General features: G+C 44.8%; 1 protein-coding gene across 2 annotated transcripts; it reads left to right on the forward strand.

Moving 5' to 3' along the window:
• Positions 1 to 40,676: 40,676 nt before the first annotated feature.
• On the forward strand, positions 40,677 to 227,590 carry TDO2 (tryptophan 2,3-dioxygenase). Of its 2 annotated transcripts, none has more exons than XM_078676978.1 (12): positions 40,677 to 40,831; positions 41,092 to 41,200; positions 77,715 to 77,805; positions 99,348 to 99,418; positions 103,900 to 104,027; positions 123,298 to 123,484; positions 128,286 to 128,393; positions 137,528 to 137,639; positions 140,268 to 140,325; positions 168,864 to 168,943; positions 183,787 to 183,877; positions 189,963 to 190,102. In XM_078676978.1, the coding sequence occupies exons 1-12, from the start codon at positions 40,797 to 40,799 to the stop codon at positions 190,048 to 190,050; spliced, it is 1,158 nt and encodes a 385-aa protein (XP_078533104.1). In that variant the 5' UTR covers positions 40,677 to 40,796; the 3' UTR covers positions 190,051 to 190,102. The 2 variants fall into 2 exon arrangements, with proteins under 2 accessions (XP_078533104.1, XP_078533103.1); XM_078676977.1 differs by lacking the exon at positions 189,963 to 190,102 and adding an exon at positions 227,072 to 227,590 and having other exon boundaries at positions 40,678 to 40,831.
• Positions 227,591 to 288,358: the final 60,768 nt, after the last annotated feature.

The raw sequence follows: 288,358 nt of genomic DNA on the forward strand, positions 1-288,358 counted from the left end.
CCTTGTTTTTTCCTCTTTCTACATGTGGTGCATTCTGCTTGCAGAAAGAGGCAAACACCTCCAAAAATAGGTCCTTCCTGCAGAAAGTCAATCCTGCATGCAACATAGGCTTCATTGCACCATGGTGCAAGGGTACCTGTGTTGTCTCTAGGCAGCACACTGTGCCAGTGCATGATGAGGACATGACGGCACAACATAATGTTAAATATGGCGCATTCCTGCCCTCTCACTGACACATTGCTGCGCAACATTTACCCATGGATTTTGAAGCATTCCCAAATTTACTGAAGCTAGTAAACTTAGGAATCCATCAAAATGCTATGCCTTCCCCATGTATGGCATAATGAGGAGAAATATCTTTGTTTATGACATAATTAGGAGAAATATCTTTGTTTCTCCTCATCATTTCCTCTTCCAACATGTGCTGCCTTGTGCAGCACATATAGATAGAGCAAAAGGCCTCTAAGCATTGTTTTTTTTAGCGGGAAGTTGTCCCTTACCTCAAACAAAAACACACAATCCTGCCTTCCTGGAGATATACATTAAAGATATAAGAGTGTCCTGTATACTGATAAGATATGTTTAAATGAGTGGCTGTATATGGGGTTGTGCTACTTCCTATGATACTACATATGTCTGAGTATGGAAATATGATTACAAGGAAGTTTCCTGAACGGATATAACAATATTTTTCACTATGAAAAATGTATATTATGACAGCCAATGTATAAATATCTACAATTTACATGTATACATGTATTTGACAATGTAAATGTTACTACATGTATGTACATTTGGGTATGGCTACAGAGGGATCACTTCATTGTACAAAGATCTTATGAAAAGGCATGCATATATGTGTACATGTATACTTATGTGTAGATCCTTAGATATGCAGGGTGGTCTGTATACGTGGAGAAAACCATTTTTAGTTACTGAAAATATATATAAATGCATTAATGTTTTGCTTAACATATATATGTATGTGATAGTAGATAAGATTTTTTCCCACAATTTCTTTAAAGGGTTTTAAGTAGGGGTGGCTGGTGACTTCCAGTGTCTGGCTATGTCTTTATGGGTTATGCCCTGCACCAGATCAAGGAATCTGTTACCAATCCTTCCTTTTTGGCCACCTCCCACAGAGGCTGAGAAGGCATATTCCTGCTGTGCCTAGTTGGTGCCAGTCCAGAATGTGGTACAGGTTCTCCACCACCCATGCTCAGAAGCACTCTATGACCAGACAGCATCACACCTTGTGTAGGTAGGAGGGTAGCCCATGTCAGTGGAGTGGAGCATCACATTCAGTCTGTGCAGTGAGAGGTACATGTAATGTAAATATTTAAACTGAATGAATTTGAGCCTTGTGTTGTGAGTGCCTTTGTAAGTGCGCTCTAAGGGGCATATTCTCAAGGATTTATCGATGAGTTATCGACACTTTATCGCAGCCAAAGTGGCAATAAATATATCGCACCATTCACAAGCTGGTCCTAACAGCCCTTATCACCAGTTTACATGAGATAGCAGCCGCAAACAATATCACCACAGATGACCTCGGCAACTAATGCTAATGAGATGCAGAGTAGGCATTCCCATGCAAGAAGCAGTGAACACACCACTCCGCAACATTCTCAACGACGAGCAAGATCCTCGCTAAGAGCCCAAAACAGGCGATAAGGCACGCTAGCCGCAGGAATGCTCTGACCTGGTGTATAGTCGGATGACAACCTGCACCACAAAAGGGAGCCCAGCCCATAGCCACACCAGAAGAACAACAGATGCCATGGAGCCAACAAACATGCAGCTCGCACACCCAAGAGGGCCACAACACCCACTACTGCCACATCCACGGCCGCCCCCCCGGACTACCACAGATGCTGCGCAGACAAAGACAGCGGACCTACAGAAAACAAAACAGCCTCACAGACCTATCACCAGAGGATGTCATTGCCCACTACAGGCTCAAAAGGACAACCATCCTCTGCATCCTGAACATCATTGCCCACAGACTGACAGTACCAACACAGCAGACAACCAACATCGCACCTCAGACAAAGCTGCTGGCTGTGCTGCACCTGTTGGCCACTGGTACCTTCCAAACAACAACTGCCTGAGTCGAATGAGTCTCACAGCCAGCCCATCAAAGTTCTTCACAACTATCTTGGATGCCATCTTCAGCTTGGTACCCCAGCACCTTCACTTGCCCCACACTGTGCAGGAACAGATGGAGACCAAGAAAGGCTTCCACGCCATAGCTGGCTTCCCGCATGTGATGGGGCAATGGACTGCACACATGACCCACTTGTGCTCCCTGCCTAAACTGAACACAATTACCACAACAGAAAGCACATGCATTCCATCAATGTGCAGGCAATAGTGGACCATCGGGGACTCTTCACCAATGTCGTCTCCAACTACCCAGGCTGTGTGCATGATTCCAACATCTACCGACAGTCAATCAAAACCGGCGCATCCAGGATGGCACCTATGGAAATGCTCTGCTCGTTGACAAGAACCAAATGAACACACCACACATCCCAACTCCACAATCATGCAACTCAACTCCGGAATACACACGTTACAAAATCACAATCCACATGCCAAACAACATGCCCACCCACCAGACACGACAGCACAACTTACTGTGGTAACCTCAGCTAGCCATGTACATGAGCCATCAACGGCATGACACAGCAGCCACACAATACCAGATTTAGGGAGAGGTGGGAAACAAGCATGTGCGGAGGAGGCAAGTGATCCGTGAATGAGAATGAACACAATGCTAAGTGTGGCGTGGATGCACTGGACAGACTGCAGTATGCAGACCACAGACATATCCAAGTCGACACACACTGCTGGTGTTCAGAGTGTACTGGACAGTGGACACAACCATGTCACCCTAGCCAGTGGAAATGTAGCTTGTTATGTCCCCCCCCCCCGTAAGCAAGAGCGGAGTGGGCTGGTAGGGGTGTGAATAAAAAGCACAAAGGTCTGGACGTGGTTCTCTTTCGGAATGCCCAATGTGTCTGCCAAGGTGGCACCTCTCACCCCGCCATGAAGCCATCGCCGTGTGCGGCGGTGCCTGTGATCCTGTTCGCCTGCTGCACCCCCGGCCGCTGGTTCCTGGACCCGTCTTGCCCGCCCCTGTGAATCCAGGCCTCACTGCTCACCTGCCGACACCGGTGTGTGTCAAAGTGTGCCCACCACATGCCGATGCCAGCTCCAGCCCGAGGCCCACAACCCTGGCAGCCTCCTCAGACCATCACGCCCTGCGCTACACAGGCCCGCAGTACTCTTTTCTCATTGACATACTCCACCGGCAGACACAGCAGACAAGTAGGTCACACATTTGGAACTGAGTCTTCATTACACAATGGCTGAGGACACATTTAATAAAGAGTTTATATTACTATACTCCCTTTGATGTGGTGCCACCCAGTCTGTGCATAGCGTTCCAGCCACACATGTCTGAGGGCCCTTGCTGACTCCTGCCTTTGGCCTACACTGTGGGCCAGCAGGCCTCACACCAATTCAACACAGTCCGTACCAGGCAGGACACAACATCAACGCTGCCTACACACCCACTTAGCTCTGGTGCCTCTATCTCTGGCAACCACATATCAACTCCACATGCCATTCCAACGTTGTGTGTTAGAGTACCAGGAGGAGCTGGCAGAACAGTGGTTGACCTACGCTGACCGCCGCCTCCTGCCTACACTGCGGTCAAGTAGGTTACACAATTGGAACTGAGTCTTGATAACATGGTAGCTGAGTTCATATGTTCATGGGATGTTTGATGTCACTGTACTCCCTTCGATCAGGTGCCACCAACTCGGTGTATAGCATTCCAACCACACGTGTCTGCGGTCCCTTGCTGACCACTGGCTTGGACATACACTGCGGTCCAGTAGGTCACACATTTGGTACGGAGTCTTGATATCCCAATGGCAGATGTCATATCATTGCACGCAAGGAGAGGCATAAGAGGAAGATGCATTTCAGTCTGGAGTAAAAAGGATCATCGATACGAAGATGATCGAATACTACCAACAACTGCTCTGTTGTCACTAACTTTGTGCATCACAAGCCATCAACACGTGGCTGTGGGCCCCTGCTGGCCGCTGCCTCCGGCCCACTGTGGTTGAGTAGGTCACACATTTGGAACTGAGTCTTGATTTCTTCATGGCAGAGTTCATATACTTGTACCGGCCTCATCGCAGACTGCATCTCCTCACAGCACCGGTGCCACTAAGTCTGTTTCCCGACAACCATGGGCACTCTCTGGTTGAACTTAGGTGGCGTCTGAGTCTATGGACTGGGGATTGTTTTCATCCTCATGTAGCTGATACCGACTTGATGGCAATGACGTGGCAGTCCGGATAGCTTCTTCCCTCTGCATCATGCCCTGGAGGACACCTTACACTGTCCCCCCTAACCCTCCACCACATTCAACTTCGACATCAACGAGGACCCATTCAGACCGTGTGGCACTACCTCAGTGCACCGCAAGTCACCGTCCCATGGCGGTGTGCCTGTGCCGGCCGCAGTGCATCCTGGGCCACTAACTCTGTGCAGCTCAAATCATGACCCCTGTCTGATGAGATATTGGATGGCCTCTGGGTCAGTGTCCTTGGGGTCATCAATGCCATGTGTCTGTGGCCCTGTGATGTCCACTGCCTCCGACCTCAACTGCGGTCCACCAGTGCTCACACATGACATTGAGTCCCGACCGGCCCGGACCTCACATCACCACAGGAGGCACAAGACACCACTGCCAGGACTACCTCCAAACGGCAAATGCTTTAGTCAAAACAGTGGTACTGACAGACTAACGGAGTTGTTCACACCTGTTGTGGATGCCATCATCTGCCTGATACCCTGCTCAGCACTCCAGGTACCACTAACTCAGTGCACCGCAACCCATGGACCATTACTGATTGAGTTTTGTGCTGTGGAGAGGTTACGCAGCAATGGCATCTCAGGCAGTGTTGGAGACCTGGGACGATGATGAAGAAGATGATGCAGCTACATCATGTATATCACAAAGGGACACAATCATGGACAATTTCTTCACATAGGCGCGTTCAGCTCTGGTGCCCCAGACTCAGTGCACTGCAACTCACGGACACTTCTGTTTGCACATTGGGTGACCTCTGTACTTGCTCCGACTACCACCATGATGCTCCGCACTTGTCTCTGTAATGCTGGTGTTTTCTGTTTCTGTTTACATAGTGTTCACTGTTCAAGTTGTTGCCAGCACCAATTACTCCGTGAGGGCTGGCTTACTCTCACCCCACACACATTCAGCACAGGCGTAACTGTACATGTGGCCCTGCAAATAAAGGGGGCGGGAGCACATACCCGTAGCCAGTTCCACAAACTATCTGAGTGTGCCCGTGTGGTCATGATGAATGCATGAGGGCCCCAGGCCTTACAACATTACATTGTGCTGTGTACAACGGACGCAACCATGTCACCACAGTCAGCGGGTAAGACCTTGGACATGTAGCTTTGTCGTCCCCCACTCAATACATGGGAGGAGTGGACTGGGTCATCGTTTGCATGTCCAGCGTGGTGGGTGTGTATGATAATTGCGGGGCTCTGGGCTTGGTTCAGTACAGGAAACGTGCAAATGCATGTGTCTCTGTCGCAGTGTGGGTCTCCTTTGTGGGGTGTGTAGGTGGTCCCTGATGGGAATTACACACCCACGTATATGATCTAGTTCAGCTTCCATGAGCTCTGTTCGGCCACCTCCTTTTGGCATTCTAACACCTGGCATTGGAATACAATTATTATTATTATTATTAAAAAAGTTTATAGAGCGCGTAGTCCCCCTGAGGTATCCCAGCGCTGAAAATCCCTACATCTGTGGTTCCGGGGGCGAAAAAAAGGGGGGGGAGGACAGCAGATTCAGGAAGAACGAAGGTAGCGTTTAAGGGAACAGGTGAGCTTTCAACCGTTTCCTAAAGCGTAAATAGCTGGGTTCTGTTCTCAAGTCTCGGGGGAGAGCATTCCAGAGGCGAGCGGTATGGACCGAGAAGCGTCTTCCACCCGAGCGAGCTTTCTTGAATCTAGGAAGGGTGATAAAGGACTCCTTATCCGATCGAAGAGATCTTGGGGCTTTGTATGGTCTTATAAATTTCCTCAGAATCGGGGGGCCTAGATTCTGCAATAGTTTATGCGCCAGGCATAAAGCTTTGAATATTACTCGTTCCCTCACTGGCAGCCAGTGAAGGAGCTTCAGTGCAGGTTTGGCTGAGGCTCTAGCAGGGGTGTTAGTAAGGATTCGGGCGGCCGCATTTTGGATTCTCTGTAATTTATTCAGAGTTGCTTCGGGGGCGCCCAGGTAGATAGCGTTGCTATAGTCGAGCCTGGAAAGTATAAGGCCTTGGATGAGAAGTCTCTGCGAAGTACGGGGAAGTAGGTGCAGGATCTTTCTCATTGATTTCAGTAGCCCGAAACAAGTACCGGCTACCTTTTTTGCTTGGGTAGTGAGTGAGAGGTCGGTTTCGATCCATACACCCAGGCTTTTTACTTCCTGTTTGGGGTCAGGGGGGGGACCCAGACAGGGTGGCCAGATGTTCTGAGGGAGGGTGAGTCCTTTCTGACCCAGCAGGAGAATATCCGTCTTTGAACCATTCAGTTTTAAGGCTGCGCTATTCATCCACCCTTGTATCTGCGTCAAGCAGTTGAATAAGTCCGCAGGTTGTTGGCTAGGGTGGGAAAGGGAGACCACTAGTTGAGTGTCATCCGCATAACTGACGATGCTCACTCCGAACGGGGTCACAACCTCCTCCAGTGGGGACATGTAGATGTTAAACAATGTGGGGCTCAGGGAGGAGCCCTGAGGCACCCCACATTGGAGGGGTGTTTCGGAGGAGCAGGTGTTGTTCTCCCAAACCTGAAAGGATCGTTGGGCCAGAAAGGAGGAGAGCCAAGATAGAGCCGTGCCCTCCACTCCTACCCTCTTGAGCCGTTTGATCAGAAGGTGGTGGTTGACGGTGTCGAAGGACGCACTCAGGTCGAGGAGGATCCCTGCCACTGATCCCCCTTCGTCTAAGAGTGCTCTGGCCTCCTCCACCGCCGCCAGGAGGGCGATGTCGGTGCCCTGCCCTGGGCGAAACCCTGTCTGCGAGTTTTTTAACAGGTTATTAGATTCAAGAAACTGGGAGAGTTTCTTGTTCACCAGTTTCTCTGCAATCTTGCTGGTCCCGGGGAGAAGGGATATTGGTCGATAGTTGGCCAATTCCGCCGGGTCCAAGGAAGGTTTCTTTAAAAGCGCTTTAACAACTGCCGCTTTCCAACTAAGGGGAACGACTCCTTGTTGTAGTGACGCATTTATCAGGTGGGTGAGGGGGGGGTGATGATGGAGGCTACTTCCTTGAGGGTTCGTAGCGGGGCGGGGTCCCTAGGAGATCCGCTTTTGATGACTTTTAGCGTATCCTCAACTTCTTTGATGGTTATTTGCCCCCAGGAGGATAGGCGAGGGGAGATCGGAGTGTCGGGGGGGTCTTCGCTCTCTCCCAGGTTGGTAGAAGGGATGGAGTCGAGGATTTTTTGAATCTTTGTTTGGAAAAAGCTGGCTAGCTGATGACATTTTTCCTGGTCTGCTTTGGGGTCGGGGGGGTTTTTCGGGCCGGGATCAGGGACCTTAAGAAGATCTTTCAGGATGGTGAAAGTTTCTTTGCTAGAGCAAGCGGCCCTTTCAATTCTTTCCTGAAAGAATAGGCTTTTGCCTTGCCAATGGAGGATTTGTATCTTGCTAGGGAGATCAGGTAAGCATCCTTGTTGGAATTGGACTTTTCCTTCCTCCAGGAACGTTCAGCTCTTTTACAGTCCTGCCGTAGCGACTTGAGCTCAGGTGTATACCACGGGGCTGGAGGTATCTGTTTGGTATGTTTAAGGATGGCGGTTTTCGGAAGAAGTGTATCCAGAGAGGATGTGATCCAGGAGTTATATTGTTTATCGGCCGTCGTAGGGTCGGGGGAGAACGTAGGGATCGAGTTAGCGAGGACGGTGGCCCATTCAGATGGAAGGAGTTTGTGCCAACGTCTATCAGTGACTTTAATTTTCGCAGATTGGTGTATAACAGTAGGAGACTCCCATGAGATGGGGATTAAAAAGTGATCGGTCCATGGCAGTGGCAAAGGAGGCTTGGTGGTAATGTCGACGACATTGGTGAGGACGGGATCTAATAGGTGTCCCTTCTCGTGGGTGGGCTCCTTATTAACCAATCGCATGTTAAGTGACAGGAGGTCAAGAAGCAGGTCGGAGGCATTCCGGTCGGTGGGATCTGTAAAATGGAGGTTAAGATCACCAACGACAAGAAAGTTGGACACAGAGGAGGCTATTTGAGAAACCATTGCGGTGACCGCATTGGGGAATTTCCCAAGGGGGCCCGGAGGGCGATAGATTAGTAATCCCGAAAGGGAGTGCGCCGGGGAGGTTTGGAGGGAAAAATGTCAGCTTTCAGCGTCTGCAATGTTGGCGTCATTAGTTCTACAAGTGAGATGTTGCAGGTAGATTATAGCCAGCCCTCCTCCTCTTCCTCTGGGTCTGTGAAGAGTAAGGATAAGGTAGCCTGGGGGAAGGGCGGTGACGATGTCCGAATCCGTACTGTCGGAGAGCCATGTTTCTGTGAGAAACAATACGTCTATGCCTTGATCTTGGATCAGCACATTGATTTCTAGTGCGTGCTTGGGGAGGGAGCGGCAGTTGAGGAGACCCAGCTGCAATTGCGAGTTGGCTGCAGTCTGATTGACTGGGTTACAGCGCTTGCAGTTAGAGAAGGGTTTACCTTCTTCGTGAATGTAACAACATCCTTGGTTTTTTTCCGGTCGGAGATTCAGGAGCGCATCTGCTGAGTACGAGAAACGGATGAGGGGTGAATCCGGCAGAGTCCCAGGGCCAGGGTCCGTCCGGGCCCGGACGGGCCCAGACGGGCTTGCCTTAGGTGCGCCTTCGGCGCGCTGACGGCGCACCCGCTGCGCCCGTCCGCTGCGCGTACGTGAGATACACATAATTAAAAAGGCGAAGGGGGCGTGGCCTTGAGCGAGTGGGCGTGGCCACAGGACCGGCTCACTCGCTGCTGGCGGCAAATCTGGGTGTTCCCTGTGCAGCAATTAGCTCTGCTGCGTGGGTCCAAAGAGAGGCAGTTCAGCCCAACAACGATCGATCAAGTGAGGGAAGGGAGGGTAAGTGACACAGTATAAAACACACACGTTTGTAAATCAACAAGTTTTCAGGTTTTTAAAAAAGCGCTCCCGGCTGTGCCTCAGGAGTAGAGATCTAACCAGAGCTCGTGAGCTGCTCTGCTTATGAAGGTGAAGGGGGCGTGGCCTCGAGCGAGTGGGCGTGGCCACAGGACCGGCTCACTCGCTGCTGGCGGCAAATCTGGGCGTTCCCTGTGCAGCAATTAGCTCTGCTGCGTGGGTCCAAAGAGAGGCAGTTCAGCCCAACAACGATCGATCAAGTGAGGGAAGGGAGGGTAAGTGACACAGTATAAAACACACACGTTTGTAAATCAACAAGTTTTCAGGTTTTTAAAAAAGCGCTCCCGGCTGTGCCTCAGTAGTAGAGATCTAACCAGAGCTCGTGAGCGGCTCTGCTTATGAAGGTGAAGGGGGCGTGGCCTCGAGCGAGTGGGCGTGGCCACAGGACCGGCTCACTCGCTGCTGGCGGCAAATCTGGGCGTTCCCTGTGCAGCAATTAGCTCTGCTGCGTGGGTCCAAAGAGAGGCAGTTCAGCCCAACAACGATCGATCAAGTGAGGGAAGGGAGGGTAAGTGACACAGTATAAAACACACACGTTTGTAAATCAACAAGTTTTCAGGTTTTTAAAAAAGCGCTCCCGGCTGTGCCTCAGGAGTAGAGATCTAACCAGAGCTCGTGAGCTGCTCTGCTTATGAAGGCGAAGGGGGCGTGGCCTCGAGCGAGTGGGCGTGGCCACAGGACCGGCTCACTCGCTGCTGGCGGCAAATCTGGGCGTTCCCTGTGCAGCAATTAGCTCTGCTGCGTGGGTCCAAAGAGAGGCACTTCAGCCCAACAACGATCGATCAAGTGAGGGAAGGGAGGGTAAGTGACACAGTATAAAACACACACGTTTGTAAATCAACAAGTTTTCAGGTTTTTAAAAAAGCGCTCCCGGCTGTGCCTCAGGAGTAGAGATCTAACCAGAGCTCGTGAGCTGCTCTGCTTATGAAGGCGAAGGGGGCGTGGCCTCGAGCAATGTGTGCCTTGTTGAAGTGTTGTGAGCCAGCAATGGTGGTGGGTGCCCACTGCTGTGTGGTCTGTGCAGGGGTTGGGCTCTCCTCTATGTAGCTTGGCTGACCTGCTCCTGGGAGTGGGTTGCCCAGGATGTCCATGAGCTTCTGTAGGGCGTTGGTGTCTAAGGTGTAGTGGTCTGCTCCAGCATCACTGATGAGTTGTCTGGTCTGCTCTACTGGAGGTGTTGTGTGTCCCTCTGCAATGTGAAGGGGAGATGCATGTTGACATTGTGTTGACATGTATGTTTGCGCATTGTTCTTGTTTACATGAAGACTGTATGACAATGTACATTGTGACTGTTTGAGGGGTGCTGGATTTTGATGCGGGACGTGGACATTTTGACTACATGGCAGATGTGAAGTTGTACGCGTACATTTCCATCTCACAGTTTCCTGCTATGTTAGATGTAATTGGCCTGTCTGCGCATGAGCGTACCCAGTTGTGTCCTCTGTTCTGCAGTGTTGGGGTTGCACATTGTACCACATTGTCGTCAATGTGGATGTGCTGTTATTGCTATGTGTGTGTGCTGCAGTGTGCCACGGGGATCAGGTAGATGATCCAGGGTCATTGTAGGTATGCAGTGTGCTACACATCATTATGCATGTGTGCCATTGTGCCCATCTCCCCCCGTCCCCCCAGTCCTGGGTCGTTACTCATCCTGTTGTTGTTGTGTCAGGTCCTATCAAGCTGTGTCCAGACTCCCAACTCCTTGCACAGTCTCCACACTGTTGACTGTGGCCTCTTTCCTCCAGCTCCTCCTGCAGTGCAGGACTCCCACCTCCTGTCGCCGTTGCTGCCTTCTGTTGGCAGCGGGTTTGTGCTTGGCTTGGCTTTTCACATCATGCCACCACCTCTTGGCATCCTCCATTGAACCTCCGTGACACTCTGATTGCATTCATGTTTGTCTTATTGTGGGTCAGTTGATGGTAGTGTTCAAGCACCTCCGTGACGCTGATCTGGTTTTCCAGCGGACTGCACCTGTCTTCCTCTCCCTCTTCTCCTTGGCCTTCCCCGTCCACATTGTTTCTTGCTGGTGGTCTATGTGGCTTGTGGGGTTCGCGTTGACCTCTGCAGTCGGTCCGGGTGCATCCATGCTGCTATGTCGTTTCTTTTTGTTTCCCTTTGTTTTTGTTCTGCTTTTATGGTGCCTTTTCCCGCTTGACGCGAGAGGATTGAAGGACTGTTGCTGGTTTACGCTGCTTTTTGTATGGCAATTGGCTTCATCGCAAGTTTTTGGGCGTTCGTGTTTTGCGTTTTTGCAGCGTTTCGTTATTATGAGCCTATCGCATGGTAACACCGTGTTGAGAATGCTAAGTTGACACAGTGTTATTTTCCTGTGATAGACTGCGATAAGAAGAGTTGCGTTAAGCTACTTTTGCAATGTTTATCACACATTCTTGTGCATATCCCCCTCAGGTTTATGCCCACTCCTTCCCTGTGCAGGCCCTACCAAGTTGGTTCCCTCATCAAGGTCGGGGCTGGCAATTCATCCCCCCAAATCAACAGGGCTATTTTATACAGAATTGAGATAAGATGGAGTCCCCTACCAAAGGTCATGGGCAGGTGGTTCTGGGTCCAACACCTCGTACACTTGCTGCACTGCTACAGCCAGTGCTTCATAAGTCAGGAATTGAGTTTCCAGCAAGCCATTATCTGTCTCCAGCTCCTCCATTGTCCTAAACTGAGCCCTCGGAGTTGTAGGGGCTCCACACATGCTCCCGTCCATGCTTCTAATCACCTGGCAGTAAAGTAGCCCCGCCACCACACCGGTAGTCCCACAAATGACACTGCTAGCACGTGGAGTAGAGCTGACCCCACATATCTGCAGGTCCCCCTCTAGCACCTGAGCATTATGTGCATGAGTTGAGGCCTCGACTTCAGGACCCTTTTGGTCCCCAGCAGCTTGGCCAGTAACTCACCCTCACTACGTGCCTTCCTGAGGCCCCCCAGCTCAGCCAAGTGAAGTCCTTCCAGCCAGTGTGCTACCCATTGCAGCTGTACTGCAAAGGAATAGAGCTTAAAGTCTGGGACCCCAAGGCCTCCCTCGGTCGTCTGTCTAGAAGTAAGCACAGGTACACCAAAGGGCACTGCTCATCCCAAATCAGTTCCCTTAGTAAGCCATTCATGACTGCAACAATGGCTTTGCTATCCAAATGGGAATGTTTCAAAGTAGTAAATAACACTAATGCGGCATGAAAATCTTGGTCAAGGCCACTTGTGCACGGATGGAAAGCTTCAGCATCCTCCGGAATGCAACCATTCCCTGGAGGCCCTGGAGTGCTCTCCCCAGATTGCCATCTTGAGAGTCATTGTCAGTGTGGTAAATATCCGCTCCCAAGTATTTAAAAGTACTCGGTTACAGTTGAATGCCAGCAGTTAGCACTATCTCAGGAGATTGCACAAGTATGGCAGACATGGAAAAGTTACAGGACTTCCTACAGTTTGGTTGGAGTTCAGAAACTCACTCCAGCTCTTCAATACATACCATGCTCCATGGAATGCCCCCACCGACAGCTCTCGGGAAGAGGAGCATATCATCAACATAGAGCAAGAAAATCTGCTGTCGATCATGTAGGGGGTGATCCTCCTCCCTCTGCCCTCTGCCCTCCGTTCACATCAAGAAAGCAAAAGTCACATCTGCCAGCACATTGAGGTAGGGGTATAATCATACGTTCTTCATAAACCTAATGAAAAAACAGACCGTTTGAAGGGAGGAACATATGCCCCTAACCCTAAATGCCAATACGAGGCTGAAAGGTCCAGAGCCGTGAGCTACGTTCCTCCAAAGTTCCATAGGATTTCATATCCAACACTAGGATCTCTGGCCCGACCTTTCCTTTGAACTGTACATCCGCCAGCACAAACAGCATAGGGGTTAGAGAACAGACCTGTCTGGTGGCTCAATGGACCTCATGCAGGTTTGATATACACCTATCAGTGGGCACTCACTTCTGCATATAATAATGCCACCCATTTAATTTTGTCAATGTGCACTAGAGCAGTAGGGGTGTTCTGCAGTCTATTTGCCAAGATTTTGCTAGAAATCTTATAATCTACATTAGGCATGAACTAGGGCGGAATGCCATCAAGGCAAAGGCATCTCCTGAGAGTTTAGAGATAGAGACTATGAGTGCCTCATTGGTTGGCTATGGGTGACGTGCGCTTTCTAGTGCCCCAGGGTACAACTTGGCCAACATTGGTACCTTATCGAAAGTGAGCCTAAGGTGCTTGCCAGTGGGACTGAATAAACTTCTCTGCTGAATGGTGCAGCCCGCAGCAGAACCGGCGCATCCCCTAGCAGAACAGATGCATTGCTGCTACTGCTGCATAGACTGGCCCCATTGCAAAGACAAGCATGGAATCTGCAGACCTCTGAACCAACGCATTACCCTGACTGCGTGGCACATCCATGGCACTGGCATCTCTTTTCAACAGCAGTCTCAATGACCATGATGGACTCCTCGGACCTGATGCATCATCCCAACTGCGCTCGACATTCTTGATGCCGAACATTGCACTGCAAGCCCTGTCGATGAGATTCTTGACAAGGACGCAAAAGAACTCGCACCGTAGCCTAGCACATCCTGGAACCGACATATCACTTCGGCTGCGCAACCCATCTTTGTTGCAGGGTTGTATGATAGAGGCACACAAGCCTAAACCACGTATGCCTCTACAACGCTGCCTTCACAGTCAGAAACTTTTGACCCATCCCGCCTCCCCTTTTCCTGCTAAAATCCAAGAAAAGGAAGCAAACCATCAAATCATTACATTTATCAAAAGCAACAAATGTCTAGCTCATTGTTTCCCAAACTCTAGATTTGTTGCAAGCCAATTTATTGGGGGTGTTATGAAATCCTAGCAATAAATGGAGATGCCTTTAGATTTTGGGCCTCATTTATGAGACTCTTTGCTCCTCCGGAACGTCACTTTTTGTGACGTTCCGTGGTGCAGAAGCCTGCGTGATATTTATCAGGCAGAACTAAGCCACTTGTTTTGCCTTAATTCTGCCTGATGCATATCAGTCCCTTTAACGCAGTGTTCTGCGTTAAAGGGCGTGCAATGAGTGTTGCTGGGAGCGAATGCATCATCCATGGCCTTTTGACACTGCCCCAGATTTACGAGAAATTGTAAATCTGAGGCAGCACCAAAAGTTTACACCTCCCCAGGCGATAAGGAGGCACAACGAGGAGAAATATCTTTATTTCTCCTTGTTTTTCCTTTTTCTATGTGAGAGGAAAAAGCTTCTTGTGATTATTTTTGGAAAGAAAGGTTTCCCTTCCTGTACAAAAATAATCATCCCTGGTGCAAAGGTGCCTGCGTTGGCGCACAGCAGCCCATTGTGTGCCGGTGCAGGGGAAAAGGACAGGAATGAGCTGTTTCTTATAGATATTTATCTTGCCACATTTGCAGTTCTTCAAAGACAAAGGCAGTCAGAGAAGTAAAAATTAGGCACATGTTTGAAGTTCTGAAGTGTGATTAAATCAAAGACGTTAGTATGATCAAAACAAATCAGGATACTGATGCACACATGATAAATATTCACTGAAACCCTATTTCCACTTATTAACATTTGTTTCCAATATAGTTTTATCAGTAAAAGTGTATGTCTGTGCAAATTTAGTGGTGAATACAATGGAAAATATGCTGTCTGTAAATGATAGTGCGGTATCAGCCAATGTGTTAATTACATTAAAAAAATCGCCCATCTCATGTCCATTGAAGGTAGTTGCATCGCAAACGTTTGTAGTTTTTTTGTGCGTCTCTCTTGTATTGCCATTTTTTTAATGTTTGAAAGCTTTATTAAGAATATAATGATATGACAAAAATGGAACAACCGTAGCACATGAGAATCAAAAATTTGGGAACATACAAAGAAAGGTATGCAAACTACTGATGAACCTTAAAACATAATAAAAGCATTTTCTACATTTTAAGGGGGGGAATGCAGGAGGGAGGGGAGGACAGGGGAGGATGGGGAAATAGTAACAATACTAGTATAAATAATGCTCATATAAATTATAACGGCATAGAAGGAAGGCATATTATAACATGAAGGAATGCATAATATCTAGAAAAACAGTATAATATAACGTAAACTGTGAAAGTCAAAAAACGCTGCTAAAAGCGAGAGTACAAATTATTCAAGGGGGTTTAAAGTTCTCTGAGGAGAGGGGAGTATATGTTCGTTTGGCAGATTGATCTAAATATAAGGTAAAGGGTAGCCAATACAGTTCAACATTGCGAGGAGGCTTGCATGAGGAGGCGAAAGCAACATCAAGTCTATGGAAGTTACATAATAAGTTCCACCAACAACGAATGGAAAGTTTGGTGAGGGATTTCCAATTAGATGCAATATGTTGGAATGCTAAAGCAATCATGAGGTCAAAAAGACCTCAGGATTGTGGCGGAAGGTGGAGAGATTCAGAGATGCTCCCCAAAAACATGAGTGTATTGGAGTAGGTAATAGAGATTGTGAAAATGCACGTAAGGAAAGACCAAACCTGTTTCCAGAAAGTTACCACAGAGGGACAGAAAAAGATAAGATGAAGAAGGTCAGCATCAAGCATATTACAAGTCCAACAATGAGAAGTAGAAGAAGGAAGGACACGAGAGAGAGATAGGGGGGAGAGATAAAGTCTGTGATAAAGGAAAAAGAGAGATTGGGTGAGGGAGGCAGAGAGAGAAGTCTTCAAGGTTCTGGACCATAAGTGATCCCATGTGTAAATAGACCACGAACAACCAAGGTCCTTCTCCCATGAAAGTTCTACTTTAGTTTTGGAACGTAGTGGGTTGGGAGCAGAGAAGAAATGATATATAAGAGAGGCCTTAGGCATAGTGGCCAAAATGGCAAGAAGAGGGGAAGGAGAAAGAGGGGAATCAGCAGGTGGGAGAGAGTAGTAGTGATCTAATATGATTTCCATCAACATAAAATATTTCTGGGAAAAAGATCGAGGACAAGAAAATTGCATCTGAAATTGGGGAAAGGGGCATGGGGAAGAACCATCAAAGAGTTGATGAACCCAAATAATACCCTTGGAATGCCAAGAGGACCAAGCAAGAGGTCTATTTTTTAATAATATAAGCGAGTTATACCAAATGGGCGAGAGAAGAAAGAAGTCTCGGGAAATAGTCAACCGAGATATTAAGGGCTTCAAGAGAGAAGAGGTGTGTTTAAATAATGGAGGATCAGTATGAGGAGATTTAGAAGTAAACCGAATCACCTCCTGAAAAGCAAAAGGTGATAATAAAGAACGTTCAATATGCAACCAAAGAGGGGAAAGAGAAGACGGAGAGAAAAGGATTTATGGTATAGACGGAAGTCAGGAAAGTTGACACCCCCATTAGATTTCCCTTTGCGAAGGATGGACAAGGATATTCGGGCCTTTTTCCCTTTCCAAAGAAATTTGGATAAAAGAGAGTCAATACGATTGAAGTAGATAGAAGGAATATGAACTGGAAGCATAGAAAGCAATTAAATCAGAATAGGGGCAATCATCATTTTGATAGAATCAAGGCGACCCCACCAGGAAAGGAATAGTGGATTCCATGAGGTGAAAAGATGTTCCATTCTAGAGAGGACAGCAGACATATTCAGTTTAACGGATGATGAGATGGAGTTAGAAAATAGAACACCGAGATACTTTATTTTAGTATTATTCCATGCAAAACCTGTGGAGGAGAAGAAATGTGGAAGACAAAATTTAGTTAAAGGGAGAATTTCAGTTTTGTCAGAATTGATTTTGTAACCCGAAACAAGAGAAAACTTGTCAAATTCAGACAGTAAAGAGGGAACAGAGACTACTGGATTTGAAATAAATAAAAGAATATCATCAGCATATGCCGAAAGTTTGAGCTGTTGCTCTCCGTACGGAAAACCCGATATGGAGGGGTTATTGCGAATAGAAGAAAGAAAAGGTTCAAGAGCTAACACAAACAACAGAGGGGAGAGAGGGCAGCCCTGACAAAACTCCACGCTGAAGTGTAAAAGGGGAGGTAAGTTAGCCATTAACAAGGACTGAAGCTTTGGGCATAGAATATATCAAAGAAATAAAAGAGATAAACTTAGGACCAAAACCGTGCCACTTCAGGGAAGCAAGCAAAAAGGACCAGTCTACCCGGTCAAAGGCTTTTTCCACGTCCACCGAAATAGCAGCTAGGGGAATAGAAAGGGAGGAGGCCTTATTTAAAACATTAAGGAGAAGTCTAGAATTATCCGATGTGATGCGGCCTTTAACAAAGCCGCATTGTTCTTTCCCAACGAGATGCGGCATGAAGGGGTTAAGGCGAAGGGCGAGCAGTTTGGCAAAAAGTTTATAGTCCACATTAACTAATGAAATTGGGCGGTAATTCTTACAAAATTTAGGGTCACGGCCCTCCTTGGGGATAAGGCAAATAGTAGCATCCTGAAAAGAACCTTGCGCAATACCAGAAGAGCAAAATGATTGAAAAAGGACTAAAAGCTTAGGTAAGAGGAGATCAGAAAAGTGTAAATAAAATTCAACTGGAAAACCATCAGGGCCCGGTGTTTTACCCTTGGTAAGAGAAGATAAAGCAGTGGAAAGTTCATGTAGGGAAAGGTCTGATTCAATGTCCGAAAAATTGAGGTGAGAAGTGTTGGGTTTGGGTAGGTTATCAAAATAGGACTGAAGAAGATCCGGTGAAGGAGGAGATTCTGGTGTATACAAGGATTCATAAAAAGCATAGAATTGATTAAGAATGTCTTTGTCCGTGTGGAGGAGAGTATTAGTAGGGGAATAGATGGATTCAATAAAAGTACGCTCCTTGCGAGATTTGAGATAGTTAGCCAGGAGTTTGCCCGATTTATTACGTCCACCATAGTAACGTGCACTACTACGGAGAAGGATGGAGGCGGCAGAGTCAGTGGTGATTTTATTAAATGCAAGTTTAGCTTGAAGAAGTTCAGAGGACATGTGATTAGGGGAAGAGGTATAAAATTGATGTTCCATAATCTTAATATGGGCTAAGGCAACCTTCCGTTGTTGAAGATAGTGTTTCTTTTTATGCGAAACAAAGTCAATAATGAAATCCCGCGCTGTGGCCTTAAATGAATCCCAAAGGATATGAATTGAGTTGAAAAAATTAATCAATGAAAGAGCGGAAGGAAGAGGAAAAATTAGGGTCAAGTAACAAAGACGAATTGAAGCGCCAGCGAGAAGATTTAGGAGGAGGAGGGAGCAAATCAAAAGTTGTAACAACAGGGGCATGATCTGAAATAACAATAGGTTCAATAGAGGAGGACAGAAGGTGTTGAGTTAAGGAAGATGAGAGAAAAATATAGTCAATACGAGAAAAAGATGCATGGGGGGGAGAGAAAAAAGAAAAATCTAGCGTGTCCGGGTGAGAAAGTCTCCAAGAGTCAGAAAGATGGGCTTGTGAAATGGTGTCCAAAAACTGTTTATGAGGTTTATTTGGAACAAACCGGGCAGAGGATTTGCGATCCAAAAAGGGATCAACTACTTGGTTGCAATCACCTCCTAGAAGGAAAGAATTATCTCGGTACTGAATACATTTGCTAGTTACCATCGGCCAAAAAGAGGGATCAGGGGCAGTGGGACCATAGACATTAAATACAGTGAGGGGTATTTCATTAATAAGCAGTTTAGCTAAAACCCAACGGCCATCTGCATCTTTTTCTTCTGATATAATTTTACATTTGAGTTTTCTATGAATTAAAATAGCAACCCCATTCTTCTTATGAGTCGACGGAGAAAATAAAACAGAACCCACCCAACTCATCTTCAACTTTAGAGATTCCAAATCATTAAGATGGGTTTCTTGAAGAAGGACAATGTCAGGGTTATAAGTAGATAAATGAGAGAGTACTCTCTGCCGTTTGATGGGATTATTAAAGCCTTTCACATTCCAAGAAACAACTCTAAATTACAAACTGGATAAACATGTTAAATACAATATATGAAAGATAAACAGCAAATATGAACAAAGTTAAGCATGAAGAGAAGAGGAGGAAAAAAGAAGAAAAAAGATATTGATTAAAAAGAATAGGAAGAAGAAGTAGAAAAGGAAAGGAAGAGGAAGAGAAACAAGGGAAAGAAGATAGAAAGAAAAGACAGCACAACTCCAAAAGGATGACTGTAAACAACATACCTGAAGGGGAAATACGAAAGGGAGAAGAGGGGATGGCGACACTCAACAAGATGAACCAGCCAGGGAACAGGAACCCAACCAGACCGAACCGGGACATCAGAGAGCCACAGAAGGGGGAAGCAAAGGGTACTTGAGACAGTAACAACAAATCTGTGGAAGGTAAGAGATTAGTTAGAGGCTACATTAGGACAACAAAAATACAATCAGAACAACACCAAAGTGGTATTGCGTAAGTGTATACATAAGGAAATATTAGCCATCAATATCAGATAAAAGGCAACAACGGTCTCAATGAAGGCATAAAGGAGAAATGAGAAAAATAGCAAAGATGGAATGCATGACATTAACTATATGACAACAAGAGACATTCAATCAGATCAGCCATTTGGAGAAGGAGCGGAGGTATCCATGCTGCTACCATTTTGTAGAAGAATAAAGTTCTTCAATTCTCCGGGATCTTGAAAGGACCAAGTCTTATTTTGATGTGTGACCCTAAAAATGCATGGGTGAAACAATCCATATCATGCTCCAAGGGAACGCAAAGAGGGACGAAGAGAGAGAAATTCCTTCCGTCGTGCTGCAGTGGCATTAGAGACATCCTGAGAAAGGAAAACACGCTGACCCAACCAGGAGACTTGACGCTTGGCTCTGGCAGCTGAGAGGACAGCAAGCATATCTGTGAATTTCAGGAGGAGAATAATAACTCCACGTGGTTTTGCAGAAGTGGCCGAACGAGATCCAAGTCTATGGGCTCTTTGAATACTGAGAGTGGTAGACGGCAACATATCTAAAAGCTTAGGGAGGAATGTCGAAAAGAAAGTCACCGGCTCATCACCCTCCAAAGATTCTGGTAAGCCGTAAATACGAAGGTTGTTCCTCCTATTTCGATTTTCTAAGTCCTCCGTGTGTTGCTGGAGAGAGAGAACAGTTTTCTCTAATGAGGAGATGCGTTGTGAATTAGCCTGGATCTCAGGAGTCTGTTGTTCAACTAAAGTGATGCGGGCATCCATGACTGACCATTTCTCCTTCAAAAGTTGCATATCTTTACTGGTCTCTTCGATAAATGGCCGCAATGCGCGTATTTCTTCCAGAATCTGGTCTGTGGAAGATGATGATAGAGGCTTGTCCGGGGTAGGAGAGTCTTGCTTGAGGCATTTGGAAGAGGTTGTAGGCGGTGAGGATTTAGTGGAGACAGACTGAGCGACTGAGGATCGATGAGGCGCCGAACCAGCCATTTCGGTATTGAGTCTGGAATAGACAGTGGGTCTAAAGATGATGACAAAGAAGAATTGGAAGGAACAAAGAGAAACTTTGGCTTACGAAGACTGACCATATGAACACGATGGAGAGAAGGTCCTGAAGATTGTATGAGGTAAGCAATGAAATGTGTCTACTTGAGGAGAGAACAACACTGAAGCCACTGATAAGTGAGAAGGTCCACAGAGCCACATAGGAAGCGTCGCACTTTGAGAAGATTCCAGGTGTGAGGAGTAAAAAGTGAAAAACGCCCTCAGGAGGTCAGAAAGTCAAATGGCGTCAAAAATAACAGGAAAGGCCATTGACCATCCACATCAACCAGCGAGACATGCAAGGCAGCAAGCAAGAGAAATAAAAAATAGGCTTGACAAATAGAGAAAGTCCTGTGCTGCAGTGAATGAGATTTACAGAGAAACAGGTCAATTAGGAAGCAAGTGGTGTCCTGCAGATAGCGTGACGCAAACACAGTATATGAAAGGGCTCAACAGCATGTAAATACAAATGAAGGCAGTATGAAGAGGACGCAGAAAACCATGTGGAGAAAGTAGCGCCAAATGGCGATAGACTGCTTCATAGGAAAAATAATGGTTGGTCCCAACGTTGCAGTGGTGAAACAGTACAATATGCATTCACAGGGTAACTGAAGAGGGGCGCCTGCCATCATAAGAAACAATATGTAACCAGGCAAGGTCATGACAGAGGCCATTATGCTGCATTTTGAAGTTGCAAGGAAATTTCATGCACAGAGGCAAAATGTGGTAGGAAGTTCAAAAAGCCACAGGATTTATTTCAACCGACATAAGAAATAAATGCACCAGAACTGTGAGGAGTCCTATGTATCGACACCTCAACAGGCAGCGCGGTCGGGCAAAACGCCGAAAATGGCGGAGCTCCGTTTCTCTGAGTCTGAGGAGAAAACGGGTTGCGGTGATAGAACTGCAGCGCGGGCTCACCGTAGCTCAAGAAACACCGTGAAAGGTGCAGGAAGGATTCCGGTTGCCGTTTCCGTCATTTTCCAACGACGGGAGAAGAGAAGCAGCCGTCACTTTGAAGAAGACTTGTCCCGGCGGCGGAGAGGTCCCGTACTAGGCAGCCATCTTGCTTGGCGCCGAAGCCACGCCCCTTGTATTGCCATTTATAAACGTGCCCTTGCCTAGCTAAAATCTTTTCTCTCCATCTTCCTCTTCCTTGTTATTTTCTGCAACGACTTGTGACATTTCTGAATGCTTCTCTCTCATCCGCCCCATTTTCAACATTTGTATCAACCCAGTCACTTCATTTGGCTTAAATCTCATGTCCTATGCACATATCCATAAAACTTTGTATCATTCAATGTAATATTAGCTACATGCAAGAAACATTTTTTTATGGGCATGAAACCAGTAGCCAGCTGGATGTATAACAAATGCCTCCAGCCTTCCAGTTACTGGACAAAGGTTATGATCATGGGTGCTGATACAGCCATCTGGCCATCTTCGTGGTGGCCAAAGAAATCTGTTCTCCTTTCCAGTCAATTCTACCAAGGAGCTCACATTTTAATTTGATTCCTATCTCTCATTTCCTGGTCATGTGGGGTGGACTCCTTCTGCTTTTACTTTCTTTGCAAGCTCTGAGAAATCATCCTATGTTTTCTCCCTTCGGCCAGGAGAAGAGTGATCCTGGCATTTATTCTTTCTCTTCTTTTAATCAGGGAATTCACTGTACCTTGGGCTTCCAATCTACTTGGCCCATCGAGTTTAAGTAATCCAGAAAGTGGACTCGCAAATAATGTTGGGACCACTGTTCCCTGGAAGATGCGCCTGTACTTCTTGCCTTTCTCTTGTAACTAGATTGCAGATGCAGGGTGGATTGTGGAACTTTTGAAAGCATTTATGTTAATCACAGGATCTGTCAAGGGCTGTATTTTGTAGTGTTGGTGTTCAGGCACTCGAGCCATCTTGGAGTGTTCTGTGTGTGGCTCGAGTGCAAGCACTACGTGACTGTGGGTTTGGAGGTTCTAGAGTGTGAGATGCGGGTTGGAGAGAAACTGTTGCTGGTGCTGTGCCCGCATACCTCTGTTGTCTAGGGGTTTAGGATGGAATAAACGAGTGTAGTTTTCATCGTCTATCTGGTGTCTAATTGGAACTCAACCATGGCGACGATTGATGCTTAAACCCCGTGAACCCACACACATTGGATGAACATAGGAAAACTTTTATTTATTTCATCATCCAGTTTGAACTGAATAAAAGAGGAGCATTTACTTCTGCAAGATCCTGAAAGGGTCTGCAAAGGTATCATGAAACCATTTGTACTATCTATGTTCTCCTGCATATTTTGGAACTTTAGCCACAATAACTATGTACTTTGGGATTTAGGTTTGATGCATTGTGATTGAACCGTCCCCCAAAATGTAAAAAGTACTGTGGCATGAAACATTTTCGCATTGACTTGTTACCGTCTTTGAAGTGTCTGAGGTGCCTGGTGACAGTTGGTGTAACCGCCATCGGCCGCATTGTATGAGCGGCGGCGGTATTGCAAGCGCCGGCATTCTTGATTACTTGTTCTCCTGACGTCAGATGGTTTCTTCAACTCCGACACATCATCGACGTCTGGCGTGACGTGCATGGTCACGCAAGGATCACATCACGTGTGGCCATTTTGGATCGACCTTTTGATAAAGTGCTCCTGATTTACATTACTTCATCAGCAGAATCAAGACGGAGCAGTGCTTGAGTATTTAATTACACACATTCTTGGAATCATTTCACAATTTGCGACTCCCGATTGCTTTAACTCTCACTGTGACACACACACACAAACATGTGTCATTTCAAATTTTGTGTGTCAACTACTGTGACACACACACATCTTGAATGATCCAGCACAACTTTTCACTACTGTGACACACACACTAGTATTGTGTGTCATCCAAGGTACTGTTTTTTTTCCTGTTTTACTGTATTTAACTTGTGCATCATTAAAAACATGGCTATGGCAACTATGAACGTACCTGCTCCACAACAGTTCATGGTGCAGGATTGTGAAGTTTCAAGCCAGAGATGGGAAGAATGGAGGGATTACCTCATCAATTACCTTGAGATATTTGAGAGTAAAGAGTTACCTCCTGGGAGGAAAAAAACATGTTTACTACATTGTTTAGTTCCTGGGGGTTTGAGAGTTTATAACAGAATTCAAAAGAGAGCTGAAGGTGATAGTAACATATTCTCACAAGCCATTTTGGATCTTAATACATATTTTGCAGCTACTGTTTGTAAGGCTGTGCATAGATTTAATTGTTATCACCGCAAACAAGAAGCTGGTGAGAAGGTGGAAGATTACATTGCCTCTCTCAGAAGGGTAGCTTTGTCATGCAATTTCGGTGCCACTGAAGAAGAATTAATCCGTGACCAACTAGTCATGCATTGTAACAACCAAAACCTGCAAGACAAACTGTGGATTAATGGTGACACAACTTTACGCGAAATTTCTGCATTCATTAGTAAGGCTGAATTTACCTCTCGTTGTGCAAAAACATGTGTCAGATAGTAATGAGGACACAGTTAAAATTGTTAGGAGTACTAGCCACACTAGTTTGGATAAAATAAAAAATAAAAATGATTTTCAACCACCAAAAAAAATATATAAACAAAGAACGCACAGAAAAATTATCTGACCTCAAAGGTATATGTTACCATTGCTGTAGCACTTCTCATCTTGCCAATATCATGGTTAAAACACCTTGGGAATTCATGTTATATAATAAATCGATTAAAACTGATAAAATACACTCCTACAAAGACTGCCACCTGGGATATCTAAAATTCCAAAGTTGTACATGCAGGACAGTAACTTTACTTTCAATTTTAAACAATGAAGTGCAAAGATGGATTATAAAACTGTCCTACTGGGCTACAAGTAACACTTATCTCAAACACCTCTCTTTGAAACGAATCACCCACACCCAGCTTAAAGGCTTAGCAACATCAATCACTACGGACTCATTGGTAGACGTTTTTAAAATCCTGAGTGCCTCGCAGCTGGACCTAGTGCCCAAATTTGAGCATAAGGGTTTCAACCATCTAGCCTGAGGAGTACTATAGACTGGGCAGGCAAACAGAATATGAGCCAAAGATTCGATATAATTAGGGTAAAATAAGCATTTACAACTATTCGAAGTACACCATTTACTGGTATATGCATTGATAGGAAGAGAGCCCACCCTAAACTGGTGAAACAGTTTCCTGTCTTTGGGAGAGGTGATTAAATCCCAATACCCTTCAAGTTCCACTTCGTGCTTTAACTCAAGAAAGTCTCGGTATAGGGAAGGACCAGTTAAGGCAGCAAACCGCTTCATAGCCAGTGAATTCCAATAAGCTGCTTGAAGTCACTCTTTGATTGAAAAGCACTGTCAGCAGGGGATGTCCATAGACTGCTCATCCCCATGTCACAGAGAGTGGCTTCAACTCACCTTAGCCACAGAATTGTATTCATACCGTCAGCCTCCCTAACTTCTAAAAGAGCCTGAGCATAGTGGTTGAGCTCCGGGATAATCAAGAGTCTTCTTCAGTATGCTACAGGCCTAAAATGTGCCACATCCTCAACTGAGTAACAACCCTGATCTACAAACAAGGGTAATAAAGGGGTGGACTGTGGAAGGCCAATTAAGGACCTCAAAAATTTATTTTCAGCTTTCACCAAGGGTCTAAATTGGCAAAACCCCACAGTTCAGCCCCATACAGAATAGAAGCTCTTATTTTTAAGGGGTATATTTTCAATACAGGAGCGATCGGTTTAGTGTATAAAGATCGCTGCTCCTTCAACAGGGCATCTGAAAGTTGGGCATGCTTGACAGTGAGCAAATCTATTTGTGGCTTCCAGCTAAGTTTGCTACCAATGGTTACTCACAAGTAAGTAAAGTTCTCCGTCTGTTCTAGCGTACCATCCTTCATATCAACTCTACCCCTGATGCACTTATGTTTGTGTAGGACCATATATTTTGTTTTATCTACATTCACAACAAGGTCATGATCCTGACAAAACTCCTCAAATCTCCCAAGGGCCCGTTGAAGTCCCTTTCGTGTCTTGGAGAGTACGAGGGTGTCATCTGCAAACATAAGCAGCGGGATCCTCAGCCCAGCTAAACTAGGCGCATCCGTAGAATAATTCTGAGAGTACTGAACCACCCCATTAATATATAAAGAAAAGAGGGTTGGTGCTAGAACGCACCTCTGTCAAACCCCCTTTTCCACAGGGAATTTTTGGGTGGTACTCCCCTGCACGTCCCATCGCACCTGCGCGTAATTGGCATCATGTAACGTGACCAGGAAGGCCAGGATATCAAGTGGCATACCTAGTTTTAAAAAGGTTTTCCAGATTTTGGAGCGGGTACAAGACTGAAAGCTGACGTACGGTCGACGAAAGCTGCATATATTGTGCCTCCCCCTAACACTACAGTGCGCCAGTAGATTAATATAAACCTGAACACCTGGTCAATGGTACTGGTACAGGAGCCAAAACCCGCCTGGAGTGGAGACAAAATGTCATGCTCCACAATCCATGCCTGGATTCGGCTCAGTACCAGCCTAGCAGCAACTTTTTGAATACAATCGATATGGCTTATTGCTCTAGTTGCCTGGCTGGAAGCGGTCTCCTTTCTTATAAATTGGGAGTATTTCTGCACCTGCCCATGTACCTGGCATAGATGCTCCACCTGCTATGGAATTCACAAGGAAATGAATATAGGATGCCCAGTTAGGTATGTCTTGGAGAAAAAGGTCTGCGGGGATACAATCGGGCCCTGGCGCCCTACCTCTTGGGACGGACAGTAGTGCACTTTCCACCTCTTTCTTGGTAAAATACAGAGTGGAAGTGGGAGGGGGGAGATCAAATGACTCATGAGCCTCCTCCGGAAGTGCAAACTGGGCTTTAAAATGCAATACAAACTGGTCCGGGGCTACATGATTCACCGGCACTCTAGTTGGAGCATCACTGTCCCATTTCACTAAGTGCCAGAATGTAGACATGCTTCTCCCCGAGCATGTCTTATGCAACTCAACCCAGTGCTGCTCATCCCAGTCCCTTTTGGCTCGATGTTGGACGGCCTTATAGGCTGACCTTGCCATGCATATATCATCCCTATTCTTGGACCTCATTGCCCTAGCCTGGAATCTATAGGCCACGCTGTACGATTGGTCATACCAGGCGGCTGCCTTAAAACCGGAGTGAATCGAAAAAACCCTTAATCTGGTCAAACAATTCCCCGTGGATCAGTGGAATTATGGAATTAATCTCAGCTTGGCTCTCACATGCCTGGAGCTTACACAGTGCCCTTGCCATCAAAGTGGTCATTTGATTTAGGTGCTCTTCTTTTTTTATCACATTTGACCATTTCACTCTCCTGGTGTCGTTGGTCAAGTATGCTTCCACATGATCAGTATGTGGTGCCGAACAAACACCAAGGGGAGTGCATGCAGGGTACAGTGAGAACACCAACGGGTTATGATCACTCTTGGTACGTTGACAGACCACCATGTCAATTAAATTGAGCCATAATTCCTTATTTAACAGGATGTAGTCAATGCGACTACTACGGGCACCAGTGTCAAAAGTATGCATACCCTGCTTATCTGAAGCTGTTCTCCCATTGGCAGTCCTAACTCCCTGTTCTATACAAAACACCTTTAATTGGAGGGCAGCCCCCATCCATTTTTTTGATAGGAGAGAGATCGAGGGCAGGAATAGACCACTCAACATCCTCCTCTGTGCTGAGAGTTACATTATAAAGGTGCAGGGGTTCAAAAGTACAGTCAAAATCACCACCTATTATCAAATTACTATTGTCTCTATATTCTATTAAGAATGCATCCAAAAGATTAACAATGGTAGAAGCCCCCCCCCCCCAGCACACCCCTTGCATAGACATTGATAAGTATCAAATCAGGTACTCTATCCTGCTGGATCCTAATTATTAAAATGTCCCTCCTGCCAATGTGCAGCTCTTCCACCCTATATTGATCAGACTGTCTAACCCAGGTTGTGAGCCCCCCCCTTGGTCTTCCTCTCTGGCCCCCCTCTGCTCTCTTTGAAATTTAAATGGCCCTGGCGGTGTACATAGTCGAGTGCCCAAGTTTCTTGAAAAATAAGTATATCATGGCCCTCAATAAAGAGGGACCAATCTACTGAATCAGTTTTTGTTAAGAGCCCTGCTATGTTCCAGGAGGCCAGTGTGAGACCTGCCGCAGGGCCTGAATTATTACTGCTACATGGAAGATGACAAGGACTAGTTACTTCGACTACACCCATGGCCCTTACATAAGGGGAAATACCTGCAGATACCAAACCGCTGTCCCCTGCCTCGACCCGCCCAGTTGCAGTCTGGCCATTATCACCTGTGAAACAGGAAAAACTAATTGGTGGAAGGCCTCCTAGGGTAGTAGAGCAGGGAGCACATCCACTCTCAACCGGCATGACAATTAGAGGGGGGACTGTGCTATTGATTGGAATTCATTTGAGTCAATGTATGTCCTCTAAATTAGAGAACATTTGTTATCTAATGTGTATGGGGACCACAGAGTCATAGGGGCCAGGAAGCTGGTCTATATCCCTTGGGCATGCCCTTCCTCTTGCTTGAGCTGGAGAATTATGGTGGAAGAAACCTAGTGGCAGAATGTTAATATTATCCTTGCTTAGGTGCCCGGACCCTGCCCTATCCAAAATGGTTTGGACAAGGCGCGGGGACCCAAAACTTATGACCATAGTCTCTTCCACAATATTTGCAGATTTCCCAACCCATGGAATTCTACGTATCATTTTGAATTCCCTGAATAGAGCATTACCCACCCCAGGTCTAGAATTCAACAGGTGAAGTGCTTTGTTCTTGAGTGATGACCAGTGTTCGTCTCCACCTAAAGGAAGCACTGGCACATTCGATAGAATAACAGTGTAGGGAGTAGCTTCTGGGGGGAGATGTAGAGACCTAGCAATACTCACAGACCCTCCTTGTGACAAAACCGGTGCTTGGCGGCCTACTAGTTCCACTCGCAATGATGCATTGACAGTAGTAGAAAGTATGCCCGTGCTTGCTTGGGCAGGTATGTTGGATCTGTCTGGCACACCATCTCTCACTAAGTGGGGGGAGGAGAGAAGGTGCTGCTCGATTATAGCTAGTCTCCCGTCTATACCAGACAGCTTAAGTAATAGGGGATCAAGCATGGCGGTGTACTTTTCTTCAAACTTTGTTAGAAGTGCAGCCTCAAAGGTACTGGGTGACTGTGTATCACTGGGCTTAGTTCCAATGTCGCTATCCCCCCTACTTTCTGAGGTTCTAACAGCCTTAGAACCCCCCTCGCTACCTGGGGCTGGCACTTTCTGTTTTGCCATTTTACATGCCTGGTGAGCGGTTTTAGGTAAACCATGCGCCTTCCTTTTTTTTATTAGTGGCTTCCCCTCCTAAAACCTGCTGAGACCTCTGTTGGCGGGTGAGTACTTTTACAGGGGTTGTGGGCGGTGATGATAGAGTGCTAACTGCAACAGATTACCCATTTGTTTGGTGCTCTTGAGTGTTAGGGCTCCCCGGAAACATGTTAGATGATGCAGTAGCTTCTTGGGGGCCCCTAGAGGACCTAGTGAAAGTCTCCTCTCAGTCAGTTCAATTTCATGAATTATGACTGACTCTGCCCGTGTCAGGAAAGCATTGAGTGTCCCTACAACCCCAGGCCCCCCCCCACCTTACGCTTGCACTTGCTCATACTATCTGGGTAGCAGGGTAACAGCAGACACAAGCACTACAGTTATACAATTACAAACGAAGAAAGATATAAAACGCTGACCAGTCTTTAGGATTGATGAAAGGTGGGTGACCCAGCCCAGTCTCTGAATGAGTCGGACGGGTTGGCCCTTGGCCCGGGCACAGCCCAGGCACGCCCACGCGCGTCCCGTGCTGCAGGATCCCTGGCCCCCTTATGAGCAACCTCCTGGTGCTCATGCACGTGCTACCAGCATGGTGCACGGCGTCAATGCCGCCGGGAGTGCTTGGAGATGTAGTTCCCAACCGGTGAGAAGGCAGTGGCAACGCTTGAAGGCATGACAACCATAGCGAGTCCCAACAGGGTCCAGCAGCTGAGGCAAGTAGTGGTGGCAAGTTGCGTGTGACAAAGAACGGGCTCAAGAATGCCACATCACACCTTTTGTCTGACTTTTTCTGGTGACGCCCTCACATCGTATTCGATTTCCAACAATGTGCGGGTAAATAGTAGAAAAACTCTGCGGTAATCAAAAACGTATAAAAAAAGCATCACCTGGAAAACTGATACAGCTAGAAGGTGGTAGGACACTTTCTGCTGGAAATGTATATTTAATTTAAAGCATTTCTTCACTGCTGCGTTAGCACATTCTATAATACTGTAATACAAAAAGTCCTGGCTTTTTATTTTTTTTCCTGTAAATGTCCCATTGTTGCTTGCCCCTCCCTGATTGCCCCCTCCATCCATCATTGCTTGCCCTGTCTTGCTCCCCCAGTCACTGCATGTTTTTTAGGTGTTCTTTCTTCTGGCATTTCACCCCATCCAAGCATGGCTGCTCAGAAAGCCTCATGTCCCATTTCCCTTGGATTAAGTGCAAAGCATCAAATAAAACCTGGGTTGTTTCTTGTGTTATAGGAAATCAGCTCCTTTCCATTGAGTTTTTCTTGAAGGCTGATTGTGTGCTTTTTCTTGCTGTGGTTTGAAACTATGTTGCTAAGATTCCAAAAGAGCGCATCTCTCCAGGAAACACCATTCCCATGAGAATACTACAATCTAACCTACATCAACGCAAATCTCGTGCCACATTGCACAAGATGCCTATTGCACTGATTCACCTTCATGTATTGCTTAAGAAGCACCTTAAATGCATTTTTTCACATAATGATGGACTTGCCACATTTGCCACATAAACTATCATCTGCTGCATATTCTGCAAATTTTAACAAAAAAAGATTTTTACGCTGAAATGGTTCAAAAGTTATTAAAAACACATGTGGAAGGCACTTTGCAAAAGTTGCTTGCCGCTATGTTTGGTTGCTAAACTGGTACTAACAGGGTGCAATCTATACCAAAACAGTGTTAATAAGTATAAAAAGCATTGGCAAAGCCAATAAGTCTCTGCAATGTGAGAGCTATTGGAGTTGTCTAAGAAATAAAGCAAGTCTACAAACATGAGGTGTGCTTTCAGAATCATCTGAAAGCAAAAGTTTGTGCTTTTAAACTTGAAAGATTTGTTTTATATATAGAGGGCAGCTGTGGGGCTGATTGTTTGCCTTTTGAAAGTATTTATGTTGAATGCAGTCCTTGACGGGCGCGGTGATTAACATGAATACTTTCAAAAGGCCCACAATCAGCCCTGCAGCCGTGTTGTAGGAAAATAAATGCATCAAGTTTAAAGGCAAAATGTGTGCTTTCAGATGATCCTGGAAGCACACATTGTGTTTCTAGACTTGCTGCAATTCTTTTCTTGATGCAGCACGGCTGTGGGCTGATTGTGGGCCTTTTGAAAGAATTAATATTAATCACATGTCCGTCATGGGCTGCATTTAACATAAATTCTTTTAAAAGAAAAACTATCAGCTCTGAATTCAGAAAAGAAAGGCAGCAACTTTTATATGGTGCTAACCCAACTCAAAAGTATTGGAGAGCTTTAAATGATTTATTATTATTATTTTTTTTTTAGTATGCATGGGGGGGTTAATTGTTTTGCCCAGAATCACAGCATGTGAAGCTGACCCAAGACTCAAAACCCATCTCCTAAGTTGGCAGCTCGAGCATTAGGCCACAACCTCTACCACAAGAGCGGAAGCTATTTCAATATGATATACAACTTTATGCAACAAACAACCATTGACAAAGACAATAGTCCTGGCTTCTTGTAGGTGTAACATGACTTGTATTATATATCTGGATGCAATGACAGAAGCTGCAAAGTATCAGTCAGGTGGCACACTATGCTAAGCACAGATTATTGGCTTAATTGCTTTTAAGACATGCCCCTAAATGCATCGGTCACGCCCCTTTGAGAGACCCCCTCATTTTTTCACCCCACTTAAAGCCCAGGTCTACAGGTGTGGTTGGGTTCTTGGCGCAGATAGTCTTTGCTGCAGCACACAGAGACCTTACTCTGCTGCACACAGAGGAAAACTATTAGAGGGCACATTGGTTGTGACACATCTCCATTCTTCTACTTCCAGGTATTTAGAACTCCTCTCTCACTGCTTATTGCTAAATGATCCTTCTTTAAAGTTCTTTGCCTTCTGGACCCCCGTTCTCATCCCTTCCCCATGGCCATCTTTCTGTTGCCTTACCGCTTACCCCTGGTAATGTTCAGTTATATACCCCCCCATGCCATGCCCCATAGGCCACAAGCAAGTTACTGGAATGGCCTCCCTAGTCCCTTCCTTGGAACCCTCCTATTGTTGCCTGCGTTCTGGATAATTTTGTCTGTTCCCTCTGTTGCTCCTACCTCTCCTCTGACTATCATTCTATTGTTACTTCTGCACCTTGTCCCCTTTTCCATTGCTCTGTGTCTCATCCCTTCTGGTCTTGCTTCTGAAACAATCGCCTTGTGTCCTTGTTCCATAACCCTTATTGGTAAAGCCCATATGCCACCAAGTCATCCTTGCTGGCTCATTGCGGTTGCTCCTTTTCTCATGACCATGTTTCTATTGCTTTGGGTCTTCACTCTTGTGGTTTGCCTTCTGAAGCATTCCCTTTCACGGCAGTCCGGAGGAAGCAGAATCGTAAATGACTGGATACAGGGAAACAAAAAGGAGGTCATTGGTAGCAGTGAGGATGGTGAGCCTATAGTTAATAGTGTAGAAGGGCAAAGATGCAGATTACATCTCACATTGTATATGAATAATAATTAAAACTTCAAGTAAACATAATTAACTATTAAAGGTTAGTTTTCAAAATCCTGGATGACTGAATATAAGATGTCACACCGTGGAAAATAAAGTGTTATCCCTTCGCGCAGTGTGTCCAGAGTTATGGGATATTATGAAAGACAATAAAATCATGTATTTGAATATGACATAGGAAAAGTGTCTGATATATCTTGAGCTTATATATAGCTTCTTTAAAAGTATGCTCTAAAGGATTTACAGTTCTCAAAGCTTTTTAATGAGTCAATGAAATTGTACTGGTGTCTGTGGCCCTCAAAGAGAGGGCTAAATCAAACATAAAAGGTTATTGATAAATCTAATATGCATACCGCCCTGGTGCATCTTTTCTGTAAGCAGTTTCCAGGTACTGCTTTCAGTTAGCTTGGCTTCAGCTTCGTTTCTTGTCAGCAGCTGAGCTTCATCTGGCGATAGCGCGGAGGGCCGCTGCAGATTTCTCGCGTCAAGCACAGTGATTTTGGACTGGCTAAGTGATAAATAGATCTTGTCGACAAACCCACTTGCAAATCAGTGCTCCGGTGCTCGGACTTGTGAAACGAGTGACTTTCCGAGGAAGAAGAAACCCCGGAGACTGCTTCAGACCCGAAGCTTGCAATTAAATTGTGGAGTGAGTCAGTGAGCGAGGTAGCAGGCTTCAGCGGGGGATTGAGCAGGACAGCTCGCTCGCCAACAACGCCCAATGCCTGGCACTGCCTGATACTCAACATTACCTGCCCGCCCGCCTGCTCTTGCAGTGTGCTACCGCCGCCGCCACAAAACCGCCGAGCTGCGCTGTGTGGTTCCCGCGGTTCCCGCTCTGTACCGCACCGTACCTCACAGGCTCAAGAGGAGGTAGCGGCGAGAGGAGGGCAACAGACGCTACAGCGCAGAACGGCGCAGAATCAACAAGAGCCTCAGCAACTAGCTCCCTAGAGGGAAGGCGCATAGAAGTCCGCACGTCAGCAACTGGCAGAGGACTCACTTAGGGGAGCAAAACGATGAGGAGCTGGTGCAGGAGTGGATGTGAGGGGTGCTAGATTCTGGATTCTAACTGTCCCCCCTGCAGCTTGCCCTCACAGTCTGCCTCACAGTCTGTCTTCACAGGACAGTGACAGTCAGTCAGGCTAAACACTCATCACCCATTAGTCCTGTCTGACCAACCCAACTCAACTCAACTCAATTCAACTTTTAGCGCAAAAAACCGAAATATTCCATCAGTCAAAAAAACAGGAAAATAACTTTTAAAAAGGTTTCACCACTCTAAATTACCCCACAGACTGATGCAGAGGAAGTAAAGGATTCATTGCTTGGACTTCATACAATTAGGTAGATACTTGCAGGAAACTAAAGGTGGAAGCAGGAGAGCAGAGTCTAAACCTCGCCAGAAACTTCGCCAACAATTGAATACCGCAGGAGTAAAGACCGGTACTAGCGAACTAGACGAGTGCCAAGTGGCGAGTGGCAGGTAAGAGAGAGTGGGGAAAAGCCCGTGGGATTAACATCGCAGAACGCCGATTCTATCCATCAACCCTAATCGCCATTCCCTCTCCCCTCCCTCGCCCTTCCTTCGTGAGTGTGAAGCGTTGAGTGATCACAAAAGTATAAGTGCACATGCAGTGAGAACAGGAAACTGTGAACAGCCGCAGGAGGACGGGCTAAGGCTCCGCTTGAGGTTAGAGGCACAGAGTGGTGGGGAAAGGTTCACGGCTCGTGGTCCAAGCAGTGCTCAGAGAAGAGAGTGTGCAGGATCAAACATGATATGAGAGTTAGTTCTTGAGGGTGGTCGGAGTTTTGGTCTTGGTGTTGATCTTCACACTTCGAATTACCCTTCCTTCATTAATGAGCACTTGATTTTGGCTAGGGGTGCTGGTGCCAGTTCTCGCCGTTTGGGGCCTGTTTGGTTTGACCAATTAGCACTCAACCAGGTTGTCTCTTTGAAGGATAGAAATGTTAATTGGTGTGTTAGGGCATTCATTGGTGTTGCTTGCTGTTGTGGTTGGTGCCTTTCAGGGATGATCTTGCTCCTCCACCCTCTTTTCGAAGCTTAAGGACAAAGGGGTAATTAGGTTGTCTGAGTTCTGATGCTTCTATGCCCTAACTTGCAAATTGTTGTGCTTCTCCAAGAACTGACCATTGGAGTGATTGATCGCTAAAGCCCAGGAGAGTCTCCTTGTGACCTTTTGAACTTTACCCACTTTATGTTTTCCGAAGTTATCTGAGACAGGGACTTAACGTTGCCAAAAAGGCAGAGAATGTTAGATCTGTTTAAGATGTCATGCAGGCTTTCCATGTGGTATCTAGGGGTTAGCACCACCTCGTAATATGTGGGTGTTTCCATTAGCTTTTTTGTTTGTATTGTTTGTGTTAAGCATTTGTGAATATACACAGTAATACAGTGAAAACACTACAGATGGACACAACAAATGTTATATAAAAATAAGTATTCTTTATAAAGACTTAAACACAAGACCACAAACAACAAAAATCCACAATACTACAATTAAGATTACTTAAAAGATGATTAAAGTTGCTTGGTTCAAGTTGATGATAAATGCAACAAAGTTCTAAACAAAGTACCTGGATATGTAACGCAAAGTAAACAAAAGGCTCGCAAAAGGGGAGATTCGTCGGTTCCGTGATCAAGGGGAGATGATGCTTTGTGCCTCAATGCTTGCGCAGAGTAGGGGATGCGTCATGCTTCTTACCGGTGCGGAGGTGATGCGTAGATTATCGGCCTGCGGGCCCGTTGCGGTGCGCAAGATGGCGCCTTGATGCGATGCGACGATCCGGTTGCGATGCGAGAAGATGGCGCCCTTGATGCGGCGATGCAATACTGATGCGAAGACGCCCTGGCAGCCTTGCGACGACTCTGTCCTCTGGAGCCGCGACAGGCCCTGTGACACGCTTCTTCGGTGATGCGATGGGGACTCCCGCGATGGCGTCACGCTTCTCCGGGGATGCGACAACCACACTTCCAGGGAGATGCGGCGAAGGCTCGCTTCTCCAGCGATGCGACGATTTCTGCTGCAGCGGCGACACGCTTCTTTTCGATGCGTCGCGCTTCCAGCTCCCAGCAGCACGTAAGTGTCTGGAGTCAGAATTCCCAGCAAGGAAATTCAGTGGGGCGCTGGAGGTGAAGTCTTTTGTCCCTGAGACTTCAGCAGGAGGCAAGCACAGTTCAAGCCCTTGGAGAATATTCTGTAGATGAAGGACCTTAAAAAGTTCCTTCTCATTTCCCTTGGCAATGAAGCAACCACTGCAGGCCAACCCAGCAAACAGCACACTGGCAGAGGGGCAGTACAACTCCTGCAGCTTCCTTGGTTCTTCTCCTTGGCAGAAAAGTTTCTTGTCCAGAAGTGATCTAATTTCTTGGGATCAGGGTCTCAATATGTATACCCCAAAATCCTTTGTTCTCTGAGACAGAGAGGCCTCTGCCTAGTCTAAACCAGTTCCTGAGCACTTTGTTTACATGACTCTCTTCTTCCTTTCACTGTGCAGGGCAGAGATATCAGCCGCCCCACAGGAGGTGAAGCCAGCACAAGGGGAGGGAAGATACAGTTCTGGAGCACTCTGTTGACATGATTCCTCCTCTCCTTTCACAGTGCAGGGCAGAGACATCAGACAAGCCACAGGAGGGGGAGCCAGCATTGTAGAGGGTCAGACCAGCCCTATTCAGGTCCCAGGTGCAACTCCTCCATTCCATATAGATGCAGATCTCTCTATTCAACACCAAGCTGCCCCAGCCTGTCTCCTGGAATCCCCCAGCCCTGTCACTCACAAACCCAGACAAGGAATACACAACCCAGCAGAGGCAGGCATGGATAGTTAGGCAAGAAAATACCTACTTTCTAAAAGTGGTATTTTCAAACACAGAATATTAAAACCAACTTTAAAAAGAGATGTATTTTATTATTCTGAGTTCAGGCATACTAAATTCGTATTTTCACCATGTTCCCTGAATCAGTTAGGATTATAAGAATGTAATAATCTAACTGCCCATTCTGGCCTATGAGAACAGGTAGCCTTCAATAGTGAGAAACGAAAATGGCTGTAATTGACTATTAGGACATGCTACACACATCGGAGCATTTCCTACCTTATACTTACAATGCACCCTGCCCTTGGGCCTACCATAGGGGTGACTGATATGAAGTAAAGGGAAGGTTTAGGGACTGGCAAGTGGGTGCACTTGGCCAAGTCAGCATGGCAGTGCTAGACTGCACACAGGCCTTGCAATGGCAAGTCTGAGACACACTTTACAAGCTGCTTTTGTGGGTGGCACAACCAGTGCTGCAAGCCCACAAGCTTTGAAGAGTTAAGGAGGTAGGTCCCAGGACGTAGGGTCAGCAAGACCGTAATATATTTGGAAAAAAGCAAAATGCCAACCCCACCACTTTTCAGATGCTCACCAATCTGAGCGAACAAATCAAAAATGAATTCAGATTTGTTCGGTATGTTTTATTTATACCTTTTACTTAAGAACATTTTAAACACTTAAGAATGATCATATGTCTGAGAAAGACACTCAACACATAACATACTACAAAAATGACAATCACATAACTAAATTATTTAAATAAGACGCGTTTCGAATCCGTGGAAAAAATACACGGAATCTCATCAGGGCTCAATCAATGGAGTTCTGTGAGGTGTATTAAAAAAGAAGAAAAGAGAGCGCTGTGTCACAAATCATCATTCAGTATTGAGTGACCCACCCTCCTCCCCCTCTATTGTCCTCCTGTACCTGTTAGTAAATCAGGAGCAGTTGTCACGATGATATTAGGGTCCCACACTTATTCAAGACAGTGTTATCTGCAAGATAACGGTAGACTAAATGTATAATGTCATAGTGCAATTCATGTGGTACTTAAAGACGAGTCGCGCAACAAAAAGTTCGTACCTGAGACAGGTATCTGTGATCAATACTGAATGATGATTTGTGACACAGCGCTCTCTTTTCTTCTTTTTTAATACACCTCACAGAACTCCATTGATTGAGCCCTGATGAGATTCCGTGTATTTTTTCCACGGATTCGAAACGCGTCTTATTTAAATAATTTAGTTATGTGATTGTCATTTTTGTAGTATGTTATGTGTTGAGTGTCTTTCTCAGACATATGATCATTCTTAAGTGTTTAAAATTTTCTTAAGTAAAAGGTATAAATAAAACATACCGAACAAAGCCCACAAGCAGCATTTGATTTACAAGTCCTGGGCACACATGGTGCACTGCACTAGGGGCTGACAGATAAATCAAATAACCCAATCATGGAATCACCAATTATAACATCAATTTAACATAGGGAGCACTTGCACTGTGGCACTGATTAGCAGTGGCACAGTGCCCAAAGCATAAAACCAGCAAATACATATCAAAACAGAGGAGGCAATCCGTCAAAATGGAAGGGAGACTCAAGCCAATGATGCCAGGTATAACAACACCCATAGTGGGCTTCCAAGAACATCGGATAAACGCAACAACAAAAAACATCTTCGGACGTCCCACTGGGCGTCTTTCAATCTTTATAAGCTACGCGCATAAACTTAGACCCACAGAAATAAGAGTAAACTCACCAGACCTGCAAGCAATGACAATTGCTGGGCTATGGGAGGGCCACCAGCCGCTCAACTTGCTGCTCATAAACTGTTACATCAACCCGGCAATGACTGCTGCCAGCATTGACTCATTTATCAACACGCTGGAAGACATAATACTTAAATATGAACATTACCATGTAATAATTGCAGGAGATTTTAACTTGAGAAGTTTGGAAGATGCCCCGGCAAACAAAATAAACGGCACAAGGTGGGCCCACTGCTCTCTCTTCTCAAAAATGTTAAACTCAACTCAACCCACCTTATGATGAAACTGCGCTCACTCTTGTGGTGCCCCAAACCATCATTTCGGAACATATCTACTATCGACTATATTCTAATCAACGAGAAAATAGTTGACAAGTTGAAAGAATTTCAGGCTGATGACAGAGGAGAAAGTGATCACAGGCCTCTATGTACAACATTCTATCTAGGAACGGAATCAGCAGACCTCCAGAAATTGATGGGAGAAACCACAGGGGAGGAACACTTCAGAGCCATTAAAAGAATAAAATGGACAACCAAACTAGAAGGGAAAATGCAGGAGTGGGCAGTAACGTGGGAAGCTCGAGGACCGTCGGAGACCAAGCCAGTGGTGATTAGTCACTGTGAAGCACTCACAGATGATCTGTGGCAGAAGTTGGGCAAAGAATAACATTAAAAAAAATACCTTCCCACAAGGCCCCTTGCTCAAAGAACCCTCATATACTGAGGATTGTGAGCCAATGTAAAGGTGCTAATGAAGGCACATAAAAGGAGGAAAAAATAGGCTCATCGGAAAAGGGGGCCTCCATAAGTGTACTGAGAGCTGCCAACAGGAGGAAAGTAGGCAAGCACAAGAGGAAAGACATGGAACAAAAATGGCTCACACTATTTGCCTTGTTAAAGGAAAAGAATAATGCCTAATTATGGAGGTACATAAACCGCCTGAGCTCTCAGTCCAGAGGCAAGGTGAACAACCTTGCAAGCAATGAATGGGAAGAGTATGTAAGGGGCTTACATACCAGAGAAACATCAACCTCAGAGCACGCCCCTCCTAAGAACACCAGGTAAACAAGCACTCACATAGACACTCAACCCAAGCACACAGACGAAGTAGGAATAATGAAGCCTGGGGGCAATGGCTTCACAGAAACGGAAATAACAAGGGAGATAAGGAAAATAAAGAATGATGGTGTGCCAGGCCCAAATGGCATTCCAGCCCTGGCATTTAAATCAGTCCAACCACTCCTTGCCTCAATCCTTACCCCGCTATACAACTTTGCATACTTTACGGCAATAATCCCACAAACATGGTAAGGATCAATTATTTTTCCTATTCATAAGAAAGGCGACCACTCCAACCCCGCCAACTACAGGTTAGTGGCCATGCTGGACTTAGAAGCCAAAACCTACACCAAACTACTATTGAGAGAATTAGAGGACTGGGCTAATAACAACAAAATGTTACCATTCTATCAGACCGGCTTCAGGACAAATAGCGCAACCACAGGCAACATCCTGGCCCTGGCCTATCTCTCAAAACGAGCGGTGAAAGACAGGTATCTTAAATTATGGGGAAAGCTCAACCATACCTAAGGGAAGCACTGGGGGCCCAGGGCCGCAGGAAAATTCTTTTTATGAGGCTAACGGCCCTCAGAACTGTGGACTTCAATCCAGCATGGGCACGTGCAGATGGTGTTACCTCTTGCTGCCTATGCAATTATCAAAAGGAATCCTGGCTCCACCTATTATGTTACTGACCCAAATTGATCAGTGAGCGACAAAGGATGCTCCGCCCCATCTTAAGAGACCTTGGTATTAGAACATGCAGGGAGGCATCAGATTAGTGCTTCTCGGAAATAAAATCCTTCTTCCTCGTAAGAGTGGCAAAATGTACTCACCATATTAGACTGGCCTTAAACGTAAGTGCATAAATGTAAGCACCTGAAATACAGAGATTGATTAATGGGCAAACAAGGTGCTTCAATAACACTTATGGGCAAAGAAGAGCTTGCCCGTCACTCCACACACTTTGAGTGGGACATTGCCGAAATACAATTAGGTTCCCGGGGATAATGGCAAGAGGGACTTTGCAATACAAGATTGACTGTCGGAAACAGGGTTTTTAAAGCTCGCAGGTTGGCGTGGGAGGGGGAGGCAGGGGTGGGTGGGCATAGGGATATGGGTTTCAATTTTAGCTTTTTTACTGTAATGATTTTAAATAATTGAAAGGTTATAATAGAATAACATCAAAGATTAATGTAATTTTCATATGACCTCGTAAGAGAGTTATAAACTAAAGAAAGACTGACAGAGATTAAATGCAATTATTAAACCTTAATTATAAGTAATAAATTAACAAAAAATGTATACACAAATAAAAAAACATATCGCCGGTAGGGATATATTGCAAGTGGAACGTGGTGGCCCTATTGCACAAAACCTCGAGCACTCACGTTCTCTACTATCAGTACACATTCGTTAGTTCACTAATCGGATCAACAACAAACAAAAAGACGACTGAGTCTGATTAGACGGTGGGCAGGGACAGCAAACACACCGTGATTGGTGGGCCCTGGAAAGGCATTTCATAAAAGGCTCTCCACCTGTAAAGCAATGAAATACCGTAGGGAATATTCTAGGGGAAACAGATACCACGATCAACACAGACCACAGACATTATGAGCGGCTGTCCTTTCTTGGGGAGCAAACAGCAGTGAGTAATGTACTTTGCCATTTCGAATATTGCCTCACTTGTGCCTGGCATGACACTCCTGAAGATGATTGATTTGGCATTTTACATGCCGCTCTTTAATTGCCTTGCTATAAACGAAGTCTGCGCACTCGACTTTATTTCCTGCGCACTACTGGGGACTGTGCCAGGTACACGGAAGCACAACTTGATACCAGAGACCGCGACGCCTTCACCATACATATCCTTTTCGCTGACTCGTGTTCTCTCTCTCCTGCCTCTAGCTTTACGTTCAATAAACTGACTCTTGAGGACAAGGAAGGCGAAGATTCGTCGCAGGAAGGAATAAACAGAGCAAGCAAAGGCGGATGCATCTATGGAGACTATCTGCAAGTAAGTGCAAAGGACCAGCTGGTGAGGGGAGTGGGGAGCTGTGAGCATGAACCGGTCGAATGTCTTCTCTTTCAGGGCTTTCTAGTTTTCTGGTGATTGACTACAGCAGTCACTGCCCGCACACCCCTCCCCCCTTCCCCCCAAAAGGCACCCAGAACAAGTCAAACAATGGCACTATACTGCGAACCATTCGATTAATGATGTACATTCGCATTAAGGGGACACAGTGGTAACATTGCAAATCATTTGCTGTACTCTTTCTGCTTCACAGAAGGCGACTCTCCTTATACGATGCACATCTAGTTTTGTTTGTAAAGTATTCCTTCATTACATTCCTATTTTTACCGCATATATAACGCTTAAACATAAGCGTAAACATAATAGTTAGGCCGTTTTACCCGAAATATCATCTATGTAATATTTGAAAAGGAAATTGGAACTTTTGTACTATTCTGGGGATACTAAAACTAAAGTTAATGAGTAAATATTATACAATTACACATTTTTTGGGCCACACTGATAATTGGACATTTTGGTTCACATATAAGTCTATGCCTGTATCTCTACCTGCAACTGTCACCTTTCTCTCATGATGTGTCATTCAGATGCATGCTCAGTAGTGGGCACTTCAATTACTTACTGATGTAATTGTGGAGAGTTGCCCCTAAATCCAGATGCTGTTCGAGAGTCTCAGGGCACGTGACCTGTGAAGGGGAAACGGGCTCTAACCCAATATTGGCTTAGACGATCCAGATATAATTGTGGTCCAGTTGGTCCCTCATACCCCGGTGCCCCTGTGCAACTGCACGTGCCGCATTTCTGTTTGCTGTGCCCCTCCTAAATATTAGTGGCACAAGATACTCTATTAAAAGTATCACTTCGAAAGGGAAATGCCATTAGATCTCATTATGGTTCTAGGCATCTGGCTCAATAGATTTGGACCACATATGTTAGTAATTTTGACTAGAAATACACAGCATCATTAGACGTGGTTCACAAATAATTTTGTGTAGTCAAATGGAATTTTCTCTTGACTTCAATTTGACTTCATTATATATATTTCATGAAACATGTAAAACCTGCTCACTGGGAAAAAAGCCAGCTTATCTAATTTCTGATCATTGCTTAATAAAGAGTTAAAGCACCGCAAAGAAATGTTTCCCCCATTTCTCCACAATCATATCATTGAACTTGACCCTCACAAGATTTCCAGTTCTGTGAAATGAGTGTGTAAACTGTATGTTCACTCAAAATCTTTAATTGAGAGAATGGTGGTAACTATAGTAAAAAGCACTACCAAAATGACCACGTAAATACATTGCATCTGCTTACGTGAAAATTATGCAACTATACATACATTTAGAACTGCCGCAAGCAGAAAAGTACCATAAGAAAATGTAACTGGTGTAAACACTACAGAAAGTTAACATCTGCAAGGAGCCGTTATCAGGCACTTACAATCCGCTCTGTGCAGTCTGTACGGTAATAAACCATGAAAAAAAACATATTAGTGCATTTATTGGATCTTGGCCCATGCATTTCACTATCTAAAAACGCTGAACATCATTCGGTACAGAAGGCCTTAAATTAGAGGGGAAGTGTAAAGTATTTATGCAGCAAACAAACAGTAATAAGATTAAAACACAACCCAAGAAACACTCACCAATTTAGAAAAATACAGTAAAATGTACTTAATTATTAGGCACCAAAAAAGCAAAAATCCTATCAGCAGAACCGAAGTTATGGATCTTGAACGTTTAAGGTAAAATCTAGCACCTAAAATATCAAAGCGCCAACCATGGCACCCTATTCACAAAAGAATGGTGGAAAGTAAAAAAATATGGCTGACCACGATGAAATGTGAGTTGGATACAAAAAGTGTACTGGGCGAGGTCGGCGCTTACCTTCGAACTTGGAGGAAGTTCTGAAAATAATTGTTCTGAGAAGGTAAAGTTCAGTGGGGCAAGGCTGCATGTGATGTCTGAGGTGGGAGCGTAGTCTTCTGGTAGCCACTGGACAAAGTCACAGTGAAGATTTCTGCTTTCAAACTTAGGGCCTGATTATGAGTTTGGCGGTGTGGGAGCGGGACAGCATGCCACCGGCCCATTCCCACACTGCCATACTCCACATCCAGCCACCACCAGATTACAAGTTGTAAATCGGATGGGCGGTCCATCGGTGGCAGGCCCACAATGCTGCCTCTCACAGGCTCACAGAAGAGCCTGTGAAAGACATGCGGTGCTGGAACAGGGGATAAATGCACACAGGAAGTCACAACATGTGCCCCCCTGAAGGCACCCCATGGCCATGAGAAAATATGGGCCCTTGTTTCCTCACTGCCACAGTTTTCATGGTGGCCTCACCACCATGAAAATTGTGGCGGTTAGGAAACGAAATATGCTTGGCGGTGCCGTAGCAGCACCGCCAACCATATTGGAGCCTCTGTCTTGATTGCGCCAATCAGATAATACAGAATCTTCAACACGGTAGCCCAGCACCCGGCGCAGCCAAAGACTTTAACACAGCACCTTTAGAAAAGGTTTTTATTTTACAGAATGCAAGGACTCTCTCTTTTAGAATAAGGCTTGGGGTTTTATTTTACACAATGCTAAGGCTTGAGGTTACATATTTACCAGGGTTGTGCCTCATGGTATCCACGAGATACAAGTTATACTTAGAATGTAAGAAATAACACTAATTCTCTCTATCAAATTGACTACACTGTTGACAACACTCGGGGTCATCACCGGAGCAGTCCACAGCTCCCCTATTGGACTTTGTGATTCCATTGGGTTTTAGGTGTTGCACCGTATGTAATTTTTCTGTATATGCTATGATATACATTTATTTTACTTTGGACTTTGGAATACACCACTATCAGACACGCTGTGGGGACGAACTCATTTCTTGATCAAATTCCACCAACATTCCCATTCTGCCTTGAAACCCACCCACACGGGGTACACAGAAAAGCACAGGGACATCAGGCACACCAACACATCCCCGTATGATGACCTGGAAAAGAAACAAGCATCACTCTGTTTGCAAAAACATTTTTCAAAAAGTCACAATATTATTATTCCTGCCTGCACGGTTCTCTTCTGGCTCTGGGGAATTATCTGAGAATTCTACCCACGCTATAGCCTCTGAATTCTTGGTATTAGGATGAAACTCTCTTTTTCTCTGCACAGTAAGAAGCGCTGGGGCAGTCTCCTTCCTGACTATTTTTCCACTCACTGCTGAATACGTGCTCCCTTTATCAATTGGCAGAAGCCCAAGGCAATCCATCTGCTCTGTTTGCTCTTGTAATTTTCCTTTCTTCAACTCGCCCCTCACCTACTGTGAGAATGGTCTGGCTTGTGCGTACTGACACATAAGAATCACAGTTCTAGGTAAATCTAGGGGAATATGCATCCCTTCATTCTCTGCCCACTTGTTTGTATGGTCTTTCTCTCCTAGGTGCTCGTATTTAGTCATGCACATCGAATCTGAATTGTGTGTCTCCACCTCTGTCTCCAAGATTTTTGTCTTTTCATCTGTAAGGGAATTAAATGTTCTGTCATGCACAGTAGCTGCACTTTGCAGTACAATCGGCCTCTTCACTGGGGAATACGGTTTCTCAAACTCCACCCCTGGACTTTCTATTGGGACATGCACAAACTGTTCATGCAAAACTGCAGTTTCTGTCTTTCTATGGCACTTTATCACGTTTGCTTTGTCCCATTGCATTTGAGTCATATCATGTCTTATTGTTATCTGCCCAGTGTCTTTCAAAGTGCAAAAGCACAAAAGCATCTGTATTTGACTAGCATTTAAAAAAAATTCAATCCACAACTTTAAAATCATACTTTTCTTTCCCTGTGTTTCACAAGTACTGAAAATAGCACACTGCTCCTGAACTGGCAGACAGGATACACTGTCACATTTCTGAATAGACCACTTTTTAAAAACATTCTGCACAGTCTGTTGTTCAGATTCAAAAGCACATTGCTGCATTTCTTTTTTCTACTCAGGGTCTTTCCATGTAGAGCAAGATTCATCATTCACTGACATGTCTGGTTTATACCTGCAACCAACAATTGCTAATTCTAAGAAACTGGTCTGTTTATTTTCCTGCACATTCAAATTTTCTCGGTTCAGATTCATTTCTGGCTGAGGAACGTCCTCAAAGGAATTAATTAAGACCTTCTGTGCGACCAGCAGATTCACATTATTCAAATATGACTCATCCTGACTATCTAAACAAAGACTTGTTTTCAAACTGAGCGTCAGCCAACTCTTGTCTCAGCTCACTACATTCTTTTTCTAAATGTTCTAATTTTTGATACATGCTAAACCATGCATTCAGAATGACACCACTGTTTCTGTCTGAAATACCAAGCTGTTTTCCCTCTTCAAATACCTCCTATGGACTAGCATACTTGTAATCAGGCCCTAAGTCTTTTTTTGGAAGTGGAAACTCTCCAAAGGATGAGGTAGGAGATTGTAGCAGACAAGAGTTCCACGAAATAGGGAACTCTCTTTAGCAAAGGAGCACTGAATAGGAGATGCTGCTGTGGAAAACAACAAATGCAAAAACAACAGTTAATGGACAGAATGCAGAACAATATCATACATTCACCCCAGTACAGAGATCTGGGCCTAAATCCATCGTTTCTTTTGCACTCCACACCACCCCAGTTCAGACATGGCCATATGCAAATCAGCCTTGACCTTGTGCCTCATGGGAACAGTCCAGCCCGAACTGCCAAGCCATGTCTTTCCTGGACCGGAATCAAGCATCCTAGGACCGGTTTCTGTCTATCAGCCATCTTCAGCCAGGATAGCTTGACTCCAGTGGTGTGGAGAGCATGGGACTCACGTCTGAGCATACCCATCCCACTCGGGGTGACAAATGCAAAAACAACAGTTAATGGACAGAATGCAGAACAATATCATACATTCACCCCAGTACTGAGATCTGGGCCTAAATCCATTGTTTTTTTGCACACCACACCACCCCAGTTCAGACATGGCCATATGCAAATCAGCCTTGACCCTGTGCCTCATGGGAACACTCCAGCCCGAACTGCCGAACCATGTCTTTCCTGGACCGGAATCAAGCATCCTAGGACCAGTTTCTGGCTATCAGCCGTCTTCAGCCAGGATAGCTTGACTCCAGTGGTGTGGAGAGCATGGGACTCACGTCTGAGCATACCCATCCCACTCGGGGTGACAAATGCAAAAACAACAGTTAATGGACAGAATGCAGAACAGTATCATACATTCACCCCAGTACAGAGATCTGGGCCTAAATCCATCGTTTTTTTTGCACTCCACATCACCCCAGTTCAGACATGGCCATAGGAAAATCAGCCTTGACCCTGTACCTCGTGGGAACAGTCGAGCCCGAACTGCCAAGCCATGTCTTTCCTGGACTGGAATCAAGCATCCTAGGAACAGTTTCTGGCTATCAGCCGTCTTCAGCCAGGACAGCTTGACTCCAGTGGTGTGGAGAGCATGGGACTCACGTCTGAGCATAACCATCCCACTCGGGGTGACAAATGCAAAAACAACAGTTAATGGACAGAATGCAGAACAATATTATACATTTATTTATTTATTTATTTATATGCGGGTTTGTAACGCGCTTGAATAAACTCCCGGAGGAGTATCTCTGCGCCTGGGAGCAAGGAAACAAAGACAGAGCAAGAGTAGAATCGGATGGATCTAGATCTGGTTTCTAAACAGCAGGGTTTTAAGCTGCCTTCTAAATTTGAGGTGTTCTGAACATTGTCTGAGAGACAGAGGGAGCTTGTTCCACAGTGATGGTCCAGTTACAGATAGAGCTTTGCCTCCGTGTCTGGCCTTTCTTGCACGGGGCACCACCAAGAGAAGGTGGTTGCTAGATCTGAGAGATCGGGTAGGAACATATGGAATGAATTTGTTTTCCAGGTAGACGGGCCCTTGTCCGTTTAAGCTTTTATGTATTAAACAGCATATTTTAAACTTTGTTCTCTGTCGGATTGAGAGCCAGTGTAATTGGTCCAAAAGAGGTTTGGACGCCGTTCTCGGAGGGACATTCAGGACCAGGCGGGCCGCCGTGTTCTGGATTACTTGGAGCTTGGCCAGCACTCCCTCGTTTGCAGAGAGTAGCAAGCCGTTACAGTAGTCGATCTGACTTAGAACAAGAGCCTGTACCAGAGTTCTCCTGAAGGAGTCTGGGAGGAGGGGAACAAACTTTGCGCAACAGGCTGATAATGTGGAAACAAGAGCCTATGACATAGTTGCTGTGCTGTTTCAGCGAAAGTTCTTGATCCGAACGGATCCCCAGATTTTTAACGACCTGCTTTGGTTCAGGAACTGTTCCCAAGTCGTGTGGCCACCAATCAGGAGTCCATAGCATTTTAGCCTCCCCGAACAGCATGACTTCTGTTTTACTGGCATTGCACTGAAGGCAGTTAGAGGACATCCATTGTGCTACAGCCTTCATGCCTAATGAGAAGGAGTTCTTGACTTCAGTGGAGAGAGTTTTGTAAGGAAAGAGGAGCTGCGTGTCATCCGCATATGACACTGGGATGAAGCCATACGTCCGCATCACTCTTGCCAGGGGTGCCACGTAGATGTTAAAGAGGGTTGGGCTCAAACAAGAGCCCTGTGGCAACCCTTTCGAAATCTCTACCTCCACTGAGCGATATGCACCCATGGTGACACTCTGGGTGCGATTGGATAAGAAACCCCTTAGCCAGGCAAGGGCTTTGTCCTTTAGTCCAATGTTCGCCAACCGGTCAGTCAGGATGGAATGTGAAACGGTGTCGAACGCTGCAGACAGATCTAGTAGTACCAGGATCACGGCGTAGCCCTTGTCCTGATACATATGCAAGTCGTCTGTGACTGACAGAAGGGTTGACTCCGTGCTGTGCTTCGGCCTGAACCCTGATTGAGAATAGTCCAGCCCCCCTGCATGTTCAATGTAGTTTGACAGATGACGATTGACATGTTTTTCGGTCAGTTTCCCTAAGAATGGTAGCAGGGATATGGGCCTAAGATTGGATGATTCGGTCCATGGTATGGCGGTATTTTTCCTGATCGGTCTTACCAAGGCCTGTTTCCATCTTCTGGGGACGTCACCTGAGCTTAATGAGAGTTTCACGAGTCTCTGAATCACAGGGCATAATTCTTCAGCAAGCATGGGCATTATTCTAGCTGGAATCGTGTCATCCGGACTTCCACTCTTTATCTGTGAGGTTAAAGATAATACCTCCTCTGCGGTGATAGGGGGGAACATGTCAAGGGTGTGGATGATAGAATTAGGTTCATCCTTGATCTGAGGGAGTGATTTGTCTGTACTAAATGCCATATTAGAATTAACAATTTTCTCATAAATTGTGTCTATTTTATTAGTGAAGAACTGGGAAATTTCATCACATAGCTGCTGTGATGCCAACTCAGAACTTTCACACGCTACAGGTTTGACAAAAGATTGTAGGATTTGGTACAAAACCCTAGGGGAATTTCCTGCAGCTGTGTTTTGGGACGCGGTGTATGTTTTGCGTGCTGTGCGAATGGCTTTGTGATAAATTGATAGGGAGTCCCAGTAGCGGTTCTTGTCATCTGCCAAATGGGACGTTCTCCACCTATTTTCAAGTTTTCTGGCGGCTTGTTTCTGTGTCCTTAAATGCTCTGAAAACCAGACTTCTTGTTTATGGGCTGGGCGTGGTTTGAACAATTTCAGAGGGGCTATATCATTTATAGCTGCCTTAGTTGCCCCTTTGCATTTCTTTAGAGCTGTTTCGACATTCTCTAAAGGAGTGATAGCGGGTTCTACAAACCTCTCTTTGAATGAAACTTGATTAATTTTGTGCCACTGTCTTCGTTTGCTGGGCAAAGGGACCGGGCCTGAGGGGGTAGGTTTAATGTGGGGAGAATGAAATTCAATGATAAAATGGTCAGTCCAATTTACTTGCATTGGAGGAAGGCAAGTGACCAAAGGAGAATTGGATAGGATCAAATCCAGGGTGTGACCTGCCTGATGTGTGGGCCCGCAATTTCTTAGTATTAAACCCAGTAGGGATAGGTCCGTCAGTAAAGATTGTGCCTCACTGCAATCTCCTAATTCACTGTGTACATTAAAATCCCCTACTAGTATAAAGTCACTGTCATTATTCACATATGAGGCAAGTGTTTCAACCAGTGTATTAGAAAAGTTTGTGCACGGTCCAGGGGGGCGGTACACCAAAGCTCCCATTCGGCTTCCCTTGGGTGTGAAGCTAATTTTAAAGCTCAGCAATTCTAGTTCTGGTGTGCTTAGTCCCTCTAATATGGAAATGTCAATTTCCTGTTTGTGAACAACCGCAATCCCTCCCCCTATCTTGGTGGGGCGATCTAATCTAACTATTTTGTACCCAGTCGGAATTCCTAAGGTTATTGCAGGAACCGAGTGGGGTTTTAGCCATGTTTCTGTAAGGAAACACAGATCAGGTTCTTTTGAAGAGATTAGATCCCATACCTCGGCTGTGTGTTTCGATAATGATCTAACGTTACAGAGCAGAGTCTTGTTCCCTAAAGAAGCATTATCCTTTTCATTACTGATAGGGTTAGGGTGGTACCTATCAATGCGACCAGTAAGGCCACCTTCCTCCTTAAGCGTGTTAAACTGGGATCGGCAATGGCGGCAGGAAAAAGGCCCTTCTAGAAGAAAGTTTTCTCCGCCTATACATCCCTGTAACAGTTTCTCCCGTAATTTTGTAAGTAGCTTAGGGGAATAGGATATCCGACTGGTAGAGTGAGCTCCCAGATTTGCAGATGTAGTCCTCATAGCCCCTGGCCACGTCCAGTCGTGGACGGGTGCAGACGGGCTGGTCTTTGGCTCGTCTTAGGCGCAAACTTAGGAGCCCCACTGCGCGCTTGTGCCGACGAGTGGCTAAATAGCCCTTTGAGCTGTAAGGCTAGAGCGCTAACCGCTCGACTGTCTGGGAGTGTCTGGGCGTGTCTGGCTCTTACCTGTCCCGCCCTCCGCTCTACGGTATTGGATACCGAGTCAGACCGGGGCGGGCAGGCTGAAACACCGAGCACAGACTTCGGAAATGAGCCCCAATGTCCCTGGCAGCTCCGGGAATGAGCGTGGGTACACGGTGGGTGAGAGGTTTGAAATTATTAATCAATTTCAACACAGCGTGAGTGGATTAAAAATCGTAGTCAATTTTTACACAGCGTGAGTGAATTAAAATTAGTAATCAATTTTAAAAGAGTAACATTTAAGTTTTGCAACAAGATCTACAATACCATACAGAGTGTTCCGCTCTGAAAATGTTAACTGGCGCCAAGCGGGGTCGGGAGACACTGCCACCGTCGTTCCCTTACCGCAATCAGCCAATGCCTCCTCTCAGCCTAAATAGCCCTTTGAGCTGTAAGGCTAGAGCGCTAACCGCGCAACTGTCTGGGAGTGTCTGGGCGTGTCTGGCTCTTACCTGTCCCGCCCTCCGCTCTACGGTATAGGATACCGAGTCGGACCGGGGCAGGCAGGCTGGAACACCGAGCACAGACTTCGGAAATGAGCCCCAATGTCCCTGGAAGCTCCGGGAATGAGCGTGGGTACACGGTGGGTGAGAGGTTTGAAATTATTAATCAATTTCAACACAGCGTGAGTGGATTAAAAATCGTAGTCAATTTTTACACAGCGTGAGTGAATTAAAATTAGTAATCAATTTTAAAAGAGTAACATTTAAGTTTTGCAACAAGATCTACAATACCATACAGAGTGTTCCGCTCTGAATATGTTAACTGGCGCCAAGCGGGGTCGGGAGACACTGCCACCGTCGTTCCCTTACCGCAATCAGCCAATGCCTCCTCTCAGCCTAAATAGCCCTTTGAGCTGTAAGGCTAGAGCGCTAACCGCGCAACTGTCTGGGAGTGTCTGGGCGTGTCTGGCTCTTACCTGTCCCGCCCTCCGCTCTACGGTATTGGATACCGAGTCGGACCGGGGCGGGCAGGCTGAAACACCGAGCACAGACTTCGGAAATGAGCCCACATGTCCCTGGAAACTCCGGGAATGAGCGTGGGTACACGGTGGGTGAGATGTTTGAAATTATTAATCAATTTCAACACAGCGTGAGTGGATTAAAAATCGTAGTCAATTTTTACACAGCATGAGTGAATTAAAATTAGTAATCAATTTTAAAAGAGTAACATTTAAGTTTTGCAACAAGATCCACAATACCATACAGAGTGTTCCGCTCTGAAAATGTTAACTGGCGCCAAGAGGGGTCGGGAGACACTGCCACCGTCATTCCCTTACCGCAATCAGCCAATGCCTCCTCGCAGCCTAAATAGCCCTTTGAGCTGTAAGGCTAGAGCGCTATCCGCTCCACTGTCTGGGAGTGTCTGGGCGTGTCTGGCTCTTACCTGTCCCGCCCTCTGCTCTACGGTATTGGATACCGAGTCGGACCGGGGCGGGCAGGCTGAAACACCGAGCACAGACTTCGGAAATGAGCCCCAATGTCCCTGGCAGCTCCGGGAATGAGCGTGGGTACACGGTGGGTGAGAGGTTTGAAATTATTAATCAATTTCAACACAGCGTGAGTGGATTAAAAATCGTAGTCAATTTTTACGCAGCGTGAGTGAATTAAAATTAGTAACCAATTTTAAAAGAGTAACATTTAAGTTGTGCAACAAGATCCACAATACCATACAGAGTGTTCCGCTCTGAAAATGTTAACTGGCGCCAAGCGGGGTCGGGAGACACTGCCACCGTCATTCCCTTACCACAATCAGCCAATGCCTCCTTGCAGCCTAAATAGCCCCGTGAGCTGTAAGGCTAGAGCGCTAATGGCTCGACTGTCTGGGAGTGTCTGGGCGTGTCTGGGCGTGTCTGGCTCTTACCTGTCCCGCCCTCCGCTCTACGGTATTGGATACCGAGTCGGACCGGGGCGTGCAGGATGAAACACCGAGCACAGACTTCTGAAATGAGCCCCAATGTCCCTGGCAGCTTCGGGAATGAGCGTGGGTACACGGTGGGTGAGAGGTTTGAAATTATTAATCAATTTCAACACAGCGTGAGTGGATTAAACATCGTAGTCAATTTTTACACAGCATGAGTGAATTAAAATTAGTAATCAATTTTAAAAGAGTAACATTTAAGTTTTGCAACAAGATCCACAATACCATACAGAGTGTTCTGCTCTGAAAATGTTAACTGGCGCCAAGCGGGGTCGGGAGACACTGCCACCGTCGTTCCCTTACCGCAATCAGCCTATGCCCCCTCGCAGCCTAAATAGCCCTTTGAGCTGTAAGGCTAGAGCGCTAACCGCTCCACTGTCTGGGAGTGTCTGGGCGTGTCTGGCTCTTACCTGTCCGCCCTCCGCTCTACGGTATTGGATACCGAGTCGGACCGGGACGGGCAGGCTGAAACACCGAGCACAGACTTCGGAAATGAGCCCCAATGTCCCTGGCAGCTCCGGGAATGAGCATGGCTACACGGTGGGTGAGAGGTTCGAAATTATTAATTAATTTCAACACAGCATGAGTGGATTAAAAATCGTAGTCACCCCAGTACAGATATCTGGGCCTAAATCCATCGTTTTTTTGCACTCCACACCACCCCAGTTCAGACATGGCCATATGCAAATCAGCCTTGACCCTGTGCCTCATGGGAACAGTCCAGCCCGAACTGCCAAGCCATGTCTTTCCTGGACTGGAATCAAGCATCCTAGGACCGGATTCTGGCTATCAGCCGTCTTCAGCCAGGATAGCTTGACTCCAGTGGTGTGGAGAGCATGGGACTCACGTCTGAGCATACCCATCCCACTCGGGGTGACAAATGCAAAAACAACAGTTAATGGACAGAATGCAGAACAGTATCATACATTCACCCCAGTACAGAGATCTGGGCCTAAATCCATCGTTTTTTTTGCACTCCACATCACCCCAGTTCAGACATGGCCATAGGAAAATCAGCCTTGACCCTGTGCCTCGTGGGAACAGTCGAGCCCGAACTGCCAAGCCATGTCTTTCCTGGACTGGAATCAAGCATCCTAGGAACAGTTTCTGGCTATCAGCCGTCTTCAGCCAGGACAGCTTGACTCCAGTGGTGTGGAGAGCATGGGACTCACGTCTGAGCATAACCATCCCACTCGGGGTGACAAATGCAAAAACAACAGTTAATGGACAGAATGCAGAACAATATCATACATTTATTTATTTATATGCGGGTTTGTAACGCGCTTGAATAAACTCCCGGAGGAGTATCTCTGCGCCTGGGAGCAAGGAAACAAAGACAGAGCAAGAGTAGAATCGGATGGATCTAGATCTGGTTTCTAAACAGCAGGGTTTTAAGCTGCCTTCTAAATTTGAGGTGTTCTGAACATTGTCTGAGAGACAGAGGGAGCTTGTTCCACAGTGATGGTCCAGTTACAGATAGAGCTTTGCCTCCGTGTCTGGCCTTTCTTGCACGGGGCACCACCAAGAGAAGGTGGTTGCTAGATCTGAGAGATCGGGTAGGAACATATGGAATGAATTTGTTTTCCAGGTAGACGGGCCCTTGTCCGTTTAAGCTTTTATGTATTAAACAGCATATTTTAAACTTTGTTCTCTGTCGGATTGAGAGCCAGTGTAATTGGTCCAAAAGAGGTTTGGACGCCGTTCTCGGAGGGACATTCAGGACCAGGCGGGCCGCCGTGTTCTGGATTACTTGGAGCTTGGCCAGCACTCCCTCGTTTGCAGAGAGTAGCAAGCCGTTACAGTAGTCGATCTGACTTAGAACAAGAGCCTGTACCAGAGTTCTCCTGAAGGAGTCTGGGAGGAGGGGAACAAACTTTGCGCAACAGGCTGATAATGTGGAAACAAGAGCCTATGACATAGTTGCTGTGCTGTTTCAGCGAAAGTTCTTGATCCGAACGGATCCCCAGATTTTTAACGACCTGCTTTGGTTCAGGAACTGTTCCCAAGTCGTGTGGCCACCAATCAGGAGTCCATAGCATTTTAGCCTCCCCGAACAGCATGACTTCTGTTTTACTGACATTGCACTGAAGGCAGTTAGAGGACATCCATTGTGCTACAGCCTTCATGCCTAATGAGAAGGAGTTCTTGACTTCAGTGGAGAGAGTTTTGTAAGGAAAGAGGAGCTGCGTGTCATCCGCATATGACACTGGGATGAAGCCATACGTCCGCATCACTCTTGCCAGGGGTGCCACGTAGATGTTAAAGAGGGTTGGGCTCAAACAAGAGCCCTGTGGCAACCCTTTCGAAATCTCTACCTCCACTGAGCGATATGCACCCATGGTGACACTCTGGGTGCGATTGGATAAGAAACCCCTTAGCCAGGCAAGGGCTTTGTCCTTTAGTCCAATGTTCGCCAACCGGTCAGTCAGGATGGAATGTGAAACGGTGTCGAATGCTGCAGACAGATCTAGTAGTACCAGGATCACGGCGTAGCCCTTGTCCTGATACATATGCAAGTCGTCTGTGACTGACAGAAGGGTTGACTCCGTGCTGTGCTTCGGCCTGAACCTTGATTGAGAATAGTCCAGCCCCCCTGCATGTTCAATGTAGTTTGACAGATGACGATTGACATGTTTTTCGGTCAGTTTCCCTAAGAATGGTAGCAGGGATATGGGCCTAAGATTGGATGATTCGGTCCATGGTATGGCGGTATTTTTCCTGATCGGTCTTACCAAGGCCTGTTTCCATCTTCTGGGGACGTCACCTGAGCTTAATGAGAGTTTCACGAGTCTCTGAATCACAGGGCATAATTCTTCAGCAAGCATGGGCATTATTCTAGCTGGAATCGTGTCATCCGGACTTCCACTCTTTATCTGTGAGGTTAAAGATAATACCTCCTCTGCGGTGATAGGGGGGAACATGTCAAGGGTGTGGATGATAGAATTAGGTTCATCCTTGATCTGAGGGAGTGATTTGTCTGTACTAAATGCCATATTAGAATTAACAATTTTCTCATAAATTGTGTCTATTTTATTAGTGAAGAACTGGGAAATTTCATCACATAGCTGCTGTGATGCCAACTCAGAACTTTCACACGCTACAGGTTTGACAAAAGATTGTAGGATTTGGTACAAACCCTAGGGGAATTTCCTGCAGCTGTGTTTTGGGACGCGGTGTATGTTTTGCGTGCTGTGCGAATGGCTTTGTGATAAATTGATAGGGAGTCCCAGTAGCGGTTCTTGTCATCTGCCAAATGGGACGTTCTCCACCTATTTTCAAGTTTTCTGGCGGCTTGTTTCTGTGTCCTTAAATGCTCTGAAAACCAGACTTCTTGTTTATGGGCTGGGCGTGGTTTGAACAATTTCAGAGGGGCTATATCATTTATAGCTGCCTTAGTTGCCCCTTTGCATTTCTTTAGAGCTGTTTCGACATTCTCTAAAGGAGTGATAGCGGGTTCTACAAACCTCTCTTTGAATGAAACTTGATTAATTTTGTGCCACTGTCTTCGTTTGCTGGGCAAAGGGACCGGGCCTGAGGGGGTAGGTTTAATGTGGGGAGTATGAAATTCAATGATAAAATGGTCAGTCCAATTTACTTGCATTGGAGGAAGGCAAGTGACCAAAGGAGAATTGGATAGGATCAAATCCAGGGTGTGACCTGCCTGATGTGTGGGCCCGCAATTTCTTAGTATTAAACCCAGTAGGGATAGGTCCGTCAGTAAAGATTGTGCCTCACTGCAATCTCCTAATTCACTGTGTACATTAAAATCCCCTACTAGTATAAAGTCACTGTCATTATTCACATATGAGGCAAGTGTTTCAACCAGTGTATTAGAAAAGTTTGTGCACGGTCCAGGGGGGCGGTACACCAAAGCTCCCATTCGGCTTCCCTTGGGTGTGAAGCTAATTTTAAAGATCAGCAATTCTAGTTCTGGTGTGCTTAGTTCCTCTAATATGGAAATGTCAATTTCCTGTTTGTGAACAACCGCAATCCCTCCCCCTATCTTGGTGGGGCGATCTAATCTAACTATTTTGTACCCAGTCGGAATTCCTAAGGTTATTGCAGGAACCGAGTGGGGTTTTAGCCATGTTTCTGTAAGGAAACACAGATCAGGTTCTTTTGAAGAGATTAGATCCCATACCTCGGCTGTGTGTTTCGATAATGATCTAACGTTACAGAGCAGAGTCTTGTTCCCTAAAGAAGCATTATCCTTTTCATTACTGATAGGGTTAGGGTGGTACCTATCAATGCGACCAGTAAGGCCACCTTCCTCCTTAAGCGTGTTAAACTGGGATCGGCAATGGCGGCAGGAAAAAGGCCCTTCTAGAAGAAAGTTTTCTCCGCCTATACATCCCTGTAACAGTTTCTCCCGTAATTTTGTAAGTAGCTTAGGGGAATAGGATATCCGACTGGTAGAGTGAGCTCCCAGATTTGCAGATGTAGTCCTCATAGCCCCTGGCCACGTCCAGTCGTGGACGGGTGCAGACGGGCTGGTCTTTGGCTCGTCTTAGGCGCAAACTTAGGAGCCCCACTGCGCGCTTGTGCCGACGAGTGGCTAAATAGCCCTTTGAGCTGTAAGGCTAGAGCGCTAACCGCTCGACTGTCTGGGAGTGTCTGGGCGTGTCTGGCTCTTACCTGTCCCGCCCTCCGCTCTACGGTATTGGATACCGAGTCAGACCGGGGCGGGCAGGCTGAAACACCGAGCACAGACTTCGGAAATGAGCCCCAATGTCCCTGGCAGCTCCGGGAATGAGCGTGGGTACACGGTGGGTGAGAGGTTTGAAATTATTAATCAATTTCAACACAGCGTGAGTGGATTAAAAATCGTAGTCAATTTTTACACAGCGTGAGTGAATTAAAATTAGTAATCAATTTTAAAAGAGTAACATTTAAGTTTTGCAACAAGATCTACAATACCATACAGAGTGTTCCGCTCTGAAAATGTTAACTGGCGCCAAGCGGGGTCGGGAGACACTGCCACCGTCGTTCCCTTACCGCAATCAGCCAATGCCTCCTCTCAGCCTAAATAGCCCTTTGAGCTGTAAGGCTAGAGCGCTAACCACGCAACTGTCTGGGAGTGTCTGGGCGTGTCTGGCTCTTACCTGTCCCGCCCTCCGCTCTACGGTATAGGATACAGAGTCGGACCGGGGCGGGCAGGCTGGAACACCGAGCACAGACTTCGGAAATGAGCCCCAATGTCCCTGGAAGCTCCGGGAATGAGCGTGGGTACACGGTGGGTAAGAGGTTTGAAATTATTAATCAATTTCAACACAGCGTGACTGGATTAAAAATCGTAGTCAATTTTTACACAGCGTGAGTGAATTAAAATTAGTAATCAATTTTAAAAGAGTAACATTTAAGTTTTGCAACAAGATCTACAATACCATACAGAGTGTTCCGCTCTGAATATGTTAACTGGCGCCAAGCGGGGTCGGGAGACACTGCCACCGTCGTTCCCTTACCGCAATCAGCCAATGCCTCCTCTCAGCCTAAATAGCCCTTTGAGCTGTAAGGCTAGAGCGCTAACCGCGCAACTGTCTGGGAGTGTCTGGGCGTGTCTGGCTCTTACCTGTCCCGCCCTCCGCTCTACGGTATTGGATACCGAGTCGGACCGGGGCGGGCAGGCTGAAACACCGAGCACAGACTTCGGAAATGAGCCCACATGTCCCTGGAAGCTCCGGGAATGAGCGTGGGTACACGGTGGGTGAGATGTTTGAAATTATTAATCAATTTCAACACAGCGTGAGTGGATTAAAAATCGTAGTCAATTTTTACACAGCATGAGTGAATTAAAATTAGTAATCAATTTTAAAAGAGTAACATTTAAGTTTTGCAACAAGATCCACAATACCATACAGAGTGTTCCGCTCTGAAAATGTTAACTGGCGCCAAGAGGGGTCGGGAGACACTGCCACCGTCATTCCCTTACCGCAATCAGCCAATGCCTCCTCGCAGCCTAAATAGCCCTTTGAGCTGTAAGGCTAGAGCGCTATCCGCTCCACTGTCTGGGAGTGTCTGGGCGTGTCTGGCTCTTACCTGTCCCGCCCTCTGCTCTACGGTATTGGATACCGAGTCGGACCGGGGCGGGCAGGCTGAAACACCGAGCACAGACTTCGGAAATGAGCCCCAATGTCCCTGGCAGCTCCGGGAATGAGCGTGGGTACACGGTGGGTGAGAGGTTTGAAATTATTAATCAATTTCAACACAGCGTGAGTGGATTAAAAATCGTAGTCAATTTTTACACAGCGTGAGTGAATTAAAATTAGTAACCAATTTTAAAAGAGTAACATTTAAGTTGTGCAACAAGATCCACACTACCATACAGAGTGTTCCGCTCTGAAAATGTTAACTGGCGCCAAGCGGGGTCGGGAGACACTGCCACCGTCGTTCCCTTACCACAATCAGCCAATGCCTCCTTGCAGCCTAAATAGCCCCGTGAGCTGTAAGGCTAGAGCGCTAATGGCTCGACTGTCTGGGAGTGTCTGGGCGTGTCTGGCTCTTACCTGTCCCGCCCTCCGCTCTACGGTATTGGATACCGAGTCGGACCGGGGCGTGCAGGATGAAACACCGAGCACAGACTTCTGAAATGAGCCCCAATGTCCCTGGCAGCTTCGGGAATGAGCGTGGGTACACGGTGGGTGAGAGGTTTGAAATTATTAATCAATTTCAACACAGCGTGAGTGGATTAAACATCGTAGTCAATTTTTACACAGCATGAGTGAATTAAAATTAGTAATCAATTTTAAAAGAGTAACATTTAAGTTTTGCAACAAGATCCACAATACCATACAGAGTGTTCTGCTCTGAAAATGTTAACTGGCGCCAAGCGAGGTCGGGAGACACTGCCACCGTCGTTCCCTTACCGCAATCAGCCTATGCCCCCTCGCAGCCTAAATAGCCCTTTGAGCTGTAAGGCTAGAGCGCTAACCGCTCCACTGTCTGGGAGTGTCTGGGCGTGTCTGGCTCTTACCTGTCCGCCCTCCGCTCTACGGTATTGGATACGGAGTCGGACCGGGACGGGCAGGCTGAAACACCGAGCACAGACTTCGGAAATGAGCCCCAATGTCCCTGGCAGCTCCGGGAATGAGCATGGCTACACGGTGGGTGAGAGGTTCGAAATTATTAATTAATTTCAACACAGCATGAGTGGATTAAAAATCGTAGTCACCCCAGTACAGATATCTGGGCCTAAATCCATCGTTTTTTTGCACTCCACACCACCCCAGTTCAGACATGGCCATATGCAAATCAGCCTTGACCCTGTGCCTCATGGGAACAGTCCAGCCCGAACTGCCAAGCCATGTCTTTCCTGGACCGGAATCAAGCATCCTAGGACCGGTTTCTGGCTATCAGCCGTCTTCAGCCAGGATAGCTTGACTCCAGTGGTGTGGAGAGCATGGGACTCACGTCTGAGCATACCCATCCCACTCGGGGTGACAAATGCAAAAACAACAGTTAATGGACAGAATGCAGAACAATATCATACATTCACCCCAGTACAGAGATCTGGGCCTAAATCCATCGTTTTGTTGCACTCCACACTACCCCAGTTCAGACATGGCCATATGCAAATCAGCCTTGACCCTGTGCCTCTGGGAACAGTTCAGCCCGAACTGGCAAGCCATGTCTTTCCTGCACCGGAATCCAGCATCCTAGGACCTGTTTCTGGCTATCAGCCGTCTTCAGCCAGGATAGCTTTAATCCAGTGGTGTGGAGAGCATGGGACTCACGTCTGAGCATACCCATCTCACTCGGGGTGACAAATGCAAAAACAACAGTTAATGGACAGAATTCAGAACAATATCATACATTCACCCCAGTACTGAGATCTGGGCATAAATCCATCGTTTTTTTGCACTCCACACCACCCCAGTTCAGACATGGCCATATGCAAATCAGCCTTGACCCTGTGCCTCATGGGAACAGTCCAGCCCGAACTGCCAAGCCATGTCTTTCCTGGACCAGAATCAAGCATCCTAGGACCGGTTTCTGGCTATCAGCCGTCTTCAGCCAGAATAGCTTGACTCCAGTGGTGTGGAGAGCATGGGACTCACGTCAGAGCATACCCGTCCCATTCGGGGTGACAAATGCAAAAACAACAGTTAATGGACAGAATGCAGAACAATATCATACATTCACCCCAGTACAGAGATCTGGGCCTAAATCCATCGTTTTTTTACACTCCACACCACCCCAGTTCAGACATGGCCATATGCAAATCAGCCTTGACCCTGTGCCTCATGGGAACAGTCCAGCCCGAACTGCCAAGCCATGTCTTTCCTGGAACGGAATCAAGCATCCTAGGACCGGTTTCTGGCTATCAGCCGTCTTCAGCCAGGATAGCTTGACTCCAGTGGTGTGGAGAGCATGGGACTCACGTCTGAGCATACCCATCCCACTCGGGGTGACAAATGCAAAAACAACAGTTAATGGACAGAATGCAGAACAATATCATACATTCACCCCAGTACTGAGATCTGGGCCTAAATCCATCGTTTTTTGCACTCCACACCCCCCCCCCCAGTTCAGACATGGCCATAGGCAAATCAGCCTTGACCCTGTGCCTCGTGGGAACAGTCCAGCCCGAACTACCAAGCCATGTCTTTCCTGGACCGGAATCAAGCATCCTAGGAACAGTTTCTGGCTATCAGCCGTCTTCAGCCAGGGTAGCTTGACTCCAGTGGTGTGGAGAGCATGGGACTCACGTCTGAGCATACCCGCCCTACTCGGGGTGACAAATGCAAAAACAACAGTTAGTGGAAAGAATGCAGAACAATATCATACATTCACCCCAGTACTGAGATCTGGGCCTAAATCCATCGTTTTTTTGCACTCCACACCACCCCAGTTCAGACATGGCCATAGGCAAATCAGCCTTGACCCTGTGCCTCGTGGGAACAGTCCAGCCCGAACTGCCAAGCTATGTCTTTCCTGGACTGGAATCAAGCATCCTAGGAACGGTTTCTGGCTACAAGCCGTCTTCAGCCATGATAGCTTGACTCCAGTGGTGTGGAGAGCATGGGACTCACGTCTGAGCATACCCATCCCACTCGGGGTGACAAATGCAAAAACAACAGTTAATGGACAGAATGCAGAACAATATCATACATTCACCCCAGTACTGAGATCTGGGCCTGAATCCATCGTTTTTTTGCACTCCACCCCCCCCCCCCCCAGTTCAGACATGGCCATAGGCAAATCAGCCTTGACCCTGTGCCTCGTGGGAACAGTCCAGCCCGAACTACCAAGCCATGTCTTTCCTGGACCGGAAACAAGCATACTAGGAACAGTTTCTGGCTATCAGCCGTCTTCAGCCAGGGTAGCTTGACTCCAGTGGTGTGGAGAGCATGGGACTCACGTCTGAGCATACCCGCCCTACTCGGGGTGACAAATGCAAAAACAACAGTTAGTGGAAAGAATGCAGAACAATATCATACATTCACCCCAGTACTGAGATCTGGGCCTAAATCCATCGTTTTTTTGCACTCCACACCACCCCAGTTCAGACATGGCCATAGGCAAATGAGCCTTGACCCTGTGCCTCTGGGAACAGTTCAGCCCGAACTGGCAAGCCATGTCTTTCCTGCACCGGAATCCAGCATCCTAGGACCTGTTTCTGGCTATCAGCCGTCTTCAGCCAGGATAGCTTTAATCCAGTGGTGTGGAGAGCATGGGACTCACGTCTGAGCATACCCATCTCACTCGGGGTGACAAATGCAAAAACAACAGTTAATGGACAGAATTCAGAACAATATCATACATTCACCCCAGTACTGAGATCTGGGCATAAATCCATCGTTTTTTTGCACTCCACACCACCCCAGTTCAGACATGGCCATATGCAAATCAGCCTTGACCCTGTGCCTCATGGGAACAGTCCAGCCCGAACTGCCAAGCCATGTCTTTCCTGGACCAGAATCAAGCATCCTAGGACCGGTTTCTGGCTATCAGCCGTCTTCAGCCAGAATAGCTTGACTCCAGTGGTGTGGAGAGCATGGGACTCACGTCAGAGCATACCCGTCCCATTCGGGGTGACAAATGCAAAAACAACAGTTAATGGACAGAATGCAGAACAATATCATACATTCACCCCAGTACAGAGATCTGGGCCTAAATCCATCGTTTTTTTACACTCCACACCACCCCAGTTCAGACATGGCCATATGCAAATCAGCCTTGACCCTGTGCCTCATGGGAACAGTCCAGCCCGAACTGCCAAGCCATGTCTTTCCTGGAACGGAATCAAGCATCCTAGGACCGGTTTCTGGCTATCAGCCGTCTTCAGCCAGGATAGCTTGACTGCAGTGGTGTGGAGAGCACGGGACTCATGTCTGAGCCTACCCATCCCACTCGGGGTGACAAATGCAAAAACAACAGTTAGTGGACAGAATGCAGAACAATATCATACATTCACCCCAGTACAGAGATCTGGGTCTAAATCCATAGTTTTTTTGCACTCCACAACACCCCAGTTCAGACATGGCAATATGCAAATCCGCCTTGACCCTGTGCCTCATGGGAACAGTCAAGCCCGAACTGCCAAGCCATGTCTTTCCTGGACCGGAATCAAGCATCTTAGGACCGGTTTCTGGCTATTAGCCGTCTTCAGCCAGGATAGCTTGACTCCAGTGGTGTGGAGAGCATGGGACTCACGTCTGAGCATACCCATCCCACTCGGGGTGACAAATGCAAAAACAACAGTTAATGGACAGAATGCAGAACAATATCATACATTCACCCCAGTACTGAGATCTGGGCCTAAATCCATCGTTTTTTTGCACTCCACACCCCCCCCCCCCAGTTCAGACATGGCCATAGGCAAATCAGCCTTGACCCTGTGCCTCGTGGGAACAGTCCAGCCCGAACTACCAAGCCATGTCTTTCCTGGACCGGAATCAAGCATCCTAGGAACAGTTTCTGGCTATCAGCCGTCTTCAGCCAGGGTAGCTTGACTCCAGTGGTGTGGAGAGCATGGGACTCACGTCTGAGCATACCCGCCCTACTCGGGGTGACAAATGCAAAAACAACAGTTAGTGGAAAGAATGCAGAACAATATCATACATTCACCCCAGTACTGAGATCTGGGCCTAAATCCATCGTTTTTTTGCACTCCACACCACCCCAGTTCAGACATGGCCATAGGCAAATCATCCTTGACCCTGTGCCTCGTGGGAACAGTCCAGCCCGAACTGCCAAGCCATGTTTTTCCTGGACTGGAATCAAGCATCCTAGGAACGGTTTCTGGCTACAAGCCGTCTTCAGCCATGATTGCTTGACTCCAGTGGTGTGGAGAGCATGGGACTCACGTCTGAGCATACCCATCCCACTCGGGGTGACAAATGCAAAAACAACAGTTAATGGACAGAATGCAGAACAATATCATACATTCACCCCAGTACTGAGATCTGGGCCTGAATCCATCGTTTTTTTGCACTCCACACCCCCCCCAGTTAAGACATGGCCATAGGCAAATCAGCCTTGACCCTGTGCCTCGTGGGAACAGTCCAGCCCGAACTACCAAGCCATGTCTTTCCTGGACCGGAATCAAGCATCCTAGGAACAGTTTCTGGCTATCAGCCGTCTTCAGCCAGGGTAGCTTGACTCCAGTGGTGTGGAGAGCATGGGACTCACGTCTGAGCATACCCGCCCTACTCGGGGTGACAAATGCAAAAACAACAGTTAGTGGAAAGAATGCAGAACAATATCATACATTCACCCCAGTACTGAGATCTGGGCCTAAATCCATCGTTTTTTTGCACTCCACACCACCCCAGTTCAGACATGGCCATAGGCAAATCAGCCTTGACCCTGTGCCTCGTGGGAACAGTCCAGCCCGAACTGCCAAGCCATGTCTTTCCTGGACTGGAATCAAGCATCCTAGGAACGGTTTCTGGCTACAAGCCGTCTTCAGCCATGATAGCTTGACTCCAGTGGTGTGGAGAGCATGGGACTCACGTCTGAGCATACCCATCCCACTCGGGGTGACAAATGCAAAAACAACAGTTAGTGGACAGAATGCAGAACAATATCATACATTCACCCCAATACAGAGATCTGGGCCTAAATCCATTGTTTTTTTGCACTCCACACCACCCCAGTTCAGACATGGCCATATGCAAATCAGCCTTGACCCTGTGCCTCATGGGAACAGTCCAGCCCGAACTGGCAAGCCATGTCTTTCCTGGGCCAGAATCAAGCATCCTAGGACCTGTTTCTGGCTATCAGCCGTCTTCAGCTAGGATAGCTTGAATCCAGTGGTGTGGAGAGCATGGGACTCACGTCTGAGCATAACCATCCCACTCGGGGTGACAAATGCAAAAACAACAGTAAATGGGCAGAATGCAGAACAATATCATACATTCACCCCAGTACAGAGATCTGGGCCTAAATCCATTGTTTGTTTGTACTCACACCAGCCCAGTTCAGTCATGGCCATATGCAAATCAGCCTTGACCCTGTGCCTCGTGGGAACAGTCCAGCCCGAACTGCCAAGCCATGTCTTTCCTGGACCGGAATCAAGCATCCTAGGAACAGTTTCTGGCTATCAGCCGTCTTCAGCCAGATTAGCTTGACTCCAGTGGTGTGGAGAGCATGGGACTCACGTCTGAGCATACCCATCCCACTCGGGGTGACAAATTCAAAAACAACAGTTAGTGGACAGAATGCAGAACAATATCATACATTCTCCCCAGTACTGAGATCTGGGCCTAAATTCATCGTTTTTTTGCACTCCACACCACCCCAGTTCAGACATGGCCATAGGCAAATCAGCCTTGACCCTGTGCGTCGTGGGAACAGTCCAGCCCGAACTGCCAAGCCATGTCTTTCCTGGACTGGAATCAAGCATCCTAGGAACGGTTTCTGGCTATCAGCCGTCTTCAGCCATGATAGCTTGACTCCAGTGGTGTGGAGAGCATGGGACTCACGTCTGAGCATAACCATCCCACTCGGGGTGACAAATGCAAAAACAACAGTAAATGGACAGAATGCAGAACAATAACATACATTCACCCCAGTAAAGAGATCTGGGCGTAAATCCATCGTTTTTTTGCACTCCACACCACCCCAGTTCAGACATGGCCATATGCAAATCAGCCTTGACCCTGTGCCTCATGGGAACAGTCCAGCCCGAACTGCCAAGCCATGTCTTTCCTGGACCGGAATCAAGCATCCTAGGACCGGTTTCTGGCTATGAGCCGTCTTCAGCCAGGATACCTTGACTCCAGTGGTGTGGAGAGCATGGGACTCATGTCTGAGCTAACCCATCCCACTCGGGGTGACAAATGCAAAAAAAAAACAGTTAATGGACAGAATGCAGAACATTATCATACATTCACCCCAGTACAGAAATCTGGGCCTAAATCCATCGTTTTTTTGCACTCCACACCACCCCAGTTCAGACATGGCCATATGCAAATCAGCCTTGACCCTGTGCCTCATGGGAACTGTCCAGCCCGAACTGCCAAGCCATGTCTTTGCTGGACCGCAATCAAGCATCCTAGGAGCGGTTTCTGGCTATCAGCCGTCTTCAGCCAGGATACCTTGACTCCAGTGGTGTGGAGAGCATGGGACTCATGTCTGAGCTAACCCATCCAACTCGGGGTGACAAATGCAAAAACAACAGTAAATGGACAGAATGCAGAACAATTACATACATTCACCCCAGTACAGAGATCTGGGCGTAAATCCATCGTTTTTTTGCACTCCACACCACCCCAGTTCAGACATGGCCATATGCAAATCAGCCTTGACCCTGTGCCTCATGGGAACAGTCCAGCCCGAACTGCCAAGCCATGTCTTTCCTGGACCGGAATCAAGCATCAACAAAGCGTGAGCTGCTACAACGTCGCCGATGCACTGTGTGTGGCTAGACGAGCCTGTTGGACCCGATGTTCTCTCGGTTCTCCGAGCAGCTTTAAGCCAAAAAATGTCCAAGTCCCAGGTTTTGGGATAGGACTTCTTGGCGTGTTTAGCCGCTCCACCAAGGGTCCAGAACTGAAGTGGCACCACTTGGGAAGGGGTAGGTCTCACTCAGGCTGGGTCCTGGTGCGGGTTCCATGTGATTGGAGACTTTTCTTTCCCTGAGGCTCTGATCAGGAGGCCAGCCAACTAGCTCTTGTAATCAGTCTGATATTCCTGTATTCAAGTGCTGAAACAGGGTTCAAGTAGCAGGGCAGGCCCCTGAGGTTTTAAGGCAGGCAAAGCAGTCCTTGCAGGTGCAGGAAAGCAGTCTTGTGGCATGCACAGCAGGCCAAAGCAGCAGGCAGTCTTCTGAGAGTCCTTCAGTAGGTCTAGGTAATGAAGTGAAGAGTGGGTCTGAGGGTCCTATTTTTATATCTGTTGCCTTCTTCTAAGTAGAGGAGGTTTCTAGATAATTCTCTTTTAAGTGCGTGAAGTTGACTGAATCTACTGCCATGGTTCCAAAATTGCTGCATGAACAATGCAGGGTTGACACGTCCTTTGTATAAAGACTATGCACAGCCTATTCTGTTGCAAGTATGTTCATGATCAGCTTCCCCTCCCCCTCCCCATTCTTCCAGTCGATGGCCCATCCAGGCACACCTAGTTCCTCTGTCTGGGAGGAAAAAACAAAGTCCAACAGCCAATATTAACATGTTTTAGGTAGTGCGCACAAGCACTTTACCACAGGTTTGTGGTGGTAAAGTGCACAGAGTCCTAAGGTCAACGAAAATTAATTTCAGAAAAAAGTGGAGAGTAAACGCACAAAAGTTTGGGGGGAAGACCACCATAAGGCTAACTGATCTAGCAAATTGAAGTTGCAAGGATTCCCCGAAAAGTCTTGGGAGTATTAAACAGCTTTACTGGCAGCCATGTTAGACAGAAAGGCAGCACTCTCTCAGATGATAAAGCCTCTTCAATGAAACAAAGACATTGATAGGTTGGGGATGTAATTGTGCTTCCACAATTTGCGGCAAGAAGGTGTCAGTACAGCAATATATTGAAGCACATGGTTTGATAGACACCCTTTCTAGGACTAATGCTGTGAACGTTTGGTGAACTCATTGCTTTAATGATCTAACTGAGGGTATTATAAAATGAATTACAAAATAAAATACTTTAACAGCTCCTCCCTTGTGGTGACTTCAAAACAGTTCTGAGATGGACCCCCTCTCACTCAGGTTGATGACAGGCTGGCTATGAGGACAAAAGGTACAAAGGCTTGTATGTGAGCTACATCTACCAGTGGCAAAGTAGACTACCCTTGAAGATCAGGAATGAGCTGGGCACAGCTCCCCAGGTCAACCTGCTCATGTAGAAAAACATCTCCCCATACCCATGCCCTTTGTCCATAGTTTGGGAGTAACCCACATCTCACCAAATCTCACAACAGGAGAGCCAATAATTGTCAGGTGATACTGAACACTGACAGAAAGGCACATTTGGTTCAGGCAGGAACTTGCCAACTTTCTAAAAGTGGCAAAGTTGCACTATAAAATGCAACTTGACAATTAGGTTGGCTTTTAAATTACTATTAAAATGACAAGTTGAATAATAGTTTTTCTAGCTATTCCCAAACAAATGTAATGTATTATAAGGTTTTATAATGTAACCCATTGTCTTTGTATGGGAGAGCCAGCCCTACCACTGTGAAGACTGCTTGGGACATCTTTCAGTGTCAGGGAATGTAAAATCCAAAACATAAATACCCAGCTTTTTAAAGACAGTGCACCTGGCCCTTGAAGCCTCCCATAGGGGTGAGTTCTAAGAATTAAAGGTATTAAAAAGGAAGGATTAGGATTGGCTAAAGGTTTGTTTTGCCCAGTCAAATTGACGGCATTAAAAATGTCTACACAGACTGAAGGGGCAGCCCTAGAGACATGCTTTGCATTATTACTTTAGTAGTGACACAATACGTGCTGCAGTCCATTTTGATACCATACACTAGCGACCTTTGAGTAAGGTAAATATGCCAATCGGGGGAAATGTGGATGGAAGTGACAGGGAGGGAGGGAAATGAGTTATCAGGAGACTTCCCTTTCTCCTGGGCTATGTATGAAGATCTTCAAACACTGTCTCCACTGTGTTTATCTCTGCATATTTTCACCCTATGTAAGAGGTACGTCATTCATTCTTTACTATCTGTTTGTCTACTATTGCACTTTATATGGATGGCATTTTGGTTAGATTGACCGCTGTAAATAATTTTAATTTATTCGCATTGGGGCATTTTCCTGTTGAATGTATCGCTGACGGATTACCCCCTCTCTTAAGTAATAATTAATAGGATCTAAATGGAATTTGTACTTTTCCAACTGTTTCATTATTTGCATTGTAGAAGTGTATTCTGATCTTTGAGTACTTTAAATTTTTTGTAGCTTGTTTCCAAATGGAAGGAGGTACATAATGTATTGGACATTGTCCCTTCTAATTCATTCTAAAATCTGATAAAGAGATTTTTGAGCTGACATTTAGTTGTACTGTTGCTTGGAGATGAGATGCCTATTAGTAAAGGCCTTACCATTTACTTGTGAACACTGTACTGGGTATCATTACACAATTCTTGAGTTAGAGATTCTTGAGCACACGTTGTACTCTCTTTCGAGCAATACTTCCAAGTCCTGAAAAATCAGAAGCCATGGGGAGGGCCCATTATCAATTTATTTGTCTTCAATGGAATGCAATAAAATATAAAAATGTCTGTAATACTAACATCATTTATGTTGTAAGAAAAAAATATTTGCAGGTATAAAGTGTTGATCTCTCTGTCCCATGGATTGACATAAGTTGCAACAGGCGATGCATGTGTACTAATTGCCTTCAAATTCAACAGTATGAGTGGTAATTGCCAAACAGGTGATGATCATATTAAAGAAAAAAATACCACAAACATTTTTGGCACAACACCCTGGGAACCCTCTCTTTGCTGGCAGCAGTGAAAGACAGTGTTTGAGACATAGGCAAAAAGGAAGGTTTGCAAGGGGCTAGACTGAGCTAATGGGCAGATGGGATGGAAGATCTCAAGAAGCTTAAGGGTTCACTATACAAACAGGAATTTAACACAGATGGACTACAGCTGAAGAGTAAGGTTGTTAAGACTGGCTAATATATTGCCTAAGCCTACAGGATGACAGGAAGAACATTAATTTAGACGGGGGAGGTGGAGGCGGGCGAGCGAGTGAGCGGAGAGAACGCTGGGAGAGCTGAGAGTCCCAAATCCCGAGTGCAGGTGTCCCTGCCGGTACCCGGTCGGAGAGCAGGCACCATCGGTAGCAGCATCAGTAGCTGCATCCTTAGCGTCCGCATGCCAAACCTGCACCCGCACTTCTACAGCACGCCCTCCGCCTTCCGCCATTGCGAATCCTCACATCAGTCGTTCTGGCCACTTCAGCAGCCAGTCAGTAGCCCAAGAGCACCAATAAGCTTCACAGCGCCGGCGCTGAGCACCTCACAGCAGCCGGCGAGATGTGAGGGCTGAGTGAGATTTTTCACTGACCACCTACTGACCGTTCACCTGAGGAGGAGGAGCCTGTCTGCAATCTGAGTGACGGGAGCAGTGTGAGTCAGGAGCCAGGGGCTGGAGTGTGGTGTCGGTGACCGGAGGTTAGCCGTAAGCCACAGGACTGCTTGGGTTGCTTAGGGGGGTGGAGCGGGTGTGTTGGTGCAGTGGCCTGCTCCCCCCCCCCACCACCCCCTCCCCTGCTTCCCCGCCCAGCTGTCCCAGGCTCTTCCGGCTGTCTGGGCTCTCTGATCTCACCTGCCCTCTTGCTCTGTCTTGGGCTGGTGACCAGAGCCAAGCTGGTGTAGTAACTGGTGCAGTGCCTGGAGCTTTCGCCCCAGCTCCCACTCCCTTTTCCACCCCCGCTTCCTAACCACCTCGGCTCTTCAACCTCATCCTCAACCTTAAATATCTAATCTGAGCCGATGTTGACAATAATCAGACAATAACTAGATAACCAGATTAGCAGGGACTCGAGGGAAGGCACCCGTCTGCCCTGCCTGCACGTCCTCACTGGGAGAGTCTCTTCAGCGACGCGCAGGACATCTGTGAGAACACTGCCGCTGGCTGCCCAGCTTATTTCAGTCCATCTCAGCTGTGGCTTGGTAGTTACAGTTAATATTTGCCAGCAGCCCAACAGCCTAGCCAGCCACCACTCGACCGGACCCGACCAATTTCATCAGGATGTGTGGGGAGGCCTGGCTCCCTCAGGAAGCCATCAGGAATTAACTGGATCAACGACGTAGGGTGGGTGTGGTGCTGTTTTGTGGGCCTGCTTGTTCTGAGCTAGTTCTGAACGCGCTGTGCTGTGAGTCACTGGTAGTTTGAAAGTCTTCATGAAGCAAAAGGACCGGCTTGAAGCTCTCCATAACGCAAAATAAAAAATACGACACGATACAACACGAGGTTTAAAAGGATAAAGCAAGCAAGAAAGTAAGAAAGAAAGAAGGTGAAGGCAGAGGAGTGCTAAGTGCTTTCGCCACTATGAGGTCCGGTAGGAAAACGCAAACTGAAAAAAGCGAAACAAACGGGAAGGATAATACCAAGTCCCGTTTAAGATAACAGAGGCCCCTTGCGGTCTGGCACAACAGCTATCAGGAGGCCACCCAAAACATCTCTACCAACCAAAAATGTCTTCAAAGTTTCATTTCTTAAAGGACCCTGCATCGTCTATATTCTCCTTCAGTGGCCCAATTATGGGTCTCTATGACCCCCTACTCCCTCTTCAACTATCTACTACCTCATTCTCTACAAGGAAACTCCAGCAGTCCAGCCAGTAGTACATATAGCAGCCCATCTTGAGGTCGCCTCGCACAAATCGGACAAAACTCTGGAATGCACAATAATCAATCCCATTGATCCACAAATGGGGAAAGTTGCACCATTAGCAGACGAGCGTTCCAATTGCCTTTTTTAGCCTGCTAGCACTTCCATCAGTACTACAAAACCACAAAAATTGCAGCAACTAACCACAACAGGCAGAACCTAGAACAACATTCGCAAGTTACACTAACAAGTGACGGCAAGGGCTCAAACTCAGGGCGTAACGAGCCAAGCATATCCAATTTAAATCACTCTCTTGAACTCCAGGACAAAATCTGAACCCAAAAAGACCCTTACGAATCTACTAACATCTTGTCAACACAGCCCGAGGCCATCATGCCTGCAAACGCACTCCTAGGTCCAAAAGTGGAAACAAGGGGAAGAGTTGTAACACCCAAAGAGTCAGTCGAATCTTCACTAGACTTCAGGGGAGGAGGGCAGGATCAGATTGCCTCCCACTCCCTCTCCTACCTGGGATCACAGGAGTGGGCAGAACTAGTTGCCTTCTATGCCCTGGACTCTCCAGAAAAACAGCTCCCACTTGTAGCTGGAACTTGTAACACCCAAGGATGCAAACAAGGCAATGGTCAGGATGGAGCGACCAAAAACTCAAACCCATGTCAAAGCCCTTCCACCCCCCCTACTCTAGGCTCATCATGTCAAATGGGGAAACCGGTTCAGAATACTTGGGAAATTTTATTAAACACAATGCAATGAACTGTCGACGTGTTACACTACCAGTTTGACAAAATGGAATTGCAGCTACCTCTACTGGTCACTTTGGCCCTCTTTGTGGGGGGATAGATGAGAAACTGACCCAGCAGGAAGTGAAATTGACTTGTAGTTGTGGTCCCATCATCGACAATCTATCATCACTTCCCTCAATTGTTTCCACCATCATAGAGGGCCTGCCAAAATACCCAAACCAAGAGATCCCAAAAGGCTAACCACACAAAACAGGGTGCAAGGAGCTAGTGAATATAGTGCCTGCTGCCCAAAACTTGCTGGCAGAGGTCGCATTAGTAGCCAAGTGGGTAGCATGGCTCCTGGGACTATCTTGGCACCCAAGGAACACATTTCAACCCAGAATTCAAAGCAAAGGTGCCAACTCAGAAGAAAAGACTGCAACAAAAACTCTTCCACAAGCCTCACAAAATCCTACCTTCTCTTCTCATTAAAAACATCACAGCACGTCGCGCCAGCGCACATTACTTCAGTACACATCACTGCAACAGATGGCAGATCCAAGCAGCAAACGGAAACCTACCCTAAGGAAAACAATGAAAAGAACACGGCCCAAACACGAAAATCATCTCCTGGGGTAGTCCCATCTAGCAGTCAAATGGATATTCAAGGCTACAGTAAAATTAAAGTCGGACAGGAAAAGTTTTATAGCACAACTAGCCGACCATCACCATTAACTGAGAAAAAGGAGTTAATTTCCTTGCACTGTTCAAATCAGGCATCGGCTGCACCCTCAAACCCACTTAAGTCGCACCCTAAGGACCCCAACCTAAAAATATTAATGGCGCCAACTGATCATCCGTCGGATAAGATCACGTAGGCTTCAACTAAGGCCTTAGGAGTAGGAAACCATAAGAAGGAGATAACTTGCAAAGTAAACAACAAGGTGCAGGGAATCCGCCATGAGCCAACTATATTTGCCGGGCACCCGGATCCACCCACAGTGGGAAATTCAAACATAAACCCACACTGTGGTCCAGAAGCATCCACTGGTGCATTGATCTGTCTCCTCCAGATAATTTCAGGAGGCAAACTCACCAGCTCACAAACACGTCAGTGATAGCCAACTGGGCACAAACTCTGTACTAGCCTCTACAACTAATCAAGACAGGGGTTCCGCCATTACAGTCTTCATGCCTGAATACAACTCGAGTCGAAAGGCCCTTTTGACATACTGAACAGAGGGAATATTCTTCAACTCCTAGATGCTATACCAGCACTAAAAGGCATCAGCTCAATGGACCTTCTCTCTATAGAATTTATAAAGTCGGATAAAGCACAAGGCAGGGAATCCACCAAAGCGACCTGGAGGTTCACTGATCTTGCAAATAAAATTCAAGAAGAACAGGAAACCTTCAAAGTGTGGAGGATACAATCTTCTGTTTATCATAACATAGGATATCCACTCCCCTTGCTCGACAAAACACGGGAAGGTATGCCCCATCACAGCATCAAAACAGCATCAGTGCTCAAGGGAGCACTTGGACTGTCACCTCAGAGCAAACGGGCATCGAATCCACAATGGAATACCTCACTTAACAATTCCACCAACCCTGACCACCTTCGTATTACAAGAACCGTCAATACACTAAGCCATCGGCAATGACACAGTTACCCCACAAGGAACAGACAAAATCCTGATGAACCACCTCTGATGCTATGCTCATGGAACATTAATGGGCTGACTAATAAGGCTGTAGAGGCTGAGCTTTTGGTGTACTTGAAATCTTTTGATATTCTCTTCCTACAGGAAACATTGCTAGAGGAACTTCTGCAACTAGAGGAATGTATTTGCTTTCACACTCCGGCTCATAGTAAATGTAAATATGGTTGTCTATCTGGCGGCCTAGCCACATACATTAAAATTTCAAAAATCCATAGTGCACAGGAATTGCCATCTCCCCTTCAAGCCGTGAACTCCACAAAGGTTCAACTCAACCTTAAAGGGAAAAAGGAGGAGGTGCTGCTGTTTAACATATATTTAAACCCGAAACAGAAAAAACTTAAATAAAAAACCTTACTCGAACATCTGCTTCAACAAATGGGGTCATACACCACATCAAACCTCATTCTGTCTGGCAAATTCAATCAACATCTAGGCACCATTTTAAATTAAGATACTCAGGTCCAGTCTTTTCTCTGGAATATTCCAACACAAACCTACAGTGATCAAAATAGATCCTCCAAGTGTAATTTAGAGCTGCTAGACGACCTTGAGCACATTGGCCTAAGGGTGCTAAATGGAAGATTTCTCGACTCTCCGCCTGCCTCTTCTGTAGTCCGATACCTTCTTTTTAATGACACCACGGCCAAAGGGAAGGCCACAGGTGCACAGAGGATCACTTTGAAACTACTTAAAAAATCTGTGACTAAACTATCGAGAGCACTGAGGCTAAGGCCAGAGGAACATGGCCCGCTACAACAGCTCCGAAACAGCAAAGCTGAGCTCAGGAAATTCAGATGGGACATGAACAGACAAAATGAAAATGAATTCTGGGCCAAACAATACCACAATTCTAAAGGAAATAACAGTGCCCAATTCTGGCTAACGATAAATAAAATCTTAAAAGCAGCACACGGTGACTTGACCTTGCACATCACAGAAAATACTTGGACACTGTACTTAGATTCTCACTTTCACCAACAGAAATCTGTAGTTTCGGCCTCCAAGGACAACCAACCAGCATCTTTAACCCAATCCGTGATGACTGCCGCGGCAGAGGCAAAAGAGCTTGATGCCGCAAAGGTCAGGTAACAAATCTCCAAAAGGAGGAGAGAAGGAGCACCCGGCCCAAACGGGATTCCACCTGCTTTTTTTAAACAAGATCCAGAATTCTGGTCAGAAATCTTTGCTCTTCTCTTTAACTCTGTCAGACAGTTTGGTTACCCTCCTGCATCATAGAAGGGCTCCATTATTACACCAATTTTTAAAGTGGGAGACAAAACCCAACCAAAGAACTATCGCCTGATCGCACTGTTAGACGTTGAGGCAAAATATTTTGTAGTAATTTTACTATCAGAGCTGCAAGAATGAGCATCAGAGCACAACATAATTCCCCCTGTCAGACCGGTTTCTCCAGGGAGAGCGGCACCACAACAAACCTTTTAGCGATGTCATTACTTATCGAAAAGGCAAAATTAATCAAACAAACTTTGCATTTCTGCTTTGTAGATTTCAAGGTGGCCTTTTGTGCTTGCACCAACTCTCTTTAACCTTAATACAGCAGATATGACATCGGTACTAAATCACTGCAATGAGCATGCCCCTTGATTAGCGGGAAAGCTACTTCCAGTATGTCATATGCGGACTGGAACAGCTATTTAACGCACTGCTTGACTACGTGGCTGCAAACTGTCTGGAAGTCAACATCAATAAAACCAACACCCTGACAATTAACTGGAAAAAACGATCTCATGCCTGGTTCTTGGGTAAAACTCCGATTGTGAATACATCTATGTGTTAAAATTGACAAGGGTAGCTAATTTGTGAAACAGCTTGAGGCCATAAATATTAAAGGGATGATGATTGCCACAACGCTAAGACAACTTAAAACAAGATTGACTGGACCAACTTTTTCACCGCTGCTACGTGTTGCGCAAGAAAAAATTCCACCGTCTTATAACCTATGGCAGCAAAGTGCTGAGAGGCAGGGACGCCTCATTGCTGGATACCGGAGGTACATTGTTACAACGCGTGTTGTAACAATGCATGCCTTTACCACGCAAGTCTTACAACGCAAGTCGTTACAACGACTTGCGTTGGAGGGCGTGGATTTAGGAATCTTATAATTTTATATTCCAACACCAGTCCCCGTAACAGTAGGGAAGGTGTTGGAATATAAAATTGCAAGATTCCTTATCCCACACCGCCATCCAGCGCAAGTCGTAGTAACCACTTGCGTTGTAATAGCTGCGGGGTAAAGGCACTGCGGTGTAAAAACCGCGTCGTAAACGATGTTCCCACCTCGACAAAGGCATACAGAGTTAGGCTGAAACTTCCATCATATACCCTGCCTGCACAAATCCGTCTCGATTTTGGACTAACAAAGCAACTCCTCGGAAGGCAAGGCTCGTACATTAAGTGCTGGCATAAAATCAATAATTCTCCCAGGAACACACTGAACCCCCGGCTCTGGCAGGAACTGAGGAATGCATCTATCTCACCGGCCAAAGCCTATTTGAAGGAATCACTGGCCATCACAGGTTTAGCTGAACTATGGGCAGTCTCAAGAACGCACTCGCACTTTAAGGTTATTGTAAGTAAGGTTATCAAGAAACTTTCCTTTATAGAGGATAAAGCCACCTTATCAAATAGGAGCCATGCAACCTCCTGAAGATAAACCCCGAAAAAACCGAGGTGCTAATAGTTTCATCTACCTGTTCCCCCTGGAGTGACCTGTATTGGCCCCAGGAACTAGGCCCCACTCCTAAGCCAGCTGACTCGGTCAAAAGCCTCGGCATTAAGATAGATAGTGCCCTCTCAATGGTCAGCCAGATCTCTACCGTAGTGGGAACTTGTAACGGTCTCATAAGACAATTGCGCAAACTAGTTCCGCTCCTTTCCCAGTCCATGCTTCGTACTGTAGTTTCTGCCACCATACTGTCGAGGCTGGACTATGGAAATGCGCTTTATTTGGGCTTACCAAAGGTATTAACTAACAGACTGCAGGTGGTCTTGAATGACGCGGCAAGACTCATTTTTAAACTCCCAAGGAAATCACATGCCTCCCCGCTGCTGCAGAGCCTTCACTGGCTGCCAGTGACACAAAGGTCGGTTTTTAAAAGTCTGTGCATAGCCCACAAGTCCATCTATGGGCAAGCCCCTGCTTACATCAAAGAAAGGTTAGAGATCTATCGGCCTGAAAGAAGTCTAAGGTCCTCTGAGGCTCAATTGCTCGTGTGCCCCCGGTTCAGACTGGCTACAAAAGGTGGAAGATCTTTCTCGGTCTTGCTGCCTAGGATCTGGAATGATCTGCCTGAGGCTCTCCGCAAAGACGGAAACCTGCTCCGCTTTAGGAAAGCCCTAAAGACTATCTTATTCAGAGCAGCATTGAGCCCAGTTTAGCTTCTACTCGTTCTCCTGTTGCTGACTAGGTTGTTATGTTTTTCGGTCAAAAGCGCCCTGAGACCTGCAGGTGATTTGGCGCTATATAAACTGACATTAACAATAACAATAACAATAACAATGCATGGATGACTCTGAGCAGTTACAAACTATTTGGGCAACTGGCGTACTTCGACCTGGGGTACTCCAGTAAGTCAAAAGAATACTTTTTAAAATACAGGTTAAGAATCCTTTCTTTTATTCCACACCTTCCACTGTGGCTGCGAGAGAACTGCTGGAAATCATGCAGGCTATGTGGAGATGGAAATGAAGACACGTAATATGCTCCTGCATTAATCTAAAAGAGGAAAGGACAGTCTTTCTAAAAAGCCACTTTAATAAACGAGGCATACGGGCCCGGAGACATGCAATGCTTTCTTGCTTCAACCCAAGCGATCCGCAGCTAAATGGGAAGTTAGTCAAGTTCTAGAAATTAGCGGCATCTAACCCGGTGTAATCCTGTGTGAAACTAAGAACAACAAAAACTTAAACCTTTTCGAAATGTAATCTGTGTACAGACTCTGATGGTTTAGAGGAAAATTGCCACACCAGGAATTCTGCCCTACTCGAACATTCCCGCACTTTTTACTTTTTATAATAGATAAGAATTTTATAAGAGCATTGACTGGAAAAGGTAATCAATCTAAAATATTTTATCCGAGTGTATTATTGTAATGGTTTCAATTAATTATAAACAATAAATTATTACTTACTTACCCGCCCTATTGTTTATTCTGTATATTTGCTCACTGAAACACTTCTATACATAAAAACAAAACAAAAACGCTAGTTTGGCATTTTTTAAGGCTGCCAATCACTTTCGGTATTAAAGGAACTAATGTAAGCAACATTAATCCATCAAGTAATGGAGAACTGGTGTGTCAGCTGAATCCTGCAAGTGAAAACGTTTTAGGAATATATTCACCAAGGTATCACATTTTAAAACATTCTCTATTATTTCTCCAAAGCTTGACAAGGTCCTGGATGCTCAAGAGTTGCAGAGTGAAAAAAAAGGAAACAAAATCCATGATGAGCATCTTTTCATTGTCACTCATCAAGGTAAAGCTCTTTGGTTGAGATATTCAATATAAATGTAGTATGCATGGACAAAGTATATAAGAATGTATGCGTACAGCAGGAGAATATGATCAATATTAGTCCTTGATTACAAGTGCTATTGTAAATAATGACCTTTGCACAATCATGTCTGCAGGAGTGGCATAATTTCAAGTGGGTTTAATTCAGGATTCCCCCAAATACATTTCAGTCTGTCAACCCTGGGCAAATTAGAAAAATGTCCTTGAAGATATCAGACATGCTAATTGTGCTAGAAAATCTGTCTATTATGGCCCATTTTTGAGAAATACGTTTATGATAGTTTCTATTTATAGCAAAATTCTAACTCTGGAGTATCTTTTTTTTTCTAGTGTGATGAAGAGCACACTACCCAATTTAGCACTCGTAAATCACCACCTAAGCCAAAAAAGCAGTCATATTATCTAGGACTGTACTAATTCAGATGTTTAACCCTGTAAAGATTATTACTGTTGATCGTGTTTTCTATCCTCCAAACAATACCAACATTTTTTATTTCACAACTGTAGAATACATCAATAATTTGTTGTTTAAATAACAATGACCGCAACACCACCACCCTGCTGGACAACCTCGCCAACCTCGTACTCAAGCAACTGGTGACCACCCCCACCCACTACGCCGGCCACACGTTTGACCCCGTCTTCTCCTCCAGCAAGGACATCTCCTTCAGCCACGCCACCGGACTCCACTGGACAGACCACAGCTGCGTCCACTTCAGCTTCAGAAGGACCACGCTCCACCACCACCCGCAACAGGTTCCCCGCAGAAGATGGAACAAGATCACCATCGACCAGCTCGCCACATCCCTGAGCCAGAACCCTCCCGCCAGCTCAACGAACTCCAACCAAGCCGCCAACAACCTCACAAGGTGGATCAGCAACTGCGCAGACGACTTTGCTCCACTGAAGACCCCCCCATCAGACCCGGCAACAAGAAAGCATCCTGGTTCACCGACGAACTCAAGAGCTCTAAGAAGAACTGCCGAGCCCTCGAGAAAGCCTGGCCCAGAGACTCGACAACAGACAACATGACCACCCTCAAGCACGCCACACGAAAACACCACCAGCTGATCCACATCACCAAGAAAACCGCATTCAAGGAACGACTAGACAACAACGCCCACAACAGCAAGGAACTCTTCAACATCACCAAAGAGCTCTCGAACCCTAGCGCTGGAAACAACGACATCACCCCATCACAAGACCTCTGCGACTCGCTCGCCTCATTCTTCCACAGCAAGATCGCAGATATTCACGACAGTTTCAGCACACAGCCGACAAACCCTACGACCGCACCAACGCCCCCCACCACTACCCTCCGCGCCTGGACCCCGATCAACACCGAAGACACCATCCGCGCGATGAACTCCATCTACTCTGGATCACCACCCGACCCCTGCCCTCACCACGTCTTCAACAAGGCCGACTCCATCATAGCACCCCATCTCCGGGACTTCATCAACGCCTCCTTCGACACCGCCACCTTCCCAGAGAGCTGGAAGCACGCCGAACTCAGTGCCCTACTGAAGAAACCATCAGCGGACCCCACCGACCTCAAAAACTACCGCCCCATCTCGCTCCTTCGTTTTCCTGCCAAAGTCATCGAGAAGACCGTCAACAGACAGCTGGCCGCCTTCCTCGAGACGAATGGATCCCTCGACCACTCGCAGTCCGGTTTCAGAGCCAGCCACAGCACCGAGACCGCCCTCATCGCAGCCACCTACGACATCCGAGCCCTGCTCGACAACGGGGAAACAGCGGCACTCATCCTCCTGGACCTCCCCACAGCGTTCGACAGGGTCTGCCACCACATCCTAGTGCAGCGCCTCAGCAACATCGGAATCCAGGAGAAGGCACTGGAGTGGATCATCTCCTTCCTCGCCGGAAGAACCCAGAGAGTCCGCCTCCCCACGTTCAGATCAGAGGCCACCGAAGTCATCTGCGGCGTACCACAAGGATCATCGCTCAGCCCCATCGCACGCCAACACAACCTCAACATCATCTCCTACGCAGACGACACCCAGCTGATCCTCTCCCTCACCAACGACCCCGCAACCGCCAGAACCAACCTACACGAAGGGATGAAAGACGTAGCCGAGTGGATGATGAACAGCCGCCTGAAACTGAACTCGGATAAGACGGAAGTCCTCACCCAAACCAACGGACCACGCACGCAACATGGGCTTCATCCTGGCCTCCACCCTCTCGATGACCAAACAAGTCAACGCTGTCTCCTCGTCATGCTTCAACATCCTACGCATGCTACGGAAGATCTTCCGGTGGATCCCCGCCGAAACCAGGAAGACGATCACCCAGGCGCTTGTCACCAGCCGACTGGACTACGTTAGCTCCCTCTACGCCGGAACCACAGCCAAACTTCAGAGAAGACTCCAGCGCATTCAGAACGCCTCAGCACGACTCACCCTGGACATCCCCGACACAGCCACATCTCCGGACACCTGAGAGACCTGCACTGGCTCCCATCAGCAAAAGAATCACGTTCCGACTCCTCACCCATGCACACAAAGCTCTCCACAACCAAGGCCCCAGATACCTCAGCGACCGCCTGACCTTCTACACTCCCACCCGCCAGCTCCGATCGACCAGCCACGCCCTCGCCGCTGTTCCCCGCATCCGAAGAGCCACAACGGGAGGAAGATCCTTCTCCTACCTGGTGGCCAAGACATGGAACTCCCTCCCCATCCACCTCCGCCTGACCCAAGACCCCCTCTCCTTCAGGAAGCAACTCAAGACCTGGCTGTTCGAGCAGTTGCGGACCCCCCCGCCCCCAAGCGCCTTGAGACCCTCCGGGTGAGTAGCGCGCTATACAAATGCTTTGATTGATTGAAATAATGACCTGATCCCAGAAATCAACTCCTATTTTGTATGCAGTATTGAAATGCTGCATCTTCTATTTAATGACAAATATTGCATATCTTGTCTGAGGGAATAACTATAAGAAATGGATATAAAATGAAGGTGGTCAGTATTTTAAGTTAATATACGCCATTCTTGAGCCAATGCTTCTTTACAAAAACGAATATTGAACAAGGTTGTTTCATAGACAGTAGAAACTCTATGGAAATATCTAGGTAGGAGATAGTAACTAATGCAAATGGACTGAGAGCAAGCAGAAACAAAGCTGGTAGTGTTGCTATAATGAGTATAAGTATACGTTTGTTTCACATGTTTTATTTTAATCATATGATGCCTCATGGCATGTGAGTAGTCAAAAAGTAGTAAAGAAGCGTTTAATAATTTTCTGTACCATTCCTACCTTTGTGAATCAGTGCCTGTAACTCTTATGTTCACAAGTTGACACTATAAAGATGTGCATTCATTGCAACTACTAAAAATTCCTTTTGGCAGCATTCCATTTAATCAATATTTAGGATAACATGATATAAAAAAATATAGACAAACATTCTGTACCTGCAATGTAAATGAAATAAACAAGAAAAAGAAAGTAGCGAAAGTAGAGGAAAATCAGAAGAGATGAATAACAAAAAACAAGAATAGATTAATATAAAAATACAGCAGAAAAAAAAAGAAAATCTATAGTTTTAAGATAGACTATACAACGGACAAATTACGTGAATCAAAGCAGCATAAGAGAAGAGTGAATACCCACGGGAGCACTCGTGTTACCTCACCCAGGGAAGCCGGGTGCCTAGGTGTCTTTTCGTGTCGGGTTTCGTCGTCGATTCCAATGGAGAGCTGCGAAGAAGTGCTGCAGGCGACCAGAGGAAAAGTATGCGGGTGGATCCAAGGGTGGATTGGAGATGTGAAGAACCTGAAAGCAGAGGAGACAGAGTCCGTGGCACTAGCCAATGACCAGGGCAGCGATAGAAAGATGCCACCAGATGTCAGATGATTTCAGGTGAAAAGGTGAAGTTTGTCTCTTCAGCCAAAAGGTCCAAGAGGCATCGATGATGACCAGGAGCTGGATTCCTGCTGTCCCATAAAGGATCTAGTTGACTGCTGTGTCGGTATCCGGATTGGACCCAACAAGCCTTGGCAAACGCAACCCATGCAGGATGTCAAGATTAGCTTCGGTTTAGACCAGCAAGGTCTGTGGAACTTCTCCTTTGCATGGAAGTGGGAGCAAGCCTGGAGCAAACAGGAAAGCAAGTTAAATCAGAGGTTTGTCTTCTTGGGGGCTCACTAGCCAATGGACTAGGAACCGCAAAGACGCATCAAGTGGAAATGCACAAAGCTGGCCCACGGGACATGCGTGGAGTGTGGGCCTTTGAGCGTCGATGCTAAAGGTGCTCGGGGCTGGGGCTTCAAGCACTCTAATGTACAACTTCAGGATACCTCGGGAATTCAATGCAGGTAGCAAAATGCAAGATGTCCAGGAGTTCTAGTCCCACGTCTCTCGTGTCCGCCATGGGTCTCAGCTTTGCTGGAAGCGAAGGTCGGGTCGGAGATGTCTAAAAGCCTGCGTCCTGTGTCACAGATTCTTCAGGGTCTTGCGGAGCCTTGAAAATGCAGACCGGCAAAGATTCTGTTTGTGCCTGTTTGAACAGGGTGGTCACTCCTTGACCACAAGGGAGATTTCTTCCGTCTTCCAGTCGAAATGGAATGGCGAAGGTCCAGAATATATGTTGCAGAGTTTTGTCCAGGGTAATCTAAAGTTCTAGGGACTGTGGTTCTATACTTATAGTAAGTTTAGGGGTTAGACTAACTCTAAGGTCCCTCCTATGGGTGGACCTGGGGAGGGGGTGGTTACACCCCTTCCCCTTTGTCCAGTTTCGCACCAGAACTGGGGTAACCGGTTTGAACTGGGAAATGCATGGAGCACCTTGCGTGCCCCAGGCAGTGTCTGGAAAGCATTCAATGAATGCAGAACCTCCCTGCCCCAATACACTAAGAGCTTGTCTGGGGAGATGCCAGCACCTCCCTGAACAGGAAACCTATTGTCCAGGCCTCCCCTGCCGGAGTTTCGTCCAGCAGCAGGAGGGACGACTTGTGTCTGTGGCAGCAGCATCCATTTTGTGATGCTGATGCTCTGTTTAACTTTAACCGGGATTGCTGTTCGCCTGCATGATGGATATCGCACACGGAGCTCCGTTTCAATAATTCATTTACGAGTACTCCGATGTTGCTACGAGGTCTTTTCCCTGCTGAACATTGTTCTATTGGCATCATTTGCTGATGCCTTCCATTGATGATTCTACATCTAGTTTATGAGTTTCTAATATACAGAAAACTTTGCTAAGTTGTCGCTTTTCACTCCTGTAGCTTAATGTCCTGATGATGACCATTGAAACAACTTTGGGTTGAACCGCTGTTGATGCTTCCAACATGGCCTAAATTCCAGAGGACACTATTGTTTGATTGTATTCTGTGTTTATGCTGTATATATATTTTCCTGTGCCATTGTTTTTGATTTCTTACATGTTATGTGTTGTTTTCTGTATAGTATGAGTGTAACTGTTTTAGCGCCCTTTGTTTTTCATTAAAATTATTTATATCATGTACATGGTTATTTATGATATCATGTTTATATCAGGCCTTCTACTTATCTTCTTCTTTTTCTTGTGATTTAATTCTGTGGGTACCTAACTGTATAGTGTGTGAGTATAGCTCAAGAGCCATTGTTTGGTTAATAGCTATTATAGCCCCTGGCTCCTGTTCTAGGGTTGCCCCTGTGGTCTGATAACAATAACACCAGTAAAAGGCAGGTGTTGAATCCCTGCTGCTAACGAGCCTTACCCCTGTTTTTGGATCGCATCGCAGATCTGGCTGGTCATTGAGAATGTCGCAAAGTGGGTTAGGCCCACAATCATGGCGGACGCTTGACAGTAAAGCTCCGTCCTGGTCCCGTAGATATCCTACCCAAATTGTGTGGTGGGACCCCCGCTTCTGGCAAAGTGTGGATAATGGGGGAAGATGCTTGCCAACACCCATCTGAGCCACGGCCGGAGCTTGGGGCCGTAGCGGAGCAGAGGACAATTTGCCGGGACGAAGCCTGGTAGAGGCGGGGCTGGACCTGCGGTGGGGCCCGGCCCGATCGAGCGTTTGAGGCCGGGCTGCGCTTGAGGTGCCCTGGGCGTGGACACTGCGACCCTAGTCGGAAGGGAGACAAGGAGGGGAGCTGCGAGAAAACAGACAGCGATGGAGATATCCCCTGGGCGGGGGGCCTGAAATGACGAAACCAGGCCCGCACCAGCTACGTCGCAGAAGCCCGGCGGTGAGCGGTGGCCCACCTTTGTTTAAAGCTGAGATGCTGCGGCGGGCGGAAGGAAGCTAGACCACGCAGTGCCAGGCGGTCGGGTGCAAAGAGGGTGGCAAGCAACGAAGCAGGCCCAGAGGTGCGGGCGCATATGCGACAACGCCCAGAGAGGCACAGTTGTGGTGCAGGATAACCGGGGGCAGACGCCAGAAGGACAATGCGGCCTTTGGGACGGCATGAGCACTCGGGGATAATGCGGCACAGTTTACATTTAGACCAGTCTGGTTGCATTCACCCTACTCCTTTGGCATAGGACACTGTTGGCTCTGGTTTGCTGAGGCCCGGATTGTGTTGGCAGCGACCAAGAAAATGGGCGACAGCTCTGTAGGACCCTGTGACTCTCCTACAGGCTAGAGTCATTGGATGGATACTGAGGCGGAAGAATACCACGGAGTCCGGGGAACCTAGGCAGACCAAATAACGCCCATAATCTAAGAGGCCGTCACCTTGTGTTAACGGTGAAGATGCCCGGGCGAGAGGCTGGCGACCTGAAGCAGCAGAAGACGAGACATGGGAACGCAGTGCCCAACACGAGGGATCCTTCCCCCAAGACCAGTGGTCAGGAAGTTGGAGACACAACGAATAAGGACCTTTCATTACATTTATACCTGGACAAGATCTTGAAGGTGATCTCTGACACTAGAACGGTGCTGCAACAAGATATTGGAGCAGTGTCGGTGGGGTTGGGGCTCCAGCAGGCTGAACAACACAAACTGGCGGACAGAGGTAAAAACACAGAAAACACCTTGTAAGACTTAGTCCCGGAGCATAAGCAGGAGGCGACAAGGCTTGATAAACTCACGTCTAGGGTGATGGAGCTGGAACGGAGGGCAGAAGATGCTGAAGGCAGGAATGTTCGATTTGTGGGGATCCCGGAGGCAGCGGAAGGGGTGGACATGCTGTCGTTTCTTGAAAAGTGGCTAATTGAGGTGATGCCAACAGGTGCACTATCCCGATTTTTTGCCTTGGAGAGGGCCCATAGGGTGCCAGGAAGACTGCCAGCACCGGGCAGACCTCCCAGGCCGGTGGTTGCCAAGCTGCTTCATTACAGCAGTCCACATCCCATGGCCCATAACCTATGGACAATAGTAATGTTTCCATGTATGCATACTTTATCGCTAAATTGCAAGCACAGAGGGCCTCCTTCGTGGCAGTGAAAAAGGCGCTATGCGAGGCAGGACTGCAGTACTCCTTAATGCTTCTGGCGAGGCTCAGAATCGTAGTGGACAATGCCACGCACTTCTGTGCAACACCAGAAGACACATGGACGTGGCTGAAGGCATACGGGAAGGGGGCCCGCTGTCCAGACCTACACAGAGCACAAAAGGTGAGACGCGAGGGGCTAGGACCAGACCACGCCGCCCCAAGAAACCGAAAGCACTGCGTAAGCCAAGGTGTCTCAGACGCAGCGGGAATGGGAAGAGGCTCTGAAAGTGGTGACACAGCTGCTGTCACCTGCAGCCCAAGATTGGGGTGGCGACTCCTCTTCAGACCCAGTGAACCAGTCATCTAACTCGGAAGACCACTCCGGAAGTGATGCTGGTCTGCCGAGACTCGCCCAACGTATTGCTGACGTCGTCGCTTGATGGATTCAGCACATGGACACTAAAAAGGGACTGCAACAAGGAGCTGCGTTGGGGGACCCCCTATGCGATTGATGGGACCTGATGGGCATTCCACCATGTAACAAACTTTTACTTTCCTTCCACCCCCCACAAGAGTGCACTGCCACCGGAACTGAAGGCGGAGTACTGATCGACATGAAGTTCTCTTACAGGTTTGGGCAGCTGACCGTTGTCAGACCGCTCCTAGGTTTTGCAGTTTTACTGTTGGAGTTTGATGTTTTATTCCACGGGGTTGGCAATGGTCTTTGGGTGGGGGTGGGGAGAGGGGTGTCACTGCTGAAGGATGGATGGTGTCTCTAGCTTCACGGAGTAATTTAAACTCCTAACTTGGAACGTTTGGGAAATGGGCTCTCCATCCAAGCACTACAGCATCCTCAACCGCGTACGACATAGGGGAGCCCACATAGTGATGATGCAGGAGACCCATCTCAAGGAGATGGAGTTGGCCAGGCTACAACGCAGATGGAGGGGGCAGTTATTTGAGACAATCTATTCGGCCTTTGCACGGGGGGCGCTTGTGTGGGTTAGACTTGCGGTTCCCTTCCGGGTGTCCTGGAACATAATCGATACAGAACGGAGAGTTTTAGTGGTTCAGGGTAAATTGAAGGGCAAGGAGGTAACATTGTGGACTGTTTATGTTCCAAATCGTGATCAGCTTTCCTTTTTAGAGCAGTTCTCTGGGCAACTCTCTGGGTTTGTAGTAGAGGACTTGATTCTGGGAGGTGATTTTAATTGTGTATGTGACTTGGGATGGGACAGATCTACTCTGCCTTTGAGGGGAACGGTAGCCTCCACAATGGCCAAGTGATTAAGGAGCTGGATTGCTGGGTGGGAACTGATGGATGTCTGGAGAGTGCAGAATATGCAGAAAAGAGATTATTCCTACTACTCCCCCCTCTATGACCTGCACACTAGGCTGGACATGTTCAATAGAATAGCACCGATGTTAACCAATGCTGAATATCTGGGGAGATCCATATACTCCCACAGCCCCCTGCTCTTGTGATTTGCCCCTACTCCTGAGAGGGCACCCATTCTGTTGTGGCGCCTAGATCCCACTCTCCTAGAAGACAATAGCTTTAGAGCTTATTTCAAGAACAACCAGGGGATTGCTTGCTCCCTCATAGTGGAATGGGATGCATTTAAAGTGATGATCCGGGGAAAATGTCTGGAGCAGGTGGTGGGAGCCAGAAGGGAGATCACCTGGGAATTTCAGCCCTGGAAGCCCAGATCCTGACACTGGACAGAGAAATCGAGGGAGGGGCTGACGTTCAGGGCAGACTCACAGAAGTGAAGAGTATCTTTAACTCCACATGGGATAGGCTAGGAACATTAGACTGCTGGACATACCGGGAGTGGACGTATGTGGGGGGAGGCTATTGACCTGGCTGATTAGCCCAGAGAGCAGGGGAGCTCCAATTACGAGTGTGCTTGAAGCAGGGGATGCGTGCATTGCTCCCCGAGGGGTATTAACGACTTGTTCCGGGACTACTATGAGCACTTATACGGGTAACCGGGAGACATACCAGAAGATAGATAGATGGACTGTCTGGAGGGGTTGAGTCTGCAGGGACTAGAACAAGATGACCGGGATTCTCTGGCACTCCCGGTGAGGGCCGCGGAAATCAGAACAGCTATTAAAGAAATGGCGCGGTGGAAAACGCCAGGGCCAGATGGCCTACCGGCTGAATTCTACCTCGCCTTTGTGAACTTATTGGCCCCAAGAATGGAACAGATGTATGCAGTGGCACTAGGGGAAAAACAATGACCCCCATCTGTGAGGGAGGCTCTAGTGATCCCTCTACCAAAAACGAAGAAGGAGTTGGCCGTGGTGACGGAATTCTGCCCATTGTCTATGCTAAACCTTGATTTTCAGGTTTTGAGCAAAGCCCTGGCATCTGGACTGTTGCCGCAGATGCAGAGATTGGTCCACACTGACCAGAGTGGCTTTATTCCCTCACGCTCCACCTCTAATAATTTGTGGATATTATATAATGTTATGTTCCACAGAAACCTGATGGGGTACCCCGAAGCCGTAGTAATAGCAGTGGATCTGGAAAAGGCCTTTGACTCCTTTAGATGGGATTTTTTAATGGCAGTAATGGGGAAGATGGGACTGGGAGACGGCTGGCTGGAGTTGGTCCGCCTCTTATATGAGAGTCCCAGAGCGAGAGTACGTACGGGTAGCACAGTGTCTGCACCTTATCCAGTTAACAGAGGGATATGCCAGCGATGCCCCCTATGTCTGTTGCTTTTTGCCTTGTCGATGGAACCCCTAGTGGAACGGCTCCAGCAGGAGGGTGAACACCTGGGCCTGACTGTGGACGGGACTGACTATATATTTTTGCTATATGCGGATGTCATACTTGTCTACCTATGCAGTGGATCAAATGGGATTCCAATAGTGATGCACGTCATAGCAGAGTTCGCTGAGATCTCAGGACTGTGAGTCAACGGGGGAAAACCATGTGTGTTCCCATTAAGCCCTGCACTTGACTAGCCGCTGAACTTCCCACCAGATGTGGAATGGGCTCCAAGCTCTTTGAGATACCTGGGTGTACGGGTTTATCACCGTCAGGTAGTCATGTTCGAGGGGAACCTCGGAGGCACCTGAGAGCACTACGGGCAAATGTCTCCTTCTGGCGTTCGCTCAAGTTGCCGGTGATGGCCAGAGTGCGTTGTCTGAGATGGTGATGTTGCCCAGACTTTTGTAGTTTTTTTGTACACCTGCCGGTGGTGATCCTGTGAAGTTGGTTTAAGACTCTGGACACATTATTGGGGGACTTGATTTGGGATGGGGGACGTCATAGAGTATCTCTACAGACACTGCGACTGCCGCTTGCCGGTGGCGTGCTGAGCGCCCCTGATTTTGAAGCCTACTACCTAGCAGCACAGCTTCAGTGGATGGCCAGATGGCTCACTGGAGGAGGACTGGAAACTTTGTCTGTTCCAGCTAGTGTGGTATTAGGGGCTTTGATACCCAGCATGCTAAACCCTTGCCAGAAGATCAAACACATGGGGATACTACTTGCAGTGGCGGTAACGTGTTGGGATAGATGCCGGGCGAGAACTAGCAATGTACTGCTTTACACGCCAAGTTTACCACTTAAAGGACTACCACAGGCTGGAATGGGCCCCTGTCTCACGCTGCAGCAGTTACAGGGTTGGGAGGAGGCAGGCGTGTTCTCAATCAGGGATTGCTATCGGGATGGCAAACTGCTGCCCTTAACTGAGTTTCTAGACTACCATGACTTACAACCAGGACAGTTTCTGAATTACCATAAGATACGGGGGGGAGCTGTGGGGAATTGCCACAAATGAACCCCCCACACATGCAGCCCTCCACGCGATGGTGACTTTGGGCATGGCGGGACATCTGTTAAAATGGCTATATCTGGCCTTAACTGAAATGACCCATTGACCATTGCCCCGACTGCAAGAAAGATGGGATGGCATGCTGACTAGGCAACTAAATGAGAGGGAGTGGAAGAAGGTTCTGGGAAGCCCACAAAAAGCATCTAGGAATCCAGCCTTTAAATTCATACAATTAAATGTGCTCCATAGAGCCTACCTTACCCCTCATAGACTGAACGTGGTGTACGGTACAGCAGTTCACGCCTGTGCAAGGTGCTCCAAACTAGACGTGGATTTCGACTACATGATGTGGGCTTGTCCGGGACTCGAAACATACTGGACCAAAACTGTAGAGATGGTAAATGCAGTTTTGGCCCGGACACTGGCATGCACACCTGAGATGTGCCTGTTGGGTCTCTTCCCGAGACCCAAACCTAAAAGACTGGGTCATAGGTTTATAGACCTGGCTTTCCTCCTTGCTAAACGGAAAATTGCGCTCAGATGGAAGGCAACGATGAACCCCTTAATCGTGGACTAGGAACAGGATGTGCCTGCTGGGCCAGGGCAGAGGAAAAAGCTTTGATCCAGGAGGATAGGGTCACAAAATGACATAAACCCCCGGCGAAACCGTGGGCAAATATATTGAGTGTCTGGCACACACGTGATACACCTAACCGAGGCTTGAAGCGGAGTTCATTGGAATTGGGGGGGAATGAAGAGACACGTGCCCACTCAACCGCATAACAGTTACTGTAGAGCCGTCGCGAATCTGGGAGACCCCTTGAGGATGGTAGGTTTAGACCGCTGATGCCACCACCCCTGGAGGATGTAGTCTTTAAAAAAAAAAAAGAGAATGTCGCAAAGAGGTGTTTTCGTGTGTTTTTGCACAGGAACGCCTACTCTGCATATCATTAGCGTTAGTTGTCACTCTCATCCGTGGCAATGTTTTTTGCGGCAGCTATCGCTGGAAAACTGGCGATATCTGCAGTTTGCACCAGCTTGAGAATAGGGCGATAAATCTATTGCCACTTTTGCAGCGCTAAAGTGCCGATAAATTGGCGATAAGTCTTTGAAAAGTGTCATAAGGTAGACCCCATAGTCAAGCTACAGGAACACAACACGCTACAAGAGGCCTTATCTGCAACCTTCCAGCTGACCAGTTTTAACTGGACCGACCCTAAACTCTTGTGCTGGCCTCTGCTGGAGTGTCATAGTCATAGAGTTTTATTAAGTTTACATATCACCTGGAGGGGTCTCAAAGCACTGTATCGAATACTGGTGAATGCAAAGATAAAACAGCTGAAAAAAAGGGGGCGGGTGGATGGTCAGAATAGACAGGTTTTAAGCTTTTTTCATAACTGTTTATGATCTGAGATTCAGTGAAGCTGCAATTGGAGTTTGTTCCAAAAGCGGGGGCTAGATGGGAAAATGATCAGCCACTGTGCCTGGCGGTACGCATCGTGAGTGGAGGGAGAAGATGTTTAGTTCCACACCAGATGTTCCTGTGGGGGAGATACCAGCTTTGTTTTTGGGCCAGGTAGCATAGCCCATTTCCATTCAAGGACTTCTGTACCAGGCAGCTAATCTTAAAAAGGATCTGTTTCCTGATTGGGAACCAGTGGAGAGTTTTCAGACTTGGCGCCGACGGAGACCAAGGTGGAAGGTTTCATACTAGCCTGGCAACTGTGTTCTGCAAAACCTGGAGTCTGGTGACAAGCTCTTCATTATTTGAGGCCATCAGAGCATTGCCATAGTCAAGACAACTGATGATTAAGCCTTGCACAAGAGGTTTTCTTGACTCTAATGGAATCCATTGGAAGATCTTACATAGGCTCCTCATCAGACCATAACAGGTGCTCACTATTTGGCTTACCTGGTCTTTCATGGATAGTATGTCGTACATTTTTACTCCAAGGTTGCATACCATGGGTTTAGGAGAAGGACCAGGGCCAAGGTTTTGGGGCCACTAGTCGCTAGACCAGTGTTGATGAGCCTTGCCAAATAATATGATCTTGGTCTTCCTGGCATTGAGCTGCAGATAGTTAGTTTGCATCAAGAGGTTAATATGATTGATACAGTTTGTTAGTCTAATTCTGGTATCAGTTGGGTTGGGACAAAGGGTGATTAGTAGCTGGGTGTCATCTGCGTATGACAATACGTCAAACCCATATAATCTGATCACCTTGGACAGGGGTGCCACAGAAAGATTGAAAAGCATGGGACTAAGTATTGATCCCTGGGGACTCCCTTGTCTACCATCCGGCTACGAGAATCCAGGGTGCCCAGTTGTACAATGGTTGCTCAGTCTTTTAAGTAGCTTCTGAGCCTGCTTGGGCTGTTCCTCTGATACCCATCTCCCACAGTTGTTGTTCTAAAATACTGGGGGTGATGGTGTCGAAGGCGGCTGACAAGTCTAACAGGACAAGTAAGGGTGATTGTCCAAGGTCCTGGGCAATTCTTATATTGTCAGCTACCTCAACCAGAGATGTTTCAGTGCTGTAGCCAGCCCTAAAGCCTGACTGAAAAGGGTCCACCAGCGCATGGCTTTCCAAATAGGTTGTTAGCTGTTTGTTGACAAGAGAGTTAAGTACCTGTCCAAAAAAGGGAAGTAGGGAGATGGGCCAATAATTGCTGGGCTCATTGGGATTGGCTGACGGTTTTTTAAGATTGGCTTGGCCCTGGTTTCTTTCCAATTAATAGGGACCGTTGCTTGAGTTAAGGACATGCTAAAAATGTCAGTAAGACTTTTGAGGAGCGCTGGGGCCAGCATTGACAGAGTATGGAGCGAAACAGGGTCGAAGGGAGAACTGGACTTAATTTTGAGGAGTGCAGTGCTAACTTCTTCTTGAGTAAGTTCAACAAACTCTTCTAGATGTGCTGTGGGGTGTGTGTGGGTGATGTCTGGCCCAGAATGTTGTTGTTCAACACTCTGATTGAGGAAGGTGTTATGGATACTATCAATCTTTTCCTCAAAAAGGTAGATAGTGTTTCTACCCATTCTTGTGTGGATGGGCTGTTGGGTTGGCAGGAAGAGGGATTAGTGAATTATTTTAAAATCCTGTAAAGTTCCTTGTGTGAATTAACAGCCTCGGCAATTCTATTGATAATATAGTTTTTCTGGGCTAATTTGATCTTTCCTAGATAGCGTTTGTGAATACGTTTATAAGCCTGTCTATCCTCTGTGCTCTTTGATACTCTCCATTTACGTTCAGCTTTCCTGCTAGCTAGTTTATCGGATTTTAAAGATTCTGTGTACCAGGGTGATGCTTTGAATTTGTGTTTGACCATTGAGTGAGTCTTGACTCTGAAGTGCTGTGTACTCTTCCTAACTTTTCTTGAGACCTGAGACTTAGCATCGTATTGGCTTTAAAGACCTCCAGAGTACTGGGACCATCCTGTCAAGCTGATCTGACAAAGGTGTGTTGCTGCTGGACTAAAGATTCAGGTTGCTCATGATTGGAGCTTTCCAACAGCAGCAAATCCAATTCAGTTGGACCTCGCAGAGAAGGTACCCTTCTACATGTAGCCCTCATCAGCTACAACCTGCAGATTTCCCCCGCTGGAAGAATCCAAGCTTCAAAAAAGTGACTGAGTTCAAAGGTGGAAATCCTCACAGGCTGAAGGCATGAAAAGTACCTGGATGGTGAAGAATCTTCTCTGGGCACAAAATTCGAATTTCTCCCACTCTGAGCCCTCACGCCTAAATTCAACAGCTTCACTGAGGCCCTGTACAGCGGATATCCAATGGCATCAAGCCTTCTTTGGCTACAGCCTGCTGCCTGCCCTGCTGAGGATTTTTGACTAATACTTCAGAGGCTAAGTCTGGAGGCAAAACTTCTGAGTGGGTCTTACCTGATTTCTGTATTTAACCCACGCTCCATCGCATTTATACTTTACTTGCGCCTAGACACCAGTTAAGTGGAACCAGATGACAGTGGTTTGCGCTTAACACTTTTTGGAGCTATTTTCATATTCAAAATGTGAAAATTCATAATTCTGTTTTTTCCTTAATGGTCATTTGATTCATTAAAATATTTTTCTAAATTGGTTTTGGATTTTTATTGTGTTCTGTTTCAACTTTATTATTGTTTGGGTACTGGGGGGGCATTTTCCGGCGGGGCAAAGGTGCGGACACTTACCTTGTGGCAGTACGCTCCTGGGGGGCTAACGCTGTAGGTCACCCCGCCGCCGCATTCCAGATCACCGCGGCCGGGGGACTACAGCTCCCAGCGAGCTTTGCGAGGACTTCCTACTTCCCGCCCACATCGCGCCCGGAGGCGCTACTTAGTTGGAGTTGCTCCCTCGGTGGAGCGGGGGGCATTTTCCGGCGGGGCAAAGGTGCGGACACTTACCTTGTGGCAGGACGCTCCTGGGGGGCTAACGCTGTAGGTCACCCCACCGCCGCATTCCAGATCACCGCGGCCGGGGGACTACAGCTCCCAGCGAGCTTTGCGAGGACTTCCTACTTCCCGCCCACATCGCGCCCGGAGGCACTACTTAGTTGGAGTTGCTCCCTCCGCGTCGCGGGACGCGCGCGGGTGACGCCGGGAGAAGCCCGGGACAAGGGCGGGCCCTCTGTGACCCTCAGAGGCACAAGGAGGCCGGGACGGGCCACCCCTCTTGGCTACGAAGAAGGTGGAGGTACTGAGCTATTTTGTTATCATAGCATCTGTGATCCGAAACTGTAATATTGTTGTTGCTGCGACTCCGATTCCCTCACACCATGACCATCTGGGAGGAGCTGAATGCCCTGTGTGGTACGAACTATGCCCAGGACCTATCTACCCCCGGCAAAATGGGTAGAGAATTTGATGAGAAAAACGTCAATGACACTGAGATCCTTTCTAATGCCGGTAAATTGGGTACTACCCCCTCACTAACTCCCTCCAACCATCCTATATCACTCCCGATCGAGACTCTGAACAGAATACCTGACTCAGTTTCACCTCTTCATTTGACCCTACTGGCCCACATCGAGCAACTGTTATCAACTCTACTTTCACCCCTGGTTACAAAAATCAACAATCTAGGAGACAGGCTGACCAGTATTGAAAACACAATATCAAGGAAATATACCCCAACTGAAACAACAGCTACATCCATTAATCATTCTTTTCCCCATAGTAACATTGAAAAGCTCAAGCCTACGACACGCACAAAAGCCCAAACCCTTGTACCCCTCATGTCCATATCAAATAATACCACTCATAACTCTGCACCTGTACCCCATAGAGCCCGCAGGACTGCACTTGAAAGCAGGACGCGGATTAACTTACCTCCAGAAGCCGCCCCTTACGTGGCTGTTCTTTCTGGGGTCCCTGTACTCAGTCAGGGCAAATTTGAAACCAACCGGGACCTGCTCAACAAAGCCATTTCCTGGCTAAAACAAAACAGACCACTTCCACCTGACTTGGATGGCGGCATCTTGAGTGTCAGGAGGGTGGGGTGGCTGGGTACGTCACCCAAAGACATCCCGGGCGACGTGATCTTATTTAAATTCAAGAATACGAACATTGTCCCCTATTTGCGATCTTCCCAGTCCAAAGAGGGAGATGGCCTCATTTGCATCTGGGACTTGTACGATTTCTATCCCGGCCCCCGGCTCCATTCGTCCCTAAGGCAAATGACATGGAATCACCATTTCTGGTGAAACGGGAATTCAAGAATCTTGTGATACTAACCCCCTACCCTTTTCTTGGTTGTACATGTACCCTTTTTCTTTCACCTGAACTGTTAATTTGATCTTAGTCTGTTTTAATAGTTGGTTCGTCTTTACTTTGTAATGATATGTTGAGTCATTTATACATGTATGTATTTTTTCTTCTTGCTGCTTGTATGGTTTTAATCAAAAAACCAAATAAAGCTTACTTTGACTTGGGTACTGCATAAGTACTTGACACATTGCTTTTAAGTTAAGCCTGTCTGCTATTTGCCACAGCTACAAAAGGTTGAGTCCAAATTAATTCAGTGACTTTAAGGGTTCACCCCAAGAAGGACTGTGATTGTTACTTCAAATAGGAATTCACCACCTCACAACTAATACTCCCAAAATCACCACTTCACAACTAATACTCCCAATTTTTCAAAGTCTTCAAATCATCCATTTGGATGTACACCTTGCTCTTGTCTTAAAAAAATTGTGCTATTCCCATTTGAATACAGTTTTTCCACTGGATACCAAATGAGAAATAGCATCTGTTTAATTGACTCTGCACTTCATTAGTCCAACCTCCTATGCTTTCTGCATATCAAACATGCAAGATTAGAGTGTCGATCTTTTTGCTACCTGACTGCCAAAGCCTGGATCCTACTTTCCCTTCTTCGTTCCATCTATCTCTCCCTATTTGACGTACACAATGTAAAACGTATCTTTTCACACAATAGGTCCCTTCTCTTTTATATAACTCTCGAAATCTGTAGAAAACTATCAGTGAACAGCATGAATTGTATGCTGCCTATAATTAAGTACATTTGTTCTCTATTTGGTGGTTCTAAGACCACATTCACATTGATAAAAAAGACGTGTATATTTACAAATCTGTATTCATTCATTTCAGAGTGGACGTTTACACATAGGTGTAGACTTGCATCTCTCCACCCCCTCATACAAGGGAATGGGGCCTCCTACAATAGATTTTTATGAGTGAAATAATACTAGTGATCATTTTAAACGTTTCTGAGTGTTAGACATATATATTAAGGTACCACAAAAGTTACATTTGTGTACTACTAATGAGTGATACTTTTTCTAACATATATTATGTGAGTGGCTGTGAGACTATGTTTATCTGTTTGTCAATGGTTGTGTGAGTAGCTGTTCGGGTGACAAAGGGGGTGTGTGAGTAGCTGTGTGAGTAGCTGTATGGGAGAGTGAATGGCTGTGTGAGTGGCTATGTGGGTCGGTAAGTGGATGTATGAGTGGCTGTCTGGTTATGTGGCTGGCTGTGTGAGTGACTGCGTGTGTAAGTGGCTATATGGGTGAGTTAGTGGCAGTTTGAGTTGATGTTTAGTTAACTGAGCATGTGTGTATAAGTGGCTGTATTGGATAGTGACTGTATGAGTGGTCTTGGGGGGGAATGAGTAGATATGTGAGTGCTTGTATGCTTTTTGGAGAGGCTGTATGGAAGAGTGACTGGATGTGTCCGTGGCTGCATGGGTGAATAAGTGGGAGTGGGAGTAGCTGTGTAGGTGAGTGAGTGCCAGTATGAGTGAGTGCGTGGCTAAGTCAGTAGGTATATGGGTAAGTGAGTGGCAGTGTGAGTGGCTGTGTCTATGAGCAAGTGGGTGTGTGAGTGGCTCTGAGCACTGTGATGACTCCCACTTGTTAGAAGTGGAGTTTTTGCTTTTGCTTGGTGGGAGCTGTCAGCTCTTGCCAAGCAATAGCAAACAGTTATGTCCCAGGGGTGGGCACCCCCAGACATAACAGGAATCGTCCAGGGAGGGTGGCGGTCCTCAGGCCCATACATGGCTCCAGGACGGGGGCTGCATGCCCCACCCCTCTTTTGCTCTGCATGGGCAAACCCCGGAAGATGGTGGTCCCAGGGACTGTTTTTGGCCTGGAAGGGGGACGCATGGCTCAGTTCTTCCTTTAAAAAGAATAACTGCCCTGGGGAGGTGATGGTCCCCAGGGAGCTATTTATTTATTGATTGGCCTGGGGATATGTTGGTCCCTGGGGGGTTCCAGAAGGCCCCCTGTTTATTTTTAACATGAGCACTGGGGAGGTGGTGGTCCCCAGGGCATAACAAGCCCTTGGAGGGGGCCCAATGATAATAATAATAGCCCATATTTGTAAAGCGCGAACATATCACCCCTTAAGGTTTCAAAGTGCTCGGGGGCATCGGGGAGCTTGAGTGAGTTACATGATGCTGAGCTGAGCTACCGCCGGGGATCGAACTGTGAGCCCGCGCTCCGAAGTCAGCCTCTCTGGATGCTGCACCATACCTTTCCCACTTGGTCACTATCAACACAATAAAAAAAGAAACCACGATGCACAATTTTGCCATCAATTCTGTCATTTCAGAGATCATCAGTGATGTTATTTGTGAGGTCATACAACATATCATGAGAGATGCAGTAAACTGGTGAATTTCAGTGTTATTTTTAGTTTAAAACATTTAGTTTTAAGTGACATTTTCACCTAAATATAATGTTACTTTAACATTTGTTTTTTCAGTGAATTTGTAAGGTTTTTATGCACAGTAAGATATTATTGCCATACCTATGAATAAGGTCACGCTAACCCTTGATTTTGTCGGTGAATTTCCATGTTTTTTGTAATGTAAAGTAATAGATTATAACCATACCTTATTATACCAACCAAGTGTATGGATATTGACCTGTGGCAAGGCAATGCACGCTATCCCCCATGGGTGGTTAATCCCCATGGCTGGGCTATGCCCCAAAGCCTCGGTCTCTCCTTTTATTTCATGACATCATGAATCCGCTGTAACCCCGTAATTTTCATGGGGTCCTATCTGGGCATCTGGGTGATTCCACAAGTTTTACTTTGATCCCAGGGACCCCCACAAGGCCCAAGGTGGGAGGATACCCCTACCCTTCCCCCTTATACATTTATTGTCCAAGTACTCAGGACTGAGTCTGAAAACGATGGCTGCGACTTTTCTACAGGTTGGGCGAGCTAATCAGATCACGTAGTTTGAGTTACAGTGGAGTCAAATATACATACATTTTTAACCTTACTTTTTCAAGAACTACTGAACGGATCACACCAAATGACGCATACTTTCAGAGTAAAGAACTATTTCTCTGAGCATTTGGTACAATTCAGTTCAGCAATTTGGGCTTCAGTAATGTTCAAAAATATCCATGGAAAGTACATGGGGGAAATTGTGTTTTGGGGCCCCCCTTCTTTTGTTAGACTCTTGATGGATCACCACAAAACTTTCAGGCAGGAAACTTAGGTGAATCAATTGTTTTTAAGAAAGTTTTGTAAAGATTTGTCAAATGCCGCCCAAATTATTAGCAAACTAAAAATGCTTTCCCTATGGTAACTAGAGGCCTGAGTACGAGTACAGTGGTCCCAAAAGTGCAGCCTCCTCGGCGCTCTGACAACCCGATTACAAGGTTCGCAGTTGAACCACCACAAGCCTAACACAAGACTGCCAAAAATGTAGTATCCTGGATCCCAATGGGGCAGCGATGGGGAAAGTAGCAGTCTCTGGTGTCGGTGCTGATGCCGACACCACCGTGCAGATAATGACCTGCTTTACCGCGGACCTTTTTATAGCAGGGACCCCACCATGAAAAAAGTCAGCGGAAAGGCAGGGAAGGGCCCCAAATGGGACACAGGGCATTGTAGCCCATTGGTGTGCATAGGGCACATGTTGTACCCCCCTCTTCTTGCACTGTCGTGCATGCACTGTCTGCCATGCACGACATGGTGCCTGGTCCACAGTGCACCTATGAGCAAATGGCGGTGCCACAGCTGTGGCATATACTGCAGGCTTTCAGGCCAAAGCATGCCGCTGCTGTGGTTAAGCTGCCGCAACACTACCAGCCCAGTGGTTAACTCATAATGTGGATGCCACCTGCTTGGTGGCGTACTCCAGACTGCCTCAATAGCAGTCCATCACTCGTACTGCCAAAGTCGTAATCGGACCTTAGGTCCAAAGTATAATATAACTACACAGTGGTGACATTAAGTTAACAATATTGTCTATGGGGTAATAGTTTAATTCCCTGCCTTCATTGTTTTCCATGAAACTCTTTTGCAGTAGTACCAGTCATTGGCCATGTGTTGTGTTTGAATTACTCCAAGGCTGGAGTACAGTCACTTTGGAAGTGTATGTTGGCATTGCAACAGTCTTATTGTTTTGTTGGGGGTGTGTGTTGTATTAACTTTTCCCTCCCAAAATCATAATTAAATGTCCACAACCCCCACAAAATTTTGAGCAAATATTAACTGCTTTCCCACCATTCCCTCCAATCCTGCCCATATTTGCTACAAAGTAATGCACTTACATGTGTGGATTATGTAAGTGGAAATCTCTGCCACCATGGTAAAGATTTCTGCACAGAGAAGATAGGGGAGGCAGTTGCATATAGTACTGCTACTTATGGAATACAAACTACAGTTTATGAGTTGAGCCCATAAAAAAATCACTATTATACTATATATTATACACTGTTATATACTGTATTAGCGCGTTCATGTCAGAAATAAATTACTGCAGTGAATTTCTATGAATTTCAGCAGATTCATGGCAAATGCTAAATGTTGTATGTTTTTATGTTTAACTCACAATTAAACTATTATATTGTTGCAGCATACGAATTATGGTTCAAGCAGATACTGTGGGAATTGGACTCAGTCCGGGAGATATTCCAAAATGGACATGTGAGTAAAGTGCAAGCACACATGTGCATGTTGTAATCTTTATTGGTTTGTGGCCACTGGATCACACCTTAAACCTGTTTATGCTAAAACTTTGGCCAAGGTATGTTCTCATTCATTATCACTGAAGGATTTATCTGAAAGTAGATTAAAAGGCAGGCTCAATTTAGCAGGTAATTCCATTTTAATACTTTGCAGCTGCAGGTTGTTAAGGGCATCGGTGCTATGCCCTCCCTTTTGCCTGATCCTTTATCTTTTTCATTCACACAGTGAAAAAATAATGGCCACTTAATCAGGGTTCTTATAATGTGCGACTCCTCACACGTAAGGGTCTCAAGGTGTTGGGGGGAATGATTGGTAGCTTAGTCGAAGAGCCAGGTCTTGGTGTCCTTCCTGAACTGAGGTAGTGACAGTGATTGCCTGAGGTGTGGAGGTAGGGAGTTCCAACTCCTAACAGTGAGGTAGGAGAAGGATCTTCCCCCAGCCTATGTTTTTTGGATCTGTGAGCTAGTGGACAAGGCCAGATGGGTGGAGCAGAGGTGTCTGGTCGGTCTGTCGGAGGGGAGGCGGTAGTTGAGGTATTCAGGTCCAGAGTTGTGCAGGGCTTTGTAGGTGGGTGTGAGGAGCTTGAAGGTGATTTTTTTGTTGTCCGGAAGCCAGTGGAGGTCTCCTAGATGACTGGAGATGTGGTTTCAGCAGGTGGAGTGTGTGGAAGCAGGAGGTTGTTAAGGCATTGATTTGGCAGTTCATCGAGAGCAGGGAGTTGAGGATGATGCTGAGGTTGCATGTGTGGTTAGTGGGTGTGGGGGTGCCGAGTGCTGCTGTGAAGCAGTATGCATGTAAAACGCAATTGCAAATCAGCCTTTCCCCCTCAATCCAGGCAAAGGTCATGTACAGATGTCAGTAGGAGGCCCTTGTGAGTTTATTTAATATCAACAAACAAAGCTTCACCGTCCGCCGATGTTCCCCCCACCAAACATAATTTCCTCACACATCCACCCAAACACTTGCAATCTCGATCCAACATTTGCCTTCACTTAAGTGCCTAACATGCAGTGGGTACATAGTAGCGGGGAGCAGGACGGATAACCAACACAAAAGGTCGGACATTTATTACAAGAATTGCTTGACAACGCATGCTCCAGCTATCATTGATGGACCAATTCACAGCCTCGGCCTGCAATTCTGACGGGCTCCCTCTTTTTCACTAGTCTCTAAATCTGATATTTCTGATCGCAGTCACTGTAGCCTTGACAACATACAGAGTTGCACCCCATGAAGGAAAATACAGCTGGGATATATATTTAATTTGTAATTAAAATATATGGTGTAGTCATTTTTTTTTTCAATCATCATTAGTCAACAGCTTCTCAAGCCTCTTCAATTAACAATCTAAAGCCAAAATGCTATAATGTACCATAAAGTGCTATGTAAAATGTTTCTGACCAAACAAATACACAAATATCACTCAAGCGTAAAATAAAACAAAGTCAGATGAAAATGGAGCACCCTTGGTGTATGCTGTACCTACGTTTCTGCCTTTAGTGCTTAATAGCAGACCTGGTACTGGGATTGGGAATACATTATTTCATTGGTTTACTTACAGGTGATTTCATAACTTCCATTTGGTTTCCTCATACCTGTCCTTACATCATGAGGTGTATCACTCCTAGATGGAGACACCCTCACTGTATACCTAAAAGAAAGAATTGAGTTTTATGAAGGGCCATCTCTACCACAGCCCGCCTGAGTCGACTTTTAAACAAAGTAACCAACACGAGAAGTCCAAACCACAGTAGGCAGAACCAGTGTGTACAGATCATTAGGAACCTATGAAGATAGGACGCCCAGAATAGTTCACAGCCATGAGGCTACAGGAGAGTCAAGGAAGCCAAAGACAGCTGTCACTCAAGGAAATCCCAGCCAACAAACCCCATAGCAGCAAGCACACCACAAGGACATGCACACCTCGGCCCAAGCAAAAACAAGGGAAGGGAGAGACCGTCAATAACACCTGCACCCCAAAGCAGGGGCTTAGGGCTAGGAGTGCTGAACAAGAAGATCATGAGGCAGCCCAGGACTGAAGACTATGCCCCCCCAAAAAAACCCAATCCCAAGCACCTGGGGGGGGAGGACAGCTGAAGAGAGAAAGAAACATTCACAGCAGCACACCCGGAACGGGTCACAAAACTAGACCAAACAAGGTAGGTATTAAACACATACCAAAGATGAAAGCCAGAAGCAGGGATAATTGTCACGTGCAAGGCAGCGACACAGTGCCTAACCCATAGGAGAAGATGTATCTCAATGGGTTAGGCACATCAACGGAAAATCCCTAAGAAGAGACCAGGGAAATCACACCCCACACAAAGGCCAAGACTCAGCATGCCTCATAGACATTCCTGATGTTGAGAGACATAGACACTATGCAAAAATGTATGCCTTTTGACACTGCTGCACAGCCACCACAAGGGACGTTCAGAGAATCTGTAGCAGTGATCTGAATAGTTTCAGCCATTAACAAGTTCAGCTCATGCACTCACACATCCAGCAGAAGACCCCAACACAAAAAGGAGGAGGATGCTGCAGGAGCAAGGAGGAACAGGATACCCCATAACACATAAAGCATGTGCAGGAAAAGAAGGGTGGCAAAGCAAGAGGCGAGAATAAGCCAGTGTTCCCCAAACAAGGGCAGGGCAGACTACCCGCAAAATCCCATGCACTCCAAACAAATATGTAGGGTCAGGCCAAAAATCCACTCAAGAATGCAAAACCAAATCCCTAGCAGTCGAATGGGCAGAGCCAATCCAAGACCAAACTCATGGCAAACAATAGAGAAGCAGCCTAAAAGCATCAAGCCCCAAGTCTAACAGAGAGAGACTGGCTGTCATACAGAAAGTCCTCTTAATAGGACCCACAAGCACATTCCCTAGGCCAAACCAATAGCAGGAAGCACAAGTAGAAGTCCAAAACCAAACAACACTCCTTTGGAAATGGGACAGAAAGGTCAAGCTGAAAGGGAAAACCCCATCCAGAGAAACAGGGCTCGCCCAACAAACAATAGCCTGTGGGCCAAATGAGGCAAAAAATGCAGGAAGTCACCAAAGATAAAGAAGAATGCGAAGAGTAAAAAACACCACCGGATTGACTGGGAAGCAAATACCTCGGCCCATGAAAAAGGAAAGCAGCATACACAGGTAAAAGAACAGCTTACAAGTCCCACTATACTTAAAAATTAAGTAAAAGGTGGAGAATGGCATACCTAGAATTGCAACCAATTGGCAGACCCAGCAGTCTGCCAGGCACATTGTCAGCCACCCTAAACTACCACACCAAATATAACATGTAACAGGGGCAAAAGGACCATAACCGGAAACAGGAAGTTGGAAATCGCTGTCCCATCATCACTGGGCCACCAAGCAATGTACACAAAGCAGACAAGACCAAGTTCTGCAACAGAACTAGACATCCCGTCAAATACAGAAAACCATGACAAAAGTGTGAATCCCACACCCAGCACCTTTCCACCCCACCCCAGGGTCCTGGAAGGGGCATCCATGTAAATCAAAACATGCCCGCAGTTCTGTCAAGACCAACACATTAATGTCAGCCCCAAACTAAGCAGGGAGTCAGTGAAGTGCAGAACAAGCACCATAACAGTACCACATGGCCCCAATTAAGAACACCATGGAAACTGGAACACACAAAACCCAAGCAAGAGCAACAAAACATAGAAACAAAACAGTGTCCTTCAAGTCAGCTAGGGCAACAGTGGAAATCCCAAGCATAGCCAACACCTTAGGAAAAGGGGGACATGCAAGTGGCTCCAACCATTTTTTTTCTGCACAGTGAACCAGACACACACCGACCCCATGAGCAGGAAGGTTCATTTGTGAGAAGGCCCACACCCAGCCCTCCTAGCCTGGTGGCAATATCCACATCCATCAACGGATGCCCATAGCAAGACAGAAATCACAACCCTAGCCTCAAGCAGACCAGGGAGGGTCAAACACTAGGACCATCAGTAAGCAACCACGAACAAGCCCTGCAGACAATTTGGATGCACTTACTGTTAACAGTACCTATTCAAAAACCCAGAAGGTCCCAGGAAGCCACCAGAAGAATGAACTCAACCACAGCAAAAATAAAATGTTAGCAGCAAAGGTGAAATCTCAAAAGGTGACAAAGGAATAAGCAGAAAGTCCCATTCCAGGATATTAATGGGAAACTGTGGTCCTAAGTAAACACAATTGGACAGAGAGGAGTTTGTGTCAGTATCAGTGGTTTGTCTGTTTCAACAGATTGACATGTAAGGATCGGAATGGGGATGTGAGGAGAAGGTACTGGAGATTTGCTTCATTTAAACTTGTGGGTAAACCATAAGCACATTGAACACATGTCAGTTTGCAGCTTTAAATCACTGCTTGCATGCCACATTGCCATTTTGATAACTTGTCTCACAGTATTATTTTTTCTCTAAAAAGATGAGAGATGAGAGGAACATGCTGAAGGTTGTTTCTAGAATGCATCGCATCTCAATAATCTTGAAACTTCTGGTGGAGCAGTTTACAGTTCTGGAAACAATGACAGCCTTAGACTTCTTCGATTTCAGGTATGTACCTTTGAATAGTTTTTGCATAACACATGAGTGCCTTGCTTATAATAAACAGTGCCCATTGATTGCACTGTCAATATATTATTCCATAGTTTACAGTACTTTGCTTTAAAGGAACCATGCAGCTGACATTTACTACGAATATTATTCATGAAGACAAATGATGTACATCTTGATAGTATCATTTAGTTAAAGTATCTTATCTACATAGAAGTCTTTTAGTTGCTCTATGCTAAACCAAGCTGAGTGTAAATCATATAGGAAGAGATGTTATGCTACCATAATAAGAACAAAAGCTTCATAACATCAGTCGTACTTACTTTGATAACGAGTCTAGTGCAAAAGCATTTTATTATATTCCCTAAAGTGGTTATCTTGGATAATTTGTCAATTATTTTGTAGCAATAAAATGCTCTGGGAGTAATTAAAAAGATGTTTTTAAATACAACTAGTTATTTGCTAAGTTGTTTTTTGCAGAGCCGAATTAGGAACCCGAAACAGCCCTGGCAAATTTTGTCGAAGCAGCCCTGGCACATTTTGTCAGACCAGCCCTGCATTCTGAATAGTGAGTGCAGCAAGTGAGCCTGTGTGCTAAAGGGAGGGTTGGTGGGGGGTGCCCTTAAGAAAATCTGGGCAAAATGGAACATTCTACAAGACATTTTTCAATATATGTTCATTTACATTAACTTTCAAAGCATAGTAAATGATGAACTTACAGTGCACCAGGACACAATCATTGTTGGGACTCTTAAATGATTCCCTCACTATCACCCTCCAACAATGTCTCTCACCTCACCATAGCACCTCTATCACATGTATTTTATTTGTTTTATAGTACCTCTCATACCAGTGTACGATGTCAGAGCACTTTACATCACAAATACAGAGAAAAGTAATAGTATGTGTATAAATCAGTGTATATAACATTTTACAAAGGGAAATTCAAGGTGCAGGATAAAGGTCGTCCATAGTGGTAGGCATTTTTAAAGAGTGCTTGGTGAGGAGAAGCAACACCCAGTTTTCAGAGCATGCCGCAGTGGTTAGTGTTGACTTTACTAATAAGAATGTATTTCTACCCAACAAACTCTTTTTTAGCAACATTAGGATAATAAATACCTTGAAAAAATAAATAACTTTCTAACCTGTAGAAGGTAGTTTGCATGTAGCTCTTTGACGACACGTCTTAGCTCACTGTGCTAGATTCTGATTGTAACTTATGAACTGCACAGTACCAAAAGAGTTTCTGTGACGAATGCAGTAACCCACTAAGCTATGCGCATGAAATAATGGTCTGTGATGTGCATAGTACATGTCCTTTGCAGCAGACATATTCATCCTCTGCGCTACCTTAGACGAATCAAAACTGAAACTAGACAAATCTCTGCTCTCTCACCAGAAGGTACATTAATCACCAGAGTTATCTTGACACTTTTATTGTTGCCTGAAAACTAATGAATATACAAGGAACGCTGCAGGGGTACTTTCAAAACTGCTGCACTGCTACAAAAACGTCCCCCACCTTTCCAGCCTCCTGGGGAAATGCCTAACGCTTGGTACGGCCAGTCCGGCCTTGTTTTTTAAGACCTTCCCTCAGTGCGTAATGCAATTGTAATTGTTTTCTTTTCATTTACTGCTCAATATTCTATTTTGCGGTGCAGTAATTGACTTATTTTGGGAAATCCCCATCCATCCCATTTAGAAAAACCAGTTCATCTCCTATTGTTGAAAAACTAGTTCAGTTCCCCTCTTTACAAGACTGTACCCTTTAAAGATACCCATCCAGTCCTGAAAGCTTAATCTACATGCCCTATTGAAATTTCCAACAACCTATCGATGCAAAGTCTTATCCAGGCCTCTCCTTTAAAGCTATAGCGAGTGCTCCCTTTTCAAACCATAAATGATAAGTTTCCCAGGTACATGCAAAACTGGCTGGCTCCAGTCCAGGTTTTCGATCTGCATTCTCAGACTTGCATTCCTGGTTTTATAGTGAACCAAATGAGACTGCAAACCCAGAATACAAAGAAAAATCTTTGGAGCAGTTACAGTGGTATAAAATCAGATGCAGCAGGTTCAGTGACACCTAATCACAGAGGCCTCAGGGGCCAATTAACTCTGATTATTTCAGTTTTTCTTGTTTTACAAACACAGCAGGCAGAGTGGTGAGGGGATTATTTTCCTTGCCTGCCTAAGAGCCTCTGGTGCCCTTACTATGCAATTGACCAGTTATCATGCACATATTTGGTTTTCAACCTGACGGTTGAAAAGCACTCTCCAGATACACTAGTAAAATCCCACCTCTACTCCACTTCAAAGAATAATTCCCCTTCAAGCACCATATATAGCGGCCACCCTATTTCTCAATCCATGCAGACGGTAGCTGTCAGTACTTCAACACTGTGGAAAAATCCCACAAAAGTCACAGTGTATGTGTAAGTTCTGAGAATTAGACGCGATAGTCTACAGACAGTTACAAAAGGATTGGAAAGGGATTTTGAAGCAGGTTTCAGTCTCACTGTCCACCTTCCCTTACTTACTAAGTTTCCATTGATTTTTCTGCAATAAGCCTTCAAGATCGAGCCAAATGCAGAACAAGCCCCAAAAATGCCCTAAAATCCACAATGACAACAATTGGATACAAAATACATAATTGAAACCTGTGTGTACATTTCACTGTTGTTATACTCAAATGCCATTTGAGGCATAGACTCGGGTACCCCTTCAGTGACTCTACACTCCCCAGGGAGGCAGACCCCCCCCAGTTTGAAGACCTCTGGTGTATATACATACAGTTTCTCATAAACATATGTTTGTGAGAAAATTACATTTTTTATATCAGCCCGAAATGACAGGGATTTCTGGCAGGTGTAAGCTCATTTAGGAATGTGGAGTTCTTTTCCATGATTGCAGAATTCTCTGTACCCCAACCATAGGGTGGAAAAACGCGCATTCCAAGACGTGGTTAACTTCAAACTTTTTTGAAAGCTCACAAACATGTATGACTGCGCTCATTCAGAAACTCCTTTCAACCATCTTTCTACCGGGAGATTTGAACGGTTTTTACTCTTTCCAAGGGAGTTTGAAGATGAGGTAGGGGAAGGGGTTTCTCCATGGGGAAAAAATATGTTACCTCTGTAGAAAAGGCACTGTGCATTAACACAGTGGATTATATAGCCCCGTGCAGAGTTCATTGCAATGGAAAACTGTACAGGAAGAAAAAGATCATGCTGGGGAAGTCCATGACTTTCCCAAGATTATGCCTGAAAACCTACCCCTGGTACAATTTTCCAGACTTACTCTTCGAAATGTTTGTGAATTCTAGCATGTCAGAATATTGTAGATTCGCCTATAAGGATGTGGAGGAGAATCTTGAATTCATTGGGGACCAGAGGTGAGGTGATGCAGAGCTCTTAACTTACTGCATTATTGACAGCACATTTAGAAAGAACCTACATTACCCATAATGCATTTCTTTATAACAGGAAATTAAAAGAAAACACTAATTCAACTGAAACTGTAAAAGGACCAACTGCTTTACACACCTCCTCTTTTCTTGATGCGACAAAAAGGAAACTTGAAAGAGTGTGCATAAGTCTGATGAGAAAAAACAGTAGTGGTAGTTTGATTCCAAGCCAGATTGCTTAGTCCCATTCAGGATTCAGATTAACCTGAGGAGTTCCATCGTAATCCAGGTAGGATCATCGCATATCACTCCTTGGATGGCAAGATTGAAGACTGATTTGTTGAGGGAACTAGCAAACAAATACGAATCATTGAGGCGGGTGTTAGAAATTGGGTTTCTGGTCGGTAGAGATATGCACCCTGTCCAAGCAGGAACCACAATCCAGGGTAAATCACAACACACCCTAAATTATACTATGCTCACCCTATGGTAGCTTGGCACAGAGGATTCAGGATAAACATACGAGGCACTATGTAAAATACTTATGCAATACTTCAAACAGTAACACAGTGAAAACACCATAAAAGACTTCACACCAGGTTAGAAAAATAGATTATTTTATTTTATAACTGAAATAGGATCAAAACAACAAAATCCAACAAGAAGAAGTTGAGATATGAATTTTCAAAGAAAAAATGTAAAATAGCATTTAAAAAGTAATAAGCACTTTAACGGAATGTCTGGTAGCGCCAGACCGGGGCAAAGTTAAATGTTCATGCTGACTATGATGGAGCGTGGGCTCGATACAGGGACACATTTAGGCCTGCTGAACAACAGCACCTCATTCCGGGCTTGTGTCAAAGCCACAGAAGATGCAAGGTGCAATCAAAGTGATGCGTAGGTGTCGAACCACGCAGTGGGTGAGATGTATCGAAATTCTTCACTCAATGATGGCGATGCATCGGTTCCGACTGCGAGGCGTTGGTTCCGAAGGTGATGCTTGGCTACTGCTCCCACAGCAAGCAATGCATTGATTCTGAAGGTGATGCACTTATTTATTATTTATTTATTTATTTATTTATTTATTAAAAAGTTGTGTATAGCGCGAACAAGACCCGTAGGTATCAGAGCGCTTAACATAGAAGGCGTAGGAGAAAGACATATATATCAGACAGTTATACGGACAACAAATATGAGGTAGATGATAAATATACAATATCACGTGTGCAGTTAGCGTTGATAGTCAATGGTGGGTATACTTCTATCATAAGTAAAATGTGTAAGCAAGTATGATAGTTAGGTCATTATCAGTTCGTGAATGTTCTATTCTAGGTAGTGTATTTCTTCATCAGAAAGCTCTTCACTTCTCGCTTAAATGATGCCACATTTTGGATCTTCCTGATGTTAGGAGGGAGTGAGTTCCATATTCTGGGGGCAGCTCCTGAGAACGCTCTGTCATCGGTTTTTTTCTTGTGGAAAAAGGCTGGCCGTAGTAGCAATTCCTCAGTACTCCTCGCTGGTTGATTACCTCCCGATAGCTGGATTTTCTTCGCTAGGTATCTTGGGGTGTTGTGGTGTAGCGCTTTATGGGTGATACATGCTATCTTCATTTGGATTCTTGCTTCATAGGGTAGCCAGCTTAAAGCTTTCAAGTGTGGCGATATATGATCGTATTTCCTAGATCCGGTGATAATTCTTGCCGCAGCGTTTAGGCATGCTTTCAATGGCGCTGTGGACATTTTTGGTAATCCAGCTAAGGTGGTGCAGCCATATTCAATCCTCGAGATAACTAAGGATTGGATTGCCAATTTGAGATCCGCCTCTGAGATGAATGGTTTCAGTTTTCTTAAGTAATTCAGGTGGAATCGGGCATTTTTAGCCATTGAGTTGATGTGGGCTTTCATGTCCAGATTCTCGTCCAGTGTGATTCCTAGCGATTTCGCTGACTTGATTAGTGTTGGGGTGCAGTTTAGCGCAGTCACCACTTTCGTCCATTCCTTTATTTCCGTATGGCTCCTTGCTGGTGAGATTAGTAGGAACTCCGTTTTGTTAGCGTTAAGCTTCAGTTGGTTGGTAGTTAACCATTGTAGAGCCATTTTTAGAGCCTTGGTCACTAGTTCCATGTCTTTTAGGGAAGAGATCTTTAAGTATATTTGCGTGTCGTCTGCATACATGTGATAGGATATCTGTGATTCTTGGAGAATTTCTGTAAGCGGTTCTGATAGCAACGTACCAGCTCCGTTCCCAGCTTCGACGAGGATGCACCAGTTCTGACCCTTGCAAAGGTGAAGATGCGCTGGCACCGATGAGGATGCGTGGCAGGGAAAGACTTGCAACAAACAAAATTCAGATGCTGTTGCAAGATGAGTTGACGTCTTTGATGACTATAGGATCTAATGACCTATACATCTAGTTTCAAATGACGAGTGGCAGAAGCAGGGTGGCCTGATGCGAAGCATAGTGCCCTCTTTCACAAAAGACTTATAGATGAATTAAAAGACCTGTTGGCTCAAGTAGTGGATCCGCTATAGTCGTGCAGTGCACTTATTGACCTTGTGCAATTAGACCATCGATTAAATGAAAGACATCAAAAGAAAGATAGTGATATACAAAGAAAAAAAGTGCAGATCCTGAAAAACGATCAGAAGAACCAGAGCCTATACAAATAGGTAGTATCAGGGGAAGAGCAAAAGAGGCATAGTGACTTTGCGTAGCTCAGGATTAATCCTGTCACAACTTGCAGCTCAGAACAGTTCCTTGCCTTCTCTCCATCATCTTTTTGTTATTAACTCACCTTAAGTGGGAAGAGCAGTCTATTGAAGTCCAGATTATGATAGATTCTGATGCTAAAGGGAACGCCATGGACATACAATGGGCCAACCAAATGAAAATTCCTTTTGTGACCAAGGCCATTATCAGTGAGGTTCAAACCATTGACAGCAGCAACATAAAATCTGGTCCCATAACACATGCTACTGGTGATTTGATCCTGCTCATACATGGCAAACACAAGGAAACTGTACATTTTGATCTTGTTCAATCACCCCAGTTCCAGCCATCTTGGGGATTCCTTGGTTAGTCCAACACAATCCTAACATAGATTGGAGGAGTCATAATTTGTCCCTTCATTCGGACTTCTGTAATAACCATTTTACATATGAAACTTATAACCAATCGGAAATAGTGGTGATCACGGAAACCATTGTACCTGAATTGCCCTGTTGCTTTCATGAAGTAGCGGGTGTATTTGATCAAAAAAAGGCATCTACCCCATAGACCATATGACTGTCTGATTGATATGATTACTGGAGCGCAAATACCCTGCAGTAAAATCTATGCCTTAACTGAATAAGAAAACCTTTGTCTAAGAGAATACTTGGACGAGATGTTACGCATTAGGTTTATCTGACCTTCTCATTCACCCACTTCTTCTACTCTTTTTTTTATTACAAAATGGGTAGGAAGTCTAAGTTGTTGCATAGATTATAGATCTCTCAATAACATCACCATAAAAAATATCCTTTACCATTGATTGAGTCTCTGCTTGGTCAGGTCAAGAATGCCAAGATTTTCACTAAACTCGATGTAAGAGGGGCATATGGTTTGGTGAGGGTTCAGGAAGGTGATGAATGGAAGACCGCATTTTGTACTAAAGTTGAGTTTTATGAATACCTAGTTATGCCCTTTGACCTTTTTAATGCCCCCTGCTGCCTTTAAATTCCTTATAAATGAGGTCCTGAGAGAAAGGCTGGATGTAAGTGCCGTTGCGAATATAGATAAAATTCAGGTCTACTCCTCTTCTGTGGTAGAACCTATAGAACATGTCAGGGCTGTTCTTGAGAGTTTAAGAGAAAACAAACTGTAGGTGAAATTAAATACGTGTGAATTCAACACATCAATGGTCCCTTTTTGGGGTTTGTATTATCCCCTAATGGGGTGAACATGGACCATCAAAAAGTATCAACTATAACACGTTGGCAGTCATTCCCTCAATCTTTAAAATAAATACAAGGTTTTTTAGGCTTTGACAACCTCTATAGGTCTTTCATTGCTAATTTCTCAGCTCTGGCAGCTCCAATCACTAAACTTCTAAAAAAAAGGGTGTTAAATTCCTTTGGACCGCTGCGTCCTAGGAAGCATTCCAGAAATTGAAAGATGTTGTTGTCAGTGCCTCCATACTGAAAAATCCAGACCCATCTTAATCCTTCATTGTTGAGGCTGATGCATCACAGATGGCTATTGGGGGAATATTATCCCAAAGAGATAAAACATTGGGCTGTTTACATCCTGGTGCTTTTTATTCACAAAAACTGAATTCCACAAAACAAGACTATTCTGTTGGAGATAGAGAACTTCTTGCAATAAAAAGAGCATTTCAAGAATAGCACCAGCATTTGTTGGAAGCATTACACACTGTCACTGTTCTTATGGATCATATGAACCTGCAATGTTTAAAATCAGCTCGTGCTCTGTGAAACAAATGTGCAGGACTCAATATTTCAGTGACTTTGATTTTGTGATAGAAATTCAAGCAGGCAGAAAATACGGAAAAGCTGATGCCATTTCACGGTTAGGATATGAGTTTGTGGAAACACCTTGTGACCATCCGCCTAGTATAGCCAGAGAATGTATTTTAGGGGCTGTATGTTCCCAAGAGAAATTCACTAATGAGGTGATACAAGCACAGAATTCCAAGGAAGTCAAGAAACTTGAACAGAAATACAAGGGTATAAGATTGCAAAACCTCCTTTACATTCAGGGAGGCTTAGTTATCGCCCACTTTGACTTTACAACAACAGGCATTGGAATGGTGCCATACCCACTGGACATCTGGGATACAAAAAGTCTCTAGAGTTATTGCAACAGTATTTTTGATGGTCGAATATGGCAAATAACACCAAACAGTATATTCAGAAATGTATGTCACATACATGCTCAAAGCAAAAGTTCTCACCTGGCTTATTGACTCCTATGCCTACTCCCCCTAGCCCATGGCATTCTATTTCCATGGATTTCATTGTGGAACTACTAAGGACAGCACAAGGTTTTACAGTCACATTAATTGGGTGGATATGCTGACTAAAATGTCCCACTTTATTCCTATGAAAGAAATTCCTACATTTAAAGAGTTGGTCGCTGTTTTTGTACAACATATAGTGTGGTTGCATGGACTTCCTTATGTGATGGTTTCAGATTGTTGCCCCGAGTGTAAATCAATATTTTGGAAGGGGGTGGGCAGTCTGTTACGAATAGATATTCATCTATTGTCTGGCCATCAACCTCAAACTGATGGTCAAACTGAGAGAGTGAACCAATGTCTTGAGCAGTACTTATGGTGTCAATTACTGCACTCCTCCATAGATTGGGACACTTTTTTATAGGCAGCTGCATTTGCTTTCACCAATGGCATGCACTCTTCCATTGGTCTTTCTACTGTAGTTATGGATTCCATCCTCACTTCTTGTTTTTTACCTCCTCCTGTTTTTACACCTACTCCTGCTGCTCTGGAGTTTTTTGATCATTTACATGATACAGAGAAAACAGCATAGGTTAATTTGGACAAGGCTAAGGTGGTGTACAAGGGGAATACAGATCTCCATCATCACTCCAGTCCTGATCATAAAATTATGGACATGGTTTGGCTTTCCACACAGAATATTTCTGTGAAGGGAACCCGTAAATTCAAGCCTCACTTTATTGGCTCTTATAAAATCATTAATATGATCAATCCAGTGGCCATGAAATTGGAACGCCCTTCTGCTCTGAAGATACACCCAGTTTTTCATATTTCTTTGTTGAAGCCTGTGGTTACTTAGATGCGGTTACCAGTCCGGCCTCCCCATGGTGGTGAATGATGAATCCGAACAGGAAGTAGGGGCTATTGTGGACTCTAGGCGAGTGAGATGCAGATTGCAGTATTTGGTCCATTGGAAGGGTAATGGTCCTGAAGATCCTACACGGGAGCCTGCTGGGCATGTTTATGCTCCTCAGTTGCGTATTTTTCATAGGTGTTACCTTGGAACCCCAAACCTGTTGGGGATTTTTTTGTGGGGGTGTACTGTCAGGCTTGCTCCGTTCCCAGAAGATTCTGTTGGCGGGCATAACGCTGGTCTGCAGGAGAGGATGAGCGCTTCACGTTCTAGTTGATACACGCGTTTCTTCTGCCCTAATTTCACTTGGCTTTCTTTTGCGGGTCACGAAGCGTCGGGGTCAGCGTTCTCATTGGGCAGTCCTTGTTCCTGATTCCTGGTCTCGGTCTCCTTGGTGACTGTAATCATGACTCCTGTTCCTTAAAACTCTGTAAATCAAAACAAGATAGATACAAAGAACATTTACAGTATCAATGTCTGCTTCTGAAGCGGTAACACGCTTTGCGTTAGCTAATTCAATTCTGTGATACTTATCTGATAATTGTCCCCAACGCATTGGAGATTCCATTCTCATTTTGTGCATTGCTGTTGAAGCTGTAAAATATACAACAGATGATTTATTTTCTCCTGAGGCATAAGGAGATGTTTAGTATTTAGCCCTGCACATGTATGTGCGTTTTAATTTTTGTTGTTTTGACTGAAGAGGAACACAAATTCAAGTTGTGATTGCCTCCTATTTTTCTCTAGCAGATACATGAATATTGGGCTTTCCTAGACTCTCTGCTATACCATGCTTTTAGATTGTACACTACGCCTGTTTATTCAGTACTCACTTATATGCGGAAGAGGGGAATTAAGAGGGAACACAGAGTAATATACTGAACCTTACCTTCTTCAATGAGAACGTCGTAGGACATGTGTTTTTTCTCTTCCCCTTATCCCCTCTTCCCCATCTTACCAATTCTTGCTTTGACATTGTTGGGCATTCTTAGTGGGTGAAGGAAGTTGGGACCTTGCTTCGTGCCTTGCATATCGCTCCTGCAGAAACATCAGGTGAGATCTTACACTTCCTTTGTGTTTCACTGAAGAAGCTCTGAATGAGTAGCAGAGCACACCCCATCAGTGGTTTATTCTACATCTAGTTGGGTTGGACACATAATGGATTTGTAGTGAACATAGTTTTATTCAGAATTGAAGGCTACTTTTCTTAGAACAGACTTGAATGTGCCTCACCTTAGAAAATAATAGGCAAATACTTTGTGTCTTTCGTTAGTAGCAATATATATTTATGTTGCCCTGAATAAGGTGGCTTTATCCTGTTTTAACTGCCAAAATGCGGCAACGTCTATTTTTGTGAAATTTGAGGAACTAGGTGTTGCAAGTTGAAAAAATGCAATTACTCCAACTGATTCCTTCATATTAACACTTTTTAATGACGACTCTGTATGTCTTATGTGTTGTCTAATAATTTTATCACTACCGTATAAATTGGTTGTATTTGATGTTATCCAGTATGGTGGGATATTAAAACTTGATTATTAAGAATTGCCTTGTTGGTCCTGTTAAAGACTGGTGTAGAGGGGTGTATGACCATGAAGGAATTGATGCATGAAAGAGGGGAATGAGTTGAGTCCTCTGAGAGAATTTTTCTTTGACATTTATGCAGGTAAGACCTGCATTAATACACTTACAGATGCTGAATAACCCATGCGAATATTTTAATATTGCCAGTTTTTTAGTTGCTGCGGTTAGGGAAAGGAAAACAAGTTTTTTATGATGTGGTACATACTTGATTTTTACATTTTTACACTGTAAATATAGTAAATTATTTTATTTTGATGTTTTGGCACATAAGATAATGTTTTAAAAGAAATATGTGCGTACCTGACTTTTATGGTTTTAAATTAACTGAGTTAAGTGATTGTGACTGACTGACCAATCTCTATAATGCATTATAACACAGTGGGCCTGGAAATACAGCTTGTACTGATGATCCCAGGAGACCTTCAACTCTTGCCTGGTATCGGAGAGATACAAGAGGATACTTTAGTAAACCCCTTACTCTTTCCTGATAAAGGTCAGTTTTGCCCCCAGGAGTGTTAGTATTCCTTGTTCTGCATCCACCACAAACACTAAGAAATCCATGCTTGTTGGAAATTGGGTTACTGGTTTAGGAGGGTGAAACACTACTTAAGCAGCAACCACAATCTTTTTCAGGGTGAAAAACCTGTGCTCAATTCTCTGTTAGCTTGGCACAAAAGCACTCAGTCTTAACTTAGAGGCAATGTGTAAAGTATTTATGCAGCACTTCAAACAGTATTAAGGTGAAAATACAACTGAGGAATAAACCTACACCAATTTAGAGAAAAAGAGTAACATTTAATACATTATTTGAAACCAAATAACAAAAATCCACTTGGAATAACCGGAGATATGTAATTTCAAATGTTTAAGTTAAAATAGGGCCTAGAAGAGTAAAGCACCAACTGTGCTTATCTGGTCATTCCAGGCTGGGACAAAATCACAAGTACAGCCCAATCAGAATGGAGCTTGTGACAGATACAGTGACCCAGTTAGGCCAGCTGAACAAGGTACCTTAAATCCTGGTTTGCAGAGCTGTAGGAAAGTGGGCTATTAGTAAGTGGATGTATTCACCCTCAGCTAGTAATCATACCACAGTAACTAATCGGTCCAGTCAAGACTCAGTAAATTAATCCTTGCTCCACCCTTGGTAGCTTAGCAAACAAGGAGTCAGGGTTAACTTAGGAGACAGGTATGTATAAACCATTTATTACCACCAAAACAGTGAATAAGGTTAAAGATATAACACAATAAAAATCCAATACCATTTTTTTCAAAATAGAGAATATGTTTATCTGGAGATATGCATTTTTAAAGATTAGATAAAAAGATGTGCATTCTAGTGCCAAACATCTTAAAGAGTCACTCTCCGCAATCTGGTAGTGTTGGACCAGGACAAAGTCAAACTTTTAGGCTGACCGCGATGGACCACAGGTTTTGGTCAAAAGTTTACCTTCGGAATTAGTTTTTTTCTTGGAGCTTTTTTTCTCATCAATGGACTTGTTGGCGGTCCTCGGGCTTCTTGGATCCAAAGTTCGATTCTATGGCGGCAGTCTGCTGCTGTGCGATGCCTCCGTGAGCCTCTGCAAGTCTTTGTTCTCGCTGTCAAGTGATGTCATTTGAGATGCATCAGTAATGTCATCAGTGATGTCACTGGCCATGTCACGAGTTATGTAATATGTGAGGTCATAAGCAGTACATTGCGGGGGATCTAGTTATAGTTAGCCCAGCTAACTATAACTGCTGAATTTGACCGTTTTTGTAAGAGTGAAACCTGAGGCTAACTATGAAGTCCCTGTAAACGTTGCTTTTTTCAGTGATTTTCTATGTTTTTTTTATAGTAGTAATGATGTTTGCAGAGTTGTGGAGAAAGAGGGCAAAGCCTCCAACCAGCTCTGAGTAATCCCAATATGTAGGACTTACATGAAGTAACAGGAGGCCCCTAAGGTCCCTCAGGATCCAAGAGAACTTCTTTCCCCAACCAGTAGTGAGCCTGGAGGCGCGTTTGCAGAGTGGTGGAGAGAGGGGGCATGGCCTCTGAAGACCTCTTAGAAATCCTGCTGTGTAGGACTTACTGCAGGTAATAGGAGGGGTTGTTTGCCCCCAAGGACCCTCGGCAGCCAAGGGGAATTCATCCCCCAACTAGTAGTGTGCCAGGAGGTGTGTTTACAGAGTGGTGGAGAAAGGGGGTAGGGCCATGATGACCTCTCAGCAACCCCAAAGTGTGGGACTTACTGAAGGTAACAGGAGGGGTAGTTGGCCCCCAAGGACGTCCTTGGGGGCCAAAAACTCCTCCTGTTACCTCCAGTAAGTCTCACACAGCATGACTGCGGAGAGGTCCGCAGAGGCCATGCTCCCTTTCTCTATCACTCTGCAAACGCACTGATGCACTACTAGTTGGGGGAAGAAGTCCACTTTAGTCCAGAGGTCACCAGTTGTAAAGTGAAATTCATTCCCCAACCAGTAGTGAGCCAGGAGGTGCGTTTGCAGAGTGGTGCAGAAACGAGGTGGTGCTTCTGGACACTTGCTGGTCTTTGTTTAATTCTGTTTTTTCATTATTAGGGAAGGAGGGGCCATGTGGCCCACCTTCCATGGCCTGTTTTGGGCTCCAGGTACCCCAACCCCAGGGCCAGGCCTTTTTTGAATGGGGAAAGGGGTGCCACATGGACCTCCTCTGTGGGCCTATTTCAGCACCGGGGACCCCATCCGCATTGGTACTGTCTTTTCTTTTACATTTTTTTCTAAATTGAAAGGGAGGGGCGAGAAGCAGAGCAGAGTTTGCTATGGCTTGGCAGGAGTGATAATGCCCCTCCAAGCCACAGCAAACTGCAATATCTCAGGGATAGCCACCTCAGGACTTTGCAGGAGTCAGCCCTGGGGGTAGCGGTCCCCAGGGCCATCTAAGGCTCCAGCAGGGGGACTGCCAAGCTCTCTTCCTTTTTTGTCATGTTTCTCTGGGAGGTGTTGGTCTCAGGGCAGCGGGAGCATACTGCCCCCCACATTCAAATTTGCTAAAGCCCCAGAGAGGTGGCTGTCCCTTAGGGCTGGGGGGGGGGGTCCATGCAGTCCCCCATTTCATTAAACTTTAAGCCCTGCAGTGGGTCCCGCAGCCCCCCACAATATTTTCATATTAACCTCCGGGGAGGTGACGGTCCCCGGGGCTGGGGGGCTGAGAGAATCTCCATGTAAAAAATTTAATGAAGTCCCTGGGAAGTGGTGGTCCCCGGGGGAGGCCATATGAGCCTCTCCAGCATTCATTGTTAAAGAATCCCCAGGGAGGTGATTGTCCACGGGGCAATATTCAGCCCCAGGAGGGGGGATGCACCCCTCCATTATAAAAAAAAATGCCCTCTGGACCTAACGCATCCGGGGGAGGTTAATGAATAAAGCACGGATCCCGTCAAATTAAAAAAAAACATTTTATTGCTTTTTAGGGCCCTGTGGGACCCCACGCCCCAAGAGGCATAGTGGTCAGGGAGTTTCTACCTTGCCCCTTTTCTTTGTTTTACTTTTTTGTGGGACTCAGCTTCAAGCCGAGTCCCAAGATGGCTGCCATTATTGCTTGAATGTTGGAAGCCAATCATATCCCACTAGGATTTCAGTAGAATTTTGACTACCAGATATCTGTATTTTTTAAACTTAAATATCTCTGAAACTACTGAATGGATTTACAGCAACTTGCAAAAAGTATGCTTTTTGGACCAGCATTGAGCTTTCTGCCAAATGTGGTGTAATTCTGTTCAGCAGTTCGGGCTTTAGTCATGTTCAAAAAATGAAAATTCCCCCCAGATATAACATTCGGAAAATGTGTTTTGGCACCCCCGTTGTTTTCTTGGCCCCCGCTTGACAGACCTCCTCTAAACTTCCAGGACAGCAGCTGAACCAAAAAGGGGATGCTATTTGAACATTTAGTGAAGATTCGTCAAGCAGCTCCAAAGTTATTGGCAAAACAAAAACCCCTTTTCTTATGGAAACTTTGGTCCTAACTATAACTACCTACTGGCTATCACCAGTAGGTAAAAGATAAATATATATACACCAAATATATATATATATATATTTATTACAGGAAACTGAATTTGAAGTTTCCAGCAACTTTTCCTTATATCAGTTTTTGTATATATTCAGATTTTCAGATACATTCATCAGGGGAACAGAACCCCCACCTGTATATGTAAATACTTTTTGCGTACAAAGCAAAAGAATATTCAATATAGTTTGAGACCAACAAAATAATAATAACATATAACTTACATTTATCAAGGCTTGCTGAAATCACAGAACCCAAACGAAATACGTAGGAGGCACCCAAGCAAAGAAAAAAACACTTCAAGGATTTAAGGTTTTATTCCACTGTGAGTGAGGCTGATATAAAACAAGCAAACTGAGTAACAGATGAAGGTGCTTGGTGGAAACTGCTCTGCACTCTTGCACAAAGGCTGCAATCAAAGGATCAACTCACTCTAACATGAGTAAATAAACAAAGAATTCAAATACAACCTCCAGGGAAATAGACTTTTCAGTCCAGCGTAAAGAATGTAATTACACAGTGCCAACCTGTGCTCACGAGAGAAGAGAACAAGCACTGGCAAATCCAATAGGTCTCTGCAATGCCCTAGCTATTGGCATTGTTAATGTGAATGTCTTTAAGTTTGCTTCCTGTAGTAGTTTGTAAGGATTGCGAGACAAGATTCAATGTGGGCTTGCCAGGCAGTTAACAAAGGTGCCCAGAGCTATCACTGAACGTAGAGGGTATCTATGACTGGATCCACATCTCCTGTCTGGAAAATGAGTATTAAAGTGGAATTGTGAAATGATTGATCTGAAGGTCACAAGACTCAAGGTAATAAAATGTATTTGTTTACCGAGTGTCTTATTTCTTACACTATTTGTAATGAAGGAAATAAAAACAAATCTCTGTGAGTTTATTTCTATCTGTGTCTTTGCTGGCTACACGTCTTTCTCTGATTTACTGTGAACATTAATTCCTAATCCAATGAAATTCAGATCAATTACTTTTCGTCCCATTCCTGTGCTTTGGCTCCTTGATGGAATGCTCCCTATGATGGCCCAACAGAGTAGGGGCCATCAAAGGAAGGACTATATACTGTCTACTGTATTTAGAGTAAAACCTGGCTGTAAGGAACAGGAAAACAAATTTCCCCGTAACACTGGGAGAAAACTCTCAGTGTGTGGGGCCATTAGTTATTTTATTTAAAGTGGGAGTTTGTTTTAGAAAAGCTAAAAAATATTTAAACTTTTGTTGGCTGCCCATCATGTCTGACAATACTGTCCTTCAAACAACATGAACCGACATGAGAGCAGTTCCTGTCAATGTAGAGAGTTGCCAACAGGGCCAGCGGAAAACTCTAAATTTGACGGGGGGAGGTCCCTCAGGTTGGTAGAGTTATTGTCCTCTGCCATCCTGACATAGTTATCTCCGTCCTCGAAACTCCAGATCAGGCCCATACTGTCTCCTTTTTGTCATGAGATTAGGATGAAACCTCTCAATTATATGGTGTTGGTCACTTCATAAGTGCCAAGACGTAGAATCCTCAGGGCTTGCTCGACATTAGAAGGGTCCACCTCCAGGCAGCTCCAACTCTGATTTGTCGTAAAGACACAGAGTATTAGAGTGGCCAGGTGGGGGAAGGGTTTTGGGGAAGGAAGAGCGGGGAAGGAGACCTGCAATAAAAATCCAATACACATCAAACAAGGTTTAACACTATGTAAATTAGTAATACTCAATTCACCTACTGGGAATTATAATTACCTGTACTTCCCTACTGAAGAGTAGTTGAAATATTTATGTAATTTTCTCACACTTGGTAAAGTCTTGAAAAAGTGTCTGGACCTGCCGCGCAACTCATACAATTCTCAAAGAGAAGATTTTTTGTTCAGTTCTTGTATTTCAAGATTCTCAGTTTAAAGTTCAAAAGTTCGAATGTTCAAATGTTCCAAAAATTATTTGAATTTTGACAATATTCAAGTTTGGCAATGTTCAGCGCTGACACAACCTATGCGCATCCGATCTATGCGCAGGAAAATAAAGCTGAACACTGTTATCATGAGATAGGATACATATGTACATGAACCAATGCGCACCTAATGAAATACAATACAATAAAAAAGAATTTGCATTTCACAAGACATTAACTTAACAAGACTTGCAAAGAAACAAAGCGCAGGTACGCACATAAGAAGCAATGACTTTAGCGTTTTGGAAAACATTGCAACCAATATCGAGTCTGACGCTGTGCATCTTGCCACACAATGGATGCGAGCATGTGCCCGTGCCCCTAGAACCGCAGCCCAAAACCATGACAATAAGAGACCCTATGCAATTCTTTTGATAAAATTACACTAAATATTAAATGGCTCTACCTCACTGGGATACAAGATTTTCAGTTCTAAGTTTTGCCATTACAAATAATTGTTTCCAGGTGTTATAGTCCGATTTGTTTAATAGAACAGAACCAGAATTATTAATTCAAGAATGCACTGATTTGCTACTGTAAAAGAGGTGTTCTTATAACATGAAGCCTTTTGGTAATCCTATATCTGGGCCTGGTAAGTTTCCACAACTTTGTGAGTAAGAATGAGTGCATAGCTTTAGTAGAGTAATAACTTTATCTAGTCTTGCAAAGATTTAATCTTTATCACTAGTCACCTCTGCAGGTAGGAGCACTTATGGAGCACGAGAAAGCTTCATAAAGGGTCTCCCAAGTTGCTATGTCTTGGTCACTGGTGTAATGGAGTGACATGCTGTGCCATATCTGTCAAAATAACTTGGAAACATTCAAACAATTAGTTCCTTTTAGATCTATAAGTTAGCACCTGCATCTAAACCAGGTTCAGCCCTAAGGGCCCCATGTTGCAAAATCACTGTATTTCTGACTACAAAAGTGCTCATCATTATGTACAAAAACCACTTTTAATGAATTGGAAAAAACTAGCAAAAGGCCTTTTGCAATTGTTTCCAAATTGCAAATAGGAGAATTCATGAAAGGAGTTTCCTCCTCCCCCTTTCCAATTCGTAAAGGAATGTATTGATAGTTTGTGACTGCAATTGCTCTTGCAAACCAGCTAATAACCCTCAGGTTCGGCTGGTAATTAATTTGAAATGAGGAAGGGGTCCCCTTGGTACTACTTTCCCTTTGGAAATGATGTTGGCAGCCTAAGGTCTGAAAGGTTTTCCAAAAGCGCTGGTCTCTTTAGAGAATACAGGCTGCTTTGAAAAGAACATTTTCCATTTTGGAATGCAGTTATAGAGATGGCAGTGTGCTGTCCGTTGTGGCCCAGTAACCCTGTTTTTACAGCAAATGACCCAGGGTCACAAATTGCCACCTGCCCAATGAATATTACTTAGGCAGGTCTTTCTACAACTCCCTATGAATTGGTATTTTGTGAACAGCCACAGAGTACATTGGTCGGTTTGCAAAACACTATTCCATTCACAAAATGCAACCACTTGTTGCTAATGAAATAATATATCAGGACCCTAACTTTCATTACTAGATTGATGCCAAATGTATTCAGTCCTTGTTTGCAGCACTACCTGGTGTACGTACCTGTTGAAATTTGCAAAAGGCAAACTAAACAAAATGTGAGGTGTTTAGGGAACAGCCGGGGAAATAATGAAGTTCCTTCGCTATTTTATGGCGCCTTGTCAAGCTGTGCTCCCTGTCTACTATTTAGACAGCCACCAGGTGAATAATGAAGTTTCTATTTAAGTTATTTGCAAGACCATCAGCAATACAGTACTTCATTGCTTCTATTTAGCCAGCTACTGGGTAAATACAGATATTTCTTTGCTTCTTGCCAGGCTACTGGTCAAATATTATAGAATATCTACCACTTAACCAGAAGCCAAATAAATAATTATATTTAGTTGCTATTTGCATGCCTGCTGGCATAATTGTTTATGTCTGCTGTTTTGCCAGCAGCTGGTTAATGAGTGAAGATTTTTAGTTTGCTTGACTTTAGACTAAATGGTAGAATGGTAAAGTGTCCTTGTTATTAGCCTCAGTGTTGGCCAAACAGTGAAGAATCTCTACTGTTTTGCCAGCGGGCAGGTATATGGTGACTTTATTCTGCTATTTGTATGGCTGCCACCTAACAGTGCAGAATCTCTACTACTTATCCAGCAGCAGCGAAACTAGTAAAGTTTTCCTGCTGTTTGCATGCCCACCAAACAGCGCATGTCTCTATCATTTAGCCAGTGGCCCAGTAGAAAGCTAAGAAAATTCACTTATTATCTAGCGGCCAGATAAATAGCCACCACCATTTTGAACACTAGTTATGCAACAATTTTAGAAATTTTAGAATTCTAATATCACCTGTTAAGGCACACGAAAATGTCAAATGAAAGTAAAATCCATCTACATGCAATGTTATTTTATTTTTTACTCCATAGGGAATACCTGACACCTGCCTCAGGATTTCAGAGCCTGCAGTTTCGCCTCTTAGAGAATAAGATTGGTGTGCCAGAGAGTCTGAGAGTGCCTTACAATAGACGCCACTACCGTGATAATTTCAAAGGGAAAGAAAACGAGCTGTTGCGTAAATCTGAGGAGGAGCAAACTCTTTTGCAGCTAGTAGAGGTAATTATGAATGAAAAAAAGAGTTTATTTCATATAGTTCAGTGTGGGTAACTTAGAATATGCACTTCAAAATATTACACGTGATACTGAATCAATTTGTCCAATCAACTCGGACACTGAGAACTCATTTTAAATTGTGCTCATTTATATGAATGTCATCTCCCAGTATCAAATGTTAATAGAAAGTGTACTAAATGCTCATTAACGATTTGACTCGGATTTTCGAAATCATTCTCAGTGATGCAAAAGAAGGGAACAGTGCCAGGGATGCAAACAACTGTGCTACAAAAGAAGGGGACAGTGCACTGGACTAAAGTGTTCTGAGACACGCACAATGTGTTACAAGAGAAATGTTATCCACTCTCGGTTTTTTGTAGCAATACATGTTTTGGTGACTCCTGGAGTGTTTGAGATATTTGACTTAAATTGGCATCTGTTGGTGGTCTAGTAAAGTTAGCCTGTCCACAATTACTTCTCATAAACACACAGCTCTTTGGAGTAAATCGATATTAGTGACCTCATTTAAAGCATGTGGCCCCATATTATTAAGGAAGCTGCGGTAGTTTATCGCCGCTTTACCGGCAGGAAATTGCCGATAAAGCGGCGATAATGGGCTTGATAATATGCGATTCGAATTTCAATCGAAGCCCAGATTAGATGTTCACACATCTAACCTGGGCTTTGATTGAAATTCGAATCGCATATTATCAAGCCCATTATCGCCGCTTTATCGGCAGTTTCCTGCTGGTAAAGCGGCGATAAACTACCGCAGCTTCCTTTATAATATGGCCCTCGGTCATTTCAGCAAACTAAGGCATGGGAATCTAAAGTAGCAATTAGGATCCTACCCTGTGGACTTTACTTTTAAATCACTTCACATACCACCTTTGCTGTTATTGTGTTGCGACTATTCACTCACTCTTCTAAATTATGGGCCAGATTTACTGACCATACAAGAAACGCAGTATAGTAAGTAAGCAACTTGCTGTGCTGTGTTGCGTGAAAGGGGAAGATCAGAAATACACCATATCTACTAAGATATGGCGCACTTCTTCTCTCACTTCGCGCCGGCGCACTTCAGGCAGCTTAGCGTCAATGCAGGCACCCTTGCACCACAGTGCAAAGGTGCCTGCATTACAAGGAGAATTGTTTTTTTATGCAGGAAGCAATAGGTTCCTACACAAAAACAATCTTTCGAGGCATTTTCCAGTTTCTAAGGGTGCTGCAGATTGCAGCACACATGGAAAGAAGAAATAACGAGGAGAAAAAAGTATTTTTTTCCTGGTTCCGCCAAACTCTGAGAGGTGTAGTGATTGCACGCAATCCCAGGTGTTACAAACCTTTGTGAATCAGAGATTGCCTGAAATCCCTGGGTGGATGCATGGAAATGCCCATGTTTCACCTATGGAACACCTCCCAGAATTAAATGTACTGCAATACAGCACAAGCTGCTGCGCTGCGTTACATTATTTTTACAAAGCCACGCAAGGCGGCACAAATTGCCATTGCATGGCTTTGTAAATATCTACTAGCATTTTGCGACATGGTTTCACCACAAAATGTTAGTACATCCGGCCCTATGTATTCTGCATCTCTCATCCAGACCCCCCTTTCTATCGTATTGATTAATGTCTGTAGTCACTCAATGGTCACATTACCTAAGCTTGCCATCATCAGCAGTGCCAAACTCATACTCTATTTATACTATTTGGTAACATTCTGGATGTTTCCTGGTGAGTCATCATTGTGCCTTCAGAAATAAGCAAATGTGCACTGTTTAAACCTGCACTCCAAATACTGTTACAGATCTAGGCCTAGGTGCACTACCTAGTAATTCATTCACAAATTGTTGACTAACCTGCAAATATTAATTTGTCGGTGCAGCCTCACAAATGCCACAATGATAATTTAATCACCTGCCCATGTTCTGTTTTTTAATTTTCAAGATGTTAAAGTCTTAAATGTACTCTGTTATGTTATAAGTAGATTTGTAAAGCATGCTGTCATGGGAGGGTATCTTGGCACTGAGCAGGTGCGAAACTAGCCTAATTTAGGGCCTTATGTGGTTACTTGAAAAGCCAGGTCGTCAGCTTCTTGTGGAATTCAAGAAGTGAGTGGGAGGCTTGGATGTGTAAGAGTGATGTAGGAGAAGGCTTAGCCGCCGGATGTGGGTAACCAAATGCAAAGGTGTCAGGCCGAGGTGAGGTGTCTGGAGGTTTTGGGAAAGCAGATGCGATTGCGGATGTATACTGGGTCTGAATTATGTAGTGCTTTGAAAGTGTGGGTGAGGAGTTCGAATGGTGCTTGTTTCTGTACGGGGCGATAGTGTAGCTCCTTCATGTATGGTGAGATGTGTGTGTGGCATGGGGGCTGAGAGAGAGTCTGGCCGCTGAGTTCTGAATGGTCTGCAGCCTCCTTGTGAGTTGTTTGTTGATCTTGGTGTAGAGGGTGTTCCCTAAAGTCCACACACTAATATATATGCCCCAGTTTAAGAGTTAGAAGTAAATATGCAGAGATTCTAGTTGGCCAGAGTTACTGCTGGTATCTTCACATATATTTGCTCCTATTATGACTTAAACACCACAGAAAGAAGAATAACTGTGCAGACCCATATTTAGCAAGTATAAAACTGCATGGAATTCCCAACTCCCTAGGGTTTAACACTCCCATTTACCACCTGCTTAAAACAGATGGTAAATGGGAGCAACTGCTTTTGTGTAAAGTGGAGAGAGGGTTGTTGGACGAGTAGCTGAGGGAAGAGGAAGATTAGTATCGGCAGTGGAAGAACGGAATACACCCCACTTGCTGTAAAAAAAAAAGCTGGGGTAGAGTGACCTACAAGGCTTGGCCGTTCTGGTGGTGGAGAATATGTAAGTAAGAATCTTTATTTTTTATTTGTTGGGGCATTATTTGCCTGACATGCCTTAAATTATATTTTAAAACCTCCACTATCCATTAGGGACCTGCCCTTTTTCACAGCGAGAACTCTAAAAACCTTGAAACAATGGGACATTTGGATTTTGGCCAAACTTGTTCATTTGAGGGTGCTGAGTAGGCCCTGTGAAGAGCAACGCAATCTTGGCAGAAAGTTTACAATCCAGCAAACAGACGTGCACCTGCCTCTGAATGATAATCAATAGCTGGCTTGCAGTCTTCCCTAAAAGAGGCTTGAATCTGAGGAAACATCCTTAAAATGGCCACTGTTTCAGCATGGTCGGTTAAACTGATTTATATGCATCAAACTGCAAAAAGAAACGTAGAGAAGATCTGTATTTGAGCAAGAACATAACATCAGACTAGAGTTCAAAAACCCACCATAGGTCTGTTTCACTTGCACTTGCACGAATCGGTCATTGGATAGGGGTTGGCCTAACGGCTAAGGCGCTCGACCTCGGACCTGGGGATCTGGGTTCGAGTCTCGGTAACGACGCCAAAAACCACCTGTGATTCTGGGCATATCACAAAGGCCCACATGCATCAATATCGGCTTTTGCGAGTTCTAAATTGCGAAAAATAACGATTCGAAATTTAGAATTCGCAAAAGCCTATGCATGAATTTTTTCTTATTTTTTTTGCAAATCGGTAAAAATCGCTATTTTTACCGAAATGCATAAAAAATGCGAATTTTAAATTGCGAATTCACAATTCCCATTCATTCCTATGGGCCAAAATGCCCATAGGAATGAATGGGAATTGCGAATTCGCAATGTACAATTGCAATTCATCAATGCATTTCAAGGGTGGAGAGGGGGGTCAAAATGACCCCCCCCTGCACCCATGAAATGTACTTTTCAGCATAAGTTACATAGTTACATACACACATGTCCTAAGGACATGTGTGTGTGTAACTTTACAGTTTAAAAAATGCATTTTTGTGCATTTTTTATCAATTTCGCAATTTACCACGAAGTTGAACTTCGTGGTAATTTGCACTTCCAATTTTAAAAAACGCATATTTTTCTGTAATGATGCATAGCATTTAAGAAATCGCACAATTGCGATTTCTTAAATGCTAACGCAATTTTAGAAATCGTAAAAAAGATGCGACTTCTAAAATGGCATGATGCATCCCAACAAACACTTTTGCATTCGCAAACGGCCGATTTTAAGGAATCGCACCGTTTGCGACTACAAAAATGCTTGATGCATGTGGGCCTTAATCTCCCCGTGCCTAAAAATGAAAGTGTGTCCTCATGTAACGTAACTGGTGCCATGTAAAGCGCTCTGATAACTGATTCGGTTCGGTTCTAGTTCGCGCTATATAAAACTCTGCAAAAAAAAAAAGCCAAAAGAACAATTCATAACTTAAAAGGCTATACTTCTTGTTTTAATTGGTGGGTGTACCTACTATTCCTCTCCAGTCAATCCGTAAACACTTGTGTTTTTTCGGTTTGTCTCAATGTGGTTTCCCTTAGAACTTACCTGCTCCTTTCTCCAGTTGTTTTAGCACTTGTAATGCTATTTTTCTTCATGTCCTCTTACAAAGTTTGCAACGAAAAATACGTTTTTACGTGTTTGCTGAATTCCGATTCTTTTTTAAATGTTAGATACATTTGTTATTCTTCGGATTTCATTCGGTTGCCTTCAGGACATGGATCCTCACATGCAGGCCGGCTGGGCACATCTAAATACTGTGATTTACTCCTTTATTAAACCCAAAAATGTGTCTAATAGTACTTAAATCTTCCTCTTTTTGGCAGAAAAATAAATAGTTATAACTTGTGCACATATTTGTATGTCTGAGTGATTCAGACAAAAATGAAATATACCATCACTAATATTATTTTTTGTTTTTGCTAAGGCGTGGCTTGAAAGAACTCCTGGACTGGAAGAGAAAGGGTTCAATTTTTGGGGAAAACTTCAAGTTAATATATTTAAAGGAATAGAGGCGGACTTCCAAGCAGTCTTGGTAAGTGTCCTTCTCGATGCTCACACTAACTAAAAATATTGGGAATGGAAAACGATTGTGTATGTGTTGAGTTTGCATTATATGACAACCAAAGTTCATAATCCTCGGTAGTTCCTCCTCAGTAATATAATTTTAGATCCACATTAAATTCCCAAGATTTACTAGTAACTTACTGGTCACACAGCATGCCTCCTCTGCAACTGTTTGCCTATACTATACTCCTTGCAACCCTGAAGAATGTTGCCCTCTACAGAGTGCAGTAAGGATGTCAGCAGTCCCTTGACAGTAAAGACAACACACTTCCTAGCAAACTGTGCCCCTCCCTGGTCACTATCATTAGACATGGTGGGTGACAAAACGCCCTTGGCACAACCCTCTTTCCCACCTGTAGAATTAGCATTCATTTGGAACTCGTTCTGATTCTTGTAGATTTACAGCTAACAATTTGGTGATTTATGTAAATTGTACCAAATCAACTCCCAACCTCCATATTAGATACCTTCTCATCCGGATGGCTTATTTGGTGTACAAGGAAATGAAATAGTATCGATTTCATTCCAGAAACATTCTCCAGTCAGTACCATAGACCCCCTACAAGTTGTGTATCCCTATAGCTTTGCAGTGGCATCTAAATGTGAATCTGGCACATCCTGCATTTGGTCAGCTCTGCTAATCTTTGAGTGAGTAAGCACAGCATCAACATGCCAGCAAGAGACCAACCACCACCCCTTATTTTATTACCTTGAATGCTGAGACAGGGAACAAAGCACAAGTTGTTTACAAAGCTGTGGATACCATGATAGATCCGCGACTTTACTAACATTTTGGGCATTTCAGAAATATTCACTTATTTTAAAATAAGAGAAGCGAAACTAAACTGTATGTTTCCACATGCTTACCCATCTCATTATTCATCACAAGGTTACAGACACACAAGATAGCACATATCTGAATTATAAAATGTTATTTAGGCCTTTGCTTTTATACTGGACTCCTGGTGTACCGTAAGCGAGACCAAGTCACTAGGTTGCAGAATGCTTTGGCGTCTTTATTTTAGTAGAGATGTTTCTATAGCGCATAGAGACAATGGAGTGCTTTGCATGTAAGAGCCTGCGCACATTAAAACTTGAAATAATGCCTAGAACAGCAACTGAGAAATAGAAGAAGGGCGTGAGGAGGAGGAAGGTAAATATAAAGGAGAGTTGGAAAAGAGTTTTCAAGTTATTTGGCAATTACAGCAAGCGATGTGTGGGTTCCGTTTCTTTTCCTAATATATATCTGCGACGTTAGTTGGCTTAAGCTTTTACATCCACTTATATTTGCATACCTACAGCATGGTTCTGGGTAATAAGTGCTATACGAACGCAATTACCAGGCAAGGATGCTGTTACTTCCTTATATGTGATCAATCATTTAATGGCTCCTTTATTGGTTGCTACACCTTCCATCCCCTTAAACCACCAATGCATCATTTAAGAATCTCATAGAACACAAGAAGTCAGAAAGCAGATACCAATTAAAAAAGGATAGAGAGGAATACTGATTCCAAAGAAGATTTTCTAACCCTGACCTACAGATCATTTAGGGGCTATACATCTCCCCTTCTTAGATTCACTGTACAATAATATCTCTCAGAGTGCTAAATACACATTTTCACAGCGTGTTGCCTTAGCAATCAATAAAACATCAGTCCTAACTTACGGAACACATGCCCAATTCACGTTTCCTTTCACTCATTTCACTGTAACATGGTACATTACTGCACATCTCAAAAGTCAGCTTTAACATCGCCATTCTATTTTAATTTCGCAAGCTAAATTCACGTCGAACACATGGCATACACTTTGGAGAGTTGAATATTTCTGTGAGCAAAATAATGTGGACTGAATAGCAAGCATCTATTTATTTTAATTTTTAAACAAACGATACTTGAAAATATTTGGAGCATTTCCCACTCCCATTTAATTTAGAATGACAAAACAAATTTAGATTCAGGGCAATTTACAATTCGGAATACTCACTATTTCTCTTAATACTTCAAGGTTGGACATATATACAGACTCTATCAACAAATAATCGTGGACTGTGATCCTCTTTGCTTACAATGAAAATGATGGGTTTGTATTTATGCCCTTTGCTCTATGTGTAACCTTGCCACAAGCTTTAGACATGATCATAACAAGGTTTTGCCTTTTCTTGTCAAAGGAACAACGAATAAAAAAGCAAATCTATTGTAAAAAAAAAGTTGTAAAGTTATGTGATGGGCATAGAAATGATTTCCAGATCGATCTATCATATGTCTTAACATGTGAATTTTCATGCAAGTTACTCCAAGTATAGAAGTAAACGTGAAGAAATGTTCATTCAGTTTTAGTGCATACGCCCTAAAATAAAAAGGGGTTAAAGTGTATGAATCAAAACTCTCACTTGTTTGTCATAAACACCTATTTTAGGGGATGAAGGTTTAGGACCCGAAAAGTATAATTTTGTCTGTCTGCACATCTCAGCCTGAAATAACAGATTGCAACACACCAGGATTTCTTTTATTCACCAGATCAACAGCTTCATTCCACAAAAACTCCAATTTAAACTGTTCCTTCAAACTGTGTGACTTCAAAGAGCAAAAATGAAGCTCCACATAAAAGTAAAATAGGTCGAGTTTGTATAATTTCTGCTATTGTCAGAAGTGCAGTTGCTTCCGGGTTCTGGCTCTACATCGAAAACAAGCATTGGCACAGCCAATAGATCTCATCTTCTGGAACTCTTAAGTGTTTAGCTATGCAGCCCCTTATATTGGGATAAATACAATACGACATAAATGATCTTATATATATAAAAAAAGATATATATATATATATATATATATATATATATATATATATATATATATATATATTTATTTTTTTCCACTGAAAAAACATATGTTTCAGGGATGGTATAGTTAGAAATTAGCATTTAAAAAGCTTTAGAAATTCAATTAAAAAAACACGTTTCAGGGATGTTATAGTTAGTTGGACAATTCACTCGTACAGAACCAGAGAAATACACATACCCAAGGGGCATCTCGAAACAGTCAGGCTTTTGACCCGTGTAGTTAAATACACTATGTCGGATATACATCTAAATTGTCCAACTAAAAAAATCGAAAATGCTACATGTTGGAAGAGTGCAGACAGAGGCGTCTATAGTCACACATTCTGGAGCTGCCAATTGTGATACATTACTGCTCTCAAGTAGAAATAAAAATTGAGGAAGAAATGAGAAACTGCTGGAAAACATACTGTCGTGTCGTTATCCTCAAAGCACGACAGGAGTCACCCGATTTATTCAGGTACCTTTATTTATCTTCAGGTTACAGCATGCTATCACACGTCCTGTCCCCTGCCCAGTTCCTGGCTCTCTGCCGTCCCCCACTCCTTGACCGGAAATGGTGTCCAGTTCCTTGCCCCCCTCCCACCAGTCGAGTCCTGGGTCCTAGTGCCCTGTGCCCAGGCCACAACATATCCCCCTTTGTTGCTGAAAAGACAGAAAGATGCTCAATGCCACATGGTTGTCGAGAAAGAGAAAAGAGAGAGAAAGAGAGGGAGAGAGAGAGAGAGACATGTGCCCTCATTGCATTTCTTCAATCAGTCTCTTTGGTCTTTTGCACTCTCTTCTTTTCCGTGTTTCTCCTTTGTCCATCTGCGCGTCCTCATCCTGTCCCATGCCTGTGTCTCCTGTTGCGTCCTCTCCTCCGTCTTCATCCATGATCTTCAGTTCCTTGAAGTACAAGCTTTTTCGCGTGATGTGGTAGTGTCCTGCTGATGCTGTTATCATGGGCCCTTTTACCTCGGTCAGTGTTAGTGGCTTCTTTGAGGATAGGCTGTCCGATTTCCTTAGCTGCCTTTGTCTCACCACCACGGTATCCCCTTGATAATGGTGCGCCGGAGTGGCGTGTCTCCTTGCATCGGCATATGCCTTCATTTTCCCTTGGCCTCTTGGTCTTTGATGGCGATACGGCTCTGCTCTGGCATTGCTGCTGCTTCCAGCTGCGGTAGCCTCATCCTGCTTGATCTGCCCAGCACCAGCTCGGCAGGATACCGTCCTGTGGAGCTGTGAGGAGTGTTTCGATAGTCTCTTAGGACGTGGCACAGAGCCTGTCCTATCGATATCTGCAACAGTTTTGCTCTTTGGACAGCCTTCTTTATGTTCCCCATGAATCTTTCTACCATGCCATTTGCTTGTGGCCACAGAGGCATTATTTTCCTGTGATGAATCCCTAGATAGTCCATAAATCTTCTAAATTCTTCCCCTGAGAACGGTGGACCATTGTCTGTCTTTAGTGTTTGCGGGGAGACCCACGCCGCAAAGACGTCGTCCAGAGTTGGTAGCGCTTGCTGATGTTGACGATACTTGTCGCACGATGGAAACCTGGAGAATTCATCTATTATCACAAGCAGGTAGTTTCCCATTTCCAGGGGCCAGTAGAAATCTGCTGCCAGTTCAGTTCACACTGCCTGCGGGAGCTCTGACAATTGTAACAGTTCCGGTTTTTGTAGGCTGTCCCGTCGTTTGGCAGATGTGGCCGTTTGTGACGGTGGCCTCCACCATGTTGTCCAACCCCGGGAACCACACTTTCTCCCGTAGCAGTTTCTAGATTGCTATTATGCCTCTATGTGATTTGTGCGCCAAATTCACAGTCTGTCTCTGCAGTGTTCTTGGCATCATTATTCTTGTTCCTCTCATTATTATTCATTTTTGGTCTCTGATAGTTCTTCATGGATCTTTTTGAATGCAAACATTTCTTCCTTGACCACACCATTTTCCATGATGCTGTTGTTGTTGACATGCCTCCATCTCTGTTGTCTTGTTGTCATTTTGACCGCCTGCATTGTGGCGTCCCTCTCTGTTTCTACCTCCAACTCGGCCATCGTTATTGATGTTGGAGTGTTTTGTTTTAGTACAAAGTTCAAGTATACCCCGCTATTGATGTTGCCTCAGGTGACTGTGGCAAAGGGTGCAGCGACATGTAGTCAGCCGGGTTGTGCTCTTTCCCTGGTTTGTGCACGATCTTGAAGTTGTAGTCCATCAGCCGTATGCCCCATCTCTCTATTCGAGGCGGCATTTTCGCGTTAGGATTTCCATAGATCGTTACTAGAGCCTGATGATCCGTTATAATGGTGAATGGCTTCCCATATATGAACATGTGATAGTGCTCACATGCCCACACTACTGCGAGGCTTTATTTCTCCGGCTGTGAGTATGCCCTCTCAATGTCGGACAGGCTCATGCTTGCGTATGCTACTATGTTTCTTGGGGACTCTTTACCCGGCCTATGCTGTGCCAGGATCGCTCCCAACCCCACTGGGCTGGCGTCCACGTCAATTCTGTGCACAGCAGAGGATCGAAGTACGCAAGATGGTCCACCGCTATCACTGCATGTCTGATGGCCTCAAACGCTATGTTGCAGTCTTCTGTCCACATGAATGTCTGGCCTTGTTTCGTCAGTTCTCTCAGCGGTGAGCTTACCATGGCAAAGTCTTTCATGTACTTCGCGCAGTAACTGGCAAGCCTGAGGAACGACCTCACTTCTGCAACTTTGCTCAGAGGTTTCACTTTTTCTAGCGTTTCCACTTTGCTGCGATCTGGTCGCATTCCCTTTTTCAAAAAGATGTGTCCGAAAAACACCAGTTCGTCTCTCCCTATTTCGCACTTGTCTTCATTCAGTGTTAGACCTGCTTGTTACAGCTGGGAGCATACATCCCACAATGCTTTGCCATGTTCATCATCTGTTCGACCAAATACCAGAATGTCATCACTGTAGTTGAGGCTGTTTTTTACCGGCCTTATCACTTGCCGTATTGTCTCTTGAAATATTTCTGCTGCAGATGAGATGCCAAAACTTAGCCGTTTGTAGCGAAATAGACCCATGTGCGTGGAGAACGTTGTAATATATCTTGACTGAGGGTCAAGCTCTAGCTGATGGTATCCTTTGCACAGGTCCAGCTTCGAGAATCGGCATGTGCCAGTCAGGCAGCTGATCATGTTGTTGAGATGTGGTCCAGGGTGTCTTTCTCGTTCTATTGCTGTGTTTGGTATTCTCATGTCGACACAGATGCAAATTTTTGATGTGTTCTTCTTTGGCACTGCCACTATTGGCGATACCCATGGCGTTGGTCCCTCTGCTGGCTCTATGAGGTCCTGACTTAGCAATGCTTGTATTTCCACCTCTACTTGCGGTTGCAAGTGTATCGGCACTTGTCTGTGATGTCGGGCCACTGGTTTTACTGCTTCATTGATGTGCAGTGTTATTTGCCGTCCTTTTAGCTTCCCTAATCCATGTAAGATTCCTGGATAATCTCGCAGTATGTTCTTCTTCTCTGACATGTGGTATGTCATTGCGAGGAGGCCCATTATCTGCGCCGTTACGTTGCTTAGTAGGCATGGTGCTGGAATGTCACCCTTTAGTACGTTTATGTCCTCCTTGCTTATTCGGTCTCTGTATATCAGCGTCTCCGTGAATTTTCCCAAGTTGATCACTGGTTTTCTTGATCCCCACTTGAATACATCAACTCTGGATGGCACAAACGCCGGTTTCCTTTCCATTTTCTCATATTCTGATCCATACATGATGTTGCATGTGGCGGCACTGTCTAACACGAAGCGTGTCTTGTGTTGTCCCACGTCTATGGACACAGTCGCTGTCTTTTTTACTTGCTGTTTCTCCATGAGGTGTATGCTTTCTCGCTCTTTGTCTTCTTCTGTGGAAACACCATTGGACATCAAGTATAGTCATTCTGCGTTCTCTTGCACCGCTTCACCCTCAGATTCAGCTGACGAGGTGCGGTTTGCAGTTTCCATGTACCTGGAATGTCTGTTCGTCATCATTCGCGGTCGTCCCGGTCTTCCTCTCTCACTTCTGAATTGTGTGCCCAGACACGCGCTTGCAAAATGATTGCTCTTGTTGCATTTCCTGCATGTCTGACCCATTGCCGGGCACGTGCCAGTGTGTGGGAACTCAAGTCCGCATCTGTAGCATGTTTTTTCTTGTTGTTTTCTTGGCCGGTTGCTCATTGTACTCCTTCTTCCAGGTGTTTGTGCGGCTGCCTCCGACCATACGGTTTGCTTGTTCCATTTGCCTCTCCTTACCCAGCTCCATCTGCTTCGCATGTGCCGTTGCCCTCGCCACTGCCCTGGCCATTGTTAAAATTTTCTCCAGCGAGGTCGGTTCTTTCAGAATCCGTGTGAGAAATTCCATTAACCGACATCCTTCAATGATGCGCAGGCAAATTGCTTGTTCGTTGTCGAACTTGTCAAATTCGCAGTGTGTGACCATATTGCGCAGTCTTGTCGCAAAGTCATCAAAGGACTCGTCTGTGTGCAGAAATGCAATTGCGAAAGTGTATCTCTCAAAGTCAACATTTCTTTGTGCATCGAACTTGTCTAAGAGGCACTTTATTAGCCCTTCATATGTTGCCGTTTGGTCATCCGGGAATGTCACTAGTAGGTCATCCACTTCGTCACCTACAGGTTTAAAAACAAATCCAACTGCTTGGTGTCTGTTACATCCGTGGCGCGCATGTACCTTTCAAACTTGCGAACCCATCGCTCCCATTTTATTCCTACTTGTGGTTCGGATAAATTGAAAGGAAATGGTCTGCGGTACTGGGAGCTCGTTTTTTCACTAGCTTGTTCGGTCATTGTGGGCCTGTGACACCTCTTTCTTCTATTCTCCTTGTCTTACTTGTCACTTTTTTTTTCTTTTTCTCTTTTTCCCACTTCACTTTGTTTCCTGTGTTTCTTTCCTTTATTCTGCTTTTTTTTCCTTTACATTCTCCTTTCTACTTTGTTTTCTCCCTTTAAATTGTGTTATTTTCTTTATTTTTGTCTCTTTGTTTGTTGTCTGCTCACTTTTCTTCTTCTTTGGCCTTTATTTGCTCCTTTTTCCACCTTTTTCCATGTATTTCTATTTTTTTCCTGACCTTAAAATGGCCGCCGGGCCCTTCTCGCTCTCTATTGGCTGAAATTGTCTGGTTCCAAAATGGCTGCCCAAATCCTGCAAGATCGCGGGACCTTTTCACTTCCCGCCTGATTCACAAATGGCCGCCAGGGCTTCCGCACTGCTGATTGGCCGCTTTGCCTGGTTCCAAAATGGCCACCCAAGTCTTGCGTGAGATTTCTTTCAAGTCCCTCGCGAGCGCTTGCTTCTTAGGACGTACGGGGCTTCTTACCAGCTTTCTGTTGCGGCTGGATAATTTCTTCTTTTGTTCTTGCGCTGGTCCTGTTGCGGCTGGAGTGGGCTCCTGCGCTGTGACTCTGTTATGTCACTCGGACCAGGGTGGGCTCCTGGCTCCGGAGCTCCCCACTTTTCGGGGCACTGGACACACGAGCAGTTCGTCACCTCGTCGCCAGTTGTCGTGTCGTTATCCTTAAAGCACAACAGGAGTCATCCGATTTATTCAGGTACCTTTATTTATCTTCTGGTTACAGCATGCTATCACACGTCCTGTCCCCTGCTCAGTTCCTGGCTCTCTGCCGTCCCCCACTCCTTGACTGGAAGTGGAGTCCGGTTCCTTGCCCCCCTCCCACCAGTTGGGTCCAGGGTCCTAGTGCCCTGTGCCCAGGCCACAACACATACAACACAGCAAGGAATATTAGACAAACATAATATGATTTGATAAAAAGTTGTTCATCAAGAAAGGATAGATAATGATGAAAAAAATATCTTGCATAAAGGTGGGGTAGTCCTAAGCAGCTTAGAATTCGGGAGTGAAATCGCACCATGGACCGGTGCATGACTGCAGACAGGGTGGTGCATATAGAAAGAAGCACCCCAAAGAATTTTGACAAGATGCCATTTCCCACAAATGATCTGTGAATCATGCCACCAACGATTAGTCCTAGACCCTGTCATGCTGAGTGATCCTTTTGTTGGCATTTAAAATACTATCCAAATCTGTACACATGATTCTCACCCAAATGTATATCATAACTAACAAAGTATTGAACAAAAGGCAGAGCCATGGCATACATGAGCATAGGGATGTAAATCTTTGTCCCTGCTTCTATTTGAGTGCTTTTATTGACTAAATCTCAAGTTGATAATTCAGAATTAGAAATGTGAGCATAACCATTTCTCATTTATTTTGCCAAAGGACAAACCAGAGTCAGAAGAGAAAGAAGAAATGATGGCAGAGATCCAAAAACAAAAAGAGGTTTTCACAGCACTATTTGATGAAAAACGTCATGAACATCTTCTTGGAAAAGGTACATTCGGCAGACAAAGTAAAAAAAGTTAGATTTTTAAAATATTAGGACGCAGACATTCATAAAGAAAGACACAAACCAGACAATGTATTAACCACAAACGTCATCACATTTTGGGACCCTACAAGTAAAATCCTGTGTATGCTTTGTATAATGTTCACAGTTAAATGAGGAAGCATGTACAGATATTATTTTCAGAAGAAGCAACCATTGTATTTCTGTTGTAAGCCTGAAAACATTTGTAAGATCAGCACTCCAACGTTTCACCTACTTTCTTCTCGCTTTATATTCATTTACACAAATATTTAATTCCCATCACCTAGCCAAATTGAAAATTCAACAAGTTATCAAAAACATCTGATTAGTATAAAAATCCTTAGCGAGATGCACCTTCTTAAGGAAAGTAATACATCATTTTCATTCAAATACATTAAAGGTAACTACCCATAGGTATAGCTGTAAAATAGCAACCTAGTGAAGTGCAGTCCATTGCTTAATTTGTAAAACATAAAGTGCCAGGGCCCTTCTCGGAAGGCCGCTGCTGCCTATAGCACACATACTCTGCCAGCAGACAGTATCAAGATAACACCTAACCATTGCACTCCTACAAGTGTGACAATTCAGACTTTTTCATGCAAAACTCAGCAATAATAATGGCATGAGAGGCTACTATTATTCATTTTCAATGTATATTGAGTTAATAAACACAGTTGTGCTCATCTCATAATTAAGCCGGTGCTGACAATTTAGCACCGGTGCCGAGCACCACAAACCACTGGCACAAACTAAGCACTGGTGCAATCCATATAATGTTGAAAATAATCATGTACTGGAGACTAAGCAAACATCTGTAGCAATCCACTTTTATATTAACATTCTTTATGCATCAAACATTTCAAACTTAAGAACACAAAGCAGAACATTTCACCATAAAAACATGAATCATTCGAATTGCAAAAATATGCAAATCGCAAGAGCAGCTATCTTCTAAGTATTAAAATATGCAGATACATTTAGGCAACAGCATCTCGACAATCTGGAGAGGAGACCTAAAGAATGAGAGAGAGGTGAGCCTAAAAACAGATGCAATCCTGGTTCTACATAAAGTCCCACAGATTAATTTTATTCTCAGTTTAAGAATGGCTTTGGCTTTCTACTGTCTCAGAACCAGTTCAAGTCCCTATCATGCCCATGGTGGAACCAGCCATTACCCTCCAAATTTTAATGAATGGTATTCTCGATGCTGTTTAATAAATGAAATGCTAGCTTATGATGTCTGACGTGTTTCACTATTCCTAGATAGAACTTCACAATAGTGACCTCCAGGATCTGCAACCCCCCTCACCCCCTTTCCCTCAGCGCCTTGAGACCCATTCCGGCTGAGCAGCTTGCACTCTATAAACCATTGATTGATTGATAGTGATTTCAATGTATCAAAAGCCACCTGGCCATATTCCACATGTATGTCTTCACAGCTGAGAAAAATGACTAATAAATAATCATGCTCATTATTTTGCCTTCAAACAATTTACATTTGTTTGATTCTAAAATTAAAAAGGTTATATTTGCTGGAGCATCAGAAAATACTGGGATTTGATGGAGCAATGAGTGGGTTTCTCCATAGTGGAAGCCTCTACAATATAAATCTTGAAACATAGACACTTTCTCATAAGTAACAAGTGAAGTATCATAGATAACATGATCTAACTTACTGATTCTATTAAGGGCCTGTGCTTGGCTATAATTCTACTAGTTGTATGAGACTGGATAAACAACATCAGGATTAAGTAGACTACTTAGTTTGTTATTAAATATGGATCCACAAATGTAAGGCAGATGTAGGCATGTTGAACTCCAGAATAAAAAAAAAACATACAGTTATTCACCTACCTGATGCTGGCCAAAATCCTTCTCACTGTGCTGCAATATTGTTCTGTGGGTCATTGAGCAATGTGATATGGAATATTCTTCTACTTGCAAAACCCATATAGCACTCAAAATATTGAATGCAATGCAAGTCAACAGTATCCTGATTATGCTGTTCCTTAGGGTGTATGTGTGAGTATATTTTATAGTGCCTTTGTGGCTAGGTTACTTGTAGGATCCAGTAGACTTGGATCAAATTCTGACCGGGTCATTTTACAACACAGAGGGATAGTGGGAAAATCACCGAATCTCTCCAGCAAAAATGAGAGGCAGCAAGAAATACGATAAGTTCAGTATCAATTCTACCTAGTTAACTGGATATATACTGCTGTTACTTATTACTGAATACACAATATGTGGGATTTAGCATATTTTCACTGAGCAAGCATTAGATTAGCTGCAGAGGACATTATTCAAACAGCAACTGAGGTTCGCAATTGCCTAATAGACTCAGTAAATCTTTACTCCATCAGCATGTGACATACCTTAGGTTCATATACAAGGCTCATCAGTGGTCTCAAAAGAACTGTATGAATTAAACTATGATAGCTGGATGCAAGCTATTTCAAAATTATTTGGAATAGGTTAGCCTTGCTTACATTATTACTGATTTCCATGAAGATGGAAAACCTTTCTGATTCCCCAAAAATCATAATGCTACCAATTTAATGGGACACACTGTAAAAATGTATTGTGTTGCAGGAGAAAGACGGCTGTCCTACAATGCCCTGAAGGGAGCCCTGATGATCTATTTTTATAGGTAAGCCTACATTTGCACTTTTTGCACAGATTACCTCCACATTCACACTGGAAGTAAATCTGTCATTTGCAATGAAAAGATGAAACTGGGCATTAATTTGTGTATCAAAGGCAAGGGCATCTTCTAAATATTAGGAATGCATTACTGTAAGGTGTTAAAGTAGACTTCAAAGGAAATGGTACTTAGTAACTACAGGATATGGACATTGCTCTATTAACATCCATCTTGGAAGCCCACCACCAAAGGTAAAGTGACTGGGCCTCCAAGTGTGTCTTCAGATAAGTAAAGAGTGTGCCAAGGTCAAAGTTGTAACTGGGCTACACGAAATAAGCTATTAAAAGGACATCAGAAAAGAATAAAAAATAACGGCCCTCTTTTACAACAGCTGTTAGACCTGGCATCCTTGGCGTGGTTTGCTCTGACGTTTTTGTCTTCTGACCTCCTGTTTTGCTGACTTCATTTTTGTTGGATTCAGTATTCTTGGCACTTTTCCCACTGCTAAAAGGTATAATGTGCATGTGTTCTTTCCCTAAAACATCATAACATTGGTGTAATGAATAATGTATGCACTCCAGTTGACATTTCATGTAGAAATGTATTCTCCCATCGCATGAACGAGGTTCCCCCGCCTGCTTATTCCATCAACTGCCGTCCGCATTGATTGTTGCTCGGCTAACATTAAATGCACAGGCCATACATTCCATGTGTGACGCTATACATCAATGCCAAGAGCTGGTCACGAAGGAAGCACACCAAACTTTAATACACATAAATCATAACATATCTCATTTCTTTACAGAACCAAAAAATTAGGATAGAACAAATGCTGGGTGAAAAAACAAGTGACACACTATTGCATGGGCAGTAATCAACTCTTATCAGCTGGCCTCTCTTCCACCATACCTGCCCTGCACCTACCCCCTGTTCTTAAAACTGCGATTTTTGGCACTCAGAATGAGGGAATGGCACTTCCTGAAACATTTACCACTTTGGCTCTGCCCATCAGAGGAGTTTCTGTGCAGGGGCTGCAGGGAATTGGTGGAGTCTATGGAGCACATTGTATGCCTCTGCCAAGCATTGCTGGCTTTGCAAATACTAAAACTGAGCCCAGAGAGGAATAGATTGGAAATCCAGTCCTGCAGGCAGGCTATCATTGCAGCATTGAACTCGAAGAACACCACTTTAAACATAAGCTTCACAATCTTTATCCACCTTGCATATCAAAAGCTTAACCAGCAAATTCCAGGCCCTGTACTAAAACCAAGGAATGGGCAGAGGTGGCTAAAATAACGGTATATCTACAAAGCAGCATCCTAGCAACATTTGTGTATTCTGCCCCTGCCATAACAGGGAATGCAAACTCAATCACCTTATTGACTGTTGTCACTCTGAACTGTACATTAATTTTGGGACACTTTCTAACAACTTGTTACTTTATCCGTAGTTTTAGAAGTACCCTCTATTTTCCTTTTTTATTATTATGAAGTGTTTTTAAGGACACTATGCTGTCACATGATTTTACATAAGTGATGGTTACCTTTTATTAGAAGAAACTTTATATCAACAATTGTATTGCTTTATTTCTATTGAGAATGATTGGTGGACCCTGGAGAAAAAATAATGTTAATGTTTTTCTACGTTTCAACTTTTCATATGTGGATTGTAATGATTTAATTAATCAAACAATAAAATATATATATATATATATATATATATATATATATATATATATGTGACACTATTGAAGTAGGAGTACAAATAGGGTTAGCCCAAACAAGGTAGAGCCATCAATTATGCAGAAATAGGGGAGAGGAGTTGGCCTAATGGCTAGAGCGGTCGACCTTGAATCAGGGGAACCGGGTTTGAGTCTCTGCAATGACGCTGAACATCCTGTGATTCTGGGCAAACCACTTAATCTGAATGTGTCCTCATGTAACGCAACTGGTGCTATGTAAAGTGCTCTGATACCCGATCCTTCGGGTCAGGTTTGCGCTATATAAAGCTCTGTAAAATAAATAAAAATAAATACCATATCTGATCCACACAACCTGACATACAATATAACTACTATTTCATTATGTAGTCTGCAAACTTGACTGGCATATGGTGCAATTGATTATGTCTATCTGGAGATCTTACCTTGTGTTCATTTTTGCCAGACCCTTATTCGCTACCCTTTGACCACTTGCATTCCTCATTCTACCCGAATCTCTATCCGTTTCTCCTTTCCTACCACTAGTTACCACAACTTCCATTAACATAAATGCATCATCTTGTACCTCTGCATCTTCATCTTCCACAAACCATTTCATTGATTCTTTTTTTACAATATAATGCTACTCTTCTTTTGTTCCACTTTTGTCCATTTTTCAACACCACATGGGGTTGGAAAATGTATTAACCCCATCTTCATTACTTCCAAATTGATTTTAAAATAAATCCCCTTCTTCTATTCTTTCTACTATTTTTGTTTACTTTTCTTTTTTCCTTATGCATTTTTCTTTCTATTAGCCATTGAAGAGACCACTTTGTTTTTGCCTCTCTCCCTCTCATCCTTTTGAAAGGAGTCTCACCTGTCACTCCATTTACAGCAGGAATATATGTCCAAACTACATCTTCCACATTCTTTTTAACATCTTGTTTACCTTGTCCTGCCATCTGTGTGGTACCCTTTAGTACCTGATTCATGAGCTCAATCATCCTTTTTCCTTGAGGATGGTAAAGAGAAGTGCATACATGTCTTATACCATTCCGCTTCAAGAAACCTTGCATAGTGTGAGACATCAATTGTGTACCATTTTTGGTTGTCAGCACTCCCAAACAACCTTCTTGCATAAAAACAAGTCTCAAATTCCTAATTACCTTTTCATTTGTGATGTTCTTTAAAAATTCTGGTTGGTTGGTTGTTTGCTTTATTTCGATATGCATATATCATAAAAGCATTACACAAAAATATATAAAACAGCACATCGTAAGAAAGAGACTGTACAATTAAAATCAACAAATAAAAATGGCAATTAATCAGAATAAATTAGTTTAAAAAGGGAATTAAATCGATATAGACAGTCTTTTTAAGCAAATCAACCAGGCCCATTTTAAAAATTTGGATACAGCGCAAACAATGAGAGGAGCTGTATCAGTTAATAAAATCCGTAGAGCCACCAAATACTGACGAGTACCCATCTCTCTACAAAGTGGTTTGAGCCAATGGGATCTGGGGCGCACATAATCCGGGCATTCAAAAAGGAAGTGTGCCACAGTTTCGGGTCTGTCAGTACATAGGGCACAGTTGCGTGATACCTGCTTAGGCAAATTCCATCTGGAGAGGAGGTCGGCTAGGGGTAGAGTCCCTAGTCTGAATTTAATATAAAGAGCCCGATCCATGGGGATGGTAATAATGTCCAGGAAGGGTTTGAAGGCAACAACATCTTTTATTTTCAGGTAAGCTGCGGTGGAATTGCAGTGACGCTGATTGCTGATGAGCTTTGAGGAAACCCATTCCCAATATATTTTTTTCAGGGTCTCCTTCGGGGGAGCTGAGTGGGTGGACCAACAAGAACCCAATCCCAGGTCCCCGAGCAGGTATTTAATGTCCCTGAGCCATTTGATCTTCTGCCAGCCATCAGAGTGCATTACCTCTGCCAGCCCGTCTGCATAAGATTTTAATTCCGGGACCCTCCACAGGCGAGCCCACAGCAGAAGAGGCCGGAGGCGGGCCAGGTCCTTAATTGATTTACATCCCGCGTCCATGAGCACCGGAACTGTCGGGGTACTCATCGGGATGGCCAGGAGGTCCTTAATAAATTTATTCTCTGCCTTAGACAAAGACTCCATATTACCCAGACCCCATAACTCAGCTCCGTAAAGTGATGCGGATACTGCTCAGGCTTTGTAAATATCTATTATCGGAGCTACACAGTGTTTTGATGAATTGTTGCACTCCTTTAACAAGGCTCCCCCCACCCTTTTATGGCCCACAGTCATTTTGTTGATGTGGGGAGACCAGTTCATAGCATCACTCAAACGGATTCCCAAATAATCAAATTCTGACACTCTTTCAAGGGGGATAGAGTTCAGAATGGGGGGGCGGCCGAGTTTGCGGCGGGGGGTGCATGATTAAATACTTCGTTTTGTCCACATTTATGACAAGTCCTCTGTTTGCACAAAAATCCTGAAAGCGGTTCAGGAGCTTCTGGAGACGTTGGGGGGTTTTCGAGATGAGAAGGGTGTCGTCGGCAAACAACAGAGTTGGAATCTTTACGCCACCCAATGTGGGGGCGTCTGCTGGTTCTTCAAGCAAGTGCTCTACCACCCCATTCACATAGAGAGAGAATAGGGTGGGAGCTAAAACGCAGCCCTGCCGGACACCCCTCGCAACCCGGATCTTATCGGTCTTTTCCCCATTCAAACCCCATCTAACCTGGGCATAGTTGGCATTATGCAATTTCATGAGGAGGTTTAAGATGTAAGGGGGCATCCCAAGACCGTGCAACACCCTCCAGAGTTCCTCCCTAGGAACCAGGTCAAAGGCAGTCTTCAGGTCTATAAAAGCCAAATAAAGACTGCCTTTGCCCAGCTCCACCACCTTCCAGTGGAGTAACAGAAGTCTAAAGACTTGTTCGATGGTTCCTGTGCCTGAGCGAAACCCAGCTTGCATCTCAGACAATATGTGGTTATCATCCACCCATGAAAGAATCCTCCCCAGAATAACTTTTCCCGCCACCTTCTGGGTCGAGTCTATAAGGCTTATTGGCCTATAGTTCCCTGGTAGATCCCGACTACCCTTTTTAAAAATTGGGACTACCTCCGCCCCTTTCCAGGACTCTGGGACAGATCCTCCCTCAATGATAGCATTTAGAAGTGCAGAGATCAACACCCCCATTCACCTGAATATGCTCGAAGAAGGTCCCCTGGTAACCCATCCGGGCCAGCTGCTTTTAGTGGTATGAGAGTTTTAATCAGGTTCGTGACCTCCCGTGCAGAGAAAAGATCTATATCTCTGTCCAAAGTATAGGGGGGAAGGATAAAGGGGTCATTAAGCGTGCCTTCTATGGCGGAATAGAGAGCCAAAAAATGGTTGAACCACGCCTGGGCAGTGATAGTACAAGTCCTCAAGGTGTCGTCAGGACGATTCCTACTGCCCACCATGTCCCAAAACCCTTTGGCATCTCTCCCTCGGCTGGCAGCCAAAAGAACCTGCCAAAAGTTATCCTCCCATTCTTTCTTAGCGTTTTTTTGGCAGTGAGAGTATAACCTTCTGGCCTCCCTAATCCTGATTTGTGATTTGGATTTAACCGCATCAACAAGCAGAATCTTCGCCTCCCTACACTTACGATTAAACCAGCCTTGTCTGGCCCGGGGACCTGGTTTCTTCCCATTGGCACTACCTGAGACAATAAAAAGATCACTAAGAGCTTGGGTTAAGTTACAAAACCTGGCAGGCACATCCACCAGCCCGCCCCCCAGAGAGTCAAGGTTTTCTAGGGCTACAGCTAAAAGCTGCGTTATAGAAGATATTTTCTCCACTGAGAGCGACAGCTTAGCCCACTTTAGCCGTCGACCGCAATTCAATACTGATGACATATCCGGGGCGGGAGAACAAATAGTTCTGCTCCCTATACCGTCTAACCACCTATGGGTCAGGGTAAGCGAGAGAAGGTTGTGGTCACTCTCTACAGAGGGTATGATCGCCATATCCCTTACCATGCTCCATAGGTGGACGTCAAGGAGAAAATAATCAATTCTTGACGTATGCGCGGGCCTATTGTATGTATGGGCTCCCTTTTTGTCAGAACTAGTCCTTCCATTAGGGGCCCTCAGGTCAAACTCCATTATTAGGGAATTAACCTGGAGCACCACTTCCGTACATTTTTTGATTGGGCTGAGCTCTAGAGCTGGTATCCCCCACCTAGTGTCATCGACCTCTTGATCCTGTGAGACTTCAGGGCCAAGAGGCTCGAAGGTACAATTAAAGTCATCTGCAACCAGAGTACGGTGTTTATGTGGGGAGGATCGAAGCAGGGCCTCCAGACGGGCTATGGTGGGGGATTCCCTACCCCCTTCATACCTCGGACATAAATATTAAAGATATTTACAATAACTTGACCCTTGGCATTTTTCAAGGTGATGTTGAGGAGGTCCGGGCATTGGGTATCATGCTCCTCCACCCTACAGTTAAGTGCGGAAGCTACCCAAACAAGGAGGCCTCCCGAGGGACGACCCCTACCAGTCTCTGAATGTACAGCCGGTATATGGTGGGATGAGTATCCTGCCTTGTGAGAGGGCTCCCTACTCCAGGTTTCCTGGAACAGGCATATGGAGTATTCCTCCACAAGAGCGTTCCAGTCGGGCAGGGCCAATTTCCTGTCCAGACCGGCCACATTCCAACTGAGAACCCTAACAAGTGGGTCCGCCACAGCCGAAATGCTACCGGGCTCAACAGGGCCCACCGTTTCTGTGTCTCCCAGGGGAGGACAGGCGATGGCAGGCTCATTTTGGACCATCGCCACCCCTGCTTCCCATATATCGCCAGGGGCGACCTGCTCCCCTGGAGTAGGCAGTAGGTTGTTTCGTACTACAGATCTGGAGCTTCTAGTATTAGATGTTCTATCCACTCTATTAATTCTACCCCTACTAGTTTTCGGGTGATCAAGGGTTTGTCACCATCCCCTCCCTAGGTCTTGCCAACCACCCGAAGGATTAAAAATCGGGCCAGTAGTATGGTTATAATACTGTGGCGGTGGAGCTGATGTAACAATCCCTGGCCACGAACAACTTGAGGGGCAATTTTGCTCATTAAACAGACAAGTCGAAACACTGATGGGACATGGGTAAAAAAAAGTGAGGTCAACAATGCCAATTCCTCCATTACTTGTGCACCAACCCTGTCTTGTTAGCCATCCTACCACCCTTGGGTCTTGAAAGTTAACCACAATACAGTCCCCCCCCAGGCTTTTGGTGGTAGGGCCTATCCAATCTATTCGCCTTACCTCCAATATGAGACAATCAACTTCCCCTGGTAGCGGCCGATTCACCCTTAACCAGTGCATAGCTTTATTTTTAAGCGTCTGGAAGGTTTCTCTCTGTCCCGGTAGGAGTGGTGGGACATTTATTAGGACTACTACAAAGGGGAAGGAGTCTGGGGTGAGGTTCATGGGGGGTTTCTTATGAGGTGGCTTTATTGGGGGTGGTACGGACGGTCTGGGGACAATAGGAGCAGGGCGGAATATAGGTTTATTTAATAAAAGTTGATTACCAATAGGTAGGGCAGATGATAAAGCAGTACCCATTCTAGTACCCAAGACACCCCCTGCTACTACAGTGACCAAGGAATTTGGGCTAAGCGGCGGTTGTTGCGCCGCAATCTGAGCAGGGGCTACAATGATGGGGGTATTTGAGACAAGTCCCAGTGGTGCTAAATTGGGAGGCTTAAGAGGTCTCTTCACAGCCGCACTATCATTCTTTACTGGTAAAGGAGAGTTAGATTGTTGCCTTTGTCCCTTAACTTGTGGTGCAACTTGGGTGGTGTTCTGGCTCTTACTACTTTCATCCAGCCTAGCCTGAGCTTTTATCAATGCCTTTGTAGAAAAGAAATTATCTAATGTTACCTGCTCGAAATGGTCTAAACGGTCAGAGAGCTTACTAATACGTTCCTCTAATGGGAGCAATATTGACCGTAACAACCTTTCTAAGTCAGGGAACAGGCTGCTTAGGGGTGGCGGTTTATCGGCCGTTACCAACCCAGTGACTGGAAGAATGATAGAACTAAGATCTGGGCTATCTAGTGTTGCAACAACCCCCTCTTGCATAATTTCCCTATCACGACTTACTTCGGTGACAACCTTACTGGAACACGTACTTTTGTTAACTTTTCTAAGTTTGTATGGGGTCTTGGCTGGGAAACATTTTCTGAATACAATATTCCTTTTTCTTTTGGAACCTGATTTAGGGTGGATCAATGAAACCTGAGCACATACATCAGCTGTACAAGTTATAGAATCTGTATGACTCACACAAGAAGGAATCAATTCGCCCGCAGTATCCTGGTTCTCCTTATTAGTAATAGCATCATGAACTAATTCGGATACATCAGGCAAGTTTAGTGATGACAGAGGTGTTACTAATGCAGGATAGATTTGTGCAGAGCGCTTATCCACAGGATTTTTAAGAAGTTCGATAGATAATCTCCGCTCTGCACTCCTCTCAGCAAGCGATATTTCTTTGTCAATCAACTGAATCGGGCGGTTAAAAAATGTATCCAAGGGACCAATAACTGTTAGTCCGGCATCGCCCGGTGGTGTCATCAAGGCGGTGCTACTTGGGAGTTCCGGCAATCCTTAAGGTTATCAGCCCTTTTACAAGACTTACTGGTGAGCACTTGTATAGCACAGCAATGTACTAAGGAATTTAATATCCGTTTGGAATCAAAGTCAAGGGGGTGGCCCAGCCCGGCCTCGTCCGGCCCCGGACGGCCACAGACGGTCCCGCCCTTGTCCCGGGCTTCTCCCGGGCTTCTCCCAGGCTCGCTCCCGCGTGCTCCCGCGCCGCGGCCCAAATAGCTCCTTTTAAAATGAGGGGGGGAGTTTATGGGTGGGGGGGCGGGGCCAGCAGGGAGAGCAGCCCAGGTGTTGTGAATAGGGCGCGCAGGGACTCCTGGTTAGTTGAGTCCCTGCTTCCACGCTCGCAACCCTGCCGGCAGCTCCAGAGGCCCCAAGGTCAACACTCCTGTCCCAGAAGGCACACACTCGGTGTGCGGCGCTGCGGGACCCGCGAAGCGGGTCCGGCGAGGTCTCTCACTCCTCAGGGGCAAACACGGAGGCAAGAGGTCAGTGGGAGCAACAGCAGGCAAACAGGCAAAAAAGGGTCTAGTTCAAGTTCAAGTTCAGGTATTTGTATAGCGCACTACTCACCCAGAGGGTCTCAAGGCGCTTGGGAAGGGGGTTGTTATTTGTCGAATAGCCATGTTTTAAGTTCTTTTCTGAAGGCGATGTGGTTTTGGGTAAGGCGGAGGTGAGTGGGGAGTGAGTTCCAGGTCTTGGCAGCAAGGAATGAGAATGATCTGCCACCCATGGTGGATCTTCGGATGCGCTGGACAGCGGCTAGGGCTTGAATGGACGATCTTAGTTGGCGGGTGGGTTTGTAGAATGACAGTCGAGTGTTGAGGCATTCGGGTCCTAGATTGTAGAGGGCTTTGTGTGCGTGGGTGAGAAGGCGGAAAGTAATTCTTTTGTTGACGGGAAGCCAGTGAAGGTCTTTTAAGTGTCCTGAGATGTGATCTTGGCGAGGGACGTCTAATATGAGTCTCGCTGATGCGTTTTGGATGCGTAGGAGTTTTTTCTGTAATTTTGCTGTGATTCCGGCGTAGAGGGTATTTCCATAGTCCAGTCTACTCGTGACCAGTGCGTGGGTGACAGTCTTTCTAGTCTCGAAGGGGATCCAGCGGAAGATCTTTTTGAGAATGCGAAGTACGTTGAAGCAGGAGGATGAGACTGCGTTGACTTGTCTGGACATCGAGAGAGAGGAGTCTAGGATGAAGCCAAGGTTACGTGCATGGTCTGTGGGTGTGGGTGCTGTGCCCAGAGCGGAAGGCCACCAAGAGTCGTCCCAGGCAGTGGGTGAAGATCCTAGGATGAGCACCTCCGTTTTGTCTGAGTTGAGCTTTAGGCGGCTATGATTCATCCATTCGGCTACATCTTTCATGCCTTCGTGGAGATTCGTTTTGGCGGTGTTGGAGTCTTTGGTGAGGGAAAGGATAAGCTGGGTGTCGTCGGCGTAAGAGATGATGTTTAGGTTGTGTTGGCGCGCGATAGGAGCGAGTGGACTCATGTAAACGTTGAAGAGGGTGGGACTGAGAGAAGATCCTTGTGGTACGCCACAGATGACTTCGGTGGCTTCAGAGTTGAAAGGGGGAAGTCGGACTCTTTGGGTTCTCCCAGCGAGGAATGAGGTGATCCAGTTCAAGGCTTTTCCTTGTATTCCAATGTTGCTGAGGCGTTGTATAAGGGTACTGTGGCAGACTGTGTCGAAAGCGGCGGAGAGGTCGAGTAGAATGAGGGCCACTGGTTCACCGTTGTCCAGTAGAGTTCGGATGTCGGCAGTAGCTGCAATTAGGGCAGTTTTGGTGCTGTGTTTGGCTCTAAATCCGGATTGGGATGGGTCTAGGGAGTTGTTGGATTCAAGGAAGGCGGCGAGCTGGCTGTTGACGGCTTTCTCGGTGACTTTGGCCGGGAATGGGAGGAGGGAGATGGGCCGGTAATTTTTAAGTTCAGAGGGGTCTGCTGTGGGTTTCTTCAGGAGGGCGCTGAGTTCAGCGTGTTTCCAGCTTTCTGGAAAGGTGGCTGAGTTGAATGAGCAGTTGATGACATCACGGAGATGGGGTGCGATGATGGAGTCTGCTTTGTTGAAGATGTGGTGGGGGCAGGGATCAGTAGGCGATCCAGAGTGGATTGAGTTCATTAGGCGGATGGTTTCTTCAGTTGTGATTGGGTTCCAGGCGCTAAGGGTGTTAGTTGGTGGGGTTGTATCTGAGGGGGGTGGGGAGGGATGAACGCTGTGAGTGTTCTTAAAGCTGTTGTGGATGTCGGCAATTTTGTTGTAGAAGAAGGAGGATAACGCGTTGCAGAGGTCTTGGGAAGGAGTAATGTCGTTGGATGCTGCGGTGGGGTTGGTGAATTCTTTAACGATGTTGAAGAGTTCCTTGCTGTTGTGGGAGTTGTTGTCGAGGCGATCCTTGAATGCTGATTTCTTGGCGGATCGGATCAGTTGGTGGTGTGTTCGGGTGGCTGCCTTAAGTGTGGCCATGTTGTCTATGGTCGGGATTTTTCCCCATGTTTTTTCCCAGGTGCGGCATAGCTTCTTGGATTTTTTAAGGTCATCGTTGAACCAGGGAGCCTTATTGTTGGTTGATTTGATCTGGTGTTTTTTCAGGGGTGCTAATTCGTCAGCACTGTGGGTGATCCATTGCTTGAGATTGGTGGCTGCTTGGCTTGGGTCCAATGAGAGGGTGGGAGGGTTTTGATTGAGTGATGAGAGGAGTTGGTCGGAGGTGATTTTATTCCAGTTTCTCCGAGGAACGGGTTGTGGGCGGTTGTGGTTTAGGGTGGATTTGTAGCTGAAGTTAACACAGCTGTGGTCAGTCCAGTGGAGGGCTGTGGTGTAATTGAAGGAGATGTGCTTGCTGGAGGTGAAGATAGGGTCGAGCGTGTGTCCGGCTGCGTGGGTGGGGGCGTCAACGAGTTGTTTGAGTCCGAGATTGGCCAAGTTGTCCAGAAGGGAGGTGGTGTTGCTGTCGTGTTTGTTTTCAAGGTGGTAGTTGAAGTCGCCTAAAAGAATGTAGTTATCGGAGGCGAGGGCATGTGGGCTGACGAAGTCCGCGATGACATCGTTGAATTGGGTGCGTGTGCCTGGGGGCCTGTAGATGAGGGTGCCTCTAAGTGTGGTCCTAGGGTCTGTGTGGATTTGAAAGTGGAGATGTTCTGCGGATGTAAGAATATCATCGGTGCTGGTCGTGACTTTGATGGTGTTCTTATGGACGATGGCGATGCCTCCTCCTGTTTGGTTGATGCGATCTTTGCAGGTAATCTTGTATCCGTCCGGTATGGATATGGCGATGTCGGGTGCTGATGATGTGTTCATCCATGTTTCTGTAAGGAAGGCGATGTCAGGTGAAGCAGTGTCGAGTAGGTCCCAGAGTTCCGTAGCGTGTCTGTGGACCGATCGGGTGTTGATTAGGATGCACTTCAGGTGGTTAGCGTCGGGGCGGTGTGTGGCGGAGGAGTGTTTGGTGATGGTCCTGGAGCAATTGAACTTGCAGGAGAGGCAGGTGAATGGACCACCTGGGGTGGCTAAGCAGCATTGTGGTGTGCGTCCGGAGTTGAGGGCGAGGAGGGACGCGGCATCATATGTGATTGTAGTGGACTGGGTACGGCGGGGGCCAGGGGGTCTGGCGCTGGGCGCGGTCCAGGCGCGGACGGGCGTAGACGGGCTTACCTTTGGCGCACCTTCGGCGCGACTGGGGCGCGTTCGCTGCGCGTGAATGCTGCGCGTAAGGTCATCTGTCATATGTGGATAGTGGGAGGGGGAGGGGCGAGGGAGGAGCAGCAGGGAGGCGGGAGGCGGGGTGGAGAGTCGGGGAGGGAAGGCAGGACAACAACAACAATGTTCGCAAAATGGCAGTAAGCCAACAGCGATTCGGGTTGTGAATACCAGGCACAGTTCAATTAATGCAGGCAGCAGCAATAGAGGAGCGTTGCAGCGCGTTAAGGGACACTAGCGCTATGCAAATTATATTAAAGCGCACGAGGGTGAAATACAAATAAATGTAGATAAATATATAAATAATGCTTCTTAGCTGCGGTGGTCTACAGGGAGCGAAATCCGTCTGGCGTGTAGTTAGGGAGCAGCGTGGAGAGGAGCGACCGCTTCTGAGTGTTCAGGACGGTCACAGAGAGCCCTCGGGAGAGTGGAGCCTGACGATCTGTGGGAGGGAGGAGCAGCAGGGAGGCGGGAGGCGGGGTGGAGAGTCGGGGAGGGAAGGCAGGACAACAACAACAATGTTCGCAAAATGGCAGTAAGCCAACAGCGATTCGGGTTGTGAATACCAGGCAGTTCAATTAATGCAGGCAGCAGCAATAGAGGAGCGTTGCAGCGCGTTAAGGGACACTAGCGCTATGCAAATTATATTAAAGCGCACGAGGGTGAAATACAAATAAATGTAGATAAATATATAAATAATATTTACCACAATTACAATACAATTACCCACCTTGAATAAATATCCTCTAATACCATTGCACACTTATAAGTTTCAGACAAAAAAAAACATGGGACTGGATGTCGTCAGGAGTGCTCAAGAAACTGCCAGGAATCAGATGATCAGGTGTTAATATACCCCTCGTGTGTGTAGATGTTAACAGCTACTGATTGATTTTGATATGTACTATGCCTTGGGATATCGGTGACAAATGTTTATCCTGTGCAATATAGATGAATATGATGATTATCTGAAGCTTGTTTTTTATTCTTAATAAAAAGAATAGAATCTAAACAAAGCTTATCCCAAGCCTTACCTCTGTCATCTCCCCTCAAAGAACCCATACCTTGTGCTCCAATCTTTAATCTTTTCTCACTTTCTCTACATAACAAACAATTGTCTACCCAAACTTTTACATCCATTCCAGGCCATCAATACTTGTCTTTGAGACATTTCTTAGTAAGCGTCTGTTCTAAACGACCTTCATGTGCCAACAGAAACTGCTTCTTCCTTACGGCTTCCTGATTCAACATCTCTCACCTCTTAGGACTAAACTGGCCATTGCTCCAATGCTAACCTCTCTTGTTACTTGATGTAACTTCTTAAAACAGGTCTTACATCACCCTCTCGACTCCAACCAACGCTAATGATGCCCACCAACTCTGTAAAGACGTCATCTTCATCCGCTGCTCCCTGCCACTCCTCCTAGGTTACAGATTGGAATCCCTCTTCCAATGCAAATTCAATACTTGCAACTGCACACACCCCATCATCCTCACTATCCAAATCTACATCTCCACCATTAAGTGGCATGCTAGACAAGCAGTGGGCCTGCACAATTCTTCACCCTGCACCATATTCAATGTTATACTTGTAATCCTGTAACATTGCAGCAAAACACATTACACATGAGGAACCTTTGTGTGCACCTTCTAGCCTCAGAATCATAACCAAAGGTTTGTGCTCTGCCTTCAATGTGAAATAAGCCCACAAAGGCATGTGTGAAAATACTGAACACTGCAGGCTACAGCCAAGGCCTCCCTTTCAATGACAGTATAGCTACGTTCCGACGTATTGAGTGTGTCTGAAGCAAATGCCACTGGTTTTTCCCTTCCGTCTTTCACCTGAGACAGAGAGTACCAAAATCATGGGCACTGGCATAAACCATGAAAAAGTTTCTTTCTCTGGCTCAAATGGGGATAAGGTACCTCCATTTACTATCTCATCCTTAATTTTTATAAAAGCTCTGTCCTGTTAAGTTCCCCACTCAAATTGATTACCCTTCCTCAATATTTCTCTAAGAGGCTCAGTTTTGTCAGCAAAATCTATCCCCTAAATGATTTTAACTGATTTTTTCCTGTGGGAGTGACAGCTAATCTATTCAAATCTGGCAAGTCCTCTTTAGGTTCAACTCTCCTTTCCGAGATAGTATAACCCAAATAATTATTTCTTTCAACAAAAATCTGCACTTATCTTTTCTCAGTGTAAGCCCTGCATCACTTAATACTTTGAGTACCGTAATCAATGTACTATTATGATCTGCTTCTCTCACCCCTGTAATCAAAACATCATCTTGGAAATAATGGAAGTTTTCAAAATCACTGAATAAACTATGCATGTGTTGAAAAACACTGGCAGCATATGCCGAGCCAAAAGGAAGTCTTCTAAATGGAAAACACCTTCCATAGTAACAAAAGCAGTATATTGTTTTGATTTCAGATGTAAAGCAATTTGATGATATGCAGATTTTTGATTCAGCCTTGTGAAAAATGTTGCTTTATTAATAATAACACCACCTCTGAAATATTGGGCAATGGAAAACTGCCCACTACTATGTTTTGGTTCAACGATCTATGGTCAACACAAAACCTCAATTTGCTGTCCTTTTTTTGTGATCATGACCGGAGAGAGACATTCGGAAACCTCCACAGACTCAATAACCCTTTCCTTTGGCATATCCTTTGGTTTCTCGTTTACTTCATTGCAAACAGCAATGGGAATTTTTCTTACACCATGTCTAATGGATTTAGGATGACCTTTGCGTTCGCCCAACATTTTACTGAATACATTATCTTAATTGTCTAAAATAGTTTTGAAACCATCAAATATCTGCACTACCAACACTTGTTCCTTTCACCTGGGATCAAGTACCACATGCAAATCATGTTGTTGGATCCAACCCAAAATGCTGGATTCTGATGTGACGCATACATCTTGCCCACTACTTTCATGCCTTTAATTTCAAAATGTGTCCTGGCAAACCCCTCAATAAGTATTTCTTCTCCATCATACCACTGAGGCATATCACTGTTGCATAATGTAGTGATAGGCCACTTTTCTTCTAAAACATTTCTAGGCATTATAATGTATATAGACCTCGGATAAACAATCAGTGCCAGAGGTACCCCACTTAATATAAAGACTGCCCTTGGTCTTTGTATCTTTACATTTTCCTCACTCTCAAAACAGAGAACTTAGGCCCAGATGTAGGTAGCCAAATACCGGTCGGTAACGGCCGATTTCGGCCGTTACCGACCGGTATTTGGCTTTTGAGATGTAGGGGGATTCCAACAGGCCATTTCGGTAATTTTACCGATTCGGTAAATATACCGGTCGGTAAATTTACCGACCGGTATTTTTACAGAATCGGTAAAATTGAGATGTAGGTGGGACTCTTCTGAGTCCCACAAGACCTACAAATTCGGTATTTTACCATCAAATTCAATTTGATGGTAAAATACCGATTCAGGTGTGCATGCACATGTGTGCATGCACACCTGTGCCATATGACAGGCAGACCTGCCCTTAGGGCAGGTATGCCTGCCACATGGCCCCCGAACCTTTTGTGGGGGTGCTAGAGGGTGTCAAAGTGACACCCCCTGCACCCTTGTCAAAATTGGTATTTACCGATTCGGTAAATACCGACCGGTAATGCCCCATTCATTCCTATGGGCTTCAAAGCCCATAGGAATGAATGGAGCATTACCGGTCGGTATTTACCGAATCGGTAAATACAGATATTTACCGATTCGGTAAATGGAACATCTGGATGTTCCTACATACCCCCCCTTCTTATTTACCGATTCTTAATTACCGAATCGGTAAAATTCGGTAATTAAGAATCGGTAAATAAGTTCTACCTACATCTGGCCCTATGTCTGGTGGTGTACCACAGGTAGTATGATAGAACAAGGGTACCCAGTTAGGAGAAACAGGGCTTAAAATGCGTTTAGAAAAAACTGTGGTTCAATTTGACCCAATAGGGTCCTGCGCAAAAAGTATGTGTGATCCTTGAGAAGGACACAGAACAACATTGTTTTTGCCTAGACACTTAATCATAGAGGGAGCACAACAGTAGTAGGGGAGCATGTGTAGTGTAAAATAACTATTTTATTTTACACAGGCATGATTAGCGGTAATCAGAGTAAACAGGTGCTCACATAAAATGACAGGTGCGTAATGTGACATGGTGCGGTGAATTTAAAAACATTACATCACATTGAAAACAAAGTAGTCATGGGTTACTACAATTGAGGAAGTTCCTGTTGTGTCTAAATTGAAGTAGGGGCAGGTGAGTAACTAGGACTCCATCAATGCCAGTGGCCCCTAAGGGGAGTTGCACACATTCAGGTAGTGTCAGTGAGTTGTTGATTCTTCCGGAATAGTCTAACCCAGAGGAACGGTGGTTGTTCACAACTTTGGCGGAGGTGACAGTGGAGATCCTATGTCATTGGAAGACTGCCAAGCCTGTCTTTTAACACGTGGCTGACATACATGACATGGCCTCCTATGAGAAAACCATGTACAAGTTAAATGATCAAATGCATAAATTCAAGGAGGTATGGGTCTTCTTCCTACTGTGGTGATTGTACCCAGCAGTGGGACAACAGGATCTGTGGGCCGATTCCTCATCTAATGCTGGTGGACATACACAAACTGGGAGTTTGCTTTGTTAGAGTACAGGAGTGGCTCCTACCATTAGGAACCGGGGAATTGCCATACTACCCCTGGGGTCTACTGGTGCTCCCGTGTAACACTTCTGCATGGGGTACCTCAACTCTCTGTTAGAAATGGGAATTCCAGGTTGGCAAGGGCATGCGCCAAAGTCAGGCAGAAACCCCCATTTCTAGTCAGGGCAAGGGAGTTACACACTGAAGATAACCCCGGCTCACCCCCTTGGTAGCTTGACACGAGCAGTCAGGCCTATCCCAGAGGCAATATGTAAAGCGTTCCTGCAACACACACACACAGCGGCAACACACTAGGCAGACTACAAAAGAGACTCTACACAAGGTTATATAAACATAGCCTTCGTATTGTGTAAAACACATTAGAATCACCATCAGAGATATATACAATGTGCCAACTGGCACCAGGTCATAATTTACAGGGGACTATGTACAAGGCAGCAGCAATCAGGTTGATGCCAGAACCAACACAGAAGTGCAATTAGCAACACAACTGGTCATAAATGTAAAACAGCAGTAGCTACTGGTGAAACACTGTACTTGGCATTATATCATGATAGGCATGGATCACATTAGATCAGGCATAATTATCAGCATAAATACATTAGGCATAAAACCAGCAGTGCACCATAGCGTCTCATTAGGCATAAGAAGCACATAATGCATACATCAGCAGTATAAATACACTGCCCATAACAATAGCCGTGCCTACATCACCTTTAGGGCCAGAAATGGTCCCTGTGCCTACTGAGCCCCCACTGTGGCTTGGTAGAACAAATGTGCCAAATGTTGTAGCTGCCCGCTACGGGGCGCAGCTATGAGTACAAACACAGGCACTGGTACTTTAGGCCCCCACTCTGGGGCTCTCTAAATAAAATTGCCCCAAAAACGTTGCAGCAGCCCGCAAATGCAGCGCCGCTGTGCAGCTTAAGGGACACTGGCTCTTCACCACTGCGGTCCGGGAGAGCCCCACTCCGGGACTCTAAAAACGGATTCTGCCCCCAAGCGTTGCAGCTGTCCGCTCTTGTGCGGCGCAGCTGTGCAGACCACAAGCCCTGCCACCAACTGTGCCTAATTTGAGCACCCACTCACTGGGGCTTCTTTGTAGGCAGGACCAGGAATCTGGTGGGCGGCTCCTCTCCGATTAGCCGCTAGTGAAGACTCCAGCCGGGCTCCTCTTTCTGCTCTGGTCTCCTTGGGATCTCTGCCTCCCCTTCGGGAAGGTAGGACAAGGGGGGGCGGCTGGGATGGAGCACGCACTGCTCCAACTTCTCGGTGGCTGCGGGGCTCTATCTGACTCATGAGAGCCCAGCTCCGGCATGCACCACTTCTGGGTCCCTTCTCCTTGCGTCTCGCAGCCCCAACCACATTCAGGCATCCTGCCTGACTTCCGGGTCGGCTTCTCCTTGCGTCTCTTCTCTCCGGTCGCGGCGGTGATTTCGGTCGGCTCCGTTCTTCCTCGGCGGGGCAATGCGGGGTGGGCACCTGCTCTGTACAATTGGCATTAAACGGGGTGGGCTCCCATTAGAGAGCAAAAATACGCAGGTGTGCAGCTGCTCTTTTAAAAAGAATGCAGAAAAATGTGGGTTGGGCTCAGGAGCGCAGAGGGATTGCCACACGCCGGGATTCCCTCGCACCACGTTGGCAGCGCAGTGTTGCAGGCCACCAGCTCCCCTTCTTGTCCTGGGTAAAGTGTAGCACTCACGAGGCGCTCGAAAGCTGGCAGAGTAGAGGCAAGGTATGGCAAGGCCAGCACTAGGCAGAGCAGCAATTCCTAGGAACAGTCAGGCACAGCAAAGAGGCAATCCTTCCAGCACAGCAGCCTTTACTCCTGCAAAGTCTCTTCCTGGTCCAGTGAAAGGCAGAGGGGAAGGCAGGCCAGCACGCAGAGACCCTCAGGAGTCGGCAGCTGGGTCCCGCAGCAGTTCCTCCTGGCAGTGTCCCCTCCAAGTAAGCACAGGCATAACACACATGGGGTCATAGACCCTCTATTTATATTTAATTTCTTCTTTGTCTGCCCCCTTCTAGAAACCTCTGGAAGGGTCTTGAAGGTTCCAGTCCCACTGGCTCTCGGAGGGGTGTCAATCACTTTGTTTACCAGGCTTCCCTCCTCATTTGTGAGCTGTGGCTGTGTCATCAGACACACCACAGAGGGGCGGAGCCAGCATTGTACAGGACAGGCACAGATCTATTAAGGGACAGGTGACTTCTCCTGCCACTACTCCAATTGCAGATCATCCATTCAGCCTAGTGCTGACTCACCCTGCCCTCCCTGGAGCCACCCACACCTCAACAGCCCCGGTCACTTCTAGAACCAGACATGCAATACACATCAGGCAGGCAGGCACACAGCACACATAAATGCCAACTTCTAAAAGTGGCATTTCTAAAATAGTGAAAATAAATCTGCGCACACCATTGTGCAGCATTTATTATTTAAATTCCAAACGTACCAAACATGACATACTTATTTTGTTCCATTTAGGAGTTATCCCATAAGGGGGTTTCCCAGTGTTAACCTATGGAGGGCAGAGAGCACATGCACTTTGCACTGCTAAACAGTGCTAAAGTGCCCAGAGTCCTAATCCCACCAACATCATGTTAGAAGAAAGACCAGGAGGAAGGCAAAAAGTTCAGGGATGACCCTGTAAAAAGAGCCAAGTCCAACACTCTCTTCCTCTTTCCATTCCTGTTCAACAGGCCACACACCACAACTGGTTTAGGCACTATGTATCAGGTTTTTGAAGTGGTACTGTTGGCGGGTGGCCTCCCACTGGTTTATGGAGGGGGAGCCATATCTCTGCTTCTTGTCCCTCAGATTCTTCCACCTACTGTAGGCAGTTTTCTCAACCTACTTTTTCTCTTCCCTCAATTGTTGTGTATGTTGTGCATGGAGACTTCTGTTATGTGTTATTGGGTTGATTGTCCCTATATTTAGCATTACTATTGCTATTGTTGTTCATGTACACCTTTCTGTATATGGTTTATCTACATGCCTTTGTCACTTGTATTACAATTCTTTATTGGGTTTTAAAAAAGTATTTCACCTAGGTATATGACCAGACGTATTCCTTTGTCTGTCCCTGAAGAAAGCCACAACAGGTTTCAATATTTTGGTGAGGCAGCATGGGGCTGAAGGTAGACCAAAAGGATTTACCTGAAACTGGTAAAGATGCTGGTTCCAACAGAACTGCAGATACTCCTGACTTCCTCGACTCATAGAGATTGTAAAATATGCATCCTTAAAATCCAGTTTTACTAACAAATCCTCCTCCTGTGGAATGTCCCTTAACAAATGTATTCCTTGCATTTTGAAATGCCTGAACACAAGAAACCTGTTCAACATTCTTAGATTTATCACCACACGCCAACACTTGCCCTTCTTTTCCAATATGAAGATGTTGCTTACATAACCTTTGCAACATTCTTTTACTTCTACTATGACACCCTTCTCCTGCATCTGCATTATCATTATGTACAACCTCAATTTCCATTGCTATACTTCTTGGATGGGATTCTCTGCAAATTCCAATTTGTAAACCTGAACTGCATCTTATATCCATGGATCTCTTGTAATCTTTTGCCCTTCTACCTTAAAAAACGTCAATCTTCCCCCTACCATTGTTGAGGAAGAACCCAAATCTATCCCCATACTGACCTTGTGCTCCTACAGGGCCCGTTACTCTTCCATTGCTAATCCTGCTCAGGAAAAATTATTTTGAGGCCTGGAAAGCTCTACTGTATCCCCTTGTCTGACTACTGTAATGGGACCTTGTCTACCTTTGGCCAACAGTAAGTTTCCGGCTGCCTGCCCTGCCGAAAACACAACTTCCAAATACTCTCTGTATATTGCTTTACACCTATTCAAGGGTCATAAATGTGAAGTCGTTCTTCACACTTTTCTCCAAACCCTCTCAAAACAATTAACCTTTTACATAATCTTCGTACCTTGTCTCTCAACTTTGGATTAATCTTCATCACAATGGCTTTACGCCTCTAAGCAATAAGGTCTGCATTTGCTTTCTCTAAGAAACAAATCGCTTCCTGACTCCAACCTCTCAATAGCTCCGTATTCACTGGAATTTTTCTTAAATATGCTTCCTCTGCCATATCAAGAATTCTTGCCATTGGCCTGAATATATCCAACAACTTGTCCTGACATTGCTTCAAGGACCTCTCTAGACCCTTTCTGGGGTCTCCGCCCAACTTGAATAGAAAATAAATTTGGTCTGGATCGAAATTGGGTGTATAACATAGCTTTTCCCCTATCGTGAGCCTTGAGCATTCTGCTCTCATCACAGCCCATACTTCTTTGTCCAAACTCTTCCTAATCCACTCCTTTATACACCTTTGAACCGATCTGTGCTAAGTGGATGCCAAATGTTATATGTTGAAAGCATATACTCACCTAGTTGTGTCATACCAACGTCTTCAGATGTTGAAGGTTTGTCCAATTACTCATCTTCACCTGCAAAGGCATAATTATTCCATAGATCTAACAAATATTAGTATTATTAATATTAATCAAGTCAAGTCAAAAGTCTTTATTCGACTTTTGAATACAAATCATAAAAGCACAAATCATAGTTTAGGGCATTGATACACATATGTTAATAAACAGCAATAATAAAGTGCATTGGTTGGGCAAATCTTTAGGAATTACCCCTCCATCGATTTCCCATAGCGTATAGACATTTTAAGAAAGCAGGAATCCCTGAAAACAAATGTCAGAGCTAACTAACATATTAATGTGCGTGAAGATATCCCTACACTTTGTAAGTACATGTAATTTCAGAATGTGCTTAAGAAAGTTGAAAAGAACAGCGATAAAATTGACTGAAAAACATGAAGTGCAATAACGATTGCTTTGTCGTGCCATCACAGGGGCATGGAGGTAAAATACTGTCCTACACATTTGTCCCTTCAGAAAATCACAACAGGCACCAATCAGTCCTCATTATAAACTTAAAAAACAGGGACCTCTACCATTCTGAGAGCTCCAAAGTTTGATAAAATGCCACGCCTCCTATGGCAACAGTGAAAAAGTAGCTATACACAGAGTGCTTATTAAAAACCTCCACCACTCTGCAGGACAAACTGAACTCTCCATGATGAGATTTATCTTGCCCCCTGTCGCATTAGCTTAAAATGTAAGGGCAGTATATATCTCAGGGAGGCAAATATAGGTGAAGAACTTTCTAATAATTCAACCATGGGATGGAGAGACCATTGCCCAGGCTGAGACAATATAAAACAACTTCTCTATTGAAGCCTGTTTCAGTATTTGGCCATAAGCTTACCCAGAGCAAGAGACGTGCCCATTTAATTCTGTCAGAGACATATTCTAGATTGAGTTCAGAGTGTAAAACAAAATGGAGCTAGCTAGCGGAAGATTGAGTAACCACCTTAGAATTCTGTTTTCCTCCACTTGGATGGGGGAGGCATTATGGTGTTCCTAAGTCCCAGGGCTGTAAGTAGCTGTAGGGACAAACTGAACAGTGAAAATCTTGATAAGGGGCCAATTGCGCCCCTACCTTCCCTCCCAACAAAGTCAAACAGAGACCCGGCCATCCTGTTCAGTTTCATGCATGCTGACATCATATGGCATTGTCAGGTATTAGAGGAATCAAAAGTGACGCCCAAATAACAAAAATTCTGTATGGAGCATTAGGAGGGATCTCACAACTTTAAGGATGACAGATTGCTCCTTCCTGGGCCACAAGCCATTATTTGAGACTCCCCATAGTTGATTACTGTATCTAAATTTCCCATGATAGAGACAAAAGATTTTACCAGAATGTGAAGGGCATAGGGCGTCAGCCATTAAAAAAGCATCATTGGTATATAATAAAGCTGGGATGAATGTGTTATTACTTTTCTGTACTTCCTTGGTAGACAGAGACAAGCGGGTGCTTAGTTCATTCATATAAATAATACATTGTAGGGGTAGCAAAACGCATCCGTGACTCACCCCACTCGCTAATGGAAAAACAGCTGAATCTTCACCAGCTCGACAATACCGCATCCTGGTCCCCTCAGTTTCATGTAGGGATTATAGAAAATTCACGAAGGGGGCTTCTACCTCCAAATTTATTAGAATCAACCACAGCTCGGCCCTGTTTACACAGTCAAACGCAGAAGAAAGTTCCATAAAGGCCCGATACATCGGGCAGCATCTGGCAATGGTGCATTTGCTCACAATTAGATACAAGTTCAGGACCTGCTCCAATGTACCTAGCCCCAGAGCGGAAACTATACTGACAGGGGAACAGAATGTTATCATCACTAACCCAACACTGCAGATGATCAAAAGAAACACTCCCTTGAATTTTCACTGAACTATGAATTAGGTACATTGGCCTGTAACACTTTTGTCTCCCTTTTTAAATATTGGTACAATTATAGAGAAGCCCAGGAACCCTTCTGCACAAGGAATTTTTAAATGTATTAGTGAGCAAGGGCCCCAGAACTCAGGGTTACATTTTGGTAATTCCAAAGGGAATCTAATTGGGACCAATGGCTTTACCACTATTATGCTGCCTAAACGCTACCTCCACTTCCTGAAGTAAGATCTGGAAGGCAGGGAAGCCTGCTAACTGTACATTAAGACTTTTGTTACACACCTTATCTGAGGGAAGCTGATAGATTGTAGTGAATTGCTTAACTCACGCCTGACCGGAAATGTTACAGACAAGGAGTTGATTAGGAGTGGTATCATGCTGAGGGAAACTGTTAGCCTTGCTGGAATTCTGAGAAGCTTCTAGCTCCAGGTCTTCCCAGTCCTTTTTATTCAAGAAATTCTTCCTATCCGCGAGTATCTGCTTTTAGTCCTGACTTGCCTCCCTGACCTCCCTAGTATCTTTCGGTCCGTCCATCAGAGCCTTTCACAAATGGCAGTTAGCCACTAAACAGTCTGCATTCAAACCAACAAGGGTGGTCTGGGGCAAAGCGATATGGTTTCAACAGGTAATTCCTGATATGAGAACAGAGATGTTGATAACTGGTGGATAAAGCAACCCACATTTCCTCTGCTAGGCACCCCATGAATGTTGAAAGGTGGTGTTTAAGAAGCATATTCAGCATGGTACTAGAATCTTTAAGATGCCATACTCCTCCAAGCTCATATCTTGAGTACTGGGAAGTATCACATGCTGATGGTAGTTTACCTCTGCCCACGGGGACAACTCCTTCTATGAACAAGGCATTATAGTCCCCCCATGAAGTTTCTAGAGTTGAGACATTAGACTCTAATGTCTCAACTCTAGAAACTTCATGGGGGGACTATAATGCCTTGTTCATAGAAGGAGTTTAGGCACCTTTTGCTATGATGCTCTAATGATTAGAGCATCATAGCAAAAGGTGCCTAAAGACAAATATGGAGCCGATATTGGAAGCCCCCCACCTTAGGTGGGAATCAAGGCTGGACTGGGAACCAAAACCGGCTCGGGCAAATGCTTGGCTGGCCCCTAGGGGGGTTGGGGGTTCGGCAGAGCTGTTTTCCGGGCCGGTTTTGGCCTCTTTTGTTACAGGGGCCGATATTGCAGCTATGCTGTAAAAACGGCCCCTTAACAAAAACGGTCCCACAGGGGCCCAAAACCGGCCCGCCTTGGCAGCCCACCGGGAGAATGCCCGATGCCCACTACGGCCAGTCCAGCCCTGGTGGGAATTATGGGTCCTTCACCCAGGAAGTGATTTATCACACCTGCAAGGTTGGGTAGTGCAACAACTTTCCTCAGCTCCTTCTCTCTAACATCAATCGGGGCTACTTCAACTACTGAACCACAAGAACCTAACTCTACGTGCAAATACTCAAGTTTAGGTTTAAAATTACCACACAGAAAAAAATCGAGATTTAAGTGTGGCGTCAGGTTATATAGGTTTCAACCTCATAATGAAACGGAACAACTCCTCAAATAGAGAACAAGATGAATTAGAAAAGTCCTTATTGTACTAGTTTACCTGATAAAAACAAAAGGAGCCATGACTGTTCTTGATAAGCAGGAGGTGGAATGCTGGGTTGTCGGTGTTAATAACTCAAAATTCAGCCCTAAGATTTAGCTTGACTCAAATGGAAAAGGCCACCCCTGACTCTGCATGAGAGGAGGCTATTGCAGAGCAAGAGCAACATGAATATCCCCTACATGAAATTGATGTAGTAGTCCAAATGCCTTCCCTTTCACCATGATGGATATGCAATGACCATGATCATGAGAGGCCCACAGGGGGGAGGAAGGCATTGACTTGGAACAATCATTTAAGCAAGGAAAACCAAAACAAGCTAGTGGTGAAGGCCAGGGGGAATTGTTCCTTACAAGGAACCCAGTAAGCAATTCAAACTACCAGATTGAGGCATCCTACGACACTAGTAGCATACGATCATAGAACACTTAGCGAAGCATAGCCCCTCTGCACTTGATTAGCCATGGGTCTATAAACCTGCAGTTGCCCTCAAGAACCAGATTACATACTTCTGGAGGCCCGAAACATGGCCCCTAATCTTCCTGAAGTCCTGAAATCTCGGGTTCATTGATGAGAGGGTGAATACCTCCCCACAGTTCACCAGGCAGAATACGAACAGAGACGAAGGTTAAAATGTACCTGTATAAGTTGTGTCACCCCACAGGGGCACTAAACAGCAGCTCACCACAAAGCCAAGGGGGGTGGCCCTGTCTCTTTCTGGCACTGATGAACCCAACCTTTGCCCATGGCCTGAGGACCGGAGCGGTCACTAAAAGTGCTTGGACGTTGAGTTCCTCCACCCCATATGTGCGGCTGAAGGCGGTGGCACCTCCCGGCACAAGGAAAAGTGGGACAGGTAGTCCTCAGCAGTACAGCACTTACCATCCTGCGGGTCTAGAGCTGGCAATAAAGCACTAGGGGTTGAGCTCCACCCCCCTGCAGGTGCAGCTGATGGCAGCAGTGTCTCTTGGCACAAGGAAAAGAGGGAAAGGTAGGACCCAACAGCATAGCACTTCTTGCGCTGCGGGTCTACAGCTGCCACAAAAAGCACTTGGAGTTGAGCTCCTCACCTCTGCAGATGCTGCTAATAACAGTGATCATGCCTCCTGGCACAAGGAAAAGTGGGCCTGGTAATCCCCAACAGTAGAGCACTTCCCCAATTAATCAAATTCCTGATCTTTCCCATGCGCAAAATCCCCGTCCACATTCTCATCGAATCTGCCACTAAAGGTATCTCCATGCATGCTGCTAAGGACTCCTTTCATTTTTGTTCTGTACAAGCACCCTTTCTCCTGTTTGACGCTTTGGTCTTCTTTATCCTGGTCATATCCAGACTCTGTACAACCATTAAAGGTAATGAGATTTTTTGGGGCAATGGAATTTTTGCCATTTGTTTACTTTTTTAAGGCACTTACCTCTCTTAACCCGTCCCTCATCAGCAACATTCCAACTCTCATCCTCTAACGAGTCCATATTTATTTCCTCATTCATTAAACTAATTATAATCTCCCTCATGTCAGACCTAATTTCACTCTGTGTATACCTCCTTAAAATCCCGAGACACAACACCTTTGGGAATTACAGTCTCACTCTTCCTTTCATCCAACATCTTTACACCTCCACATTCCCTTAAACAATCAAAAAAATTTAAACACCTTCTAAGCAGCTGAGAGCCTCTTCTCTTAAGCATAAATGCTTTTATCACTGTCATTTATTAAAATATTCTCTCCGTTTAAAAGGCTCTTCATTGTCGGAGTGCTGCACGCCTAACGTTTCCATTATTTTCTATTGGTTTTCGCCCAAACATCATGCATAATAGCACCCGGCTACCCATCTGCCTTGTTTCTACTGGGGTTTGTCGTTATTGCGCAAGCATGTGCTGTCAAACTTGTTTCTACAGGCGATAGAAGCACAAAGCTATCCATGCTTCCGATCCACCTAAATTTGGATGACTTCTATCCAAAAAGGGGCGTCTTTTAACACCAAATTGAAGCGAAACCCACTAATGTCTGACTGTTAAAACACTGCATTGCCTATATACTGACAGGTAAGAATTCTACAATTTATTTCAATTAGACCTTTTGTTCGACTCCACCTTTATATTCAAACCATCATTCTACCTTTCACACACTTCTGTAAATTAGAATTCTCCATCCAACACAATCATTCTTTTAACAATATATCTCCACACACTAAAAGATTACTTATCTGTGCAAGGGCAGCATTTAAAAGTAGGAGAGAATTCTAAGGTCTGGTCTTATATAGTGGGGTTTGTTCTCTCTCTGGAATTGTTGTTATAGTGATATGTATTCTTTAAACAAGCTGATGTGGGAGTGGCATTAAAAGACCTACGGCCAGATTTATCAATGTCCCGTTTTGCGAGTCCTTAATAGCGATTATTAAGGAATCGCTATTAAAGACTCGCAAAACGGGATTCATGTAGAAATCGCAAAATAAAATCGCGATTTCTACAACTTCCTTATTTGCGATTAGCAAATTGCTAATCGCAAATAAAGAATAACTCCCCATTCATTCCTATGGGCCTAAAGGCCCAAAGGAATGAATGGGGAGTCATTCCTTATTTGCGATTACCAAATTGCTAATCGCAAATAAGGATGCGATTTTAAGGGTGCCAGGGGTGTCCAAAGAACACCCTGTAGCACCCCTGAAATGAAAATGTAGACTGATGTTGCGCACACACATGTCCAAAGGACATGTGTGTGTGTAACATACAATGTACAAAAATGCACTAAAGTGCATTTTTCTAAGTTTTCACTATTTACCACAAAGTCAGACTTTGCGGTAAATAGCGGCCAAAAATTGCGAATTCGCAATTCTAAAATGGTTCATAAATTGCATTTAAGGAATCTCAAATAGAGATTCCTTAAATGCAATTCCTCGCAATATTGTGATTTCGCATTTTGCGATTTTTGCATTTGAGATGATGAATCCCAAATGCAAAAATTGCGCTCGGAAAGGGCCAGATTCTTAGAATCTGGAGCTTTGCGAGCCAATTTTCCCTTGATGAATCTGGCTGCTAATGGATAATGCTAACCTCCGATCTTGTAATGAAATCAGATGCTATAGGTTATGGCATTGTAATGTTGTAGACAGTAGACGTAGACCAGGATATATATCCCAGTGCTGCTCCTTTGTATTCAAAGGAGCTGTCAACATTTTGATATTCTATCTATACATGGATTGGAACTGAACGTCTTGTTGACTATGGTTGTTAGATGTACAGAATGTATAGCAACACAATCTGTACATTGTATGTAGCTGCCAGCAGCAATCATGATGAAAACCCATGGTAACAAGAAAACAGACTAACATGTTTCCTATGTCAATTTCCACCAACCATTCACCAGTGCAGAGCGTGAATACAAAGGTGGTGTTCCCATCAGAACTGAAAAGTGTTAGCAGTACCTCACTGCTATACTGCTCTGATAACTTAACATGACAGTCTAAGAGAAGCTTTGCATGCAAAATGCAGAAACTGCAGTGAAGTACGTAACAAATTCCCACTGAAATACCAACAAACCAGAAAGTGTCTTCGGAAATAGTACACTTGATATGAATGGGGCATGCATTTTATAATGATAGTGTTCACTGTTCATTCACTGTCTATGACTAAAACGTGACCAATTACAGAGAGACTATGATAAGCTTAGAATCTTGCCGGTCCAGTGTGCCCCATGCAGACTAATATCATTAGCATTTCACAAAGACTTCAGTTTGGGGAAGTTCCAAGATGTGTGTAGACTGAAAAACATATCGATACTTGTTCTAATTATAAATCACTGCCCTCATAAAAGAACCATTTTCACAATGATAAGCATCCTATTTTCATTTTGTTTTAGGGAGGAGCCCAGATTTCAAGTTCCATTCCAGCTTCTAACATCACTTATGGACATTGATGCTCTCCTGACTAAATGGAGATGTAAGTTTATCTTTCTTTTTTTGTAAAGCCATTCCATTAATCATGAAATATGACATCCCAAACCTATTGTGTAATGAGGATTAGCAGCCCAATAGTGTTTTGGTAGCTGGGGGCTTATTACTATCATGTTGATAACATAATGTATATTTTATTTATTTGGTGTCATGCTTGCACAGCATTTTGGAGTCATTGCCTGTGTGTTACCCTTTTCGGCACACTTGTTTCTGCTGGTACATTTAAATGATTCTCTCCTGCTACAAAACAAACCGTGGTAGGCTTTTGCTGAACTGAAAATTGCATACACACCCCTGTGTTTTTAGAGCAGAGATGGGCAATATTAATTCTTCCTACTTAACAATGGCCTTGATTTTCTATGTGGGGTAGTAAACTTGATTCTGTTGCAATTTCTAAATTTCATTTAAACAAATCCTCTATTCATCATATCCCGAATACCTATCGTCGACGCCCCAACATCTTGGTCATTTACTTCTTCCTAAAGAACCTCAATTAAGATGATCCCTCGTGACTAATGTTAGTATTTCCCTTTGAGCAAATATATTTTTCATTAGTTCTTAATTTTACGTCTTGTCATTTCACCTCTGAAGTTCTAAATTCAGAAAAGTCATGAAATGTTCAATAAATGTTTACCAGCACGTATGTTTGAACAACACTGATTTGCAGCTAAATCTGGACAACCACATTTGACTTTAGATAATGAGAGTAGATTTCTGGCAATACCCTAGCAACTGAGTGTAGCAAATTGAATTGTTAACCTGGTGGTGAGAGGTCACAGTCTTGAGGAAAGCTGAGACACAAAGCTGACTCTGAAACTAGTTTCTTTGTGGAATACTAGAATCAACCACGCTAGCCATCTTAAGCAACAAGGCTGGCCTCAAAGAAAATACATGTAGTACAAGTGCTGTAACATGCAAGCCAGAACATATTTAAATATAGCCTAATATTTACAAGCCATGTTATTTAAAGTGAGACCATTTAATAAGAAAAATGGCACAAACATGTTATAATGGTGATCTAAAACACTCTAAGCCCCCAATTATGAGTTTTCTTCAGAGAGGTGGCGAAAAGGTGCAAACCGCTGTGCCACCTCTCCGACGAAACTCACGTTGCCTGCCCAATTACGACTACACAGTAGCTATCCAGGCAGGCGGCGTGGCGGTCCCATGGCAGTGCCTCTGTTGAAGATGGAGACACCATTAAAAGAGGCACCGAAATGGGACAGCACTACGAGGTTCCTGCATGGCATGGACTGCTGTGCAGGAACCACTGTGCTTCCACACAGGGGGCCAAATGTTGTGCCCCCTATGTGCATCTGCATATGTTTGAGGCACAAGCCCCCCACCCCTTTGTTGCCTCTCCACAAGGCTTTTCGTGGCAGTGGAACTGCCATGAAAAGCGTAGCTGAGAGAAAACTTGTAATATGCTTGGCGGGACGATGGGGGTCCTGACAAGCATATTGCAGCCTCTCATGGCCACTCCTACACCACGGAATGGCGGTTCCCTGGCAGAGCAGGCAGTCTAACTTGTCATGTATTCCTATAGGTTCTGAATCGATCCCCCTATTCCTGACCCTATTCTAGTTAAACAAACCAACAAGTTAACTAGCAGTCAGCTCATGAGGCAGAAAACCCCCATGATGCAGATACCGTTATCTGACGCAGTCACACTACGGCACAGGAACGTGTTATCTGATTAGGTCATAACGCTTGCGATCTAATTAGACAAGCGATATTCCTCCAGCCCCTGATAAGGCATACGGAGTTCTCATAACAAATCAAACCTATGACAACCCGGCCATTGTTTTGATTTCACCGAGAACTTTAGTAAAAGAATGTGCTAACGAGCAAGTCGTATGACATCCTTATTGATGTATCTATGTCCATCCTTACGTCAATCTCGGCACCTTAAAGGTATAAATATTACCGATCTTGCCATATGCAAACACACGCGTGGTGACGAGACGGAGCAGCCATACTTGCCGAAGCGAAGAGCAGAGCAAACCCCGCTGGCAGCAGCCCCGCCTTTCTGACGCGCTGAGAGACGCGCTGCTTTCTCCTGCCGAGAATCCAGCACCGGCGTTTCTGGGCAGCCCTCGCAGGCAGCCTGGAATATCGAGACCAGAGAGAGAGATACCATTCCTCATTCATCCTAACTTCCAGGTACAGAACTGAATAACCCCTCACAGAGAATTCTTTAGTTATTCACTTGGCAAAAACAAACTTAACTTAAACTGTAACTATCTATTCCCGCCCACGTATTAGACTTAGGTCAGGTACACGGGGTAGGCGTATCTAGAAACACCAGTTGAGTACGTTTAGTCAAATGTATATGTGTATGTAATATATTTTATTCATTTTAAAACATCTTATGGCTTAAAAACCATATCAATGTTTTTACAGTATTATTTTATACTATTGCTTTTAATGTATGCACTTTACTTAACTATAAGTATTGCAATAATATCGATCCATTTCTCTTGTATGAGAAAAGAGACTGATCAATAAATAACACCTTTTTATTGAACACGCCCGTCTCTTCCTTTTCTCTACATTCTGATGAGACTAAGAATGCACGTACTGACTGAGTAAAATAATTTGCCTTTTGTTCACACGACTCTCGAGATTGACTCTTGATTAGGGGAGAGCAAAGTTGTCATGTTCTATGGTTGTCAGAAACTAAATCCCTTCTTGTCTAATCAGGGAAGTTAAGTCCTTCCTGAACATTCGAGAAAGTTTCTAGTGAACTCTGAGCTAAGCTGGCAAACCCAAAACTTTAAGTCTAGTATCGACAGTAGTAGACCTAGTTAACGTCTGGCCTAGGCCTTTACTGCTGTAGGTATTATTCCAATGCGCAGAGCCTATTGGGAAGATAGGAACTACACTACATGGCGCCCAACGCATTTGGAAAGGGCGATAAAACTAACGTAAGACATTTAGAGTAACTCAGTCGTGCTTTCTCACTCAGACCCCTTTTCCCAAATACTCCAAAGACGTCTGGAGTGGGTGAAAGGTTATATCCGCCAGACCTCGCAGGAGGGAACTCCTATGTATGGTTCTTGGTATAGTCAACGTTGAAGGATAAACAGTTCCAAAATATTGTGCATCTAATCTTTGTTTCCATAAGAAACCTGATCTGCAAACAAAAGAAATAACCTTCAGGACAGTAAAATGTCAGAAAATGAAGAAGAAAGAGAGGCAGTTAGATTAGCAGCTGAACTCGCAGCGGCTGATGCTGCAGCACTAGATGCAGACGGGGATATAATACTCATCCCAGTCATCAAAAGGAGATCTATAACCCTTAAACTTATAGAAAATGGACTGACACCTAGAGGTGGCACAGTTATATTCGTAATTGAGGCACACGAATATCGGCAGACAGAGGTATACTATTCATGGATACATTTTCCAGCAGCAAATGCTGTAACAAAGTACTTCCACTATTACAAAATAGAGGAACCTCCTAATGAGTACACTCCTTTCGAGGAGGTGGAAGTACCACTCAAATTCCAAGAGCATTTGCTCTTATTTGATGGCGCCCTAAAACATAATAATCACATCACCAGGCTCGGTCCTTTAGGTAGACCAGGAGCAACGTGGCCGGTCCTAGCCGGATACACACCACATCCAGACATCAATGAGATGCCGGCAGCAGAGCTGTTAACACAGCTAAAACAATTAATAAAAATACATAGACAATTAGTTCAGTATGTGATGCGGACTTCAACAATTCAGCCAGCGATTAAACTTCCACAGCTGACCCCTCATCAGGGGAACACAAATAAAATTACACCACAGAACATCCAATCCTGCCTAGGTAAAGTACCGGCTAAACGGGAACAAATACCATTCTGGTTGGCACAGAAAATTACCCAAATTGAGGCGGTGTTTCCTGACACCACCCCGCTAGAAAAGCACAGGATTCTGACTATCTGTCTCCCAATGGGAATCGCACCACACATAGAGGACTGTGACACTTGGGGTACAGTCTTTGCTTCCATCTACACAAAAACGCACGGTGTTCCATCCATTTTGGTAATACCAGATGTGCTAAAACAAATTCAAGATGAATACGGTCCAGAACCTGCTTTAACTCTTGGTATGAAATTACTGAAAGACTTCAAGCAGGTCTCGGCTATATTATTAGCCAACATAAAAGGTGAAGCAGCAAACGTGGCGATCCGCCAGAGGTTAAAAGAGACAGATATAGCAGACCAACCAGCTGAAATTGCCAGAATCATAGAAAAATCCTATGAGGAACTAGGTAGGGACAGTTTAGGTGGAATACCAGTAAAACCACAACTGACTGAAAGTCCAGAAAAAATATTTTTTAATAATAATTCACCAAAAAAGAACTGGGATGGAAACAAACAATCCAATCCCAAAGAAAAGAAATTCCAGTCCCGAGGAAGGTCTCCTAGGCGAAGAGAAAAATCTCCGAACCAAAGACACAGGTCACCTCAGAGTGACCCCTCTGGGAAAAGATATAACCTTAGAAATAGGGATAATATAAAAAAGCCTGATAGATATCAAGACATTGATACGCGTCCCTCTCAATCTTTTCAGACTTCCTCGCAGAAATCGGAAAGAAGAGGACGATCAGAACAAAGAGAAGAGCACGCCAAGTCCAAAGACAAGGAACCTGCTCAACTAAAAAAGAAATTACAATTTCCAAAAAAGAAGGTAGCCAGTATCAAGGTAGTTAACAATGCCGAGAATACTGAGGACACAACTGAAAAACGGAGAGTGGGCTCAGACAATGCTAGACAGCGCAGCAGAAGTGAGCATAGCTCGCAAAGTCCTTATGAATCATCTGGAGACAGTGGACACGAATGAATATCTTCAAGTGGAAACTGCAGACACCAGGGTTAGCAAACCACATAAAATATACGAAATAACATTGCGTATAGAGGGGGATAAGACTAGGAAAATAAGGGGACTATTTTGGGATAATCTCTCCAAGGGCTATGACATCCTTCTAGCTGAAAAAGACTGGCCACCAGAGTTTGTCAGGGAGTGCCCTCATGGCGAAGAAGTAATTATGCCTGCCTTCTCAAATCAAATTCCAATTCATAAAAAATACACACTTGCTAGAAAGTGGGCAGTGGCTCTAGCTCCTGCTTTATATAAAAATCACGTGGGATGGGATGAGGATTCTCCTCCTCACAAAATCCAGTTAAAATCACAACCTACTGCACAAAGGCAGTACCCAATTAAGCAAGAAGCTAAAAAACAGGTAAATGAAATACTAGATCAGCTAGAATACCAGGGGGTGATTGAAACTTGCACCTCACAAATGAACAACCCTTTGTTTCCGGTCTCCAAACCAGACAATTCATATCGTCTAGTTTTGGATTACCGACACCTTAACACATGTTGCAAAACTTTTGCAGTGCAAAACTCACACAGTGCTGCACTAATGAATAACATAGTGCGCAAAAAATACAAAACAACCTTAGACATCTCTAATGGATTCTTTTGTCAAAACATAGCACCAGAGAGCAGATATTTAACTGCATTCTCAGTAAATGGCACTCAAAAACAATTCTGTCGGTTAGCCCAGGGGTACAAGAACAGCCCGGGGGTATTCTCAGCGAGAGTAACAGAATTACTTCAACTATATGATGATGAAGCATTATCTTATGTCGATGACATTTACTTAACAGATGATGACTTGGAGACTCACTTGAAAAGAGTGAACACCATAATACTTGGGTTCGCTGCAGAGGGTTACAAATTCAACTTTAAAAAATCCAGAATTGCCCATCTGACAGTCCTGTTCTTAGGATATGAATTATCAAGCGAAGGCAAAAGCCTGGCTGACAATTTCCTAGAGAAATGTGCCGTACTCCAAGCACCTAGAACACTAAAAAACCTACAGTCGATTCTAGGCTTCCTAAATTTCGGAAGAACATACATTGCAAATTACGCAGAAAGGGTCAAACCCCTTTATGATCTAATTAAACCAGATTTTAAAAGATCCAATTGGACTCAAATACACACAGAAATTTTGAGATCCTTACAAACAGACATGCTAATTAAAACAAAATTAGAAACACGTGATAACACACGCAATCTTGTGATTCGAGTCATCCCAGGGAGATGCGGATTCACATACCTGACCTCTAATGAGGGAGAAAAGGTACCAATTGCATTCAAATCACACTTGTACACAGAAGCTGAACAGAAATTCAGCAACAAAGAAAAAATTGTTCATGCAGTTCAAACCGCAATAGCTAGAGAAAAAGATCAAGCGGACGGTAGACATATCACAGTCAGAACAGCAAAATCAGCCTTTGAGGCACTAACAACACCGTGTAATTTACCAACAACAGCATTGAATCCGGAATGGATACAATGGGTGAATTCAATCACAACGGACAAAGTGTACTACTACTTTGATCCAGAACTAGAAGAATTAAAAAATCTAGAATATGAAGAAACATATCCTCTGCCAATCGACATTCTGCCTTTACGACATTACGCCTGTGTAATCTATACAGACGGACATGCTCAACCGTCCGTTTGGGGAGAACAAGCATACAACCCCACATGTGAGATTACAAAAGAAGTGTGGCGCGGAGGTAAACTAAAACCTCTATTAACAAAATCACACTCAGTAGAAACTAATTCAGAAAAACAAACTGAAATATTAGCTTTGAAAATGGCGCTAGATAATGCGGATCGCGAATTCCCGACACTTATAGTGTCAGATTCATATTACTGCGTCAAATCATATAACAGCGATTTGCAGACATGGATTCAAAACGGTTACAAAGATGACACAGATGCACCAATAAAGCAAAAACTGCTCTGGGAACAAATAGCTCTTTTACAGAAAGAGCTACCAAAGACTCACGTGACACACTCACTGAGTCATCAGCGTGATGGCGTTCACGTTGCAGGGAATTCATTGGCCGAAACAGCCACAGCGGCAGCCACTAAATCGGCTCCCGTAGTTCGAAAAAAGCGTACATTAAAATACATTGACGGTGAAACAGTGCTGGCAGTGAAAACGTCATCAAAAGGCGACTGCTCAGCGTTACCGATCAACTATCCACTCAATTATACATACATAATCGATGCAAACTCCGTCCCTTTTGCTCGAATCCCTGGAGTGGGGGATAGGGTGATTCCAAACATGGACAGGAGAAACTTGTTAATCGCAGACGCACATATGGGCGAGGGTCTCAGACACCTTAAACTAAAAGATTCTCTGGAAGAATTACAATCACGGTACTGGTGGCCAGGCATGAGCCTGCGTCACACCATGTTTGTAAAAAACTGCCCAAACTGCAACAGAGATCGCAGTGGGGAGAGAAACAGTTTAATACCTCGTCGTTCTACCCCAGAAAAAATCAGGAGTAAAAAGGAAGGGTTGCGATTAACTTATACAGGCTAGTTCCACTTATAATGTAGATCACCAGCACTCGGCTGACGTTCGGACTGTTATACAAAGATTTGCGGGTCTAAATGGCATATACGCTAAGAGCATGCTATGTTTGACCATTGTCTCCACTCTAGCCCTCAAGCATGGGGGGAAACATGGCCAAATGAGCATAGTCCAGCGGGAATCTTCTCACTTCCTTCCTGAGGGTACGGGACGGTGTAAAGAAAAAACCAAGGCATAAAGCAATCTATAACGGAAAGGATATTAGGTTCGGGAGCTGGGTGGGTCAAACATCTAATAAGTGTCCAACGTAGTCTCAATACCTTGCCAAGAAATTCTCTGAAGGGATTCAGTGCGTACGAATTATTATTTGGAACTAGGATGATGATCTCTGACATTGATAGTCAGACTTCAGTGGTGAAAGAAAAAAGCTTTGATATCAAAGACCGTTTGGCTATTTTGCAGGACTTAAACAAAACAAGAAAAGACCTGAGCAACATAAAATTGAAACAACAGCCAACAACCACTGAAGAACCACCACCTGTCCCAGCAAGACCTTTCTGGATTCCAAAAGTCGGGGATCTAGTCAGGGAAAAGATCGCGGTAAAGAAGGAATTTGGGCCTTCTTACAGAAAAGCAGTTCCTGTCTTGTCTGTCAACGGGACAAGATCAGTTGTACTACCGCCACTTGCTGGAAAAAAGGAGAACCGAGTTGTATCAATCGACCTGGTAAAACCACAACATGTGGCCGATAACAAACAGTAGGCCAAGTGGACTCCCAATAAGTAGCAGAACACCAAGGTTTGCTACCAGTACAGAGGTCCTAATGAAGAGGCTCATCACATTCGAAACGCCTACAGAAGAACAACAAGGACTATGCAACAATGCAATAGAACTAAGACCTCTGAAAACCCAAATAAAAACATTTAGCAGAGACACACCAATCTATAATGAAGTACCAAATGAAAATGCAAGAAACAGAAATCCTGAACCAATTGGAACAATTGACAGAACTGCATCCGGCTACTTCATAAACTTCGATGATTCCTCTGAGGGCTTCAGCGAATCAAAGACACAGCCATCATCAAAAACCTTTAAAGACAAAGCTAAGGAACATTTGAGACAACTGAAAGAAACATATCTGATTTCCCCATGGATTGAATTTTGGGTGGGTTTTGGTGCATTTATTCTCATACTTTGGCTCATCATGGTACTTACTTTGGGACGCTTCATTGAGGAAAATATGCTAAAATGGACACAGCAAGTCAGAAAATCAACTTGATCCTCAAACCACACACATCTTCACACGTCGAGAAAAGAGAACTTTCTTCAGCCAACTTCACAGCCAATCCGATACCTGGTGGGGTAGCCTGGGACAACACTGACTATGAAATTTATGGTCCGGTCGAGATCCTGAAATATCCACACCAAATTAAGATCTCATTGAGTGACTTTGCAAAACCAAACTCATTTGCTGATGATTGGGACTTCGAAAGCATTAATAATATGATGTCTGACTTAGTAATGTCTGCTAAATTTACCAAACATGATTATTTGCAGGGTTCTACAAATTATGACAGTATGTATTGCTATAACCACTATGGTAACCACTTTTTACATAGATCTGCACAACCTAGAAATGTTTTAAATTATAATCAATGGGAACATTGTGCAACACCTCCAAAAGGGAGCTCAAGAACCGTTTACGACAAATATTCATATTTTTCAGGTTTTAACACAAGTAATGCTGAAGCATTTTATTTTAAATTGTCGAACAAGACAGGAACCAAAACCATGATAACCAACACAAAATTGTTATATTCAGACTCATTTTTTGAACAAATGAATACTTTTGGATTTGATTATTGGGACAAAAATGTTGAATTGAAAAGTGTTTGGGGTACAAAAGAATGGCAAGTACAGGGTATAGAAGCTTTGTTTAGAGCCTGCATGATCCCAGAACAAATGATATTTTTAAATGACACTGTTCAACAGACCACCTGTCTTGGCTTAGCCAAAATCAAAGATTTAAATAAACCGTCTATTCCAAAGCCAACAATGTTTAGCAATAACTCTGATACAGATGAAGAGATAGACGTAAACCATATATTAAACCAAAACAGAACACATCCTGATTGGAAACAGTGGTTGATCTGGCCCACAGATACTAATAACTGTCAAGACAGATTCCTGAACAAAACACAGGGGTTCAAAATGACCAGGCCAGACCCTAGATATCCTCAAAGACATCACCCAGGGATAATAACCACCTACAGTGTGGGCAAATTATGCCTTCAATGGCTACAAACTTCCACACTGGCAGAAATTAAGCAACACCTAACTTTACTTACTGATGGTGCTGACTTGCGTGATTTCACTTTGGGACCACACAAACAGCGTCAAAAGCGTTTCATAGCAGCCTCTGTATATGCAGCATACAATGAGGCCTGGAAGGTTACTCAAATTGAAACAGCAGAGAGAATACGGGAAATTGACCGTATTAATTTGGAAAAATCACTTTCTGTAGTGGACAATGGGTTAATGACTCTGTCCTCCAGAATTTTTTCTTTGGACAGCATTGTGTCGTCAGCAATCGATATATTATCGCAAGACTTACTGTTATTACAACACGGTCAGTCACAATTGCGTTCTATTGTACAGCTTGGCTGGACGTTACAAAATCTGCGTTCAGGCTATGTGCCTTGGCGTTTAATCAACACAACGTCACTATTCCAAATCTTTAACCTTACTGATAGACAAATCAGTATGGCGCAAAAGGGTGCTGATTATACAATCTTGAGCATTGAAAAACTAGAAAGATTACCAATGACAATGTCAGAACGACCTGTCAGTGAATGGATAATACATGGGATAATAAATATTCCAATCTCAACCTTCAGGTTTCAATACTGCCAAAAATATATACAGGCTGGCATGTACGAGAAATTAGGAAAGGGGTACCTTAAAACAACATGGAACCTGCCCTATTCACATGCATGTGTCAGTAATAAAGGACAGAAAGTGTTTCTTAGTGGCAACAATTGTGCGATGTCACTGAGTGGCACACTTCTGTGTAACGGAATTAGTTTGCATGGAGCCTGTGAAGGGAATTCATACAACCTTTCATGTCACCAGCAAGGCGCACCTGCAACAGAAATAGAACCATTCTTTCAAAGACTCTATAATGGGAGTTACATTCTTATTGTAGACCGTAGATGTTGTAGTCTTATGCCCGGGACTCCTTATCTAGTAACTACTACTGCGAAGGTCAAGTGCTGTGGACGCTCATTGTTCCCCAGCTCCTTCCCAGACAGGGAGGCAAGGGCATGGCCCAATTTGAAAATTACTTCTATTCGAATAGATACTTTAAGCAGAATGAAAACAGTCCTTCTTCAGACGCCTACCAGGCTCTCGTCATCAAAAGAAACGTATGATCTACAAGTCGCAAGGACGACTGCAGAGATACATACATTATTATCAACTAATTCCCCCGTACATTTCGCGGAAATCCTGAATGAAATCTTAAATATTTCTGATACCAATGGGGTCTCAAAGGTATTTAAGACAGTATTTTCGATGGCATTAACACCATTCAAAGCCATACTGGGTATTTTTCCAGATTTCGTCCATTCGATTTTTGGCGGACTTCCCCTGATCCTGGGACTAATTGCAGGAATCCTATTCTTAGTCCTTATTTTTCGTTATGGCAACCCATGTCACAGACAAAACTCTTGCGACAAGGGAAGAAACAATCCTAGCCATTGGATACCGGGACCGGATATCAAAAATCCTGGGACTCTCCCGGCTTAGAGACCTGAACATGACTTGGTTTCTATCATTTCGACCAATGTGGCAAAGATGTGTTTTACCTGTATTGAGGTGTCTGCTATGCGGAGAAGAATGCGTGTTAGACACCTGTCTGACGCTACAATCGGATGCGCCGATGGATGCAGAAACATTGTTGAGCCCGATCAAGGTTCATGCTTTGTGCTGCCCTCAAAGGCTACCAATCCTGATGACGGCATTCGTGGAAGCTTCACCACTACGATTGATGGGTAGTGAAGTTCAAGATGAAAGCAGCATCGAACAGGTACGACCTTCTGTCAGCAATGCGAATCAGAATGTCAATGGAGACAATCATGCACAAGAATGCATGATTACACCTATTTCCGAGTTAGTGGAACTTTCCAAGGAAGCTGTTGACAGTTTCTTCGAAAGCCTAAATGATATGATGTTCTCACCCGAACAGAAATAGAGACTTTTGAGCAAGCTCGCACACGGCGTTCCCTGAATTCGGCCTTCAACTTTAAAAATAAAGTCACATGAACATTTTCGCTCCAGTTCACGGACAGCAGTTTTTCCAGCAGCCCCAAATATTTTTGCATATTTTTCGGGACACTATCTTCTGCTTAAAGTAAGAACTATTCTTAGAGAACTAAGGTTTCTAAATTTTAGATAACTTATAGACATTAGCTGCCCGCTGGCATGTTCATAAATATTTTATTCTGTGATGGAATGGTCTCGAAACTTTTTTCTGTATTTAAAAAACCATTTCATGTGTAATTCTCATATACCAAATAAGCAATAATGTATACAAATGCGATTACTTTGGCATTTTTCTACAGCTTGGGTGCATACCATATATATATGTCTGCAATTTTTCAGTATATTTGAAAATTTCAAAATGCATTTATGTATTTTGGGGTGGTAAGGTATACACACTACTCTATAGTATGTTGTACTATGTTATACTATGCCTAGATTAGTAAATATGTCCATAGTTAGCGTGGAGTGGGTGTCATGTATTCCTATAGGTTCTGAATCGATCCCCCTATTCCTGACCCTATTCTAGTTAAACAAACCAACAAGTTAACTAGCAGTCAGCCCATGAGGCAGAAAACCCCCATGATGCAGATACCGTTATCTGACGCAGTCACACTACGGCACAGGAACGTGTTATCTGATTAGGTCATAACGCTTGCGATCTAATTAGACAAGCGATATTCCTCCAGCCCCTGATAAGGCATACGGAGTTCTCATAACAAATCAAACCTATGACAACCCGGCCATTGTTTTGATTTCACCGAGAACTTTAGTAAAAGAATGTGCTAACGAGCAAGTCGTATGACATCCTTATTGACGTATCTATGTCCATCCTTACGTCAATCTCGGCACCTTAAAGGTATAAATATTACCGATCTTGCCATATGCAAACACACGCGTGGTGACGAGACGGAGCAGCCATACTTGCCGAAGCGAAGAGCAGAGCAGACCCCGCTGGCAGCAGCCCCGCCTTTCTGACGCGCTGAGAGACGCGCTGCTTTCTCCTGCCGAGAATCCAGCACCGGCGTTTCTGGGCAGCCCTCGCAGGCAGCCTGGAATATCGAGACCAGAGAGAGAGATACCATTCCTCATTCATCCTAACTTCCAGGTACAGAACTGAATAACCCCTCACAGAGAATTCTTTAGTTATTCACTTGGCAAAAACAAACTTAACTTAAACTGTAACTATCTATTCCCGCCCACGTATTAGACTTAGGTCAGGTACACGGGGTAGGCATATCTAGAAACACCAGTTGAGTACGTTTAATCAAATGTATATGTGTATGTAATATATTTTATTCATTTTAAAACATCTTATGGCTTAGAAACCATATCAATGTTTTTACAGTATTATTTTATACTATTGCTTTTAATGTATGCACTTTACTTAACTATAAGTATTGCAATAATATCGATCCATTTCTCTTGTATGAGAAAAGAGACTGATCAATAAATAACACCTTTTTATTGAACACGCCCGTCTCTTCCTTTTCTCTACATTCTGATGAGACTAAGAATGCACGTACTGATTGAGTAAAATAATTTGCCTTTTGTTCACACGACTCTCGAGATTGACTCTTGATTAGGGGAGAGCAAAGTTGTCATGTTCTATGGTTGTCAGAAACTAAATCCCTTCTTGTCTAATCAGGGAAGTTAAGTCCTTCCTGAACATTCGAGAAAGTTTCTAGTGAACTCTGAGCTAAGCTGGCAAACCCAAAACTTTAAGTCTAGTATCGACAGTAGTAGACCTAGTTAACGTCTGGCCTAGGCCTTTACTGCTGTAGGTATTATTCCAATGCGCAGAGCCTATTGGGAAGATAGGAACTACACTACAAACTGTCTGATATGTATTCGGGTGGAAGGACCACCGCTGCAGCACCACTAGTCTGCCGGTCCGAGAACCACCAGACTCATAATAGGCCCCTTAGTCAACCTCTGTGGGTAAAGGTTGGTGGTTCATTTGGATTAACAGTCTACTACTGACTTCGAAAATTTGCTGGAAATTAACAAATCTTCAACTTGCCAAAACTACAGCTGCAGAAAGCACCAGAGCCCAGGTGAAGAGCTCAATGTAGCAAGTTACTCCAATTTAGTGGCTCATTTTAGAATGAGCCTTCAAAGAAAAAAAAAACCTTTTGGGATCAACCACACAAATGCAGCCACCATGAAAGTGTATTCTTGGGAGAGGATTGGCACCTTGTGCCAGTCTTTCAAAAATACATTTTACAAAGTGTTCTGTAACCTTTTTTTTGTTTGATCAGAATGTCACCACACTTTAGGAATTCAGGAAAGTTTCCATACAATAGATAAATGTGTATCAGAGCATTCTTAACAATTGTTAGCACAGCCATAAAAACTCCACAAATTCAAACTTTCTTAGGCATTTAACATGATTTAATTTCTCCTTTGATGGTATATGTCATATATCATGGCAGCCAACATGTGTTTCTTCCTTACAAACTTTTTCAAGGCTGCAACTGGATACAACGAACAATGTTACATAAAGATAAATTATTTATTTCAACTTAACCAAAACATGCTTTGTGATTCAATAGAGTTCCCTGGCCATTTAGAATTCTTAACATGAATATTGCCAGACATCTCCACCTATCTGTTGGGTATTAGGCATAATGATGCTAAACGTAGAGAGTAGTATGCATGCACACAAATTTCTGTAGGAGTTTGCTGACCCACAGTAAATGACCAGCACAAGCATAGATATAGTCAGAAGGAAAAGGTTTGAACTAGACAGTAAGTGCCGAATCCATGACCACTCTTACTGGGAACAATATGTTATTAACAATGATACTCACCATACGCCTTAATTTCTTACCCACTTTTCTGCAATAGAGAATGTATTTTTTTTCTCAAAAGAAGGCACAAGTCATGTAAGCTGACAAATTCGGATATGTAATATATTAACAACATATATGTGTAGGTATGTTTTGACATCTGCATGGTTTAGCTTATAACACCAAGATTATAAAGTCTGTCAATACTCTGCTAGTGGGCCTTATTACCATGCATTACACTTCTTATTAGCTTTCATAATGACACCTTTAACAGTGCGTATTGTGTTAATAATCTATCTTCATATATGCTGCTAATTTCTCTAGATAACCATGTGTGTATGGTCCACCGCATGATTGGTAGCAAGACAGGCACTGGAGGCTCATCCGGTTACCACTATTTACGCTCTACTGTGAGGTAAGTACCAAGCAACCTGATTTAATCATCAAAATCCTGTCTCTCAGTCATAGGTGCTTATGTTTTCAAATAGTTCAGCAAGTAGTCTAAAACAATTAGCAGAGGTGCTTGGGGTGGGCTCAAAGGGATTAAAAAGATTGGGATATCGAGACGGTTGGTTTTGCGAGAATCCTGTGTTCCAACATTTTTTTTCAAATAGGGCCCTCTGATTGGTTGAGGGATCCTTTTCTCCCTTCGGCCATTTCGGAATGATATGATTGGCAGAGTGAACATTTCTGCCATTAGAGGACATGGGGACTCAGTCTCCTTTTCCTGACAATGTTATTAAAATGTAGTATAAGGTGGCAGAGCTGGGACACCCTGACCACCAGCCATTTGAAGAGTGAGGGACCCAGAGGGACTACCACCAAGGCCAGATTTAAAAGAATTGTGCTGCAGATACTGTGGTACTCAAGTGGGACCCTGTGTGGCTCTACTGTGAGTTACCATGGTACTCCTATGGGAGTTGGCGCTCAAGCTTCAATGCCCATGGCGCAGAGTACCATGCAAGCTTCATCGAAAAAACCTGCATGGTAATGCAGAATCGCGGGGGTGATGCTTAAAAAGTGGGTATTGTGGGAGCACTGCCATACTAGATACATGTAAAAAATATATAAGTGCATTGTTTGGGAGGGACTACGCCTCTGCAGAGGGATGGGTGCAGGGTCTGGGCACAGGCAAGAACGTATAGCCAACCTGTGCTGTGTATAGACTTCTGCCATGCACAGCAGTGGGGTGGCATCCCACAGGGGGGTTGGGTGCACGGTTTGAATGGTGACTAGACCGTGTGCCTAACCCTCTACTGTGCACAGCTAAAGGCCATGCACAGCAGGTGATTGGGCACAGGGTCTGGTCAAAGGCCAACCCACCACATTGCACAGCACCAAAGGTAAAGTGGCATTATAGTTAGGCATTGAAATAAGATAAAATGGAAAGTTAAAATGAAATTTACCAGTTGTAGTTAACTGAGTTAACTCTAAGACTTAGAACTTTTGGATGCCACCAGATCAGAATCTCCGCTAGAACCATTATGTTAAACTTGTCAGCCTTAGGGTGGTCGTCCTCCAAATGTTTTGCCTACTTACCTCCAATTTTTGCTGAAATACATTTTTGTTCGTCTAAGGACTCTGTGTACTTTACCACTGCTAACCAGTGCGTGTATCCTTGACGCCTAAACATGGTTTGATTGGCATGCATGTAATTGGCATCTTTAATTTACTTATGTGTGGTATACCATATACCCAGGGCCTGTCAATTAAATGCTACCAGTGGGCCTGCAGAGCACACACAAGGAGATGATGAACAGAGCACTGAAACTTTTCCGACACTCACCCCCAGTCACAGATCTGGGTTGAATCCATCATCGTTCTTTAGCCCCCTTAGCCACATCAGTTCAGATCCAGGTCTTCCCTGAACCGGAAACAAGCATCCTGGACCGGTTTCGGGGTAACACCCCTCATCAGCCAGGCTAGCTTGAATCCAGTGGCAAAGTGAGCAAAGGACCCAAGTCTGGGAATACCCTGCCAACTTAGGGCAAACAAAGCAAACACAAGGAAAGGATGGACGAGTGCTAAAACTTTTCAGACACTCACCCCCAGTCACAGATGTGGGTTGAATCCATCATTGTTCTTTAGCTCACTTCGCCACCTCAGTTCAGACCCAGCTATATGCAACTCAGTCTTGACCCTGTGCCTCATGGGAACAGCCAAGCCCGAACTGCCAAGCCAGGTCTTCACTGAACCAGAAACAACCACCCTCGGACTGGTTTTGGGGTAACACCACTCATCAGCCAGGCTAGCTTGAATCCAGTGGCATAGTGATCAAGGGATCCACATCTGGGCATACCCTGCCAACATAGGGCGAACAAAACAAACACAAGCAGATGATGGACGGAGCACTGAAACTTTTCAGACACTCACACCCAGTCACAGATCTGGGTAGAATCCATCATGGTTAGTTAGCTCACTTCACCACCTTAGTTCAGACCCAGCTATATGCAAACTAGTCTTGACCCTGTGCCTCATGGGAACTGTCCAGCCCAAACTGCAGCACTTCAATTCAATAACTTTATTTGGTAAGTAAAAACTGTCAATAAAGTACATACAAATAAAAGTGTTAATTCATAAAATGGTAAAATCCTTTATGATGTCATCACATAACAATCATATACCTTTGACAGAATCAACACAATACTTTTGCTTAGGTGGCTAGCTTTTAAAATAAATGGGGCAACACTAAAACACACAAATTGATTGTTTAGTGCAAGCAGAAATGTCAGTGCATCATTATAGTTTCTAGCATTCTGCATATTAAAAAGAGGTTTCAAACATTGATATTGCAGCTCCAAATAATAATAGTAACTTTATTGCATGATTAATTAAAATCTTACAATTAGAAAATCATCAATACACGACCATTAAAACGTAACTATAAATCCGAGCTCCATCATAACCCTTAGCCGAACAATTTCCACAGCAAATAATAGAGAATATATTATATACACTAATTTATTTAATCATTATTGCAAATCAACAAGGCCAATCTTAAAATAGGAATAATTCACAATTATGAATTATTAACTTATGTGCAAATGCGCATGTGCAATTCAGAATTCTTCTCTAGCTATCAGTAACTTCCAAATTTACTATGCTCAAATCACAAACTTCCAATTTCCTTTTCGCAAGAATTAGAAATTTGGTAAAATTTGCACTCATTATTATGTCCATTGGCTTAAAACATACTATCAAGGCTTGTCTACATGATCGTACACCTCTATCATTAAAACATTTATTTAAAGATCTCATTCTTTCATCATTCATTGATGTACATATGCAAACCAAATGTATAATATTTTCTTCCCACTGATTAAATAGTCTACAGGGAGTCAGCTTAGTTGGTCTCAGCGAAGGCATTGCATGCATTAGTCCTGCCAGGTTGCCAAATCTTGCTTTCATAAATATACTTTTTGTTTGTACTGTTCAAGGTATTTCTAGATATGGCTGAACTTTAAGGATCGTATATTCATTCACTATCATCCAGGCATGCGTTCGCTTAGTAAATAACTATCTTTCAAAAGGGATAGGTGTTCTGGCGATCTATTAATTATTTTATTTTTTTAAGATAGTGGCGTTAGTGACATTTCCCAAATCTCGTGTACTGACAACACTTTCAGTGCTATTTGAAGATATTTATAAAAATGAGAGGTTTGATTCCATTGCATTTCTTGCCAGAGTAGACAGCTCATTGGATTAAAAGTTTTGGTTCTAATTTGTTTCCATACCTTTACATACTGACTCATCCTTGCGATTTGCTGATTGCAGAAGCCAAATTCCATTCGGATCTGGCCCGGCGATGCATTAGCTGGAATCGAAACAAATATTTAAACGTTTTTGTTATAGCATTATTCAATAGCATAGAGTCCATACCGCAAATAACTTTGCTTCCATAGGTAAGGCAGGGCAGCAATTTTGCTTTGATAACATATAGCAGTGAAAGATAGGTTGGCCCACCCAGAGAGCTACGTAGTGAACAAAAAGCCATAAGTAAACAATTACTTCTTTTTGTCAGCTCTGTTTTTATGTTGTGAGAATGAGGCCTTGTCATCAAACAGTATACCAAGGTATTTACAAAATTTCACTTGTTCTAACTGCCGACTTTGCAGATACCATTTATGTTTACTGTGGGTCGATACCCTATTGCTAACTACCATTACTTTCGTATTTGTTTCATTTATTACCATCTTGTTCTTAATTGAATACATTGATATTTTGTTTATAAGTCGCTGCAACCCTATCTTTGTTTGAGTGAGCAAAACAACATCGTCGGCATTAAATAGATTTGAAATTTGTTTATTTGCCAGTTTTGGTGAGTTAGCCAACTCATTGTCCAGTGCTTCCGTAACGTCAGATAAGAATAAATTAAATAAATACGGTGCTAAAACATATCCTTGCTTTAGACCATGGATTGTATTAATTCTTCTTGATAGCCGTGAGCCGTTACCTAATCAAACCCTTGTCCAAGTCTCTGTGTATAGTAGTTGGATTGCTTTTAAAAGGCCAGGACTAATACCATAATTATCCAGTTTCCTCCATAAAATTCTACACAACCAAACGCGGATTTAAAATCCACGAAACATAAGTATAGTGGTTGTTTTTTCACTCTATATTTTTGAATTACCATTCCCAGTATTAAAATATTAGTTGCCGTCCCTTGACCTTGTATAAAACTCAATTGATTTGGCAGGATTAAGTGCTTTTCTGTTGCCCACTCTGTTAATTCTTTCAGGAGAATTGATGCAAAGAACTTAACTTCTATATCTTGCAGCGTAATTAATCTGTAGTTAGCTGGAAGGCACCACTCATCACTTTTGTAAATAGGTGAAATTATAGAACCCTTCCAGGACTCAGGAATGGTTGATATTCGCAATGCATGGTTGAATACTAGTGTTAGGTAACTGGCCCATATTAATGCATTGTCCTTATAGAAAACTGCTGGAATCTCTTTTGGGCCTGGGGCGCCATCAGTTCTCTGTTTCTTAATGAGATTCCATACTTGACTTTTGGTTATAGATATGTCATTATTCTTGTTATCCTCTGTTCTATTTATATTGTCTATGCCAGGATTCAAATCCATGCCTGGGTTATAATTCAACTGTGAATGAAGTAACTTGACCCATTCTGATTCAGTAACTATAGTAGATGTAGTTGTCCTTTTAGATCTGCTTGTGTTGTTGATTAGTGTCCAGAATTCTCTTGCATTATTCTTTTTACTGGTATATAAACATTTGACCAGCGTGCTTGTTTTGCTTGCATTTTTTCTTTCCAAGTCAATATGCTTACATCTGCATTTATCTTCTTTCATTTGTCTCTGTAGATTTGATTACCTGGGTACTTAATAACCAATCTGAGGACTCTATTACGCTCTTTTTTTAATAGATGACATTCAGAAGACAGTTTAACCAATGCCAGTGACTTTTTACCCTGCTATTCTTTATTACCAGCTGTTTGAATCTGGCCTGAGATTAATTTTTTTGCAAAGAGGGACCATTTTTCAATAGCATTAGAAGTATCTCCCCTTCAAACAAATTTCAACCATTGCTTGTGCCATTGCTATGATTGATTCTTTGGAGGTTTCTGACCAATAAAGTTTCTTTTAGCACACTTAGACCTTAGGATTGTAACTCTTCAAAACAATTCTTACCAATTTTCCTTTTCTTTTCTCCCTTAATATCCAGTGTAAGTGGGAGGCTAGGGATTGTCCATAGATAGTTCTTTTGTTGAACCTTGTCGGCTCTAACAGAAGACCACAACATATTCATATTAGAGTCACCCATGATGATGACCTCAGGTTTGGTGTCCTTTTTCAATTGCTGCAATATTATAGTTGTCAAGCTGCGAACCATTGCTCCTCTTGAACTGGAATCCGAGTGAATATATACATTTATTAGTAAGATGGATTTCATTATCTGTTTTTCTTTATAACGTATTTTGACTATCAGACAGTCACTTGTATTGGATGTATGACATTACAACGCATGCTTTTACCACGCATGCCTTTAAAACACAGTTTTTACAACGCATGCCTTTACAACGCATAGCGCTTAGGGGTGCTGGATAGTGAATAGTTTAATTTACTATTCCAACTCCAGTCCCTGTGGATAGTAGGGAAGGTGTTGGATAGTAAATTTAATCTATTCTCTATCCTAGAGCGCCGCCCAGCGCTATGCGGTGTAATGACATACGTTGTGATAGTTGTGTCGTAAAGGCACTGCGTGGTAAAAGTTGCGTTGTAAAGGATGTTTCCCCTTGTATTTTGTGCTTCCACCTCACATTCCATTTTTAGTTCTGTTGAGATAAATGTAGCCAAACTCCCACAAGATCTGCTGTATTTACTTGATTTCATGGCAGGCATATAGTATCCCATAAAACCTTCTAATTTAAAAGGGTCAGTTGCCCAGGTCTCTTCTTGGCAAATAATTTGAAAATGTTCCGACATTAAAGTCAGTTGCTCATTTTGTATCTTTGATTGAATACCTTTTGTATTCCAGGAGCATATCCGAATCCTACCACTTGGGCTCGTTATCCCCTTCTTGGACCATCATTTGGGATTCGTCAATCCTCCTTTACTCCATGTAGTGCTGCAGTTAACCAACCAAACTTTAGCTCCTCTATTGGTTCCCTTTTGTTCTCAACTAAAGATTTAGAGGTTTGTCCCTTTGTATTTCCTATGGCTTTTTCAGTATTGAGTATATCTGGTTATTGTCCGACCCCTTCCATTGTTTATTTGTTTTTTGGGGGTAAATAAATGGACTTGGGTAGGAGGGTTGGAGCGGCCTTGTAACTTTTATTCCCCAGGCCAGAAAAAGATTGTGGTCTTGTATGATTAGGTCTAGTGAGGTGGATGAGGTCCAGGATACCAGTGTTGATTCTTGATTGATGTTTTTATTTGCTAGGAATTTAATTGGTTCTATATCAATACTTCTGATTCTTTCTAGCGATGGTATTGCTTTACACAATTATAAGATGTTTCCGAGATTCAAGATATCATTATTACCCCTGGATTTATATTCTGGATAAAAAATTAATTGTGTTTCTCCCTCCTTTTGACCTTGATTTTTAAATTGGCTTTTTGCAGGGGATTAAAATACTTGGGTGGCTCCTGCTCTTGTGGTTCGCCTAAATGTTTTCCTAACTTCTGAGTCCATGTAGGTTGTTTTAATGGTTGCCTGACATGAGTTAATCCATTCGATTTACTGTGGTTTTTACTTCCCTCTATTTCCTGATCTTGTGTTGTCTCACTTTCCTTCTGATTGTTTAGCATTCCTATGTTGCCTTGAGTCATTGTAATTAGCTCAATTTTTGCTCTTTTCTGTTCTGATTGAAGTAATTCACTTATAAAACTTACAGAATAAAATTAAGTTGTGTACGCTTTGCTTACCCATTCCATCACAGGGACAAGGTGTGTTTTCAGAGGCAAAGGCATTTATCTTCAGGAATGCAACCAAATGGTGTACTATACCACTTCTAAATCTAGTTAGGACATACTGGTGTTGGCTGTAACACAATGAATACTCCTGACACCCTTTCCTCCCGTCCAAGAACAGGTACATAGCAACCAACATCTTCGTTGACGCTATACGAAGTCTAGCTTCAGACCTATACAAATTGACAGTTGCTTTAATGTGACTCTTAGTTAATGCTAATACATGTGCTGGCTCCTCACCCACTGTCAAATGAATCACAGACTTAAATGTGCAAAATATATAGGCCTGCCATGAAATGCAAAAAGAATAATCCAATTTAAGACAATCATCTATTATCAGTTTGGTAAAGCTAGTGTTTTCTTTTATCCAGATGGAAAGCCAGAGCAACAATGGTTTAAAAAAAAAAAGCTCTTCCAGATAAAACAACCCCACCTCTTTATGCACAATTAGGGATGGGGCTGATGCAAGCAAACAGAGCTACCATTTTAAATAGGTGTTTTCTTCACTTTGAAGAGATTTCCCAATAGTGTACCCCCACAGACCAGCCCCAAATATAGCAGCTGGTACTACTTTAGCCTTGTACATCTCAATCATTTCCCTAATGGGGCGCTGGCCCAGTTTATTTTTTAAAATATATTTTTATTTTCCAAATTATGCACACTTTCACTTTATACATTTCCACATGAATATTTCATATATTATTTCAACAATTCATGACCTTTATCTGTATACAATACACAATCAAAATATATTAAACTTTTATCATTCATATACCAAGACCCACCAATATTTCCCCATAAGTTCAGTGATTACCCAATCTTTCTTTCCACTTATTTACTGGGTCCCAGATTCTTAGACCCAAGGTCCTCTTCCTCCTGCCCTTCCGAGCATAGATATTCTTTTCAAAATTATATACATATAGTAGATTAGACAGCCAGGTTTGCATTCCCGGAGGGTTTTTATCGAGCCACGCCCTAGCTATGGTTAATCTGTAAACTGCCATTGCTACAAACAAAAATTCCCGTGGTACTGCTTCCTCATCTGCACCAACCCCTAAGAGAATCCAAGGAGGAGTGAGCACAATTTGAATTCCCAATGTCCTATTCAAAAAGACCTCTATGTCCCTCACTAGTGTGTGCAGTTGAGGGCAGGTGGCAAATATGTGGACACTATCTGCTTCTAGGGAATTGCTTCTGGGACACGAAATACCGGTAGTACCACCCCATTTTGCAATCCTGGCTGGCGTAAAGTACAATGAGAATAAGGTTTTATAGTGTTGGGATTGTAAAGGGGATGAGCACAGAGCTGTTTGACCTAATTCTAGGGTTTCCTGAAATCAAACCTGCTCACCACCCAGTTTCTCCACCCACTTATTACTGTGTTTTTCCAAGTCATCCTTCTTCTCTTTTACCAGACTTGCATAAAAAGATCGTATCGTACAATCCCCAGACAGCTTTATTTTCTCAAGGATCTGATTCCTGGTGAACCCAGCGGCCCCACCCTGCTTGTTACCTAAAAAGCTCCTGATCTGAAGATATTTAAAAAAGCCTCTGTTATCCAGACCGTACTTGTTCCTCATATCGCTGAACTGCATCATCCCATCCATATTAATAATATCACCAATTTGTATAATCCCCCTTGCCGCCCAGTCTGCCATTGTTGTGTCTGAGAATACAGTAGGAGGAAATTACCTATTTTTATACATCCTAACATATCTATTGTATCTCCCTAATCTTGACTTTTTCAGAAAAGCACTCCAAATGTTTACCGCGGCAGCTATTGTTTTAAACCTTGTTCTTTTGAAGTATCCAAAATCGATACTATTTAACAAGCAGTTTCCCGCTTCTGCCCTGAGGACTGTTGAATACACCTACGTAGAAAAACTGACAACTCTTCGGTGGAGGTTCGCACCTCCAATTAGCCCCTGCATGTATTGTAAGGAGGCGGCCATATAATACAATCTAAAATCTGGTGCTCCCCACCCACATTTCTCTCTCGGGAGGGAGATGAACCTATAGGCCCTCCGTGTCTTTCCCTGCGCCCATATAAATCTATTCATAATCACCTCTAGTGCATTAAACCATCTTGTTTCAAATAATAACGGAATGGATCTAAAAAGGAAAAGAAACTTAGGCAGAATCAGCATCTTAATTACATTAGTACAACCCACTATTGACAGATGTAGGTTATTCAGCCTGTCTAGATCTGCTTTTACTCGTGTCATTAAGGGAGTCATATTATTTCCTACTACGTCCTCTAGATTTACTGAGATCGTGATTTCCAGGTATACTGCTGAGCCAACCACCCTACCATCATTGCAGCCTACATACCTATTTTTTTCAATCTGCGTTTTCGAACTATTCAAGCTATATCCTGATACCAGACCGAATTTTTGGGCTTCCAGTTCCACCTCCCTAATGGCCCCTGCCGGATTGGGTGTCAAAATGGCCACATCGTCAGCGTACGCCAAAGTTTTTATCGAGCAGCCATTCATCAGCATTCCTGGTATCTCTGGATTTTGTTCTAGTCGGCGGAGAAAAGGATCTAGATAAAGCGCAAATAACAAGGGAGAGAAGGGACAGCCCTGCCTAGTCCCCCTACTGATCTTAACCCATGCAGAATGCCCCCTGTTAACCCTGATCTTAGCTTTTGGGTCTTTATATAGGGTTTGTGTAGCCTTTATGAATCCCTCCCCTGTACCACTCCATCTCATGACAGCCCATAGATAACCCCAGGAGACTCTGTCAAATGCTTTCTCTGCATCTAAAAACACTGCTGCCCTGGGGTCTCCCAGGGTACCTGCTGCGTCGAACATTGTGATTACTTGCCTGACATGATGCGTTGTGCCTTTTCCTGGGATAAACCCATGCTGGGTGGGACTAAATAGGCTCTCAATTACCCTTGATAGTCTTTTGGCGAACATTTTAGAGTACATTTTTACGTCGGCATTCATTAATGTGATAGGTCGATACGAGCCTGGAGCCGTTGGTGGTTTACCTTTTTTTGCTATCACTGTGATGTCAGCAGCTCCCCAGGAGTCAGGTATCGAATCCCCCTTCTGAGCCAGTAACATAATATTAAACATATCTGCTGCTAATACCGTTTGGAATACTTAAAAAAAATCCACCGGGATCTGGTCTGGACCCGCTGCCTTCCCTGAGGGTAGGCTACCAAGGGCCATAACAAATTCTTTTCATTTTCATTTGAAATGTGGCTTCTAATTCCTTCTTGTACTCCATCTCAAGCTCAGGAGGGAGGACATCCCTCAGATACCCCTCTACCTCCTCCTACCCCCAACCTTATCAGAGGAGCAGAGATCTATATAAAACTGTCTAAATACTTCCCTCACCTGACCAGCCTCAGTAAAAGAGTTACCCTGTGCATCTACAATCTCCTTGACATCAGATTTTGCTGCCCTCTGCCTACTCCGAACCGCTAAAATATGGCCCACCCTCTCACCGAATTTGTATGCCTTCTCCCTTTGAGTCAGATATTTCTCCACTGCTTTTTTGGCCATCCCTTCAAGGGCTTCTGCTCTAGTTGCGGTAATCCTAAGCAATAGCTGGTTGAGCGGGGAATTCTGAGTTATAGCTACTGCTAAATCTGCTTCCAGTTTTAAAAGATTTTGTCGTAATTCTTCTGACCTTAATTTCTCCTTCTTTTGATTAGATAACACAAAACTCAATGTCTCCCCCCTAACCCCCGCTTTGAATGTATCCCATACAACCCCGGGTGGTGCTGTCCCTCTATTTATATCCCAAAAATCCTTTATCTATACGACCATATAGTCCCGATATGCCTGATATTGTAGTAGTGCACGTTCAAAGGTCCAGGAGACATCTATCCTTAGAAACTGGCCCAGATTAAGTGTCACTACTAGTGGACTGTGGTCTGAGATCACTCAGGGGTGTCTTTCAATTTTTGAGCCAGTAATCAAATTATTCGAAATTAAAAAATAGTCCAATCGAACCAATACCTTGTGAGGAGCTGAATAAAATGTACTACCGTATAAATGCGGGTGCCACTTCATCCAGGGGTCTACCAGGGAATTATGTAACGCCATGTCTCAGAGTGCTCTATACACCTTCTTTTTCCTCCCTATATAGTGTCCCCCAGGTTGAACAAATGAGCTACTGAGATCATGCAAATTGAGATCTCCGCAGCAGACAATTGGTTCGGGCCACTCTGCTAGCTCAACATCCAGGTCATGAAAAACATCTGGGTCATCCTCTGTTGACCCATATATCGTAACCAGCGTGATAGTATCTCCCTTAAAAACCAATTCCAATATTACCCACCTCCCCCACTGATCTTCCTTCTTTCTTTTCACTATTGCATCCCCACTTCTCCCTAGTACTGCCACCCCTCTGGTCTTAGTCCCTTGCTTGGAGTTAGCTAGTAGTGAGAAACTCAATTGCTCCAAGAGATAACCTTTAACACCCTCTATGTGGGTCTCCTGCAGGCATACCAGATCAAGACGCAATGTTTTAAGAAATGCAGCTACTCAGAGTCTCTTGTTTACTTCGTTGAGTCCACAGACATTTATCGAGGCGATTCTACACGCCATACAGAAACACCCCTTGTCCTACCAATGAAACTACTGAATAATTAAGAAAAATCTGCGTCTGCTGATTCCATACACTCCTTTTCACGTACTGTATACATTCTAATACATTGCAGTTTTCATATTGTATACATTCTAATACAATCTTTTCATAAGTGTGATGTGCCAAAAAAGAAACAAAACTTCGTGCCCCTTTTTCACCCCCCTTCCTCCCTATGCCTCCCTCTGCCCCCCTGTTCCCCCCTCCCCCCTCCCCCTCTATGTGTGCCCGCCTTGAATTGTGCCAATCGCATCCCTCCCCCACTTCTCCTTTTGATGTGCTGTGCTACCCCATCTTCTTATACCTGAACTCAGTAGAGTACATTATGTACAAACACCTGGGCCCTTCCCCTTTAACCACCTTTCTGCTTCCACATTTCTTCCAAGAATTGCTGGGCTTTGATCTCTGAAGAGAACATCCAGGCTTTTCCCCTTACAACTACCTTGAGCCTAGAAGGGAAGAGGAGGTATGCTTCCGAGCCCAAAGCCTGAAAAGGAGCAATCATCTGTCTAAGCTTCTATCTCCTCTCTACGGTGACGTGACAGAAGTCAGGCCTGGCGAAGAAAGAGATGCCTTCGAATGACATCCTGCTATCTGGCCTTGCCTTGCCAATTATCTCCTCTCTCAGTAAGAAGTTCCCGATATTAACAAAGATTGACCTGGGCAGGTTCCCCTGGCCCTCACCTCCTGTTCCCCCTGTGCCTCGGGCTTTCCTCATCGTAAAAGGGAATCTATGTGCCCTCTGTACCTCCCTTTCCCACTGCCACTGGGACTCCGGAAAGGCTCCCTTTAACAGATTAACAACGAACTGTCTGACGTCTTGCCCTTCTACCCCTTCTGCCACACCCAAAAGTCTAACATTGTTCCGTCTCTGCCTATTTTCGAAGTCCTCCATTTTCCAGCTCATGTCCTCTGCCAGTTTCTCTTGCTCTGTCTTGAATGCCTGCCAGTTTCCCACGTCGTCCTCCAATTTGCCTGTGCGCTCTTCTACTTCTGTTACTCTCACCTCCACTTCCTTATACAATTTGTTTATTTTCCTCAGCGAGCCCTGGATCTTCTTTGATGCCTGCTTTGTTCTACGACTTTCTGTTCTTGCCTCTGCTTGCATTTCCTTCAGAGTGCCAAATAGTACTTCGAAAGGGTTTTGCTGGGGTAAGGTGTCAGAAATAGGGCCCCCACTACTGCCATTATCCTGATAGACCTGGGATGTGGCCGAGTAGTCCGATAGTAATCGTCTTCATGATGGGGGGGGGACCCTGAAGTGCGCCTCCTTGATTTTGAAGGCCTTTTCTTTTGCGTGGACTCTTTGCCGGAGGTGCTGGACCCTGAATCTGTATCCTCCTCCTCTATACCGTCTTCCAGACTACCTTCAGATGATATAATTGACTCTGAGTCCTCATTCACTGAAAAGAAGCACTCCCCTTCGATTGAGCCCCCGTCTAGCTTTTCTGTGAAGTGCTTGTTATTATTGCTCCTCCCCTGCACACCCTTGTCTGCCAGGCTTTCCATGCTGCCCCAAGAATTTATTATTCGGCTTTGGGCATTTTTTCCTTCATTCATTTCAGCCTCCACTAACATCAGAGCCCCCAGCATTCGCAAGGGGAGTACCCGAACGCCTCTCCATGTCTTTGCCTACCGTCATTTTCACCGGCATTAGCACTGCACCAGCTAACTCCGCCGCGCGGGTCTCTGTTGACTCTGCTGCTTCTGCACTCTGATTCACTTGCAGCGGTGTGAGAGCTGCTTTTTCCCTCGCCACCGCGATAGCCTCTGCACTCGCCTCTGCCATCCCTGCCATCTCTGTGCTCTGACTTGGTTGCCTGGCAACCGGATTCTCTGCGGCGTCGGCTGCTCCCGCAGTGTCCACGCGGACGCTCTTTCCTGACTCCTGCGTCTCCGGTAATTCCTCAGGCTGTCCGGGGCCCCTCGTGGAGAAAACCTCCGTCAAGGTAGGCTGCCGCATCCCTATATCTTTACTTTTGCTCGCATCACCTCCTTTCGGTGTTAGATCCGCCGTATTGGAGCTCCTTGATGTTGTACGGCTGTCAAACGCATTCTTTGGGGGTGCAGCAGTTTTTCTGCGTACCTCTGTCTTCCTTTTCGCTGGTATAGTAGGCACCTTGCGGATTGCTCCGGGAGTTTTCCCCGCACCTGCCTCCCCAGTCGCCGCTCCTTTTGTTGCTGAATCCGCCACCTCTCTCGGCTTGTCCTGCCGCGGTGGTCGGGGGGGCATCTTGATCACCAGGTTCTCTTCGCCCCTTATCGCTCTCAGCAGCCTGAAGACACTCGACCTTATCCAGTTCCAGGTCGAGCTGTTCACTCAAAACTGTTTCTTAATTCGGCAGTACTCTTTCACTCCACTTTGCCACCATAACTCACAGGCCATCGGGGGAAGCACAGCATCCTATCCTGTTAAGTCCATATTAAGCAGGAGAGGAAAGTGATGCGACTGCTCAGCTCAACTCTTCAGCGGCCATCTTGCCTCACACTGATCCAGTTTAGATGAAAATTAAATATCCCCTCACAATTCCTGCCCTTTTTGAGTTTAGCATTTGCAATCTGTTGCGCCCATATGCCATTACTAGTAAACTGGAACCCCAGAGTGCAAAATGTATTTTTTCTGATTGGGGAGCCGTTGATAAAGAAGGCTCTACATTTCTTCGGTTGTTTCCCACATATCATTGTAAAAGTCTTTGATTTGTTGATGATTATAATTTTTGGGGATGCCATATCCTCCCCGAAGGCTGCCATTAGTTTCTGCAATCCATTGGGGGTCTTAGATATTAATACGGCATTATCAGTGTATAACAACAGCAAAATAGGGCGCCCTGAAATGAGGGGTACATCAGCCTAGTGCCTGCAATGCTTCGTCCACTCTATTAATAAAAAGGGAAAACAATAAAGGGGCTAATACACATCCCTGTCTAATACCCTTTCCTACAATGAAATCAGGTGTGCGTTCACCTCGTGGACAATAGCGGGCATTGCTCGATAGACTCTCATAAAGATGAGCCGGGAAACAAATAATCGCCATGGCACCACCTAGGCTAGTCTGGGTTGACCACTGAATAGAATGATTAACTAGGTCAAACGCACTGTTGAGATCTACAAAGCAGAGGTACAGTGACCCCGGCTTAGCCCTGGCATATTTCCCTGATAACAGGTCTAAACTGACTCATTGTTCCATTGTTCCCAGTCCCCTCCTGATCCCATATTGGGCTGGGAAAAGAATAGAATTTTCTGAGGCCCATTCTTCCAACCTCTGTAACAAAACCCTGCTCATCAGTTTTAGAGAAGAGTACAGGATGGAAATGGGGCAGTAACATTTAGGACCTGATTTGTCACCTTTTTTTTAAATGAGGATGATTATTGACACAGAGCAGTACTGGGGAATTATACTTTCGGCAGCTGCGTTGAAAACCCTAGTTAAAAAGGGTCCCGTTAGGTCTTTGGATGCCTTAAAACCATCTACTGTGACCCTATCCGGTCCTGCGGCCATTCCACTAGCGCTAGAATTTATAGCACAAATATCAATAAAGATGTTAAGTGGGATTGGGTGACAACTGCAGGTTCGGTCAGTCCCCATTTCTCTGCCCAACAATTAGAGTATTGTTAAAAACGTTGGAAAAAATTTCCACCCATGCATCGCAGGCAACAAAGGAATAAAAGTTCTCGGATCTTATCAGATTTCAGGAAAACAGTGTACTATCCTTTGTCTAGGCAGCTAGTCTCATATTAGACCAGGCCTCTTCTCGGCAATCGCCTGCGTGTAGTTATTGTGGAGAGTCTTGATTACCACGTTATCTCTAGGTGAGCACTGTAAAGCCTCTCTCAGCTGTTGAGCGGTCCGAGTACATAGTAGCTAGAACCATCCCCCAAGTTTAGCTGCTGTGTGTCTGGAGCTTCTTGTCAGAAGTATATTAACACAATTGAGGATGCTTTAAAAACAGTAAAGCATATGTTCCTGGGTTACCACCTCAGTTAAATTCCTCTTGATAATTTCTGTAGAAAGCTGTTAGGTTCCACTCCTGCCCATTTAATACGGAACCCATTTGGCCTAGTTGGAATGATTTCGGTAGCTGTTATTGAGTCGAAAAAAGGTATCACAATTGGGTTATGGTTGTTAAGTATAGCTGAAATAATAAAAGGGTTACCACATTTATTACTGGCGGCCATAGACACAAGCATATGATCAATTATGGTGCAAGCAGCTGTAACAGTAAAAGAGGGGATCTGTACCCCATTCCAACTACTTTTGCTCCCAAACATAAGCAGGCCATATTTAAAGATAAGTGAATTCCATATTTACTCATAGTCATTGTGACAGAAATGCAACAAATCATCTCCATCCCAGCTAGACTATCCACAAACATAGGATGCAGGTAAAGGGCAACGCTGAATGTTAAAATACCCAGCCAAGATCACAATAAAATAGCAATGGATTGGACGTATGAAAGCTTCCAGTGCAGCATCTAAAGCACAAACCATGGAGTTATGAGTCAAATTAAAACATTGTTATCCAAGTGGACCAATACCACCTCAGGTCCCCTAAAGCAGCACTTATTGTGCCACTTACTTTGGTAGCACTTTAAAGCATGTACTTGGCCTGCAATTGCAGCCTGAAAGCAGTTTCATACTTCCATTTCGACTTAGAATTTTAACACTCTTGCCAAGCCTTAAACTCCCTGTTAGAAATTGAGGTTTCTGGATGGCAGAATATAGACACTGTCCAAGCAGGAGCCACAATTGTAATCGGAGTAAGTCAGATACCCAACCTAAATTAGCCTGTGCTCACTGTCTGGTAACTTGGCACAGAGAAGTTATGCTTAACTTAAGAGGCAATGTGTAAAGTATATGTGTAATACTTAAATTACAGTAACACAGTGAAAACACCACAAAAAGACTGCACACCAGTTTAGAATAGAGAATAATTATTTGAGTAAAACAAGCCCAAACTGAAAAAAATCCAATCAGTAGAAGTCGAGATATGAATATTTAAATATTAAATCCCCAAACAGTGCTTAGAAGTCAATCGTGCTAAAAGGTTACTTGAGGTCATGATAACTGGGGTTCAAGCGACCGCAATGAAGGGCAGGCTGCTATAGGACCCACGCAGGGCGTGCTGAAAAAGTACCTCATACAGAGCAAGCGACAAAGACTCCCTGCATCAGTTCCGATTCACGCAGTCGGGTCGATCAGTCTGAGTCAAGCCTCACAACCGGTGTCGGAAGGTCAGCGCACCATTAGAGCGAGCCACACAGTCAGTGTTGAATGGTAGCATTGGGGTTGAGCCTTCAAGCGGTGTCTTTGGATTGATGCTGCCTTGTCGTCAAACCTTTTAGTCTAGACCCTCTCGTCATCGAATTGGCACTGCATCTGAGGGCACTGCATCAGTTCTGAATGGTGCAAATGGGTCCCTGCTGCAGAACTGATTTCTAAGGCCCAGGACTGGAGGGTGCACCTCAGGTGAGGGTAGGAGTCGCATATAGCAAAGACCAGCAGCATCAGCAGAGTATTTTGTGACCCTGAGACTTCAGAGAACAGGAGGCAAGCCAACAAGCTGTTGTAGAAACTTGGGTTTAAGGATGTGGATTGCAGGTCCAGTCCCTCTCACTCCCAGGCAAGAAGCAGCAGGCAGCAAGCCAACACACCAATGCAATCAACAAACATACACTGATGACAGTAAACATATATTACATGTGCAAAAATATCTTGATTCTAAATGCATAAAATCCATCTTCTAGTCACTTGTGGATAATCTACCTATGGTCAACAAAAGCTTTAGCCTTTCAGATTTTTTGCAACAGACTTTGGCTTTAAGGCACAAGCTAATTTATAATATGCTTCTGCAAACCACATCAGGTGCACTTTGCCTTTACCTTAACATAGAATATTAATTGCTGCCCAAGCTTTAGAGATTTGTAACTGGTGCACCATATAACTTTCAACAAGCTCAACCACACTTGCCTCCAGGGCTTATACTATTTCTATGGTATGCATCCACATGTGTAGACTCAGTGACTCTATGCGGCATATGAATATGGTGCTATCCGTCATGTCATTTGAGATGTCATCAGTGATGTAATGTAACATACCATGACTGATGTAATATATGAGGTCATAAGCAGAGCATCACAGGACGCAAGTTATAGTTAGCTCAGTAAGGTGAAACTGGTGAATTTCAGTGCTTTTTTGTTTTTAAAGATTAGTGTTCATCTTATTTCAACATGAGTCTATAACACCACTTTACCCTTTGTTGTTTTTAATGAATTCCTGGGGGGTGGAAGGGAAGGTTTAACATAACGGAAGAGTTTAATACCATACCTAAATATAACATCACTTTAACATTTGTTATATGTATATTCACTGAAAAAATCATAGGTTTCAGGGGCGTTATAGTTAGTTGGACATTTTACTCGTCTAAAACCAGCGAAATTCCCCCGGTATAGTTAGTTTAGCTGCATGAATGAGTGACTCACTGTTTATATGTGTTGAAGACAGGATGTGTGCAGGACTGTATGGGTGGATGAGTGTGTGTATGGGTGTGTTAGTGAGTGAATGACTGTCTCAATAGTGTCTTTATGAGTGACTACATATGTTTTAAGCTAGTATATGTGAGTATTGTTGTATATAAGTGAGTATATGTGAGAGTGAGAGATTGGCAGAGTTCCTGTATAAATAAGTATGTGTTTCTATAAGTGATTGTTTAAGAGAGTAAGTATGTGTACAGTTCTGTAGAAGTAAGTGTGGTGGTGTGTGTATAACTGTATATGCAAGTAAATAGATGTTTGATACTTTTTTTGCATTTGTGACTATGTGTGTGAGTACCTCTGTGGATGAGTGGCGGTGTGTAACAGTATGTATAGGTGTATGAGTACCTAGGATGAGTGAGTACATGTATGAGTTATATTAGGATGAGAGGAGGTCTGCCACTCTATCACAAGGATGATGTCAACAATGATGTCATCAGTGATGTCATTTGAGATGTCATCAGTGATGTGGCTGACCATGTAATGAGTGATGTAATATGTGACGTCATCAGCAGTGCATTGCGGGCGGGCGGACGTGTTATAGATATCATAACTAACTATAGCAGGGGAATTTCACTAGTTTTGTACGAGTGAAATGTCCAACTAACTAGAACGCCCCTGAAACCTATGTTTTTTTCAGTGAATATCTAAGGTTTTTTAAATGCTAGTTTCTTACAATGCCTACAGAGGTAGGACATGTGAAGAAAGCAGATAAACGTACAGAAAGAAGCAAACGAAATGCAGAAAGAAGTGACAGAAGTCCACAAAGAAGGAGAAAAGTGCAGGAAGAAGCAAGACATGTGCAGAAAGAACCAACAGAAGAGCAGAAAGAGGCCTTGTTGCAAAATTATCCTGTGCCCACAACTTTTTCAGATGGGTACTGGTGGTATTTGACTCTGACTACCAGGCCTAGAGCCAGTGCTATGCTAAAAGACACTTAGAATACAGTGAAAACACCTACATACACTAGGGAACACTATGCATTGGGGTACTCCTGTGATTAGCAGGACCTCCTCTGTAAGGCCCTAGTACATAATATCTGTTTCACAAACCAGAACTGCGGAAACTAGGACTGACGCCTCCCGCTCTACAGTAACAACACTTGTCCGACGGAATAAGGAGAAGTATGGATCCGACGGCAAGCCATTAGCCGGTCGAACTCCAGGTCACAGCCGCTACGTGCACTTTGTTGTGAAATTACATGACTCGCCGCCTTTGGAATTTCAAGACGTTTTGGTTCGAAGGTTAAGAACCCATTTGGTCCTGAGGAGAACCCCTTTAACGAGTGGGGTTTGAAACGCGTCGACCACCTCATCCCCGTATTTGGTCTACACGCTTTGTGACAACAACAAAGTCCCTTCACCAATTTTTAGAACGATATATGTCTATTGCTGAATCATCAAAAAAACTCTAAAACTGCATATTCACAAGGGATTTTTCCAAATTTGATTTATGACCTATACATGGATTCACTTTTTTGTTGTTTAATGGTTATTGGTATATATTTTTGTGTGTGAATGTGTCTTTGTATGACTGGACGGCCATGTTTGTTTGAAGTATGGAAACGCATTCTTTCTTTTGATATTGTTGTACATATTGTATATAAAAGAATTATTTGTCTTCTCCTTGCACTAAAAATTGTGTTATAAACAAAACAAAAAAGTTTAAATAAGAATAAATCTTTTTACATTGCTAATTTCAGCAGGGTGTGATTGTTTAAATTCAACACTTCCAGTTAAAATGGTTTAAAGTATCCCTCAGCATTGGCCCTTGTGTTGTTTTTTGAATATAGCTGGCTCAGCCTAGCTGAGTAAAGAGTCAAGACCCCGTTTGTTTTTTGACTAGTACATAATAGGGCAGGGGGATTAAAACTACCTCTAAGTCAGAGGTGCAGAAATATGCTACTTTAACTAGATTTTGCTGAGTGGTGGAGAAAGGGTGATGGGCGTCCAACCAATGCTCAGGAATTCCGCTGCATAGGACTTACAGGAGGTACCAGGAGGGATTCTTGGCCCCCAAACTTCCTCAGGACTAAATTGGACTTCATCCCTATCCCGTAGTCTGCCACAAGGCACGTTTGCAGAGTGGTAGAGAAAGGGGGCTATGGCCTCAGAAGACGTCTTAGCAATCCCACTGTGTGGGACTTACTGGAGGTAACGAGAGGGGTAGTTGACCCCCGAGGACATCCTTGGGGGCCAACTTCCCAAACTATTACCTCCAGTCAGTCCCACACAGCAATGGTAAGTACTTGTACCAGGCCATTCCAAATTTGCCCACCACTCTACAAACGCGCTCCCTGGCACGCTCTTGGGGGTGGATTGAAGTCCCCTTCACTGCTGGGGGTCCTTTAGGGGCCAACTAGCCTATCTTTTACCCCCAGGAAGCCTCATACAGTGGGATTGGTGAGAGGTAGACAAAGGCCATGCCCCCTTTCTCCACCACTCTGCAAACGGGCCCGGCACGTTGTAATATGCTGGATTAAGTCCCCTTGAATCCTGAGGGTCCCTGGGGTCTAACTAGCCCACCAGGTACCTCCAGTAAGTGCCACAGAGCTGTATTGCAGAGAGGTGTAAAAAGGGGCATGGCCTGGACCACCTCTCTGCAACTTAGGCCTGTGGTACTTACTGGAGGTACCTGGTTGGCTAGTTGGTCCCCAGGGGCCCTCAGGATTGAACGGGAATTAAATCTCCAACTTAAAAAGCGCCTCAGGGTGTGTTTGCACACATATCACCTCAAGCCCCGCCCCCTCCATTCACCACTGTGCAAACACGCCCTGTGGCGCGTTTTAAGTTGGGGTATTAAGTTCCCTTGATTCCTGAGCTTCCCTGGGATCCACCTAGCCCACCAGGTACCACTGTGATGTATTCTTATAGGTTCTGTATCGATCCCCCTATTCCTGACCCTGTTCTGGTTAACAAGTTAACTAGCAGCCATCCCATGATGCAGAAACCGTTATCTGATTAAGCCACACTACGGCACAGGAATGTGTTATCTGATTAGGTCATAACGCTTGCCATCTAATTAGACAAGCGATATTCCTCCAGCCCCTGATAAGGCATACGGAGTTCTCAAAACAAATCAAACCTATGACAACCTGGGAAAAACCCTGCGGCCATTGTTTTGATTTCATCGAGAACTTCAGCAAAAGAATGTGCTAACGACCAAGTCGTATGACATCCTTATTGACGTATCTATGTCCATCCTTACGTCAATCTCGGCACCTTACAGGTATAAATATTACCGGTATTGCCTTAAGCAAACACACGCGGTGGTGACGAGATCGGAGCAGCCAGACTTGCCGAAGCCCAGAGCAGAGCAGACCCCGCTGGCGCAGCCCCGCCTTCCTGACGCGCTGAGAACGAGACGCTGCTTTCTCCTGCCGAGAAATCCAGCTCCGGCGCTTCCGGGTAGCCCTCGCAGGCAGCCTGGAATATCGAGACCAGAGACGAGAGATACCATCCCTCATTCATCCTAGATTCAAGGTACGGAACTGAATAACCCCTTGCAGAGAATTCTTGAGTCAGTCACTTGGCAAAACAAACTTAACTTAAAGTGCTACTTTCTATTCCCGCCCACGTATTAGGCTTAGGTCAGTTACACCGGGGTAGGCGTAGTTAGAAACACCAGTTGAGTACGATTAGTCAAATGTATATGTGTATGTATCTATTTTATCCATTTTAAACCACCTTATGGCTTAGAAACCATATAAATGTTTTTACAGTATTATTTTATACTTCTGCTTTTATTGTATGCACTTTACTTAACCATAAGTATTGCGATAATATCGATCCATTTCTCTTGTATGAGTTCTCTTGTATGAGAAAAGAGACTGATCAATAAATACCATCTTTTATTGAACACGCCCGTCTCTTCCTTTTCTCTACAATCTGGTGAGACTAAGAATGCACGTACTGACTGAGTAAAATAAGTTGTCTTTTGTTTTCACACGACTCTAGAGATACACTCTTGATTAGGGGAGAGCAAAGTTGTCATGTTCTATGGTTGTCAGAAACTAAATCCCTTCTTGTCTATCCAGGGAGGTTCAACTCCTCCTTGCCTATTCGAGAAAGTTTCTAGTGAACTCTGAGCTAGCTGGCAAACCCAAAACTTTAAGTCTAATATCGACAATAGAAGACCTAGTTAACGTCTGGTCTAGGCCTATACTATTGAAGGTATTATTCCAATGCGCAGAGCCTATTGGGATAATAGGAACTACACTACATGGCGCCCAAACGTTTGGAAAGGCGATAAAACTAACGCAAGACATTAGAGTAACTCAGTCGTGCTTTTTCACTCAGACCCCTTTTTTTCCCATAATACTCCAAAGACGTCTGGAGTGGGTGAAAGGTCATATCCGCCAAACCTCGCAGGAGGAAACTCCTATGTATGGTTCTTGGTTTAGTCAACGTTGAAGGATACACTGTTCCAAAATATTGTGCATCTAATCTTTGTTTCCATAAGAAACCTGATCTGCAAACAAACAAAATAACCTTCCTGACAGTAGAATGTCAGACACTGAAGAAGAAAGAGAGATAGCTAGAGTAGCAGCTGAACTCGTAGCAGCTGATAATACTATGCAAGAAGCAGACCCGGATTTAATACTCATCCCGGTCAACATAAGAAAATCTATAACTTTAAAACTTATAGAAAATGGACTGACACCTAGAGGTGGCACAGTCATATTCGTAATAGAGGCACACGAATATCGGCAGACAGAGGTATTCTATTCATGGATAAACTTTCCAGCAGCAAACGCTGTAACAAAGCACTTCCACCATTACAAAACAGAGGAACCTCCTGAAGAATACACTCCTTTCGAGGAGGTGGAAGTACCACTTAAATTTCAAGAGCACCTGCTCTTGTTTAATGGCGCCCTAAAACACAACAATCACATCACCAGGCTCGGTCCATTAGGTAGACCAGGAGCAACGTGGCCGGTCCTAGCCGGATACACACCACATCCAGACATCGAAAGAATGTCTGCAGCAGATCTTCTAATACAACTAAAACAATTAATAAAAGTACATAGACAATTAGTCCAATATGTAATGCGGACTTCAACAATCCAACCAGCAATTAAAATTCCACAGCTGACCCCTCATCAGGGGAACACAAATAAAATTACACCACAGAACATACAGTCCTGCCTAGGTAAAGTACCAGCTAAAAGGGAACAAATACCATTCTGGTTAGCACAAAAAATCACCGAAATAGAGGCGGTGTTTCCAGACACCACCCCTGTGGATAAACACAGGATTCTGACTATCTGTCTTCCAATGGGAATCGCACCACACGTGGAGGACTGTGACACTTGGGGTACAGTCTTTGCTTCCATCTACACAAAAACGCATGGTGTTCCATCCATCTCGGTAATACCAGATGTGCTAAAACAAATTCAAGACGAATACGGTCCAGAACCCGCTTTAACTCTTGGTATGAAATTACTGAAAGACTTCAAGCAGGTCTCGGCTATATTACTAGCCAATATAAAGGGAGAAGCAGCAAACGTGGCGATCCGCCAAAGGTTAAAAGAAACAGATATAGCAGACCAACCAGCTGAAATTGCCAGAATTATAGAAAAATCCTATGAGGAACTAGGTAGAGATAGTTTAGGTGGAATACCAGTAAAACCCCAACTGATTGAAAGTCCTGAAAAAATATTTATTAAAAATCATCTAAACAGTCAAAAGAAGAACTGGGATGGAAACAAACAATCCAATCCAAAAGAAAAGAGATTCCAGTCCAGAGGAAGGTCTCCTCGGCGGAGAGAAAGATCTCCGGACCAAGGACCCAAGTCTCCCCATAGTGAGCCCTCTGTGAAAAAATACAACCTTAGAAATAGGGATAATATAAAGAAACCGGATAGATATCAAGATTTTGATACACGTCCCTCTCAATCTTTTCAGACTTCCTCGCAGAAATCGGAAAGAAGAGGACGATCGGAACCCAGGGAAGGGCACGTCAAGTCCAAAGACAAGGAACCTGCTCATCCAAATAAGAAATTACAATTTCCAAAAAAGAAGGTAGCCAGTATTAAAGTAGTTAACAATGCCGAGAATACTGAGGACACAACTGAAAAACGGAGAATGGGCTCAGACAATGCTAGACAGCGCAGCAGAAGTGAGCATAGCTCGCAAAGTCCTTATGAATCATCTGGAGACAGTGGACACGAATGAATACCTTCAAGTGGAAACTGCAGACACCAGAGTTAGCAAACCTCACAAAATATATGAAATAACTTTACGTATAGAAGGGGATAAGACTAGAAAAATAAGGGGACTATTTTGGGATAATCTCTCCAAGGGCTATGACATCCTTCTAGCTGAAAAAGACTGGCCACCAGAGTTTGTCAGGGACTGCCCTCATGGCGAAGAAATAATTATGCCTGCCTTCTCAAATCATATCCCAATTCATAAAAAATACACACTTGCTAGAAAGTGGGCAGTAGCTCCAGCTCCTGCTTTATATAAAAATCACGTAGGATGGGATGAGGACTCTCCTCCTCACAAAATCCAGTTAAAATCACAACCTACTGCACAAAGACAGTACCCAATTAAGCAAGAAGCTAAAAAACAGGTAAAAGAAATCCTAGATCAACTAGAATACCAGGGGGTGATTGAAACTTGCACCTCACAAATGAACAACCCTTTGTTTCCTGTCTCCAAACCAGACAATTCATATCGTCTAGTTTTGGATTACAGACACCTTAACTCATGTTGCAAAACTTTTGCAGTGCAAAACTCGCATAGTGCAGCGCTAATGAATAACATAGTGTGCAAAAAATACAAAACAACATTAGACATCTCTAATGGATTCTTTTGTCAAAATATAGCACCAGAGAGCAGATATTTGTCTGCGTTCTCAATAAATGGCGCTCAAAAACAATTCTGTCGGTTACCCCAAGGGTTCAAGAACAGCCCAGGAGTATTCTCAGCGAGAGTAACAGAATTACTACAAACATATGATGACGAAGCATTATCTTATGTCGATGACATATACCTAACAGATGATGACTTGGATACTCACTTGAAGAGAGTGAACACCATAATACTTGGGTTCGCAGCAGAGGGTTACAAATTCAACTTTAAAAAATCTAGAATTGCCCATCTAACAGTCCTGTTCTTAGGATATGAATTATCAAGTGAAGGCAAAAGCCTGGCTGACAATTTCCTAGAGAAATGTGCCGTACTCCAAGCACCTAGAACACTAAAAAACCTACAGTCAATTCTAGGCTTCCTACATTTCGGAAGTACATACATTGCAAATTACGCAGAAAGGGTCAAACCCCTTTATGATCTAATAAAACCAGATTTTAAAAGAACCAATTGGACTCAAACACACACAGAAATTTTGAGATCCTTACAAACAGACATGTTAATTAAAACAAAATTAGAAACACGTGATAACACACGCAATCTTGTGATTCGAGTCATCCCAGGAAGATGCGGATTCACATACCTGACCTCTAACGAGGGAGAAAAGGTACCAATTGCATTCAAATCACACTTGTACACAGAAGCTGAAAAGAAATTCAGCATTAAAGAAAACATTGTTCATGCAGTTCAAACCGCAATAGCTAGAGAAAAAGATAAAGCTGACGGTAGACACATCACAGTCAGAACAGCAGAATCAGCCTTTGAGGCATTAACAACACCGTGTAATTTACCAACAACAGCATTGAATCGGAATGGATACAATGGGTGAATTCAATTACAACGGACAAAGTAAAATACTACTTTGATCCAGAATTAAAAGAATTGAAAAATCTAGAATATGAAAGAACATTCCCTCTGCCAATCGACATTCTGCCCTTACGACAGTATGCTTGTGTAATCTATACAGACGGACATGCTCAACCCTCCGTTTGGGGAGAACAAGCATACAACCCCACATGTGAGATTACAAAAGAAGTGTGGCACGGAGATAAACTAAGACCTCTATTAACAAAAACACACTCAGTAGAAACCAATTCAGAACAACAGACTGAAATAATAGCATTGAAAATGGCGCTAGATAATGCAGATCGCGAATTCCCGACACTTATAGTGTCCGATTCGTATTACTGCGTCAAATCATATAACAGCGATTTGCAGAAATGGATTCAAAACGGTTACAAAGATGACACAGGTGCAACAATAAAGCAAAAACTGCTTTGGGAACAAATAGTTCTTTTACAGAAAGAACTACCAAAGACTCACGTGACACACTCACTGAGTCATCAGCGTGATGGCGTTCACGTTGCAGGGAATTCATTGGCTAAGACAGCCACAGCGGTAGCAACTAAATCGGCTTCCGTAGCTAGAAAAAAGCGTACAATTAAATACATTGACGGTGAAACAGTGCTCGCGGTAAAAACGTCATCAAAAGGCGACTGCTCAGCGCTACCGATCAACTATCTACTCAATTATACATACATAATCGATGCAAACTCCGTCCCTTTTGCTCGAATCCCTGGAGTGGGGGATAGAGTAATTCCAAACAGGGACAGGAGAACTTTGTTAATTGCAGACGCACATATGGGCGAGGGTCTCAGACACCTCAAACTAAAAGATTCTCTGGAAGAACTACAATCAGTGTACTGGTGGCCAGGCATGAGCCTGCAGCATCACATTTTTGTAAAAAAAGGCCCGGACTGCAACAGAGATCGCAGTGGCGAGAGAAACGGTATACTACCGTGGCGTTTCACTCCAGAAAGGATCAGCAGTAAAAAGCAAAGCGTCCGATTAACATATACAGGCTAGTTTCCACTTATAATGTAGATCCCCAGCACTCGGCTGACGTCTGGACTGTTATACAAAGATTTGCGAGTCTAAATGGCATATACGCTAGGAGCATGCTACGTTTGACTAATGTTTTCACTTTAGCCCTCAAGCTTGTGGGGAAGAATGGCCAAATGAGCATAGCGATGCGGGATTCTTCTCACTTCCTTCCTGAGGGATACGGGATGGTGTAAAGAAAAAACCAAGGCATAAAGCTATCTATAACAGAAAGGATATTAGGTTCGGGAGCTGGGTGGGTCAAACATCTAATAAGTGTCCAACGTAGTCTAAATAACCTGCCAAGAAATTCTCTGAAGGGATTCAGTCCGTACGAATTATTGTTTGGAACTAGGATGTTAGTCTTAGATCTTGACAGTCAGACTTCAGTGGTAAAGGAAAAAAGCTTTGATATCAAAGATCGTTTGGCTATTTTGCAGGACTTAAACAAAACAAGAAAAGACCTGAGCAACATAAAGTTGAAACAGCAGCCAACAACCACTGAAGAACCACCACCTGTCCCAGCAAGACCTGTCTGGATTCCAAAAGTCGGGGATCTAGTCAGAGAAAAGATCGCGGTAAAGAAGGAATTTGGGCCTTCTTACAGAAAAGCAGTTCCTGTCTTGTCTATCAACGGGACAAGATCAGTTGTACTACCGCCGCTTGCTGGTAAAAAGGAGAACCGAGTTGTATCCATCGACCTGGTAAAACCACAATCATGTGGCCGATAACAAACAGTAGGCCAAGTGGACTCCCGATAAGTAGTAGAACACCAAGATTTGCTACCAATACAGAGGTCCAAACTAAGAGGCTAATCACATTCGAAACGCCTACAGAAGAACAACAAGGACTATGCAACAATGCATTGGAACTTAAACCTCTGAAAACCCAAATAAAAAGATTTAGTAGAGACACACCAACCTACAATGAAGTAACAAACGAATATGCAAGAAACAGTAATCCTGAAGCAATTGGAACAATTGACAGAACTGCATCCGGCTACTTCATAAACTTCGATGATTCCTCTGAAGACCTAAGTGAATCAAAAACACAGCCATCAACAAAAACCTTTAAAGATAAAGCTAAAGAACTTTTGAAACAACTGAAAGAAACATATCTGATTTCTCCATGGATTGAATTTTGGGTGGGCTTTGGTGCATTTATCCTCATACTTTGGCTCATCATGGTACTAACTTTGGGACGCTTCATTAAGGGAAAATATGCTAAAATGGACACAGCAAGTCAGAAAATCAACTTGATCCTCAAGCCACACACATCTTCACACGTCGAGAAAAGAGAACTTTCTTCAGTCAACTTCACAGCCAATCCTATACCGGGTAGGGTAGCATGGGACAATACTGACAACGAAATTTATGGTCCGGTTGAGATCCTGAAATATCCACACCAAATTAAGATCTCGTTGAGTGACTTTGTAAAAACAAGCTCATTTGCTGATGATTGGGACTTTGAAAGTATAAATAATATGATGTCTGACTTAGTGATGTCTGCTAAATTTACCAAACATGATTATTTGCAGGGTTCGACTAATTATGATAGTATGTACTGTTACAACCACTATGGTAACCATTTTCTACATAAATCTGCACAACCTAGAAATGTTTTAAATTATAATCAATGGGAACATTGTGCAACCCCTCCAAAAGGAAGCTCAAGAACCTTTTACGACAAATATTCATACTTTTCAGGGTTCAACACAAGTAATGCTGAAACATTTTATTTCAAATTGTCAAATAAGACAGGGACAAAGACCATGCTAACAAACACGAAATTGATATATTCAGACTCATTTTTTGAACAAATGAATACTTTTGGTTTTGATTATTGGGACAAAAATGTTGAAGTTAAAAGTGTTTGGGGTACAAAAGAATGGCAAGTACAAGGTATAGAATCATTGTTTAGAGCCTGCATGATCCCAGAACAAATTATATTTTTAAATGACACTGTTCAACAAACCACCTGTCTTGGCTTAGCCAAAATCAAAGACTTAAATAAACCGTCTATTCCAAAGCCAACAATGGACAGCAATAGCTCTACAGATGAAGAGATAGACGTAAACTATATATTAAACCAAAACAGAACACATCCTGATTGGAAACAGTGGTTGATCTGGCCCACAGATACTAATAACTGTCAAGACAGATTCCTGAACAAAAAACAGGGGTTCAAATTGACCAGGCCAGACCCTAGATATTCCCAAAGACAACACCCAGGGATAATAACCACCTACAGTGTGGGTAAATTATGCCTTCAATGGCTACAAACTTCCACACTGACAGAAATTAAGCAACACCTAACTTTACTTACTGATGGTGCTGACTTGCGTGATTTCATTATGGGACCGCGCAAACAGCGTCAAAAACGCTTTATAGCAGCCTCTGTATATGCAGCTTACAATGAGGCCTGGAAGGTAACTCAAATTGAGACAGCAGAAAGTATACGGGAAATTGACCGTATTAATTTGGAAAAATCACTTTCTGTAGTGGACAATGGGTTAATGACTCTGTCCTCCAGAATTTTTTCTTTGGACAGCATTGTGTCTTCAGCAATCGACATAATATCGCAAGACTTACTGTTGTTACAACACGGTCAGTCTCAATTGCGTTCTATTGTACAGCTTGGCTGGACGTTACAAAATCTGCGTTCAGGCTATGTGCCTTGGCGTTTAATCAACACAACGTCACTATTCAATATCTTTAACCTTACTGATAAACAAATCAGTATGGCACAAAAGGGTGCTGATTATACAATCCTGAGCATTGAGAAACTCGAGAGATTACCAGTGACAATGTCAGAACGACCTGTCAGTGAATGGATAATACATGGGATAATTAATATTCCAATATCAACCTTCAGGTTTCAATACTGCCAAAAATATATACAGGCTGGCATGTACGAAAAATTGGGAAAAGGGTACATTAAGACAACATGGAACTTGCCCTATTCACATGCATGTGTCAGTAATAAAGGACAGAAAGTGTTTCTTAGTGGCAATAATTGTGCGATGTCACTAAGCGGTACACTTCTGTGTAATGGAATTAGTTTGCATGGAGCCTGTGTGAAGGGAACTCAAATAACCTTTCATGTCACCAGCTAGGCGCACCTGCAACAGAGATAGAACCATTCCTTAAAAGACTCTATAACGGGAGTTACATTCTAATTGTGGATCGCAGATGTTGTAGTCTTATGCCCGGGACTCCTTATCTCGTAACTACGACTGCGAAGGTCATGTGCTGTGGACACTCATTGTTCCCCAGCTCCTTTCCAGACGGGGAGGCAAGGGCATGGCCTAACTTGAAAATTACTTCTATTCGAATAGATACTTTAAGCAGAATGAAAACAGTGCTTCTTCAGACGCCGACCAGACTCACGTCATCAAAAGAAACGTATGATCTCCTAGTCGCATGGACGACTGCATAGATTCACTCATTGTTATCAACTAATTCCCCCATACATTTCGCAGAAATCTTGAATGAAATCTTAAATATTTCTGATACCAGTGGAGTCTCAAAAGTATTTAAGACAGTATTTTCAATGGCATTAACACCATTCAAAGCCATACTGGGTATTTTTCCAGACTTCGTCCATTCGATTTTTGGCGGACTTCCCCTCATTTTAGGACTAATTGCAGGAATCCTATTCTTGGTCCTTATATTTCATTATGGCAAACCGTGTCACAGACAAAACACCTGCGACAAGGGAAGAAACAATCCGAGCCATTGGATACCGGGACCGGATATCAAAAATCCTGGGACTATCCCGGCTTAGAGACATGAACATGACTTGGTTTCTTTCATTTCGACCAATGTGGCATCGATGTGTTTTACCTGTATTAAGGTGCTTGCTGTGCGGAGAAGAATGCGTGTTGGACACCTGTCTGACGCTACAATCGGATGCGCCTATGGATGCAGAAACATTGTTGGGTCCGATAAAGGCTCATGCTTTGTGCTGCCCTCAACGGCTGCCAATCCTGATGACGGCATTCGTGGAAACTTCACCACTACGATTAAGGGGTAGTGGAGTTCAAGATGAAAGCAGCATCGATCAGGTACGACCTTCTGTCAGCAATACTAATCAAAACGTCAATGGAGACAATCATGCGCACGAATGCATGGTTACACCTTTTTCCGAGTTAGTGGAACTCTCCCAGGAAGCTGTTGACAGCTTTTTCGACAGTCTAAATGATATGATGTTCTCACCAGAGCAGAAATAGAGACTTTTAAGCAAGCTAGCACACGGCGTTCCCAACACCCTGAATTTGGCCTTCAACTTAATAGCAAAATAACATGGACAATTTTCCCTCCAGTTCACGGACAGCGATTTTTTCAGCAGCCCCAAAATATTTTTACGATTTTTCGCGACACTTATCTTCTGCTTAAAGTAAGAACTATTCTTAGAGAACTAAAATTTCTATTTTTAGAAACTTTATAGACATTAGCTGCCCGCTGGTATGTTCATAATTATTTTTATTCTGTGATGAAATGGTCTCGAACCTTTTTTCTTCTGTATTAAGAGCCATTTCATGTGTAAATTCTCATATACCAATTAGCAATAATGTATACATATGCGTGATTACTTTAGCATTATTCTACAGCTTGAGTGCATATAGTACATGTGAATATTTTTTTTCCGTATATTACATTATTCGAAATGCATTACATGTATTTTGGGGTGGTAAGGTATACACGATACTCTACAGTATGTTTTACTATGCCTAGATTCGTAAACATGGCCATAGTTAGCGTGGAGTGGGTGTGATGTATTCTTATAGGTTCTGTATCGATCCCCCTATTCCTGACCCTGTTCTGGTTAACAAGTTAACTAGCAGCCATCCCATGATGCAGAAACCGTTATCTGATTAAGCCACACTACGGCACAGGAATGTGTTATCTGATTAGGTCATAACGCTTGCCATCTAATTAGACAAGCGATATTCCTCCAGCCCCTGATAAGGCATACGGAGTTCTCAAAACAAATCAAACCTATGACAACCTGGGAAAAACCCTGCGGCCATTGTTTTGATTTCATCGAGAACTTCAGCAAAAGAATGTGCTAACGACCAAGTCGTATGACATCCTTATTGACGTATCTATGTCCATCCTTACGTCAATCTCGGCACCTTACAGGTATAAATATTACCGGTATTGCCTTAAGCAAACACACGCGGTGGTGACGAGATCGGAGCAGCCAGACTTGCCAAAGCCCAGAGCAGAGCAGACCCCGCTGGCGCAGCCCCGCCTTCCTGACGCGCTGAGAACGAGACGCTGCTTTCTCCTGCCGAGAAATCCAGCTCCGGCGCTTCCGGGTAGCCCTCGCAGGCAGCCTGGAATATCGAGACCAGAGACGAGAGATACCATCCCTCATTCATCCTAGATTCAAGGTACGGAACTGAATAACCCCTTGCAAAGAATTCTTGAGTCAGTCACTTGGCAAAACAAACTTAGCTTAAACTGCTACTTTCTATTCCCGCCCACGTATTAGGCTTAGGTCAGTTACACCGGGGTAGGCGTAGTTAGAAACACCAGTTGAGTACGATTAGTCAAATGTATATGTGTATGTATCTATTTTATCCATTTTAAACCACCTTATGGCTTAGAAACCATATAAATGTTTTTACAGTATTATTTTATACTTCTGCTTTTATTGTATGCACTTTACTTAACCATAAGTATTGCGATAATATCGATCCATTTCTCTTGTATGAGAAAAGAGACTGATCAATAAATACCATCTTTTATTGAACACGCCCGTCTCTTCCTTTTCTCTACAATCTGGTGAGACTAAGAATGCACGTACTGACTGAGTAAAATAAGTTGTCTTTTGTTTTCACACGACTCTAGAGATACACTCTTGATTAGGGGAGAGCAAAGTTGTCATGTTCTATGGTTGTCAGAAACTAAATCCCTTCTTGTCTATCCAGGGAGGTTCAACTCCTCCTTGCCTATTCGAGAAAGTTTCTAGTGAACTCTGAGCTAGCTGGCAAACCCAAAACTTTAAGTCTAATATCGACAATAGAAGACCTAGTTAACGTCTGGTCTAGGCCTATACTATTGAAGGTATTATTCCAATGCGCAGAGCCTATTGGGATAATAGGAACTACACTACACCACCAGTAAGCACCACAGAGCTGCATTGCAGAGAGGTGTAAAATGGGGCGTGGCCTGGACTACCTCTCTGCAAAACAGGCCTCTGGCACTTCTTGGAGGTACCTAATGGGCTATTTGACCCCCAGGGGCCCTCATGATTGAAGGGGAATTAATTCCCCATTGTAAAACACGCCACAGGGCGCGTTTGCAGAGTGTTGCTGTGAGGGGGCAGGGCCTCTGGCATGGTCGCGGGATTTTCTATTATTATTTTTTTTAAGAAGAGGGGCTGTGTGGTCCCCCTTCTTTTTACTTATTTTGGGCCTGGTGGGCTAGTTGGCCCCCAGGGGCCCTCAGGAGTGAAGGGGAATTAATTCCCCAACTTAAAAAGCGCCTCAGGGCGTGTTTGCACACGTCACCTCTGGCCCGCCCCTTCCCTTTACCACTGTGCAAACGCGCCCCGTGGTGTGTTTTAAGTTGGGGGATTAAGTCCCCTTGAATCCTGAGATCCAACTAGCCCACCAGGTACCTCCAGTAAGCGCCACAGAGCTGCGTTGTAGAGAGGTTTAAAAAGGGGCGTGGCCTGGAACACCTCTCTGAAAGGCAGCTCTGTGGCGCTTCTTGGAGGTACCTGGCAAGCTAGCTGGCCCCCAAGGACCCACAGTATTGAAGGCGAATAAATGGCCGTTGTAAAACGTGCCACAGTGTTGCTGTGAGGGGATGGGGCCTCTGGCACGATCGCAGGACTTTGTATTCTTTATTTATTTTTAGAAGGGGGTGGTGTGGCCCCCCCTTCTTTTTACTTATTTTGGGCCCTGGGTACCACATCCCCAGGGCCTTACACACATTAAAAAAATAAAATTACAATTTGAACGGGAGGGGGGCCGCATGGGCCCACCTCCCGTGGCCAATTCCAGCCCCGGGGACCCCATCCCCGGCGCATGCCCACATAAATATACTTTTTTTTATGGAGCGGGCTGCGTGGCCCCCCTCCTGAGGCCTCTAGTAATGCTGGGTGTGTTTGTTTTGTAATTAATATAGGACACAGTTGTTTTGTTAGTCGGGTTAATCAACCATTGCTATACCTGTACTTCCACCACATGTAGAAGCTGAATATTGCCAGACACATTTGATCCTAGTTTAGACACAGCATTGGGTAGCATGGTTGAAATCAATGATTGATCCCTGTAGATTATGGGAGTGCAAGAACAATTATAACACAATTAAACAATGAAAGGTGTCTTTATAAAATGAATATCAATGTGTGACTTGCCACGACTCTTAGAATAAAAAGCACTACCAATTGATACAGGATCAAGTAAACTATGGAAAACTTTAGGTTAGAGCCTTAAAGTAAATTGCATCCTAAGCAAGCTGTTAAAGCCAATGAGGTGTATTCTAATGTCCACTCACTCTGACATAGCGAACAGTGCTGTTTTGTTCTTCCTGGGACGGAAGGAAAGTCCGTTTTACTTTGCATTTTGCTTCTCTGCTGACGCCTCCCCTCAACGAGGACTCGCTGGTGTGAGCGAGTCCTGCAACCGGCATGGCTAGTCAAGCGTTCCCAGCTGGAGTCCCACGGGTAGAGGCAAGGGGCAAACACCAGCAGCGAGCCGGGGACTGCGAGGACCAGCATTCTCCAGGCAGCTCAGCTGGTTCCTCTTCCCCCGGCGCTCACGCTCACGGACACGCCCACCGCCTACAAGTATATAACAAAATCACTTTACCCGCGACGCGGGACGCGCGCGGGACGAAGAACGGGGCGAAGCCCGGGCAAAGGGCGGGCCGTCTGTGGCCGTCCGGGGACGACCGAGGACGGGACGGGGCAACCCCATTTCGTTTTCCGCACCGGACCCCATGAGCAACGGAAACAAGAAGCAAATATTCAAGGTGAGACGTGTAGAGTAACAACTGATTCGCCGAGGCGTACACACAGGCATAGGACCTTGGAATGCCATTACATCTCTAGCAAAACTCAACTCACTCTCCCAACAGGTCCAAAATCGTCACCCAAGTTTAACTTAAAAATTATTTCTGGATTTAGAGTAATCTCGTAACCTTCAGTGGATCTACAGGTTACGTTAATGGCACTAAAAAATCTACGATCACGTACAATATATATGAGACGAATGGGTACCGAGGAAGCTGTTAAAAAATCCTCTGAAAAAGCATTAAAGCATGACCAACTATCTTGTACTCCAGCAATTAATAAATACTTTTCCGCTTTACCTCCGAAAAATCACTTACCTACTAATACCTCTGAAGTAGGAAATAAGTCTGAGCACATGGAAACTAATGACGGTAAACAGTCTTCATTTACCATTCACCAAAGCGAACACATCCAAAGTAATTTAGCTCCGGAGAGCAACCAAACTAAGATCTCACGAGTTGAGGATCTTCAAAAATCGGACCATGAGATGTCACATTTTATACCCCTAACTCCGATAAAACCACTGGATAGTCAAATCTGCCTAGAGGATTTCGCCTGTAATATCACGAAATCAGAAAACGATAACTTAGAATTCCCATTAACACAAAAACAGCCCCTTACCAGTTCCCCTGAAAAATCATTTAATCATTACTCGGACCATGCGTCTTTTCCTGATCCCTTTTTGCCAAATTTTACTTCTGGAATCTCTACAACTCCCCTGTCAAAAGCTCTTTTTTCCCTGCAGGAAATCTTGGAATCGGTCCTTAATCATCTAAGACAAATCCTAGTAAATTCTGATGATAATCTCGACGTACAAATAGGTATACTTAAATTCCTAGTAGAGGAAAAAAGGAAAAAAGATCTAATTAATGTAACAACAAAACAACACGATACTAACAATACGCGACATCAGGAAGGCCCTCCAATAAACCGATCAATAATCACATTGTCCCCAACTAAACGAGAAACAAGCTCACAAACATCGGAAGTAGTATTATTAGAGACAAAAACAAAGGAATCAAGGAAAAATAAAAAATCTCCTACTACTTACTCACTTAAGAGATTATTCAGAGAAGATCTAAAAAATACAACCAAACAGTACCCCATTTTTTCAAAATCTAGAAAACCAACTAACTTACATCCAACTGGCCGTGATAAAGATGCTGAGATAACCACTGCCCATACTGATCCCGAATTAGACCAAAAGGAGAAGTCTCCAAGCACTAATGGACCCGAAGACACCGGGGGGAATAAAAGGAGAAGAAAGCCACTAAGAAGAATCCACAAAAAAAGGGCGTAAACTCAAATTCCAAAAACCAACTACTTCCATCAAACCCGATAAGGGCCAAAATGTCGAAACAATTCCTTCTACCCCGATACTGGCGGAATCTTCAGTTACCCATACTATACCGAATGCCAAATCTCTGAATCCAAAAGCTGAAGCTTATCTCCCGGCCCCATTATATAAAAAAACTGGGCCTAGAATCAATGCAGCAAAAGATATAAACGAAAGCAAATCCCAGTTCAGGGAAGGATTACCAACTAAGCATGTCATAATTGAAGAACTCTTCCCCATAGACAACCTGCCATTAAATCGAGGCAGAATAATCAATCTCCTTCAACAAATACCATCTCTACAATCCCTCACAAGTAACGAAATAGATTTGGTGCTCTTTCCGAATAAAGAAAATAATAAATTAGCATTGGCCTCATTCTGGTCACCAGTACTCCCAGGAATAATCATCAGAGAGAAGGAAATCCTACACAAAAATGGCTATGATGTGATTCTAAGATCTGAACCTAGGAAAAACATATACAACAATGGATTAACCGGACTACTTAATACTGTTACTCAAAGTAAAAGCCATTTCTCTAATAACTGGGAAGACTTCGCACCTAACTTTATGGGAAATGACACTCTAAAAATTCAAGTAACTCAAGGTGAAAGGATAGTACGGACCCATGAGTCAGAAGGAAGTGACGCTGAAAAAACAATAAAATCTTGGGCATGGATATCGGAGACATTAAACTGTAAAAAAACTGTTAACTTTCAACAACATTTGGTTTAGCAAAGGTCTGAAGATCACTATATGGAATATGGCCGGGAAAACTGCTAAAAAAAATGATAGAGGCTACAAAAAACTATCCAGACATCCTGGCCCTACAGGAAACGTGGTCAACCACAACCTTCTTTCAAAAAGGATACTATGTTTATGACATTCCTGCAAAAAAATCCAACCGGGGCCATGCTAAGGGTGGTTTGGCAATTCTACTAAGTGAGGAATATTCATGGTCCCAAGAAAACATCGATACAAACTCTGACAACCTGCAGTGCATCAAGGTGGCATTGAAATCTCAATTTACAGCTGTCCATAAGACAATACTGCTCTTTAACATTTATGCCCCTCCCAGTAATAATTATGATGCCCTATTCGATCACACTTTGGAATTTATCATCCACATACTCGATGACCACTCCTATATGCCATACTTAATCTGAATGGGAAAATCTCAAACAGCGAAATCTGTAAATGGGCAAAACTGTTTAAAGAAGAATCTTTTGAAACGTCCCTTCCACGATTCCCTAAAGGTAATAAATCAGACAAGAGAGGCAGGTCATTACTAACATTCCTACCCAGTATAAACGGGATAATCCTCAATGGCAATATTGAAGGAGATATACCGGCCTCACCTACCAGACAGGGAAATGGAACCTCTTCCACTCTTGACTATTTAATCTGCGGGACGGATATAAAGGAGACATTTACTCACCTGAACATCTATTTCACAGAAGAGAGCGATCACGCTCTATTACATCTAACAACCCTCTGGACGGCTTTCACCACTCTCATAAACCAGCCTATATTTCATAAATCTACAATTGAAGTAAATACATCTCAGAGGCGGATCTACTGGACCTCAGCCAATTTGGATTATATAACTGCATTAGTTGCTCATACCCAATTGCTGACCAACATCTATTCAGACGATCTTATAACGAATTTTGAATATATAGTTTACAATCTTAAGAATGTGCTCGAACATAAACTACAACAGGCTAATTACTTGAATAGAACAAACAATAATAATAAAAATAAAACATGGAATACGCCAACTGTAAAAAAGCTCAACAGACTAATTCGAGCCCAGTATCTGAATTTCTCTACAGCAACTAAGGTGGAAATCAATAAACTAAAAAATCAAATACATAGAGAGAAAATCAAACACAAAAAGCAGTTGCAGGACTGTAACTGGGTCGATATCCAATTAGCAGCCAAACATCGTAATCAGCGTAAATACTGGTCTCTGATTGCAAAAATGACTGGATCAAAAAAGAAGCTTGTAGCCATCCCTGTCTCACCGGAGGATTGGGACATATACCTGCGTGACCTTTATAAGTCTAACTCAACTCTCTCTGAAAGGAAGGTTTTAGACAATAAAACGGAAAGTAATGACATCAAAGTCATTAAGACTTCGGCAATCTCTATCGCCACGAATATAAGAAAAGCAAGAAGCACGGGCGCTTCAGGCCCAGACCAGATTCCCATCAAGGTCTTCCAAACTGACCCCAAGGAGTGGAGCCAGATGCTCTCTCCTCTGTTTAATTACATCTTCGACACTGGTGAAATACCGAAGTCCTGGCAGGGAAGCATTATTATCCCTATTTACAAAAAAGGAAACAGAAACATAGCCGGAAATTATCGACAAATAGCGCTGATGGATGCTTCCGGGAAAATCTTTGCAGCGGAAGTATTGGATCGATTAAAAACCTGGGCATTTTCTCAGGGATTAATACCCATGTTTCAGGCAGGATTCCGACCCAATCATTCCGTTATCGACAACATAGCAATATTTCAGACCATCTTAGACAAATATACAGTAGGGAGATCACAACCTATATACGCTGCTTTTATTGATTACTCCACTGCTTTTGACCGAGTGGACAGACCTACCCTGTGGAACAAATTAAGGAGGATGGGAATCCCTGAACCATTACTTCAGGTGATTGTCAACCTTCATAGTAATACATGGTGCCGAGTACAAATGGGGAGCGAAAAGGGCCTGACTAAAATAATACGCACGACCAATGGCCTTAAACAAGGGTGTCTCTTAGCACCGATTCTATTCTCTTTATATTTAAATGACTTACCTTTTTACCTGCAACAAGGCTCCAGTAGGCCTCTGAAGATCGCCGCCCAACGCATACATGCTCTGTTATATGCGGACGACATAGTAATGTTTGATCTTACCCCCTTTGGATTACAACGTCTTCTGGATATTTTACATACTTATTCGAAAGACAACTTTTTAATTCCCAACCTAAATAAAACCAAAGTGGTTTTATTCTCCGGAAAGAAAAAAGGTGTTAAGTACTGCTGGAATCTGGGCGGAGAGAAGATAGAAGAGGTTGAGGAATTCACCTATCTAGGCAGGATTTTCTCATATAACATGAAAAACATTAAACAAATAAACCATCTAAAAAGGAAATGCGAATTACATGCTGGGGCCCTGTCGAGACTGTATTCGGCCACTGGCAATAGGCATTTTTCTGCATTAATAAAAGTTTACAGAGCAAAGATTCCTCCTGTCCTGTCGTATGCCACTGAACATATTGCCATAAAACAGTGGTCTTATATGGATATAAAAGAAGGCCAAATACTTAAGAAGATATTGAAAGTCTCAACATCCACACCAGTGCAGGCGCTAAGACTTGAATTTTCGATTACTAGCGCTTACGCAACAGCTGTAGCAAATATTATCCGGTGGGCTTATAACCTCCTCCACGCTAAAGAAGGCACACTACGATTCTTGTTAAAGATCGAGACCTTTGATAATGTTACTTATCATTCTATCTTCTCTAGAAATATGACAGCGGCATTTCAATTAGCAAAAATCAGCTCTGAAATTTTGTTAACTTGGTCACCGTCACAACTCAAACTTTTTCTAAAATGTTTTACCCCCAAATTGAGCTTTGACCTTGACCACCTTCACTGTAACAATTTATCTCTGTACAGATCTTATACTGAGTCATTGGAGTACAAGCATGAACAGCCATATCTAGGCTTTTCCCTTACTCATGGTGTAAGGAGATCTATCACTATGTTGCGGCTGGGCATATTACCCGTGTTAACTTTTACTTCAATTTGGAGCCCTGGCAGATCTCCGCTATGTACTCTTTGTCAGGGGGGCAACCAGAACATCGAACACCTCTTATTCATATGCCCAAATGCCAAAGTTGTAAACGCCCGGTCAATTTACCTAGATCCTATCTATCGGACATGTAGGATTGTTACTGCAAAAGAACTGTTACTTGTATGCAAACGGCCTCCGAACGAATTTATTTGCTATAAAATATATAAATTTTTAAAACTTTTATTGAAATTGTATTGAACTGTATAGTACATTGTATACTTTTTACAATATTTGTGGTCCTCAGTTGAGTACCAAAACAAATAAAAATCTTTTTGACTTTGACTTTTGACTTTTTGTATTCTAATGTCTTAAAATATATCTAAGTGTGTTGGAGGTCTAATTGTGTCAAGGTTTAGGACAGATCTGGGAAGGAAAATTGTCATATCATCTACCATGCAATGTGGGAGATGATGAGCTCCTTTTTTTTAATCATTTTTAGTTATCCTTAGATCAAAGGTTGCTTGATAGGGATACAGGAGAGAGGGTATCCAATAAAAAGTGCATCCTTTGATATGGTGATTGAGTGATCCAGTGACTTTCCCAATGACTTCACTACCAAGAAAATGTGATGTCATTGATTTGGGTTGGCCACAGCTCCTGGTCAGCTTCCATTTTAGGAATTTAATCAGTGGAGAAGGTTGCTTTGGGGATTTTCCTTCTGAGTGAATGAAGTTTATAGAACATGTCATAAACAGACAGATTTTCTGGACTAATGTTGACTTGAACTCTGCATTAAAGAAGGTCCTGTTCTCTATTACTACCAACCGCATAAAGCTAGATGATGGTTTATCTGATGACCCTCAGCAGGCCACCAGTGGGTATTCTCTATGCCCAAAAGGACACATTCAGAAATAGTTAGTTACAAACAGATAATGGAGGGTACAATAGTTTTTCCTCCTACCTCTATGCTTGTCACAACTTGTCAAGTCTTCCAAATTCCCTTAGGCTAGCATAGCCTCCTGTCTATTAAGGCATTAAAGTGAAGTAACATGCAATGTGCTATTTTGTTTTACAAAGTTGTATTAAAAAGAAAGACAAGCCTGATAATATATGTATATATATAGTTCAAACACAAGTTTTACTAAATAATTCTGGTATAACGTTAAACAATGATAAACGCCCTCTTCAAAAAATGTACTCTAGTTGACTTTTGGAGAATTTTATATTTCGCCCTATTCACTGTATTATCTCATGTATGGAAGCATATCTTTATTATCCTCCATTTACCCTAACGGCACTGCGCCCTCCTATGATTAGAGTCATTTTGCATGTACTTCAATATTTCTAGGCTCCTGATCCAGACCCCAAATCCATAAATCTCTCTTGATTAATGTTTTTCTGACGATAGGAGGGGTGATTCTAGAAATTCCCAAACATCACCATCACTTACTCGCTTAAGACCAACTCCCACCAAATGCAGAGTTTCAATGAAGAAACAGACACAAATGAAAGTCTCAATCAAACTAAGAATATTAAATTATTGTATGAAAGAAGCAAACTTCATTACTATAAACCGCCTCTTTAGCATTTCAGTTAGTGATATAACAGTTTTAATAGGAGCACTCAGCATTTGTGCAGCAATAGATGAAATCAACTTACAGAGTCACAAAGTTCTGCCACCCATAGGATAGTAGGCTGGCTCACACTCTAACAGCAATAACCTACTCTGACCTAAGAAAAGGAAATGTAAAGTCTCTTAGGGGTATTGTCCATAAGGCTAAGAAAAGGGGAAAAGTTCTAGTTAAAGTTCAAGTTTGGCAATAAAGGGTTTCAGTTCTTCTGCTACTGACTGTAGCATTGGTCCATAAATCCAAGGGAGAAAATAATTCAAATCCTCAAAGTTCAGTCAGCATACAAAACAAAGCATGCCGAGCAAAAAAAACAACTGATTGCGATGCATTTCATAAGAAAAATAACTTGAGTGCGTTGCCCCTCTTCCGGGGTTTCTTCCTTTATAAGTTCATAATGAAGCTTTTGAGTCATGTGGTGTCCCTCCACCATCGAAAGACCATAGTCAGTTCATAATACACATTAAGTCATCTAAAGAATAAAAACATCAACAAAGTTTCCCACGTGTGCCATTAGAACAGAAAGATTCACAAGTGTACATCGGCTGTCAAAGAGAAACGTAATAGCAACACACAGAGTCGCAGGTAACTCAGTTCATGGTTTTACCATTCCCATGGGAATGGAATTATGCAGAGAACACAGACTGTGTAGTTTGTGATATGAAAAGCCAACAGTATTCATAGTCACTAAGACATTGTTAAAATTTGGAGTAAAGGTTAAAGCTAGACAAGTCAAAATAGGAAGCCTTTAACTTGACTTCACATTCATTTCATCTAATGCATTTTCGAGTATTACTAAAATGACATGAATTCATAATGACTTTCATCAATCAATATTAATAGTCATGTACTATTTTCATAATGCACTACTTATGCCTAGATATGCTCCATTACTGAAAAAGTAATCAATTTTAGGAATCTACACGTTTTTCTGTTTTGAAGATCTCAATTTTTTTTAAACGTTTTCATAGTATAGATCACTTCTAGGATCATTCCCTAAAATTTCAAACTTCAAGCACATTGTTTAATAATAATACTCCAATATTTTCTCCTCCACGTTATTTCCCCATAGCACTTTTCAATGACACTAGGCCATGTGTTCTCTTTCACGTACTTTATGAAAATTTATACATTTGCATGAATACTTATCTCTTATTTTAAAAGCACTCTTCTACTACTCTAAACTACATTTCCCGTGATGTTTTCTATCTAATGTGTGCAACGTGTAATTTCCAAATTTGTGTTTTTATTTTGCTTTATCATGTATACGTTTTTAAGCTACACGCTCTGTCATGACAAGAGTTAATAAAAAATAGTGCCTAGGCTAGATCGTATAGTGTGTGGTCATGAGGAAAATTAACTCATGACAGAAGGGGTGAGCTTGCAACATGTTTTTTTACCTCCAGTTAAATATAGCAAATAAACATTTAAAGAGTAGGCTGTGTTAATTTCATTTAACGTAATTTTCTAACATTTTTCGTTTTCATTCAGTGACAGGTACAAGGTGTTCGTGGATTTATTTAATCTCTCAACTTTTTTGGTGCCAAGACATTGGATACCAAAGCTGAACCCATCAATGCATAAATTTCTCTACACGGCTGAATGCTGCGACAGCTCCTACTTCAGCAGCAGCAGTGAGGATTCAGATTAAATTTCACATACATTTATGGTTTCAAAGTAGCACGACTACTTTAATATGGTTTCACTTCTGCATATCATGTCGCTATCTATTTATGTAAAAATCTTGTAATTACACTCTGATTAATTATTTACAACTATGTTACGGTACCTTACATGTAAAAGAAAATTGTTTCGTATTTACTATTATTTGGTCAAAAGAAATTAACTGAAACAAATACTAGTGTAAATAAAATGTATATTGTACATACCTGTAGAAGAAATGACTGGATAACGTTTTTCAATTGTAATAAAAACACAACTGTTTATTGCACGATATGGGCACAAAACGAACAAAAAATCTACATAAAATAATAAAGAAAATGAAACATTTTCTAGTGTCCCTTTTGATGTTTGAAATGCGGACTCTAAAATAAACCAAATTATCAATTAAACATTTGTTTAAACGTGATATACTTAAAAGTAAGAAAATATTAACAGTCTGCATTGCCAAAAATCCAATCAAAAATACATACAGTTTTTGAGTTCAATATTATTTCCTTCCAATGTTAGAATGGATATTGAAAAATGGGTAGTCAAGCTATTATTTGACCATGTGTAATGTTTGCAGATGAGAAATAGTTTGGACCACCCACTGTTCACCCCTTTGAGCACCACTGGTGAATGATATTGCCCGCATCGCCTCCAGTAACCTCATGGCATCGTTTGTGAATGGTGGGCACCCCTCCTGCTACCTCTTTACTCTCCCATGGCCTCAGTGCATCATTGGTGAGAAAGGCAGTGACCCCTCCTTCCACAGCACCCTCAGTGTTGATAGTGGATGCCACAAGTCTCTTCTCCATCCACGGCCCTCTACTTTCCAGTACAGGCAAAGCCGAAAAACAGTAGCACAGGGGTGATGTGAGTCTGTGGGTAAAAGTAGAGGTAAGAGACACTGGCCATTCTATAGTCCGAGAGTGACAGTGTAACAATCAAGAAATTCATAAGGAGGCAAGTGTTTGATCTCACCATTGTTGTTCATCCTCTGCCACCACACAGCCCAGAAGCAAGGAGAGCAACATCATCCATAGCTTACATTCCCAACACAAGAAGGGGAGGACATGGCCAGTGGACATCAGCAGCACGAAAACCATCAGCACTAGATCCTAGAACACACACCCTCCCCAGCTCCGCAAGCCTATCTATCAACATAATATTGCAGGCTTCCAGCGGGCTGAATAACAACTGAAATTGTATACCGAGAATATGTGCAATCATAGCAAATAACATTCAGCCTGATTTATATATTTGCAGAGAGGGTACATTACCGCAACAATGATGGAGTTCCCTGACCACTAATATTTTGGCCTGCTCACCAAATTTAATTTTGGGCAGACCTTAAGTTTGGCCACGGCAGAGACTACTCTGTCTCCACTGTGGCCAAACTTCTCCAATCGCCCTAAGGAATAAGAGTCATCAGAGAAATGGCTACATGCTTGGCCATCCAATTTAGATGGGCAGATTTTGGTATGCTCCCTATACCAGGGGAGATGCTTCCCATGTTGGAGGAGCATTACTTTTGGGATTTTCTTTTTTAATAGAAAAAAAGAATACGGTTTGCTGCAGTGCTTTGTCCTTTCAACGCAGCCCTACAACAAACAGTAAAGTGCATTGACAGGAATGGCAATTGATGCCAATGCCTTTATAAATGACCACCTGCTTGGAGGTCATTTATAAATTAGGTGGGTGGCCTCTCCACTATAAGGACAGAGTAATTTACTTAATTCCCATGACGGAATGGTGGGCCACCCACCTACATATGAATAAGGGCAATAGTTTTCATCACTGAGAATGTACTGACATATTTGTACACTCATATCATTTTAAAAGGTATTTTGACTAGCATCACCAGAGCCAGTAGGTCCTCATTATTTTATTTATTTATTTTTATTCAGGACATTTTATATAGCGTTAGCCTGACCGGAAGGTATGGGAGCGCTTCGCATAATTACAGAGCAGTGCAAAAGAAAGCAGAAACAATCCAATAGAGCAAGACATTCAGGATAAGAATCGTAGTGAGGAGAAAACAGAATGAATGTTTTGGTATTCCGCCCCCGGGAGGGGAGAAAAGTCGCTTTGGACACTCTGAACTGTTCCTATCTGTTAGATAAGGAGCGGTCGAAGAACAGGATTTTGAGCTGATTTTTGAATTTAGGGAAGGAAGGGATAGTTCTGATGTGAGGGGGGATAGAGTTCCATATTTTGGGTGCATTTCCGGAAAAGGATCTGTCCGCGGTTTTTTGTTTTCGAGCTTTAAGCGGGATCAGAAGATGGGTGTTAGAGCTTCTGAGATTCCTGTTCTGACCATCTTTTTTAAGTTTGGATACCAGATATTTGGGTTTGCCTGTGTGAAGGGCTTTGTGGGTGAGGCAGGCTGTTCTAAAGTACGCACGCATTTCTATTGGTAACCACTTGAGATCTTTTAGTGCTGGAGAAATGTGGGTTGTTTTTAGCAGAGCAAGATGTGTTTTGGCTGTTCCAGAGAGGATTGCATTTCCATAGTCAAGTCTTGACAGCACCAATGCTTGAGTGGCTTGTTGGAGATCATTGGATGGAATGAAAGGTTTTATATTGCTTAATAACTTCAAATTGAGGAAGGCGCTCTTTGCCGTGATCTTGATTTGTTTGGTCAGGTCAAGTTTGGAGTCGAGCGTGATGCCTAGTGATTTGACGGAGTCCGCTAGGGCGAGGTTCCCATTGAGCATATAAATGTCTTTTAGCCACTCAATCATTTGTGGGTTCTCTTCTTTGTTCGAGATGAGGAGTAATTCGGTTTTGTCCTGATTCAACTTTAGGTGGTTGTTTGACAGCCAGCGTTGCACTTCCTTTAATGTTTCATTGAGTCCGTGAATGTCATTGGCAGAGGAGATTTCCAGGTAGATTTGGGTATCATCCGCATAGAGGTGGAAGGAGATGTTAGCTTTTCTGAGCAAAGTGGAGAGGAGTTCCATGTAAATGTTGAGAGGAGAGCACTGAGTTTTCTGGCACTCCCCCTTACTGGGTGGAGGTCGGACTCAAAGCTTCTGATTTTGATTCTTTGGGAGCGGTTATGGAGGAATGAGGAGAACCAATTGAGGACCACATCATGTAGACCAGCCCTTTCCTCAAGGGCTTTGAGGAGACGATTATGATCAACAGTGTCGAATGCCGCCGATAGGTCGAGGAGAATGAGGATGCAGCATTGTTCTGAGTCCAGTGATTTGTGAATGTCAATTATGTTGAGGATTGTGGTTTCCGTGCTGCACCGTTTCCTGAATCCTGACTGATGCGAGTCGAGGAGGTTGGTGTTATCCAAGTGCTGTGTTAGTTGTTTGAGTACACATCTTTCTAGGGTTTTGGAAAGGAGAGGGAGGTTGGAGACGGGTCTGAAGCTGTTTAAGACATTTATGTCCAGGCCTGGTTTTTTTTAGCAATGGAGTGACTTATCCCACTTTCAGGCAGTCTGGGACAATTCCATTTTTCAGGGAGCTGTTAATATTCCAGCACCACAGTGGGGCTAGGGAGAGTTTCAGTTTTTTGGTAAGTTGAGCAGGAAGGGGGTCTAGGGTGTGAGATGAAGGTTTAGCAGTGGAAATAAGTTTGACCATCTCCTCTTCTAGTATGGGCTGGAAGAGTGACCAGGGTTTAGTAGTGGGTGGGGGAGCTCTACCAAGCACCCCCCCCATGCTGCTATAGGGAGGGGGAGAACCGTCAGAAACCAGAGAGCTCTCGATCTTAGAGATCTTATCCTTGAAGAAGTTGGCGAAGTTGTCGCAGCGTTCTTTGGAGGCCTGCCCCAGAGAGGAATCTGGTTTGGAAGTTTTCCTGTCTGATAATACTGAAAAGCTCCTTGGGTCTGTTTTTTGCTCTATCCAGAGCAGAGCGGAAACACATGGATTTTTTTTCCTTTATATGATTGTTGTATTTCTTCCGGATAAAACTGAGTTTGTCTCGGTGGAAGATAGTCGGCACGCTCCTCCATCGTCTTTCTGCAGCTCTTAGTTGTCTCCTTTCTTCATTAGTGTCAGAGTCGAACCAAGATCTAGACGGAATGGCTCGGTTTTTTCTTTGTTTCAAAGGAGCAAGTTGGTCAAGAAGGGCTACTATATTCGTCTTATAGAGCGAGGCGAGGTCGGTTGTGGATAGAGCTTTGTCACTGGGTAGGAGCAGCTTTAACCTATCTTCCATGACGTCCAGGGGAATCTGGGAGAGATTTCTGGACCATCTGGGGAAGTCTTGCACAGGAGGCGGGGATAAGACTCTATGGTTGATGTGGAATAAGATCAAGTGGTGATACGACCAGTCTACTGGCAGGATGTTGTCGATCCTAATTGTGTCTTGGTGGGCAATACTGGCATCCACGGTCACTCCTTTGTAGTGAGTTTCTTCAGAGCAGTGTTGGAGAAGGTTGTTGTCACAGAGGAGAGTATTGAGCGATTGAATTAGTGAGCTGTTGGTCTTGTTCCACCGTAGGTTGAGATCACCGAAAATTATGTGGTTAGTGTCTTTGAGTGCGCATTGGGCAATCAGGTCGGCAAGGTGTTCACCAAAAGTAGTGATGTTGCCGGGTGGGTGGTAGAGAAGGTGAACGGTCTGTTGTCCTTATTCTTGATGGTGACAGATAAGCACTCAAAGGAGCTATAATCGCATGGGTCTATTACGGTGATGTCAATGTCATCTTTATGGATGATGGCTACCCCTCCTCCACATTGGTCTTTTCTGTCTTTATTGATGATGTTGAACCCTGGGGGCACCAGCATGTCTAAGCAGGGTGGGGAGGACTTGTCTAACCATGTCTCCGTGATGAACGCAATGTCTAAGTTCTGCAAGAGGATGGCTTCAGCATGTTCCGTAGCATGCTTGGGGGCTGATCTACAGTTAATGAGCATGCAGTTGGTAGATATATTGTTTTTGTTCGTATGCTTTCCTACGGGGGCCCTCGGTATGGAGGTGAGGGAAGGTGGGGGTCTAGCAAGTGAAAATGCCAGACTGATCAGCTGTGAATAAGCTGGCTAAGGGCTCTGTTAGATTTGGCATATTTTTGAGTGTTTCCCCTGACTTTTGGCTTTCTGACCTCCCAGTTTGACTCTGTTTTTGCTGGTGTAATGATACTATGCACTTTCCTCACTGCGGTACAGTGGTAAAGTGCAAGTGCTCCTGTATTAAATGTGTGATGGATTGGTGTTTTAATGATTGGTATATTTGATTTATGTGTCAGTCCCTAGTAAAGTGCACTGCGAGTACCAGGGCCTCTATATCAAATGATGTTGGTGTGCTGCAGCACTGTATTGTGCCACGCACACAAACAGCCCGTAAAGTGTAACTCTGGCCTGCCATTGCAGAGCCTGTGCGCAGCCTATGGGCTGCCATGTCGACTTGGCAAGTGCACACACTTGCAAGTCCCTAAACCTTCCCTTTTCTACATGTGCTTCGCCCCTAAGGTAGGCCCAAAGTACCCCCATGGGCAGGGTGCATTGTATGTAAAAGGTAGGACATGCCCTGGTGTGTGTGACATGTCATGACAGTGAATTACAGCCGACTTCATTTTCCATTATTGCAAGGCTACCTGTTCTCCATAGGCCAGAATGGGCAGTTTGATCATTACATCCTATGATCCTAACTGACTCAGAGAACATGGTAGAAATTAGAGTTTAGTATGCCTGAACTCAGAATGATAAAATACATATTTTAGTGAAGTTAGTTTTAACATTCTGGGTTTGAAAATACCACTTTTAGAAAGTAGGTATTTTCTGACCTAACCATCCAGCCTGCCTCTGCTAGTGTGGGTATTGTCTGTGTGGTTTGTGAGTGACAGGAGCTGGGGGAAGACATGGTCAGTCAGCCGGGCTGAATTGGCACATCTACACCTAGATGGGTGGGAGGAGTAGCGCCTAGGTCTAAATAGGGCTGAGCTCACCTTCCACAATGCTGGCTCCACCTCCTGTGGTGTGTGTGAGGACCCTGGCCCACACTGATAAAGAAAGAAGGTGCACCCTGGCAGAATGCACCCCGAACTGCTTCAAACTAGGTCCAGGCCCCTCTGCCTTCAGAGGACAACGGATTTGCTGGTATAAATATTGGGGCCCAGACTCCAAGATTTTAGTTCTCGCTGGAATCAAGGAACCTACCAAGAAGAAGAGCTGGAGAGCTGCCAGGGGGAGTACTGCCATTTTGCTGTGTTGTTGCTTTGTTCGGTTGGCCTGCAGCTGCTGCTTCTGCCTTGGGCAGTGAAAGGACTGGACTGAACTTTCTCTACTTGTGCTGAGTATCTCCAAGGGCCTGAAACCGAGCTGGCGTCCTGTTAAGAAGTCTCAGGGACTGCAAAGTCTTCATCACCCTCTTGGTACCACTCCTGGAACCGTTTTTTCAGTTGCCACAGAGAAGAGGGAACAGCGACCAACTCTGTCATCAGACTCCGACACTGGTCTTGTGTCCTGAAGGCACCGCATCAAAGCACCGTCTCACCCTGCACCGCACGCCTTGGTCTCATCAACGCCGTCTGGACGATCGTCACCGAGCTGCTGCCTGCACCCCATCGAGAGGCACCACAACCTGCATCGCCTCGCTTCATTTCACTTGTCTGGGCTCACCGACACGGTCGCTGCTGGCTCGACACCAGTGACCGACTCATCACCCACAGCTGTCCGGCTCGGGCCGCCCAATTCCAGCCAACCGGCTCTGTCGTTCGCATTGCAACTTGCCAGCACTGCATCGAGCACCATCTCGCCCTGCACCGCACGCCTTGGTCTCACCGATGCCATCTGGATGATCGTCACCGAGCCGCTGCCTGCAATGCATCAAGGGACACTGCACCGTGCACCATTTCCACTTTGCACCGTGACCGCAACGGACGCCCCGACCGGCTCTGTCCCCTGCACTGCGACTTGCCAGCACCGCATCGAACACCGCCTCGCCCTGCACTGTAAGCCTTGGTCTCACCGATGCCGTCTGGACGATCATCACCGAGCCGCTGCTCGCACCGCATCGAGAGGCACTGCACTGTGCACCGCTTCCACATCGCATCGCAACCGCGACGGATGCCAAGATGGACTCGCATCGCCGTGTGAGTCGCACGAAGAAAGGTACTGTGAACAAACCTGTCTCGCTGTTGCTGGCCCGTACCGACGCGGTCAGTTGGAATTGCGAGACTCTGTTGTTTTCAGCATCGCGGTAGGCTCGGACTGAGCTACCAACTCGAACGAACTGTGTTTTCAACGTAACCTGGCAATTTAAAGACATTTTGCAATGCAACTATTTTTAAAGTGCTGTACTGTCGATTTTTATTGTATCTGGTCTTGATTAAGTATATAACAATATTGGATATTTTTCTAAACTGGTGAGGTGTCCGTTTGTAGTGCTTACACTGTATTACTGTTGGTTATGTGCAAATGCTTTACACACTGCTTCTAAGATAAGACTGACTGCTCGTGCCAAGCTACCAAGAGGGTGAGCAGGGGTTATTTTAGGAGTGTAAATACCTTATCCTGACTAGAGTGGTGGTTTCTGCCTGGCTTTGGTGCAAACCTTAGCCAACCAGAAATCCCATTTCTAACACTGGTTTTCAGCGGTTAGCATAGGACTTGTGTTTGCACTTGACTTACAGTGATTGGTGTGCACTACTACCATATCGCAGACCATTACGTACCATGTACAGGTTCTTTTTCTTTATGGCCTATTTTTTGATCTTGCCAGTTTGAACTTGCTACTTCAATATGCCTGAATCAACTGTATCATCAACTGCATCAATGGAAATTGCCTTTGAGGAGGATCGATTGGAACCCTACAATATGAAGGAGTTGAAATCAATTTGCAAGAAGCTGAAAGTCCAGGTCAGAGGTCTCACCAGGAAGGATGAGCTACAAAAGGGGAGGAGGGCCTGGGTAGCAGACAGACATGCCAGTGGGCAATCTGATAATCTCAGTGGAGAGGTGGATGAGCTTGGTCGAAGGGGATATGCGCTTTTGGGAGGAGGGGAGCACTCCAGGCCAGGCGGCAGTAACTTGTCCCCAGAGGAGCTGGAGGACAGCCGCGAAGCTAGGAAGTTTGAATTGGAGAAACTCAGAATAGAAAGTGAGAGGGAAGACAAGAGAATAGCCATGGAGGAAAGGAAAATGATACTAGATCATGTGAGAATGATCAGGGAGCTGGAGCTAAAGAGTAGAACCGGCTCAGATGGTGGCAGCAACTCTTCAGCACACACAGACAGGATTGTACACATCCCCAAGAAAGTAGGTAAAGAGTACAAGAAGGGTGATGACATTCAAAGGTGGTTTCAAGGGCACAAGTCGTCTATTCATATGAATGGGGTCCCTGAGAGGAACTGGGGAGCGGGGTTGGGGCCTCTCTTTCCTGAGGAAGCTAGGGATACCCTGATAGCTTTGGGTAAGGGGCAGGACCTCACCTATTCTGACATGAAAGGCGCTCTCCTCACCTGCAAAGTACAGGGATCAGTTTAGGTCCAGTAAAAAGTCTGAGACCAACACTTGGTTGGAATGTGTGGATATGTTCTGTAGGTCACTGGATGGCTGGATGAGGGGCAGTAATGTAACTGAGTTTCAGGGGCTCTACAATTTTATTACATGGGAGCACTTGTCTAGTCTATGTTTTGCAGATCTGCGCCAGCACCTAGTTGACAGTAAGCTAACTGACCCCAGAAAGCTTGCTATGGAGGCGGACCGCTGGGTGAGTACCAGGGTTCACAAGAAAGCGTTTGGGGGAGACTCAGCCAAAGGTGGGCAGGGTCCCCAGAAGAAAAGGGGGGGACAAGGGCAAAAGTCAGGAGTTCTCAAAAGGACCCCAAACTAATACTCAGGGTAAAGGTTCCCAGCCCCCAGGTGATAAGAAGAAAGGGGTCTCTACAGGGAAGCCTGCTGAGACCGGCCCCCGCAAGTGTTATTCATGTGATCAGGTAGGTCCCATGAAGGGAGACCCCAGGTGCCCAAAGGGGACACAGCTACCCACCGGTGGACAGACCAAGGTGTTGGCTAGTGTAGCGCTTGGGGAGGAGGGGTGCCCACTGGATGGTGGAGATCCCGCAGAAATGACCCTCGTCTCACTAGGGGACAGTGAGATGGTCCCAGGAGACCAGGTGCCCCCTAACACAAGGAAATACAGCACCTGGGTGACCATTAATTGGAAAAGGGTAGAGGCTCTCAGAGATAATAGAGCCAGTGTGACCTCAGTCCGGTGTCACCTGGTCTCTGAGCAGCAGGTAGTCCCAGGGGCATTCCACCAAGTCGTTGCTGTAGACAATTCGGAGCGCCTGTGTGAGGTAGCGCAGGTTCCCTTTGAATGGGGGCATCTCAGGTCCCTTGAGGGGGGTTGTGAGCCCTTCCATGACTGTAGATTGTCTGCTAGGTAACGACCTGAAACATTCCTTATGGAAGGATGTTGAATTCAGGTCTCACTTGGAGATCCTTGGGTTGCCAGAGACGGAATGAGTGTCTACTCGCTCATTGGCGGCCAGAAAGGGTGATCGAGAGGACTTGGAGCCTGAAACAGTGGCCCAAGTCCCTGCCAAGAGAAAGGGCAGGGGGCGTGGGAAACCGGCCCCCAAAGTTCCGACGGACCGGGAGGAGGCGGACCTTGAGGGGGGCGCCCCGGTGCCTACAGGGGAGCAGGTAGCCGAACTGGGAGACATCTCTGAGCTGACCCATTGGCAGCAAGAAGGGGGCCCCGCCAGGGAGGAGTTCTGCCGCGAGCAGAGCGAGTGCCCTACTCTGGAGGGTCTGCGGACGCAGGCTGCAGACCAGGCAGCTGGTAATCAGTCCCGGTCACATCTGATCTTCTGGGAGAATGGTCTCCTATACAGGTGAGCCTGGGTCAGCCCGTGTGCTGGTGGTACCCCAGCGCTTCAGGACCTTCCTACTGGGTCTGGCTCATGACGGGTCTTTGGCAGACATTTGGGGAAGGACAAGACCTTTGACAGGTGTGTCACCCACTTCTTTTGGCCCCAAATGTGAAGGCAGTCAGACGCACACTGTAGGTCTTGCCAAACTTGCCAGGCAAGTGGTAAGAGTGGGAGGAAGGTCAAAGCTCCTCTCCAACCTTTTCCTGTTGTTGGAACACACTTTGAAACGGTAGGGATGGATATTGTGGGGCCACTGAATCCCAAGACAGCCATGGGCAACAGGTACATCCTGGTCTTGGTGGACCATGCCACCGGTACCCGGAAGCAATCCCTCTCAGGACAACGATGGCACCAATGGTGGGCCAGGCATTAATGAGGATCTTTTCCTGCGTGGGATTCCCCAGAGAGGTGGTTTCTGACAGGGGGGCCAATTACATATCCAAGTATATGACATCCCTGTGGAAGGAGTATGGTGTAACCTAGAAGTTCACCACTCCTTAACACCCCCAAGGAAACGGTCTGGTGGAGAGATTCAACCAGACCTTGAAGGGTATGATCAAGAGTCTAACGGAACCCATGAGGCGTAAGTGGGACATCCTCTTACCATGCCTACTCTTTGCATTCAGGGAGGTGCCTCAAAAGTCTCTTGGGTACAGCCCCTTTGAGCTCCTGTACGGCCACCCTGTCCGAAGACCTCTAAGTTTGGTGAAGGATGGTTGGGAGGCAGCTCCCAGGAAAACTCCCCAGGATGTGTTTAGTTACATGCTGGCCTTCCGAAACCAGACTCCAGGAAACTCGCTCAGGCAAACCTAGAAGCAAAGCGTTACCAAAGGGAATGATGGTATCGCTTCGAACCTAGAAGCAAGCCAGGAAGAAATGAAGAAGTGGTATGACCAGAATGTCACTCTGGTCGAATTTCAACCTGGGCAGATAGTGTGGGTCATGGCCCCAGTGGAACCTTGTGCCTTGCAGGACAAGTGGACTGGGCCATACGAGATGGTGGAGCGCAAAAGTGACGTCACCTACCTGGTAAATTTGCAGTCTCCAAGGAACCAGCTGAGGGTCCTTCACGTGACCCGCCTCAAGCCCCACTTTGAGAGGTCTGAAGTGAGTATGCTCTTGGCGTCAGATGATGGGGTGGAAGAGGAGAGTGAGCCTCTCCCTAACCTCCTGTCTACCAAGGAGCATGATGGGTCAGTGGAGGGTGTGATCCTCTCCCCTATACTAACTCAAGAGTAGCAGGGAAACGGTCACCAGTTCTTGGGACAGTTCGCCCGACTGTTCTCACTGACCCCCGGTGTTACTCACTGGTGTACCCATGACGTGGACACTGGTGACAGCCCTCCAGTAAAGCACAAGATTTACAGGTTGACTGACCGCGTCAGAGCCAGCATCAAGGAGGAGGTCTCTAAGATGTTGGCGTTAGGGGTGATTGACCCATCGCAGAGTCCTTGGGCCAGCCCAGTGGTCTTGGTCCCAAAGGCTGCTTTACCCGGTGCCACTCCAGAACTGCGGTTTTGTGTAGACTACCATGGCCTCAATACTGTCAGCAGGACGGATGCACACCCCATCCCCAGAGCAGATGAGCTCATTTATCGGTTGGGAGCTGCCCGGTTCCTCAGCATGTTTGATTTGATTACTGGGTACTGGCAGATTGCCTTAACCAATGGGACCAAGGAGAGATCAGCGTTCTCAACCCCAGAAGGTCATTTCCAGTTTCGGGTGATGCCTTTTGGGTTGAAGAATGCCCCTGCCACCTTTCAGAGGTTGGTCAATCAGGTGTTGGCTGGACTGGAGGATTTCCGTGCCGCCTACCTGGATGACATTGCTGTGTTCAGTTCCAGCTGGAAAAAACATGTACTATATCGCAAGAAACAGTGGTTCTCGTGGAGACAATAGTATGCAATACAACTAATGGGCAATGTGCACAATGGCAATGTACATGGGTAGCGTGGATATCAGACAAAAAGTAGCCAAGGACACTGTAGTAGCTTATTTTTTGTTTATAGTAAATATGTAGACAAATTACAAATATGAACAACATATGGTGCTTGGTGTCCCCAGTGCAAAAATGGAGCCATATACAAAGGAAATTGAGTGACATGTAGTGAAAATTATAAAATGGTTATCATTATTCTGTAGAAACAACCATTTATACACTTTCAATACTTTTCGGCAACACTGTAAACAATAGTCAATGTTGGAGTAACGATTTGTTTCTTATAATGTCTACGGCGTTTCGACCCTTCCATAAATACAGGGTCTCTTCAGGACCTATTGATATAGGGACATCTGGAACAACGCTTTTGATGTATGCGCAGCCACGTGATTTGAGTAAAAACACCGATCAAGTGCAGAAAAAGATAAAGATACTCACACTGGACCCAGCCGCGTACTCAGTGTGAGGGAAGCGGAAATGGGAAGGGCTGGCAAGAGTGGATGGGGCAGGGTGGATGTTTGTGCCTGTTGTACAGCAACGAAAACGATATCCATGCAGGGTCATCTATCGATTTGCAATGATAGCAGAGACGATACATCAAAACCAGGAAGGGGGTGTTTCCTCGTCCTTTGTTTTCTTTAGAATGAATCTGTCGAGTGACGCATGCAGCAGCTACGCGTCTCCCCTGCTGAAAGTGTACTGGTTTAATTAATCTGTCGAGTGACGCATGCAGCGGCTACGCGTCTCCCCTGCTGCGGCTGTACTGGTTCAATGACCATTGAACCAGTACAGCCGCAGCAGGGGAGACGCGTGGCGGCTGCACGTGTCACTCAACAGATTCATTCTAAAGAAAACAAAGAACCAGGAAACATTCCCTTTTGTTTGTTCCTCTACTTTTAGGGTGGAACTCCACGGTTTTCTAGGGGAAGGGAGAGGATTTTCCGTCCTCTGTTCCTTGTTGGCACATTCCTAATTCTTAACTACTGTACGTTTCCTGTCCTATCCTCCTGCACCATCTCAGAGGTTCTGGTCATTATCTTGTTTATGCATATTTACCTTGTACTGTTTTAGAGTGCTCTGGACGTTATTTTGGTTTATACTTGTACAATTCATTTTGGTACAGCTAGTCGAGCGTGCCTCTCATTACTCCTCCGCTCCTAGTTATACCCTTGTTTTTTCCACCTCCCTACCCTCCCCTGCCCCTTCTGTACATAATTTTCCCCTTACATTTAGCTGCTGACTCAGGTGCTCACTTGGGGCCTTGCCCTCCTTCCAGTCTCCCGACTCTTACTCCCTCTGGGGCTCACCTTCCACCTCCCATCCTTTTGTATCCATGATGGCAGCGGCGAGCATGAGCCAACCACCCCCTTTCCTGAATGAGATAGGGGAACCAGAAATATGCTGGAAAGAATGGTTCAAACTTTTTGAACCGTACATCATTGCCATTGGTGGTGAAAGATTTACATCCTTGCGGAAACAGCATATTCTCCTTCTCAATTTAGGGGTTCATGGAAGGAAGATATATGAGACACTGCCTGAACCCGCAGGGAGGGAGGAGGGGGGAGATGTCGATCTATTGATATGCACTGTGGAAAAATTAGAAATGCATTTTGGTGATAAGATAAATGTTGTATTAGAACGCCATAAGTTTTTTTTAACAGAGTTCAGGGGAAACAAGAGTCTGTCCAAAACTATATTGCTGCCTTGTGGGGCCTTACACAGTTGTGTGAATTTGGCAATCTCACTGATTCCCTTATAAGGGATCAGTTAGTGCGTTGCACTAACAACCCGCGCATTCAAGAAAAGCTCTTAGCTAAGAACCCCGGCTTGAGAGAAGCAGTCAAGCTTGCAAAATCTATCGAACACACTGCCAAGTGTATAAAGGAAATGAAGCCTAGCAGTGAGGTGGTGGCTACTGTCAATGACAATGAAGAAGAAGCAGATGTTTACAAATTATTAAGTAAAGAAAGTGTGGGTAAGAAGACTAACAACAAAGAAATCCATCTCAAATGTTTTAGATGTGGTAGCAGCAATAATTTTGCTAATTTCCCTCCTGCGAGGAACCTAACCTGCAAAAATTGTAGCAGAAGAGGGCATTTTGCCAGGGTGTGCAGAGAAGGGGAGCCCCACACGAGAGACAGGGGTAGAGAAGGTGGAAGAGTGTACAACAAAGAAGTTAAATGAGTAATACCCGGTGAGAAAAAGTTTGTACTACAGCTCAAAAGTTAGGCTGGTTCTATTAATGCCCTTTATCAAAAATGTGAGATTCTGCTGAACAATAAAAGTGTGATCATGTATGCTGATTTGTGCTCCCCTTTCACACTACTCAACAAGGAAGATTATGAGAGTCTGGGAGAACAAGGGGTGACCTCCTTACAGAAACCTGACATTTCTCCCACAGGCTATAGTAAAGAACCGATACCAGTCATGGGGAGGAGAGAAATGAGAATACAATTCAAGGACAGGGAAGCCTTTGGTAAGATATACATAGTTGAGTCAGGATCTAACCTGCTGGGGTGGCAGCAGCAGAAGGATTTAGGCATCATCCTAGACCCCAATAGCAAAGAGCAAGTACTACTTACAGAAAAGATCCGTGGCGGTGATACCATTTGTGAAGAGTTCCTGGGTCTATTCCAAGAAAAGCTTGGCTGCCTACATGAATTCCAGCAAAAAATGAAACTCAAATTGAATGCCAAGCCTGTGGTCCACAAATTGCGCCCCGTACTGCAACTTCCTGGATGAATTACAGGTTGCTCTCTCAGTCCCATGTCTTAAATCGTCCCATGTCGTACTTTTGGGCGACCTAAATATACACATGGATGAGGCCACAAATCCGGACACTATGAAACTCATGGATGTCACAACAGCATTAGGTCTTACACCTTTCATTCATGATCCTACGCACAATAAGGGCCATATTCTGGACCAAGTTTTTTCTACCATCTCTATTAATGTTTCCGTTCCACAGCCAGTTCTATGGTCGGATCATTACTTAATTTCCTTCTTCCTATTAAGCACTCCTCCCCCCAGATCAAATCCCACTATTTCTGCTAAACGATTTTTCAGGCCTTTTCGTCTGCTCTCAAACGAGATGTTATTACAGGCCATGTCAAGTTCACCCTGCACCCTGTCAGGCAATGTGGAAACTGATCTAGCTCATTTTACTGAATGGCTCACGACCAGACTGTCGGATCTCGTGCCCGAGAAAGCCGTTAAATCCGGAAATAGACGACCCTCCGCCTCTTGGTTCACCTCTCAGCTTAGAGAAGCCTGTCAAAACTGCAAGAGAGCAGAAAGAGCCTGGAGGAAAGACTACAATCCCCATGAGAAAGAAAAATTTAAAAACCTAACCAGATCCTACCACAAGATGATTTGGAGTGGGAAAAAATCCTATCTTGAACGTCGGATAGACGAATCAGAAAACTCCTGTAAGGAAATCTTTAAAATTGTTAAGGATTTTATTTCTCCGTCCTTAGGCATCCCGGCTCAGTCCCACTCTGAACCCTGGCTGATTGAACTGGCACAGTATTTTGTAAATAAGATCACAGCTATCCAAGCCTCTCTTGCTATTTACTCAAAACAGCCTCAGGTTGCTTCTCTAGGGGTCCTTTCCTCTTCACAACCTACTCTTTGGGAATTCCCTCAGTTGAGCCTTGCTGCCTCATTAGTCCATTTAACAGGATTGAAGTCGGGCTCTCCTCTAGATCCCTGCCCGGTTTCTTGTCTTAACAAAATAGCCCCTGTGCTAAATGGACCCATCAATTCCATTATTAATTCTTCACTGTCTTCTGGTACAGTCCCCCAGGCTTGGAAGAGTGCTCTCATCCTTCCTCTCATAAAAAAACCAGCTTTGGATCCCATCGTACATGCCAACTACAGGCCTATCTCTCTCCTCCCTGCTTTAGCGAAGGTGGCGGAAAGTCATGTGCACAGGTCGATCTCTGATTTCATCGAGAATAATAATCTGTTGCACAATACTCAATCTGGGTTTCGTGCGAATTACAGCACAGAGACCGCGCTACTTGAAGTCACCACCGCCATCAGAGAGGTCTTGGATATCGGAGGAAAGGCCATGTTGGTTATGTTGGACTTGTCGGCGGCGTTCGACACCGTTCCCCATGATACCCTCCTAATTCGACTCTGGGATTGTGGTCTTCGGGGGACGGTGTGGAACTGACTTAAATCTTTTCTTGCCAGCCGTCGACAAACGATCTGGGCGCCACCTCACTCCGCAGCTATGGCACCTCTGGAAGTGGGGGTTCCTCAGGGGTCTATTCTTAGCCCCCTGCTTTTTAACATCTTCCTGGCCCCCCTTGCAGAGGTTGCGGAGTCGTTTGGCGCTCAGATCGTGTCCTATGCTGACGACACCAAGCTCTTGTTCACATATGACAAGAATGAGGTGTTCGATGGGATCCGCATCAGAGGCTGCCTTGAAGCAGTCTTTGATTGGTTCAAACGACACGGCTTAAAATGCAACTCCGATAAATCGGAGTTGCTTTTTTTTGGGTGTGTCTCTAAGCCAAACTGGAAAAGTTGGTGGCCACAAGACCTGTTTCCACCTGCAAACGCAAGTTCCAAAGCTAAAAATCTAGGCATCCTTGTTGATAATGAGTTAACCTTCGGGCCCCAAATAGCCTGTCTTTCGGGGAAATGCTTCGGGATCCTCCGTATGCTTAGGAAATTTCTCCCCTTGATTTCGTTTAATCATCGAAGGGTCATTGTCCAAGCACTTGTTGGGCCGCGTTTAGACTACGCAAATGCCCTCTATCTAGGACTCCCCAAATATCTTGTGAGGAGACTTCAAGTAGTCCAAAATTCAGCTGCCAGGGCTATTTATGGACTCCCTAGACGAGCCAGTGCCTCTGACTTGTTAAAAGAACTGCACTGGCTTTCCATAGCCAAGAGGGTTCTTTTCAAAAGCCTGACGCTGACCTACAAGGCCCTTCATGACTCTGGTCCTAGGTACATTAGGAAACGTCTTGTTCTGTACAAACCGAACAGAGCCTTGCGATCTGCCTCCTTGTCCAAAATGGTTGTTCCGTCCATTAAGAGGACTAGACAAGGGGGGCGCTCTTTTCATTACCTGGCCCCGTGAGCTTGGAATGAGCTTCCCATTTCTCTCAGACAGGCCCCAAATCTGATGTCTTTTAGAAAGGCCTTGAAAACCTGGCTTTTTTCCAGTTAATTTCATTGCTCCTTTATGTTCTGCAGTTATGTCTCCTCGCCCTAAGGACTTCTTCGCCAAAGCGCCGGGACACTCCTACTGGAGTAGCCGTTGCGCTATAGAAGAATCCGATAACATAACATAACATAACATTATGCGGGAACCCTTAGAAAAAGAACTGAACAGGTTGTGTGACATGGGAGTCATACAACCGGTGGATTGCTCAGAATGGTTGGCCCCAGTAGTTATCGCGGCCAAAGCAAATGGAGAAGGAATTCGGTTATGTTTGGACCTTCGCAGTCTCAACGAAAACATCTGGGTGGAAAGACACTCTCTACCGAACATTAACGAAATGCTCAGCACTATGGGACAGGCGAAGTTCTTCCGTGTGATTGATCTTTCAATGGCGTATCACCAGGTGGATCACCACCCAGATTCCAGGCCCCTCACCGCCTTCATAACTCCCCAAGGGGCATTCATGTTCAGAAGGATGCCTTTTGGTTTTGCATCAGCTGCGGCGTTGTTCCAGAAGATAATGCAGCAAATTCTGAGTGGAGTAGACCGGTTGATGTGTTTCCAAGATGACATTCTGGTGTATGGTCACAGTGTAGAGGAACAAGACTGTAACCTCAGGGCGGTGTTCCAGAAGCTCAATGATTCAGGGCTGACAGTACAGAGGAACAAGTGTAAAATAAGAGTAACATCAGTAGACTACTTGGGACACTCGATTTCGGAGGAGGGGTTCAGACCCAAAAACAGCGTGTTGGGAGCAGTAAAGGATGCCCCTTACCCGAGGAACAAAGAAGAACTTAAATTGTTCCTGGGACTCATGGAGTATATGGCCAAATACATTCAAAACTTTGCTACTAAATGTGAGTCAATGCGTAGTCTCCTGAAGAAGAACTCTGAATTCCTTTGGAAGGAAGAACCTAAAAGTCAAGGACTGTGAAGCTGTGCAAAGAGCGACAAGTTGAAAACTATTCACAAGGCACCTCTCTCTCCAGTTAAGAGACATACCAGCCCATGGAACAAGTTAGCCATGGACATCATTGGAGCCAAGGACAACTTGGGCATCCAGAGGCGGTTTATGCTCGTCCTAATTGACTATACCTCACATCGGTTCTCCCAGGAGTTTGTGCATCGAGTTAGCACCAACACAGTGTTGGACTTACTCAGAGAAGTATTTTCAAAAGAAGGCATACCTGCTACTCTTGTCACGGACAATGGGGTTCAGTTCACTTCGCAGGCCATGAAGGATTTTCTAAAAAAACATGGATATAAAGCATGAGTTAACGGCGCTGTATTGCCCTAAGGCCAATGGCCTAGTTGAACGTGCTAACAGAATGATCAAGGAACATATTCAATTAGCTGTGGCCAATGGTCACAACGTAGAGCACCACCTAAGGAACTGCCTATAGGCATATCACTCCTCCCCGAACCTGGTTTCAGGTATTTCCCCTTTCGTCTCTCTGCGCAGAAGAGAGCCCTGCACCAAATTCAACCCAAGCTGGCTAGAGGGAGGCAAGGAAGCTAAGCCTGACTGGGAGGAGGGTGCGAGGAGAGTGGTCTCTCATCAAGCCAAATATAAGGAACGGTATGACCAGAAGCATGGGGTAAGGACACCTGTTTGGGAAGCTGGGGATGTGGTGCAGGTTAGGAGAAACACGAAAGACTGGCACACCCAGAGTAAGTTTTACTTTCCTTGCCGCATTACCAAGGTCTTAAAAAATGATGTCAAACTTGACAATTTATTTATTTTATTTATTTGTGGGTTTATATCGTGCTTGAATCCACTCTCGAAGGAGTATCTCTGCGCCCAAGACAAACACCAGTAGCAAATGGAGGGAGAGCAGCCTATCCAAAAGAAAGGATCCTAGTAAGAGAATTCAAGCAATGCTAAACCTCAAAGAGGAAGGTTTTCAACCTTTTTCTAAAGGTCAGATGGTCCGTGCATTGCCTCAGCAGAAGAGGGAGCTTATTCCACAGTGCAGGGCCAACCACTGACAGGGCTTTGCCGCCCTGCCTAGCCTTTCTGATCGTAGGCACTCGCAGGAGCAGCTGATTACTCGACCTAAGGGTGCGGGCAGGGACATACGGCATGAATTTCTCTGCCAGACTTGCTGTGGACCACACAGCAAGTCTTAAACTTCACCCTTTGGCGGACTGACAACCAGTGAAGTTTTTCCAAGAGGGGTTTTGAGGGAGATCTAGGAGGTGCATTGAGGACCAATCTAGCAGCGGTGTTTTGCACCACTTGAAGTTTGCCCAGTACTTCATCATTAACGGATGTCAACAGTCCATTACAATAGTCGAGCCGACTAAGCACCAGTGCCTGCACCAAAGTTTTTCTTGTGAAGTCAGGGAGTAGCGGAAATACTTTGTGGAGGAGTCCTATCACATGGAAACAGGATCCTACTATACTGTTTCTATGCTGCTTTAAAGATAGCTCCTGATCTAAACGGACCCCCAGGTTCTTCACTACCTGTTTTGGTTTGTGAACCGGGCCAAGATCTGACGGCCACCAATCTGGGGCCCATAGTAGCTTGGCCTCCCCAAACAGCATGACCTCCGTTTTGCCTACATTGCACTGAAGGCTGTTCGAGGACATCCATTGAGAGACCACCTTCATACCATCGGAGAAAGATTGTTTGAGCTCCGAAGTAAGGGATTTGAACGGAAAAAGAAGCTGGGTATCATCAGCATAGGACACTGGGATAAAACCGAAGGCTCTCATAATCCTCGCCATGGGGCCACATAGATGTTGAAAAGGGTAGGGCTCAAACATGAGCCCTGTGGCACCCCCTTGGTGATTTTTACCTCTGCTGACCGAAACGCACCCATGTTTACATTGAGTGCGCTCGGAAAGAAAGCTCTTCAGCCAGGCCAGTGCCATGTTCTTCAGCCCAATCTCTGCAAGACGTCCGATCAAGATGTTATGTGATATAGTATCGAACGCTGCCGATAAGTCCAACAGCACCAGGACAACCGAAAAACCCTTGTCCTGATACATGCGGAGATCGTCCGTTACCGACAGCAGAGCCGATTCAGTACTATAATTCGGACTGAAGCCGGATTGAGAGTAGTCCAGGCTCCCAGATTGTTCAATAAAGTTCGAGAGGTGTTTATTCACATGCTTCTCAGTAATCTTGCCCAGAAAAGGAAGCAGGGATATAGGTCTAAGATTAGATAGATCCGTCCACGGGACGGCGGTATTTTTCCGGATAGATCTCACCAGTGCCTTTTTCCACTCGCGCGGGACACAGCCCTTGGCCAGCGAGAGGTTAACAAGGCCCTGCATCCCAGGACCGAGCACCTTGCCAACCACCGGCATGATTCTGGCTGGGATCTGGTCTGATGAACATCCACTTTTAATTTGGCTCACCAGGTCCTCCACCTCCTTCAAAGAGATGTCAGGAAACTTAGAGAGCATACCAGAACTTGCTTCTTCCATAGCATGGGATAATGCTATAGGCCGGCCAATAGGTAGATTAGAATCCGTGATTTTTTCATAGATCTTATCTATTTTCTCAGTGAAAAAACATGAGATATCGTCACATAGTTGTTGAGACGATATATCCATGCTCTCAAAGGCAACTGGTTTTTATAAAGGTCTGGAGGATGTGATATAATACTTTGGGAGCATCACCTGCAGCCAAAAGTTGAGAGGCAATGTGGTTCTTGCCGGCTGCTCTAATAGCTTTATGATAGGAGCTCAACGCCCTCTGATAGCAGGTTTTATCAGCCTCCTGATGCGATGACCTCCAGGCCTTCTCCAGTTTCCTAGCGGCTTGTTTAAGAGCCCGCAGATGGTCTGAAAACCAAACTTCCTGCTTTCGAGCAGGCCGAGATTTATAGGATTTCATAGGGGCAATAAGTTCCACTGCTGTATGGATGGCTCGCTCAAATTTAGATAAGGCCACCTCAACACTATCAGTGGGCACGATGTTAGGCATTACAAAAGTCTCTTGGAAGACCTCTTGAGACACTCTATGCCATTGTCTCCGCTTCACTGGTAACGGCAGTGGATGACTAAGAGGTTTGCCAGAATTGGGCATGGTAAATTCTAAAAGAAAATGATCTGTCCATTCAACCTGTTTTGGCGGGTGACACACGATCACAGGTGAGTTAGAGAGAACTAGGTCTAATGTATGACCCGCCTGATGGGTGGGTCCGATGTCATGCTGTGTAAGACCTAATAGTGAGAGATCCGTCAATAAAAACTGGGCCTCTACACTATCCTTCAACTCACTATAGATATTGAAGTCCCCTAACAATAAAAAGTCTCTGCCTGTATTAACATGTGGGGCCAGTGCTTCCACCAGAGAGATCGAGAATTTCGCACAGGGGCCAGGGGGATGATATACTAAAGCCCCTTTCCAGATATTTTTGGCTGAAGTGCTGATCTTAAAAATCAACAATTCTAAATCCGTGGTACAGCACTGATCTAAAATGGAAATAGCTATACCATTTCTATGTACTATAGCTATGCCACCTCCTACCTTGATGGGGCGGTCTAATCCGACTATTTTGTATCCCTCAGGGATCCCAAGAGTGATAGCGGGAACCGAATGGGGTTTAAGCCACGTCTCCGTAAGAAAACAGAGATCAGGTTGATAAGTAGAAATGAGGTCCCAAACCTCATGGAGCTGTGATACAATTGTAAGATCCGAATTGTGATATTTGCTCCTGTGTTAATAACTTATGTTCCTTAATCCTTGGTGGCAGTTGTTCCCTTTACATGACACCCTGTAACAACAGTTTCTCTTTACATCCTTTTTGTATAGGAAGGGAGATGTGTTGTAGTTTCTTCTACAATGGTACATTCCGCCCACCCTTATCCTGTGTTCCCCATTGGTATACCCTACTAGAGCTCACCTTAGAATGTTGAGATCCTCAGGAGCGTGAGCTGTTGTAGAGCTGGAGAGTGGATGGTGAATAAAGATTACTACTGAAGATTTACTGTTGTTTCATCTTTCCAATAAATACACACCCTGTTTTTTTGTGAATAGAGTTTCCCTTGTGCTTGTTTAACGGAAAAAACATGTACAGCACCTCGAGGGAGTGTTGAGGGCTCTACAAGGGGCAGGCCTCACGATCAAGGCTAGTAAGTGCCAGATCGAGCAGGGTTGTGTGGTATACTTGGGACACTAGGTAGGAAGTGGCCAGGTGGCGCCCCTACAGCCCAAGATTGACGGCGCGCCGAAGGCGCGCCAAAGGCAAGCCCGTCTGCGCCCGTCCGCACCGGGACCGGGCCGAGGGCGCGCCAAAGGCAAGCCCGTCTGCGCCCGTCCGCGCCGGGACCGGGCCGAGGGCCTTACCCCCTGCCCGATTGACTTGTGCTGCAGACCTAGCCTACCCGCAAACAAAGCTGTTAGAACTCAGACCACCGGCTAATGCGCTCTGTCTACGACGTGATCCCGCTAACGGTAGACATGACCTTGGTGCAACTTGCCCACATTGCAGTTATTCTATCCCTCTACATATGGCCACTGAGTACTCCAAACCCTTGACCATTACTAAAGAGCAATCATTTCTAATAGCACTTATCAATGCCCGCTCACTATGTAAACATAGCCAAGAAATAGCCGACCTTATAACGGATAACAAACTTGACATTCTCTTTGTCACCGAAACCTGGACCAATGAGTCATCAGAGCCAGATTTAGTTACCGCGGTGCCCAGCGGTTATAAAGCCTATCGGCAGGATAGAGCCAGGAAAAAAGGAGGTGGTCTAGCGATTATAGCTAGAGACCGCCTTACTGTTACAATTACTCCCATTCCTTCTATCCATTGTGAAGCCCTACAGTTCAGAATAAAGCTCTGCTCACTATCCAGTTTTAAGGGATTATTGATTTATCGCCCCCCTGGGACAAAAACTGGCTTCCTTGCCAATCTCACTACAATGATGGAAACGTTAGCTATAGAACAAACGCTAACGGTCTTAGGAGACTTTAACTTTCATCTAGACCAGGCTGATCAGACAGATACAGCCTTTCTCATAGCGGACATGGCAACCTTGGGGTTGAAACAATTAGTTGCTAAGGCCACGCATGTAGCGGGTCATACTTTAGACGCCATATTTTCCAATCTGGACGACCTCCAAATAACGGACATCTGCCCAATGCCGTGGACTGATCACTACGCCATTTTCGGTAAAATTACCACTAATTCCCTACAAAACAGGAACTCTGCCACAATAACCCATGCTCCTTTTAAAGACTGGAAGAATATTAATCCTACTGAACTGAAAATACAACTGGACAAAACCAGTCCAGTAATTTCCACCGACCCGAATGTGGCCACACAACAATTTTACACATGGATTGCTCAGGCCACCGAGAATACAGCCCCCATTAAAACTGTGTCTAAGAATAGGTCAAAACAAACTGCCCCATGGTACTCCATTGAGCTAAGACAACAAAAACATATTAATAGGAACTTGGAAAGATGCTGGAGAAAAACATATGATGCAGCAAGCAAGAAAGTTTATAAAGATGCTCTAGGACTTTATAAAGACATGATCATTAAAGCAAAAAAGATATACTATACCAACCAAATTGAGCAAGCAAAAAACTCCAGTAGACGACTGTATGAAATCACCAAGACATTGGCAGGAAACGCCCCTGACATTATTCCCCCTCCTTCCCAAGCCCTCTGCGAGGACTTGGCAAATTTTTTTTTTACCAAGGTGGACGATATCTTTCAAGCCTTCACAACTAAATCATCTAGGACGAATGGCGCGCTATCAGGTCCACATCAGACTATCGCTTTCTCTAACTTTCAGGAATTGTCAGATGACCTTACAACGAGCATAGTCTCTACAATTAAATCAGGCTCTGCTTTGGACCCTTGCCCTCTGTCAGTGCTACCACCAGTCTGGGATTCGATTATACCAACGCTGACACAAGTTTGCAATGCCATCCTGTCCTCAGGGAACTACCCCAATTTATTAAAGAAAACTTTACTGAAGCCCCTATTAAAAAAACCTGGCCTCGACAAAAAGGAACTTAAAAACTACAGACCTATAGCGAGCCTACCGTTTCTGGCCAAACTGACCGAAAAGGCGATGAATACCCAACTCTCAGACTACATCGAGAAACATCGATTGCTGGATGACTCGCAATATGGTTTTAGGAGATTTCATGGGACAGAGACTGCCCTTATTAAGGCTGCTGATGACGTTAGAGCCATAAGGGATCAAGGTGGGACTGCGATCTTAGTCCTACTTGATCTGTCAGCAGCTTTCGACACGGTCGATCACAACACCTTGATCGATCGTGTCGGAAGGCTAGGCATCGGTCATTCTGCTAAAGACCTGCTTGCCTCTTTTCTTGTCGAGAGAACCCAAGCGGTCTCCCTCGGACCATTTCAGTCTGCTCAATTCACGCTGCCATGTGGTGTCCCCCAAGGCTCATCCCTTAGTCCGACACTATTTAATATCTACGTGTCGGACCTTGCAAATGTCATCAGAGCATATGGGATGAGCCTAACATCATACGCGGATGACACGCAGCTGGTCCTGGCCATTAAAGGGGATGGAAGACAGGTAGCCCACAATTTCAAAAACGGAATGACGGAAATAAGTGCATGGATGGCCACAAATTGTTTAAAACTCAACTCGGAGAAGACCGAGGTAGTCATCTTCGGTCCCCTTCTCCCAGAATGGCCATCTTGCTGGTGGCCTCTGGACCTTGGATTACCCCCCATCCCAATTGCAAAGGTCAGGAATTTGGGAGTCATTTTTGACAATGGGCTCAGCTTTATGGACCATGCAAATAAAGTTGCGACAACGGCTCATTTTAAATTAAAAATGATAAGGAAGATCAGACCTTTCCTACCAGAAGCATTAATTAAAACACTGGTTTGTTCCTTGGTCCTGTCCTCATTGGACTATTGCAATGGACTCTTTCTTGACGCCCAGGTTAGAGTCATAAACAAGCTTCAGTCCATACAGAATGCGGCGGCACGCCTGCTTTCTGGGACTGCCAAGTTTCACCCCATCGCAGAAACAATAAGGCGATATCACTGGCTCACCATTAAAAATCGAATAAAGTTCAAGTCCTTATGTATAGTCTACAAAACCCTTCACAACCAAGGACCCCATACCCTTAAGGATCAATTAAAACCTTACATTCCCCGCAGACATCTGCGATCATCGGAGCAGTATCAATTGGTTGTTCCACGTTCAAAGACGGTGTCATGGGGAGATCGTCGTTTTCTTGTAGCCGCACCCAAGCTATGGAATGCACTTCCTCATTACATTAAGATGAGTTCCTCTCTCCTTCAGTTTAGGAAACAAGTAAAGACATGGCTGTTCAACAATTGAAATTATCTGCACAACTAGGAAACAAATGAATGGTCTAGCGCCGAGACGCCTTAGGGTATTCGTCGCGCTCAATAAATGTCAAAAATAAAATAAATAAATAAATAAATAAATTGACACTATTCTGACCCAGACAGAGGTGAGGGCTTTTTTAGGTCTCACTGGCTACTATAGGAGATTTGTTAAGGGCTACAGCACCATTGTTGCCCCCTTAACAGAGTTGACTTCCAAAACGCTGCCCAGGAACGTGATCCGGACTGAGTCTTGCCAGAAAGCTTTCGATGCCCTGAAGGCAGACATGTGCACGATGCCCGTGCTCAAGGCACCTGACTTCTCCAAGGAATTTGTTGTACAGACTGACGCTGCAGAGCATGGAGTGGGAGTGGTGCTCTCACAACTGAACGAAGAGGGCATAGATCTCATTGTAGTCTTCCTTAGCAGGGGAATACTCCCCAGGGAACATAGGTGGAGTGCCATAGAAAGGTAAGCTTTTGCTGTGGTCTGGGCGCTGAAGAAACTGAGACCATACCTGTTTGGTACTCTTAGGTTCAGACCGACCACAGGCCCCTCAGGTGGTTAATGCAAATGAGGGGTGAGAATCCAAAACTGCTGAGGTGGTCCATTTCCCTACAGGGGATGGACTTTACGATGGAGCACCGCCCTGGTACAGTACACGCCAACGCAGATGGTCGGTCCAGAATTGTAGGAAGGGGGAGTCTCTGGTTGGCGCAGTGCAACACTGGCGACAATCAGGGCCTCTCTCTTCCTCGTCAGGGCTGAGGGTTACCTTCAAGACAACCTCTGCTTACCCTCTAGGTAGTGTGGCTTAAGCAGTCTTAGGCTAATCTCTGGGGCATGTAGGGTTAAACATTTGCAATATTACACCATCACCACCAACCCACCACACAATGACACCAAACTGTATTTGTAAAAATATATTCTCTTTATATAAATTTCAAGCAGGCTTGTAAATACAGTCTTGGTTATTTCAAATGCAGGTTCCAGTTACTCTTTAGGTTAAGTTGCCACAGTTCTTTCTCAGTAATAAGCAATCTTTGTTTAGTGTTATTCCCAAACAGTTCTTTCAGTGTTCTTTCCTTTCAAAGAGAAAGCCTCTCTCTGTTCTGGGGCTTTGGGACCCTCCCCGGCCTTCGGAGCGCCTTGCAGCGCCTCTCCTGCCTTCAAGGGTGAAACTGACTCGGCCCCTACCAACTCTCACGCATCTCGCGGTAGGCTTGGAATGGACACCAGAGAGGGGCTTGAAAAACCCTGGGCCTTTTCCAGAGGTGGGGGCTGAGCTGCGGAGCAGAGCAGCAAGCAGGCGATCAGAGGAGCCCCGGGCCTTTTCCAGAGGTGGGGGCTCTCAGCTGCAGTGAGGAGCAGGGAGGGGTGAGAGGAGCCTCTGGGGCCAAGGCACCTTCAGGAATGCTTTCTTTCAGGAATTGTCAGTGCAGAGGGGTCCCTTCTGACAGCGAAGGATCTCCGGGAGGCAAGGCACCCTTCACAGTGCGGTGCGGCCTCTCCTGGGGGGCAGAGCAAGGCAGGGCAGCCGGGTGCAATCAGATGCACGGGGTCCAGGCTACAGGCTGCTCGAGTCCCCGGGATTCCGGCGGGAGGGCCTGAAGTCTCCTCAAGGGCTCCGTGAAGCAGGCAGGGGTAGAGGAGCGGCCGGCCTTGGCCCTGGGGCAGAGAGCGACTCCGGGTGGAGCGAGGCTCTCAAGGGCAAGAGGGCAGGCTGGCTCCCGAGTACCACGGCCCTAGGAGGGGGCGAGAGGGGGCAGACTTCACCTCCGACGGGAGGAAATACTCGGCCTCAGGCAGGGGACGAGCCAAAGCACAGGAGAACCCACTGGTCCTGGGGTTCAGTTCAGGGGGCAAGCTCAATCAAGCCCTTGGAGATCTTTCAGCAGAGTTTGGCACAAGTTGAATAAAAGCAAAGTCTTTCCGTCTTTCTTCTCCTGCTCTCCTTCAGCAGCAAGGCACCCACCACAGGCCAGTCTCTTGGGGTCAGAGTCAGTACTTCTCCATGCAGCTTCCAGGGTCCTTCTCTTCAGGCAGAGCTTCTTCTTTGCGCAAACTGGATCTAATTTACAAGGAGCAGGGCTCCTTCTTTTATACCCAGTTTCTTTTGTTCTAGCAAGCCAGGGGGGCCTCTGCATAACTGCTCCAGTCTCTGAGTACTTGTTGTGGGTACTTATGACTTCTGCATTCAGTGTGAGGGCAGGCACATCAGCCGCTCCCCAGGGGGGCGGAGCCGGCATTGAGAGGGCAGGAGTGGCCTGAGTACTTTGTTGACAAGCTTCGGTCCTTCCTGGGCCAGGTGCAGGCTGAGTCATCAGTCGCTCCCCAGGAGGGCGGAGCCAGCATTGTGGTGGCAGGGGCACAGCCTGATGCAACATTCAGGGGAAACTCCCACCACCCATTAAGGGGTCCTCCTGCTAATCACTACCTGTCAACTCCCAGCCCTGTCACTCACACACACCAGACAGTCAGATCCACATCCAAGCAGAGGCGGGCTGAAATGGTTAGGCAAGCAAATGCTAACTTTCTAAAAGTAGCATTTGCAAACACAGGATATTAAAATAAACTTTACTAAAAGAAGTATTTTATTATTCTGAGTTCAGGCATACTAAACATGAATTTCTACCATGTTCCCTGAGCCTGCTGGGATTATAGAGTGTAATAATTCCAGCAGCCCATCTGGCCTAGAAGGGAACAGGTAGCCTTACAATAGTGAAAAACGACTTTGGCAGTAATTCACTATTAGAACATGCCACACACATCAGGGCATGTTCTACCTTACACTTACAATGCACCCTGCCCTCTGGCCTACCATAGGGGTGACTAATATGAAGGTTAAGGGAAGGTTTAGGGGCTGGCAAGTGTGTGCACTTGCCCAGCCAGGGTGACAGTACCAGACTGCACGCAGGTTCTGCAATGGCAGACCCTAGACACATTTTAAGGCTGCTTCTGTGGGTGGCGCAACCAGCGCTGCAGGCCCACTAGCAGTGTTGGCATTCACAAGCCCTGGCACTCCTGGTGCACTTTACTAGGGACTAACAGTAAATCCAATGAACCAATCATGGACATCAATCATATGTACACTTTACAACAGGGAGAGCATATGCACTTTAGCACTGGTCAGCAGTGGCAAAGTGCCCAGAGTCATTAAACCAACAAAAACAGGTCAGAGAGAGTATTGGAGGAAGGCAAAAAGTTTAGGGATGACCCTGCCAAGAGGCCCAGGTCCAACACAACCCCCTTCCAGCCAAAACGCAGGGTAGACCAATCACCACTGTGATGGGCTTCCCTGCTTTGGGCGATAGAACCTGGACCTGGCCCGCAACAGCAGTTGCACATTCCAGTTCTACGCCAATCTGCACCTCCTTCAAATCCTCTGTTCATACTCTCAGGGTCCACCAAGCCAATCCATGGGAAACCCTTCTCTACACCTGTGGACACCACCTGTGCAGCCTTGAACCTTAATTCGCTCACAGGTGTGTCCCAACAGGCAGACAGAAAAATGTCACAGTGGCCACTGACAGTAGTCAGGAATGAGACCCAAGCCTTACGCCTCTCAGGGCTCTCAAACCTCTGTGGCCTTAAAGAGTGGGGGGCATTAGCCCCAGGTGCTTGGCACCCTTGGTCCACTCTCCCTCCTGTCAGGTCAGGTATGCCATCCTGGCACTGACCCACCAGCCTCAGGTCCGTACCTGACGGCTGTACTAAAGACTGGGGTGGCCTCTCCCACACCCGGTCCTCCTCCTGGGGGCTCTGTACCCTCCCACCTGGAGTGGTACCCCCTTCCAGAATTGTCAGGGCACCTGTGGCAGGTGACCTGCACAATTCGCCCACCAGTTCAGGGGTGCTATCCTGCAACTGGGGCACCAGGTCAGGGGGGACACCCTGCACCTGGCCCTTAAACCTAGGGTCTAAACCCTCAAACTGCACCGGGGTCAGAGGCAAGGACTCCCTCCCTCTGCACCCCCTTCCACAGTACTGCCCACTCCCAACTGGAGTGGTACCCCTAGAAGTGACATGGGCCAGGACACTGATTACAGTGGTCCTGCCCTCCAGGTCAGACAACACCTGACCCTGGCTTCTCAACTCAGGGACCCAACCCTGCAGTTGAACACTTGCCTGGCGCACCAGGACTTTCCGGGGAGCACGCCTGCCCCCCCTGAGGGTGGCACATAGCTCATGTGTCGTGCAACAGCCTGCCCGGCGCGGATCTCCCAACCCCTTTCCCTCTGACAGTGCGGGAAGATCCCCCAGGACAGAAGTGGTGTCCCCCTGGTCATTCACTGGGGACGCAGCCCTGCTGGCTGGCCCCTGACCCACTGGTTCTTCCACTGGGGACTCTTTCCCCCTCTCGCCCCTCTTTCTGGACTTCTGCACCCTCCCAACTGGAGTGGTACTGCCAGTCACCAGAACTACTGGAGCCCTGTTTACAGAGCCTCCACGTTCTCTAGCCACTGGGGGATCCCCCTCAGCGGGTGACTCATCCGGACAGCCTAGGCTCCCCACCTGGTGTTCCCTTAAAGAACCATCCAGGCTCTGAGACTGAGGTTGGGCACTACCGGGACAAAACCCATTCTTACTCCTTCCCCTTAAGGACAGGACGTGAGGCCCTACACCCATCTCACTACTACAGGACCTAGCTGGGCTACTCTGCGCCACTTCCACCACTCTGGGCTGGAAGATACCTGAGCCACTCGCCACAGGATCACACCCCAATGCCTCTCCAGACCCTCTGGAATCCACCACAAGGTCTGCCTCCAATGTGAGCTCCCTGGGGTCAGAGAACTCACTCTCAAACAGGTGTTGGCATAGCTCTGGAAAACTGGGACTTACAATATGCTCTCCCACAATTGGATTACACAGCCCCCTAGCAGGGTTAACCAAATTATCCTTCACCTCACCATCCAGCGCCTCACACACATACTCCACACCATTCTTCTGAGACTGGCCAGACAGTAGCGAACTGTCTCTGTCACACAACCCACACTCTTCTGGGCGGTCCTTACACTCACCCACCAGGACCTCAACCATGGAGGAAACCCTCCCGCCACTAGGACCATGAACTCCTACGCCAGCCACCCTATTCCCTTCAGGGGCGCTGCACACTACTGGAGCTACCTCATGCCCTTGAACCTCCTGGTGTAAGTTAACCCCCTCCAAGTCAGGTGCCATATCTCTAGGTGCGCGCGCTATGCTGTCTGCACTAGATACCTGAATGTTGCTGCCACCATCTGAGCTGGGCTCCACCTCCAACTCAGCAAAGCTCAATCTCTGAGCTACACACATTTCTTGTTGCTGGGTTGAAGCCCTCCTGGCCTCAAGCCCCTCGAGCTCCAAGTCAAGTTTCCTCATTCTTAAGTCATGTGCAAGCTCCATTTTCATTACTTCCAGGGCTAACCTCCTAGATTCTAGCTCCAGTTGCCCATTTATTTCCAGCTCTGCCAACTTCAATTCATGATCTCGGGTTGCCTGTCTGTCCGCCAGCTCCTCTGGCGACAGACCTCGGCCAGAAACACTGCTACCCAATGGGGAGGTTGCACCCCTACACTCTGGAGTCAGGGGTCCCTCCAGCTGCTGTTCTGCATCCTTAAATTCAAAATCCTTTCCAGGGGCATTCCTTGCCTTGACCCAGGCCCTCAGCGCCTTTTGGAACTGCTCCCTTCTGGAGAGTCCGGTCATGGAAATGTTCAAATTTTTGCAGAAGCTCCTGAGCTGTTTCCCAGTGTAGTTTTCTAGTTTCTCCCAATCACAGTCAATAGAAGAAATGGATGCTGCCTTTTCCATTTTCACTGACACAGGCATGACTTCAAAAACACATGGAGATCTCTTCTCGCAAAACATAAAAAAGTCTGTGGCTTAGATACTGGACTGTAATCACTATGCAATGGTCAGTAGCTAAGGTAAAACACTGCAAATGTAAATTCGCGAATCCTCACCGCTGCGTCCAATGTAGGAAGGGGGAGTCTCTGGTTGGCGCAGTGCAACACTGGCGACAATCAGGGCCTCTCTCTTCCTCGTCAGGGCTGAGGGTTACCTTCAAGACAACCTCTGCTTACCCTCTAGGTAGTGTGGCTTAAGCAGTCTTAGGCTAATCTCTGGGGCATGTAGGGTTAAACATTTGCAATATTACACCATCACCACCAACCCACCACACAATGACACCAAACTGTATTTGTAAAAATATATTCTCTTTATATAAATTTCAAGCAGGCTTGTAAATACAGTCTTGGTTATTTCAAATGCAGGTTCCAGTTACTCTTTAGGTTAAGTTGCCACAGTTCTTTCTCAGTAATAAGCAATCTTTGTTTAGTGTTATTCCCAAACAGTTCTTTCAGTGTTCTTTCCTTTCAAAGAGAAAGCCTCTCTCTGTTCTGGGGCTTTGGGACCCTCCCCGGCCTTCGGAGCGCCTTGCAGCGCCTCTCCTGCCTTCAAGGGTGAAACTGACTCGGCCCCTACCAACTCTCACGCATCTCGCGGTAGGCTTGGAATGGACACCAGAGAGGGGCTTGAAAAACCCTGGGCCTTTTCCAGAGGTGGGGGCTGAGCTGCGGAGCAGAGCAGCAAGCAGGCGATCAGAGGAGCCCCGGGCCTTTTCCAGAGGTGGGGGCTCTCAGCTGCAGTGAGGAGCAGGGAGGGGTGAGAGGAGCCTCTGGGGCCAAGGCACCTTCAGGAATGCTTTCTTTCAGGAATTGTCAGTGCAGAGGGGTCCCTTCTGACAGCGAAGGATCTCCGGGAGGCAAGGCACCCTTCACAGTGCGGTGCGGCCTCTCCTGGGGGGCAGAGCAAGGCAGGGCAGCCGGGTGCAATCAGATGCACGGGGTCCAGGCTACAGGCTGCTCGAGTCCCCGGGATTCCGGCGGGAGGGGCTGAAGTCTCCTCAAGGGCTCCGTGAAGCAGGCAGGGGTAGAGGAGCGGCCGGCCTTGGCCCTGGGGCAGAGAGCGACTCCGTGTGGAGCGAGGCTCTCAAGGGCAAGAGGGCAGGCTGGCTCCCGAGTACCACGGCCCTAGGAGGGGGCGAGAGGGGGCAGACTTCACCTCCGACGGGAGGAAATACTCGGCCTCAGGCAGGGGACGAGCCAAAGCACAGGAGAACCCACTGGTCCTGGGGTTCAGTTCAGGGGGCAAGCTCAATCAAGCCCTTGGAGATCTTTCAGCAGAGTTTGGCACAAGTTGAATAAAAGCAAAGTCTTTCCGTCTTTCTTCTCCTGCTCTCCTTCAGCAGCAAGGCACCCACCACAGGCCAGTCTCTTGGGGTCAGAGTCAGTACTTCTCCATGCAGCTTCCAGGGTCCTTCTCTTCAGGCAGAGCTTCTTCTTTGCGCAAACTGGATCTAATTTACAAGGAGCAGGGCTCCTTCTTTTATACCCAGTTTCTTTTGTTCTAGCAAGCCAGGGGGGCCTCTGCATAACTGCTCCAGTCTCTGAGTACTTGTTGTGGGTACTTATGACTTCTGCATTCAGTGTGAGGGCAGGCACATCAGCCGCTCCCCAGGGGGGCGGAGCCGGCATTGAGAGGGCAGGAGTGGCCTGAGTACTTTGTTGACAAGCTTCGGTCCTTCCTGGGCCAGGTGCAGGCTGAGTCATCAGTCGCTCCCCAGGAGGGCGGAGCCAGCATTGTGGTGGCAGGGGCACAGCCTGATGCAACATTCAGGGGAAACTCCCACCACCCATTAAGGGGTCCTCCTGCTAATCACTACCTGTCAACTCCCAGCCCTGTCACTCACACACACCAGACAGTCAGATCCACATCCAAGCAGAGGCGGGCTGAAATGGTTAGGCAAGCAAATGCTAACTTTCTAAAAGTAGCATTTGCAAACACAGGATATTAAAATAAACTTTACTAAAAGAAGTATTTTATTATTCTGAGTTCAGGCATACTAAACATGAATTTCTACCATGTTCCCTGAGCCTGCTGGGATTATAGAGTGTAATAATTCCAGCAGCCCATCTGGCCTAGAAGGGAACAGGTAGCCTTACAATAGTGAAAAACGACTTTGGCAGTAATTCACTATTAGAACATGCCACACACATCAGGGCATGTTCTACCTTACACTTACAATGCACCCTGCCCTCTGGCCTACCATAGGGGTGACTAATATGAAGGTTAAGGGAAGGTTTAGGGGCTGGCAAGTGTGTGCACTTGCCCAGCCAGGGTGACAGTACCAGACTGCACGCAGGTTCTGCAATGGCAGACCCTAGACACATTTTAAGGCTGCTTCTGTGGGTGGCGCAACCAGCGCTGCAGGCCCACTAGCAGTGTTGGCATTCACAAGCCCTGGCACTCCTGGTGCACTTTACTAGGGACTAACAGTAAATCCAATGAACCAATCATGGACATCAATCATATGTACACTTTACAACAGGGAGAGCATATGCACTTTAGCACTGGTCAGCAGTGGCAAAGTGCCCAGAGTCATTAAACCAACAAAAACAGGTCAGAGAGAGTATTGGAGGAAGGCAAAAAGTTTAGGGATGACCCTGCCAAGAGGCCCAGGTCCAACAAGAATCTTCAGCCTTAGTGAAGAGAACTTCCAGGAGGGTGGGTAGTACTCCCTACTTTCAGCTGAAGGGGACATGTGTTAGACTTGGCATCTTTTGGTGTGTTTCCCCAGGCTTTTTGTTTTCTGACCTCCCGGTTTGACTATGTTTTTGCTGGTGTAATGATTCTGCGCACTTTCCTCACTGCGGTCCCGTGGTAAAGTGGCGACTGTATTAAATGTGTTATGGATTGGTGTTTCCATGATTGGTATATTTGATTTATGTGTCAGCCCCTAGTAAAGTGCACTGCGGATGCCGGGGCCTCTAAATCAAATGCTGTAGGTGGGCTGCAGCACTGGATTGTGCCACAGACGCAAAAAGCCCGTAAAGTGTAACTCTGGCCTGCCATTGCGGAGCCTGTGCGCAGCCTGGGGATGCCATGTCGACTTGGCAAGTGCACACACTTGCAAGTCCCTGAACCTTCTCTTTTCTACATGAGAGTTGCCCCTAGGATATGCCCAAGGTACCCCCATGGGCAGGGTGCATTGTATGTAAAAGGTAGGACATGCCCTGGTGTGTGTGGCATGTCCTGATAGTGAATTACAGCCTACTTAATTTTTCACTATTGCAAGGCTACCTGTTCTCCATAGGCCAGAATGGGCAGTTTGATCATTACATCCTATGAACCTAACTGACTCAGAGAACATGGTAGAAATTCGAGTTTAGTGTACCTGAACTCAGGTTGATAAAATACATCTTTTAATGAAGTTGGTTTTAACATTCTGGGTTTGAAAATACCACTTTTAGAAAGTAAGTCTTTTCTGACCTAACCCTGCAGCCTGCTCTGCTAGCGTGTGTATTTGCTGTCTGGTTTTTGAGTGACATGAGCTGGGGGGAGACAGGGTGAATCAGCCGGGCTGAATAGGCACATCTACACCTAGATGGGTGGGAGGAGTAGCGCCTAGGTCTGAATAGGGCTGAGCTCACCTTCCACAATGCTGGCTCCACCTCCTGTGGTGTGTCTGAGGACCCTGGCCCACACTGACAAAGAAAGAAGGTGCACCCTGGCAGAATTCACCCCGAACAGACTTCACCAACCTCTGGGTACCGCTCCTGGAACTGTTGTTTCAGTTGCCACAGAGAAGAGGGAACCGCAACTGACTCTGTCATCTGACTCCGACACTGGCCTTGTGTCCTGAAGGCAACGCATCGAAGCACCGTCTCGCCCTGCACCGCATGCCTTGGTCTCACCAACGCCGTCTGGACGATCATCACTGAGACGCTGACTGCACCGCATCGAGAGGCACCGCAACCTGCATCGCCTCGCTTCACTTCGCTGGCCTGGGCTCACCGACACGTCACTGCTGGCTCGACACCCGTGACCGACTTGTCACGGACAGCTGTCCAGCTCGGGTCACACCAATTCCCGCAAACATGCTCTGTCGTTCGCATCGCAACTTGCCAGCACCAAATCGAGCACCATCTCGCCCTGCACCGCACGCCTTGGTCTCACCAATGCCGTCTGGACAATCGTCACCGAGCCGCTGCCTGCATCGCATTTAGGGACACCGCACCCTGCACCGCTTCCATTTTGCACCCGATGGATGCCACGACCGGCTCGATCCCCTGAACCCCGACATGCCAGCATCGCATCGAGCACCAACTCGCTCTGCACTGTAAGCCTTGGTCTCACCGTCGACATCTGGACGATCATCAAAGAGCCACTGTTCGCACCACATCGGGAGGCACCGCACTGTGCACCGCTTCCACTTCGCATCGCAACCACAACGGATTCCAAGACCGACTGGCACCGCCGTGTGAGTCGCACTAAGAAAGGTACTGTGAACGAACCTGTCCCACTGTTGCTGGCCCGTACCGGCGCGGTCAGTTGGAATTGCGAGACTCTGTTGTTTTCAGCATCGCGGTAGGCTCGGACCGAGCTACCGACTCGTACGAACTGTGTTTTCAACATACCATGGCAATTTAAAGACATTTTGCAACGCAACTATTTTTAAAGTACTGTACTGTGGATTTGTATCATATTTGGTCTCGTTTAAGTATATAAAATATTGGGTATTTTTCTAAACTGGTGTGGTGTCCGTTTGTAGTGCTTACACTGTATTACTGATGGTTATGTGCAAATGCTTTACACACTGCCTCTAAGATAAGCCTGACAGCCCGTGCAAAGCTACCAAGGGGGTGAGCAGGGGTTATTTTAGGAGTGTAACTCCATTATCCTGACTAGAGTGGTGGTTTCTGCCTGGCTTTGGTGCAACCTTGCTATTAATTGATTCATACTGGAGACTGTTCTCAGAGTGAAATGGAGTGGATGATCTAGCATTTGCTTTTCTCATGAAATCACAGTCACCACACAGGAGATCACTCTGTTAGCATATTATGCTCCCTTAACAATATGTACCTTCCCAGCTTATGAATCCCAAAAGAATCAGAGGGCCCTTGCCTACAAACGTGTGGTGTCTCTTCCAGCTACACACTTACACTGATGACATCAGTAAGTACACTAAAATTTAACAGTAAAACTTTCAACAAAAGAGAGTGAAAGAATAGCAAAAAGGCTACTAATGAGACACGGAGACAAGCATGTGTTCTTAGAATTGTGTACTGCCTACCATTCACTCTTTGTTCCCTCTGAAGATATTTCATTGATGAAAAAGAAGAGACACCAACAAACAAGGAAGGCAGTGTGTAACTTATGAAGAGTGTACCACCACTCAGACACAGTCTACCCTAAAATAGTGGAAAGCCCTAAACTGGCACAAGAATACTTGATAATAGGCTTTAAAAGCAACCATGCCAACACAATGCCAACCCAGGAAGAGACTAATCAGATTTTATTGCAAGGACATCAATCTGCAGGAGTACTATCAATAAACTAGGCCACACCTCCCGAAACACAGTAGGCCTCTTCAATTCTGCAACAAAAGGGCAAATAACCTTAAAGATAAAGTATCTATCTACAAGGGTAGTGGATGCCTTTCATCTTCCATTGTTATTAGTTACCATTCAACTAATTTTCAAATACTTCTTTATGTAATTGAATGAGGCAGAAAAGCGTAAGATTATGTTGCTGTAGAGTCACGTAGTATCACCCTGCTAACGATTTTGTCATTCCAACCTGGTATGCTTCCTTGCTAAGCAGCCAAATTTCACATGCTCCTAACAAGTACTGTGATTTTGATTCACATTCTCTGCAGCAAAGTACACTATTCTGTTGGAGATAAGTGCTGCCTACATGCAAATCAATGTGAATAGAGACCAAGAAAACAGGAAAGGAAGTCTGTGACTGTCAAAATGTGCACCACCTCTCAAAGCTGCGGCCCGTGCAGGTAGGGGGGGGCATTTCGATATAGGACCATTCATTAATTTTTCCTCGTGGTCATCTTTTGAATCCCACCCAACCCAGACCCACCGCCCCACCGCTCTTACCTGCATGGGCTGCGGCTGACCACTTAGACATGGTGTTCCATAAAAAGTAGAAAGCTCCCCATCAATGACAAAAATATCCACACAGATAGACCTTAAAGTCCACCCATGATATCACAATGCTAATTTAAGAAGAACCTAATCACATTTTATTGCTAAAAGACCAACCTGTGCCATCGTCTATAATAAAACAAAAAACACTGGGATACACCTCCAGTAACAAAGTAGGCGTCTTTACCTGTACAACAAAAGGGCAAACACCCTTACAGGGGAGGTGGATGCATGTGTCGATGCTCCAATTAAAATAATTAAGTGGGGTAGAGGAGTAGGATCAGGGCTGGTTAAGTGTTTAAAAGACTAGGGACCTGATTATGACTTTGGCGGTCCTCCAGTGGTGCTGCCACTGCACCAACTGCTGGAGAACTGCCTAAGCCACGGTGCGCCCGCCCACCTGATTAGGAGTTTAATCGTGGTCGTATGGGCGGAGCTGCAGCTGTCTCAAGGCAGTGGGCTGTTAGGCCGCCATAACAACACCTGCAGCACGTTCCTGCATGGTGTTGCATGCACGTCACACCATGCAGGAATGAGGTACTGGGTTTTTCAGAACCGGTACCGAACCGGTAACCCAGTGGTGTCAGGGTACACCCTAAGACCTCGAGTACTTTCCTGATTCAGACCACAGAAACTCAGAGTCTTCTAGGTGAAGTCAAAGATCGAATTTATTGGCTGCAACCAAGTAACAGGAGTCCTAGAAGTACGACAACATGGTGTGTATATTTTCAGGAGACTGCTCAATCTTACAAAACCAGGCTTCTCTTTTTATACAAAATATTGTGCTTTAGGCAAACATTCTTCACATTTTAGTATACCATTCACATGTTTTCACTACAAAGGAAAAGCAGAGTCATGATGACAAGCCCACATTACAGTTCGTCCAGCCCATAACAAATAACCCGGCAAGGCCCAACATTTTCATCAGATATCGGTGAACCCCCAATAAAAACGGCCACCTCCTCATCATAAAACAAGTGAGAGAAAAGAGCAGGGACAGGTGTGAGCAAGATTAGGCAGGGTGTGTGTGCGATGAAAAGGGTTTATGGCATGTTGTGCATTGATGCTATCTCGTTCGGCCACTGGGAGAGGAACTGACCAAACAGGCTCGGCCTGGGGCAATGGTTTCAGCTTGCCCAGGTCAGAGAGAAGTCAATTAAGGTGTACGTGTCCTTTGGAATCGAATTTAGCTGTATTATAAGCCTATGTGAGGGCAACCCAAAAAATGGCTGTTGTACAAAAAATGGAAGCCAAGGGTTCAGGACGATAATGACGATTTCGAGGTGAAATCGTTACTGGAATATGACGAAAATGCTTGTACATAGTGTACTAGCCATTTTCGGTCTTTTGATATAAAAATAGTCCTGCTACGACGAAGTTTTATTCACGAGTTCAGAATTTTTAGAACTACAAACCCTCCTTTTGCCCTTACATAGGCAATTAACCTATCCTCATGCTAATCTGAGTCCAGGTCTAGATTCCTAAAGTCATTGAGATGTTGCTGTAACATCATCCTAGTACTTAGCTCGTCTCTTGATACAGGTTTCCTTATACATGATGTAGCACAGAGGCCACATATTGCAGGAGCACACTGCACGCACAGACAGAACAGGAAAAGAATGGCTAAGACCATCCCAATGACCATCAGAATTTTCCATCCCCAGGCGGATATCAGTTCCCAGAACCATCCCATTAACGACCAATCTCCTTTATCCACATGAATAGATTCGGAAATCTTATGTAGTTTGGAGATGGCCTGGTACACTGTTGGAGCGTTATCTGGAATGAAAACACAGCAACTCGATTGGATCAATTTACATACCCCACCTCGGTCTGCAAGTATGACATCTAATGCGACCCTGTTCTGAAGGGTCATAAGACGATCCGACTGGAGCTCAGCAGTCAAGTTACTAAGGGCACCGGCAGTTTCAACCACGGTGGATTCAAACACCCTTGTCAATTCCCCCTAATTACGTAATTGTAAGAAAGGACAGAGCTATAGGTAAAGGGGGGGGGGATAGCCATGATCTTTAAATCTAAGTACACCTGTAAATTCGAAGACATTCATCTTAAAGGTAGTGAGGCAGCCCTGTTTAGGCTAACTATTAACCCACAGTTTACAATGACAGGTCTATTAATCTACCGCCCTCCTGGGAATGCTAATCCCTGGGTTTCTTCCTTGCCAGATTTCCTGGCCCCCTTACTGCTTAGAGCAGCCAACTTTACGATTCTCGGGGATTTAAATATCCATCTTGAAGATTCCGACTGTACGTCCACTAAACAGCTCATCTCTATCCTCGAAGTTTTTAATATTCAACTATTGAACTCTGCCCCTACACATCATGCTGGTCATTTACTAGATCCCATTTTGTCAAATCTACAGTTGGACTGCTCTCAGAAAGCACGCCCAATAGAATGGTCCGACCACTTTGCTGTTCCTTTTTCATTGGATACTACCAGTACAGCATCACAGATCGGAAAGGAAATAGATAAACGGACTCTCAGTTGGGGAAAAATTAACATGCTAGAACTTAATAAACAATTATTGAGGACACTTCCTAACACTGACCTACCTATTTCTGCACTAAATTGTGCAGTTGGTCAGTGGTTAAATAATGCTGTTAATTCTACGCTTCCTTTGATATCAAAGAAAAATACGCCTCATCATCCCCCTGCACCATGGTTTTCCGACAAGCTTAAGTGCCTTCGCACTCAATGTAAGATTTTAGAAAGAAAATGGAGGCGCAATTACTCTCCTACATGTAAAGTAGCTTACAGAGAAGCTCTGAAGGGCTATCATAACAGCTGCAAAACAGCCAGAGCAGATTTCACTAAAAAAATAGTTTCAGATGCACAAAATTGCCCTAAGGTGCTCTTTTCAGTTGTAAAGAAACTGACAGGAGCGGACTCAACTCCTACGCCCCCCGTGCTTGACATGGTTCAATGCCAATCCTTAGCTGACTTTTTTGTTAAAAAAGTCGACTTGATCTATGATCTTTTTACCCTGTCACCGGTGGTAACACCTTTTGCATCTGGCGCTGTGCAGTCATCTGTTAATGTTGACGACGTCGTCAAACTCTCTGTATGGCAGCCACTAGACAATGTTTCTTTCTCTTCTTGTCTAAATAGTGTGCGCTCTGGTTCTCCGTGCGATGCACTTCCGGCTAAAATACTTAAACAATTAGATTCCTCTACCCATCAGATTTTTGCAAAATTGTTAAATGCTTCACTTACTGAGGCATATGTACCTCAGCCATGGAAACATGCTATGGTAGTGCCCTTGTTAAAAAAGTCTGGTGCTGATATCTCGAACCCTGCTAATTTCCGTCCAATATCCTTGCTACCCATCTTCTCTAAAGTGTTAGAGAGACACATTAATACCCAGCTCACTGAACTGGTGGAAAGCTCTGGTTTTTTACATTCTTCCCAGTCGGGTTTCCGGTCCCGCCACTCGACCGAGACAGCCCTTCTTGGGGTGACAGAGAGCCTCCGACACGGTGTCGATCAGGGTGAAACTATGGCACTCATCCTGTTGGATTTGAGTGCAGCTTTCGACACCGTGTCACATTCCATCCTTCTCGACTCTCTGCGGTCTCTTGGTGTGACTGGTATGGCCTTAGCCTGGGTGTCCTCCTTTCTTAGTGAGCGAACCTTTCAAGTTTTTTCCCCTAAGGCGGCATCAGCGGTCTGTCCCTCAGCGCGGGGCGTCCCCCAAGGGTCCATACTCAGCCCCTTATTGTTCAATATTTATGTAAAACCCTTGGCTAACATCGTAGAGCAGGCGGGGCTGACCCTGTTCTCTTACGCTGATGACACCCAGATTGTCTTCTCCCTATCGGGGCGAGACGAGAATAACCCCTCTGCACTAAAGTCGGGCCTCACTCTTGTGGCTGACTGGATGCAGAGGAACTGTCTCAAACTGAATGGGGAGAAGACAGAGGTGGTCATTTTGGGGAAAAATATGAACCTCTGGGGCCCTCAGCAATGGCCAAATGAGATGGGCTCACTTCCTGTACCCACACATGCTGTACGCAACTTGGGCGTCCAAATTTACGACAAGTTAACAATGAAGCAGCAGGCCACTAAGGTTGCAGCAACCTGTTTTTCTACTCTTAGGTGGCTACAAAGGATTTTATGGATGCTTCCTATTTCCTCTCGTAGAACGGTTGTCCAGGCACTGATAACATCTCGCCTGGACTATGGTAATATACTATATTTGGGTGCAGATGTCGCCACTGTTAAAGTCTTACAGGTTGTACAAAATGCTGCCGCACGACTCTTGAAGAACGTTCCTAGAAGAATTTCGGCATTATCTGCCTTGCATGATCTTCACTGGTTGAAGATCTCCAGTCGCATAAAGTTTAAGACATTGTGCTACATGTTTAGAATCAAGCAAGGCATTGCACCTACTTACTTACAAAAGCTTGTGCAACCTTACAGGCCCAAACGTACCTTACGATCCTCGGAAATTGGCAATTTCTCTATACCAAGATTTAAGCTGGCAAGGATGGGAGGATGTTCTTTCTCCTATCTTGGTCCCAAATATTGGAATGCCCTGCCCACAGCCCTTAAATTAGAGACCAGTCTTCTTTGTTTTCGTAGAACCCTGAAAACGCTGTTGTTCGCATAAGCAGTTGGTACCTGTATGCTGGCTATTTGACATTTTCTTCTCCAGTCTGTCCCTAGCGCCGGGAAACCCACTGTGGGTAGCTGTGCGCGGTAAAAGTTCAAATAAATTAAAAAAAAAAAAAAATTGCCTTATGTTCCTGCTGTTACCCATGGGTCCCCAGAACGGCAGAAAACCCCTTACGAAGTCCCCAAATTCTTGTCCTGCAGTGTCTTCTTCGCTGAAGACACCTCTAACTATCCTTGTCTTGTGGTAATCTGCCGCCGCTGTGTAGGTGGGAGGCAGCAGGAACTAAACAAAACATGTGCCCGAAAAGTCAGGGGGCAACCATGTATAGGCTCTATCATGGCAGATGAAATAGGTACCCTTAGCTGCTAAGAATGGAGGGGAAGTTTGAGATGCAAAGACATATGTTTCAGTGCAGATGCTTTTCCCTAGCTGAGCTCTGGGATTCTTGCCAGTACCTTGCAGACACAGGTGACCCTGATGGGGTACAATCCAAATCGGGGAAGATCTCTTAGCTTGCTGTTTCTCACTCACAGTAGCTCCATATCCGGTCACGTTCCATCCTATGTATACTAGTGTCTCATCTCTAGGGATAGTTTCGTAGGAAATATCTTCCTTAATCATGTCTACTATACCCTTAACTAGAGAACTATTCTTAGGATTGTCTTCCACAGAACGTAGGGGGTAGACTTCATGTGCATAGATGAACATTGTTCTGTATGCCCACACAGAACCATTGTGGCTGAAAGGCAGGACCAGATAAGGGATACCTTTATCCGTTGTGTGAGGCATAAGACCACACACCCAACAGTTAGTCGTGTTCATTACAAGTTGGTGTTGGTGCAAGAGCTGAACAAAGGAGTTATTAATAAACTCTAATCTCCAAGCGGATTCGTGTTCAGGAAGGGGTTGAAAAGAGTGTGGGGAAACAGTAGAAGGAGGAGGTATGGGCGGTGTAGTGGGTGCAAATGTTACTCGAAAAGAGAATAAAACATAACCTATTAAAAATATCATCACACTGAATAACATGAACATGCACAATATCAAAAAGCTTTTCTTTGTCATCATTTTACATATTCTGTATTCGTTTCCTTGGCAGGTCTCTCCATCTCGAAAAACTCCATCCTCTATACAATGCTGCCCGCGATGGGAGGTTGTTTCTGCTAAGGAATGCTTCTGTCAGTCTAGGGCAACTCCCTTAGACCAACCAGAACTGTCGACCTAACGTCGTCAGCTGCACCCCAAAGACTTTGGGCAATCGCGGCCCTAGCAGCGGAACCCGGATGGCGGTTCGAAAAACAAAAATAAGCAAGTTTCTCAGATGGGAGAGCTGCGCTTTTAAAAATAGCGAAAAAGGAAAAAAAATTGTTTATTTGTCCATAGGTCTCGGCCTCAAATTATAACGTTTTCTCCCAGGTACTGTTTGGTCTTGGAAAAGGAGTTCAGGCTCTGTAGTGTCCAATCGAATTGACGGTGATACAGCTGGTTGCAAAATGTTGTCACTCTCTTTTTCAGTAAGTGTTCCTTTTACACGTGCATCACTGAAAGGCAGAAAACGTGGCACGGTTTCAGTTTCTGAGTCGGCGACACCCTCCGGGACCCACCGGTCGTACGGCAGAGGTAAAGGCACCCTCTTGCAGTGTACGCCGTGGATCCAGTGCTTCTTCCCTTCTACACGAACAGCTGATCTCGTTGAAAGAAGGACGAGGTGTGGGCCGGTCCACCTGAGCTGGTCGTTCTTTGTTCGCTGAAAGTTCTTCACCAGAACCCAGGATCCAGGATCGATCTGATGTCCTGGAGCTTCAGAGACTTGAGGCAGTGTATCATGCACCTGTTGATGTAAAACACGCAATTTAGCCGTCAATTCGTACAAGTAGTCAAGCAAAACAGGGTGTTCAATTTCACTGAATTTGGTGGGCCTTGGCACTCCCCATATGTTGGCCGGGCGGCCAAAAACTATCTCATAAGGACTAAGTCCCACTCGCGAATGCACAGTCATTCTGGTGGATAGGAGTGCTAAGGGTAGAGCATCAGGCCATTTAAGACCAGTGCTCGCTTGAATCTTGGCCAGTTTAAGTTTCAATGTGCCATTGTAGCATTCTACTAGTCCAGCTGATTGGGGGTGATTTGCAGCGTGGAGTTTCTGATGAATGCCTAGCCCTTCGCATACTTTCTTCATCACTCGGCCCACAAATTCACTTCCATTGTCACTCCAGACCATTCTAGGCATTCCGAATCTGGGGAAGAACTCTTTCACAAGGGCTTTAGCTGTGGATAAGGCAGTGTTGTCTTTTAGAGGGTAGGCTTCCACCCATCTTGAAAAGGCACAAACAACAACGAGTACGTATTTTAAATTGTTGCACCTTTCCATGTGGATGAAATCTAGCTGCAAAACCTCGAACGGATACGTAGGAGGTGCAAAATGACCAGCTGGAGTTGGGGTTCCTCTACCAGGGTTGTATTTCAGACACACCATGCAATTCTTGACCACATTCTCTGCACACTTAGGAATTCCAGCATTTTGCCATACTGGAGCCAACAACTTGCAAATCCCTTTCACACTGATATGAGCCATTCCATGAGCCATTGTAACCACTGCAAGCACATACGCATCGGGCAACAACCATCTCTGATGTTCTGACAATTCAATCCAACAACCATTGGCATCCAATTTACCCGAACTTTCTCTCCATACACTCAATTCTTTCTCTGTAGCTTCAGCTTGAATAGATTTCACACTCTCTATCGTGTCTTCACACATTCCAACGTCACCAACCCATCTTGCAGGGCCTGCAACATACATTCGGCTCATCACATTCCTTGCAGTTTCTTTTGCTATTTCGTCAGCAAATGCATTTCCACAACCAACATCATCAGTCACCTTCTTGTGTGCACTGCATTTCACAATTGCAACTTGCAGGGGCAAAGTCAGTGACTCAAGAAGCTCATTCACCAATTGACCATGCTGTATCTTAGCTCCATGCGAAGTCAGGAACCCACGTTCTTTCCACAATCGTCCAAAACTGTGAGCCACTCCAAATGCATACTGGCTGTCGGTATAGATGGTCACTTTCATTCCTTTCGACAACACACATGCTCTCGTAAGTGCAATCAACTCTGCTGCTTGAGCTGAATTATGTGGGATACGTGCAGCTTCAACAATTGTATGCAAAGTCGTGACAGCATATGCTGCAGTCGTATCACCATTCGGAAGCTTGAAGCATGAACCATCCACCCATAAGGTACCATCACACTTTGCAAGGGGAGTGTCTAGGAGGTCTATTCTCCCTTTCGTTTCTTCTTCTGTTCTAAGGAAACAATCATGCTGTTCTGAATCATCTAATTCCTCTACAATCGGAAACAACGTAGCTGGGTTAAGTGTGTTGCATCTTTTTATATGCACATGGCTCGCTAACAATGTTAACTCGTAACCTGACAATCGAGCACTAGTTAAGTGCTGTGTCTTGGTTCTGTTTAACAACGTGTCCACTGCATGTGGAACCATCACAATTAACGTGTTATTCATCACTAAACCAGCAGACTGCTGAATAGAAACAGCTGCTTCCGCTGTGGCTCTCAAGCAACTTGGCAATGCTTTAGCTACCGGGTCCAAAGTCGACGAAAAATACGCGCATGGACGCTGCTTGTCTCCAAACAACTGTGTCAACACTGATAATGCACAACCTTCTTTTCATGGACATACAATGTAAAGGGCTTACTGTAGTTGGGGGTACCTAACACAGGAGCCGAACATAATGCTGTGCGCAATTCAGAAAAACTTTTCTGACACTCTTCAGACCATGGGACGGGATTCGGTGTATCTTTACAAGATAATGCCACCAAAGGTTTGGCTAATAACGAAAAATTTGGTATCCATTGCCTGCAATATGATGTAATGCCCAAGAAAGCACGCACTTCTCTCTGTGTTCTTGGCACACTCAATTTCGCTATTGCCTGAATTCTTTCTGGGGTCAGTTTCCTTCCCTCCTTCGATAAGAGATGACCTAAGTAGGTCACTTCTTGTCGACAATATTGCAATTTTGAGAGAGACACTTTGTGATGCAAATCACACAAATGACGCAACAATGACAACGTGGCTTCTTTACAGATTTCCTCAGTATCTGCAGCAACAAGCAAATCATCTACATACTGAATGAGGGTAGCGCCATCAGGTAAAACAATCGTATCAAGCTGTGTTTTTAGAGCCTGACTATATATTGATGGACTTTCACAGTAGCCCTGGGGAGCACGTTTAAAGCGGAAGCTTCGACCTCCTAAACTGAAGCCGAAAATATCCCTATTCTCCTCTGCAATCGGGATGCTGAAGAAAGCATTCTTCAAGTCAGTCACCGAAAACCAGGTGGCAGAAGCTGGAATCATAGTCAATAGGGCAGTAATGTCAGGCACGACTGGAAATTGTGGCACAACTATTTTATTGACCTCTCTAAGATCAATCACGAATCTGTAAACAGGTGGCTGGGAAGGATCAGTTCGTTTCAAAACAGGCAGAACAGGACTATTGCAAACGTTGCCTCTTGTCTCTTCAATTACATCTTTTTCAATCAAATCATAAATGATCGCTAGTAAAGCTTTCTAACCTTCACGAGAAATTTTGTATTGGGGAATGCGTGGCATTTTAACATTGGCTTTCAATGTTACAACATATGGTGGTATGTCCAAAAGACCTACATCATTAGGACCAGTAGCCCAAAGAATTTTAGGGAGAGATGACAATTCTGTTGGAAGTTTGTCCTTTGACAAATACATTGAAGAAATCACTTTCTTACCCAGTGTAAGTTGTACTCCTGAAGGAGAACAGTACAAAGTCGCATACAATCTTTTCAGCAAATCTAATCCTAGCAAGTTTTCACCACAACCTGTTGTCAGAATAAGGGGTGCTTCGAATTCACAAGGTCCAACAGAAAGGGACAAAGGGTCAGAAATCGGATTTCTAACTGGGGCGCCAGAAAAACCTACTGATACATTCGTTTCGCCAGACAAAGGTGCGCCAGGGAGTTTGGAGTGCATAATAGAACTCTTTGTAGCACCAGTATCCAACAGAAAAGGCTATGCCACACCTGATGTAATCACCTCAACGTAAGGTCCACTCTGATCTACTGGAACTGAAACAACTCTCTCTCTTTGTCTATGGCTGTCCTAGCAATCATTACCTTCCATATGCTCATCTTCTGCATAGTAATCATCAGCATAGTACTGAGCCGTCCTACCAGACGCGTTATTCTGCTGATCAAACCTATTCATTGAATTCTGAGGCGGAAAGGAACGAGCGTTCTGGGGGAAATTTCCACGTCCTCCACCTCTAGGCGCTTGCTGAACACCTCGACCTCGTGCACCTGAGACACCATTCGCGCGCTGTAACAAAACAGGGCAACTATACTTAAAATGACCATCTTCCTTACAATACGAACACTGATTGGGACCTACAGGGACACGTGGTTGAGTATACTTGACTCTTTGCGAGCCCCTCTGATACTGTTGAGGCTGCTGATAGTTATTCTGATAGTTACTCTGTGCACCACTATTTTGACCACCACGTGGCGGATATGCTTGCTGTAACAAAACCTTCGTTTTTAACTCTTTCGTTTTCTTCTCTGCTCTATCTTTCTCATCTTTCTCTCGATTTTCGTAATATTGTGCAGTAGCCAATATCTGTGCTGAAGAGGAAACTGCCCAAGAACTCTCTGAATCTTTTTACTTTTTACATAACTCGGGAAGCAAATTATGCACAAATTTTTTGACGAACAACCGTTGACCACCTTCTGTGCTCATATCTTGACCACTGTGGTCGACAAACGTCTCTTCAAAACCTGCTGAAGAAATCAGACACCGTTTCATCTTTCTTCTGCTTGCATGCAGACAATTTATCCCAATTTACTCGCATGGCAGGCATTATAGTTTTCATGTAATCAATGATCTTACCAGGAAGTTCTGCTACTAAAGGCTACTAAAGGCTCAGGTTTAGCACCACCAATGTGTAGGGCATCTGCAGCAGCAATATTAGCCCATGAGTCACCCAACTCCTGATCATGATCTGTATGACGAATCTTTCCCAATAAAGGCTGTGGAACAACGTTCCCAAACAACATGTCTATATCTGCTAAATTCATGATGCATGACCCAGCAGTCTGTGATAACTCTTTGTAATACCCTGCTGGATTTTTACGGGGATCAGGCAATGTCTGCTTAAGGGTCAAAACTTCAGCTCTCTTCCATGGGACATGTACCCACACACGCTGGAAATGAGGCTGAATAGGTGGGTTAGCTGCTAGGTCCCCTTCCCTCCATTGTGGGGGAACTTCTCTCATGGGATATTGTCTTCCCTTCTTTTTAACAGAAGAATCAGACTCAAACAACGACTTAGAAACACCTTCAGTCCTAAGCGACAACAACGTCGCAACTGCTTTCTTAACATCTGAACCCACAATTGCGCCTTTTGAAAACTCAAACCGTACATGGCTCAACTCGGGCGGATTAGAGTCCAAATCATTGTCCTCTAAATCTTCACACAGAAAAGCACACATTTTCTCAAAAACGTATCTCTGCCTTGATGCTTCCCACTGATGGAAGACATCCATAACAGATTCTAGATCATTTTTCATCGGGTCAGTCAACCATCTATGTGCCAAATGATTTAACGTTTCTTTCTCCCTAGAATCAGGCTGTTGACTACGCAACTGTTTATGCTCAGAGACAGGATCTGGACTTTCGGCTCCAAAGAAAGGATATAAAATGCTAGTAACAGTACTAGCCACTCTCTGACGAACAGAAGGAGAAGTCGATGAAAAGACAAGCGGAAAAGCAGGGTGAGGCAAGGCAGATGCAGAGGCAGTGTCAGGAGGAGTACCAGGAGTGGTAGTCGTTATAGTAGTTAAAGTTGTAGGAAGTATAGGAGGAGCAGATGTAAAAGCCGGTGGCCCTTGAGGAGGCTGCACCGGAGGAGCAGGAGCCAACTGAAGAACAGCTGGTGGGTGCTGTAGAGGAGCAGGAGGCAATGCAACCACGGGTTGCGCAGCTAAAGGTTGCGGAGGTGCTGTAGCATTCTGCGCATAAGGGGGTGGGGAACTTAACAAATGCGACATTAGAGGATCTTTTTCAAGCTCTTTTGCTGCATCTTGCTGAAGAGGCGGCAAAACTGGATACCATTTATCTATTATCATTTTACGTTGCCTGTGCAACTGCTCACTCATCTGTTCTTCTGCATTGTCTTTAAACTGCATAGCAGCTTGCATGATCGAAATACCCCTTTCTCTCTTATTTTTCTTCGCTAGTTTAATTTCCTTCTGTTTGGCTTCCTTACGCCATAGGCGGAAAGAGTCAAACATCGCCGGCCGGGCTTTCTTCTTAAAAAGTTTAACTTCTAGATTATCTAGGAGGTGTCAAAGCTACCATATTGGGGCCATTTTAAAACACCATCTTTTCTGGTGTATCGGATCCACACTTCATTGTATGTGATGGGGCCTACTCCATGTTTCACATACAGTTCATAAGTTGGAGTTCCAATCGGAGGAACCGGACACGAGTCCTCCAATCGGGAATCCCTATTACAACCAAGACAAAATAAATTTCCAAGTCTGCTAAGACCAGGCATCTTCGCTCACTAGTCTAGCTTCAAACTGCAAAGGATTATCGATTACGATATTCTCGTGAATACACGAGTCCTTTGGTTTTGGTACTTGCAAGTTCCAAATCAAAGATCCTGAAGGGATACCCAAACTAAGAACAAACTAAGGACTGGGAGACGCTCCACTTATACTTAACTGAGATATCGATGACGTCACCAGAAGACTCGTCTATCGTTTCGCTCTACCAAACATCAAGGGTCCAAATCAGGGCGATAGCCAGGGCAGCAGTCCTTCGTAGCCGTCGGGAAGTGGGGAACCTCGCAGCAAAGACTTTCGGACCACGTCGACATGCAGGGGTCGATGAAGTGGCGGCCTTCCTTCAGAATTTTCACACGAAGCTCCTCACGAACCTCTGGCTTGGACCGGTACCGTTGGTATCGCCCCACGTTGGGCGCCAGCTGAGGTACTGGGTTTTTCAGAACCGGTACTGAACCGGTAACCCAGTGGTGTCAGGGTACACCCTAAGACCTCGAGTACTTTCCTGATTCAGACCACAGAAACTCAGAGTCTTCTAGGTGAAGTCAAAGATCGAATTTATAGGCTGCAACCAAGTAACAGGCGTCCTAGAAGTACAACAACATGGTGTGTATATTCTCAGGAGACTGCTCAATCTTACAAAACCAGGCTTCTCTTTTTATACGAAATATTGTGCTTTAGGCAAACATTCTTCACATTTTAGTATACCATTCACATGTTTTCACTACAAAGGAAAAGCAGAGTCATGATGACAAGCCCACATTACAGTTCGTCCAGCCCATAACAAATTACCCGGCAAGGCCCAACATTTTCATCAGATATCGGTGGACCCCCAATAAAAACGGCCACCTCCTCATCATAAAGCAGGTGAGAGAAAAGAGCAGGGACAGGTGTGAGCAAGATTAGGCAGGGTGTGTGTGCGATGAAAAGGGTTTATGGCACGTTGTGCTTTGATGCTATCTCGTTCGGCCACTGGGAAAGGAACTGACCAAACAGGCTCGGCCTGGGGCAATGGTTTCAGCTTGCCCAGGTCAGAGAGAAGTCAATTAAGGTGTACGTGTCCTTTGGAATCGAATTTAGCTGTATTATAAGCCTATGTGAGGGCAACCCAAAAAATGGCTGCCGTACAAAAAATGGAAGCCAAGGGTTCAGGACGATAATGATGATTTCGAGGTGAAATCGTTACTGGAATATGATGAAAATGCTTGTACATAGTGTACTAGCCATTTTCGGTCTTTTGATATAAAAATCGTCCTGCTACGACGAAGTTTTATTCACGAGTTCAGAATTTTTAGAACTACAGGAACATGGAGTGCAAATCAAGGGGGGGGGGCACATGTTGTGCAATCATCTGCTCTACAGATCTGCCAGACAGAGGTGAGTGCCAGTGCTTTTTGCTAACTGCTTGAACATTGTTGGATCACTATCCCCTTTGCAATCACTAACATTACCACAATCACCTGTTTTGGATGATGCTGAGGTTAATAAGGCAGCCTGCCTGCCTGAAGATGACCAGGGATGCGCAAAATTAACAGCGTGGGCAGGTACTGTCCTTTCAGAGCCGTCAAGGCTCCCTCAAACTGCAGATACATCAGATTTAGGGGCTGATCTAGGGGCTGATAAACATGATAAACATTTTAACAATCTATCTACTGAGCAATACCGATATGGGCATCTCATTTTTACCTTCGCTGGGCATGACTGATCTATCATCATATCTCTCAAAGGACTCAGCTGGCCTTCCTTTAGTAAAAAAAAAGAAGCATTCCTAAGCTCATCAAATCTATCAGATGTCCTAAAAAGACTGCCAAACTTTTCAGTAGGACACAACTTCAAGGTACTATTCCAGCACATTCAAAAGCGGAGACAGAGAGCAGTCCTCTACTCAAATGGGTCACTTCAAAGGGAGAGTTCAAAGCTATCATCTCAAATCTTTCCAACACCGCTCCGGGTGGTGGACTTAGTATTAGTCAAAACTCCTTTCCCCCTCTAACCGCACATAATACCACTGCTCACTCACCATAAATGGATCTGCTCGCATCTGGCTCTCCTTTTCTATGTGTCAATTCCATGTCGATAGAAAAGGCAGTTCCCACATCTAAATGTACGGTGCAAGAGGCATCTCAAGCAACAGCGACCCCAGGGCTGGTAGAACATCTTGAACCATCACTCCATTTATTTCTGCTGTCATTAAAAGCACAAGGAACCCAGGTGCAGGAGCACTACGTACAGCTCAGAGCAGACAACGCCATGATCCAGCAATAATTAACAGCAGTAACCAATAAAGTAGCTATACTGACCAACGACATGATGGAACTACAGTAACATCTTTCAGATAATGAAGAAGCAGTAACAGACTCCACTAGCATCGTCTGGGATCATGATAATCGACTGGTGGCTTTGCAGGTAAAACTAGAGGACATGGAAAACCGGCAGAGACCAGAATAACTTAGGAGTGTTCAGGGTCTCGGAAGGAAAGGAGGGCTCTGATCCATGGACTTTTATTGTTCAGCTATTCCAGAAGGCCTTTCCTGATTTAGCTGATTGGAATTGGGAATCCTAAATTCAAAGGGCTCGCAGGCTGCCAATCTTTTTGAACCAAGAAGACCAAACCAACTTACGACGGCCGCATCCAATCCTTATGTATGTAGGCAACTTTCTCTTATGAGAGGCTATCGCCATCAAAGCCTGACCTACAACACCAGTGGTTGTGGAATCAGTTTCCCTTTCTGTAAGATAGGATCTCTGTGAAATCACAATGGACAAGAGGTGGAGGATGCAGCAACTCATTGATCATTGGAAAGCAATTGGGGCCCAGGTGTATCTGCAGGAACCGTCTCGCCTGAGGGTCATCAAGGATGGCCATTCACAGATTTTTCACTTGGACCAGGAGGCAAAGCTGGGGCTCTCTAGATGGCAGCAACATCCTAAAGAATGATATGAGCATAACAAACGCCTTCCTTGCAAAGAAAATCAGCAGATATATACCACTACTCTCTGCTATTACTGCTGCTAAAAAAAAGACACTTAGCACTTGCTAAATATAGTTGCAACTTTTTGACTCTTCTTCTGTTCTTGTGTTCTCTCCCGATGCTGGGTTGCCTCTCTTCTCTTCTTTCGGGCTCTAACATCGCACCACTTTTCATACTGCTGATACCCATTTAAGGGGTGCTCTCGGGGGCCATGCTCCCTTTCGGCTGTCAACGATAGACAGCCGGTTCAGGGGGGTGATTCCTTTTCTAGAACACTGGAAGGGTGGGCAGAGGAGGTGGAGGGGGGCACAGGGGATATGGGGGGATAGGCTCTCAGATGGCTTGAACACAGGGAGGTACTAGGGGTTTAAATCACAAGGGGGACTAATAGCATTATTAGAAAATGAATTTGGTATCTTACAAATGTTATCTGTTTTTACATATCATTTACTTCTTCTCAAAGTTCTCGCTTTCAAATTTTTTTTACAGTTCAATATAGTGGGGGATTGCGAGGGAAGCCCTGTAATGTGTTTTTGTCATTGACTGAAATTCTAGGATGAGGAAAATTAGATGTATAAGTTGGAATGTGGCTGGGTTGAATGCTGCATCTAAGCGTGGTACTTCTCACACAAACACATTTGGCTTACAAGGACAGAGGTTGCTAAAGCAACTAGGTTTTGAAACAGTTGAATGCAGATCCCAGAGGGTAACAATCAGAGGACCAGAGATACTCAAGGACAAGCAGATAACTTGCAAAATTCACATAACCTCTTCCTACCAACAAGGTTGATGGGTCATCGCACTATTGGATATTCTTGATAAAAGGTTTGTGTTCTGCGCAATGTATGGCCCAAACACGAATGATCCTACTCTTTTTAATAAAAGAATGCTGGAACTGCTCGACTGGTATGGGAAACTGATCATTATGGGTGACTTCAATTACACATTAAATTACGACATTGATTCCACTAATAGGATGGCCTATCCAAGAATGCAGAGGGTTCAAAACTCAATTTACGAATTGCCTCAGCTACATTGCTTATCTGACGTATGGCAGACGCTTCACCCCACGTCACTGAGATACACACATTATTCTGCCCCCCACCAGCATTACTCTGGACTAGATCTGGCCATGGCCAGCAATAGTTTTTTAACAGCAGTCAAAATTGGGGTGTGCCCCGTGAAACCTCTCTCCGTAACCATATTCTGTTTAGCTTTCAACTAGCAGTTGCAGATGAGACTATGTCTCATTTCCTAGACATTTGTTGACGGACCCTGAATTTATATAATCTACCCAAGTAGCTCTAACCGAGCTTATACAGTCTAATGTCGATATCGCATCTCCTACTATTGTTTGGGACACAATGAATGCTTACATACGTGGCACTACCCAACAATATATCTATTGCTTAAATAAAACCAATGAGAATAATGCCAGTTCATCTTGTAATGCATTATTTCAATTAGAAATCCTGCATGTGGAGAAACTAAGGTTGGGAGGGCCAAATCAAGTTCAATTACATGCCTCACTAATGGATTTGCGTTTACTTTTGGGCAGGATATTAAAAGAAAAGATTGCGGCTCTGCAATATGAATATGGGAATCAGGTTAGGAGAATTTTTTTGTATCAGGTGGTAGACAAGAAATCTAACAGGCAAATAGAGGCGATAAGGGGCAGAGTTGGTAGGCTGCATACATTCCCTAATTCAATCCTGGAGCAATTTACTCAATTTTACAAGGGACTTTACACCTCATCTTGCAACTTGGACAAAACGGTTCTTGACGACTACTTAAAACTTTGCGTCTCCGAATAAAGATGCTGCTGACCTTCTTCATCAGGATATCACTAATGAGGAAATTGCCACCGCCCTAGCCACGCTGCCATCTGGTAAGGCCACTGGGGACGATACTTTACCAATTAATTTCTATAAAACTTTTACAAATTCTATCTTACCATTACTGAATGATGTTATACATCAGATAGGGGACCGAATGGAAGGGCTGAAATTGTGGGACATGAGTAACATTGTCTTTTTTCTTAAAAAGGGGAAATCAGCGGACAAGTGCGGGTCTTATTGCCCAATATCTCTTATCAACTCGGACGCTAAAATCTTCGCCAAGATACTGGCTAATCATTTAGCGCCTTTTATGCCAGATCTAGTATCCAACCAACAGCATGGGTTCATAACAGGCAAAGACACTACAACTCATTTCACCAAAGCCATAATGGCATTCGACATCGCTTATAGGACATCTTGCAATTTGGGCTGGTCCTAGTAGACGCTGAAAAAGCATTTTATCGAGTGATATGATACTCACTATGCGCAACACTAACTGCTAATGAATTACAAGGCCGATTTACTAAATGGGGATGCGCACTATACACTAATCCGCAGGTTAAACTTATATACACTAACTTATACTCTGCCCCCTTACAGATATATTGTGGCACTCGGCAGGGGTGTTCACTCTCCCCTATGTTGTTTGTATTACACATCGAGCCATTTATCAAAGCACTAAATCGGAATGCTCACATCCTTCCATTCAGTAACAGGGCACGGAAATTAAATGTTACCGCCTATGCTGACATCGTAGTTTTCTCTTCCGATCTGGTAACGGCACTGACTGCAATAGAGGAGGAGGCAGAACATTTTGGCTGACTTTCAGGGTTTAAATTGAACCCTCACAAAACTCAAATTCTCAATAATTTAGATCCGGCCACACATATGACAGGTAGCTGTACTACCACAACTTATCTGGGGATATGGATTTCTCCTCATGTCAAACAGGTATAGAAACATGTCTATGAGCCATTGCTTCACTTGGTCATTCAATGCTTAAAGAAACAAATAAACTTCAGATAACCATAACTGGCAGATGCAACATTATTAAAATGACTATCTTGCCTAAGTTTCTATACGTGTTTCGAGCTATCCCTCTCAGCATCCCCAACTTCCTTTTAAAAAACCTGGAAGGCGCAATTAATAGTTTTATATGGGGCTATAAGCAAGCACCCCATTCGATTTGATTTCTTAAGTTCCCTTTTAAGCAAGGAGGACTTTGACTCCCCCATTGTAGACTTTATTTCTGGGCGGCATTCACTGGGCGCCTCCAAAGCCTACTTTGGCTTTTTTTTCCACACCAGGTGCAGACAGCAATAGGTTTCTCTACAGGATCAATGATCCAAATTACTATAAAAGAGTCCAATTTAAGACTGTTAGGGACACAGTATGTGTACGGCATGAAATTCTTGATCACTGCTCACTAATGCCTGGAGATTTAGCGCAACACGCTTACTTTCAACTATGGAATAATCCTACCCTCCCAGAACTATTCCATGACTCTACCGCTCAGCGGTGAGGAAATCACGGAATTGAATGGCTAGGTCAGCTTTACGATACTGATGGCTTCCGCACTTTCGCGTCTTCACAACCGGCTTATAATTTCCCACAACAATTCTTTTTTAAATACTAAAATAAGGGATAACTTTTTTTTAAATGACAACCAATGCTTCCACCACACTCTCATGAACTTCTGACATGCTTGCTAAATCTTAAACTGAAATCACAAATTAGCACAATGTACTTACAACTTTGTCAATTCAGGAGTGATGATAGCCAACGTCTAACTGTTAAATGGAGTCAAGCTTTAGGCATAACTACGGTTCCCACAGAAATCGTATCTGCTTTAGATATTTAAAATATCCATTCTATCATTATACAGCTGCAATAATTTTGAACTATTTGCATGCGGTATCACACAACTCGAAATGATTGGGAACAGGTACAAAGGGCTCAGGGATATGGGGGTGATGGGGGAGATAGGACACAATGCCCAAAGTGTGGATTGATAGCAGCTAACATCATCCATATGTTCTGTACCTGCCCCATGTTATGTACTTTTTGGGGGAAATAATACAATTTATAGGTCACCTATGGGCTATGATTTTTTCCCTACCAACAAGGAGATCATGTTAGGTCTTAAAGAGGGTGCTGATCGAGGTATGATTTTTTTTTTCTATTGCTTTAGTCTCGCTTTTCACCTCTGCATTGCAAGATCATGTATCTCGCCAACCCCCCCTGTCTGAATGGTGGGCCTCATGAAAGACATATACAAGAGGGAACATGCATTGGCTGAAGTTGGAGGCATACGGTCCTTACAAAAAGTAGACTGTATGTGGGACCGCTTTCTTTAATTTTCCCTCAATGTACACTTTTTCTTTCTTTTTTCTTCTTTTAAGAGTATGACTTAAAACTACTCTTTCTAATGCTTTTGCCTTTTCTCTTCATTCTTGCTTCCTTTTCTTTTCTTTTCTTTTTTCTTTCCATTTATGTATCTTTTTTTATCTTGGATGAGGTTTACAATTTAAATGTGTGAAATGAAGGCTATGTTTTTCTTAGTAACCTTTGTGAAAAAAAAATATATGCAAAAAAAAAGACGAAAACTTTATTAATTGATTTATTAACTTTATTTCGGCCGCAAGGGCCATAAAAGTGTAGATAATAAAACAGATTAAATACACTTGTAAAAAAAAATAGAGGTAACTGATAAACAACTTCCTGTACAATGGTTATCCCACAAATGAGAGGGAAAAACACACAATACATAAGAGTACAGCGGGATGTGAAATTATAGATAATGCTAAGATATAACTGTTAAAAATAGAATAAAAGCAGCCCTCCTAGGATGAAATACAATCTAAAATGTTTACAAGAATAAAAATATAGGACTACGCTGCAAAGCCCAGAGCATGGGTATAGACTTGCTCGACCTACACAAGTTCATACATTTTTCCTTCCCCATGAGATCTACTTTAAATAGACCCGCTCAATGTGCCAAATGCAGTTTAAAATTTGTGATACAGCAATGACAATTGGTGGATGAGTGTCATACTTTAAATCTCTGTAAGCCTCTATGCAGCGAACATAGCACAAATTCTTGCATAGCTGAATTAGCCAAAGCTTGCGCGGCAGCAGGTAAACAGGACAGAGGAGCAGGACATGTAGTTCAGACTCCTCCTTATATTTACATGCAGGACATTCACCTGTTTGATCTCTCACCCAATTACTATTACGCGCTGATAATGGAAGAGTCCCTAGTCTAAATTGCACATACAATTTCCTGGCCAATGGAGGTTGAATAAAATCCTGAACATTTTCCTTGCAGTATACATCTTTTGCTAGCAGAAATTCTGCTGTTAAACGACCTCATGAGGCACTTTCTCTAATAGATGTTAGATTGGCTATTCCATAGCAGTTGACTAGATCCAGCCTAGAGATCGTGGACCATGATGTCTCAGGTGTTCTCCAGACGTCCGGCTTGCCTAACTTAAAGGCAAGATCCCTTATATGACACAGCCTTGGAATTGTCTTGATGGTGCAAATGGATAAGAGCTCAATTAGCTCGGCCCTGTAGATGGACCGCTCTGGGGGTCACCCACATCCTCAGCCAGAAAAGTAAGGGTCTCAGTTCTAGTTCTTCATCATGAAGTTGTTCTCCACCTTCATCAGATTAGTGGTAGGGCAATGCCCCCACAACTCCACCCCCTATAGTGTGGCACCCCTTGCTTGTGCTTTATAGATTTCCACCACAGAGGCATCTGGTTTAAAAGCTGACGGTTTGTACATCATTAAACCGCCCACTGTCTGGATTAGCCTGAGTCTTGCTTTGTCCAACTGTGGACTCCATTCAAAGTGCTCTGACAGGGTAACTCCCAGGTAATCAAATATCTTAACCATTTCCAAAGGAACGCCATGTAAAAGAGGGTTTGGGCGGGTCGTGTGGGGAGGGTTGAAGACCATATATTTGTTTTATGTTAGGTTGATCTCCAGCCCTCGTAGCTTGCAGAAGTTTACGAAACCATCTAGAGTGCGCTGGATAGCCATTGGTGATTTTGAAAGCAACAGGGTACCGTCTGCAAACAGCAGCGTAGGGAGCATCGTTGTCGTCAATTATTTTAAGATGGTGTATGAGACTGTTAATAAAAAGGCAAAATATAGTAGGGGCTGAAACACATCCCTACTGCACCCCCTTTTGGACAGGAAAACGGGCAGTAAGATCCCCATATTTTCCGCATCGTACTTGTGCGAAGTTCTTCAAATGGAGGCTCTCTATGACATTTAAAAGGTAGGGCGGAATCCCAAGGTCACTCAACACCTTCCAGAGTTTCTCCCTGGATACAAGGTCAAAAGCAGACTTCCGATCAACAAATATTAAATAGAGGCTGCCATCCTCTATAGTCACCGTTTTCCAGTAAAGTAGTTGCAGTCTGAATATCTGGTCTACGGTTGACATGTTTGATCTGAAGCCGGCCTGGTAGGGGCTTAATATTTGACCTTCTTCCAGCCAACCCTGAAGGCGATCCAGGAGTACCCCACCGAAGAGTTTTTGGGGAATATCAATTAAACTAATTGGCCTGTAGTTAGAGGGTATGAGGGGGCAGTCTTTTTTGAATATTGGAATAAACTCATCCCCGCGCCAAGTATCGGGGGGATCCATACCCTTCAGTACAGCATTAAATAGGGCACACAAGTATGGGACCCATATTGTGGGTTCTTCACAAAAGAGGTCCCATGGTAATTTGTCTAAACCTCAGGCTTTATTACAATGAAGCTTATTAATAGCGTTTTCCACTTCGATCATAGTGATCTCCATTTCCCCCACCTGGTGGAACTCTGGTGCCGTGCTGGAACTAACTATATTAACAGGACCACCGTCCCTGGAGGAGTACAATGACCCAAAGTGAGTCTCCCAGTCTTCAGACGTTATATTGGGCTCGGTAGCCGGTCTGCCTTCCCTATGGCCTGAGCTCACTATTGCCCAAAAGGATTTCAGATCTTTATCATTCTGGGCAATCCTGAGCATTTCCCACCTCTCTAGTTCCCAGGTTTTTCTTTCCTGCTGGGTAGGCCATTTGTCCCTCACCCTAGCAAGTTTAATTTGTGGCCTGTACTTGGCTTTGACGGAATCCAGAAGGTCCTGCTTGGCCTTGCAGCACTTTTCGCTGAACCATGGGCATCTGTTACGGCTATTTTCTCTAATCCGCACCACCGGGAAAAATAAATCTGCCAGTTTCAGGGTAAGCTGTGTGAGAATTTTCTGTACCTTGTCTAGATCCATGGTGGGACCCACCAACTGTGCTGCCTCCCGCATTTTAGATTTAAATGGAGTTGCTAGCTGATAGACTTTAGCCAGCTTGGAGAGACACTGTTGTATATGGCTCCATCTGACGTTTGTCACTTTTAATGCACTAGGCAGGTTTAGGGGGACAGGTGAGGATGTGGAAATGCCAATATCCCATGGTTTTAGTATCAAAATCAGAGCTTTGGGGTCACTGTCCTGCCTTTGCGTGATATAAAAATCCAGAACATTTTCCCATAGTCTTGTTTCCCCATGATATAGTCAATGAGGGAGGCTTGGCCTACTCTATTGAATGTGGTCTGCCCTGGCTAGTCGGATTTAGTCCGACCATTACATGCTCTTAGCAATAAAATAAGGGTGAGTGAGTTTAGCTGCATGGCCAGTGGGGACCACACTTTGATGGGAGTAGTGAGGGGATTAGAAATAGACCAATAGAGATCTTCTTCCATTGGGACAGAGTGAGTCGGATCAGTGAGGGGTTCAAAGTGGCAGTTAAAATCACCTCCTACAATCAACCATATCCCTGGATCCAAGGTGGGAATAAAATGACCCAGATGGGCAATGGTGGCAGATTCTTGGCTGTTGTTAACACATTAGTTAGGGCAATGTTGGTCTATGTGGGAAAGGAGAGTATGACACACTGGATATCGTTGGGGGGTGTTGTCATCTGCTCCTCTCTACAACCAAGGTGCAACCAAGGTGGGTGCCTACCCAGATAAATAAAACGTCAGAGGGTCTCCCCCTCCCCCCGTGGTTGCTGGGTTGTTAAATTAGGCAAAACCCACCCGGTGCAGGTCTTCCCTCGCCCAGGTCTCCTGGAAGATACAGATGTCATGTTTATCGACAAACTCACCCCATTTGGGGCAGGGTAGTTTATTTTTAAGACCTGCCACATTCCATGAAAGTATCCTCGCCCAGGTCTCCTGGAAGATACAGATGTCATGTTTATCGACAAACTCACCCCATTTGGGGCAGGGCAGTTTATTTTTAAGACCTGCCACATTCCATGAAAGTATCCTCATCCCGTTGACATGCCCACTTTCCCCACTCACAGCCTTCGAGGCTCAAGCGCTTTGTGATAAAGAGGCACCTAAGTGGACCACACAACACTCATCTACTTCCCTCCTCAGTACCCTTTCTCTGTTTATGTCACCCAGTAGGAGAGAGGATGGGACTTCAGGGACCCCACATGATTTGGTTCTACCTTCTTCCTGGACAGTCCACTGGGGATGGCTTAAACTATTTACCCGCAATGGTTCATTTCGGGCCACACCCAGCTGTACCCATGGGATTGTTTCCTACCGTTTGGGAGTACCCAAGCTTATATGGTCCCTTCCCCAGTCAATCCACCTCCTCCAGAGCATCATATCTGTTGTCCACCGGGATGTTAAATGGGGGAAACCTTTTGTGGGCAACCCAGCTTCCCTCATATAGGGGCCCTGGACCAGCTACTGGAATTAAGGGGGGTACACATCTTCGTGGGAATGTT

The sequence above is a fragment of the Lissotriton helveticus genome, chromosome 2_1, assembly GCF_964261635.1.
Source record: "Lissotriton helveticus chromosome 2_1, aLisHel1.1, whole genome shotgun sequence".
NCBI classification, from domain to species: domain Eukaryota; kingdom Metazoa; phylum Chordata; class Amphibia; order Caudata; family Salamandridae; genus Lissotriton; species Lissotriton helveticus.

What these genes read in the sequence shown, in the direction of transcription:
- TDO2 (XM_078676977.1), top strand. Translation starts at nt 40,797, where the DNA reads ATGAGCGGCTGTCCTTTCTTGGGGAGCAAACAGCA. An exon ending in AGATATTCCAAAATGGACAT is followed by an intron (nt 99,419 to 103,899) that starts GTGAGTAAAGTG and finishes TTCTCTAAAAAG; the next exon opens with ATGAGAGATGAGAGGAACAT. An exon ending in CTCTTTTGCAGCTAGTAGAG is followed by an intron (nt 123,485 to 128,285) that starts GTAATTATGAAT and finishes GTTTTTGCTAAG; the next exon opens with GCGTGGCTTGAAAGAACTCC.